The 281,212-nt window shown below is 45.2% G+C and overlaps 14 protein-coding genes across 19 annotated transcripts; 6 read left to right on the forward strand and 8 right to left on the reverse strand.

The window, feature by feature from the left end:
- Positions 1-24,803: 24,803 nt before the first annotated feature.
- Positions 24,804-33,654, forward strand: LOC142766104 (endothelin-converting enzyme 1-like). The gene is made up of 3 exons (XM_075867947.1): positions 24,804-24,839; positions 26,517-26,968; positions 32,034-33,654. Exons 1-3 carry the CDS (start codon positions 24,804-24,806, stop codon positions 33,652-33,654), a joined length of 2,109 nt encoding a protein of 702 aa, XP_075724062.1.
- Positions 33,655-59,130: 25,476 nt separating this feature from the next.
- Positions 59,131-76,034, reverse strand: Aos1 (SUMO1 activating enzyme subunit 1). Of its 2 annotated transcripts, XM_037418444.2 has the most exons (9): positions 75,843-76,031; positions 74,841-74,952; positions 74,691-74,750; positions 73,469-73,728; positions 70,765-70,852; positions 69,382-69,484; positions 67,422-67,554; positions 61,585-61,654; positions 59,131-59,363 (listed from the first exon to the last, which is right to left on the reverse strand). In XM_037418444.2, the coding sequence occupies exons 1-9, from the start codon at positions 75,995-75,997 to the stop codon at positions 59,274-59,276; spliced, it is 1,071 nt and encodes a 356-aa protein (XP_037274341.2). In that variant the 5' UTR covers positions 75,998-76,031; the 3' UTR covers positions 59,131-59,273. The 2 variants fall into 2 exon arrangements, with proteins under 2 accessions (XP_037274341.2, XP_037274342.2); XM_037418445.2 differs by lacking the exon at positions 67,422-67,554 and having other exon boundaries at positions 75,843-76,034.
- A 358-nt stretch (positions 76,035-76,392) lies between these two features.
- On the forward strand, positions 76,393-81,548 carry Srp14 (signal recognition particle 14). Its single transcript, XM_037418447.2, has 5 exons — positions 76,393-76,691; positions 76,882-76,954; positions 80,194-80,315; positions 80,406-80,438; positions 81,450-81,548. The coding sequence occupies exons 1-5, from the start codon at positions 76,668-76,670 to the stop codon at positions 81,531-81,533; spliced, it is 336 nt and encodes a 111-aa protein (XP_037274344.1). The 5' UTR covers positions 76,393-76,667; the 3' UTR covers positions 81,534-81,548.
- A 5,873-nt stretch (positions 81,549-87,421) lies between these two features.
- LOC119167039 (Golgi resident protein GCP60) lies at positions 87,422-105,268 on the reverse strand. The gene is made up of 9 exons (XM_037418448.2): positions 105,075-105,268; positions 104,132-104,273; positions 103,919-104,059; positions 103,330-103,443; positions 97,211-97,298; positions 93,801-94,038; positions 91,604-91,701; positions 89,767-89,953; positions 87,422-87,896 (listed from the first exon to the last, which is right to left on the reverse strand). Exons 1-9 carry the CDS (start codon positions 105,244-105,246, stop codon positions 87,658-87,660), a joined length of 1,419 nt encoding a protein of 472 aa, XP_037274345.2. The 5' UTR covers positions 105,247-105,268; the 3' UTR covers positions 87,422-87,657.
- A 2,008-nt stretch (positions 105,269-107,276) lies between these two features.
- Positions 107,277-138,969, reverse strand: LOC119167036 (equilibrative nucleoside transporter 3-like). Of its 2 annotated transcripts, none has more exons than XM_037418443.2 (13): positions 138,082-138,969; positions 135,618-135,699; positions 133,773-133,927; positions 132,889-132,983; positions 130,204-130,254; positions 129,157-129,242; positions 127,513-127,659; positions 126,801-126,834; positions 126,432-126,502; positions 124,418-124,532; positions 117,342-117,427; positions 115,236-115,435; positions 107,277-113,866 (listed from the first exon to the last, which is right to left on the reverse strand). In XM_037418443.2, exons 1-13 carry the CDS (start codon positions 138,294-138,296, stop codon positions 113,755-113,757), a joined length of 1,449 nt encoding a protein of 482 aa, XP_037274340.2. In that variant the 5' UTR covers positions 138,297-138,969; the 3' UTR covers positions 107,277-113,754. The 2 variants fall into 2 exon arrangements, with proteins under 2 accessions (XP_037274340.2, XP_075723332.1); XM_075867217.1 differs by lacking the exon at positions 138,082-138,969 and adding an exon at positions 137,602-137,651.
- A 1,397-nt stretch (positions 138,970-140,366) lies between these two features.
- Positions 140,367-162,361, reverse strand: LOC119167035 (suppressor of cytokine signaling 5). The gene is made up of 5 exons (XM_037418442.2): positions 162,205-162,361; positions 160,020-161,404; positions 148,364-148,394; positions 143,813-143,955; positions 140,367-142,175 (listed from the first exon to the last, which is right to left on the reverse strand). Exons 2-5 carry the CDS (start codon positions 161,322-161,324, stop codon positions 142,122-142,124), a joined length of 1,533 nt encoding a protein of 510 aa, XP_037274339.2. The 5' UTR covers positions 161,325-161,404; positions 162,205-162,361; the 3' UTR covers positions 140,367-142,121.
- On the reverse strand, positions 149,621-150,406 carry LOC119167034 (histone H2A). Its single transcript, XM_037418440.2, has one exon. It carries the CDS (start codon positions 150,340-150,342, stop codon positions 149,926-149,928), a length of 417 nt encoding a protein of 138 aa, XP_037274337.1. The 5' UTR covers positions 150,343-150,406; the 3' UTR covers positions 149,621-149,925.
- A 974-nt stretch (positions 162,362-163,335) lies between the features above and the next one.
- LOC119167033 (WD repeat-containing protein 43) lies at positions 163,336-189,802 on the reverse strand. Its single transcript, XM_037418439.2, has 17 exons — positions 189,588-189,802; positions 188,856-188,999; positions 187,922-188,043; positions 185,459-185,576; positions 184,459-184,580; positions 183,570-183,669; positions 183,394-183,458; positions 175,050-175,224; positions 172,112-172,201; positions 171,090-171,194; positions 170,553-170,675; positions 168,799-168,917; positions 168,305-168,368; positions 167,971-168,084; positions 164,612-164,672; positions 164,431-164,489; positions 163,336-163,573 (listed from the first exon to the last, which is right to left on the reverse strand). The coding sequence occupies exons 1-17, from the start codon at positions 189,774-189,776 to the stop codon at positions 163,430-163,432; spliced, it is 1,914 nt and encodes a 637-aa protein (XP_037274336.2). The 5' UTR covers positions 189,777-189,802; the 3' UTR covers positions 163,336-163,429.
- A 1,173-nt stretch (positions 189,803-190,975) lies between these two features.
- Positions 190,976-205,040, reverse strand: LOC119167032 (translin-associated protein X-like). Its single transcript, XM_037418438.2, has 5 exons — positions 204,842-205,040; positions 198,467-198,716; positions 196,134-196,267; positions 193,893-194,002; positions 190,976-191,479 (listed from the first exon to the last, which is right to left on the reverse strand). The coding sequence occupies exons 1-5, from the start codon at positions 204,885-204,887 to the stop codon at positions 191,087-191,089; spliced, it is 933 nt and encodes a 310-aa protein (XP_037274335.1). The 5' UTR covers positions 204,888-205,040; the 3' UTR covers positions 190,976-191,086.
- LOC119167030 (steryl-sulfatase-like) lies at positions 202,437-219,500 on the forward strand. 3 transcript variants are annotated; one of them, XM_075867218.1, is made up of 8 exons: positions 202,437-202,565; positions 205,810-205,997; positions 208,131-208,234; positions 209,213-209,335; positions 210,368-210,927; positions 211,853-211,985; positions 213,811-214,095; positions 215,773-219,500. In XM_075867218.1, exons 2-8 carry the CDS (start codon positions 205,819-205,821, stop codon positions 216,114-216,116), a joined length of 1,728 nt encoding a protein of 575 aa, XP_075723333.1. In that variant the 5' UTR covers positions 202,437-202,565; positions 205,810-205,818; the 3' UTR covers positions 216,117-219,500. The 3 variants fall into 3 exon arrangements, with proteins under 3 accessions (XP_075723333.1, XP_075723334.1, XP_075723335.1); XM_075867219.1 differs by lacking the exon at positions 202,437-202,565 and adding an exon at positions 205,220-205,382; XM_075867220.1 differs by lacking the exon at positions 202,437-202,565 and adding an exon at positions 205,407-205,602.
- A 917-nt stretch (positions 219,501-220,417) lies between these two features.
- On the reverse strand, positions 220,418-223,289 carry LOC119167029 (gem-associated protein 6). Its single transcript, XM_037418436.2, has 2 exons — positions 222,880-223,289; positions 220,418-221,987 (listed from the first exon to the last, which is right to left on the reverse strand). The coding sequence occupies exons 1-2, from the start codon at positions 223,041-223,043 to the stop codon at positions 221,585-221,587; spliced, it is 567 nt and encodes a 188-aa protein (XP_037274333.2). The 5' UTR covers positions 223,044-223,289; the 3' UTR covers positions 220,418-221,584.
- A 174-nt stretch (positions 223,290-223,463) lies between these two features.
- On the forward strand, positions 223,464-226,216 carry LOC119167028 (TNF receptor-associated factor 6). The gene is made up of 5 exons (XM_037418435.2): positions 223,464-223,637; positions 223,713-223,877; positions 223,980-224,087; positions 225,381-225,556; positions 226,052-226,216. The coding sequence occupies exons 1-4, from the start codon at positions 223,612-223,614 to the stop codon at positions 225,514-225,516; spliced, it is 435 nt and encodes a 144-aa protein (XP_037274332.2). The 5' UTR covers positions 223,464-223,611; the 3' UTR covers positions 225,517-225,556; positions 226,052-226,216.
- Positions 226,217-259,121: 32,905 nt separating this feature from the next.
- LOC119167027 (uncharacterized) lies at positions 259,122-262,787 on the forward strand. Of its 2 annotated transcripts, none has more exons than XM_075867224.1 (5): positions 259,122-259,348; positions 259,424-259,588; positions 259,691-260,520; positions 262,019-262,194; positions 262,646-262,787. In XM_075867224.1, exons 1-3 carry the CDS (start codon positions 259,323-259,325, stop codon positions 259,818-259,820), a joined length of 321 nt encoding a protein of 106 aa, XP_075723339.1. In that variant the 5' UTR covers positions 259,122-259,322; the 3' UTR covers positions 259,821-260,520; positions 262,019-262,194; positions 262,646-262,787. The 2 variants fall into 2 exon arrangements, with proteins under 2 accessions (XP_075723339.1, XP_075723340.1); XM_075867225.1 differs by having other exon boundaries at positions 262,657-262,787.
- Positions 262,788-271,291: 8,504 nt separating this feature from the next.
- LOC119167025 (uncharacterized) lies at positions 271,292-279,697 on the forward strand. Its single transcript, XM_037418432.2, has 5 exons — positions 271,292-271,500; positions 271,576-271,740; positions 271,841-271,954; positions 279,000-279,175; positions 279,559-279,697. Exons 1-4 carry the CDS (start codon positions 271,475-271,477, stop codon positions 279,133-279,135), a joined length of 441 nt encoding a protein of 146 aa, XP_037274329.2. The 5' UTR covers positions 271,292-271,474; the 3' UTR covers positions 279,136-279,175; positions 279,559-279,697.
- The last annotated feature ends 1,515 nt before the right edge of the window (positions 279,698-281,212 follow it).

Genomic DNA, 281,212 nt, shown 5'->3' on the forward strand with positions numbered 1-281,212 from the left:
TACATTTGGTTTCATCATTATCCGTTTACTCTTCTTGTTTCCGGCTTAAAATGTGGAAAACTTCTCATCGACAGACGGAGAGCCGTAACTCGAAAAGGGACGTACCTGCTCCGGTCATATCGGAGAAGTCCGCCGCGTCTCCGAACGCGTCCCGAACGCCCATCGCAGGCAGAAGTCGAGCGAAGTCCGTGGCACAGCAAAGCCTCAGCTTCGGCAGCGTCACATCGACGAGACCCCGCTGCTCAAGGCGGTCCAGGCAGTCCATGATCTTGTCCTTGGAGAGACTCCGCTCGAGCGACGCGAGTCCGCCGAACGGAGAGTCCGGCAGGAACACGACCAGGGACTCCAGGAGCGGCGCGTTGTACGGGACCTCGAGCAGGGTCGCCGCAATGTCGTCGCACCTGGGACGCCGATGAATCGAAATGAATTAGAAGACGAATGACGAGAACGTGGACGTGAGCACGTTGGTGGCGTAAGGTTTTTAACGCGTGTCCCCTCCTCACGCAAGTGGAAGAGTCCAAAGAAAGACGAGTTTCTCATTGAATGCAAAAACGAAAATGAAGCAATGACGAGCTGCGCACAACTGACTGCATTTGGTCCCTGCCTTTACGGGAGCAGAATTGGGGATTAAACCATTCGTCTAATGCAACATCAGGTGTCCTCTGCGAAAAGTATTGTCACAATTTGCGTAGTCATATCCCTTAACACCGGACGATGCTGGGACAAATTCGAATCAGTAAATATAGGGGTTTCATTTCGGCGCCCGACTCCAGATGTGATTATGGGTCCGGAACGCCCCTAATCGGCCGACAAAGCACTACGAAGAGTAAGATATCGCGGAGTGAGGCCTTAGAATGCGGCGTTGCAGTACCGTGGGCAGGTTCTTTCATGGTTTGACTATGACAGGAATGTCATATATTGCACAGGTACGGCACTGACATAGCCACGGGGGAGGGGTTGGGGATTAGGCTCCTCACCCATCCACTAAAGTATGCGTGGGATGCAGACTCGGTAAAAGACTGATCCCTAAATAAAACATAACGATGTTTATTAACGTGGTAGCAACAGTAGGGCAAGCGTGCCGATGCTGCGCTCGAACGCTTAGAGAAACAATCAATCAAACCAAGTTTGGTAGCTTGGGTTATATAGCCGTCTGTGGTGCCGTCAGCCTCCGGTGAAAGAACGGTGGCGCTGTCCGTTATCGGACGCGCGTGTTGCAGCAAGCGGCCTGGTTCGTTCGCCGTGATGTGTGCGGGCTTGAGCCGGTCAATCGAGATGCAGACGTCCTTTCTGTTAGGCGCAGAGAGATAGTCTTGTCACGATGTACTACTAGGTGGGGCCCGCTATAGGGTGGCTGGAAGGGCCGGCGGACGGTGTCATCGCGGAGGAAAGCGTGCATGCGCGATGCCAGCTCCTTCAACACAAAAGGTGTAGGCTTGCTGTGGGGGAAGGCAGGCGACGGGCGTAAGGCGGTGATTGTGCGTCAGAGCCAAGCGACGAAGTCGGTGGGGTCTGACGTTGAAATGCTGGATGGCAGAGCTGCGAGAAATTCAGCTGGGAGACGGAGTGGTTCTCCGCAGACAAGCTCTGTTGGCGTAGCTGGGATGTCCGGCTTGAAGGTGGCGCGAAGACCGAGAATGATAGCCGGGATGGCCTCGAGCCAGGTTGATTCTGGATGGCACATAATGTCTGCCTGAACCGTCGGTGAAAACGCTCGACCATTTTGTTGGCGCACTGGGTGGTAACTGGTGGTCCTCAAGCGTTCAAAACCGATAGTCAGTCCGAGGTGCGACTCAAACTGTCGTCCTTTGTCGGTGGTTACACGGCGGGGGGCACCGAGACTAGCAATCCAGCCAGTAAAGAAAGCCGAGGCGACGGATTCTGCGGTGATTCCCTCAAGGGGCCATGCCTCGGGCCATCGAGTGTAACGGTCGATGCCGTTGAGGCAGTAGCGGTAGTGTCCAGCCGGGGGAAAGGGTCCTATGATCTCAAGGTGAACGTGCTCGAAACGACCAGAGGTGATGTTCCGAGTGGGGACGTGACGTGCTGGCGACTTTAGCGCGTTGGCAGTGAATGAAGGAGCGCGCCCTCGTGCGACAATCTTGCTGCATGGAGAGCCAGACATAGCGGTCAGCCACGATGCATGTAGAGGCACGTATGCCGGGATGGCTGCGGTTGTGGAGCTGGTTTAAAAGACCTCGGCGATGGCACAGGGGCACAGAATATTGTTTTTGCCGACCCTGGAATGGGGACTTCTTTTAGCTGAAGTGAGGACATGCCCTTGAGAAGTTCCTGCAGCTCGGCGTCCGTGGTCTGAGCCTCGGCGAGGATGTCTGCTGTTATTTGCACCGAGCTGATGGTGGCCACACGTGAAAGCGGTCGGCGACCACGTTGTCTTTCCCGCTGATATGTTGGATGTCGGTGGTGTACTGTGCAATGAACGAAAATTGGTTCTGCTGAACAAGCGGGAATTTGTCGTGGCGTTGAGAGAAGGCGTAGGTTAAAGGCTGATGGTCGGTATAGATGGTGCAGTGTTGCGCTTCGAGAACGTGGCGAAAGTGCTCAGCTGCTTCGTATATCGCCAGAAGTTCTCTGTAGTAAGCTGGCGAACTTGAAGGTGCAGTAGTTCTGGTTTCGTAGGTGGAACTGGCCACAGAAGGGGTGTCTTTCCAAGCTGAGAAAAATGCCAAGGTGTGCCAGGTGTTCTCCACGCGTTGCACGAGAGTGGCGCCGGCAGCTAAACCAGAGGCGTCCGTGAAGAGTCCTGAGTGAACATCAGGCACGGGATGAGAGAGGAGCGTCGCAGTACAGAGCGCTGCCTTGCATTTCTCGAAAGTTTGCACCAAAGTCGGTGTCCACGTGACGGGTTGGTTTCCTCGTAGACCAGCCAAGACATCATGATGGGGCGCCTGGTAGTCGGCGGCGTGTGGTAAGAAACGCCTATAGAAATTTAGCATGCCGCGGAAACGGCGAAGGTCTTTAGCGGAGGAGGGTTGAGGGTACTTCTGCAAGTCAGAGATACGTTCAGACAAGGATCGAGTTCCCTCAGATGAAACTTCGTGGCCGAGAAAATGAACAGTGGAAGCACCGAGCGTGCTCTTCTGAAGGTTGACGAGCAGGCCGTGGTCGTTGAGGCGCTGGAGCAACAGACGAAGGTACCCGTGGTGTTCTTCGGCTGCATGTGAAAATACCAATATGTCGTCAAGATAGACGAAGCAGAAGTCAAGGCCACGAATGACTTCGTCGATGAAGCGCTGAAAAGTTTGCCCTGCGTTCCTTAGCCCAATGCTCATGAAAGAAAACACGAACAAGCCAAACGGTGATAATTGCAGTTTTCGGGACGTCGTTCCAATTGACATGTATTTGCGTGTAAGTCTTCACCAAGTCCAGCACGGAGAAGATGTGACAGCCGTGAAAGTGGTGGACGAAGTCCTGTATGTGGTGGGCGGGGTACCTGTCCGGGATTGTGTGCGCGCGTAGAGGGCGTGGTAGTCCCCACATGGTCGCCAGCCAGCGGTCTTCTTCGGGACAAGGTGAAGTGGCGAGGCCCATGGGCCATCGGAGAGATGGGCGATGCCTTCTCGGAGCATGGCCTCGAACTCTGCCTTGGCTATGCGCATGCGCTCTGGGGCATGCGCTTTGGGACCCGGGGGGGGGGCAGAGTTGTCCGGATATAGTACATGGTGGTGCGCTGCACTGTGCGTGGCAGTCTGCTGGGGCGCGTCAAACCGGGAAACTCAACGAGGATGGTATGGTACGGCGAGTGCTTGTCGACACTGAGGACCTTGATGCTTGGCTGTTGGGTGGTCGTCCACTAGCCAAGTGTGAGGTGTTCTGTTGTCGCGTCGATGAGCCGGTCGTTGCGGCAGTTCGGACGGAGGTTTTAGTGAGGCAGAAAGTCTGAGCCGATGACTGGCTCGGCTACGTCAACGATGACAAAATTCTTGTGAAGGTCGTGGTGTATATTCTTGAGCTGAACGTGCAGGCGCAGTGAGCCGTACTTATTGATTGTGGACCGGTTAGCCGCGCTAAGCTCGAAAAATGGTGGCCGAGGACCTTGAAGGTGGGCCCTTGGGTAGCAGCAGATGTCGGAACCACTGTTTTGCGACTTTGTCGGTGACGAAGAAGCGGTGGCCTCCAGGTTGGCAGCTTTCGGTCGTCTGCACCAGCTGCCGTCAGTGCTTCTCGTTGGCGGAGAAGAGTGGTCGAATTTGCCGGGCCCTGTCACCGACGTGCCGATGGTAGTAGCACCGGCCATGCTCCAGGCTGCTGTGACGAGGCGGTGACACAGTCACTGCTTTGCTATTGGTATCGCTGACGCGTTGAAATTCGCTCACCTACGCGTTACTCAATGTAGCTGAGTTGTTGATCGATGTTGTCAATGCGGCGCGCAAGCTCTGTGGTACTGAGTGGTGCGGCGACAGTCTGGATGGTGGGCCGTGACTGCGGCACAGAGACCTCGATGATGCACTCTGCGATGTCGGCAAGGTCGTTGAGAGAAAACCTGAGCCGAGCCTGCAAAATTGCTTGGACATGTGGTGGAAATTGTTGAATCCAAATCACTTTCAGCAAGGAATCCGGGACTTCCATTCTGCCCGTGAAAGCACGCATGTGGCGAAGCAGCTGTGAAGGTTCGCGTTCGGCGAGCTTGGCGGACTGAAGTTGTCGCAACTTCTGTTGATCCGAAGGTGACAGGCGGCGTACGAGTTTGGTCTTGAGGTGTTAGTACCGGTTAATCATTGGTGGTTCGACGAGGATAGCGTGGACCTAGTTGGTGAATCGAGCGTCCAAGTGGGCGACGGTATAATTATAACGAGTGCGGTCCTGCGCGATGTGCGTCAGGGAAAACTGAGCCTCAACTTGGATGAACCATACATCGGGCGCCCCCGCCGAAAACGGCGGGAGCTCCACTATGACGTGACGTACGTCCATGTCTGCGGTGGTCGCAGGAATTGTGGCGCCCGCTGGAGCAGGGCTTTGTGGGACGCGGTCCAAACGCGGCTGTTGGTGGGCCTGAAGTTGCTCTTGCAGTTGTTGTACTTGTTCGCAAAGAGCGACGAGGGCTTCTTGCTCGGCCATGGTGATGTGGTTAGTTTGAATCCCGGGTCACCAGATGTGGGATGCAGAGCCGGTGAAGGACAGATTCCAACATAAAACGTAACGATGTTTATTAACAAGCATATAGCAACAGCAGGACAACCGTGCCTATGCTGCGCTTGAACGGTTAGAGAAACAATCATTGAAACCAAGCTTGGTAGCTGCCTGTGGTGACGTAAGCATCCGGTGAAAGAGCGGTGGCGCTGTCCGTTATCTGACGCTTGCGTTGCAGCAAGTAGCCGTGTCACGCCGAGATTATCAGTGGCGAGACAAAGGGTGCGCAGTGGTCACCGTATATATATATATATATATATATATATATATATATATATATATATATATATATATATATATATATATATATATATATATATATATATATATATATATATATATATATTGCTACATTAAAATCTCTATCACGTATGTACGTATTCATGTAGCGTGCGACACATATACAATGAAATTGAACCCTCCCCCCCCCCTTCCTTTCTGGCTACGTCCTACCGAGATAGATAATATACCTGGCAGTTCGGTACGGCGCCCCCAGACGGCGGAACGTGCGCACGGCGCTGGCGCTGCCGGAAGCGTCGCGGAACCATCCGCGGGATGGCTGGAACTGGGCGGGCAGTTTCGAGTCGAACAGCGCCACGCTGGCGAACACGAGCCGCGAGTCGGGACCCACGGAATCGCCGGAGAACATGGGGCTCTGGAAGCTGAAGTCAGACAGCGCCTGGAACAGGCCGTCGATGTAGAGGCGGCACTCTTCGGCGCACGTGGCGAAGTCCCTGAAATAGCAATTGGCAGCCAAATAAAAGGGAGAGAAAGAAATACTTATTGTGTTCAGAAAAAATTAGTCACAAACGTCAACAACACTCAACAGAACATTTTCTTCACAGACATACAATAACGACGATGACAAAAGAGACGTCATTTAGATGAACATGGATATGAGATGACGTTGAAAGAACGTGTACATACGATGGTTCATACAAACACAACCACAAAAAATATTCACTTATTACGCGACATCACAGCTGGCCTCGCACGCCCCACGAGTTTAAGACGGCTAGTTCTGGCTCTGTAGTTTTGTGTAAGTCTCGCGACTTTGGCGAATTTCGTTATAAATTGAATTGCATTGGAGATCACATTACCAACTGATACGTTCACGTTACTTTTGGCAGGAACAGCAATCTTTTACCATATAAATATAGCATAACATTTACATTAGCGAAACGAAAATGTGGGGTTTAAGTTCCCAAAACAACCATTTGATTATGAAAGGCGCCGTATATAGTGGAGGGCTACGGAAATTTCGACCAGCTGCGGTTCTTTAACGTGCACCTAAATCTGGGAACACGAGCCTACAGTATTTTCACCTCCTCCTAAAATGCAGCCGGGATTCGACCCCACTAGTGAAACAAAAGCCCTTCATTCAGTGTGATCATGTATCACACTGGCGTATTATGTACGAGGATAAAGTAGGGAGCAGGCGCGTAACCAGAAATATTTTTCGAGGGGGGGGGCACCTTGGTTTTGGGAGCCCCCCTCCCTCCTTAGAATGGCCATTTCTCGCTCTCCATGCCTTGGCGGAAAAGATTTCGGGGGGGGGGGGGGGGGGGGACATGCTCGGTGTGCCACCGCCCCCGAGTACGAGTACATGCCATCTTCCCAGCTTTTTGGCTTCACATTTCAGAAATTGCGGGGGCTTCTACTCTGGAACTAGGCGAAGCTTTTATAACTCGGATTTTGGCGTCGTTGGGGGAAAAACCGGGCGCCGTCGAGCGAGCAAAAGATGCTGCCTCAGAATGCGCGCTGGTGACGCGCTATCTGGAGGCGCGCCATTTTCCAATTAGTCAAGGTTCTCTCTCATTTTTGGGCTCGTCGGCCACCAACCGTTTCCGTTATGGCAGCCTGGTCTTTTCGTTCAGGTGTCTTATCATTGCCTGTTGCCACATTTCATTGTTCTCTGGATACGAATGCACGACTGTCGTCGTTTTATATAGCAACTGGAGCGTGGCACTGCTCAAAGAGTTGTCAATGGTTCAGTTCCAGACATGGAGAAAAGATAAGAAGGGGCGTTTCGCAGTTAAATATACAGACAGACAAACATACATGTTAGAGATAGATAGATAGATAGATTAGATAGATAGATAGATAGATAGATAGGTAGATAGATAGATAGATAGATAGATAGATAGATAGATAGATAGATAGATAGATAGATAGATAGATAGATAGATAGATAGATAGATAGATAGATAGATAGATAGATAGATAGATAGATAGATAGATAGATAGATAGATAGATAGATAGATAGATAGATAGATAGATAGATAGATAGATAGATAGATAGATAGATAGATAGATAGATAGATAGATAGATAGATAGATAGACAGACAGACAGACAGACAGACAGACAGACAGACAGACAGATAGACAGATAGATAGATAGATAGATAGATAGATAGATAGATAGATAGATAGATAGATAGATAGATAGATAGATAGATAGATAGATAGATAGATAGATAGATAGATAGATAGATAGATAGATAGATAGATAGATAGATAGATAGATAGATAGATAGATAGATAGATAGATAGATAGAAAAGTTGTATATTAGGCACTTGAACCACAAGTATCGCTTTTCATTTTCCCGGTAGGGCACTATTACGACCTCCCTGATTGCCGTGGACTCGGCATACATCGTTTATGCGGGTACGTACATGACGTGAATCTGGGGCGAGAACATAGCCAGCGGCTTGTGGTAGCGGGTGGCGAGGTGTACGCTGGTGTCGTGGCACAGCGTGAGGTAGCTGGTCATCGCGCCCACCGCTCCCAACTTCCTCCTGGGCCGATGGAAGTCGCAGCAGAACAGCATGCAGGCGTGCAGTCCGAAGACGTCCGTGAGCGAACTCTGGCGGCGGCCGACTCCGCATGCGGCAGTGTCCCTGTGACAGGGAATGAAATATTAATCGTTCATGGTGACGGTACCACTTAAGTATGAACCTTCACATGAACGAGAGATCAACAACTACTTCGTCAAAAAATACGATTTAGCCACATGGACGACGCAATGAATGCGATGCAACAAATTGGAATGTAATAAAATGTAATCATCTCTTTTGGATGCGATCTCCCATAGCTCTACAAGAGAATACGGCCACTTCAAGGAGCAAAGGGGTTTTCGCGCTGTCCGTCACCACAGCAGTGAAACTGCAGCAGCTACGAGGGCATACTAGCAGTCGACTGATGGCTCACTCGAGAGATAGTATACTTTTAAGCAAAGTTCACGATTGCTTCATACTTCTTCGCCTGACGAAAGCCGTCAACAGCAAGCCTTCCTCGCGGGACGACGTTATCGATTTGTGAACATCGCACCTTAAGGGTGTGACATGGTGTCATCCTGATGTCAAAATCTCCCAAGTAATCTTGGCGGCATGTAATCACGCCATCTTATAAGAATATGACACCTTCGGCTATTCTGGCCTCTCAAAGCGAGTTTAAAATGCTTGTAAGCTTCAAAAATTTTTAATTAAATAAACGTGTAGATCTACGACCAGCTCTAAAGGCCATCACGGAGGGTAGGAAAAAGTGTCCTAACTTGGCCAAACCTCCTTCGCGTGACTATCGGACAAGAGCGATTCGATTAAAAACTACCATGCGCAAAACCTGATAGTCTGGATATCTCCTTTTTGCGCGATCTTGACGCAGAGTCACGCGTTGGGCCGACACTGCTGTTTACCCGAAGCGCTCGATTGCCAAGGGCCTCACGTATTTTGAAATGGCAAATGAAAGTCGTTCTGCGATCACTTTTCAGAATACTATTTCGCGGTGCCGTAGGGCCCCGCTGTCTAGGTGACCCGCCAGGTATGAACTGTCTGTAAATGCTTCAAATCAATACAATGGTATTTAAAGTCACTTGATATTCTGTTGCAGCAAAAATTATCTCATGCTTGTCAGCTTCGAATCAAGTATATTGGTCATAACTATACCAGTGGCTGCCTTGCCTAAAGCCCCTCCATGCGTTTCCCGCCAGCAGTAGACTCGATGGAGAGCTTTTAGTTTTGCCTATCCGCGCTACGTGCCCTGCCCATGCACATTTCTACTTGGTTTCCATTAAGATGCCCTTAACAGCCGTTTTCTACCCGTCAGACTCTGCTCTCTTCTTATGCTATCACCTATCATTTTCTTTTCCATCGCTCGCTGCGTCGACCTCAATCTAAGTAGTACGTACTCAGTGACAGCTTTCCCTGGCGAGTCGTCGCCGGCTAAACCGAGGAGGCGTCCGAGCTGCCGCCTCGTCTCGCCAGCTGCGCCGTGGTGCATCATGATGAGCGTGCAGGCAGCGTGGTGGGGTGACAGCAGGACGGTGCCCTGGTGTCCCGGTTCGTCTCGTACGGCATTGCAAAGGTCCAGGGGCAGCTGCAGCAAGGGCCCGCGAAGATCAGCATCCAGCGAGAAGGGCAGAGGGTGCGACACCCTGCGCAGAATAGGAGCCGTGTATATTTGGATGAGCGGTTCGGCGGTTCATGGATCTTCAAAGAACTTGAGAGCTCGAGAACGGGGGTGACAGACGACGTAGAAAAGGGTGCTCGTGTTGTGTGGTGGTTCTGTCGTCAGTACACTATCGACCACGATTCTTTAACTATATACCATGACCTATACACTTTAGTAAGCAAGCAAGCACGCAGGTTTTGTGCGCATAATTCGCTCCGGTGACCGACAAGAGAAGGCGCGGGTGCATGCACCTATTGCTGTACTGCAAATCACGTACTTAATGGTGAACAGTCCGCTCCAGCCCATTGGGCGGTATATGAGAGGGACCCTCGCGGAATGCATATCGTGGTGGCTTGACCTGCGAGGAAAGCGAATTAGCAGTAAATACAAAAGGAAAAGTTTTAGCACTAACTTTTCATATATCTAATTACATTTAGTTACCGTGATAGCCATCGGTGGGGCAACTTACCAGAGCGCTCGTAATACACAACTAATTACGAAAATATGGGTATAACACGAGTGAATAGCGGGAATCTTCACAATAACTCTTACAATGTCTGCTTTCGAGTTTACAGCCTAGGAACACTGTGCAGTACGTTCACGGTGAAGGAGACTTGTGGATTATATATGTATACATGAAAAATATGATAGAGATGGAAGTAGATCAAGGCTGTGTCACTATGTCTCCTATGGGATTCGCTGTAATGTTACTTGCAAGAGCGCGAACAAAACTGCCATTTTCTTAACGGACCGTAATGTTCTGGCACTCGATAAACCCTAAATTTGTACTGCAGCGTCCGGCAGAGAAGTTGCGACGGTACAACGTGGCTTCACTGGTGGAGCTTGTTAACAACCTTAAACGTCGAGACAAAACCCACCTTTTTTCACGCTTTCTCGCCTCCAGGTCGCATCCAGACGATGCCGCCGAGTGGCCCGACATCAGCGAGTGCGAGGTAGTGCTCGACGTCGCCGTAAAGGCGCTGCTATCCTCCGAAGTCGAAGACATTACGCTGGACGCTTCCAATCGGGTCTGCCTGCGACGCCGTCGCGACTCCAGTAGCTCCTCTTGAAGTCGCTGCTGGTGCTGTTGGGCCTCTCGATGTGGTTGAACCGGTACCGTCTGCTCATGAGCGTCCTGGTGGGCATGTTGGCATTGGTCCCGTTGTTCCTGCTGTGGCAAGTGCCTCGAAGCCGGCTGAACGTTTGGGCTGTGTACCCGATCGTTTTGTTCCTGTACCCGCCGTGTGTCCGAACCTTGGCTACCACCACCTTCAGTGGACAAACCCGGACGTTCCATTAGGCTGTGCACAAGGTCGCTTTGTTCCTGTCCTTGATGTTGGTCCGAACCTGGAATACCACCGCCTTCAGTGAACAAAGCCCGACGCTCCATCTACACTCAGCCTCGGTCAACCGGTGTCTATTCTGTAGCCTTGAAGGAACGACCGGCGGAAGGATAGGTTGGCGTACTAGGAACTTTTTTTTTCAGGAAGACAGTGATCTAACTCAGGGCGTTGCCGATGGCCGTTCGGTGGAGCGTGCAGGCGCGTGGCAGTCAAGGAGCGCGTTGCGGGCAGCTCTAGCACGTGCGATGGCGATCCGGCTATACCCTTTGGATCGGGTCGCCAGCGCTCCATGCGCGGCGTAGCCTGAATAGCGCGGCGGTAGCGATGATGATTGCGGCGTAACCTTCTGTAAGTGTAGTAGAGTGCAGTAGATCTTTGTATCTGTGACACAACCACAATATGGCATTGGCCAAGACACAGTCAGTTTTAAAGGAAATCCTTGATATGGGGGGGGGGCTATGCTTCTCCATATATAAAAAAGATAAAAGTAGAAACTAAACACGATCACAAAATATTATAGGTATAGCTAAAAAGGAAAATGTGAATATAGGTGATTAAGCGAATAATCTGACGACAAAAAAATAGAGCAATTGTGGAAATCAGGAGTGAACATTGATTCTAAAACCTAAATCTTTTCGAACTTATTGGAAACTCCACCAGGGGTCCGGCAACCTTTCCTTCACTGTGCTCAAGTAAAGTAGAGTAGAGTATGTTCTTATATTCGTGGCACGCACCCACGCTGGGGGACTGGCCAAGAACAGGGTAGTAATCGAAAAAAAAATTTAACCTAGTCAAATTGTGTCTATCAAAAAGGTGAATGAAATGAAAATTCAACTACAATATAAAATATTAAGAATACATTATTAAGATAACAGTCAGCGAAGCCTGCACTAAGCCAGGCAGGGCTTCAAAACGGCGAAAATGGACGATTGTGAAGATTCATCCATGCTTGCTTTCAGGTTCTCTTAGCCACCAGCCACGTTGGTCTAGTGGCTAAGGCACTCGGCTGCTGACCCGCATGCAGCGGGAGCTAATCCCGGCCGCGGCCGTCACGTTTTCAATGGAGGCGAAAACGCTTGGTGCCCGTGCGCTTGCATTTAGAAGCCCGATAAAGAACCCCCAGTAATCAAAATTTCCGGAGTCCTCCACTACGGCGTCTCTCATAATCATATGGCGGTTTGGGAACGCTAAACCCCAACAATTGTTATTAGCTGGTGCAGGAGGAGGTTGTTGTTTTAAGATTTGTTTATGTACATAGGCTGCTTGGCTGCTTCTATACATTGATTCTCTGATCAGAGTGATTCGAACTAAACCACAGACAGTCACACACACGACGCGAGCACGCCGTCGTTGTTTCCTCGAAGCCGCTGATGCCTTTCCCGTTCCCTAGTGTCCTCTTGCACGTACTCGAAGTATTCGGCTCACCACCGTTGAATGCCCCGCCATGGTGGTCTAAGGTACTCGGCTGCTGACCCGCATGTCGCGGGATCGAATCCCGGCTGTGGCGGCTGCATTTCCGATGGAGGCGGAAATGTTGTAGGCCCGTGTGCTCAGATTTGGGTGTACGTTAAAGAACCACAGGTGGTCGAAGTTTCCGGAGCGCTCTACAACGGCGTCTCTCATAACTTCGTGGTAGTTTTGGGACGTTAATCTCCACATATGAATCAACCGCCGTTGCATCGCAGCCCACTATACGGGGCAACGGTGGCTGGGCTAACCGTTGCTATTTGTCGGTTGTGTGTAGCGAGATTTACCACAATATTTGTGGCACATCCCCATTTATGATGATTGATTGATTGATTGATTGATTTATATGTGGAGTTTAACGTCCCAAAATCAGCATATCATTATGAGAGACGCCGTAGTGGAGGGCTCCGCAAATTTCGACCACCCGAGGTTCTTTAACGTGCACCCAAATCTGAGCACACGGGCGTGTACAGCATTTTCGCCTCCATCGGAAATGCAGCCGCTGCAGCCGAGATTCGATCCCGCGACCTGCGGCTCAGCAGCCGAGTACCTTAGCCATTAGACCACCGCGGCGGGGCCCGTTTATGACGATGACGGTTTTCTGATAGGCCTTACAAATTTCTCTGGCGCGTATACAAGTTTGTTGGGTACTTCTTCCTGACCAGTGACGAGTCTTGGGCCTTACCCAATTTCTGCGGAGCGTTCGTGTTTATGATTCCAGCAACGACGACAAAGTCTTCGGGTATATACGTGCACGTTTTTTTATCAATCAGTCTGCAATAACATTTAGTTGAATTCTTCATCTTTAAAATAACTCATCATTATTAATTCGTACTTAAATGTGTTGTATTAGTAATTTGTTAGTTCTAACCTAAATTATTACTCTACTAAAAATACCGAAAAAAAATTCACCGACTACTCGGCCAATGCCCTCTGCATCGGGTGTGAGCCATCAGAGAAGGAGGAGAAGAAGGAGAATACTTCAGCGTGAAGCGGTTGGGTTCCGCCGTTGACTCCGCGCCGTTCCCGCCGCAACAAAATGAGGCCACCTTCGAACAAACTGCCAGCGGTGAGTGGAGACGTCCATGGTGTCAGTTAAGCTTCCCAAGGAAAGTTAACGAAGATAAAGCAGGGGAGTTTTTGTTTGTGAGATCAGGATGCGGGGGACACCGCATTGTAAGGCTTAAGCTTATAGTTGCGACACGCAGGTTGCGGGATCGAATGCCGACTGCGGCGGCTGCATTTCTGATGGAGGCGGAAATTTTGTAGGCCCGTGTGCTCAGATTCGAGTGAAGGTTAAAGAACTGTAGGTGGTCGAAATTTCCGAAGCCTTCCACTATGGCGTCTCTCATAATCATATGGTGGTATTGGGACGTTTAAACCCACATATCAATCAAGCTTATATTTCCGACCCTGGTTGATTCTTCTTTTTTTTTCCTCACTTCAACACGAATCTGAGAACGCAAAATTTCACCTTAGTTCGCTCCCACTGAAATGCGACAGCCATAAGAGCACGATTCAAACCCGTGCCTTCGCGCTACTAATATGATCTATTATCTACTAAGATCTACTAAGATTTATTAAGATGATCTATTATCTTTTTTTTCCTGTCATACTTCCTCTTCTTTTCTATTTTTATGCGTGGCTTTGTCTACGTCACGCTAGGCGACAACAACATGCGTCAAACGGGGCCGCTCTCGGGTACTCCCGAGTCATCGTGAAGGCGCTCGAAAAACACGTAGAGGAGGTCTTGTCCTTGGCGCGACCGCACGCTCAGCATGCTACAGATGACTACAGCGTTAAGCCGACCCACACGAGACAGTGGCGTGCTCAGGGGCTGGCTTACCAGGCACGTGCCCTTCCCGAAACTTATTCTTCCCGCAATTGGACAATGTTCTTACGTTACTTTTGATGGCGCAAGAGCCATGCTTGACCAAAGAGTGCCTGCCGCTGGACACAAAGCACAAGATGGCACTTGACCACTTGACTTCCTTGCACCCAATTCGTATCAGAGATGGGCCAGAGTTGCTGGCACGTGCATCTTTGGTTGAGTATACTGTGGGGGCATGCTGTCATTGCCACTGACATGAGACAACAGCATATACAACAGAGTAAGCCTTCAAAGTGTTCCGACTTTTAAAATGTTGCTGGATCGAGGAATTGAACCTCCTGATGCACGAGTTTTCTTTGTATCGATTTCAGGATCGGTCGTGCGACGCGACACCCGTACCTTACTCCAAGCGTCTTGTGTGCTTGGTCGTGTTCGCCGTCGTCGCCGCCTTTGCGGCCGCCATGGTGCTCCTCTTCTACGTCTCCACTACGGTCATCCATACCTACGCCAGAAAAAGCGACGGTGACGGTCCGAAGGATCACGTGAGCCTCTCGTGTCACACCGACGGCTGCTCCCGGTTCGAGGCGCTGCTCGCGGACACCATCAACACCAGCGTCGACCCGTGCCACGACTTCAAGGCGTACGTCAGCTCGCGTTGGCTGCGCGACCCGTCCAAGGAGCTGGACGCCCACTGGTGTTACGAGTGGAACGTCAAGTACGCCTGGATGCGCATGATGGTCGGCGAGATACGACTGCGTTCCAATACGTCGTCGCTGGAGCGCCTGATGGCCGATTCCTTCGCAGCATGTGTGCACAGGTCGGAATTGCCCGGGTCTTTCTACTTTTATGGCGAAGCCATTAGGTGCCTCAGCAGTAAGACCAGAAAAACCCACTGAAGACCAGAAGTATGCCTAAGCAAGGTTGCCCTGGTGCATGGGTGTCGGCAGGGCGGTGCAAAAGGGGCACTACCCCCCCCCCCCCCCCAAAAAATCACGCCGTCGAACAATGCCTTGATCTCCAAAGAACTGGCATTCCTCGACTATATGAAAGCCATGACACACACTTTAGACGCGTATTTGGTTTTTTTTCTGCTCGTGCATTTGTGCATCATGTCCACTGTTACGTCCAACGATAATGTGTTTCTGCTAACCTTTCTGACACTTGTTAATCGACGGAGAAAAAAAAGAAAATTGTTCAAGCAGCTTTGCACTAGCTCTGTCAAGCCTGAAGGAATATGCACGGCTAAGTTGTCGACCTTCTTTCTTTGCATCTGTTGTTTCTATTTATTTCTATTTTTCTATCTTTTTTCGTACTTTCTTCGCTTTCCCTTATTGGTTCTTTCTTTTTATCTCTCTTTTTTTCTAATCTGTTTGGCTCTGTCTTATTTCTATCTCTCAATTGTATATCTTCCTCTGATTCTTTATCGCTCTTTCTTTCTATTAGCGTTGTGACGATCAGGGAAATGAATTCCTGTAGCTGCCTTGCATGCTTGATTGATATGTGGGGTTAAACGTCCCAAAACAACCATATCATTATGAGAGACGCCGTAGTGGAGGGATCCGGAAATTTCGACCACCTGGGGTTCTTTAACGTGCACTCAAAACTGAGCACATGAGCCTACAACATTTCCGCCTCCATTGGAAATGCAGCCGCCGCAGCCGGGATTCGATCCCGCGACCTGCGGGTCAGCAGCCGAGTACTTTAGCCTCTAGACCACGACGGCGGGGCTGTCTTGCATGCTCACTCCAATACGGGGTATGGTGACATCCCATTTTTTTAATAAAAAGTATGGCTCACTTCTATCGGCGCGCACGCTCCCAAATAGAGCCTTTAGATTGCACGATGCTAACTTCTATATATTCTTGCACAGCGTTAAACAACTGTAGTGTAGTGTTTGCTTAGTGATGTATATTGTCAGTTATGTTGCCTAATTGATAGCTAACGTTGCCATAGTAATGGCTAGTCTTGAATGTTTAGTGTTACGATCTGTCTCCACGCGGTTTCTAACAGTTGCTCAGCTGCCAACTGAATGCTTTATCAAACATCTTTTTTTTGCGAACAGGGCCGATGAGGATTCCAAGGAAACGCGCAACAAGTTTAAGCAATTGATGCGCGACCTGAGCATTCCTTGGCCCGAACAGCCACCCAGTGACGTCGACCCGTTCGAAGCCCACCTCAACCTGAGCATTCGCTGGAACGTTGCACTCTGGTTCGATGTCAAGATGCTTCCCGCCCGTACAGAAAGTGGTCGTAAGGTGATTTACATCTACCCGAGCTCGTACGCCAAGTTCTGGAGGGAAGAGTACCTCGCCATGACTAGCCAGGCCTCGATGCGCCAATACGTGGACCAGTACTTGGCCTCCTTCTACGACACGTCGACACGGAACGCAAGCGGTGAGCCGGAACAACTTTGCCAGTACGACGCGGTGTTCAGCTTCACCAGGCAAGTCGTCTTTCAACTTGCCGGCGTCATCATGAAGGACAAGTCTGTCGCGGTCCTCGGGTTTGACTCCCTGGCACGAGCGTTCGGTCAGAAGACGGATCGCTTCGTTTCGTTGATGAACAAGTACTTCTTTCCCGGAAACTTCTCCTCGTTCGAGCCGGAGGACAGCACCATCGTGAAGGCGACGAACACATTGAACGTCGTTCGTCACGTCGTTACCGGCACGGATGCCTCGACCGTGTTGAGCCACTTGGGCTGGTGGATGCTGCAGGTGTTCGCTCCCATAGCGGACAACCATTTCTTCGTCGAGAAGTACGGAAGCGTTGAGAAGGCCGAGCTGCTGCGCCCGCTGTTCTGCGAGACCCAGGTCGAGTCTTCCTTTAAGATTCTGCTCCTCGCCAGACATATGGCCGCCCACTTTCGAGATCACCAGATCCAACGCATCTACGAACTCCTGAACAGCGTACGCCAGGCTACCGTGGCCGAGATCGGCAAGTTGGATCTGCCGGTTAAAGCCAAGGCGGTGCTGACGAGAACGCTCAAGCACTTGCGCGTCAACCTGTGGCCCAGGCCACAGTACCGGTCTGAGACGTTGCTCCGGCACATCTACTCGTTCGAGTACGCGAGCAAGAAGACCATGCTCGACTACTGGATCTCGGAGAGGAAAGGCAACGCGGCGCTCATCGGTGGCAGCGCGTACTTCGAGGACAAGCGGCTGCCACACAACTACTTCAAGGAACCCTTCTCCTACGACAGCATCCTGGACACCATCAGCATGTCTATGGTCGTGGTGCACGAGCCGTTTTACTACCTCGACGACGAGTTCGGCGCCATTAACTACGGTGGTTTGGGCGCGGGCTTCGCCAAGACCCTCATAGAAGGCCTCGTAAGTGACCCAATGTTGCGTACCGCCGTCGCCAGTGACGCGTCCAGCGGCGCTGACGAAAGAAACGCGAGACCGCTCTGGGGCGCTGCGACTGGCAACGATAGTAATGGCTCGCCACAGCCCGAACTCGGTCTGATCGCTCCGGTCTTTCTTCCGGCGTTTCGCGCGTTCCAGGCGAAGAAGCGTGGGGCCGGCCCTGTTAACGCGGGCCTATTCTCGCCAGCAAAAGTGTTCTTCGTCAACTTCTGTCACAGTCAGACGCGCATGGCAGCAGGCTTCGACTGCAACTCCGCGCTGCGAGGAACAGCCGATTTCGTTTCCGCGTTTCACTGCAAACGTGGTAGCAGCATGAACCCTTGATATTTTTTCAATCCAAATAGAAAGAGAACAAGATTATTGTCTTAACACTTCTGAATATTCATTATATTTATTAGTCCATTTATTTTGTTGCTCGGACACGTGTGTTTCTGTATAATTGTGCGTGTGTCGTGTACGGTGCCGTGAAAAGTGTGTTCCACTTGTTTAGACCCACGATGACCAAAATTTTATATCAACAAAGTAACTGTACGGGTCTCATCACACGATACTTCTCGATTACTCCCAATCATAGAAATGGCTGTGAATCTTTGTAATGGCAGTAGTAGCTTATATTCACATCCAGCTTTATTTGGCGGTTTGCCTCCTTTATTTTTTACCGGGGATATATATGTAAAGTAAATTACCAAGAACCCGCACAGAAGCAGACTGATGAAAATTCGAATGCTAGTAAGTACGTTAACAAGACGAGTGAAGTTCGCATAATGCATATACAAAAACCACGTACGCTTCATTGGTTGACTGCTTATTTAAAGGCCGACTCCGGCGATTTTGCGAGGTCAATGTATCTCGATGAATTTCACTGCCTATACGTTCATTTGCACGTTCGGACCACTCGTTCATGCCGAACTGCAGGCTTGAGAGTTTTCGCGGATTATTTTCAAGCGAATTTTATAGCTTGCCTCTAAGCGCTCACCTCGCTTGGCCCTATAATGACACCATAGTGTGTGTGACGTTGATTTTTGCGAAACGGAAGTGACGGAACTGATGTGCCACTGCAGCGTCTGCTTGTCTGCTGGAGTGTGCGGGATCGGCCGGTGCCTGCTTGATTGAGCGTGCGATCTCCCTTTCTGTGCTTGTGGGTGTGCGATGGGTGGCAAGTGATGTTGCGTTGTGGACCGCACACCGTTCGCCGTATATTTACCATAACAGCGTAGGCGTTTCAACCGATCGCAGCAGGCGCAAACTCGGACGACCCGGACAAGTACTGCTATCTGGCGGCGTTATGCGCAACCAGGTTCTGGCCAAGTATGTCGTCATACGTAGAAGCACACTTAGTTGGGTTTCGGCATTGCCGTTTTTGCCTCTTAAAAATTATTCGAGTTTGTCGAGCATTTCGGTTATCGGGCGCGGGACAAAAGTGTCTCGGGAACATGAAAGCCCCTTTACCCTGACATGGACGAAAAATCGCAGGAGTTGGCCTGTAATTCCGTTGCTTTGTATACGTACTGTCAGAGATAAACATTTCCGGGATGGGTAGATTTGTTAATTGGCTAATCTAGCTGGTTTATATAGCCTTGACTATGTGATGCAGGTTGTTTCCAGGTTGCTTCTATGGCATTGCTATGCTAGGTGATGCTAGTTTCTTTTTTACGTTTTAACGCATACAGATTCGAGTTGAACTACACGCAGTCACAGACACGATGCGCGTCCACAAACTTTGGAGACGGAACCTCGCACTGAAACCACGCTCTCGCACTTCTGAGTGATCTATACGTCGCTGGCGTAGGGTACTCCATCGCTTTGTGGCCTTCTCAGAGCCCCCATTATACCTTTCCTGTCTTCTAAAATTCTCTAACATTCATACCTACTCGAAGTCTTGGATCACCGTCGCTGTTTTGTAGTCATTCGAACGGCTAACTGTCGTCTAAATTTTTAATAGAGTAGTGGGATTCCATTTTCGTGGCACATATTATGGTTAGTTGGAATAACTGTCGCCTCGTTCATATTAAGTGAAGCGATTGCAATTAGTGCCATTTGCTCAATATCTGTGGCACATCACCGTTTATGATGAGGATAGTTTACTGATAGGTATAGCACGCACAGATCCCTGCCAGCTCAAGCAGCTTCACCTTTCTAAAGACGAGTTCAAAGCAAGTCTGGCCACCCTGAGCCCCATCTAAAGCATTCAACCTGTAGTACACAAGTTTCGCGATCAATTTGCAAAATTGTCCACCAAAGGGAAAGGGGTCGTGCATTAAGTGGGCAGACATTCGTTATTTACCACATTACCACAGAGGCCCGTTCCAGTGAACGTTTGTCCCCGGGTGTACTTCGTGCGAATCGGAAGCGTTCCATCCTGCGATTACCCAAACACTACGAGGTAAAAACAAACACAACTGTACCTGTCAGGCGCGAACGACAGTGTCGCAGACTCGCTACAGGAACTTACTTCGAGCACCGAAAGAACCGCTGCCTTCTGAAGGCAGAAAATGGAAAGCTGAGAGTGACAGAGAAAGTCCATCGCTATACGCCGAAGGCGTCAAGGAGAGACGGAGTGACGGGGATCTGGTGTCGCGTCTTATTCTTTGGCAAATTTATTTAGGTGATTTTAAAACACAAGAACCAAACTTGACCCAAGCAGGAGGGGCAGTGCACATCTATGAAGGTCAGCTTGGTCAGCGCCCGAACAGCCGGTTCTTGCTAAGCATGGCAAAACCATGAGGCAGTTTCGGGCTCTGAAGCTGTGTATCCGGAGCATGCGTGGCCTACGGTTTTCAGGCTGACCACATCAGAGCCTGGTTCTTCCTCAAGGTTTCGCCCCACAGAGCAATTACGGGCTGCTCGCGTGCTCGACACAGACGCGGCCACGGCTGTACATAACACGGTCAAGTTATTTAATGGACAGTATAACTTTCCCGCAGCTCACGTTATCACTCACTTAAAAGGCTATGCCACCAGGCAAAGGCATCCTTTGACGACGAAACCTTTATTTGACTTTCCTATAGAACTATCGTTGAGTGGAATAGCCTTACCAATAACGTTGCAAGCGAAGGTTCATTGCAGCTCCTTCAGAAATACTATTGATCCTTTGCAGTATCGATCCTGATTATGCAATTGATATAGGATCACGACCGCCTGGATCGGGCGCGCGCGTCCGATCCAGGCGGTTGCGGTAGGGTTTAACGCCCCAAAACCTCCATGTGATTATGAGAAACGCCAGACCTGATTATGTATTAATTTAGCATTGGTGGTACTGGATTGTTCTTTATTTTATTCATTTGAAGTATACGTTGGAATTTGCTCACTGTTCACACTTCACTCCTAGCGTCAAATATTTGTACTACTGATTATCTGATTTCACTGTTTTCATCTTCGATACTTCTTGTAATCATTGATTGATTGATTGATTGCTTGATTGATTGATTTGTGGGGTTTAACGTCCCTAAACCACTATTTGATTATGAGAGACGCCGTAGTGGAGGGCTCCGGAAATTTTGACCACCTGGGGTTCTTTAACGTGCACCCAAATCTGAGTACACGGGCCTACAACATTTTTGCCTCCATCGGAAATGCTTCTTGTATTCATGCAACTCTACGTGTATTCCTTATGTTTATAATGTCTGTGGTTCTTTTTCTTGCAAACTGTTTTTTTCTGTATCACAGCTGTCATAGTTTTTTCGAGATTACAGTATCTCGAAATTAAAATTCAGAAGCCTTCCCGCAAACCGTAAAAACCGAGCCAATCAAAGCTTCGCACGTGCGAGCCCCACCTATTGTATTTATTTTGTTTCGCTGTATCGCTTTACGCAAATGATGCCTCCTAACAGTTTCCTTCCTCCATGCCATGCATTGGGCCTTTATCCACGTAGCACAATGCTTCAACTGGCAGGCAACAACGATGGTAATGCACTCATATCCAAGCAACAATGAAATGTCGCATAGTGAAATGACAATTTTCGAAAGAAATGTGATTTCTTAGTGCGCAGGGAACAGTAGCTTGCCACGATTGGCAAGTCATTGAGCCAATTGTGGGTGCATTCGAAAGTTTGATGAATGCCGAGTAATGGCAAGATATAGGGACAAGAAGGCACGTGGAATACATGAAGCGTTTTTTTTTATTCGCAAAGCAGGAACTGAGTGTGTATAAGAGCCCCGACCGTCAATATGTTGGACAATGAGTACCAGTATCTTTTCAATTAAATTTTCATTTCAAGATACGAATGAGATGTTCTGGCGCATGTGTCATCATTTGTTCCTTTTGTGTGTGTGTGTGTGTCTGTTTTTCATCTCCTCGCCCTCTTGACTGTGTATATAGCCGCCATTTGTGCAATAAAACGGTCGTAAGCGTGCGCTCTGTCCTATCCGTCTTCTTTCTGAAACCTTCCCTGCGCACTAAAAAAGTATGTTTCTTGAAAAAATGCAATACCAACCAGCTCAAGTAGCCGCTCTTTTGCAATGACCAGTCACTTCTATAAAAGATTAAGTGTTCCGTTGTGGCTTTGTTGCGTCCAGTTTCGGTTCGGTTATCGGACTTGCTGGGTGGCACCTCACGCGGAAACGAGAATTCACGCACCGTGAGTGCACTCCTGAGGCGCTTCGTAAATGAAGTGCTGAAGTGTTTCAGAATTGTACGACGAGCTCTCGTGTCGAGCAAACGTTCTTCTTCGCGCACTGCGCCAAGCCCGCCGTGCAAAGTCTAGTGGGTGCACCCGCTGGCCGCCTCGGCAGTCGCCGAAGCCACTTAGCCACTATACCACAATAGGATTGCCTATTATGCGCTGAGAGTGTGCCTCGGTCTGCCCAGATGTACGTCAACGGAAGCAACAATTGCCATTGCTGGTGACTATCCGATACAAACTCACATTGCTGTAGAAGTCCTGAGAACGCACATCAGACACTTCGCACGTGCTCCCTGCCATCACCTCGCACTGTTGCCTTCAGAGAGGCGCCAAGCATCGTTCGCCAAAATGATTGTGAAATGCAACGATAAACTTCCCTCGGGCTTCACTCCCGCATCTAAACCATCCATACCACCTCGGTGTCTTATTCCACCCACAGTGCATCTTAGTGTACCAGGGATCCAGAGGAAATCTGAGCTTTCGGCGCCCGTGATGAAACAACTGTCTCTTCTTTTTTTGCACGAGAAATATTCAGACAGCATACATGTATACACCGATGGTTCCACGAACCACCAGTGTTCGTCAGGGGCAGTAGTTATCCCAGCAAGAGGTGTTACCATCAGCTTTAGGACTGACCACTCCACGGCATCTACAGCAGCGGAACTAGCTGCTTTGCGCGCTGCACTTTGTGTGATCAATCGGGAACCACCGCAACAATGGTCGATTTTCAGCGACTCAAGGGCTGCCCTACAATCTGTGCTCTCAGCACTGCGTCGCGGGCCATACGAACAGCTTGTTTTCGAAATTCGCTGCCTTCTCCACACTTCACACGAGAAAGGGCATCATGTGACGCTTCAATGACTGCCAAGTCACTGCGGCTTCATAGGGAACGAACATGCCGATACTGCCGCGCGGGCAGCCCCTGAAGGAACACGAGAAGAAGCCATACCACATTCGCGGGCTGATGCTACCAGTAATCTTCGACGACTTGCGCGTGAAATCACGTTTTCACTATGGTGCCCACCAAGCATCAATACGAATCGTCAACACCACCTGTCCTCTTTGATGGCTCTCCGCATGCCCACTAGACTCGACCGAAGAGAAGTCACCCTTCTTCATCGCTTATGGCTAGGAGTGGCATTTACAAAATCTTATTCCTTTGTCATAGGACTGGCCCACAACGCTCTCTGCGATGCCTGTCATTGCGAAGAGACGCTACACCACATCCTGTGTGACTGTCCGTTGCATGAAATCCAGAGACGGTCACTGGCGTCCGCTTTTCCGCGCATCGACAACAGCAAAATGTCTGTGGACACTATTCTGTCAAGTTCTCGAGAGAAGACATTGCAACAGAAGGCGACGAAAGCTCTGTTGAAATTCCTACGCGACACCGACTTGAACAAGCGACTATAACAGCAATGTCACACACCGCGAAAGACAAGACTGGGCTATGACTGAGTGTGCGCGCGTGTGCTGCCGAATGTGCCGTTTCTCTTTCCCTCTCTGCTCTCTTTCATCTCCCCCATCCCTCTCCCATGCGCAGGGTAGCAAACCGGCTGCCTATAGGCTGGTTAACCTCCCTGCCTTTCTCTTCCCTCTATTTTCCTTCCTTCCTTCCTTACTATTATAAGACACGTGCAATATTCGACAAGCGCACGACTGAGAGAGCGCAATTTATTGAGAAAAAAGCATACAAATGCGCACGCGACTAAGACACCTTTGATCGACGCATTTACATTTGTTTGCCATTGCTGAATTTCTCGCGCGCGACGTGCTCATCGAAATCTCCGAGTTATGTAAGCTATTTTTTAACGGCTGGGCCATACCGCTAACTTACAACAGCTGTGTTTACGTTCTTTTTTTAACATGATCAGCCGAAGAGACAACGACAACGTTCTCACACGCGCGTGCCTGCGACACGAAGAGACAACGGTTAAATTTTTATCTCCACAAATCAGGATTTTCATTAACTAACCTATGTGCAGTTTGCAATGAACCGGAAACAATAGATCACTTTCTTCTCACATGCCACCGCTTCGCCTCACTGGGTCGAGTAATTCTTGAAAGACCGATTGGTATGCTCGGATTGCCAGTCAATACATCCACCCTATCATCGTTTGGAGCCAGTCAGTTGGGTGTGGGCCGCATGCAGTGCTATTCTGTCGGCGCTACGTAAATTCATTCGAGCAACCGGAAGGATACGCTGCTAGTGTTACTGCCAGATATATCCAATTATTTATCTCTCTTCCTCATTCTTGTTAAATTGTTTTATATACTCTGGTTTATTAAATTCTTCTGCACTTTTTCACATTTTTTTAAAAGTAATATTATTATTGCTCTTATCTAATTTCTCTCTTTTTTTAGCAAGCTTTGTACAAAAAAAATATCTATTATACGGTACAGTGTGGCCAATCCTCCTTGTGGGTATGAGCCAAGATCTCCAAGGCGACAAGACAAGACAACGACAACGACAACGTTCTCACGCGCGCGTGCCTGCGGCACGAGACGAGAAGAAGGACAAGAACGACGTGGTTGGCCTCCGCCATCGAGTATACGCATCCTTCAAGCCGCAATGAAGATAGCATCGCCTCCAAGCGCAACGCCGAGGGTGAGTAGAGATGTTCACGAAGCCAATGAGGCTTTCGAACAAGGGCTGTGTGTAGTGTCGGCGGGCGGCAGCCTACGACCCTTGCGTAGGCACTGAAGCGAGACGCGACGGGTACCTGCAACAGCCCGCGACATGTAAGCACTGAGACCCCGCCCTATACTCTCTGAACCCCTGACGACGACTCCACCGACCAGCGGCCGTTCATTCACGCAACACACATCGGAAAACGCGTACACACGTGATCTCTGTAGTGAATCACGTGTACCGCTCAATAACGCCAACTGTAGAAAGACACACAACTAAAAGGCACACAGCGCCCATACCCCTCACAGATGGCGCCACATATATCACGCTGTGTGAGCTTAAAGTATAGTGCCTAGGCACTATACATAAAGTACGGAGACCCTGATTGATTGATATGATTCATATGCGGGGTTTAGCGTCCCAAAACCACTATATCATTATGAGAGACGCCGTAGTGGAGGGCTCCGGAAAATTACACCGCCTTGGGTTCTTACGCGTGCACCCAAATCTGAGTACACGGGCCTACAACATTTCCGCCTCCATCGGAAATGCAACCGCCGCAGCCGGGATTCGAACCCGAGACCTGCGGGTGAGCAGCCGAGTACCTTAACCACTAGAGACCACCGCGGCGGGACAAGTACGGAGACCCTAACACGAGGAAAGTCCTCTTGCAAAGCTGCAGATTTTGGACCACCGGGGTCTGGTTTTATTTTTTACATGCGCGTAAGTTTAAGTGCATGAACATTTCATTTTTGTTTACACAGTATGCGTATACTTGTACCTCTTTATGAAGGCATCGAAACAGACTCCCTGTAAACGTGCGTATGCCCGTTTCACAATGGTGGTGTCAAGCATTTATTCTATTACGTCCGTGCTCGCTGTATTGGCGTTCGAAATGTTGGTCGTTCACCGTATTAAGTATATACCACATGAACTATTTTAACGCAAAAAGTGTTGTTTTGCCAGGCTCCGCAAGAAATACTGCCGAAACCCTCAAGCACGCGTCATTTCTGCCATTTCCCCGACGGAAATGAGGTAGTCTATTCTCTGTGGACCCCACTTCCGCCACGGAAACGACGTCAATAAAAGGAAAAGTGGCAGTTAGCTCGGAAAAAAAAGTTACCCAACTTGTAAATCAAACCTCATGATGCATGAGTTTTTTGTTATTTTATAATCACCGAGCTTCCTTGCACGCTGCAATAGAGGACCCAACGCCCCTAGACCCTAGCTTTGGTAAAACTCTACAGTATTACAGGGACAAAAGGAAAGTGTATCCAGCAATACATAAGAACCTCACAGGAAAGAAATCGGTGGCATTACGCAGAATCTAAAGACATACACGAACTTACACAGGCTACATGTATACAGAGATCTACAGCATACAGAGATCTATGTCCGTGGTGTGGGGCCACATAAACTCTGTTTCACATCACATGGGAGTGTACACATCACAATGAAGAACACCACAACATGAACAACACAGAGGAACAATGGGAGATCCTGCTGTCCAGCTCGGCCATTGCTGATCAGCGCTGGCTGGTTCAACGGGTAGAGATGATGGCTAGGGCCAGCGGAGCCCTGGAATAGGGGCCCGACCGTTCGGAATGCTCCGCGTTATGCGCAAATAATGTTCTCTCTCTCTCTCTCTGCCAGTCTCCCGGTTGGTCTCAAGACGTGGCGCCCGTCCCTTACTCCAAGCGCCTGGTGTGCGCGGTCGTGTTCGCCATCGCCGCAGGTCTCGTGGTGGCCGTGGTGGCCCTCTTCTACGTTTTCGCGATGGTCACGCAGATTTGCACGATTAACGGTGGCGGCGACCGCTCGGGGGAACGCGTGAGCCTCTCGTGTCGCACCGACGGCTGCTCCCGGTTCGAGGCGCTGCTCGCGGACACCCTCAACACCAGCGTCGACCCGTGCCACGACTTCAAGGCGTACGTCAGCTCGCGCTGGCTGCACGACCCGTCCAGCGAGCCGGACTACCAATGGCGTTACAAGTGGGACGTCAAGTACGCCTGGATGCGTATGATGGCCGACGAGATACGACTGCTTTCCGACACGTCGACGCTGGAACGCCTGATGGCCGACTCCTTCGGAGCTTGCGCGCACAGGTCGGTTGCCCACACCCATAGAGTTTCTTAATACACACTAGAGGGAACTCTGACGCTAGTGTCTATGGGAGCTGCAACGCACGGCGCTTCAGTGAGCATGTGAATGATGGGTAGTACACACATTTGTCTAATATTCGTACTTCTGGCCTGCTTTTGGCTCTGTGCGTGTTCGTGTGGCTTGTAGCTGTTTTCTCACTAAACAAATATTAGCAAATGTTCAGCGGTTGCGCTTCACCATCTTATTCCTTTAGACTTACTTTTCCAAATCAGGTCATGAAGTTCGAAAGTGTTGAATCTTTCTTTCAAAACAAAACCGAAACACATCAATAAACGAAGCCGCAGGTACGATTCACCGTCCGCAAGTACGAAGACTAGGCAAATCTGTGTACTACCCATCATTCCCATGGCCGCTGAACAATCACAGCGCCGGAGTCCCCTCTAGTTAATTTTAGGAAACTCTATGCCTACATCATTCTAGTTTTAGGCGACAGCCTAATCAAGACGCTGCCATTGTGCCTCATAAGACGGCTGGCGTCTGCTACAAAAACCCACGCGACGTGAGCCAGTTCGATTATAGAATCGGATAAAAACGAGGGCTCGAGCCTTTATCGAACACAAGTGTTCTGCGTGGCAGTCAAGCACTCTACCGGAGAGCCACACAAATTAATTTATTGCCTGCTTATTAAACGCAATGAAACTCAGTATACGAATACAGTGCGATTTCACATTTTAGAGTGTTGTTAATGTCAGTCACTTGATTGCAGGGCTCGAACACACGTCGCACTTCACTTTGCTCAGCAGCCACTGCTCTTTCATGATCACATCTTCGTTGCACGGGTCAATAACGGGATAACGGCAGTTTTTAACCTTTATGCCTCCATGCACGAGCATCTTCATTACTACGCTCATGTTCTCGAAAGTCGCCGCACACACAAGGTTCATCTATACGTCCTTAACGCAACCACATCGGGCGGCAATCGGAGGCTTGCAACATGCAGTGCCACAAAATCTTCCACCCAATATGGTCGGCCTCCTAAGTCAGCATACAATAACATCACATTTATAAAAATATACATCCTTGTTGGAAGGCTCGCCAATAGAACACCAACGTCCTAGTCATCTTCAAAAGAACTGTTTCCACCGCTTATACGGGCCGCTCTCCCCGTTCTGCTGAACCTTGCCAACGCACGTCCATTGGCGTCAACGGTCGCAAATGGCATCCACAAAGCCACTTAGTTTCCGGAAGTGTTTTAGAAAAAAAGCGTTATTCATGTCGTCATGACGGGCGAGAAATCACGTTAACGGGTTTAATATTGATCAGCCGAAGACTACTCAAGTACAAATATCTACCAGTCAAACTACGTCAAAACCACCATAACGAAGCAGCAAAATCACGAGAGCATGAGAGAGTAGACAAAGACAGCTTAGTCTCACGACAACCATCATCATTAGAATTTATTATCATCATCCTATTGATGAATCATGTAACCATCGTGATCATCGTCATCTCGATATATCGATTTGTTTACTCACTCTCCCCTCTGCTACATGACCTGCGAAACGCCTTCTACTATAGGACTCTACGATGACGGCAAAGGAAAGACTATGAAACCTCTTATAGCTGTAAAACTGATGGGATATAATGTTTGCTTAACTGTGCGTAGCAGTTGCAACATTGGCTAATTGATAGGTAATGTTAGGGTGGCTACCATAGTAATGTTGCAATATTGTGATTATTGATCTTCACTCTTACAAAAAATGGCAGCATATCCAAGGAGTGAATGATGGAGAGTGGGGCGAAGCATTCGTCCGTCCATTCATTCTTGCTTCCGTCCGTCCATGCGTCCGTCTGTGTGACCGTCCATGCGTCCATCCGCCCGACCGTGCGTGCGTCTGTTCGTGCGTCCGTCCCTGCGTTCGTCCACGCACCCGCCCCTGCGTCCGTTCATTCGTCCATCCATGCATCTGTCTGTGTGTCCGTTCGTCCATCTATTCAACACTCCAAGTACCACCATCTCGTAACTTTTCATCATATATCCCTCATATAGAAGCACCGCCATCCAGCGGACATTAGAAGGACTAAACTAGAGGTGGCACACCCACACTTTCTTATGGCTTGCGCTTCGTATCTACTTCCCACGTTTAACCACCTCGAGTTTATGGTATATACTAGTTCATTATATCCATGGCACTGCGGTTCAACGCTCGCTAAACCTTTCTAAATCTAAAGAGGTTACACCCATCGAGTATAACGTAGCAACCCTTTCTTGTCAGATAGTGCTCAATGTACATGCCAATGGCTGCTAATGGGGATTGCAGCGTGCGCGTTAACTAAAAGCCGAATGCTCCTGTCTCTCATTCCCCCTTATTGGCATGTACATTGAGCACTATATTTTATTGTTCAACAACGCACAGAAGAAATCTCTCACCGGCACCACCTTGGAGATCAAAATGTTATACTTGTTACACACTACAACGGCTACGAGGAACGAACGGGTGCCGCTATAAGGAGCTTCGCCCCTAAAAAGTTAGTAATCAGTTAGTAAACGCGTGTGTTTATTTGTTTCTGGAGTATTTTAATACCTTCGCAGCATACCTTTACTAGCCAGCCGCTAGTACAGCTTGTAAGTTTCGTCATTACCAGGGAAGCTTTCTTACTGTTTATAACTTAGTTATCTTATAAATTCCATGGCTACTAATTATTACACGGTGCGCAATCCCAAAGTATGGGTATATATAGCCTTCAAGCTGCTGCTACAGTGGAAATCTATCAAGTCTTGAAGATTTCCGTGTGCGTTTGCGTGCGTGTTCTTGCTTGTGATCCATTTATATGCGCTCTCATACCCATATTATCACGTGCTCATATGACCAGATTGTTACACAAGGCAAGATAACTGAATGGGGGTTTTTAATGGGCCCTGAGTCCGCGATAACAGTATAATGATGATGATCTCCACCGCCATGGCTCGTACCCACTCAGGGGGATCACAGTGGAGGCGACATCGTGTTCCTTCTCTACCCGCGCGTCCCTTATTTTTCCTGGTAGTGATACTTCGTATCAATATGATTTGCTCATATGAGCATCATAATAGGCATGATCATAACTAAATATAGTACGAATATATGCGCACCTACAACAGTATATTCACATAAAGTAGTTAGCAGCCAATATTTTTGCATGAGGACAATACAACTTCGTTTTTTTATTATATACTTATGCAATAGAATTATTTTGATATGGCAGTGCACACGCACATATAAAAAAATAGGTGTAAACCTCTACTTTCGGGGTTACTAACAATTTAGTAATAGAATAACCACTCGAGTCCGCACCATTCACTAACTACGTAGTAAATTTCGCTAATATGCATTTCACTAGCTTCACTTACTAAGAGGCTGGTGCTTGACGTGACAAGTGAACGGTCAGTATTTAGTTAGTGAATATGCTGAACTTTTAGATGCGATGCATCTCTTGCTCGGGTCTATGTCCCACGGCGTCGGCGTCCGCGCTCACATTACGCATGCACAACTTTCTTCCTCACCTCACTCCAACAGCTGTGCGTTACTCTCTCCCCTTCTCTACGCTCCCCCTCTCCCATCGCAACGCCGACGCAGGGACCATCTGCTAATCTACGCTCGCCCCCCCCCCTCAAGGCATTCCTCACCGCGGCGTTTACACAGTCAAAGTGCATGCGCGTCTCCTCCCCTTCTTTCCTCTCCTACGTTTCCCTCTCTCGCCTCGCAACGCCGACGCAGGAATTGTTCTCTAGCGAGTTTCATGATTGAACAAACCGACTGATCGCACTGCACAAACGTTTACTCGCCGCCCTGCATATACGAGCACTGGATCTTGACCTCTAAAGCATATAGTTTCCTAAACAGAGACGCTTATCATGTGATTCCTATGTTATTCTTTAACAAAAAAAAAAGGAGAAAAGTGAGCCCCGTAAATGTCTGCATCAGAGTGCGAAACCTCAACAGTAGCTCACGAGGGATGGTGCAAGGAGGGATCAAAAGGAGAGAGCAAGGCGCAGAGACAGCAAACGACAGAAAACGACGGAAATAAAGAGAAGATAGAAAAGATGGACACGGTCGCAGGAGTCCTAGGACGGGGCACCACTCAGCGAGAGCTCATGTCGGCAGCAGGAGATGGCGTAGGGCGAGCCAGTCGGCCAGAGCTGCGATGTCGTTCGAGATCGCGGGGGCACAACCGCGGTCAGCCAGAAATCCAAAGACCGAGTCCTAAAACGAGACTCTGGCGCTACGATCGTTCAGCGACCATGGGAGTCATGGGTAGTACACGGATCTGCGTAGTCTTCGTACTAGCGGGCGGCGAATCGCGCTTGTGTGTATTGCTGTTTCAGTTTTGTTTCGAAGGAAAGAACAAAGCCTTTTAACCTTGGTGACCTTAATTGAAATGGTAAGCCTCAAAGGTTAAGATCGTGAAGCGCGACCGCTTAACTTTTGTGGATTTTTGTTTCGTGAGAAAACACCTCCAAGCCAAAAGAACAGACATCGAGCCAGCAGTATACGAAAAGCAGACAAATCCGTGCACTACCCTTCATTCTCATGCTCGCTGAAGCGCCGTGCGTTGCAGCTCCCATAGACACTAGCGCCAGAGTTCCCTCTATAGTGTGTATTTAGGAACCTCTATGCTCCAAAGTAGCACCGGTGGAAGATTTCTTGTGCGTTGTTAAACAATGAAAATTCGCAGTGTGCGCGGTAACTAAACGCGGAACGCAGGTTTCTGTGTTCAATTGGAGTCTTCTGTCTCTCACTGCCCATTAGTAGCGATTGACATGTTCCAGTAGGAAACACCGGTCCATCACTGCGCGCTTTGCGCCTCCCCAGGTTTCTCTCCTGCGCAACGCCACGATGAGTGCCAACGTCGCCGCCAGTGTCAGCGTTAGCGCCCGCTGCTTCGCATCTACACATTGTTTCCCTAAGCGGGGGATGGTGTAAAATTTTTTAAGAGTGTTGATTATCCGCCATTACGAATACCAACATTTTCTAGCAGTCTCTAGCCAACTATCTGCGCTGTCTAACTCTTTTCTTGCGCGAACAGGACCAGCGAGAACGCAGTTGATACGCGCAAGAAGTTCAAGCAGTTGATGCGTGACCTCAGCGTTCCTTGGCCTGAAACTCCGCCCAGGGACGTGGACCCGTTTGAAGCACACCTCAACCTGAGCATCCGCTGGAACATACCGCTCTGGTTCGACGTCAAGATGCTTCCCGCTGACAACTCCAGAGCAAATAAGTTCATCTACATCTACCCGAGTGCGTACGCCAAGTTTTGGAAGGGCGAGTACGACGCCATAACCAGTCAGGGATCGATGCGCGAATACGTGAACCAGTACATTGAGTACTTCTACCACGAGTTGACACCAAACTCCAGCGGACAGGCGGCCGACATTTGCCGGTGCGACGCGGTGTTCAACTTCACAAGACACGTCGTCTTTCAGCTAGCTCGCGCGGACGCAGAGAAGCAACCCGTTGCTGTCCTTGGGTTCGGTTCCCTGGCGCGAGCGTTCGGTCTGACGACGGAACGCCTCCTTTCGCTTTTGAACGACTACTTCCGGCCCAAGAACTTGTCCTTCTTCGATCAAGAGGACCAGGCACTCGTGAAGGCGACGAACACACTGGACGTCGTCCGTCATATCATCACAAAGACGGATGCCTCGACGGTGTTGAGCCACCTGGGCTGGTGGATGCTACAGGTGTACGCGCCCATAGCAGACAACCGCTTCTTCGTTCAGAAATACGGAAGCGCTGAGAAGGCCGAGCTTCTGCGTCCACTGTTCTGCGAGACCCAGGTCGAGAGTTCTTTCAAGCTCCTGCTACTCGTCACGCACATGGACGTCCACTTTCGTAGTCAACAACAGCGAAACATCCATGATCTCCTGACCAGTGTGCGAGAGGCTGCCTTGGCAGAGTACAAAAAATCGCACCTACCGGCCGACGTCAAGAAACTGCTTACCGGAAAGCTGAGACGCTTGCGTATCAACCTGTGGCCCAGGCCGCCGTTCCAGTCTGCGGCGCTACTCCGGCAGATCTACTCGTTCGAGTACGCGAGCAAGAATACCTTGTTGGACTACTGGATCTCGGAGAGAAGGGGCAACGCGGCGCTCATCGGTAGCAGCGCGTACTTCGAGGACAAGCGGCTGCCGCACGGGAACTCCAAGGACACCTTCTCCTACGACAGCATCTTAGACACCGTCAGCTTGTCGATGGTCGCAGTGCACGAGCCGTTTTATTACACCAATGACGACGCGTTCGGAGCAATCAACTACGGTGGTCTGGGTGCGAGCTTCGCGATGACCCTCCAGGAAGGTCTGGAGAGCGACCCGGCGTTGCGCACCGCCGTCGCCAGTCACGCTTCGAGCGGCGCTGCCCACGGAAGCGAGAGCCTACCGTGGGGCGCAGTGACCGGCAACGATACTAAAGGCTCGCCATGGTTGGAACTCGGTCCATTATATTTGCCGGCATTCCGCGCGTTCCAGTCGAAGATGCGCGGTGCCGGTTCTCTTAACGCGGGCCGATTTTCGCCGGCGAAAGTGTTTTTTGTCAATTTCTGCCACAGCCAGACGCGCGTGCGCGCTAGCTTCGACTGTAACGCGGCACTGCAAGCAGCGTCCGACTTCGTTTCTGCGTTTGATTGCGAACGCGGTAGCAACATGAACCCTTGATGTTATGCAAGCCCTATAATAAAACTGTTCTGTCTTCCTCTGTCACTTGTGCACATACACTTTAGGCCAAGATGTGGCGTGTTTTGCTTTCCTGATTTCCGCATATTGATCTTACATATTTGCCTTAACAAAGAAAAACCCAATGCAATGTATACTGCACAAAAGGCTTTCAATATGCAAGCCCTATTTTTGCTTGTTACGCCGGTATGAGGCGAAATGCCAAAGCTAAAGTATTATGAAGATAGCGTAAGGGTAATTTAGACAAGACACATGATGCTTTTGACCATTTCAGCTGAGATATTTGAGTTTCTATGTGCTACTTGCAAAATAAAGGTTGATAAGTTCAAAAAGAACACCATCCATTTTTGCTACGTTTAACCAAATAGTTTTGAATGACCAGCCGTTAGTTAAGCAAGTGGATGCGGAGAAAGTATCAACGCGCGACGGAGCGTTAAAGACTTCGTTTTGCAGTAATTCCAGCGCCATCGTTCATGTCGGTGTCATTGGTTCGAGCGAGAAATCATCGTTGTTCGCAAGTGAAAGATCAAGAGAGATGCAAAGCAATAAATGATAATTGGGTTTGAGTGAGATATTCACCCAAACCTTCTGCGTGGAAAGCGGGTGTCCTATTGCACAGCCATGTCGTTCCTTGAAGGTGCTTCGGAAAAAAATATGCGAACCTTAAGTAGTGATTTCCTTAACTCGTGTATTAATTACTGCGTGGCAGAAGCGTATAGAACCGCGCCAGGCGTCTAAAAATGTGCAATTCACAACAAGCGGTGTTTTAAATTTAAAAGCCCACCCGGCCTCGGACACGTTTCATCGTCTCATCAGCGTGAACAACGTAAGCAGCTGCCTATAGTTTCACGTGCTGTCTTAAGACCACACGTGCTGTCTTAAGACAACACGCGTACGTAAGACAACAACGGACACGCAAGACAATTCTTCCTTTTGCCGATTATCAAAAGGAGCAATTATGGCGTAGTGGTTATTTCGCACGTGTATACTTGCAGTAGGCTTTCTATGATAGTTTGAAACGGTCAATGCAACGCACATAGACGTTCGACATAGACGCACCTAGAGAGAATGTTAGTCTACAGCAGTTATGAAGGCGGTGCACACGGGTCTTGATTTACACTATCGCGCTCTACTCTTGAAGGCGAAGCTCAAGCTTATTCCAAGCTTTCTTTAATTCCCTTCTCTATATATTATCGTGTTATGATCAACTTATAACTTTTTTATACCTGAGAATGCTATTAACATTAACAACATTAACATAAAGGCTAACAACAGAAAAACAGGAGGTCCAAGTATACTGCTCTTGCCTTGATGTTCCTAGTATGTTCTAAAATCCGAGGTTGTTTTTTTCGCGCAAACGTTGCAGTTAAATCGACCAAACTGAAGCGTAGTTGGAACACCCACTTCATCATCATCACAACCACCAACATCGCCATATGACTACGTTTCGACCGATCGTGTCCATGGACATCAGGCGCGTAGACCAACCACTCATTGTCAGCCTTCCTAGTCTTCAATCTTCAATCTCTGGGGGATTACAGAAAATAGTCTTAAATTTATTTTAGCTCTTACTCATAAATCCTAAATTCAGTATGTATAATCCGCCCGACTCATGGCCGATCCCCCAGAGTGGGTAGGTGCTAATGATCCAAGGAGCATCATAATTATCATCATCATCATCATCGTCGTCGTCGTCGTCATCATCATCATTGTCTGCTAACCGAAGAACTCAGCCAATCCAGTATTTCTGCATCGAAAAACAGACGTGGTGTAAACGAAAATGAACGGCGTATGCTGTAGCCGACATGACAAAATGATGCGAACGATTTTTCATCGAAGAGATGACCCCTTGCATATAGAAAAACAAACGTTATGCCACTTTCATCCCGTCAATATATTGGGATGTGTACTACCGAATTTCATTTTGTGACCACCGCGCTGCCGTCAATGATCAGGTAACATGCGTCATATGCACGAGAAACACTGGGATCATTCAGTGTATGCCGCTTTATTCACTCAGTGTAGGGAATATTAATGACTTATAAATTAGCTATAGTAATATTCGCTAACCTTTCATATTCTAATCCGTAGTGAAGGAGCTCTGAATTTCTACGACCATCTGCTTTGAACCTCACACGACCTAGAAACGTAGTCAGTTAAAGCTTTCGCCTGAAAACTTGACAGTCACACCCAGTCAGATCGAAGCCCGACACCAGAGCAAAGTCACCCTTGTTGGTCTCGTGAATTCGTCCAGTGAAAGGTCACGAAAGGTCTGCTCAAGGTAAATTGAAGTGGCTTGCAAATGTCGTAGTACCGTATTAAAAGTCAAACCCCTGCGGGGCTTGGCTTGTCAGTGTGCAGGCTCCTCCTCTCTTCCACGCATGTTAGCCTTGGTACTGCAAGCGTCATCTTGTCCGTCCTCAATGGCCTGTTTTCTTATGCTTCCAGGACGACACCGGTTCATCCTCCCCTGTGAGTCGAGAGGGGGTATGGCTGCGCATGGCCTCCGAGATGGCGGGCACGTGGTGTGCCCGCCATCTCGAAAAGCTGTAGCTTCTTTCGCGAAAGCTGTTGATATACTCACAGGACATTATGAGAGTTGGATCGCGAAGAGTGCGAAGGATTGCTTTCAATGTCGACGCACGATTGACAGCCGGCAGCGATACACGAAACGGAGAATGTTACTATCGTCAACCCGGCTGTATACGCCCACTGCAGGGCAAAGCCCTCTACCATGTTCCACCAGTCAACCCGGTCCTGCGCTTCCTGCCGCCATGTTATACCAGTGAACTTCTTATAATATCATCTGCCCAGCTTCATTATCTGTCTCGCGTAAACAGAAAGGAAAAACAAATTGGCGCATCTATGCATTAGTGGTGCGAAAACTGGCTTTACGGCAAAGTTGGCTGCCTTCTTCATCTCCTGTCCCTTCTCCTCACTCTCACCCCCTTTACCACTCTAGATATTACATACATACATACATACATACATACATACATACATACATACATACATACATACATACATACATACATACATACATACATACATACATACATACATACATACATACACACCACACACATACATACATACATACATACATACATACATACATACATACATACAACACTTTACGGGCAGAAGACGCATATCCGTTAATACTGTAGATTGATATGTACTACAGGTCTGAACATTCACATTAGAGGACGTTGTTGTGCGGCTTAGCGGGAATCTCTCAGTCGCATAACTCCTTGCCGATCTCTAACATGCATGAGCAAGTAGCATCATAAACGGCATGTACAAAGGGAAAAAAATGGCGGAAAAATAACCATCGGTTGATTTCTCGGTGCCTATATGCGATATTTGTTCCGTCATACAGTTCCACATCAAACTCAAGTGAGTCAACAAAGCTGCCGCGCATACGAGTTCCCTTTAATTTGCAGCAGTGCACGTCCACTTTCCTTAAACGAAAGCATATAGGGAGAAATAAGGTTGACATGTGAGGTGCTGATGAACTATTACCATTTACAAGATTTTCTGCGTCTCCCATGTCTTATAGCGATCTATAAGTACAGTTTCAGTAGAAACATGAATTGAAGTATGGCAGCTTGGGCTAGTTGGTATGACATGACGATAGTTATAGCGCGAGAACAGAAGGACGACAAAGAGACAAGAAGGACACGAAGAACACGAGCGCTCGTGTACTTCCTGTCCTTCTTGTCTCTTTGTCGTCCTTCTGTTATCGCGCTATAACCATCATGTTTTGAAGGATTGGAGTGCTATGACTGCAATATTACCACGGCTAAATAACCCTCTGACCAAATAACAAATCTCAGCATTCAGGGCTTTATGAAAACAGCCGTGTTTCAGGACACCAGTAAACAACACGTGTATACAATCACGCAGAAATAAGCATGCCACAGTAATTAAATGAAGCAATTAAATGATTAAATTTATCAACAAAATTCATCGTCACAAGCGTCAATGAGAAACCCTGAAAAAGTCAAGGATTCATATAGCTGCCACGTCTGCAACGAAACGCGCTGACGAAATCGTCCACTCCGCGCAGAGCTGCATTGCAGTCGAAGCTGGCCGACATGCGCGTCTGACTGTGGCAGAAGTTGACGAAGAAAACTTTCGCCGGCGAGAATTGGCCCGCGTTAACAGGGCCGTTGCCATGCATCTTCGCCTGGAACGAGCGAAATGCCGGCAGAAAGGCTGGGCCGACTAGACCGAGCTCAGGCCGCTGCGAACCAGTAGTATTGCTGCTGGTCGCAGAACCCCAGGGTGCGGTGTAGTTTCCGTCGTTAGCGCGGTTCGATGCGTCACCAGCCACGGCGTGACGCAACGCGGGGTCGTTTTCGAGGCCTTCTAAGAGGACATTCGCGAAGCCTGCGCCCAGACCACCGTAGTTAATCGCACCGAAAGCCTCGTCGTGGATGTAGTAAAACGGTTCGTGCACGGCGACCATCGACAAACTAACGGTGTCCAACATGCTGTCGTAAGAGAACGGGTCCTTCGAGTTGCCATGCGGCAGCCGCTTGTCCTCGAAGTACGCGCTGCCACCGATGAGCGCCGCGTTGCCGAGCCTCTCGGAGATCCAGTAGTCCAGCATGGTCTTCTTGCTCGCGTACTGGAACGAGTAGACGCGCTGGAGCAGAGACACAGACTGGAACTCCGGTTTGGGCCACAAGTTGACGCTCAAGCGTTTCAGCTTAGTGGCGAGCAACTTCTTGACGTCGACCGACAAGCCCGACTTGTCGTACTCGGCCACGACAGCCTCTCGAACGCTGGTCAGGAGTTCGTGGATGTCTCGCTGCTGGCGTCTGCGAAAGTTGAGAGCCATGTGATTGACGAGTAGCAGGAGCTTGAAGGAAGTCTCGACCTGGGTCTCACAGAACAGCGGGCGCAGCAGCTCGGCCTTCTCAACGCTTCCGTACTTCTGGACGAAGAAACGGTTGTCCGCCACGGGTGCGTAGACCTGCAGCATCCACCATCCCAGGTGGCTCAACAACGCCGAGGCATCCGACGTCGTGATTATTTGACGGACGACGTCCAACGTGCCCGTCGCCTTCACGATGGCCGTGTCCTCTTGTTCGAAAGATGAGAAGTTCTCGGGAACGAAGTACTTGCTCATCAATGAAACGAAGCGTTCTGTTTTCAAACCGAACGCTTGTGCTAATGAGTCGAGCTTGAAGACCATGACAAACTTGCCCTTGGCGACGACTTCGGCGAGCTGAAAGACGATGAGCCTGGTTAGATCATACACAGCGCGATACGGGCACAGTTCGGTGGCCCCCTCGCCGCTGGCATTCCGAGTCGAGTCGGGGCGAAAATAGGCCAAGTACTGGTCCAAGTATCGGAGAATCGTGGCCTGGCTGGTCATGACGAGGTACTGACCTTTCCAGAATTTGGCGTATGCACTCGGATAGATGTAGATCACCTTGCGACCTCTTGAGGTGTTGGCGAGCGGCGGAAGCATCTTGACATCGAACCAGAGTGGTATGTTCCAGCGGATGCTCAGGTTGAGGTGAGCTTCAAACGGGTCCACGTCGGCGGGCGGCTTTTCGGGCCAAGGAATGCCGAGGTCACGCATCAACTGCTTGAACTTTCGGCGCGTCTCGGCCGCGTTCTCCGTGGCCCTGTTCACGTGAAAGTTATTGGTAAAATGTTCTGCCAACATGTGAACAATTGGCTTGATACTACGCGTATACACTTTCGGGGCTAATAAAAATGGATACACAAGATTATAGATCTCTATGACAAGATTATCTATCAATCAACCAAGATTATGCCTGACATTAGTCATAATTAGTTTAACGCTAGTCATTAGTCTCTTTGCACTTTTCAAGTATATACGGAAATCAGAATCATGCAACTGAGATGTTCATTTGGCTGCATGTACAGTCTGTTGCGCACTTAGGCGAAATCTTGATGCATGACATCGAGGTGCGGCCAGCGCCGCAGTCGCACGCCGGCCGCATCTCGCGCATACGCAAACGTTTGAAGAGCGTGGTGTTGAACTGCATCGTCTGCTATATACAGTGTGCACGCTGGCAACATAGTCAGGCAGCCTGCTGATTTCATCGTTGGTGCGGTAACTTGACCGATATTATGGACTAAACTTTGCGGTACTAACCTGTCAGCCTTCATTGGCGATAATGGTATTCTGTAAGAACAGTATTTGACAACATACGTTGTTTGATCTTGCTAAACGCCGGGATAATGAGTGCGTTCTAGTATATTTTTCTTTGGTGTGTCCACCACAGTACGCTGCGACGGAGAACATCATAATGAGGACGTACAGGGCATGATAGTTATTTCATGCTAGAAGAACGAAGCACTCTACAGTGACTGCCGTGCAGCTATGCGGATTCAACTCAATAAAACAACCGGCTACGTATTCAGCATTGATGTAGGTCAAGATAACAACCTGAACATGCTACTCGATAGCATTCATAACATGAGGCAGCACTCACTCACCGGCGCCGAAATGAACGCGTGAAGCCTCCAACTTCACTTAATACGCCGTCATGTCCCCAGCGGCCACGATATTACGGCGCTCATTTTGGGCGGAGTGAGGCATACAGTGACGCGATGATCGACGTCGGCCCAGTTTCCGCAGTAATGATGAAATTCGCCCGCTGCCCGACAATGCGGTCAACGCGCACCGCCGGCGGTAGCCGCAGTTCAAAAGAACCCTTGACATTCTCCTCTCCCTTTTTTTCATAAATAAAAATGTTGTATCATCAACCGCTAAGCACTGCGCCCCTCCAGCGACTGCCGCACTGGCCACATCATGGCCGCATCGCGATGCCACGCGGTACGAGATTTTCACCCGAAGTGTGAAACAGGCTTTACATCCCCTTTTCGTAAGAAATACATGACCAATTCACCACGCCCCGTCACGCAATGAGCACGGAAGGCACCTGTTACAATATACGTCTGCCCTCAAGACGTGATAGACAACCGAGTCGGCTATTGGATTGCGTTCGACAATGTTGAACCTTTCCCAACATAGTTGAAATGTACGTCTGCTGACTGCTCTCGAAACTTCAACAATAGGCTCAGCGTTCCCCCGAATTGAAGTAGGTTAAAAACTTATTGCGATAGCAATCATGTGAACATTCCCGGCTGTTTTTTGCCGTCGGTGTCGCCGTTAGTCACCGCCATCATGCATATATATATATATATATATATATATATATATATATATATATATATATATATATATATATATAGTCCAGTAGATTCTCCGTGAGCGGTCACAACGTGGTTTATTTTGACGTTTCGGCCTAGAGTCTGGCCTTCATCAGGATCCTGATCCTTCATCAGTAATCCTTCATCCTCATCCTTCATCAGTAATCCTGATGAAGGCCAGACTCTAGGCTGAAACATCGAAATAAACCACGTTGTGACCGCTCACGGAGGATCTACTGGACTATATATATATATATATATATATATATATATATATATATATATATATATATATATATATATATATATATATATATATATATATATATATATAGAGAGAGAGAGAGAGAGAGAGAGAGAGAGAGAGAAGACTCGAACGTGACCTCTCACGTCGGAGAGCATCTCGTTAACCGTTGAGCCACTAAGACGCACGTCATTCAAGGCCAAACCTCATAAGCGCGAAAATGCACGCGACAGCGACGAGCGATGCTATGAGCGACGAAACAGGGCGTTCGCGCGACGTGTGGCGTGCTCGTTTCCGCGCGATCGCTCGGTTCTCCAGATTTGGAAACCGTCGCTCATCGCCCGGAAGTGCAGGGCTCAAGCAGCCAATAGCGAAATACCGGAAAAGACAGACTACATAGGTGCACGTGACCCTGCCCGAGTCACGTATGCGCAACAAGAAATAACGCAAGGTTTATTACGCATGTGCATATAAAAAAGTGCTGCAATACAATAATAAACACTTTCCGTTTCATTACACAACAATATATCTTATTTTTAAATTGCATACCGCTCGCTATGTGGTTTTCTTGGTGCGAGTAGACGGCCTCATGCCAGCAAAAGTGGAATTCGCTCGCCGAAGCCGTCGCGTGAATGAGGTTTGCCTGCGCTAGCGACTGATCACGCGAAGCCGATCTACGTCGCGTCGCTCGTCGCTGTCGCGTGCATTTTCGCGCTTATGTGGTTTGGCCCTCAATGTTCAAACCATGTTTTCAGCATTACCAGCGAGATGGCACAAAGAGCGCGCTCGGCGCCCAGCTCGTCGCAACGCGCGCAGCTCCCACGCGTATTTTGCACCGCAGGGGAAGGGGGGGGGGGGGGTGAATCAGCTCGTGCGTGCGCGCGCTTATCTCGTGGTGCGGAGAATCGTATACCTTGGCCTTCCGCTGGAATTATTTCATTGTAGTTTCCGGGCGCGCCAAGGTGGCTTCGCTCGCTGCGCAGCCCCCATTTGCGTAAATGGCGCGCTTTTCAGACAGAGCGAAGTAACGATCGTGGCAGTTGTTGATTCACGTTCATCTGTACCTGTGAGCCCATTTCGTGCGTCATTTGTGCGTGAGTAACGCACAGCACGTTTTTATCCGCTTGCCATTCTTCGCATTAGATTCTAATGTGTTGCTAGCCCTTGCGGCGAAACTGTGAGTTTTGTCGTACTGCATGTACCCACTTCAACTTGATTTTTAGATCTGCAATAACTGGAGCTGGAGAGATCATGTGAGTAGTAACTGCACACTTTTTTGTGATGTGGCTGCAGATGATTGTATGGACAACTTGGCCTTCTACGAGTTAGCAGATTTGAACCACACACTCACTGCGCAATTCACCTGGTATTGCACGCGCTGATATCCTACGCTGTGGCGGCTGTGGTTCAAGCAGTTTAAACCTCCGGATGCATGGTTCGCTGGTAAACTATTTCACTGCCATCCTGAATAACGGCTCACACCTTCACGGTTATCTTATCTTTACCAAATTCCTTGAAATCACGTGAATTTTTGTATCACACGCCAGTGTCTGGTTGAGCCATTCTGGTAGTAAAATGAAACGTTGGGCTAGTTGGAATGCTTGCACGATTGACGCAGCGCTAGAGGCGAAGACGAGAGGAACGCACAGTGCACAGGACTGCGCAGCACTCGTTCTGGTATATATTCATTCAGGCAACCAACCTGTGCGCACATGCTTCAAAGGAATCAGATATGAGGCGTTCCAGCGGCGACGTATGGCGGTGCAGTCGTATCTCGTCTACCACCATGCGACCCCAGGCGTATTTCACGTCCCACTCGTAACGCCAGTGTTCATCCAGCTCCTTGGACGGGTCGGGGAGCCAGCGCGAGCTGACGTAAGCCTTGAAGTCGTGGCACGGGTCGACGCTGGTGTTGAGCGTGTCCGCGAGCAGTGCCTCGAACCGGGAACAGCCTTCGGTGCGACACGAGAGACTTAAGCGTTCCGTCGATCGCTCACCGTTTCCTGCGAACATCCGGGCGATCATCGCGGAGACGTAGAAGATGGTTACCACGGCAACGACGATGACGGCTGCAGCAGCGAACACGACTGCGCAAACCACCCGCTTGGAGTAGGTGACCGGCGCCTCGTCGCGTAATCCACGTGGAGACTGCGTGATACAAAGAAAACAGTAGATGAGCATTGAGATGTTCCATTCCCGGGACAAGCAACTCTTTTCCGAGCTGCCCGCCACTTGTCCTCTTATTGAAGTCATTTCCGTGACAGAAATGGGGGTCCAGCAGAAGTTGGCGCACGTCATTTCCGTCACGGAAGTGACGTGCGTTAATTTCGGGTGGGCCCTTGCATAACACATATTTGCGTTAAAATATTTCTTATGGTGTTTAGTTCACACATAATGTTAGCGATATATTGAGCATCGACACAATAAAAACAGACTTTGCAAAGTACCACCTAACGAGAAAATTTCGCTCTTATATTTTAGATTAACATTACTCTCTCTCACCTAATGCAAGAAGGTATTTTTAATTTGCTCCGTCAGAATATTATGGTCACCAGGAACGGTTATTTTCACATTTTCACGGATGCGAAGAATCGAAGTGCTGTAAGAACACTAAAGTGTCTTAACCAGGTATTATGGACACTGTCAGACTTCTGACCGAAATTCGCTGACACTCAAGCAAAGGATTAAACAAAAAAACTGATATATAAAGTTTACAGACTGCTGTCGTATGCCCACTTACTGTTCTATGCCAGGACACTTACTGACCCTTATGGTGTAACCTTTCGAGATGGGGTGTGTTTATTCTCCCGGCCACCGGGATAATTGATCAATAACATTTTCTCCCGGCAGTCACCTCTCATTGGCTCTCATAAGTCACGTGATCAACTGCTGGAATAATTTTTTTTGTATGATTCTTCCGGAAACCGGTAGAACTTGACCCAACCTATTCAACATAACCTAACGTAACCTAACCTAACCCAACGCACGCTGTGCCACATCTGTCCATCTGTCTTGCAGCCTAACCTAACCTAATCTAACGCACACTAGGGTACGTACGCCCAGTCTGTCCCGCAACAGCCAGTTTTTTCTCTCTTCTCCCCACGGCAGTTAGTCACGTGTCATATGAGAATCAATGAGAGTCGACCACTGGGAGAAATTTTTTGAACAATTATCCCGGTTGCCGGGAGAATAGACACTGCGTTTGAGATTAGTATACAATGAACAAGAGAGAGCCACGTCGGTGTAATCCTCTAGCTCTTCGAAAGAACAAAAAACTCTTGGTTTCTGCTCGGCACTGCGAATCGAACCCGGTACCCACTGCGTTGGAAACGGACGCTCAACCATGCAGCCCCTGTTAGGATAGCAATTTATTCTTTAAAAACGATTAAATCAAGAACGATGGTGAATTTACATTTATGCGTACGTAAAAAAAGATCAGCGCCACTTGATCTATATCAATCTGGAGACTTGGAATACATCGTACTTCACACTATTACCTTACAACGCAAAAACCCGTAATGTAGCTTCGTGGGACTCTCATTCGAAAGCTTAATTGACACCATCAACTTGTCTCCACTCACCTGTGGCGTTCTGTTCCGAGGCGACCACGATTTCTTGGCGGCTGCAAAGAGGCGCGGAATCAACGGCGATGCACTCCCGCTTTCACCTGGAGCCATCTTCTTCTGCGTCTTTTCGGCGCGAGCAACAAGCATATGCGCACGTACCTGATGACCTCGTCATTGCCTCTAAGTATAGAGCCCCACCACATGGCAACAGTGTAGGGAATCAAAATTCAGGAGTCCTTCGCCCATCGGAGAAATGGGGGAGGGGAGAGCAAACCTTTGCTCAAGACCTACGCCGCAGTGGCATAGCGTCTATGGTGCTCGTACGCTGACCGGAACGTCTCTGGTTCGATCCTCGTGTCGGCGGTGGCATTTCGATGAAGGTGAAACGGAAGGAGCCCATGTATATACTGTACCATTTTCCTCTCTTGCGTCGCCTTCTCACTAAGATATACGCTGCCATGTTGAGATGAATCGTCAGCACAGGATCCCGCACTACTCTTCCATCGATAATGTGCACGTAGCCTCTGAGCACATGGAGGCAGCTCGAAGTGGAGCTCATGCACGGCACTACCAGGGGCTGATAAACTATGGCCGCTGCACGATTCTTCAATGCTGAGACTTTTATAAGTTTATAGTCCATTAGATGTCCAATTCTCTATCGGCAATTGAAAAGTGTAAAGTGAAGAAGCCTTCATTATTGTATTACAGTAGTTGCGCATCCTTATATAGATGAAGTTATAGGCTTCACGCACAATGTAGTCCCTTTATTATCGCAATCTTTTATTCCCATATGAATTGGCGTGTTTCTGTAAAACAACATATGTGTGTGTGTGTGTGTGTGTGTGTGTGTGTGTGTGTGTGTGTGTGTGTGTGTGTGTGTGTGTGTGTGTGCGCGCGTGTGCGTGTGTGTGTGTGTGTGTGTGTGTGTGTGTGTGTGTGTGTTTGTGTGAAGTACATCTTTCGTATAGGAACAGTAGGAACGGAAGTGTTTATATTTCGTCAGTTTCGGCTAGAGTAAGGCCTTCATCAGGAACAAGGCCGAAACTGTCGAAATACACTTCCATTGTGACTGTTCTTACGTAGGAGAGAGAGAGATACGCTAACTTCTGTATTCAGTAACATACAATATTACACGGCTAAAGGAGAAAGTGAAGAAAGCAAGGAGAGGAAGGATATGAAAGGTCAACTGTAGACGATCGCCCGGTTTGCTACCCGACGTTAGGGGTAAGGGAATGGAAGGATGGAGAGAGTGAGCACTACACGCGCACGGAACATTCGACATCCGGGCCAGCGTTCACAAGCTGCATTAGTGCACGAATGGCTTTTTATGTGTCATCCATGGAGCGGCAGACATGCCGGATCGAAGGCAAGTTTGGAAAGTCCCTTCAGACCCGCACGTGTGAAGAGTTCGACTTCGACCGCACCAACGTAACACGGTGGTGCGGTCGAAGTCGAGCGACGTTGGTGCGGTCGAAGTCGAGCGATCTCCTTGGCATTTTTTTGAAAACAGCGGAGCAGAGCAGCTTGTCTATTTCGGCTTCTTCGGTAGGAAGTCTACCGGGTTCGGTACAGCCCGAGAACAAGCTTCGTGTGCATTAGCATCTGGAAAATAAAGAAAGGCTTCAGCAGAATACAGTGGGGCAGATATACAGCTTGCACTAGTCCCTTTATCATTGAGTAATTGACCTGTGTCTGCTTTTGGGCGCTCGAATAGGCTGTTTTAGAGAACAGCAGTCACGCACGACGTCGATATAACGAAATTTAACATTCCACTTGTCAAAACCTCGTGCACACAAAACACCGCGTGTTTTACACCTCGATATAACGAAGCTTGTTATCGGTGGTTTCAATCGCCGGTAACATGCTACGAAATCTCAAGCAAAGGCAAAGTTGGCTGTTGAAAGACCGGAGCAGAGGGAGGCCATATCAGCACGTTACAGAGAAGTTTACCAAGCCTGAGAGAATGCCGATATCGAACCTATACTGCAGCTGCCGTCTGTGTGCATAGTTTTTTTGTGAAACCGAGCCAAACGTATACTTTTTGCTCGTGATAACTTGGTTTATAATAGCTAACTATCAGCCGATTTTCGCTAAGTTTTGGGAGCCCAACAGTGCAGCCACGTGAGCGACTACCCATATAGTGTCCGCGGACCTTGCGATCGTCTCCTGAACACATATCGCAGCTAATGAAGAATGTGCGGTTTGCGGATGCGCATTAAAAAAAAATGCCATAAATCTACACGTTCCTCGCGCAGGCCGGATCTATACTGGAAGCCATAGAACAGCAAGAGACCCTTGTTGATTTTTTTAAACGATATTTGACACCGTAAGCAGATACTTACTGGTGCAACTTTTCGTGCAAGCTTCACAGGATGGGAAGCTGTTAGCGCCGACAGAACAGTTAGCGCTCAGAATGCGAGTACAGAGGCCAGCAGCGAAATTGAAGTACCATGCGTTTCTAGACCCCTTGTGGCATGGTCCTTCTTTTGGCACCACGCTGCAGGAAAGTTTCTGCCTCTCTGGCGCTGCAAACACGATTATGTTAGTGGTAACGTTGTTGCGGGATAGGTCAGTATAGTTATGCGTCTATTCACTAGATGCGTCGGACAAAGCTATCGAAATTCTTGAACGTAAGTTTATTAAAAACTAGTTGTTTGGCCAGTTGGTAATTCATCATATTGTGAGTTAATTTACTGCAACTTAGGAATCTCTATGGGAACACCCCCCCCCCCCCTTCACGTTAGCTTCCACTCAAAACACACACAACACAGCACTAGCTGTGTGTGTTTTCTTGAGTGGAAGCGCAGTGTGAATGTGTGAGTGTTTCGAGAGATTACCAAGTTTGCGCTAAATTTACTCACAATATTACTTAACGTAAGGTTTCTTATTGATATGTGGGGTTTAACGTCCCAAAACCACTATATGATTACGAGAGACGCCGTAGTGGAGGGCTCCGGAAATTTAGACCACCTGGGGTTCTTTAACGTGCACCCAAATCTGAGCACACGGGCCTACAACATTTCCGCCTCCATCGGAAATGCAGCCGCCGCAGCCGGGATTCGAACCCGCGCCCTGCGGGTCAGCAGCCGAGTACCCTAAGCCACTAGACCACCGCGGCGGGGCTAACGTAAGGTTTCTCGGGAAATCGAATTATTCTTAATTAAAAAGACATCTCTCAGGCTCGACAGACGTGCATAAATGATGAAAATCACGCTAATCTGTGGTTCTAATATCGCGCTTATCAGTTTTTCAATTAACGCTCGGTACATATACAGCGATTCACGAATTGTAGCCATTGTTTTATCAATGCATGCACACTACAGGATAAAATCTCAGGGTTCCGCGGATTTCGGGAGATGGGTTGGTCAGTTGCGGATTTCAAACAGGTGGTCACTTGAGCGCCGATCGCAAGCATCGGTTCGAGACTAAAGAAAAGGAAACAATTAAGCAGGGGAAGGCAGCGAGTTAGATGGAGTGAAGAAATTTGATTGATCGTTCGATTAATTCATTGTAGAAAGTCAGAACTCTTTTCTATCCTTGTCTTTTCGCTTTTGTAGTTACGCTGTAACTACTAGGTTGCACCGTTCGTACATTAGGTTTGGAGTTACTGTATATAATACCTTTACCTAAACATAGCATATGGAGTAACTCTAATTCAGTTATGTCCTATCAACTTTCCCACGTTTCCACGCTGCACACCGACGCCGATGGACAACTATCCGCCACAAAAATCTGCTGTTGCTTGTGAGTACACAGCAGCTTACGCAATAAGCGCCATTAAGTGCATCAACTCCCTTGTACTTACGTAGGCACACTTTCTGGCACATTTCTCCCGAGGCAAAGTGGTCAGTGGCTCCACCACATCTTCCGGAGAGGTACATTTTGCATGTTTGCAACGCGATGTCGAAGAACCAAAATCGCGCATTTCGCCGGCAGGGGACTCAGAAGTTCGTGGGTATTTTGCTGCACCTGGCCCCTTTTTTTCCTCTAGCGGCTGAAACAAACGAAAATACGTTTCTTTAAAAAACACTTCTTTCTTTGTAGGATTTCCCAAGACACCCGGTGAATTTCGTGGCTGATGGGTCTTCGATGTCCTCTCTTCCGACCGCTCACTGATCTGGGCTCCGTCTGTGGACTTCTCTCACTGTCTCCCATTTTTTTTTTAACTCTTCTCTCAATTTCTTTTACTCCCTCCTTATCCCTTCTATTGTGAACCACTACTGAGGTGTCACACTTTGCCGCAGTCAGTTGTAGGATTAACTTGGCTATTTTTTTCCTAATTTAATATCACTTCCCCCCTCTTCCTGCACTAGTGCGCATGAGGAGCATGATCATTGAAAGTAGAGCAGACTACAATCGATCTGCCATACCAACAGACTACCATCATACCAGTAAACTACCGTCATGCTACCATACCAACAAGCCCAAATCGCCACCCTCATCGCATGAGGAGCTTCTGTGAAATGATGTACAACAAACCAAGCATTCACGTTCTTGCTACTTGTAGAGCTTACAGGGGCAAATTAATATCCAATGAAGCGCGCTTGCCACTCTGAGGCTAATAGGATGCGACGGTGTAGTCATCACTCTTCACGTGTGGAAGCACCGGGAAGTCTCTATAGCGCGTCGACACATCATCGAACACGGGATGTCGCTGTGGGCAATGTTTTGACCACGGAAGCTGTGTCCATGGGACATTCATCTGCCCTTCTTACAACAACATTTTTATGTTATTCTTATGTCGGCTTAATGCAGGTGACATGTTAATCGTGGTTGCAGTGGTAACCCCACTTATTTTACAAAAATTACATATGTACTCTAACGATACAGGTGTGACGTCGGGTTGGCGTCAATTGCAGTTAGGCAACATCCACTGAAGTACTTGGTCTACGCAGAACTATCCAGGGATCCAGGCCTACCATCCTTGCAAGCACAAGTGCTACGTTTCAGCCTACCACTTCCGATGTTAGTAATAACCATGTTGCTCTTGAAATCGTTCATCATCATCAGCCTGACTACATCCACAGCAGGACAAAGGCCTCTCCCATGTTCCGCCAGTCAACTCGGTCCTGTGCTTGCTGCTGCCTATTTATACCAACAAACATCTTAATCTCATCTGCCCACCTACCTTTCTGTCTCCCCCTAACCCACTTGCCTTCTCTGGGAATCCAGTCAGTTACCCTTAATGACCAGCGGTTATCGTGCCTACGCACTACATGCCCGGCCTCTTTTTAATATCAACTATAATATCCTTAACCCCTGTTTCTTCCCTGATCCACTCTGCTTTCTTCTTGTCTCTCAAGGTTACACCTATCATTTTCCTTTCCATGGCTCAATGCGTCGTGCTCAATTTAAACTGGACCCTTTGTAAGTCTCCTGGTTCCTGCTATGTAGGTAAGTATCGTTTTAAAACACGTGTGACTGTTCAACATACAAGTCTGTGCGTACAACATTTGTACATATGTCAAGGGTCATTTTGCAATGTTTAGCTCAACATACAAATACAACACAGTAATCCGCATGCTTCGCATGACATCGATTCAGACGGGACCTGCACTTTCTTTCTCTTTTTCTGTCATATAGCACCAATGTTCTCTAATAAAGTAAGCGTACAGTATTATTATAGGTAATAACGTCCGTCCCCAGAACGCTGTTTTCTGCCTGAATCAGCATGGCGTCTTTCTTGTAATTCGCCTTTGTCAGCCACTATACAGCCGGAAATTAGGGTTAGGAATTTAATTCTTTGCAAGTCGAAATTCTTCCAAAATGTGCAATTTTGACACCAGCTTTATGCGTTGTACAGCAGACAGCTTTTATTCCGTGATAAACGCGAAATATTTCGATGAAGCAGCCATAGCAAGTGGAATGCTTCTCTTTTTTTTTTCCTTCGAGCCTGCATAGCTCGAAGAAGTCTCTGACATATCTCATATACTCATAGTAAGTATAGGCCATATATATGCCTTGCTTTTTTTTTTGCAAGCTGGCTGTTTTCTATACAGAGCAAGTCAAGCAAAAGCAATATGAGCAGCTACAAAGGCCACAGTTGGTGTTGCGTCTTGGTTAAACGCGTTTCTAACCGTATGCAGGGACAAACTGTACACACCAAAAGCACAGAGCAATGACTGACAACTACATTTTGTTAGCCTGCGCTCTGTTTGTTGTGTGTCCAGTCCGTCCCTGTACAATTAAAAACGAGTTTACCCAAGAAGCAGAGCATCATATTGTGGTCACCTGCTGCTTGTATACAGTGCTGTTTGCAGAAGACCAAAAGGGCATGACAGCAGAAATGTGTACAGAGAGTATTTCCAATATAAAGCAAAACCTTACCCACTTGGTAAACCCAAACTTTGTTTTACAGTAAGAGATAATGTACGTTTGCACTCTTCAATGACCCCAAAAGAAATTGCAACGTACCACAAACGTGGAGCGCACAGGCTAGCACAACGAGACAACACGCTCGAAGTCTCATACTAAAAGTAATGCTTCGAGCAGCTGAAATTACAGCTTCAATATTCTAAACTATTGACAATACGTGCTTCTATTGTCACGTCATGTGCCTCTATTGTGATTGTAAATTTGCTTTAGAATGGCATTTCACTGGTGTAATGTATTGTTCTCTTGTGATTCAGTGCGTGGAACAGAAGTTACATAAGTGATGAAGGTTCCACACCTGTTCGTTTCCAGAAGCCTGTATACGCACGTGCTTGTTCACATGATAATATATGGCAGCACAAGCAAAGGACATGGACAAGATAAGGCACATTCAAGACAACACAGCGCTAACTTTCAGCAACAGTTTATTACTCGCTGGTCCCGCTAGCATATGTACTCCACGACATCATACGTCACATGTGCATAGCTCTCACAACCATAAATTGTAACCTACCAGCATGCATCAACACATCACAACACTATATTGCACGCGTTTTCTTTTTCCTAGTACATAACCAAGAAATGTTTATCGTGAAGACATGTAATCAAGTTCTTTATTATTGCCATAGCAATTATATGGACACTCTCAGCTAGATTTTGCCGTCTACATCGACGTCACTCACCGTATGTGTTTACGTATTTATATATATGAAAACGCAAGAAAAAAATTATTCAGAAAAAGACTCTGGCACGCGAAATCGAACGTGGGATCTTTGAAACGCGAGTGTGAAGCATTAACCACTCAGGAGCACATCGTTCAACGTTCAAACGGCAAGTTATTTATATCTACTACGTTCCGCTGGTGACTTGCATCTCGGTGAAGTGGGGGGGGGGGGGGGGAGCAGTGGTGTTTTCAGCATTACCAGCAAGATGGCGCAATGAGCGGCGGTCGCCATTCGACTTCCCTTGTCTCATCACGGCTGGTTGAGTGAGACATCTGCGAGGTGCTTTTCGGGCAAAATGCCTGGGTGTTACGTGCCACAGTGCACGAACCACTCACAATGGCTACAGCATATTCAGATTCCCAAAAGATCCGAAAAGGCCCCTCTTGGGGCTTGCAACGATCAAGCGCAAGAATTGGCAACCCACGGACCGTTCCTGCTTGTGCAGCGTAATTTATGCCATTTCAGCATTTCGACAGTTATAACTTAAAGCGCTGTCTCACGGGCACTTTTCATCGCGATAAAGCTTGATGTGATTGACTCTCTTACAACAGTTGCCGAATGGCGCAAATCACTGTTAAGAAAGTTGATTCCGATCGGGCTTAATTGCGATCACCAGTGCACCGGGTGCAATACACGTTCATTTGCATGCTGTGTACATGCGTATTTAGCTCAATCATTTTGGATCGCACAAAATGCGTTGTTCTCAATCGCTTCTTGTACACAAGCTGCAATCGCGCGAAGATATGCGCCTACGTTGTGCGCTTACGTTGTGCCATCAACTATTTATTTTAGGGGGCAAAGCCCTTTACGCCGTGGATCGTATGTCGCGTGTGGTCGTAGTCATAGTAACCAGTTGCATTGCATGTCAATTAAAATGGTGTCACAGCATATCCATGGTGTGAACGATGATGAGTGGGGCAAAGCATCCTTCAGTTTGTCCGTGCTTACGTGTGTTCGTCCATCCGTGCATCCGTCAATTCGTTTGTCCCCACATTCGTCCGCGCATCGGTCCGTCCGTGCGTCCATCCGTGTGCCCTTTTTTAGTGCCTATGACATGAAATGTGGTTTAAAGCTTGTATGCATCAGCCAGTTTTTGCACATGCCGGCGAACCGTAGTTATGAAAATGATAACTCACTGTACCTGGTTGACATGATTTCCCAAGGGAAAATAGAGTGTCATGGAGATGCTGAGGAGGAAATTGATGATGAGGAAAATCTTTTCATTGAAGCGTTGACTTCAATAGAATGCATGATTTTGCACCATATAGGTGAATTTCTTCTGTAAGGAATCTTGAAAAAAACGGATTGTGGGCAGTGCAGGGCTGCAATGAAGAGCTCGGCGAGCCATGAACGCGCATATTTAACTGCACTGAAGGAGTATGTTCAGGATGGCGAGAACTTGTGTTATCCAAGCGGTGAGGTTATGAGCTCGCTCATATCTCGTGAAGAGGACTTGAAAGGAATCGCATCCTAAGAAGACAACCTGTTTACCTTGATGTCTCTTCTCAAAGCTGTAACTGAATATTCAATCAAAAACGCGAAGTACAGCGTGCAGGCATGCCAGCAATAGAAGGGTTCTCTGGAAAAAATGTGAATATCAAGTTATGCACGAGTAAAGCTGCGCATTCACCTGTGCCAGTTCGAAACAACGTTAACCAGTGGCAGTGGAAGCAAGACATGTGCTGCGGTTAACTTGCAGTGAGTTATAACGCTTGTTTTTGAAGTATAATAAGGTTATCGTCCAAAAAAGCTGTGGCATCCCACATTGCTGTATAATAAATGCAATTTGCTTGCTCATTGTTGTAGAGCCATGTGGTCGCTTCATTTCAAAGATATCAATGAACACTTTCAAAATTGCTAATTTACCTTATATTCCTATGGAAAACACGCTAAACCTGGTTAGACAGTCAATGTCTACTTGCGAGCTATGATTTATTGTCGTAAAAGCCACATGTAAATCACCAAATAGTATACGTTTTCAATAATTTTTTGCCGGTCTGCTGTTTGCAGTAAGGTATAAGAGATGAAAACAACGTACAATATACTGTGCGAAGCAGGGTGTGGTCTGTGAATGAGGTAGCTATTGAATCATTCAAAAACAATATATAAAAATATGGTACGCAGTCACAGTTTTAGGGGCGAAGCTTCTAAAGCCGAGGGTTTGTCCATGTCTGTGACCGATCCGTAACCACCTAGTTGTACGACTCACTCAGCATGTGGCGCTAGTGTAAGTGACAGACAGACAGACAGATGTAGGCTTAGTGGAACGAGGCGTTCGTCCGTCTGTGCTATGCTGTGCTCCGTGGATATGCTGGAAGAACTGACGGATGCATGAACAAACGCACGGACAAATGCACAGACGGAAGCACGGGCAGAAGCAAGGACGGAAGCACGGATAAACGCTTCGCCCCACTCATTATGAATGATGATGAGTGGAACGAAGCATTCGTCTGTCCATGCTATGCTGCGCTCTGTGGATATGGTGGACGGACGGATGTATGAATGGACATACGGATGGACGGACGCATGAACGACAGAAGCACGGATGGAAGCATGGATAAACACTTCGCCCCACGCATCATTATTCACTCCATGGATATGCTATGATTTTTCTCTTTTCTCTCGACAGCACATATTTTTCATTGTTTGTGTTCCAGCCAGCTGGCATGGCAAACTGTTTTTACACTTTCGTGCACGCAGACGCATTGAAAGGTCATGCGACTTAGGTGCGGTTGTTTCAAATCTTTAACCTATATAAATAGTAAGCAACTAGTCCAAAAAGACGCTAATTGAAGGTGTTAACACGGCTTGCGTCGACAGTATTTTTCTGCTGCGGGCAACTCCAGCTGCTAATGTCACTTTAAAAATGAAGACTAGAGACTAGATATCTAAGACCTTCACACTCCTGATGAAAAAAACTTTGTATTTCTCTCATGTTGTTTGAGTGTCACACGTTTTCAAACAATAAACTCTGTATGCAGCCGCGCAACACTCGTTGGCTGGCCATCGCGGCTATAGGCGGCTTGCGAAAAGGGCATCGTAATGGCGCACTCCATAGCAGACGGCGCGGTTGTCTCCACCCTCCAAAGCAGCGAAGGGGGGCGCGCATCGAGGAACCTTAGTGTTGCAACATTGTCACGATGCGGCGGCGGGTGCTTTCATCTCCCACTCGTATTTTGCCCCGCAGAAAGAAAGGGATAGATGCTCGCTTGTGCGCCCTTATTTCGCAGTGGGGAGGATCATACATCTTGGCTGGCCTTGGGTTTTCCCCGGAACGATTTTGTTGTAGTTACCGGGCCCACAAAGATCACTGCAATCATTGCACAGTCTCCGTTTGCGAAAAGAGCGCACTTTTCAGACACAGCGAAGTAACAACTGGACGCTTATTCGCATTCATGTGTACCTGTGAGTATGTTTCATGCATCATTTGTGCATGGCGAACGTAGGGCACGTTTTGATCAGCTTTCCATTCTGTGCGTGAGCTTTCAATTTGTTGCTATCGCATTCATTGCTTCACCTTCGCGGCAAAGCTGTGACTTTTTTTATCGACATCACTGATGGACTGCTCACACAAGCGTGAGCAGTATGTGAAAGCAAACGGGCAAGCTGCCATTCCTGCCATTAGCTGTATGTTCACATTCCGTAGTGCTTGTGCAGATTTCTTCTATCGTATTTGTTGAAAAACTTCGATAGGCCCTGCGTATTAACATCCGGATGCACCATTGGTGAAAATATCCAAAAGGTCTACTAGTTCAGATATACTACCTTGGTGACTGACAGGTAACAGACATTACTTGTCTAGAAAGTTCGGTTTTGTTTCACAATGGCTGGAAGTACATTTCTGCTAACACAAAGATTTTTGTTTCTTCTCTTCTCTTTTTTACAGCATAGCTGCCCGCCAACCATTTACGTCCAAAATGCACTGGTTGACACCCATGACTTGAACTTTCCTTGGGTTGCATTCTTCACAGCCAGGTGAGCACAACTACGCACATCTCTTATAGTTTAACCCCCGATAAATTCTGCTGCGGCACAGCAGCACTTTCAGGTGTTGTTTTAATGCAATAGTGTTAAAGGGACATATTTTCCAGACTGCCCGATGACTAGATTTGGCATTGAGCCTTCGCACATTGATGAGGCTTCACAACGTTACTATGGACTCTGAATCCAATAATGCTGAGAGTGTGTGAGACAGAAGTTCTGAGACAGTATTTCTCAAAAAGTGCATTGCGTTACTTTTGCTTTTCAGTTGCCTTTGTTTCACTATGACTTTCGTTTTGTCAATAGGTAACAAAAGCAGTACTTCCAAGTCGACCACTGGACCTCTGGATGTCGATTGATTTGTGGGGTTTAACGTCCCAAAACCACCATATGATTATGAGAGACGCCGTAGTGGAGCGCTCCGGAAATTTCGACCACCTGGGGTTCTTTAACATGCACCTCTGGATGTCCCTAGCAAAGATGGAAAAACTGATTTCAAGGTTTCCACCGATCCGATGTTCTATAGACTGAGCTAGCACGGGATCAGCTTCTTCAACGAGCAATTCTACTGTATCACGGATGCAAAAAACTGTGGCAGAATAGGCAGCTACCTAAATGTGAGTAGAATGAAGAGCACACGTTCACAATATCTTGAGCGAGCATATGTGCTGGCAGTGCATGCTGTGAAGACTAAATGGGCAGGCTGCCTTTCCTGGTCTTCACTTTAGGTTCACATTTTGTAGCACTTCTCCAGATTTCTTCAATCACATGAGTTGCACAACTCCTGATAAGCTATGTGTATAAAAAACCAGACACACCATTGGTTCAAATTGAGGGGGTCTACTTATTTGGATGCCACCTATAGGTGGCAAACACAAGCTATTAAATGGCACTTGTGTGTATTTTGGTGCAGAAACCCTTTAGTGATACTGCATTGATAAAATGAGCAGCTTGTTTACACTCCAGCTTACATTTTGCAGTCGTTGCTGCTGCCATAAAACTCTTCAACCTGTCTTGAAATCATTTTTCGAAGGATTTGGCATCGTGCAAATGTAAACTTCAAATTATAATTGTCTTTAATTGTCACGTGTGTTGCACAAATTGTGCAGAACTGCCACATTGTGGTGTTCCTATTGGCATGAGCCAAGTATATTTTTGGAGCATGGCAAATTTTTTTGTATATGTACGTATTTTTAAATCAAAATTCAATGCAAAGTGTAGTTATATCTTGGTGACTGACAGACAATAGATGTTACTTGTTTAGAAAGTTTGGTCTTGTCCTGCAGTGACTGTAAGTTTGTTTTAGCTGTAACAAAGTTTTTTTTCTTTTTTTTTATACAGCATAGCTGCTCACCGAACATTTACATCCAAAATGTGTTGACACCATTGTAGTGTAGATGAGCTAAGACATCCCCGAATCCAACGGCTAGCCAAGCCAAGGACGAATGGGGAAAATAAAGAGTTGCCTGCAGGTTCTTGGACGAAGTCAGTTCCATTGTTTCAGCCTATATCAAGTGACCAACGCATTGTCTAGAATTGCTAGAATAAAAGTTATACCACAAACCTTGCTGAAATTTCGCATTTACTTTTGGGAACGTGGTTTAACACATTCCATACGATATAACTTATGAGTGTACCGAGATTAAAACGGTTATGTTGCCTTAAGCGCAAATAGATTAAGCCAATGAATGCCATGTCTGAATAAAAAAGATTTGACTAATTTTTTGGCCAGAAGAATCCCAATTTGCTGAGATAAATTCTTGAACACAGAGGAGCCGTTTCAACCAGCAGACTTTTCTTCAATGCTGAAATCGAAGACAAGTTGGTTTGAGAAAACATTGGCTCCAGCAATATGTTGGTCAATTTTTTGTATCATGGCAGCATTCTACAATCACTTTTTAGCTGTTCACTGTCGAGATTGATGAGTAAAGGGATACTACCGTAATATGGCATTGGGTTAATTCCTGAAGCTTTTCAAGTTAGCAAAATTCATGATTAAAAAAAAAGTTCCGAGGGAAGCTTGAAGGGATGAGGAATTCTTTGACACAAGGCGTTGGTCGAGTCAGTGCTTCGGCACGCAAACTCATCTTTTTCAAAACTGTGTATATACAAGTACACTTGTCGATATATTAAACTGGTAAGAAATAAATGGTTCTGGCTCAAGTTAAAAGTTATATTGGATACACATGATATCCCAGCACAAGTTTATTTAAGCCAAGGGCTAACTGTGGTGACAACTAATGAATAAGTTCACTGAAAACAGCGTAAGACTTTTCTTGTGAATAGCTAAAATCACTGCGGCACCAGGTGAAGCAGGTATCAACCACACAGTTCTTTCCGCATGGCCTCTGAGATCTCCGCCAGCGCGTCACCTCTGGTGTACACCAGAGGACATGAACGCTGATGTGCGAGTGCCACTAGCAGACACCCAAGTCAAGCATTACAGTCACTTCCAACTTTAAATGACAGCGATAAAGAGCTCGTCAGCGGAAACTCCGGTGTTAGTGTCGTTAATTGTGTACGAAAAATTACCATGTCCATGATTGAAATTCGAGAAAGATTAAATTAAATGATCAGAAATTTTACGGTCAGTGTGAGGGATCGAACCCAGGCTGTTTGCGAGTAAAGCAAGTGTTCTGCTACTGAGCTTAGAGGTTTGTTTAAACTGCTTTGTAAAAAAACATTATATGAATGTAATGTCTCTTTTATGCATCATATATTGCATAGCAGAAGCGTAGAATAGCTTCAGGCACCAAAATATGTGAATTGAGCAACGAATGGGTGTTTTCAAGGCCCACCCATTACAAAGCGCTCAGACGTATTTTATCACCAGGGGTAGAACCATGAACAAATTGAACAGCCGTGTAGGTTCACATATTGCCCTATGAATGCATAGTGGACACTTGACTGTGCTTGCAATAGGCATTCAACGATACTTTGAAACGGCCAATGTTATGTGCACAGTCATTCGTTTCCTTACGGCACGGTTTAGGCATGCACAGAGAACCACTTCAGGCTAGCAGTTCTGGGCGTGATGCACACGTCCTGATTACACTATCGCGATCTATTCTTGAAGGCGAAAGTAAAGCGTCCTCTTATTTTTTCTATTTGCGCGAGGTATGAATCTGTAGGGTGTGTCGTTTCACCAATTATACAGGGAAACGTCAATTGTATGCAGTCAGCAGAGCACATACGAAAAGGCACACCAAGGTAATCGACACATCTCAGTCAATGCACGGTATTTGGCATGACCGAAAAAACGGAAATGTATATTTTTGACAAGTAAAAGCGCACAAGCTATGCCAACGACATAGCATTTCGCTGTTTAGTAGCACTGCGAGTCGCCAGTGATATAGAAGAGCGTACATAGGTAGTGAGATACAAGATACAAGAGTGAAAGTTTGGCCCAGTCCAAACTTTCAATCTGTATTGTGCAACCTTTATTTCATTATATTCCTCGGTATGTTATGAATGATAGTTAAATGCATTGGTGATGAGGAGTGTGTACAGTCACCGGCCAATGTTTTCTTGGAGACCGCAGCACTCGAAGCCATCAAAAAGGAAGAAGTTTTTTAGCGGCGGGTCCTTGCACGATGCCACCTGAAAGTGCACCATTTAAAAGCGAGATTATGCTAAGCACAACTTATCCTTACATTATCTACACAACGTCAAAGACTCGTCGCCATGGGCCAAACACTCTGAACAAGGACAACCAACACAACTGTGGAATAGTTACCAGTATGCCATCTACCTATTTCCTTCTTAGAGACAAATATGGTGCCACAGATCACAATGTGAGCGAAACTAAAAATGCCACAATGCCAACAGAATCTTTTGCGTACTAGTACAGTCCACTCCACTTATAATGATGTTCAAGTGTCCAGTTAATCTGGTCGTTATAAATGACGATTGTTATAAACGAGCTGACCAAAAATGAGATGAAAAAATTTCATTTGCATGCAGGTAAGGTAGTGACACTATGTACTACTTGTTTGCAGAAAAGGCGCAGTCTTTCAGTTGTTATAGCTCCACGCAAAACTGGCTATTATCTTTCCCAAGAGCATCTTGGCACTCGATGTAGCTGAGCGAAAGATCGTTCAAGAAAACAAGGAAACCTGAGGGACTGCATCATCTGCTGGGCCTTCTGCGATAACAGTGCCTGGGTAGGCTGTTCAACCGCTTGGTCGAAGTCAGTGCATAGACCTGTTTGCGTCGCGCGCCGTATCCGGATGAAATACCTATATCCGATATCGCGTCACTGGATCATCATAACAAGCGATTTGTTTTACCATAGAAGGTATACAAAAGTGGACAGTGCAATCACTGTTCATCGTTATATGCGATATATTGTAAGAAATGGTATCGTTATAAGTGGACTCGCCTGCTGTGTGCGGAAATGGAATGAAAAACAAAAGGAAGAAAAAAAAAACGGTATTTTTGACTGGAACAATAACGTAACCGAAACCTTATCTATCATTTTGTTCCAGAGTGAAACCGAAATTTTTACAATCGTTTTTCGGTTCATGAAAAGGCTATCCGGGACTACCGAGGCCATGCAACGCGAGCCATTATGCAAATCTCAGAATACAGTAACAGCACGCATCCCAGGCAGAAATTCCAATGTAAACATGCACAGAAATTGTGCAAAAAACGAAAACAGTGGCATTTAGAGATGTTTACAGTAATCCAAGTCGGCTTTTGTGTGCCCATCACGCTGGCCAGCATGGAGCGGGCGTTCTCGGCGCTGAAGTTTGTGCTATCAGAACAGCGGTCACGCAAATTGGAGTACACTCGATGGCATGCCGATCATGAGACCACGCTCACTCCCTCAACACAATGCATTGAGCCTGCCCCAAAAATTTGTAATTCCCTTTTGATAAAATAAATACTGTAAATCAGAAGGGTACCAGTTCGGACTAGTTGCTAGGAATTTCTGATACATTTACATGCACTCATCCGAAGAACGTGAAAAAAAAAGTGTTTTATCTCTGTACCACTGTTTTAAGAGGAACGCCCATCATTAATTTAGCTTCAAATCTTGCACGCAAGTAAAAACCATTACGAAATATTCTCCCTTCGTTCTGGAAAAGTGATGGGTTGAAACTAAAACCGAAATGAAAAACATTTTGTTTTGACAACCTGCATACAACTTCCTCCAACATAGTTAGCCTTCTCGATAGTGTGCATGACAAATTTTAAAATTTTTAACCCTTTTCCAGTCACTAACGTACTGAAAAATGTTTGCGTTGCCATACTTCGATGTCAATGACGTATCCAGAAATATTCCCTAATTTCTTCAAGAGGCAAGGTACGTGGCCTTCACACACGCTAGATGTGAAAGAGCTGATGTTTCATGTCTTATTTCTTGTACAAGTTATAGCGTGCAGTGCACATTACGTGAACTAGACAAAACTTGCTCAAATTTAAGTCTCTTCTGTGCTCAAGCATTCCATTTTAGTCTCTTCTGTGCTCAAGAATCCAAAGATACAAGTGCAATGAAGATGACTCTGTCGTGACTGCCATTAAGTTTCCAGCAGTTATGATAAACTGGCGCTCAAAGGAGGTGTGAGCGATGTGTGAACGAAGATTTGTGGCTTCTCCGATTCACTTAACACAAATCTCTCGCACAATCCAGTGAAGAATGCGTGCCCTGGAGCGGGAACCGCACGGAAATTTCAGATAATGCGAGAACCACGATGGCGGCTTTGTCAGGGAAAGGACTCGTTGTTTCCTCGGATATTCGCTCTAGCCAAATGCAAAGGAGGTACTTCCTCTACTACAATGACCGAAATGCACTGCGTGTAGTCAACTAACGACCCACCTTGATAATGTCCTGAGCCAGGACACCTCCAACAACGGCGCTTGTGGCGCACACTTCCTTGGAAATGGTGCTGGGGAAGCGAATGAAGCAAAGTGAGTGAGAAAAGAAACAGACGTTTGAGCGCATATTCTCAGAAAAAAAATTGTAAGCTAAGCCCGTGAAGGTCAATTATTTTTGCCAACTGCAAACCCCTCCCCCTCCCCAATTTGATTTCTTTTATAGCATATTTTAAAATCTTTGTAGCGCCTATTCTTAAAGGGCCACTACGAAGCAATGCTTGCAACAATTTTCGAGCATGGTCAGAAAATGCTGCCGATCGCTGTTCGAGGCTTACGAGAACACGCAAACCAAATATTATAGCCTAGCACCCGTGGCCTGAAATTTACAAAACATTCTCATGTTCAGCTAAAAATCGCTTTCTTTTCTCTCGAAAAGTGATGACACAGGCTCGAAAACTATTGTGTCACAGGCCCAAATATCACGCCATTGGCTGATTTGAGCACGGCACACTTTGGAGGTTACTGAGGACGCGACGTGTCCATGTGCACGCGCAATATTGCACTGAAAAGGCGCGCATTCAAAGAAAAAAAGAGCAAAAAGTGCTCAAAGCCGCCAAGCCTGTGTGGCTCATTTTCCTCCCTCGTGCCATTCATACCTCCTTAGCTTTTAGTGCTTTCCTCGGGACGAAAGAAGAGAGTATGCAATCGGAGCATGCGGCAAATCTCTCTAACTGCACTCGTGAGGCAATAAGTTTCTTTACTGAGTCCATTTTACGACTACTTCGAAAAGTGTTGCAAGGCCCATTTAGGAAAAAAAGAAAAAAAATATTGCAAAACTTTTTAGTGACCATAAAAGGAAGCATGTATGTTCTATAGGTAAAGAGGCATTGTTTATTCGTGAATAATGATGAGAGAGAAGCTTATGTTAATATAGAAGAAGTATGTCTATCAAAATAAATACCTCACACTGGCTTCAAAAAACATGCATGCCGGATTGCCGGCCCCTTTTATAAGATCAATCAATCAATCAAACAATGCTATCTTCACCAAAAAAGCAAACATTTGCAGTGAAAAAAGCTGTTCAATGACAGCTTGACAAAGCCCCAGCCACCCATCGGTGGTGAAACGAGAGGGTACAGCATTTGATCTCGGAGAATTAAAAAAAAGATGCTGAACACTTCAAGTATGCGTTAGAAAGTACAATGCGCAAACGAATACAAATATGTATGCACGTATGATAGACATAGACGTATATGCAGAGTATACGAATAATGAAAAAAAAAAAACGACTTGCAAAACATGTGTATGTTCCATTATTACAAAAAGCAAGTTTGAATAGTTATGTGAACAGCCTTCTCATTTTTTTGTGTGTGTGTGGAATAAAATATTTTTTCTTCCTTGCATTTCGAAATAATTTAACGCTGTTGGGACGGTGCGTCGGATGCGTTGCGTTCCATAGTGCGTGTGTGAGAATGGAACGTGCCAAGATGGTTGATATCGGACGTGATAAGTAACTTCGTTTTCTTTACTGTTCGCGAGTGGAAGAAATGTGTCTGATTTTCTGAGTGCTGCCTTTTTATAGCAGCAGAGCAATCTGAAAGTATAAAGATATGACATTTTAACGATTCGATACTGTTTGAAAAGAGGGGTGGTGTGTTCTGGATAGGGAGCATTTGAAATCATTTGAACCATTTTCTTCTGGAACACGCTCAGTTTTGACATGTTAAGGGCTGTAGTTTTACCCCACACCAGGAAGCAGTAACTTAGATAGCAATTAAAAAGTGCATCATAAAGTAACCTTTACAAAGACAAACTTGAAAATTTGTACCGCACAGGTGCTGCAATGATCCCTTGTAGCGTGCCTGTGTGCCATGCGCACCGTCATTACGGCCCATAGTGTGCTTCTCCGATAAGCTTCGAGCTCTGCACTTCTCGTTTAATCAGCTGAATGCAAGAAAGCCACGCGGCCATTCGGCAGGATAGTCACCGTGGACAACTCGGTTTCCTCTACAGGAATGGCTCATTGAAAGCGCCGGTGCTGCTTTTCCCGTTCGCCGTGGTGGGCCTATAGTCTTCCCTGACCTTTCGGTGTCGCCTATTATCGGGCAAGACCATCATCGCTAGACATTCCACTGACGCCACGACTGGGCACGTGTCTGCAACCGTGTTTATAACACGACGCAATTCACTCGGGCGGCAATTGGTGGTGGTGGCGGTGTTACAGCCAGTACCTGATCGCATCCTCTCCGTGTTACAGGCTGGAACCCTACCGTTTTCACTTGTTGTTGTGCCGCTTCCACCACTGCCACTACTGCTGTATCAGTGTATTGTGCTAGTGTACCGTGTACTATCGTACTAAATTAGTGCTACTGTATTGCCACTATGTCGAAAGAATTTTCAAGTCAAGGACGAGCTACTGTATTGCCACTATGTCGAAAGAATTTTCAAGAAAAGGACAAGCTCAAAACAGAATTTAGAATGTTTAAAGAAACTATCGAAAGAAATATGTACACAGAGGAACGCAAAGTTCATGGGGAGCTGCAGGAAATGAAAAGAAGTTTGGATTTCCTTAATAAAAAGTCTTGAGGAATCCAATTGTCTGGTTGCAACTGTTGTTGCAACCAGACTGGTGTTGTTGAAAACAAGGCTTTGGTAAAAAAAAATGTAGGACTTCATCAGAGAGTAAGCCTGCTTGAGAAGAATCTTGGTGAATGCCAGGAAAACCTGGTGAAAGCCGACCAGTATTCTAGAAACAGAAATTTGGAAATAAAGGGCGTGTTGCAAAGTCCCAATGAAAGCATTCCAGAACTTCTGAAGAGGTTAGGTGACGCTGTTAGAGAAGCTATCACAAGTGCTGATAGAGAGGTATGCCACCGAGTGAACACCATTGACAAAAAGAACAGCAACATTATCGTACAATTTCAAAGGCGGAGCAAGCACGACCAAGTGCTGGAAAAAGCACGAAAGAAACGATTGACTAACAATCATCTTGGTCTGTCATCAACAAAAGAAGCTCCCGAAGACCCACCAATTTACATTAATGAGCATCTCTGCCCACATCTCAAGAAACTTTTGGGAAAGACGACTGCGCGCAAGCGCGAATGTGGGTAGAAATACGCATGGTCCAAAAACGAATCCATTTACGCTCGTCAAACTTGCACATCACCTGTCCTGCTAGTTCAGCTTAAAAGCGTTCTTCATAAGAACACCGCGTAACATTCCGACTTGTCCTAAGCATCACTGCTGTGTCTGAAGGATGACGAACAGTGCAATTCTCCAAGCACGCATTGCGCAAATTACAGCTGAAATAAAAACCGATAAATCGCTTAAACCTTTACACATCAATGCTAGACTAATTAGATCGAAAAATGATGACATATTGACATTTACCTATTCTTGTAATACGGCATTTGATGTAGTTATATTTGCCGAAACATGGTATGATGATGCAACTGGGCATTTTGCGTTTACCGGGTACAACCATTTCTTTTTAAATCGAAACTAGAGGTGGTGGTGTAGTTTTGCAAACTAGCTTTTCTGGATTTCAGTTGGTTCGTGAATACACGATTACCACTGAAAATAAGATTTTCTGCATTAGGAAAGACTTCCAAATGTTTTCGGTTGTTTATTGACTACCACATGGTAACATACGCGAATTTCTTAGTTTTTTCGACAAAATGCTCTCATTTGCGAGCAATAATGTATATAGCCCAACTATAAGTGGGGATTTGAATATTGACATGTTAAAAGATTCAGTGCCTGCTTTTGACTTGCTACTTACACTGCAATGTAATGGTTTCCGCAATAAAATCACTATGCCAACCCGTGTTACCACTGCATCTACATTTTCGCTTGACCTGTTCATCACAAACACTGTCGCCGAAAAAGTAATTTCTCAAGTCATAGTTTCCGACTTCAGCGATCATTTGCCTATCATGCTAATACTTCAACAGCAATCAACGCCTAAAAAATGAAATGGAAAGAAAACATACAGAGACATATCAACACATACACTAGAAAATTTTAGGTGAAGACTTTTTTAGGTAATGACTTTTACTAATGTAAATAATGCATACGATAAGTTTTTAGACATATTTAAGCAGTGTTACTACGCTTCCTTTCCAATTATAACCTACCGCGGGTGCAAGAAGACTCGCTAACCATAAATCACCGGAGACTTGCTTATAATAATCAACGAGAAAAACGTGATTTCTGATGCATTCCATATGACACACAACATTGAAATGCTGCATTAATTTAAAAGTTTTAGTAAAAAATTGAACAATGCCATTTTGAAAGCAAAGAAAGAATATTTGAGAATAATTATTTATATGGACTGCCTACAAAAGAGTGACGTGGTCTGGAAAAAAGTTAATAATCTCTAGAATAGAAAGACAGTATCAGACACCGTTGACTGTATGGTGGTTGATAATGTGACACTAAGTGGGAAAACACTTGCGAACAGTTTTCAATGACTTTTTCGTAGAGATAGGAAGCACTGGTACTTCCCCGGTTACCTCCGTAGATGTTCTAAGGGTACCACAGTCTTTCTTTTTTCTGCCTACTTCAGTTTCTGAGGTGATTACTCTTTTTTCCGGCCTTCAAAACAGCCGTAGCCCTGATGCAGACGGATTAGTAATTAAACCTCTAAAGTATGTACTAGATTTAATCACTCTTGTCATTGCACACATATTTAACAAGGCTATTTCTAGCGACATTTTTCCAAGTATCATGCGAATTGCTAGAGTTACAGTAATTCATAAAGGCGGAGACAAAAAAAGCTTCTCGAACTACTGTCCAGTCTCAATATTGCCAGTGTTTTCGAGAGGCCTTGAGAAAGTTATTAATACTCGCATTGAGAGCTTTAGTAGAAGATTCACTCTCATAACTACCTATCAGTTCGGCTTTAGAAAAAAATCGCTCCTCAGAGGATGCACTCTTGCTTCAAAAAGAGTTGATACTAGAAAACATAGAAAAGAAAACTTTGACAATTGGGCTGTATCTCGATTTTAGCAAAGCCTTTGACCAAGTCAATCATGATGTTCTCTTACAGAAAATAGAATGCTATGGATTTCGGGCAGTCGCATCACAACTTCTTCGCTCTTATCTACCCGATAGACTTCAATTTACCGAATTAGGCACTCGCAAATCACACCCAAGGCGTATCTCTTGAGGAGTACCACAAGGGAGCATTTTAGGGCCAATACTTTACTCTTTTACATAAATGATATCATAAGATACAACACCACTTGTCAGTTCATCATTTACGCTGATGATTGCACCGTATTTTTTAAAGGCCAGGAACTCTGTAGTATTCAAGCTGAAACAAGCATGTTCTGCACGAAGCTGAATGACTGGTGCAAGGCGTACAGCCTTGCATTAAATGAAGCCAAAACTAAGTTTGTTGTATATCGTGCTCACGGAACGCTGGCTGTAGTACTTGAGGAACTTGTCCAAGGTCCGTTCACTGTTCGCATTGAAAAATGGATTAAGATACTTGGCGTCATCTTCCATGAGCACATGTCATGGAATGACCAAGTAAATGCGGTTACATTGAATTCGGCTAAGAACATAGGACTAATCAATCATCATCGACACATACTACTATCTACAGTAAAAAGGTTACTTTACGACGCACCTTTATAAGAAAAGTCGGACTCCTCATGAGTATGTGTAATGAGTATGTAAATGAGTACGCATAATGGCATTACTTTCACGTGACATGTAAATGTACAGAGAGCAATGTCTGACCGGAGAGCACTGCAACTGTTGTGGTCTCCCACTGACCGGGTGACGCTGTGCAACCTGTTCAAACTGGCAGAGAAGAAGACGACTCACTTGAAGAGACTCTCAGGTATGCGTTCCTTGTCGATAGCCAGGTCTGCTGCCACTTCGCTCCTCAGTTCCACTAGCTTTGCCTTGTCCGACTCGCAAGGATCGACATGGTGCTTGTCGTAGAAACGCAGTAGAACTATGGGGAAGAAGAAAAAATCACCGCCCAAGTCCTCCGTGCAGTCCTCCGTACGCGTACACTGTCTCGAGCAAAAAGCGTACCAGGCCTGTGCCAAATGTTTGCAAGGGGCAATGACGTGCGAGCCACGGAAAATTACTCAACGGTGCACACCCCTGCAACGTCTGCTCAAGCGATCAGTGAAAGGCCTGTGGCACGCAACCTGAGCCGTGGCAAGAAACTGCTGCAGAAACAGCGCTGTTGTGCGGAGCACTGAACGAATAAGGTAGAAGGAGTCAGCGTCGCTCTCGTGGCAATAGCAGCGAATGCCTGGATCTGGAGGCAGCGAAGTGGCCTTCGACCTTGGTAGATGCCAAGCAAGGCTCCCCGAACCTGCGGCACCTCGTCACAGCAGTTCCCAGTGCACCGGCAGCACCTCCCCTTCACAAGACAGTTGCGACCCACATGACAGTCCCCAGAGCGCCACGTTGTCGGTTTGGCCGAGCGACACACAGGAGAGGCCGAAGACATGGCGAGGCCTAACCTGCCAAGTCCCACGACGACCGGGTTACGAGAAACAGAATCAAGCGGCTCACTAACCGGACGCTGACCACCGTTGACTGTACAACTCAGTCAAGGACTTGTGTGTGTGTTGTGCCACCATGGTCTCCTTCCTCTCTCTCAATCCCATCCGGTTCGCAAGCGCTCGCAAGATAACGTGACATAGAGCGAAGCTGAAACACGCAGCCCTATCGTTTGTCAGGAGCAGGAATCTATTAAACTGGCTTCTGTTCTACCTTTTGCCTTCTCTATCACAATATTTAGGAGACAAATGCAAACTTTGCATTTGGTGAAGTTAGCTTAAAGGATATTCAGAACAAAAAACATTTTATGGGTAGCGATTCATGCTGCCAATATATACTGACAAAACCTGGAGATAAACTAAAGCACGGAGACCCTTCAAGGTAACGTATGCTAGCGCTGCTTTTTCGTTATGCTTTTGCACACTTAAGCACCGCCACATTCTTCCATCTCCTAGACATATACAACTTCGGTGTACAAAAAAAAATGGTTGCTCGAAATCCGCCAAGTGGATAGCAAGCACTTCTAGAAACTTATCAAATACGAAACACGATTTAGGATTTTATATCAGTTAGATCAAGCCAAAAGCATGACCAGAGCACAGGGCGAGCCACATAAGGGGTGATTATGGCCCGTATTCAAAAACCAACTTTATCCTTATCTTATGTTTCTTTATAGTGCCCATGCTCTCTACATGCGTTATGAGGGCACAAAATATGGTAACAGGGTATTAGACACACTCACACCTCATTATAACAAAGGTGCATCTTACATGAAAATAAGTTTGTTATACTCAAAAATTCGTTACAAAAGCGCATTTCAAACGCTATAGATACTGCAAGACTATTTTTCATTCACTTGGTTATAACTGATATTTTGTTATATCTTCGTTACATCCAGTTTCATTATGTCGAGCTTTGAGCGTAACTACAAGATTGGTTTGAGGGAACCAACCTACCTTGTTTATCAAACGCACTGAAAGCACAAAACTGACAAGAAAAATGCGAGACAAGGATAAGGATGGCTAGTGAATACGGGCCTATGAATCAGTTTCAATAAAATTTTTTATTCCATTTCTTTCCGAATGTGACCACTGCACCCGTGACTGAACTTACGACGATAGACTCATCTGCACCTTGCCACAACAACGCCATTGGCTGCTTTCAAAGCAACAACTGAAAGCCATTACTCACAGCTACTGCTTTGAGCTGAACCCCGTAGCTCGAGGCTACTGGTCAGAGCTAGTGATTTCAAGTGTGGGCTCACCGTGGAGCAGAAAGAAGAGAGGCGACGTCTTCCGATCCAGGCCGGTGCTTGCTTTGCCCGCCTTGACTTGAAGTGCTCTCGAAAGTGGTACACAGGTCATCACCTGTCGTAAATGGAGGATATTCAGTAGGCCCACGCAAATAGTAAATTTTAGTTTTGAGGCAAATCGGTCAAATAACTTCAAATCCAATTCGAATAGTACAAGTCACGTATTATAAAACAAAATGATCATATTTGTCAAGACCCAACTAACCTGCACAGTATTTCTCATAACCGATACAAAGCATGAACATATAAGATTCTCTTCGGTTCAAATGCAAGTGGAATCAACTTTGAATAGAGGCTGGATTTCACTTTTGGTAGAATGCAACTGCTATCCGGCAAAATATGCTAAGCTTTAAAATTTTACTATACTAGGACCGTATATAAGCCTGTATAGCAAGCTTTTGAACTTAGAAAGTGATGAATCTATGTGAAAGTAATATGCTTTTTTAACCTTGAAGTGGGCCTTCAGAGCAGTGCGGTTTTCTCCAGAATGCATGTACTCACGGTAGGGCACCCCTCCGCTGCAGTGAAACCACCTTTACAAGGTGTTTGCACCTTTACATGCAGTTTACGTATGCCTATTCATTCATTTCAAATACTGTAATATTTGAATATTCAGAGTGCTTGAATATTCACACATGCCTAGCAGGCCTCATGAGCGACACTGGCCGAAAACAAGCTCCAGCATTTCGTTCGAAGCCTACACGTGTTTTTATGTTACGCAAAAACTATCAAGCAAGGAAAATGTTTACGGCATCAAAAAAGTTTGCAACAGCGCGAAATATTTTGACCTGACAGCTGAAGACGGAGCAACTAAAGTCAGCAGCGGAATATGGCAGCGTACATTAAAACGAGGATGATGCGCTCGAAGAATGAGCACCGAGCGAATTCCTAAACAAGAAAGTTTTTAGCAAAGCGATACTAAGTTTCATATTCTTTGTATGGCTGTTCTCATTTAGCCCCTCGTCAGTGTTTTATTGAAGTTTGTTTCCCTTTCCCCTCTCAGTATTCTGCAGAGGCATGCCTCTCGGTTTATGTATCAGCTAAACTTGTCCAGTAACAAGTGTTCTCTCAAGCCACTGCAGTTACATTGAGGCAGACGTATTACTGTGTTGAATCATTAGCTATGCTTTTTATGCATTACGTGATTTTTTTCCAAAGGATATGAAACTTCACAACGTGAAGCTTTGCTCAAGTGTGCAAAATTTTCACAGTGCAAAATTTAACACAGACATAAAATTTAAAAAAAGAAACAAAGATAAAGAAAACATTGAATCAACTGTCACTGCTACCACGGGAGATGCCTACATGCAGAAAACATGGAAATCAACAGCTCACCTTTTGAATCACTGCACTCGTGTCGTTTTCCATCTTTTGTTTCTTGGCTGGGCAAGGAGCGCCAGGCTTTGCGAGTTTAGGCACTTCTCTGGAAACGAAAGAAAAATGTTTGCTTACAAAGCAGCCCATGCCACAAAGTCCCTTCGATTTCAGTTAGAGCATGACGTGTTGCGGCGTCAGGTTACAGTAGTAACGAACACTAGCTTTTGAAAACACACTACGATTACGTTTTCGAGAAGGGCTCACGTTCACCAGCGTATTTCCTAGCCTCTTGAGCGCTTGATGTTTCATTCAAGGAAAAAAAAAATTAATAACTGAAAATTTTTGTATCAATACCCTTTAATACTGACACAAAAAAATATTACATCTCGTTTTTGTTCCACTAAGTAGCTCACGACTCACTTATTACAGCTGGAAACCTCTTTGTCTGAGTGTGTGACAGTTAATTATTCAGAGGTAGTTTTGTAGTGCCCAGTTTCAGTTTGAAAGAATTCCGGCTAATGCGGGACCCGTAATGGTTTTCGTATAATTTAAACATAGCTGGCTACGTAGGCACACAAAACTGCTTTCACGTAAGCACCATGTTGACAACTCTTTCCTCAATGAAAGACCCTTGGGTGCAGCTGAAATCAGTTTTAAAGATGCATGTTGTAAATACGCGTGATTTTCCAAAATGCACTGCTTAGGCAAGAACATCAAACTTTGTCGTCCCGTAGAAGCCCACAAAAAAGGTACTTCCTCTTTTCCTTGAAGATGTCTACTACGGGAGTGCACTCACAAATATTATGGCAGCCAACAAACTCACGATACAGGAAGCTGTTGGACTAATTATTAATGACAATTAACAGACAATGATGCCAAGGAAAGTATAGGAGATGTTAAAAGTAAGAATTGTAATGTAAATGTGAAGTAAGAAAAGTGGACGAAAAGATGACTTGCCACCGGCAGGATCCGAACCTGCGACGTTCGAATAACGCGTCTGATGCTCTACCAACTGAGCTACAGCGGCGGTCATCTCTGCGTCCACAATATGGGGTATAGAGTATGAGCCTTTGAATCTGGGAGTGTTTAGTCAGCGCCATCAGAAGCCTTGGTGGCAAGTGTGAAACATTCTTTCTCTGCCTGTTGGCTTCCTATAGCACGCGATCTTGTTAACAGCTGGCAGCTGGCCAATACAGTGCAGTCCACTTATAACGATACCACATATAACGATATATCGATTATAACGGTGGGTGGACTTTACAGTCTCATTTTTTGCATTGGGCCTATGGGGAAAAGAGACATATATATCGATATGTTATCCACCGCATATCGGATACAACGATGAAAATTTTTCCGTTTGGACTGCATGTTCTACAATAATCGTGATGTTCCCATAGACAAGTTCATTCAATCGTCACGGATGTGATGTCACGACAGACGCTGGCATTATGCGATGGCAGCAAAGACAGTAGTGACGAGGTGAACAGCAACGGCGCTTCTCTGGCCTCGTCGATGACCACACAAAGTGCACTGGTGTTGATCGACAGGCTAGTAGACTCCATGCGTGGCCAAGAAATGCCGCCAGAGTATTCGCAACAGCTTGAAGGTAACGCGAACCGCGCTTGTTAAGCTGAAGCTTCCGCAGAAGCAACTGCGGGCCGAAGTCCTAAACACTCTTCGAAGTATAAAATAATGTTTTTTTTACGCCTACAGATCTACATCTGTTTATTGGTGAAAAAAGCAAATTCGAGCCCGTAGCTACGAAAAGTACGTTCGGCGACGATTTTTTACAACAGTCCAGATACTACGATCATCGGCTATAATGATCACATTTTCATGTTTTCTCGATATCGTTATACATGGTCTTCCCTGTAATCCCTCGCATACTACCTGAAGGCATCAAGACTGCCAAAACGAGCCCCCAGCTACAAGGTGGACTGTTGGTTTAGGTAAAAACCAAGTTGGTGTCGATGTTGTGAGGTGGCACGTCTTGTGTGCAGTTGCTCAGCATGCACTTTCACATTGATTTCAAATATGTTCTGGGCTATATCAGCTGTTGATATATTGTAGACAATGCGCGTGTTGTAACAAGTCTATCCTACAAGTTACCTCGCCTACAAATTTTTTCACTAATTATTAAAAAATTCGGTAAAAAACCCCAAAGTCCAAAATTGTCACAAAGAAAAATATGTGCACGTTTGTTTAGTTAACATGCTGCCGCGAGAATTTTGTGAGTACGTGCTATATTAAGGAAGCTGCAGGTATTACAGTATCGCTTTCAGGTGGCTTCAAATTTTCGCGCAGCCTCGCCACCCATCTTCGTCACAAAGTAGAAAGCGTGGCTCGTCGCCGTGACTGGTTTAAACCAATCGACGAGCCGCGTGTCAAGTAAGTCGCTGGTGGGGGCTTTGCGTCACTGCACGTGAAGAGAGGATTGGTCACACGTTGGAAATAAGTGTGGGAATTGTCTTTCGAAATGAAGGCTCTGTGCGGAGTGCAGGGCTGTAATATTCAGAAAACATGATCGTGCGCGGTCTACTGACCGAATTTCTGAGCTTCCTTGGAGGGTGTAAAGAAAAAAAGTCAGAGCCATTGACTGGCCCTTCAAGCATCTGTTACAAATATGAGAAGGCAAAGCTCCTATTGCTGCTGTGAGAAAAGCAAAGCACTCGCAATCCCACATGACCTGAAGTCGCACGGAAGGGAATAAGAAGACACTGACTGTGTGTAGGCGTGCTGAATGAGGTCGCTGAAGTAGTAGCCGAAGAAGCCCCACACATGGCCGCAGAAAAACTTGACGCCGAGATTACGACAGCAAGTGTTGACCTTGATGAGGGCTTCCGTGGGGAGGCTCTCGGTGCAGCACACAATGTCGAACTTGCGGAAATAATCGTCGTCCTTGCCCACCAGCTCGCCGTCTTCGGACTCCACTTCAACCATGGGATTCAGGTTCTTGGTGTACGCCTTTGAACTGTGCGCTCTCTGCGACAAAATGTATCACGCTTTGCTTCAGTCTGTAAACAGTCTTCTCGTCATATCTTTTTTTTTTATCTCGGAGAAATACTTACTGCTGTTGACAGTTCAATGCAAAATGGAGTACTTTGCATTATCGCTCATGCCGGCATCTACACGTGTACTAATCTATTACTTTAGTCACACAACATCCTTTCGGTTATGCAATCACTCAAGCATCATCTCTCTAAATGATTCAATAGCTTACATAACTAATACACAGCTTTTTCATAAACAAAAGGGGATGAAGCACTCCTTTTCTTTGTCAGACACATCCCAGTGAAACCACGAGAAAATTAAGCCAAGGGGGATATTGGGGACATTGCTGACTTTCAACAGGATCAATGTAATTATTCAAGGTTTTTAACAGATTTTAATTGCACCATATTAGTTCATAACGTCGACTTCTATTCTAACATCCTAAAGTTCACTTTGACTATGGTACAATGACAGCCTGATCTACAGCCATAATTTGCAGTTGTGCTCATTTGAACTGGGGCTTAAGCATTGCAATTTCCACACAATTTATTACACAAGTACAGTTCTACAATTAATTTACATGTGCACGATATCTTGTTACCACTGAATTCCAGCACTAGGCTACATTGTGTTTTCTTTGCTTCTTCAGCGTTTTTTTCTATTTTTTACTACTAATTGAGGATCCTGTTGCAGCACTCAACTTCAGAATTATTGTTTGTACATTCCTTGCCCTCTACTGACTGTTTGCCAAAAGAATACTATACTGAAGGAAGTGCAATTATACTGAGTATAAAAAATGCAACATTAGTTACACTGTTTAACGTAAACGGTGCATACCGACAGCAAACGTATTGTGTGAAAAAGTTACAAGTCATCTGTGTTTGAAGTTGAACTTAGCGGGCACATCAAACAGGAGATTTGTGGAGCATGCAAGACCGGTTAAAAAAACTTACGTTTTTGCCAACATCTTTTCTGTCAACCATGAATTGGGCCGCGAAGTCATCATTGGTCACCTGCACGACATGTTGCATTCACCTGTTATGTTCAAAAACTTCTATTTCCCGTGGTCCGAAAGTAAATCTAGATTCACGGTGTTACCATACATTGTGGTTATCGAGGAGCGTAATGGATTTGATGCCCGCCAGAACCAGGTTCTTCGCCACTTCGGCTCCGAGGCCGTTCAAGCCGGCGACCAGAACTCTCACAGCACGCAACCTGGAAAATTGAGGAATGCATGTAGCTCGAGCAGTGCAGCTCTTTAAGCCCAGAGAAACTTTGTTAGTTGCGAACAAAAATTATTGCCATCGTGAACTGGCACGCGCTCTCCTTGTGCTTTCCTTCATCGTCTGTTACGCTACCAGAACACTTGTGCCGACTTGTCCGGCGTGAGATGCCATAACAGGGGTAGGCGGGAGAACGATTAGAGAGATAGAAAGAGAGAATGATCAAAAGAGAAAAGAGATAGAAAGACATAAAAAGGAATAGTGTGAGAAAGATAGAAAAACCAGACACAAAAATAAATAGAAAAAAGAAATAGCAAGACAGAAACAGACAGACCGAGAAAAAAAATGGAGAGAGAGAGTGTTTGAAAGACAGAAAGCGATACAGGGAGAGGGGGAAAGGGAGTGAAGGAAAAGAAATGCTCAGAAAATAAGTATAGACAAACGGCGACAAAAAAGAGATAGAAAAATATGGCAGCATATCAACGGATGAATGATGAGTGGGGCGAAGCGTCCGTTCATCTGTCCATCTGTTTGTGTGTCCGTCTGTCTGTCCGTCCGTCTGTCCATCTCTTTTTGTGTCCGTCCGTCTCTCTGTTTGTCTGATACTCCCGGTTACACCTTACGCTGGACAAGGTTAAAGTAAGAGAACGAGAAAAATGCAGAGAAACAAGATAGGCTGCCCCGCTCCGCCTTTCTTTCAGGCATGGCACCGCTGTTGCGAAGCTTCCTTAAATTTTTTTTTCTCAGTGTTTCGAACCATCTAGCCAGCGTACCAACGTCTGCAACTCGACTCTACAGAGCGTACTATCGCCGAAGGTCTCTCTACGAGACAAGAGCCGGCACTACGATCACGGCACGCGTTCGAAGGAAGGTTCATTTTACCTCTTTTGCGACTCCAAACCCCAGAGGCGTATCTGACGATCGTAGATGTTCGCCTCTTCTTGCGACAGCTCTGGAACGGCAGCCCGACCATCACCCATGACATTCATTAGCGGCGCGGCAACACGCGAAGCAGGCAATTCGCGCGTCTCTCGCATTAAAATCGGGTTGTTCTTGCCTATTGGCTACTTTGGAGGCTTCGGCTGGACAGAGTACGTCCCTACGACGGGTAAATCATAACTTTGATGGCCGCCGTGACGTATTTCAGGCTAATAAAACGGTGAAAAGCCTAGCCTTCAAGATTTGTAATTTAACGCTATGCAAAACTCTTTGTTTAACAACTTACAAAAGTTCTTGCAACTCATTGTGAAAATTCCTCAAGCAAAAACAAAAACTTGTGAAATTGAATTTTTTATTGCTGAAACGTGTGTTCAAAGAATTGAATACTTACTTTTAGGTGCAAACCTCAGAGATGTTCACTTCAAAGTTTTGAAAACCAATCTTAAAGGCTAATAGGTTATGCTTTTGTGCGGCTGCATGTACCAGTAAACAACAGAACTCTGCCGATAAGCCTCATTAATACCAACTTTTTGCTCTTCATTATTAGTAGTTTTCAGCTGAGAGTTGGCTTCAGCACAGATAAGCGCAGCCTTAGAGATTCGCAATTATTACTAGAAAAAAAGTGTGGGATACGTGATGATGATAATGTCCACAGGGCAATCGCTCTTTCGTACAAGTCCCTCTCCTTTCGGTCTTCACGCGTCTACCGCAACCTCGCCGTGGTGATTGTGCCTGCCGGGCTCGGATTAATTGTATTGGCATCGCACCATGGTATTACTCGAGAATGAATCGGTTAGCATTCTTTTCTCTCCCCTTAGTAGCATCGTAGATCGATTAGTAACCGCAAAATCGCGGTCACTCGTCTCGCGTTCAGTATGCTTACAAACTAGGCGACCTGGAGTTGATATGCATGCGGCAACAGTTGTAACTTGCCTTTTGATGGCCCGTGTTTACAGACCTGTCGCATCTTACGTTCCCGCAGTTTCTCAGCGAGTTGACGAAGCTGTTCCAAAAGAACAGAAGCAGTGGATCCATCTACATCACCATGAAGAGATGTAAGTTTTCTGAGCGGTCCCGATGGTTCACTATTTTGACGCATTGCATCCGAGGGTTTCGGAATGATGTAACGAATTCTGCTTGCTCGTACTTGTTGACTGCGTGTTACGGCCACACTTGCCTGTGTGACTTAACCGTCTTGTCACGACCGACGCTTGGAAAGTTTTAATGTGCCACCGGGTTAATGTGCCACCTGTCACGTGTGGCAAAGCCGGTATGCTAAGGCCGCGAGGATGAAAGAGTTGAACAGGTGTTTACTCAAAGCGGCCAGCATAGCGTTTGATTCGCCAGTGCTTGGCTTTGAACGTTTTCTCCGAGTTGGAACGACTACCGTGTTTGTAACCTTAATTGGCATCGCGCGTTCGTTGTACTGCCGTGTACCTGTGCGCCTGTACATTGCTGCAGCGATTGCAACATTGAAGCTTTAAGGTACGGTCCTAAAACTGCTGAGATGCGACATAGATATAACCACTACAGTGGGTCGTGACGACATACAAGCCCAAACACATTGAGCCACTTATGCGCTGGATATTGCCCAATTATTATTAATACTAGTCGGTTATGAACGTAAAACTTACATTTTCTATAAAAGAAACAAAAATGTACCTTGCACACAGTTTACCTGAACGCAGTAGTCTGCGAAAGTTGTTTCTTGACAAAGTCGTGCAAAGTTGCAGAGACATTCGTGTTACGTCAATCATACCAGCCGTAGTTAAATTCGTAGACGGGGTTTGCGTGCTCGAGCTGATGTTTCGACGAGTACACTTGTCTTCTTCAAGGCTAGAACTAGGAAAAATTCGCTTAAAACTAGAACTAGTTCTTGCCTTGAAGAAAAGTCCATTTGCCAAAACGTAGCTCAAGTACGCAACCCCTGTTCATGGATTTATTTAATTGCGAGCTTCCATCGTTCTCTTGCTGCCGTTTTCTGCCATCGTTAAACAATTTGCAGTGCCAGACTCCGCCCAGTTTTCTTTCGACAGGGTTAGCCTGAGACACTTGTTTCGATCAACTTTCTCACGCCGTACCTACCTTCCAATTATGGGAGACAGACCATAGTTTAATGCGCCAACTGATAGAGAGGTCAGGTGTTAAGCATGCCTTCATTAAAACATGAGGGTTCAATGCTTGTTTCCTAGTTCCGTAGGCAGATGGTCGATGAGTGGGAAAGTGGATCGCAATGTGATGATTTACCGACCAGCATTTTCATGGTGGGCACAGCTACGGCACAAGTTGGGCGTTTTCTCTGGTGTTCTCCTTATAGCAAACTTCCATAGATAATAATGCATATCTAAAATGGTTCATGGCAATAACTTGATTATGTGGTTGTGACGGATAGAATTTTTTATGTCATGGCTTGACAGCTTCATTTCTTTTTTTTTTTTTACTGCTGTGTAGTTGGGTTTGCTCGTGTGACAATGCAGCAAAGGACCCAGGATCAATATAACAAATACTCTTAAGCCAAGCTCACTCATTTGATTAATGTTGGATAAAGGTGCCATTACAACTGTGAATGACGGTGGATATCTATCATGTGGCTGTCAATAGATCTACACTAGCCAATATTTACCCACCACTAGCAACATTATGGTACTGCTAGTAGTCGAGTCAATATTGTAGTTGAATTCACTTGATATGCATGGTACCTTGAATGAGAGTACTGGTATGAAAGGCAGAGAAAGACATTTCGTTTAAACCAGAACGAAAGTACCTTCAGCAAAACAGTTGAATTCACTTAATATGCATGGTACCTTGAATGAGAGTACTGGTATGAAAGGCAGAGAAAGACATTTCGTTTAGACCAGAACGAAAGTACCTTTAGCAAAATGAGTAATGCAATATACATGCATGGCAGCTCTCTTACTACAGAAAATTCTGTATTCTATAGTCATGAAGTCAAATTATGTTGGCTGCGTCAGCAGCAACATTATGGGCTTCCAAACCGTATAGGGCAGCCACTAGTACAGACAAGGTCGTGTGAACGCTGTGGCTGCACTAAGCAAGCACCATAATCTTTCCATGCCAGCGAAGAAGGCATCTTCTAGCTCATTTGAGATTCGGGAAATCTTGTTTATACATTTTTCACATAATAGTAGTTGAAGAGAGGTCTGTAAATTTTTGCGTAATTTGTGACGGAAACTATCCACCAGGTCGCCAATGTATTTCTGGTCTTTAGACTGCTACTTTGTGTGATGCCTGTAAAAGGAAACCTATGTATAGAATTGGCTTCCCATACCAACCCATAGAAATGTACCGACACCAATTTCAGAAGCAGAGTTTGCTCTGCCATGCAAGCCTCCTGCCTACAGAGACAGCTGGGAAAAAATACGAAAGTCAGTAAAACCTGATAAGCTTGTATTTCGACATTGGCTTTCGCGTGGTGCGCCTACCGACATCGACCTATCGTGACATCGGGCTACAGTGTCAATTCCGGTGATTTTACGCACCAGTATGGCTAGCTGTAATCATGTGAGGTGCTGAAACATTCAGAATGGCCGCTTGTGCAGCACGAACTGAGCCATGGAGCGGAGTGGCCGCGGAAACGTCGCTTCATCTTGCGCACGCGTGTGAGGAGAAACTCGTACTATGCTGTGCGACGTCGAGGCACAGTATGATCGGAAACTAGCTTTTGAAAACGTGCTGCAATTACTTTTTCAAGCTGCACTAATGCTTACGGGTACATTTTCAAAGCTTTTGATAACTTGGCCTTTCGTACAATGCAAGATATAAGTTATTGTTGGTACCTTAATCATTAGACTGAAAGCGAATGCTACTAAACTAACTACTTCATAGTCCATGTCATGTAAGCCCGGAGCATATGTGCTTTGTAACAAAAGCACTATGTTTAATTGCATGTGAAGCCTAAGGCACGACAGTGGACACAAGAAGATTGCACACACTTAATCTATTCCCGATTTCTACACCTGCTTTGTTGTCGCCAGAAGCCACAATGGCTAGGAGGAATCACCGATGCCAAGGCAATCATCGAAGCAGGCAATGAGTGTGTTAGTGTGGCTTCGACTTCACTGTCACCTAAAGCGTTGCTCAACTCGAATGCGACTGCCGATTGACGACTTGTGACAGGGCACGGTGTGCGTGTATACCGTGCCCATATGAAATAGACATTGTTGGAAGTGGCGTTCTGCCCTTCTGTCCGTTGTCAATGTCTTGCCTTACATTACAATTGTACTAAACCAACACATCCAGTCAGCCCTTCTAGCTCAATGTTTAACTTGCGCAGATGACGGCAAGACCAAGCCAAAGCCGCGGCCAGAGAAGCTTGCTGCCAATCCGATCCAGCCACCGGCAGAGTACAAGTGCCTACTAAGAGCGCACGCAGGGTCGAACAAAATCAGCACTGTGGTACGTATGGGAAACAGGGAGTAGATAACAATTCTGTTGGTCTGACCGCTAGAGATGCCTAATATCGCGGCATACATTTTGCACTTTCAGATTAATGCCAAGGACGTCAACAGGTTTCAACTGGTACGTAAACGATTACCGCCTTGTTGGCTCTTTTTTGCTACCTCATGCATTCTCAGGCGCTCAACTTTAGGAAGTGTAAGGAAGCAAAAATGCAAGATTAAAGCAAGTGTTGCGTTTACAGTACTCGTAGATTGAAACACTACATGACTGTTATGAGCAACTGCCTGTAATAACTGTGTCATATCGCTGCAAATAGATCCGCTAAAGGTAATATTTGGCTGTAATTTATGTGTTTAAGTCACAATTGCATTGATATGTCGTGAACCCCGAAAGCCTAAGTATAAAAATCACTTAGCACTAAATTTTTTCGTTTTCAGCCTGTGAGTGTTGTACACATTTCACACCGAAATCAATCACAACGTTTCTTGCAGCATTACTCCAACGTTTGACTGAGCAAAAGCGAAGTCTTGGACAGTATTTTCGCGCAGCTGCACAACTGCAACTGCATAAATGATGTTCCAGTACGTTAAAGTGAATAACACTAATTATTTCATGTGAATTCAATGCTTAGTACCACGGGCATATGAAACTTCAAATAGCTTTATTGATCCGTTTGTAAAAAGTGGCTGTAAGTAGCACTGCTACTGCAGTAAAGAGTTGGCATGACGACAAAGCGTTATTTTTTCACAATTCCCTGAACCTCTCGTAATGTGCAAGATAGCTCACATCGCACAGCAACACAAATATGCCATTAATTTTAAATAAGCCAGAATACAAGAAAAACGACTTTACGACTCAGGTCAAACTGTATCCAGATGTTGGTGTTTAATTAAGCGCAACATTCAAAAACAGAACCGCGATTTTTGTTCTCTTGACAATGAACCTATGGCCGTGAATTAACAACTATAGATAACAGATTCAAACAATGATCTGAGTTAAGCTAATTTGGGGTTCTACTTAAGCATACCTTTAATGATAAGTGTAACAAGGGTTTGTGTGCACAGTTGTGATCTACTGTAGAATTAGTAGTGTTATTAATTAGTTATATAATCATTCAATCTTTCGCCACAGGCGTACGCCAACCTACTCAAGGGAAACATCGACGGACTCAAGAAGAAAGACAAGAAGAAGAGCACTGCGAAAGCCACTCAGTAAAGCTATTTATTATAATTTTTTTGTACAAGATGAGAGCAAAAAAATGTCCCTCTGTTTCACTCACGTCAGTTTTCGTGAAAAATCTGCACCCCCTCTTGTGCGGGTCGCCCGATTTTTCCCGAAACTACACGAAACCATCCGAGGTGTACAAAATTGTCCAGTAATGACTTACTCGTGCTGCATTCACATCGTACAACACAGTACGCATTGCGCGTGAAAACAGATACAACTAATGCTTAACAAAACCAAACAACAATCGGAGAATTTCAAGAATTACGCGCCTATAACACTCCGGCAAAGCCCGTCGTAGCGGTGTAAAAATTTCAACTGTAATTGTACACGTGAGGCGACAGGTTGGTGCCAGCACGTAATGAGCCGGCGAGCTAAGGTTTGCTATATGTACCAAACAGCAAAAATGAAAAAAAAAAGAGGTAAGCTTAGGACGATGAAACGATTCGAGTGTTGTTCTATAAGCATCAAATGAAACAGAAACAGTGGCAAGCATTAGTAGTGGTAGTGTGCACACTGTAGAGTCATCTCAATGGATATGTGCTGCGCTGCTAAACAGGAGTGATGCACACCTGTCAATGGTGATGACTGGAATGCACACATGATACGATTTCTAATGCTTGCAGCTGTTTGCGTTTTATTTGACGCAGATACAAGCACAAAAAATTCGGTGCTTCTAGCAGTGCTTGAAATGCTTCGATCAATTCAAAACATGTATTCGGAATAAGTTTTGACTTTCCCAATCGTCATATAAAACATTCCGAAATCCGTAGACTTTGTTATTTCATTAGTCACTAAATATAATTTTGTGCGAGGTGGGTTGGGTTTAATGTCTGCATCAAAACTTGCGGCCCCAAACATTCACCACAGTTGCGAGTTTATCTGCGAGGGTCGCATTCTTGTAACTCAATCACAAAAATAACGATTTCTCTATTGTCATAGTTGTAAAACACATCGGAGAAAAGCGCATCGGAGAGCCTTGCATCCAGGAATCTGGATACGGCAGTTGATGCTCTGTGTGTGCATAGGGGTGCACTTGTTACACTATGGGCACCAAGATACCCCTCTCTGGAGAAAACAAAAAACTACGTCTGCAAATGCATTGTGATCAAAACAAAACAAGAATCAATACTTTGGATCATAATCTTTAAGTTTTTTTTTTGTTTTTTCCAAGATGATGAGCCGTTTAGAAAACACACTACTGGACAATATCAATTCCTGCAGTTGCCATCATTACTCACTCCTTAAGTATGACCATACTTTTTCGTGTATAATTTGTCCCTCAATACTATAACCTGCACCTCAGCACTACAAACCACAAGTAAAAATTATTTTGGAGAAGATACCTGTATATTGATGTGAAACCGTCTCTCTCGCATTACTGTAAAGCCAGCATGTGCACTGGAATTCGCGTGTAGTCCAGACTTCAGCTACAAATTTTTTTGTACATCTTGTACGGATGCACATTAGAAAAGAGTGCATTAGTTAATTAGGTCCTGCCTCTTCTGAACCTGTTTATATCAATATCTTTGGAGTACACCTGTGTTTAGAGAAGAGCCAAACCGGTGTAATCAACAAACTATGGTTACGAGCCAGTGCACACAAATATCGTGCAAGCACATTGCGAGTGGCATCGAACGAACCATAATTCGTGCAAATGCAACGATGCATGCTTTGAACCTCGTGTGCCAAATCTCGCATGAATGGGACCTCTATGTACGCGTCGCTTATCCCTGCTGTTGGTCTAAAATCATGGACATTTTTGGATGCGTTAGTTACCCGTTTCATGTAAAACTAATGGATTAAATGTTTGCTGCGATGCTGGAAAATCGAATTGCCTACTTTTCTGCAATAATAAAGACCAGCAATGCTGTGTGTTGGAACTACGACAGCCAGTGTTTTTTTTTTTTTGTTTTTTTTTTTTCGGCAATATTGAGCAGCACCATTCCCTCGCATACTATGTCTGGCATTGATAATACACGCACGCGATTGTGTGAATATAACCCGGGTCGAAGAGTCACAAGTATGAGATGCTCACGTTTACAAAATGTTTGGCTCAACGCGGTGCAATATGTATAACGTCCAAATTGACCAAGTGCACATGTAACTGTGACTAGTCTACAGCTGACAAGTCAAGCTGTTTGCATACGATGAACATTCTAGGTCCTTACACCCTTAGGGGTGTTTTCTGGTCGCAATACACCAATAAGTTTATTTGGGGTGTCCTGCTACACGCCTAATATTTACCAATTTTGCATGGCTTTCTCGCGTTGTCACCACACGCTCAGTACTTCCAAGTCACAAGGAGCATATGTGGTAAGCATTCGCATTAGAAAAGCGACAAGCATCCAGTTTTAAAGAAAGGAAATACAAGCACACCTAGATTGTTGTGGAACAGTGACACACCATTTTTTTTTCCCAGAGTGTTGTGGAAAGAAAATGCAACGAAATGCACAACTGTTTCACAAGGAGCACTGCTGTCACCTATTGTTTGATGGCTCAACGAGAGGAAAAGAATTCTTTAGCGTAAGCTATAGCAGAACACTAATCAGCGACAAAGTCGTGCCCAAGTCACAACAATGCTGATTTTGAAAACACTATATTAAGACATGGGCACACAAAAACAAACACATTGCAGTATATACAGATTCTGCATTTATTGTTGCGCAGTCATTTGTGATACTTAGCGGTAAATTGCACCGGCCGCTTTATTTGAGCCTCTGGTTTGATGCCAGTTTCCATTTCACTTTGTAACAGTGGGAAGAAACAAAAGCACTTCTCTGCTATAGGATTTTTTTTCTTGCCAGAGCAGCTTGCAAAGTTGTATTTAGTAAGCACAATAATTTTTTTTTCACTAACCACCCTTGCACAGGCTATACTAAAACACAACAGGTCTTTTTTTTATCTGTGCTATAATTCTCACTGAATTCGAAATGACATTGGTAAATAAAGGATTCCATACGTACCAAACGACAAAAAAAGTATTTTGCAAGTTTGGTTTTCTTTTGGCCACACTGCCCGCAAAGCAGTTTCTGTGTTGTGTCAGACTGCTAGGCGCGACCAATAACGTTCCATAAATGTTCTCAACATTTACTGCCCTTTCATCAACACCGTGTGGCCTGCGCTGTTGTTTCACAAAAACTGCCCGTTCCGAGGATGGTATCACGAGCAAACTCTGCATTAATCAGTATGCCACAAAGCTTGCACGGAAAAGTAGGGAGGTGGGGGTTAGTTCAAACGACAACCAGAGGCGTTAGGCTAAGCTGCATTTCGTACATCAGGTCCAACACAGTGGAAGTTGGCAAGACTTCTTGCAATAGATAAGAGCAAGATACAGTTTAATGACCTTACCACTCGTAACATCGACTTTTTTTTTCCCCCGTTTTTAGACGAAGCAACTAGTGAAGATACTTTGTGCCTTACTAGTAAACAAACCTCCACGGTTGTCCATGAGTCGTTCTGGATAGCTTAGAGTCTCTCTCTTCGTATCACGACCTCCACAATCGGTTCTGGTAGCGTGCAGCCAGAGTCAATCATGAAGGCTGCATTTACGACGACGAAATCTAAGCCGCATTTGCGCGTTTTGCTGACCGAGCTTCTCGCATACTTCCACAGTATCGCACCTGATGAGTTATAACAAAACAAAAAAGCGTGTATGTACACAAGCTCGGCGAGTGCTGGCGGAAAGGCCGCGGAAGTATGCGGGCAGCAGTGAGCACCATGAAAAACGCGGCGGCGAAACCGATGCACACCGCCACGCATTGTTGCCTCCCTGTAACAGCAGAATCGTGCTTATTGAAGGCCAACATTTCTTTTAACTGAAGGTAATTAATTTGTCACAGAACACAGCCACAATACGACGTTTTTCGTGCAAGATTGTTTATAATGAGTGAAGAGGGAGGGTGCCCCCACAGCAGCCTTTGAACTTGAACCACCCTAATTTTTTTATTGGTGTAGCCCTCAATTTAACATCACATGAACTTCCTCACTTGTGTAAACTCAAAATCGCATTTAAGATCATTGGTGGTTACATGAAGACAATAGGAATGCAGCGCTGCGTACGCTTTTAAGAAAGCCGCGGGAAGAACCGGTGCATTTGCGTCACAAGTACCAAAAAGTCCGCACGATCTATAAACCTGCCTTTCCTTTATCGATTCACACATATGCAGCTATGTTGCCTGGATTGCTGGGCGTATACATGTCACTGTGGTAGGTTCTGTTGGGGCACACCATCCTTTTTTTTTTTTGCCCATGAGCAAGGGGCATCACAATTTGAATCAGTAACTACTAAAAAGTGGCTGCCCACGTACAACCTTTACTATAATTGCTATTGTCAATAAATGATGTTCGCCATACCCGACAATCTTCACGAGCATTGTTTCCGTTACATGTTGATGCCTATGAGAAGAGTTTTAGATCTACTTCGCAACATCAAATAATTCGTAACGCAGACGTTTAACTGTACGACTCGTGAACGTTCACTCGATAAAGCCAAGTTAGAATGTTAAATCGAAATTTTCACCAAATAGTGCCGTGCCTCTCCCCCAAACTAGGCTCCGTGCCAGATTCTACGTTCCGGAAATGTGTATTGGAAACGGATCATTGGGGAACACGGATCTTGCCTAGCTAACGCAGCGCAGAATAGAAACATCACTTAGGTTGCCAGCACAACGTGACCGCAAGATGCGAAAAGTGCGTGGTACGTAACTTTCTGGGCGAGAGAGGCGCCGTTTTTTCGCATAAAGCAACTTTTCTAGAGCCCGCAAGGGCACGAACCAACGCTGGGCATATGCACTCGGACCTCAACAGATGAACCCGGATATGACGAAATTATCCGTTATAATGAAGTAAATGAAAAATAGTCTTAGGAATATACCTTTATAAGGAAACTTCGAATATGGCAAACCTATCTTTGTGAAAGATGCAACTTAGTTATAATGAGGTTTGAGTGTAACTCGGAAACGAAAGTACAGGCATCTTAATCTTCGATTCCTTTTTTTTCTTGCCAATACCAACAAGCCCAGGCAAACCGTAACATGAAATAAATTAGCTACACATGAGCACTGAATTAATCTGGGCTGTAGCATAACTGGAATTCCTCTCTGTATAGACTAATGCACACAATAGTACTAGTTTCATTATAACAACCGTGACACCCAGAGCTTTATGACTTTGCATAATCGTGAGACGCGAATCATTGTTCTTGTTACCTGCCACGTCATAGAACTCCAGAATAGTTTGTCATTAAGGACGCTGAGTAAAAGTAAAAGCACCGGGTCAGTTCGGAACAAAAGCCTCTCAATCTCCCAATCAAAGCTTCGAGAGGAAAGCCGAAAACGCCTGTGTGCACATAAAGTGTTGTTGCAGTCTGGGTAGTTGTCCTCGATGTGTAATTTCTCGGTATTGCAACCAATTGATCACCAGTTGCAATAGCATTTTGCCGCATTCTATTGCGGCCAGTGTTGCAAAACGCTTTATACATTGTTTTGAGGGAGGAAAAAGCGCCTCGTAAGTCTGTTTCACCCGTACCCAATGAGCCCACACATTTCAAGTCCCAAACTCGTATGCAATCAGCAAGCTCGTGCGGTTAACATCACTGGCATTTGCTTTTTTTTTTTTTCGCCTCCTTGAAAACTGAGCTAGAAATGAAAAAAAAAAAAAGCGACATGGACACGAACACTGTTCGTAACACAGTTTTTGAGAAGTCGAGCGAGTTGTGCACAAACAAGCTCACTTTAACAGCATTTCTTCAGTAAGATTTCTGGCATTTACTAGATTTGGGCGACAGTCATGCGGTGATCGGGTGTTATCACCAGTCCTCCAATCCCATTGCAGTCGTGAGGACAAGCCAGGAAAGGGAGAAAGAGAAAAATAAGACGTAAAGCAAAAGCATTTTTCACACTTCAGCTTATGCAGTGTGTTTGTACATCTTTGTGAAGGGCTCACATCTTTGTGACAAGGCCAGAAGATGGAGCAAACAGAAATGGAGGTGTGGCTGGATGTTTCTAACACTTTAGCTCTCGTACACTGCCTGGAGGCCGTCGACGCAGGCTATGCGTCCTTGTGGTGGGCTGCAGGCATGAAGTGGGGGGGGTTGGGGAGCCAGGGAGGCGACTCATCGGGTGTAGTAAACGCGGTAGTACAGCGTCTTGGAGCGCCATAACGAGTACGAGTTGTCAAACTTGAGGAGGTAGACGCCCTGGCCGGGGTACAGGTGGCTGCCCGCATACACCTCCTCGTGACAGTCCCGGCGGAACACCGGAATCACCAGGCTCATCGACGACTGTTGCGTCAAATTGTGGGGGTCACCCTGCGATCCTTTCTCCACGTCTCCACCTTCCCCGGAACGCTCCTCTGTGAGAAGACGAAGAACGAAGCTGCGAATCAGTGCCTTCTAATTTTTCAACTGAGCATGTCGATCGCAATGCAAAGATTGAATCGAACGAAATGCCTTTACAGCAAGACCTCGTTGACATAGTTGATACCACCACTCCCTGAGCTTTGACAAAAAAAAAAACACGACCTGTGGAAAGCAGACACTGTCTGCGAACAACTCAGCCAAATCTTGCAGTAGCACACGGCAAGGAGAGTTCAGAAGCAGCATGCGAAGTTGCCCATTCTTTTAGGCATCCCATTTTCTTGGAGACGTCTGCGCTCACTCTCTTCGGAGCTGACGGCACCTGCTGTCTGGCATCGCACAACAGAAAACAGCGTTAGGATCAAGATGTACTTTTGGCCTTGAGGCGCCACCACATGCTTGACATCACACAGTAGCCACACAATCGCACGCAGGAATCACAACGAAACAAAAGTAATCGCATTTCATGACGCATGTCAAGGTCGCAATGCATGCTGACAAAGCTTCTTTTGCGGTGCTATCCCTCCCTGCGTAGCTTATCGTGAATTACAATGTTCATGTATACTATACAATGTTTATTGGTCATCTGGTATGTTGTGTTGAGTTGTCAATTTCTTTTTGCTTTGATTATTACTGCTTTGTGGTACCGGGTCTAGCTTGAAGTTTGTTCCCAGTCATACAAATTGCAATGCGATGTCATCTACTGCACGAGCTAGTCGTCTGCGCTCACCATTGTCATCACCTTCATCGTCATAAGCTTCATCATCAACATCATCATGATGTATAGTGGGTACCTTGTATGCGCTATGCCATAATGGCAGAAAGAGAATGTGTTGTCTGGAATGCGCTTGCTCATCGCCATCAGCGGCAGCTACGGCCCACAATGCCAATGAACAAGCTTTGACTCAAAAAGGGCCCTGAAACACTTTTTCGAGTAACCATTAAATGGATCCACTAAAAGAGGTTATTACTTCAGGAACTCGACGCCACAAAAATTTTAGGAATCCGTCCAGTACGAGCAGAGTTGCAAAGATTTGTCGCACGTTGCAATCGCATTTTCTCGTCTCGACGAAAGCACTGGAAGCTAAGCAGGGAGGAATGGCACGAGCGCGAATGGCACGCGTATCACGGTTTCTTGGCTTTGTGCACTTTTTCCCTTTCTTTTTTTTTCTTTGAATACACGGCTTTTTCAGTGTGATCACGCATGCAAAAGTCCCTGCCTCTTGCGGCGATCCCTGTTACGATCGAGTACCACGTTCAAATCAGCCAATGGCTCTATGAGTGGTTATTAAGCTGCTTTCGTCATTTGTCTAGAGAAGGTAAACCAATGTTTAGCTGACTTTGAGTATTTAATGTAAGTTACAGGCTGCGTGCTGCGCTATAACATTTGGCTCATGTGATTTTAGGAGCCTCTACTACCGATTGGCAGTGTTTTCTGACCAAAGTGTTGCAAGGGCCCTAAAAAGCTTTGCCCCCCCAAAAAAAACACTACAAACTATTTCAATGTTTTTCAAAAGTTACAACACAGCGTATCATGGCCTCGAGCGATGTCATGGCTTTGACAGTGCTGGCCATTATATCGGGTTTCAGTACGGGCCAACATTGTCATGTAGCGTCACCCCACGAGTAGTCGCATTACCTACGCAGTTTCGCACAAGGGCTCCAGAGACCGTCCACTGGTAAAGACGCACACTCACACTTACGTCGACATTGCCAATGAAAAAGCAAGCGATTTTCGTCTGTCTGACACAAAGTTGCACATTCCCTTCTGAACACAGCACAAACACCATTTGGCTTGCATACATGCAGAAGCATTGACTACAGGTTGACGTTTCAGCGGTCAGAAAGAGTCACTGAAGGACTCACCTTCTTCCTCTTCGTCTTCTTCTTCACTCTCGCTTACGTGCACCGACATCTGGTTGCCCGGTTCGGCGGTCCACTCAAAGTAGATGCCAAATCCCAGGTCGTAGCTGTCCGTCGCAAACTCCCAGAAGAGGCAGTTGCCGTTGGGATGCGTCGGCACGCGCACTGTCACCACCTCACCGTGACCCACCTACGGAGCATTAGGGAGTGCAGCTTGTTCAGCTATGGATTCTTAATGCCAAGGGTCGGCAACCGCAGGCCGCGTGCGGCCCGTGGAGCACTATTATGTGGCTTCCGGAAAGATTTCAAACCCCTACTCTTTTCCTAATCACTTCCTATCTGAAGGTGAACCTGGCAGTTTAGTTGGAAGCACATGCGTGTTTAAAATGCTAAACATGATTTCTCATTCAGTTCTTTTTTACATTATTTCTCAATAGGCCCAATTTCTTCTCTGTGCTCACAAAGTCCCCCCCCCCCACCCATTCCCATTTAAAGGGGCACTGCAACACTTTTTGAGCATGGTCAGAAAACGCTGCCGATCAGTAGTAGAGTCTCCCGACGCGAGCCAAATATTACAGCGTAGCACGGGGCCTGGAATTCACAATAAATTATCAAAGTCAGCAAGAAATTGCTTTCTCTTCTCTCGACAAATCACAGAATAAGCCCAAAAATCACTCGTAGTAAGCCAATCTATCAGCCATTGGCTGATTTGAACATGGTGCCCTCGGTTATTACAGAGGTCGCCGCAAAAGACCGTCGCTTGTCCATGCGTGCGCGCGCGATCGCACTGAAAAAGCCTTGTATCTCAAAAAGAAAAAAAAAACGCTCAAGGTCACGAGGCACGAGTGACATCCATTGTTTGCCCCTCACATCTCTCCCTTCTTAGCTTCCACCGCTTTCGCCAGGACGAGAGAAGAAAGAATGCAATTGCAGCATGTGACAAATCTTTGCAACTCCGCTCGTACTGCACAGATTCTTAAAATTTTCACGGTGTTGAATTTTTTTAGGTAATATGCTTTTCCGGTGAACTAATTCCATGGTTACTCAAAAAAGTGTCTCAGGGCCCCTTTAACCCCTCGCTGTGGCAGCATCATGCAATTTGGCCCTTCGCCTCAAAAAGTTGCCGACCCGTGGTTCATGCAATCATTAATTAACAGAATAAACAATGTTTCTTCAACTCCACTCTAGCACCTAAGAACTATAGTCTCATACCCAATTGCAAAAAAGCACTGCATTTCCAGCAAAAAGATGCTTGGTTATCTTGAGAAGCACGCAAAAACAAAATACGGGCAGCAACGCTGCCTTGAACTTCTCACACTATCTCACCATGGCATCATAGATTTTGATTTTTTAAATGGTAATGATAACAATGGCAATAATTTTATAATAGTAAGAATAGGTTACACTGCATTTCAGGGATGCCAGAGACATGGTAAGTTTCAGCAAACTGTACCGAACCAACCTGGCTAAAGTACAAAGTAAAAAAGCAAAACCGATGCTGTCAGGCTGACGATGTTCAAATAATAAGTTAGCCTAGACTGTCTGTTGAAAAACCTGTGAAATTAATGATGACAGAGTTCCGATCAAAGATTTCTCAGACTAAGCTGAACTTGAGTTTCACACCAGTTTCCCTTCTTCAGTTTTCCAGCTGATGCCTTTTCAAACCCTAGCAGCTGATAAGAACATGGCCAGTTCATCCTGGTATCTACACTATGTCTCAAGATTACTCAGTACAGCAATGCTGACCAAGTCTGATATGTTCTGCATGATACACATTACACACGCACAGGCCTTCTGCCAAAAGGACACGTCTGCCACAAGTAAGGGCTACAGCGCTCACCTTTAGGATTCCGTTGCTGCCTTCCTTGCGGATGCCCTCCTTGAACTCTTTTATGTCCTTGCGTGTCCACATGGATGCTGTGGCGATCGACGGCATCACTGCAGCAGCAGCAACGTTGTCCACTTTAACATTTAATTTCAATTTTTCTCTGTACATCAGGAAGCGCTATGCCACGTAAAAATGATAGTTACAGCATGCCACGACCACTAGTGCACCATGGATTTCTGTCAGGGAAGGCTCACAACTTGACAAGATGATGGAATTGCGGAGGAAAAAGTGTAAACAGGGAGAACAAGGCACCTTGCTCTTTGCAAGGTCCCTTGTTCTCCCTCTTTCTATCTCTTTGCTTTAGCTGGAGAAACCCAAGAGAAGAGAAAAAATCCCAGTTAATAATAGCGCGCATTTTGTGCTCTTTCACTGCAGGAGCGAAGAAGTGAATGCAGCACATTTTTATAGTCAGTCGGGAAAACCTGACCTCAAGCACCCCGTGAATTGTAATGACGTCGTCAGCAGAACCTATTTAGATACTAGTATATGTCGGACGCTAAGCAAAAAAAAAACGGTGAGTGGGGAGGGGGGTCAAGTTCGCCTGGTATGGGTGTGTTATAACCTCCCGAAAGACCTTTGCCAGTGCGCCACAAGCTGTGCTTATGAAGCACTGCTAACTTCAGAGTATTTTGAGACCACAAGCCTTGTGCCTCATGAGTAACCATTTTTAATGAGATAACTGAAGTTACCATTCCAGCAATAGCACACTATGCATACAGCGCAAAAACTCGTTCCACTGTCGCCATGAGAGGGCCGTGGGTACAGTGCTGACTCGTATAACACAGCTGTTGTCAACACCACTAATGCACCAACGAAAATAGGTGCACGTTAGAGTTGAGAAAATACAGTGACCTAACGATTCCCCCACTGCCCATGACACGTTCGTTGCCGTGGGCTGTGGAGAACACATTCATCACCAGACAAGTAGTCAAGTTAAGCAACTTTGGCCATGATTGCAATCAACGTTACGGTCATGCACGCGTGGTCCCTGTTGCAAGCTTTTGAGTTCCCACGAAGGACCAATGGCAGATAAATTTAACCAAACCTCTGTTCCACGAAAATGCGTGGACACCAACTTCGATTGCAATTGAATTTCCTTCCCTCAATCATACTAACGACCAGAGCTCAAAGTAAGACAGACCCAGCCAGACGTCGAAAAGAATCAATAGACATGGCAACAAGCCCTGCTTTGGACTTTAAAAAGGCCAGTAAAAACTGGTATTCAAACTTTTTTATCTTTACTTTTTCACATGTCCCAAACAAGCTCGCTCATTCATTCAGAAGGCCGTGGTGACCGTGTTCTGCAAATATATCATAACAGGGTGCATCGCAGATGCCCCATTTTGAGCAACGATTTCCCAACCACTGTCCTGTGCCTGACTATACATCTTATCTCGCTAAGTGATGCAATGTTGCCCATGATCAACATTACATAGCACTGACCTTGTCAATTGGTCCTCTACATTTTGATTCTGCACTTTGGCCCTTTCAGTGAGGCAGTTTTGGCGACGCAGCTGTTGCATATTTGTTCACCTCATCGATGCCTCGCACCACGCTTCCTCACCGAGCCACCTGCAGCCAACTGACACCACCAAAACATGAAAGAAGCCTTACAAGGTAGTTGGCTGCACGCCTATGGCGTAAACTGCTGGTGTGTTAGGTTGCCAATGTGTGTGTGGTCACGGTAATCAACCACGCCTACCCTTCTGAGCGCCGAAGATGGGTGGCGAGGCCGAATAAGAAACCGATCATCAGGTGAAATGCTTGTTCTATCCACTGTCCCTTCCTTATTCATTCACTTATTTGCGAAATTCTTGTGGCAGCGCGTTCATACCAGATATGTACGAGTTATCCTTTTCCCGCAAATGATAAATCGATTGATATGTGAGGTTTAACATCCCAAAACCACTATATGATTAGGAGAGACGCCGTAGTGGAGGGCTCCGGAAATTTGGACCACCCGGGGTTCTTTAACGTGCACCCAAATCTGAGCACTCGGGCCTACAACATTTCCGCCTCCATCGAAAATGCAGCCGCCGCAGCCGGGATTTGATCCCGCGACCTGCGGGTCAGCAGCGGAGTACCTTAGCCACTAGACCACCGCGGCGGGGCCGAAAATGAGAAATCGAGAAATACAAAGCCAACACACCCTGTCCGCCTTCCTCGGTGGACTCCTCGTCAGCCGAGCTGTCGCCTTCTTCAGCTTTGGTATCGCCATCGCCCCCGTTGGTTATGACGGGTTGCGGGTCTGCGGGCGGCCGTCCGTCGGCGGCATCGCCGCCGTCGGCCATTCCCGTCTGTTGCTGCTGCTGCTGTTGTTGATTGAGCACTTGTTGCATGTATTGGTGATAGTGTTGCTCTTGTAGCTGCCGGATCAGCACGCCTTGCTGTAAGAACCAACGATACTCTGAATGCACACCTTTGCGACAAGTATTTTATCACACGAGGGTGTTCAAGGTTCATCAATACAAGTATGAGGCACGTCCTTGTGAAGGAAGGTACAACTTGAGAAACATCTGACTAATGCAAAAAACAAGGTCAATCGTTCGCTGGAAGTAAAGATTTGTTTGATGTTTGTTGCTTCATCCTGGCTCTAAGCTAGTGCTTCTTTTTGGTGGTCTTACATCGTCATGACTACGCCACTGCCGGGCGAAGGCCTCTCCCATGATCCGCCAATCAACCCAGTCTTGTGCTTTTCGTTGTCACGTTATACCTGTGAACTTTTTCATCTCGTTTACCCACCTAACTTTCTGTCCCCTCTTCGTGCGTTTGCCTTCAGTAGGAATCCATTCAGTTACCCTTAATGATTAGCACCTATCCTGCCTACGTGCCCGACCCATGTCCATTTTTTCTTCTTGGTTTCAACTATGATATCCTTAGCCCCGTTTTTTTCCCTGACCCACTTTGCTCTCTTCTTGTCTCGCAAGCTTACACCTATCATTTTCCTCACCATTGCTCGGTGCGTCGTCCTCGATTTAGGCTGAACCCTCGTAGTAAACCTCCAGGTTTTTGTTCCGTAGGTAAGGACCGGCAGGGTGCAGCTGCCATACACGTTTCTCTTGAGGGTCAGTCGTAGATCACCATTCATGATTCGAAAATGCCTGCCGAATGTGATCCACCCCACCCCTTTTGTTCTAGTTATTTCACTCTCGTGGTTCGGCTTCGCAGTTACTACCTGCCTTAAATAGACATATTCCTTTACAACTTCCACCATCTCTCCACCTATCGCAAACCGTTGTTTTTTGCCGAGACTGTTGCGCGTCACTTTAGTTTTGTACATATTAATTTTCAGACCTACTCCTTTTTTTTCCATGTCTAGTTCAGTAATAATGAGCTGTCCCCTCAGTTACTTATCAAGGCATTGTCATCAGCAAACCGCAGCTTACTAAGATACTTTTCATTAACTCTTATCTCTAGCTCTTCCCAATCTAGGGCCCTGAAAACCTCGTGTAAGCGCGCGGTGAATAGCATTGGAGAGATCGTGCCTAACACTCTTCTTTATTGGGATTCTGTCATTTTCTTTATGAAGAGCTATGGTGGCTGTGGATATGCTGTACCATATATTTCTTCTAGTATGTTTATGTAGGGTACGTCGATGCCTTGATTCTGTAGTGCCTGCATCACTGTTGATGTCTGGTCTGCGTGAAACGCCTTCTTGTAATTATGAAGGCTATGTATAGAAGTTGGTTGTATTCAGCGCATTTCTCTATTACCCGATTGATAGTATGAATATGGTCTATTTTGGAGTAGCCGGTACGAAATCCCGCTTGGTCCTTTGGCTGACTGAACTTTATTACCGTCTTAATTTTATTAGCTATTACTTTTTGTAAATAGTTTGTAGAGAACGGAGAGTAAGCTGATCGGCCTGTAATTTTTTAAGTCCTTGACATGTCCTTTCTTATGCATTACGATGATGTTGGCGTTCTTCCAAGATTTTGGTACCCTTCCCATCAAGACACACTTTGTATATAAAATGGCCAGTTTTCTAATACAATTTTTCCCATCAAGACACACTTTGTATATAAAATGGCCAGTTTTCTAATACAATTTCTCCGCCATCTTTCAGTAGGTCCGTTGTTACCCTATCCTCACAGCCGCTTTGCCTCTTTGCATTCCTTCTAGGGGCTTTCCTTACTTTCCCTGTTGTAACTGATAGGATGTCGAATTCCTCGGGGCTATTACTGCTTCTAACAATATCATACCTATACCTTGTTGCCAATGATGGTGCAGATTTTTTTTTTTTTCATATATACCAAGCATTATTAGTAACTCCATCACACTAACGTAAATGAAACTTCCTGTATCGCAACAAGTTTCACCCAGTTATTCGACCACATCATCATCATCATCATCATCAGCCTGACTACGTCCACTGCAGGACAAAGGCCTCTCCCATGTTCCGCCAGTTAACCCGGTCCTGTGCTTGCTGCTGCCAATTTATACCCGCAAACGTCCTAATATCATCTGCCCACCTAACCTTCTGTCTCCCCCTAATCCGCTTGCCTTCTCTGGGAATCCAGTTAGTTACCCTTAACGACCAGCGGTTATCCTGTCTACGTGCTACATGCCCGGCCCATGTCCATTTCTTCTTCTTGATTTCAGCTATGATATCCTTAACCCCTGTTTGTTCCCTAATCCACTCTGCTCTCTTCTTGTCTCTTAAAGTTACACCTTAAGCAGGCAGCGATGGCATAGTGATTAGAGCATCCGCCTCGCATGCCAAAGGTCTGTCCCAACCAAATAGAAAAAAAAATCCACGTGGTGATGGAACTGCATTACGAGGCCTGGGGTGCTGCCTCACCGGTAACCACCGCCGGGAACGCACTCCCTCACCAGAGAAGGATTGGCCACCCTGGTGCAGTATCTGGCCACTACCTCCCACATGCATACGTCAAATAACTCACGGCCCTCAGTCCCCAGCAGCTGCGAAGCAACTGACCACGGCGGCAGTCAGATCTGCAACGCAGCAGAGGGTGCTAAGAATCTGGATCCGGACAGGCCGCCATTGGAACCTGAACTTGGCAACGTTTAACACTAGAACGTTATCTAGTGAGAGAAGTCTAGCTGTACTATTCGAGGAGCTAGAGGGTGTTGAATAGGATATAATAGGGCTCAGTGAGGTTAGGAGGACAGATGAGGCCTATACGGTGCTACAGAATGGGCACGTCCTTTGCTATCGGGGCTTCACTGACAGAAGAGAACTGGGAGTGGGGTTCCTAATTCACAGAAACATAGCTGGCAACATAGAGGAATACTATAGCATTAATGAAAGGGTGGTAGGTGTCGTAATTAAACTGAATAAGAGATACAAGATGAATGTGGTACAGGCTTACGCGCCTACATCCAGCCATGATGACGCTTCAGTTGAAAGCTTCTATGAAGACATGGAATTGGCAATGAGTAAGGTAAAAAAACAGTATACAATATATACTGATGGGAGACTTTAATGCAAAGGTAGGGAAGAAGCAGGCTGGAGACCAGGCAGTAGGAGATTATGGCATCGGTACAAGAAACGCCAGAGCAGAGCTACATAGTGAATCACAAATGACCACGACTGACCTGTTCAGGGTTTCCGGGAAACTGCTGCTCAGCGTAGGCCTTGAACTGGTGATAGGTCTGCCGGTTCAGTGCCTCCTGGATTAGGCGTCTTTAATGAAACATAAGGGAATGTGTGAAACCCTACTCACCCTTGCACACACATTCACATGACTCAAAGGACACGAGAGAAACTGCAATGAACATCGTTAACACAAAGTTGTGCGCATCAACATTACATTTGCTGCAGGTCGATGTTTAAGAGAAATTATCTCGTATACCTCAATGTATCTGGCAATACGTCGCAAGCAACCTTGGTCTAGACATTTTGTTACTGAGCTTTTCCATACCCTAAAGAGTGCAATAACGAAAATTCCAATTGGAGTCAAATGAAAAGAGCAGGAAACGTCCCGTATTACGTCACTGGTAGAGTGGCACATCACTGTCAACTCTGGTTTTTGCAATAGTGATACTCACATAATAGTGAGAACGGCGAAGCAGTAGGGTGTATGTTGCTGGTCTTATACTGACACAAGCCAACCACTGACAGTGTCAAAGCAGCTATCCTTATGCAACGCCAGGCAGAATCATGTGCTTTGTTCAAACTTGGGCAGCAATGCGACATCACATGGGGCATTTCTGCCTGGGTCATGTGACACTCCTGCACGTGACGGTGACCAGAATTTCCGCTACTGCATTCTTCAGGGTACAAAAACAGGGTTTCTTGCTGTTGCACTTGATAACGAGACGTCACTCAATAACATTTGTTGCATACTGCATTGCCTGTATGCCAACAAATGCACGCAACAGTCTTGATTTACTTCGCTATGCACGGTAATTTGTAATTAAGAAGTACAGCACAGGCATTTGAATACAATAACACTTGATTACTTGGTGCTGAGTAAACAGAACCAGAAGATGCACACTCTACAAAGTGCAAGGAAGAAAGATGCATGTTTTACACTCAATAATGACAATAGAAACAGCAACCAATGGAAGTGCATAAAGCTGCTGCTACATGACGTTAGAACAGTTAGACAATGATGCTTGTCTTTCGCCAGTACCAATAGTAGCTGAGTAAATACGGTAGTTCAATCGGAAATTACTATCGGACACTGTTGCACGAAAAGTGGGTACGGCCCCCAGAAGACACTGCCACAAAATATAACTACACTAATATTCTTTTGCACTATTTTTTTTACCACCAGAGGCACGACGTGTTGAGTTGATTTGTCGTTAGAAATAAATATTGTTCGAGTCAAACGTAACTTCCACAGCGCCACCTGCCGGTCATCCTAATCGTTTCCGCATTCGCCGCTTAACCACCACTCGAAAACTTTGCGCTCCGCAAAGTCTTGGCGTCGTCAAGCGTTAGCGCGCGTCAAAACTCCAACAACGCGCGGTCCAACCACGGCAACGGCAGGCATGCGCCGTCGCAACAACAACAAATAGAAAGGCGCTGTGCGAGCTGGTCAATACACGCACAATGCGGCCCGCGCACGAGCTGTTCCAGTCGGATCGATACGGGAGCCAGTCGGGATCGCCGCCTCAGCTTAAGCTTGCGCACCTGACCTGAGCCGCCCACCCAAACACTCAGGGTAGGCCGCGAAAAAACAAACAAAAAAGGGCGACTTGACCCAAAGAAACGTTGCCGCGGCAAGCGTAGCGCTGCACTGCAGGACATCGGCGTACCGTGGCAAAGCCCGCTACGCTTTCGCTTCGCATTTGTGACTTGACGAGACGGTTTATGGGTTTACTGGTACACCACTCGACGGTAACTCGGCAAGCGTAAGGACTACGTACCGACCGGCAAACTAAGCCTCGACTGTCAGACAACACACGGCGCTACACGGCGGGACATCGACGTGCCGTGGCAAAGCCCACCCACAGTTTCCTGTCGGTTTATCAAATACGGTTTTCGACACACGGCGGTTTTCTTTCGATCCGCGAACGGTTACTACGCAAGGCACGCACTGCGGCCTTTCTAGAGCGTCAAGTGCGACAGGCGTAGTTGCTACGCGCGGACAATGCGTGATAGACCCACCTGTAGGAAAAGCGCGATCACAAGCCCGGTTCCCGCACGCAGATCAGCAGGCTGGGATGTGGATCGAAGCGCTCGATGTTAAGCTTCGCCAGGCTCCCCCCAACACGAACGACTAAACAGCCTCTAGCGGCGGTGTCGACGCGAGCCTCGCGGCAACGATTTTCCCGTTTTTACTGCGCCGTCGATCGAGTTGTCGAAAGCGGCGACATCTATAGCCCCCACAGCGGGCACCCGCGCGACTGGGTAGCAACGCTTTCACGGGCGGCGATTTTGGATTGCAAAGAATGGAAACAGCAACGAACAAACTAATGAAGGGCGTGCAATTACGTTCGAACATATGATCCACCGGAGATAAGTGCGGACCAGTGCGAACTTGTGCGCGAACACAGCAGAGACGGGGCCGTTCCGTTAGACTTCCAGACCGGGTTATGCTGGTTTCGGTTTCAGTTGCGCCAGTTTCGGTTACCGTTGCACTAGCGAAGTAGCATCAACAGATGAACACGCTTCTAATTGTAGCGTAAGTGCTTCTATGTTTTGGCGTAATACGGCACAACATGCGTCATATATGCACGCTTCTGTTCTTTAAATACGCACTTTGCATAATACTTGCTTCGTACAGTACCGTGCAATAAACCATTTCTAGAGCGCGAAGGCGAAAGGACAACTTTCACAAAAAGGCCTGGTCACGTGACTAAAAGGGCTCAAGGGCTGCCAGGGAACTTATTAGGCGTGCCATAACTGTGACGAATCAAATGTGCACACGTTCGTCGGTGCGCAACGTTTCACCGCATAACACAACAGCGTTACGGTGAAGCTGACCATTAAGAAAGAAAAAAGGTTATTTGTAATGCACGAAAGACCTATAAGCAGAGTTCAAAACCCAGTTCGTCACACAAATGGCACATGCCATCGCTTTATAATTCGCCATTCATCGTCAATCGATAATTGTCATAACTATCTATCACAGGTGGTGTAGTGTTACCTGGTCAGCAGTCTATATAAGCATAAAATGTTTAGGTATTGATGGGAGAAAAGCAAAAACGAATTTGGGGATCTTATGTGTTAAAACCACAATATAATTACAAGGCACGACATAGCAGTGTGACCGTGGATCAATATTGACCACCTTCGGTTTCTTCACACGCACCTAAATTGCAGCACCTGGAAGAGTTTTTTTTTTTTTTTTTGCTTCTCTTACATTGTCTTTAAAATCTACAACTGTATAATGCTTCGACCCTTCGATATTACTTAATAAATCCTGCACAGTATTACTGTGAGCATCCCAATTTATTACCTCACTGCTGTAGTTCTGCTGCTCTGCAGAAAACTTGACAACCTCCACTTTTTCTACACAAGTTGTAAACAACACAAGGTGGTACAAGCAGGCTCCCAAAGAGCGAAATTGTCTATAGTGATTTGGTCTCATTTTTGCGAGGCCGGCCATCTAACAGTAAAATGTCTTTTTTTTTTCTCCCAGGGACAAGTGAACAGTGCAAGTGACAATGAATGGGTAACTAAACAGCGGTGACTTGCAGAGTTCACCTTCGAATGAGAACAATGTAAGAATACAAAGTGGTGTTGCAGTGAAAGATACTAAATCAATACAAGCAGTAAAACCCACTTGTGCCACGGAGTAAGACAAGAGAGGAGTGCCGACTCCGCCACTTCCCCGCGCTATTGCGCGGGACATATCATGCAACGCGCTCGAAGTGATCTAACTCATTCCTTTGCTTTCCTGCTCCGCTCCACCCCCCTGCTTTCGCACATGCTTCCTCCTCTCTCGGCGCATATCACAACGCGTAGCGCCATCTGTACAGCTGCGTTAATAAGCGCATGCGCGAAGTGCCAGAGACCAGCGGCGGCAGCAGCAGAAAGCGCAGAGCGTGTCGTCAGCTAGAAAACCGTTTGCTCAGCTGCCTCAGTACGACTACCAAACGAAACGTATATATGTATACTCATAGTGAAATACGACATAAAAACATTGTACTAATTTTTTTACACATATGCGAAACACTGTTACAGATTTTTAGACAAAGCAGACGAAAAATTCTGCTAAAAAAACGGCAGAGCAGACGTACGCTTGTTTTCCACGCCTGGACGCCTGAGAGGCAGTGTCGGCCGGTCATTTTGGTGTTACACCCTTCATTTAAAATGTCTCGAGTGTTCTTATTTATGCTTGAAGAGACAATATATCTTCCTATGTGGGTGTGAAGACACGGGGTAACCGGACAGAGGGCAATGAAGCGTTTTGTTCCCGGCTGCAAGTCTGGTTATGGCAAAGGGTGGCAGAAGATTCCACTCTTCGTGGCCCCATCTGATTTGCTGCTACTGGATCAGTGGCGTCAAAAAGTACCCGTGAGTATGCGACCCCTGAAATCTAAGGACGAAATATGGGCTCGACATTTCGAGAAGCACGTCACGTTTGTTAGGTACTTCAGCAAACACAAAGGAAACGTTCTACTATACGCAAAGAAAGTGCCTCGACTTCAAGAGGGAGCAATCGTTTCATCTTTGGGATAAGCGCGGCTCAACTCAATGACGCTGATTATCAAGAGGAACCTACAGACACTGGTGCCGAAGAGCGAGAGGACATCAATTTGTCTACAACCGCATACAAAGTGGGCGCCTTTCTTTGCCCAGATAATGAAAATTCTCAGCCTTGCCTGTGAAAGAACTCCTTCAGTTGGCCACCTGGCAAGGATCTAAGAAAAGACAGCAGCTTGAGTGCGCCTGCCAACGAACATTGTGCGGCAGAAAGCAGTGCAAGTAGCTCAACTGCTATAAGCGACAACAGAGACTCTCTGTGCCTAGATCGAAGGTCACTCTTTGCAATGTTATCTGATGTATTAAGTCTATGTATATATTATGTTTATGTACGTTGTAGTGTTATTGTATAATTCTGTGTGGTCTTCGTCAGGCATTTCACCTGTTTGGAATAAAATAAGTAAAACGATACATTTGGGTTATTTCTTCTATTGACGTCAATCCACAAAATGCATTAGTCACGCTCTTTACAGGAACGAATTGATAGCAGACGTAAGGCATGCCCGGAGCAGACGACAAAACGGATAGGCGAACAGACCCATTAAAGCGGCCAAGCGTGGGTCCGTGCCGTTGGCAACGATGGACGGAGCCCCCGCCCGCGACTCTGCTCGAGAGCAGCGCCTCTCCTCTGCGGCTTTCTTTTATTGGTAGTGCCATCTGGCAGACGAAGCATGAAGCGGTGTTGCAAGATGTGTCCCTTTCAGACGAGCGGAGTCGGCGCTCCTCTCTTATCTTACTCCATGCTTTTGCCCACCTTCACTGAAATACTATTAAATATACCTTTTTTTTTTCTCTAATACATGCAGTCACTAACAATATAAAAGGGAACACTGAAATTAATTTCGATGTCTGATAGTTGTTAAACACAGTGGGCAAGCACAAAAGTGTGCAAAACACATGCTGTTACACTGAAAAGATTCCTCGTGTAATCAGAATAACTTCTTCTTATACTTCTTTACGAATGATCACCACACAAACACAAATTTGGTATACCCCTTCACACTGCTCATGACTATGCTTTCCTTTTTCTAGAAATATTTTTCTTTCTTAATAGATTTATTGCAATTTAATAGGTCAGTAGAATACAGATGAATCACTGCAAGTCTTTATATACAAAAGCATATACAAACATATGCCCTTTCATATATTGATGGGGCATCACACTAATTAGTGTGATGCCCCTACCACCTCCTGCATAATCAATTTCTGGCCTGTCGTGTTTACCATTGCTGCATGGTCAGGACTGGTCACTTAGCCTGTGTTGGCAAAATGATAGCCAACATCAGCCAGGGCTTGTTAAATGGTGTGAGGGTTGGTTTATGTAGACTACATGCCATTAAATCATCAAAATTGTATGCATTTAATCTCAATTCAAAGATCCTCTTGCATAGCGTAATGCTGCAATGTCAGTTAGTTCTGCCCCAAATTTTTTCATTACACAATATCTTCACTTGTTTATTGTGATTAATAGAATCATTTGCACACATCTTTTTGTAATCTAGTCTTTTTTTTTTCTCGGCCCTTTCACGTCGTCTTAAGACGTCCGTGCACTTACTTTTGCTCGAGCTGCCTCAGGCGCTCCTGTTCCTGTTTAGAAAGTTCCTCTTCTAGCCGCTGCCTTTCCAATTCTTCTTCCTGCTCTCTCCTCCTTTCCTCCTCCTCTTCCTGCCTAAAAGAGGAACTGCAAACCTTAAGAGCCCGCAAGACTTGAACCCAACATGGGTTTGTTCAAAGTACGAATTGAAGTGCCCGAAGCATCGGGCTCTGCGAAAACATGACCAGGATAGTTGCAAGATTCATGCACAAAGGTAATGATAGGATTAAACACTAAGAAACAATAAATACATGCTAAGTTAAATCTGCATATAACAAACCTCCATATAACGAATTCCTCGGTATAACGAAGTTTTTCTGTTCCTCGCCGTTACTGCATAGAGGCATATGTATTTGCGACCCCTATGTAACAAAGTAACAGCGTCATACATCCTTGATATAACAAATTTTCCCCATGGAGAATCTAAGAATTTTGCTCTGGACTTCGTCATTTTGGCATGAGCATGCGGAGGCATGCTCAAGAACACAAAAAAAATAAGATGCAAAATTTTTGTGTCACTGCTCCTTTAAAAGAGGTCTGACAAGTTCACCTTTTGCGTTCCTTCTCTTCCATATCTGCCTTGTGTGCTTCGACGAACGGCCGGAACAGAGGACACTTGTGGTTGAGCAACTCAATGAACTTCTTCATGGCCGTCTCGCGGTCCGTGTCTCCTAACGAAATCCAGGCTTGCCTGTCACGGAAACACAACGCAACTTCATGTCAGTCAAGAGTAACCACCTTGGAGCCTTCTCGACATACTAACCTCCTGTCCCTTCCTACGACATCGAGGTAGCCAAGAGGTTTACACCGCTCCGGGTTGTACTTTCCATGTGTAACTTGAAGCGTGTGGGCTACGAGATTGACCTTGTCTTCGTAAGAAATGTGGAAGGCTTTTCCTTCGTGTTCTGTACACGTGAAGAAAGTATAACAAACAAAACGAAAGCACTCGTCAGAAAATGCAGCCAATGGTGGCATGTCAACAGTGTCCCCGACATCTGTAAGTACATAGACTGGAATAGTTCAATTGGGCATCGGCATCCGGTGACCATGTGAAAAACACCAATAACCTCGAACAGCATGCGGGGTATCAGATACCATTTATCACAACTGCTCATTGCGGTGTCTCCAACAACAGTCGCGGTCGAACGCCACTGTAACGAAACTACATATACAACGAACTATTCCCAAGTTACCCGTACGGGGTTCCAGGCTACGTTGCGAGCGTCGGGGTGCGGCACATTTACAACGAAGCAAGCTGCCCAATAAGGTCTTTTAAAGGCCCCTGTTACGTCGTTGCAATGTTGATGCTAGTGACTGTATACGTCAGCACGAATGCCATTACTGCTTACGTAGCACTGCTTTTTGTTGCGCGTAATCCTACGCAAACACGCACACGACTTCTATCTTTACTGCGCGAAATATAAGATACGAGACGATGATCGCACAATTTTCTTTTCCCCGTGTTCTCGCGTAGTCCACACGACCTTCTATTTATCGTAGCTTGTGCGCTCAAGTCGTGACCTGTTAGCTTAGTCCCAAGCATTGCGTCGGGCGCTTCCCTTTTCACGCGTTGTCACTAACAGATGTCCCCAGGCGCGCGACACCAGAATGAAACTTTACACCCCTGATTTATAGAACGAACACGTCAAACACAGTCGGCGGAAGTAGAGACAAGCGCGATCGACAGCGGAGATGACAGCGCTCACCCTTGAAAAACGCGGTGGCCATTTTGTACAGTTGATCGAGGGTGAATCCCCAGGTGACAGTGCAGGCATCCTGCTCGCTGGTGACCTGTGGTTGTGGAAGACTGCTGATTTTGGACCCTGTCTCTTCGCCGCCGGGGCAACTCCGGACCGGCCCATTGCTGGCGCTCGCCATTGCTGCAACGCTGGCAGCGGGTACCGAGGCGCCAGAAGCGGATTGAATGAGAAACCGAAAGCGAAACCGCGATCACCTCCAAATTCTGGTCAATGGCCGCGCCGCTCGCTACTAAAACGCGAACGTGTGTATATGCTCAAGGAAAACAGGTACGGCGCTAAAAGGACGAGAATTCATCTAATTTTTTCTCTATTTCTTTATTCTCTTACCACTACTTCTTTAATTCCGATCTCCCCCCTCCCCCGTGCACTATTGCTGAGGTGTCCTCCCCTTGAGAGACAGTTGCGGGGTGCGCGTATATATTCATTTCCTCATCAAAATCACTCCCCCCCCAAGACGAGAACAAAGTAAATACACGAAACAACGAGCACGTTGATCTTCACAGCACCATGCATATTTTCCAGAAGTACTGAACCAACCAGCTCAGTAACAAAGCCTGTTGTGGTGTGTACGGTTATATATAAAAAAAAAACAGACAGAGGAAAAACATTATTTTATTTACGATGAAGTCAAGTGACAGGCGAACTAGTGAGCTGAAGGTTAACCGCGTTGCGAGAGAACATTAAAAATAAGAAACGCCGATAAGCCGGTGTCGTGACGTCCTGACCTGCTGATTCAGACTAGTTGCAAGAGTGTGCAACACTGATGTAGGAACTTACCAGCACGAAATCATCAATAAGTATTTCTGAAAATGTTCGCTTTCTTGAAACCTTGTATTTCAGCACGGACATTTGATGGTGTAGTTCCAACGAAGGAACTGCGATAACTACGTTATTTTTATTTGTTCGTAATAACGAGGTGCAACATGTCATCACCGTAGACGCGCGTAGGTGAGATCTGGCACAAATGAGACACCTTGCAACACACAAATAACACTCCGCAGAAATCTTTGCACGATGCGAGCATTCACTTTTAAATGTGTTCAGAACATTTTAGTGTTTAGGATAACTTATAAAAACTTACCTGAGCTGAAGGAATGAATTAACCTAGCAATAAAAACAAAAACGCGCAACTTAACAAGGTTTGAGAACTAATTCGAAGCCCGAACGCAAGCTTTGAAATTCATTTACACCGCTACGAATTGCACAAATATAATTTTATACCAGGGGGGAGGGGGGAGAGAAGTGACCTTGACTAGTAACTGCTTTTCTCCTTTTGACAACAATCTTGTTACTGCAAAACTCTAAGAAATCAAGCTATGAAAGAATACTACGTCAGTGTGAATTGGCTTAATTAGCACTTTTCAAAACAAGAAAGCTACTGCCAACAAATGCACGCTTATACATTCATTAACTTCGATGATTCGCTACACTAAGTAACGGAAGACGACTCGATGGGTAACTTTCCAATCAAATGTGAACACGAAAATTGTTCATTCCAGCAGCTTTGAAATTTCCCACATCCAATCCCTGTGCAAAGTCATAACATATATTTGCTTTTATGTGCGTACAGAAGTTGGATTTTGCATGTTTGCTAATGTACAGCAGCTGAGCTGTCATACGTCATGAACTTGCCAATGAGTGAGAACCAACACAGAAATTATTTACACTAATTATGCCTTTTGTCTTATTTCTGGGGAGACATGTTTACATCATACCACTTGTTTGAAGACGCACACGTCACATGTTCTACGCCAAAGAAACAGAGTGCCCTTTTTGACTGTTGCTTTGATGTCAACAAACAGATTTCCAAGTCTCAATCTGCAGGTTTAGCGAGAAGCACTGACTTATTGTTCCTTGGTTTAAGGCCACTTGATTTGGTCTTGTACATCTCTCGAATACTTAGCAAAACCAGCTTCTCAATAGTTTAGCCCTTCTCATTTTCTTGAACGCTCATGTACCTGATAAAGAGGACTGAATGTTTATAATCATAATAAAAAGAATTGACATAACTTCCAACATTAATGTCCCTTCTCAAAATTTATGCCAGTATGCAGACTGTCAGTTATATTGTGAGTTGTGTACACTATAATCGAGGTCTGACAACAAATATGAAGGTACAAAGAAACAAATGAACAAGTGCTGGAGGGCTTCAATGGCAACATTTTCTTTATTGGCATTCAACAAAAAAACCAAAACAAAATAAATGCTCCTTACAGCTCACTCCAGGCTGTTTTTTCATCATAAAATAGCGAAGCTGTAATTTATGTTTCCTTCAGGTAGCTCGAATACTGCACGCCCCAAAAACAGGCAAATTAAGTGCACATTAAGATTACTGACTGGTTCACAATGCTTACAATCTCGTTAAGATCCAGAGTATTTTTTTTTTCAAAAAGATAATGCCTTTACAAAAATAAAATGCCTTCACAATGTTTTGACGATATTAAACTCCTTATTCGCCCCCTTCCTTCATTTGATGTGGAGGTGACCCTGCTGCACGTTTCTGCAAGAAGGAATTATGTCAACAAGACGGACTTCTTAAAATGCACTTCAAGTCCACTCCTTGCGCAACAACTTCGGGCAGTCCAGGGAGCCTGCGAAGTGATCGGGAACCTTTGGTCCGTGACCCCGTCACGGGTGCTGCCTTCGGAGGGTTCTTAGAAACTTTCTTCCTGGGTCGCAAGTAAAGTTAGTCTGTCTGTCTGTCTGTCTGAGGACACTTCCCAGCTAACTACTTCAACAAAGTGTATTCGGTATGCACTTGCAACTGGCAACATTGTGGGGGAGCTTTAGCTCGGCATTTCCCGACCACTCAGCATTAGCTAGCGTACAACAATTTGCGTTCAACCACTGCGCACAACCAATTTGCGTGCAACAATTTGCGTGCAACCACTGAGCTGAAACATGCCCAAGACTCGCCAGTTGCAAGAGGCGAGGTGGTGCCCTAGCTCTGAAGTGACTAAAGAGACTGACAACAAATTTTCACAGTAGTAGTTAATTTTTTTTTGCTTCTTAATGTTGGAAGAGGGGTGGAGAGTTCAGTCATACAGTTGTAACGAGAAAAATTTTGTCCACCACCTTTTATGAGAATTGTCTGATATCCATGATGGTAAATGAAGTGTGTTGGAGGCATGTGGGAAAAAGTGGTAGCTGAGCATGAAAGTGATTACCGTACAAACTTGCATGGGGTCACACTCGTATGAAGGTTACATGCAATCTTGACATATCGAAAATCGAAGATGAAAAAAAAAAGACAAACATCAGAAATTCTAAATGATGTCCTCCAAGTTACGGCACATATCTATACAGATCAACTGTGTAATTATTAATATTGTTACAGTAAAAGGGATCTTCAATGCCACAATTAAGTGGCACTGAAGATGATTTAAACGTGAATGCGCTGGTTAATTGAATGCAAGCAGCAGTGGTAGCAATAATAATAATTACTCGATTGCACAATGCTCTTGCATGAATAAATTAACTAATGAAGTTGTTAGGAAAAAAGGAGCATCCAGTCTTACGGCGGTGCGTCTTACGGAATTTTTCGAGTCTGTTGTTATAATCCTTAATATAATGACACCCCCGCTCATGAACGCAAAGTTTCCTTTACCACGTAGTATGCATAGAACAAAACATGAATGCTTTAAATATGTTGAAAGACTGTAATTTTAAGTGTTAAGTATAATAGCACTAAGTAACAGCCGACTATGTCCAGAATTTTGAATGCCACAGCTGCAAAGTGCCTGGGCTTGTAGCAAGATGGTACATCTAGCTTCCTTTTCTTTTAAAAGAAATTTGAGACTACAATTCTTACTTAAGTTATAAATCTTGCATGATTGTTCCTGGCCTAATAAGATGTCTTTCGTTTCTTTATTACTTTATCGCGACACATTCTTGGTGGTTTTCAGTCTCTTAAAACCAAGTAAACCACATGTTGCTAGCATTTCCAAAAAAACACGCTATCGCACATTAGTTGAGAAACATGAAATGAACACAGTTGTGCGTAGCACCTGAGAACATAAAATGCAAAAAATAAATGTAAGAAATGCTCAGCCAAAAATGACTGCTGTCGTGACAGTGTAGAAGGCACTTTTGTGAAAAGATCAACAATGACAACAATATAAACTCGGCTATAGCTCCATGTTTTAAAAAACAACCTGCTTATAAATGCAGCAGGATCACGAAAGCTGGCCTGACATTTACATTATCACAATCATCAGCCCGACTATGCCCACTGCAGGGCAAAGGCCTCTCCCATGTTTTGCCAATCAACCCGGGGCTGTGCTTTGTGTTGCCATGTTATACCTGCAAATTCCTTAATCTCATCTGCCATCCGGCAGATGAGATTAAGGAATTTGCTTAAGGATTAAGGAATCTGCCGGATGGCAGGCGGATGCTCTAGCCACTACACAGCAGCAATGGCGTAGTGGCTAGAGCATCCGCCTCGCATGCAAAAGGTTTCTGGTTCAAATCCCGGCGCCGCGCAGTTCCCAACCGGATAAAAAAAAAATCCGCGTGGTTATGGAACTGCATTACGAGGCCTGGGGTGCGGCCTCACCGGTAACCACCGCCGGGAACGCACTCCCTCACCAGAGAAGGATTGGCCACCCTGGTGCAGTATCTGGCCAGTACCCCACATGCATACGTCAAATAGCTCACGGCCCTCAGTCCCCAGCAGATGCGAAGCAACTGACCACAGCGGCGGTCAGATCTGCAACACAGCAGAGGGTGCTAAGAATCTCTGGATCCGGACAGGTTGCCATTGGAACCTGAACTTGGCAACCTTCAACGCTAGAACCTTAACTAGTGAGGGAAGTCTAGCTGTACTATTCGAGGAGCTAGAGGGCATTAAATGGGATATAATAGGGCTCAGTGAGGTTAGGAGGACAGATGAGGCCTATACGGTGTTACAGAATGGGCACGTCCTTTGCTATCGGGCTTGACTGACAGAAGAGAACTGGGAGTGGGGTTTCTAATTCACAGAAACATAGCTGGCAACATAGATGAATACTATAGCATTATTGAAAGGGTGGTAGGTATCGTAATTAAACTGAATAAGAGATACAAGATGAAGGTGGTACAGGCTTATGCGCCTACATCCAGCCATGATGACGCTTCAGTTGAAAGCTTCTATGAAGACGTGGAATCGGCAATGAGTAAGGTAAAAACACAGTATACAATACTGATGAGAGACTTTAATGCAAAGGTAGGGAAGAAACATGCTGGAGACCAGGCAGTATGAGACTATGGCATCGGTACTAGAAACGCCAGAGGAGAGCTACTAGTAGAATTCGCAGAACGCAATAATTTATGGATTTTGAATACCTTCTACCGAAAACGAGGAAACCGCAAGTGGACATGGAGGAGCCCTAATGGCGAAAATAAGAACGAAATAGACTTTATAATGAGTGCACACCCAGGCATTGTGCAGGATGTGGAAGTGGTTGCCAAGATACGATGCAGTGACCATAGAATGGTACGGTCTCGAATTCGCCTAGACTTGAGGAAGGAACGACAGAAACTGATACGCAAGAAGCCAATCAATGAGCTAGCACTGAGAGGGAAAGTACAGGAATTCAGAGTCTCGCTTCAGAACAGGTACTCGGCTTTTAGTGAGGAAACCAACCTTAGCATAGATACAATGAATGATAATCTGACGAGTATCATTACAGAGTGTGCAGTGGAAGTTCGAGGCAGGGTAGTTAGACAGGACACTGGCAAGCTTTCCCAGGAAACTAAGAATCTCATTAAGCGTCAAATCATGAAAGTCTCAAGTATAACAGACAAAATAGAACTAGCAGAGCTTTCGAAGTTGATTAATAGGCGTAAGGTATTCGATGTAAGAAGGTATAACATGGAGAGAATTGAACACGCTCTGATAAACGGAGGAAGCGTCAAAGCAGTGAAGAGGAAACTTGGGATAGGCAAAAATCGTATGTATGCACTAAGGGACAAAGAAGGCAAAATAACTACCAATATGGTTAGGATAGTTAAAATAGTGGAGGAGTTTTACAGAGATCTGTACAGTAGCCGGAACAACCACGACTTTAATACTATAAGAACTAGCAGTAACCCAGATGACACCCCACCAGTAATGAAAGAAGAAGTCAGAAAAGCTTTGGAGAGCATGCAAAGAGGCAAAGCTACTGGTGAGGATCATGTAACATCAGATCTGCTGAAAGATGGAGGACAGATTGTGTTAGAAAAATTAGCCACCCTGTTTACGAGGTGTCTCCTGACGGGAAGAGTACCAGAGTCTTGGAAGAACGCTAACATCATCTTAATACATAAGGAGATGACAAGGACTTGAAGAATTACAGGCCGATTAGCTTGCTCTCTGTAGTATACAAGCTATTTACAAAGGCCATAGCTAACAGAGTAAAGAAAACATTAGAATTCAATCAACTGAAGGAACAAGCAGGATTTCGAACAGGCTACTCAACAATCGACCACATTCATACTATCAATCAGGTAATAGAGAAATGCTCAGAATATAACCAACAACTATACATAGCCTTCATAGATTACGAGAAGGCGTTTGATTCAGTAGAAATATCAGCCGTCATGCAGACACTGCGGAATCAGGACGTTGATGAAGTATATATTAACATCCTGGAAGAAATCTACAGGGGATCAACTGATACCATAGTGCTTCATAAAGAAAGCAACAGAATACCAATCAAGAAGGGTGTAAGGCAGGGGGACACAATCTCTCCAATGCTATTTACCGCGTGCTTACAGGAGGTTTTCAGAAGCCTAGAATGGGAACAGTTAGGGATAAGAGTTAATGGAGAGTACCTTAGTAACCTGCGCTTTGCCGATGACATTGCATTACTGAGTAACTCAGGGGACGAATTGCAACTCATGATTACGGAGTTAGACAAGGAGAGCAGAAAGTAAAAAGTTGGGCGAGTTGGTGCTGGTTCATGATGATAAGGGGCGCGAAAAAAACGACACACAACAGAGAAGAAGTACACGGGAAGCGCGTCGTCCCGTGTACTTCTTCTCTGTTGTGTGTCGTTTTTTTCGCGCCCCTTATCATCAAGAGCAGAAAGGTTGGTCTTAAAATTAATCTGCAGAAAACAAAAGTAATGTACAACAACTTCGGAAAAGAGCAGCACTTCGAGATAGGTAATAGTGCACTTCAAGTTGTAAAAGACTATGTCTACTTAGGGCAGGTAATAACCGCGGAGCCGAACCACAAGATTGAAGTAACTAGAAGAATAAGAATGGGGTGGAGCACATTTGGCAAACACTCTCAAATTATGACAGGTAGATTGCCACTATCCCTCAAGAGGAAGGTATATAACAGCTGTATCTTGCCGGTATTTAGCTAAGGAGCAGAAACCTGGAGACTTACAAAGAGGGTTCAGCTTAAATTGAGGACGACGCAGCGAGCAATGGAAAGAAAAATGGTAGGTGTAACCTTAAGAGACAAGAAGAGAGCAGAGTGGATTAGGGAACAAACGGGGGTTAAGGATATCATAGCTGATATCAAGAAGAAGAAATGGACATGGGCCGGGCATGTAGTGCGTAGACAGGATAACCGCTGGTCGTTAAGGGTAACTAACTGGATTCCCAGAGAAGGCAAGTGGGTCAGGGGGAGACAGAAGGTTAGGGGAGGCAGAAGGTTAGGTGGGCAGATGAGATTAAGAAGTTTGCGGGTATAAATTGGCAGCAGCAAGCACAGCACCGGGTTATTAACTGGCGGAACATGGGAGAGGCCTTTGTCCTGCAGTGGAAGTAGTCAGGCTGATGATGATGATGAATCGTCAGCCTGACTGTGCCCACTGCAGGGCAAAGGCCTCTCCCATGCTTTGCCAATCAACCCGGGGCTGTGCTTTGTGTTGCCATGTTATACCTGTAAATTCCTTAATCTCATCTGCCCAACCAATTTTCTGTCTCCCTTTTCCGCATTTGTCCTGAAATTACATTTTTGAGCATTACTTATTAACTTTATGGCAGAAGGTTTTCCTTTGTGGTTATATTTACCACCACTTGAATAATCATCCTACGCAACTCACAAAACCTGAAAAAAGCACTTCATGCTTTGAAACAACAATTCTAAAGCAAAATTTGGATCCCCTAAGATACTCAACGAGATTCACTAAATAAAAACAACAGACCTTCCAAGTATAGGTGGCATTTTGGCCAGTCAAACTTAAAAATGCATAGCACTCCTATGCGTGCCTGGTGATACATACAAAACACTACACGTCGGTGCTGTTTGGTGTAAGAATTCACTGAGTGCCAGTTTTGGCCAGCGAGGCACACACGCTCAATGTCCGTCGCACCACATTGGCCTCAACAGTGGCAACCAAGAGATGACTTTTCAGAGCTTCTTCACTTTGCACAGATACGAAGGTACACATACGGATGAAGAATGATGTGTGGTTCAGTTGCTTGACATACGGACCACCGGGTCCGTATGCCAAGCGGTGTCCGCAGGGTCCGCACGTGTACGGAACTAATGTTCTTGCGAGATAAATAAATGCACAGTTTCCCAAACAACGTTGTGGACTCATATCACAGGTGCTGCCAGAGTCACACGCTCGATGATATGCCGTCACCACAACTTCTGCACAAGCAACCACGATGGGAGACGACAGCTCGGAGGAACACGTTCACATCACAGCAGTTTGATGAGGAGAACCGAGGTGAAGCCTCCGATCGTCAGGCCAGTCATGATGGCCGAGCACATCAGGAATCCTGTTTTTTCCTGGAGGTAGCTGGCCACTTTCCTGAAAGAGCGAGATTTTGTGGGTTGCACTCTGAAATTCGATCAACGTGTTCGGCATGGCTCAAGTACATTCACAGCAAAAAATCTGGTGTCGTGCGATAGATTGATAAAACATTTAGAGCTCACTGAGGCTCACTCATGAAACATCCACCGCCCTCAGGGCTCGCTTGGACATGCCCTGACAGATGTTTTCCTCAACTGGACTCATTCGAACTCAGACTATCATTTTCTTCAATCATACTCACTCAGACTCACGGCTTGATCCGAGTCTGAGCGAATTGCGAGTTTGCCAAACTATGGACTCGTGCATTTACATGGCGCAGCATGATACAATGGAACACACCAAAGACATCTGTTCACTCCTAGACAAGCAGATTTTTTTTTTTACACTGGAACAGTTGATCTTACAAGCAAACCCATGCTGTAACCATGAAGACAGACAAATACTAATACTTGACCTGATGGTAACTTTACGGCCACAAGGTTTGGTTCCAACATATTACTTAATTACGGTTGAACTTCAGTATAACAAAATGGTAGGAGTTGGAAAAACTTCATTGAATTACAAACTTTGTCTACGTAAAGTACTGGGTATTTCAATTGCCCTAACAACGTCACCATTCCTGAGACATACTCATTTTACTAAAATTTGTGTCGGGCACTTATGTTCAGATTTTCCTGTGAGGAGTTTTTCAAATAAATTGTGGATAGCTTGAAATCATGACCGATAATACAAATACCTTCTTTTCTGTTCACTTAAAGAAACAATATTCCTTAAAATTTATTATTATCTTTTTTTTTCTCATCAAAACTTTGCTGTAGGAAAGCAAGCTAGCAAACAACTTCACTAAATTGAGAGCAGACATACATACATTCCAACTGAAGTAGGAAATGCAACAGAAAATGTTCATTTCACATAATAATGCCTTTATAAGAGGCATTATCCGGGCAGCAGTCCTTGCTTTTTATATGAGATGTCTCTTATAGGCACGGTACCACTTATACATTTTCTTATCAACCTGTATTTTACTCCAGTCACACTGGTGTTACTTATACCCATTTGTCTCTTACATTAGTCTTTCTTATAAAGTGTTCAACTGCAGCAGAAAATTCATTATATTGAGGTTTGACTGTAGTTCCTTAACGGAAACCATTCTACAACTGCACGGTGGCAATCACGTAGAACATGACATTCATGACTGCCCTGCTTGCTCAGCTTCTAAGGCATTTCCAGCAAAGCATCGAGTGTAGTGGCATAAGCTTTGTTCTAATATTTTTTTAATTGTAAAATTCCACACCATTTCTCCAAGCTTAGTTACAGTGGCAAAGGTCATGAGTTGCACATCAACCATGAACTTATCGATACTCACCTAGAGGCCTGCATCATGGACGCACTGAGCAGGTACCCATTGGTGAATGCGAATACGGTCATGAGAGCAATGAAGGCAACGTCCGAGTCCAGCACAACAGGAAGATAATGCCGAGGATGCGCATTGCACAGCATGAACAGCGGGACGAACACCGTGCGTGCCAGGGTAAGCCACAGAACCGTGTGCTCGTGTTTTTCGTTCTGCAAGAGAAAATTTGCACAACTGCTGTCACCGGTTACGCGAAAGCGTGTCTCACGGATCACGACACACTACACCTTAAGAGTGATGAAATACTCATGAGCACGAGGTGTCGCTGGAGTTCGTGCTTCGGCAACCGCTTGTCGAAGGCTGCAGCCTTGAAGAAGACAAGTCCGCTTGCTGAAATGTGGGCTCCAACCACATCCCACATTCCCAAATTTTTCATCTCTTTAAGCTTTCATATTCTGCAGGACCTCTGCCTTTTTTGAACTACTACGTATAAAAGAACGACAGGCAGGACAGTGAGGAGACACAGTGAGTAATGTGACTCCATGCCATTCCTGAATTTTCATTTCTCTAGTTATCTGATGTCCTCGTTTGTGTTTTCTTCCCTCTCTGTTACTCGAACGAAAAACGTGTTGCCAGCAGTATTTTTGCCTTCCTGGTTTCACTTGAATTGTGTAGCGGAAAACGATGGGACATCTTTGACCGAATCAAACGACTATATTTAGACCCATCTTACCAGCACTAGTCAGCTCTGTAATTAATGGCTAATGTCAGCTAAAGATGGCTAAATAATTGCTAATGCTGGCAAGGAGTAAGCTAACTTCAATAAACGCCAGCGAGTGTTTCTGCACGACTGCTCTAGTGGCATGTGCGACCATCCACAGCAAAAACACCCACACTATCACCACTTAATCTCAACTCAACGACTCAGTTTTCAACAGTTTTTGGCAAACAATCTCCAATGTTGCCCGAGGAAATTCTATCTGCGAACCAAATGTCGTTGAGATAGTATTCTATGTACAGCATTACACCTTTTTATTGCATACCTAACACGTAGAATACTTCCATCAAGTGAATTGTGAATAATCCTGAAAAAATTGTGCATATTTTACAGACAGACTAAAGGTGCTACAATGTAGTTTACCAAGGCACACCAATCCACCATTTTCTTTTTTGTGTGCAGCTCTCCGCTGTTATGATAGGGCTTTCGTAGGGGACAGGGCAACTGGTATAGCCAGGGACAGGGCAACTGGTATAGCCAGGACAAAAGCATCCGAGATGAATAGACATTTCGAGACTTTCCTACTAGGAGAAGGGCCCATGTGCCGTAACACTAGGATTGAGTTGGCAAGAGGAAACTCGATCGGTTCTAAGTTTCCAACTCAAATAGGAACCCGGTTCAAACTCAAGCTGTTTTAGGATAGCATCAGCTTACTGGTAGCAACTGCTGCCTGTTTGCGTGTCTGTTCACATGTTTGTTTGCATGTTTGCATATCTCTCCAGAAAGTCCGACTCCGGAAAGTTTTATGTCCAGTGTCTGACATATGGCTGATCTACAGTATTACCTGTAGACTGCAACGAGAATGGTTTCTGCGCGTTTTTCAAATTGTAAACTGCCGGGCAGGCCTCGTGGAAGCACATCTGCACACCAGACATTCCTGCAATTTACGTGTCAACTTCACTAAAGTAGGATGCATGTCAGAAAAGTATAGTTAAAATATATATTTGTATGTCACGTGTGCCTGAGAGGGTCGGTACAAAGTAAGCCGAAATTCCTGTGTGCTGTTGATAATTATTTCTCGGTACTATCATCATGGGCCTCAGTGCATCCACTGTAAGACAAATGCCTCTTCCAGCTATTTTTAACCCCCTCTGTACAGTATCAGCCAGGTTCCCCGTACTAATCTTGCTGATTTATTCAACTGTTCACAAAACAACATTATTGTGAACTGCAAGACGATCGAGACATAAAAGAAGAACAAGTGAGTAGCGTTTTGTCGCACATTTCCCAGTAATGGACTTGCACCGACTCTTCACTTTCAACACTGACTACTAAACTTGGCATGCTCGATTAATCTGCCGTAGCGGTGGCGCAGAAGAATAAATGAAAATGGTTCTCACCAGGGGCAAGTAAGAGCAGACAATCCTTCCAGTCAGATCGCCAGCATTGAACAGCAAATATCCACAAATGGGCAAGAAGAACCTGCCTAAAAAACATGATAGAGAGTCGTTAAAACTGCAAGCCCGCACTTCTGTAACACAAGTACTATAATCTCCCAACCTGCGAAATTCAATGTTAATGAAAACCCTAACGACGTAATACCAAGGGAAAAAATATGAAATGCCATTCAATTCTTTAAGGCTGGCCCTGAGTCTATGCCTTCTCTAGCGTACACAGACGCTCATTAAAAATCATCTACTAGAGATGCAATGTATAAGTCTAGAAAATGGCAAACAATATCCATAGGACAAGAAGGGAAATCTGGAATAGTTGGTAATAGCTCATTTTAGATAACTCACAGTGCAAGAAGGATGTAGACGAAGTACAAGACAACACGAGCGCCGACTTTCATCTAAAGTTTATTAAAAGAAAGGCACGAATATGCACAGTTGCACATGTGCAGTTGCTTTGTCGAAGCGGGTCGAACTGTGTATATTGTTACGGAAAAGAAGAGACGCCGTAACGACGAGGCTGGGGATTAGATATATTCCAAACCAGCGGTAATGGCGTGCCCGGTTCACCAGCGATCGAGCGGAGACAATCCTTCGTCTTCCTCGTCAGGCACACACGCGCGTCGCCCCCTAGAATATCAGTATACATGCATGTAGCATAACCCCCGGCGGCGCAAGCGCCGTCTCGGCGCATTTAGATGTCAACGTCACTAGGAGAGTTGTAGGGCTTCAAGCGCGCAACATGTACAATATCGGTAGCCTGTTGGGCACATGAAGGCAATGGGGTGGCAGGACCAATTTAATATGTTACAGGCGTAACCACACGGAGGACACGGTATGGGCCTGTGTAGCGAGTAAGCAGTTTTTCTGACAAGCCAACTTGACGGGTCGGAGACCAGAGCAGTACCAAAGAACCGGGTGGAAAGTGTACGTCGCGGTGTCGTTGGTCATACAAGCGCCGTTGCTTCTCTTGAGAGGTCAGAAGGCGAGTACGGGTGATTTCGCGTGCGTGAGCGGCCCGAGTGATAGCGTCCATGGCATATTCACTGGTGGGTACTCCAGGAGACGGTATGACGGTGTCTAGAGGCAATGTTGGTTCTCGGCCAAACAGCAGAAAAAATGGAGAGTAACCGGCAGTGTCATGGCGCGAAGAATTGTAGGCAAATGTGACGTACGGCAACGCGAGATCCCAGTCGGTGTGGTTGGTAGAAACATACTTAGCGAGCATGTCTGTAAGAGTTCGATTTAGGCGCTCCGTGAGTCCATTGGTTTGCGGGTAGTATGACGTAGTCAGCTTGTGTCTCGTTTTACAGGACTGCAAGATGTCGGCTATGACCTTCGACAAAAAGGTGCGGCCACGGTCTGTAAGCAGCTGCCGTGGGGCTCCATGTTGCAAAATCACGTCCTTGAGGAGGAAGTCGGCGACATCTGTGGCGCAGCTTGTTGGGAGAGCTCGTGTGATGGCATAACGCGTGGCGTAGTCGGTGGCCATGGATATCCACTTGTTACCCGAGGAAGACAAGGGAAAAGGGCCAAGTAGGTCCAAGCCAACGCGGAGGAACGGTTCTGACGGAATATCGAGTGGTTGAAGGCGTCCGGCGGGAAGTGTCGATGGCGTTTTGCGGCGCTGACATTTCTCACAAGCCGCAACGTACCTTCTGACTGAGCGTGCAAGCCCTGGCCAGTAGAAGCGTCGGCGTATTCGGTCGTAAGTGCGTGACACACCAAGGTGACCAGCAGTCGGAAGGTCATGAAGTTCATGTAGAACTTCCGAGCGAAGGTGTTTCGGAATGACAAGCAGCAGAGCCGGTCCATCCGGCTCAAAACTTTGGCGGTATAATACACCATCGTGGAGCACGAACGAGCGATAGGACTGACTGGAAGATGGTGATTCGAGGCTCTCAATGATAGCACGCAAGGACGCATCATAGCGCTGCTCGTCACCGATGCATGTCACTTGCGAAAGGGAAAAGACGCAAGGCTCGGTGTCGGTGTCATGCATAGTGCTCGACTCAGCGACCGGGTAGCGCGACAGGCAGTCTGCGTCCTGATGTAGGCGTCCGGACTTGTACGTCACCGTAAATGTATACTCTTGGAGTCGCAGAGCCCAGCGCCCGAGCCGGCCAGTAGGATCCTTCAGTGACGTAAGCCAACATAGCGCATGATGGTCAGTTATCACAGTGAAATTAGTGCCATATAAATATGGGCGGAACTTTGAGACTGCCCAAACAAGAGCAAGACATTCACGCTCCGTAATAGAATAGTTGCGCTCAGCAGCTGTTAGGAGGCGGCTAGCGTAGGCGACAACTCGGTCGTGTCCCCGTTGGCGCTGGGCTAACACGGCTCCGATTCCGTGACCACTAGCATCAGTTCGAACTTCCGTCGGAGCGAATGGGTCGAAGTGAGCCAATATGGGTGGAGTCGTCAGTAGCGTGATTAGGTGAGAAAAAGCAGCAGCTTGGTCGGTACCCCACGTAAATGTGACGTCTTTCTTTAGAAGCTCTGTGAGGGGTCGAGCGATGGTTGCGAAATCTTTCACAAACCTTCTAAAATAGGAGCAAAGTCCTACAAAACTTCGGACGTCTTTGGCTGACTGGGGTACAGGAAAACTGGTGACTGCACGAATTTTCTCGGGGTCCGGCTGCACACCAGAGGCGTCGACAAGGTGGCCCAACACTGTAATTTGCCGGCGTCCGAAGCGGCACTTCGACAAGTTCAATTGGAGGCCTGCAGTGCGGAATATGTCGAGAATAGCTGACAAACGCTGAAGGTGGGTCTCAAATGTTGGGGAATATACAACGACATCGTCAAGATAACAAAGACATGTTGACCATTTGAACCCTTGTAGCAGAGAGTCCACCATGCGCTCAAACGTGGCTGGGGCGTTGCATAGCCCAAATGGCATAACCTTGAACTGATATAGGCCGTCTGGAGTTACAAATGCAGTCTTCTCTTGGTCTTTTTCGTCGACAGCAATCTGCCAGTAGCCGGAACGTAGGTCTATTGTGGAAAAGTATCGGGCGCCGTGGAGACAATCGAGAGCGTCATCGATGCGGGTAAAGGGTAAACGTCCTTTTTCGTGATTGTATTCAGATGACGGTAATCCACGCAGAAGCGCCACGTGCCATCTTTCTTTTTAACGAGCACAACGGGGGACGCCCATGGGCTCGAAGAGGGTTCAATAATTCCTTTGGCTAACATCTTGGTGACTTCTTGTTGAATTATTTTACGTTCGGTGGCAGACACCCGGTATGGTCGCCGATGAATGGGATGAGAATCACCTGTGTTAATGCGGTGCTTGACGAGTGAAGTCTGGCCGAGTGGACGGTGGTCGACGTCGAATATGTCGCGGTATGAAGCCAGAAGGCGGCATAGCGCGGTTGACTTCTCAGGTTTGAGGTCCGGGGCGATCATGGAGCGTAAGGTCGCATCGAGGCACGTGACATCCTGCGAGTGATGTGGGTGCTCGGGACATACGTCTGCCGTAAAACAGGTGACGTGGTCGTCAATTAAGGGCCTTAGTGTGGCGACCGAAATTCCTTGGGGTAGCACTTGTTTTATGAAACCGAAATTGATAACAGGTAAATATGTTCGGTTAGAGGCCATGCGTACGACAGAGTGTGGGACAGTAATGTCACGCGCCAGGAGAACATCAGTAATCGGCGTCACGATATAATCACCGTCAAGCACGGGAGAGGGTGTTGCCAATTCGATGAATGTGAGAGCTTTAGGCGGTATCCGGAAGAAGTCAGTGGTGCACAAGCTGTTCGGGAGTTCAGGGTCAGAATCCGGGAGAAGAGGAAGTTCTAGGCAGAGAGTACCGGCCGCACAATCGATGAGGGCAGAATGCGTCGATAGGAAGTCCATGCCGAAGATTAGGTCGTGGGGGCAATTTTCAAGCACCGTAAATAAAACGGGAACATGGCGTCCGGCAATACTAACACGAGCGGTACACATTCCAGTGATGGCCACAGTTCCACCATCAGCGACACGGAGGGCTTTAGTTGCTGCAGGCGTGAGGACTTTTTTGAGCAGGCGACACAGATGAGCACTCATTATAGACACTTGAGCTCTGGTATCGACTAACGCCGTCAAGGAAATACCGTCCACATACACCTCAATCAAGTTCGTATCAGTGGGGAGCGTCAATGGAGGATTTGGATCATTCGCAAGCAATGCAGCACTACCTCCCGGAGCTGCATGATCTAGTTTTCCGTCCGAGAGGATCCACAGTTGACCGGCGACGGATAGCGGCGTGGTTGGGGCGATGGGGAACAGCGACGTTGAGGTGGCGGCGAACGAGCAGTGGAGCGGCTGTTGGGGATGTCGGAAGAAAGGTACACACGACTGGGCGAATACCGACGGGAGTCCTCGTATGGTCGATTAGAGGAAAATTGACTCCAGTTTGAGGGCGTCCAAGTGCTGCGGCAGTAGCGAGAGATATGGCCAACTCGGTGGCAGCGGAAGCAGATCGGCTTGTCGTCTGCAGTTCTCCATTCCGCCGGATTGCGGGATCACGGAATAAAATGTGGTGCATTTGTTGTCATTGGTCTGGAGACGGGTCGGGACACAGAGCAGGCCACAGGAAAACCAAGCTTTGCAATTTCCTGCCTCACGACGGCTTGAATAACGGAGACCGGCGGAGGTGTTTCTGCGGCGCCATGATCGAGCGGATGTGGAGGAAATGGTGCCGAACTTGACGCCTCAAGCTCCCGTCGAACTATTCGTGTCACGCTGTCCTGCATGGGTGGTGCGGCACCGAGATCGGTGCAAGTGGATGTAACAGCCGTGTTTGGTAGCCGCGTAAACTGAGGCAGAACACGGCGGCTTTTGGCCATTTCGAAGCGACGGCATTCCTTGATAGTCGTATCTACGGTCGTGACGTTATTGTAGACGAGCAAATTGAAGGCGTCGTCCGCGATGCCCTTAAGTATGTGGCCCACCTTGTCACTCTCTGTCATTTGCTCGTCGACTTTTCGGCACAACGCGAGCACATCCTGTATGTACGAGACATACGACTCTGTTGACGACTGCACACGAGTGGCGAGTTCTTTTCGCGCTTCCATTTGGCGACCGGACGGGTCCCCAAAGATGTCGCGTAGTCGCTCCTTGAAGGTATCCCAGCTGGTGAGCTCGGTCTCATGGGCGTCGAACCAGACCCGTGGGGTGCCGTCCAAGTAAAATATTACGTTGGCGAGCATCATGGTAGGGTCCCATCGGTGTGTGTGGCTAACACGCTCGTACATACGGAGCCAGTAGTCGACGTCGAGCCCAGGTTGTGCGGAGAATGTACCTGGATCACGGGGGGTAGGCATCGTCAGGTATGTAGTGGCTGGAGCTACAGATGGAGACGCTGACGGGCTGTTGTCATTGGTAGCCATGGCCGGAGACTGAATGGTGCGGCCACTGCGAAGCTTCGTGGTGAAGACGGGGAACGTTCCACCTCCACCAAATATGTTACGGAAAAGAAGAGACGCCGTAACGACGAGGCTGGGGATTAGATATATTCCAAACCAGCGGTAATGGCGTGCCCGGTTCACCAGCGATCGAGCGGAGACAATCCTTCGTCTTCCTCGTCAGGCACACACGCGCGTCGCCCCCTAGAATATCAGTATACATGCATGTAGCAATATATTCGTGCCTTTCCTTTAATAAACTTCAGTTGAGAGTCAGCGCTCCTGTTGTCTTGTACTTCGTCTACGTCCTTCTTGCGCTGTGAGTTATCGAAAATGAATACCCATAGGACTGGCAAAGAATGCACTGTTTCTAGTTTAGGGACAGTTTCAACTAACTGTTGGCTCTCAGTTTAACCTGTTACGAGAACATGAAATATACGACATACATGGTATTAGATATGACATACTCTCCGACTCGCATTTATGCTAACGCATACAGTCTGGGGCAATCGTTCACAGAAGTAAATGAGCTTTCGGTGCCTTTGAAAAAAAAACAGACATGTCATGTGCCCCAGCTGATTCGCCTTGTAGTATTCTTCATCCAAATACTGTTTTACACAAGAAATACAGACTTACAAAATGACTTCACTGTAATTGTATTCTTTTAAGACTGAAATCAGTACCAAAACAGAATTTCTAAACATTCACTCAGAATGTGCGGGATATGCACTAGTTCTCCTACAGCAGAAAGAATAGGGAAGATGTTTGTTCAAATAGAAGGCTCTCTGATATTCCTATACTAAAATGTTATTTGCAATGTCTGAACAGAAACAAATATTCAATAATTTCAAATGGTGAGTTCCCCGATCAAATACGAATTGAGTATGAATCCAAGCAGCACGAAGCATTTGATTTGTATTCTGCATTTAGAATTTTCATGCACTCCCAACTATGATAAACAATATTCACAGGTGTTCTAGTTATACGTTTCTCACGCGTAATGCAAGCACTCATGTTTCCAGTAGATTGCACCGTGCCCACAAACACACCACTTCTGCTGCCTTGGGGCACGGATGACACTGGCCGACACTTTCAGGGCTGATTGTTAAACGCGAAACCCAAGACAAAAAAAAAAAAAAAAAAAAAACGGTCACGCTTGCTTTGTCGGGAATATGGGGGACAAACGAAGCTTGGCATATGCATGCCTGACGTCCCAGTTCTATTTTTTTTCTTTCTATTGTATTGTGCAATGCTCCCGCCTGACATTTTTGTTTTCCCCATGCTGAGAACTGGACCTCCATCCATGTGCACGACAGTCATCTATTCATATCTAGGCAACAACGAATCGTGGCAATGGGAAATGACAAGTCAACTCAACAAAACATCAGACTGCCATATCAGAGACAACCCATTGCCGACAAGCCCACAATCTAAAGAGCATCAGCTATTCGAAAACGGTGCATGCAAATAGGCGTGGGACCACCGCTCCCTCGAAGGCCGCAATTCTAAATGGTCGTTAGAGCTAGGTTTTCTTGCGTATGATGCCAAGATGTGCGAGCTACAAGACCTTTGCTTAGAAAGGGCTGGCCGTCAGGGTAGTCTCGTACGAGAACAAACCAGCCGACCTACCTGTCCACACGGATCCCGACTCGACGTCCGATGACACCACGAGCACGGCGACTGCTGGGAAGACGGCCATAGAGACGGCCATGACGTAAAGCGCGGACGCTGCCTGTGGCCAAACCTGCAAATTAAATTTTAAATATTGAGCGTTGTTTTATGTGCCAAAGGTTGGATATGATTGCCAGGCTCACGCAACGGGCAGTCCAGATCGATTTCGACCACCTGGGGTTTTCTGACGGGCACTGAAGTACACGGGCATTTTTGCATTTTTTTCCCGTCAAAACACAGCCACTGCGGCTGGGAGCTGCACCTGTGACCTCAAACTGAGCAGCCCAACTCATTAGCCACTAAAAACCTGTGAACGGATATTTCCACGAAGAACGTTACAGTCTTACGGTCACTCGCTCAAAAACAGAATGTGCCAGATAATTCGCTTTCAGTTGTACATTTTTCATATTTACAGACTGCTTTTAATTTTAACACTTCTATTTTGCAAGGCAGACAGTTACGACACTCGTTTAGGTGTGGTGGCCCCGTTAGGCTAGTAGGAACGTGTAGCAGCATTACTACTATACAAGTCTAAGTACAAAGCCCAGCAATGACAGCTCGCAGGGCACGGGGTTCGAAAGATTGACTCTCTTGGCTTGGTTAAAATAGCCTCCAATTAATAATTTCAGTTTGCAGCAGTTTTGATGACCTCCACACACTCATTCAATAAATTAAAAGCGTTGTGCATTACCAGAGGAGATATCCACGCTTGACGTAAAGCCCGAGTACCGTAATCTTTTGTGGCTGGGTGCCCATGCACTAATAGTAGTGCGCAGGCTATGTAGTTGGCTAGCAGACAAGCACATTGACTGGAGTGGCCTAATACATCAGTGCAGGTCATCTGGCCAGTACACTCTACTGGGCTAGTAATATTACATTCCACTTTCATACGCCTTATCCTGTAAGCCTATTAACACAGATATCCACGAATACAAGTGTTAGTGACTTACAAGGCTTAATTAGTTAATAAGACTAATTGAACTACATAATCTGCAGCACTGTTCTCGTGGTGTCCACTATGTGGCCATGGCCACATAGTGGACACCACGATCGTTAGTTAGAAAAAAACAGCGAGTCGTGACGTCCTGGCACTCTTGACCACGTCGACACACCGAGCCCGCCATCCCATTCCCAGCATAAGGAGAAAGAAAGTGGAAGAAATGCACAGTAACAGGACCTTTAAACACACTTGACAAGTCTGAACTTGCGCATGAACATGTTGAAATGTTTGAACAATGACACAGGGATGCATACCGACCTTCACGGTGAGTCAGGTGGGTGACCTCATTAAACCCAATTCAAGAGGCTAACGGGATTGGAGTTCATGCACAGCCTCCAAAATGTGTGTCCAAAAGCGGATCTCTCGGGGCAGCATTCCTTGTTGCGAAACGCATTCGGTCTTTCTCGTTTGTGTCAGGAGCTGTGAAAGCAGTGTGGCGTCAAAATGACGTTCCGAAAGAAAGATCAAGCCGGCGCTCTGCTCGCCGAGTTCCAGCCAATCACTGAAGGCCCATGTGGCCATGTCCACCAAGTAGACACCGCGAGAATTATTCCCCTCTCATGAGAACGTAAGTCCACACCATACCTGTATTTACATGCATATCAGCTGAAATATTATTTCTTATTTTGTTTGCTTCATGTTACATATAGTGATATTCTATTTCATTGCTTCTCCATATGGAATGTTGACTACTGTATGTCATTTTACGTATTATCTTGTGCGACCGATTCCGTATGCATTGCTGCACATAATTTTGGAGCGTTTGTCTGTCTGTTCTTAGTAGAGAACTGTAAAAAGTATTTTGTATTTGTGAATGCATAAGTTTTTTAATGGCCATCGCAGCTCAAAATAATGAAATGTTCCCGCGAAACTTTAGTGGCAACGAAGCACCAGTTTCCTGACAGAAAATGTGCATTATTGTACACAATGCTGCAAAATCACTAATGTGTGAAAAAGCACAGCATTGCTTACCTTTCGTAATATTAGAGTAGTAGAGGCCTTGATCTCAAGGTCACTTTCTGTAATCAGATCTTGGATGCTCGCTGAAAAGTAAGACAGGAATCGCTTATTAGAACAAGACATTGCATGAGAGAGAGTTCAAAACTTTAGGGCACGTTTTCATACGTCCTTTCCAATTATTAAGTAGCGAAATTGAAAGCTAATAAAGCACTGCTTCATCAAGAAAGCATTGTGGTGTTCAAAAGTAGTTCTACCCCTCCCCCCAACCTTCATGAAGCGTAACCTGATTTATTCGAGTTTGATATAGTCTTGTCTGACTGCACGCAGCGATCAATGCCCCTGGAACTCAACAAGTCACGGATAAGCCAACCTTTAACTCACCTTCAGGGTTCTTCACGCAGTGCACAAAGAAGTCCTGCAGACAAATTAAAGGCATAAGCACGAAGTTTTTCAAGCCGGAATGCAATGCGAAGCCACATTTATTGTTTCATGCAGCGACACAGCACACATGCCCTAGCAGATGAAATTCGCTATCGAAGGATGATGGAATGTACGCTCATGACACAAGAGATGATGCAACACCTGCTCATGATGAATTAGTATGATACAATGCATGGTCTTGATGTGACTACAATAACTACGATCAAGAAAGAATAGGCACACAAACTCGGACAAAAGAAAAAAGTTTCCCAAATGCCGGCATTCGTGTTGTCTCAATTTCAGTCTTGCATCCGTACTTGCGTGCCTCCCTTCTTTTGATTACAAATCTTTATCAACTGGCTCAACTTTCTCTTGTTTTACTAATAATCACTCTTTCAGCACACACACTCTACAGAAGGCATGCTGGGAAATCAATCTCCACACCCAAAGGTGGTTACGCCCTCTTACGTAGACGGTACCACCATTACGTATACAGTAACTGACCCAAACGTTAGTTATAACAGTGCCCCTAATGAAGGGGGTTCAATTTTTTGTAAGTGCGCTCCCCAGATGGTTACAATGCACAACCAAACCGATTCAACCAACACGGTTTCTGGTACGTGGTAATGAAATGGCTAGAAATCCCACCGTGAAATCGGGTCTGGCTGCTTACCGAAGACAGCATGAACAAGAAGCACGCCAGGGCGGCCACGAAGACAAAGATGGCGAGGAGGAAATAGGCCAGGGCCGCAGTTGTGGGATCCGTGTGACCCAGCAGACAGATGATTTGCATCACCGAAGCAAACAGGCCACCAACCGCCTGCGGGAAATACAACAGGCGGCTCTACAAACGAGGTTTTGAAGCGGGACACGTCCAAGGGTTCAAGAACATGGAGTGCTTGAAAAATAAGTACATTCCGGAATGTAAGAGAGATGAGAGCGAGATTCCTCTAAACAAGTATTTCCCAGGAGGCATGATAACAGCTTGTCCACTGCTGAGCGAAAGCCTTCACAATTATCCAATGTCAAGTTGCGATTGCGAACTTTCCCATTGCATCCCCACACCTCACTCACTGCTGCCCTGACAGCGCCTCCTTTCCCTCGGCACACATTCTGTTGTTTTAGAAGATTCGATGTCGACTGGAATATGAGCTAGCCCAATTAGGTCTCTAATCAGCACCACCAACCCTCCTGCCCCTCTACGCTACACGAGACATTTGTTCTTTCATGACTTGACAGTGGGGTACACATCTCAGACTATATAGTAAGAGGGGTAAAAATTAGGGGAAACGTACAAGCGATAAAGGAGTGAGGTCTTGTTGTTTCCTTCCCTCGTCTCATAGCAAAATCACTAGCACCCAGACGAAGTAGACTCAAACCTTGATATAACTAGCTATTGGTTGTAACGAAGTAAATAAAGAATAGTCTTGCAATAGATGCAGTGTTAGGAATATACCTTTATAATGAATTTTCGCTTATGACAAACTAACTTTGATGTGATATGCAAACTTGTTATAATGCAGCTTGACTGCATTTCTTTTTTTTTAAGACCCTGGCCTTCGGTCTGATATGTTATAGAAGTGGTAGCCACCATACTCCCAGTGAGGAACGAACTCAACACAAGTAGACAGACTAAACTGAAGCTGAATGCCACAGAGCACTGACCCCCTGACAAGTTGTCAACAATGGTGGGGATGGATGCAGGGGAGCGAAATCGAGGGATAAGAGAACACCAATTAACGTGAATACTATATAAAACACAGCGTCTATGTTGGGGTGCGTCAACAGATTGGTTGAAGGGTCTCTACCTCAAGAGACTTCGTCGCAAGGCCTAGCACACTGCTACTGTTAAACAGTAAAGCCTATGTGCAACAAATTATTATTTAACAAAGTAAACCTAGAATAGCCTTGCCATCAACACATTATCAAGAATATACTGCATTTTTCTGCATATAACCCCCTCTTTTGTCTTCAACTAAAAAAAAACATGCACATAACCTTACATACAACTCGCACCTTTTTCACTGTTTAAGCACATTTTCCCACTTTCTGGTGTGGGTTATATGGGAGAAAATATGGTACATTGGTAATGAACATTTTGATTACGTCATGTGGTGCGACTTCGCTATGATGAGGTTTGATTGATCATAGAGAGCACATAGGTTACGAGGCCCGACTGTCAAGTCGTATTCTTTATCAACGAACACAAGCCGTTCAAACTGGGATTGGGGTCACTGCAAGCATACCAGAGAAAAACTCCTTCAATGCAAAACACTGCTACAAGAAATTTAGGAAACTCCGTGATACCAAAACATACCATTCCAATGACCAGACTGTGCATGTAATCCGAGGGCAACAGTGCTGCCAGTCCGATGATTCCTCCTTGAAGCCACGACACGAAAGCTATGGAGAGAAAAAAAAAGATGAGTCATCGGAGCAAGTGCAATATAAACGAAGAAGGGAACGAATCGTGTGGACCGTTATTTTGCCAAATGCAACCTAATGAAGTCAACATTAGGTTATTGAAGATAATCAAGCCAGCATTAGGTTAGCAAAGATTCATGAAGAAACCACCACAATATAATTGATAATGAAGCCATGGAAAGCATAGGGGGGAGATACATTATTAGCAGATTTTATTAGATGGGAAGATTTATGACATAAAGAGAAATCGATTGGTATGAATGAGAAAACAGCTCCTACTGATGGGGACATTTGAATTGCACACTGGCAGGGCACTGGACCCGCCACTTGAAGGTTATGCATTTGCAGTTCGTAACTGGCTGATGAGCCGGAGTCACATGACATGGTCAGTGACACCGCGAGGAGTGTGCGTGGTTACCGATTAAAGTGGGCCTTTCACAAGAGGAACAGCATGCCCTTTATCTGCAACTTTGACCACTTCTGCATAACACAGCTGTTTCATACTCTGCAGGCACAATCGCCACCAAGCGATCTACGAATCAAGTTTGTCGGTTTGAAATCACAAATCCTGGGTGAGGAAAGAGACAAACGGGTTCAGTAGAGGACTCTTAAGAAGGCTTCAATGCTGTAGAAAACTCATTCTTGACCTGCTGGTTGACCAGGCAGAAAAAACAGAATGTGTATTGAGGAATCGAGCCGCGCTTAAATGTCGCAACTTCTTCGTCTAAAGTTGCAACAGTAAGGGGCCCTTCAAAGCGTTACAAGTTTGTTCTAACATGAGAGATAGCTTATCAGAACCGGGAAGAAAACAATTGCTGATAAGGGCAAACATGCCTCCGTTTTTTATCCACCCCCCCCCCCCCCCCCCTCACACGTTCATCAAACATGCGGGTCAGTGCCGGCCGTACACATACATACAAGGCACAGTGACGATACTCACCATTCAGCAGTGATATGAGGACGACTGTGAGAACGAAGAATCCAACTTGCCCTGAAATAGGAAAGGCAATTACATTGTGAAGAAAATTAAGAGAAAACAAGACAATGTTGCAGTCTACGTATAAGTTGGAGCATCTTTAGATTGAGATAAATTGAAAATGTGATCGCTGATATGACAGCAGGTAGCCCACATTAGACGACATTACTTTTCGTTCTGTTAACAACACAAGTACCAAAGTTCAAGTCTGAAAAGTGCAATAACAAAAATTTTTTTTGTATTTTCACTCAATTTTTTTTCTTCCACGAAGTCAGCCCTCGTGTTAGAATCGTGGCGATGTTACAATCGGGTAACTACAGTATATTTGCGAACATTCTGAAAAGGCTTGAAGGTATGCACTGGCACTAAACAACGTAAGGTGTTATCAACTATAATTTCAAGCAACAAAGCATGCGAAAAGGATGCATGAAAATTTTGTCCGTTATAGAAATGCTTTCAGTGGTAAAATTAAAAGTAAACAGAAAATAGAAATGACAGAATGTAACAGACTTAAAAAAACAATGTTTTCATGAGATTCCAACACAGGATCTTTTAAGGAGAAGTTAATACTATAATCATCACACGATGGACGATGCTTTCTTTTGTCCTCATTGACGAATAGACAGATTAATCAGCCACCCTCAAGATATTCCCACGTGCAAGCTAGTATGGCGACATGTTTTTATTTTTCATAAATGCATAGACACCACACGTTCGATGCCGCATATGCACCCGTATATCGTGTTGCAAAAATTTTGGCAAAGTTTCGCTAGTCAGTCACACAGCCATAGATGATGCAGCAGTACTGTTGTATATGTTTCTGTTCTTGTTTTGTTTTTCTTTTAAGGAGGAACGTGGCAATGAAAACTATTTTTGTTATTTATGACGAGAAAGAGATAAAAGTTGGCATGCAGATGTCACTTATTGTGCTGATATCACAGCTTAAATCTATTTTGAGCCATCTAATGTAGTTTTTCAGTTTTGATAAACTCTTCATGTCATCCAAAAATTATTTAATTAATTAGAGATAAGTTTATCAAAATTGTTTAATAAGGATATTCACAAGAGCCCATTCCGTGCTGTAATGCTATTGGTTTATTTTTAATATTTATGTGAGCCCACAAAAATATTTTTGAAATGTCCTGGGCACATTGTATTTACTAACAACTTTTACAAAAAGCCAATTAAAATGATCTGTAAGATGTCGACACAAATATGGACAGCTTTACGGCACTCACCGATGTCTCAGGATCTAAGTGCAGAAAACAGAATGGCTATATATCTTCATTTGTTGCAAAATGGCACAGGGATGACTGACAGCAACTGCTCAAAAAATGAAAGCTGAGAACATGGAGCTCAAAGAGATCGGAGCTAGAAGCTAAGAATACGGAACTCAGAAGAGAGGTGGCTTTATTTTTCATTGAAGAAATGCGGCTTTGTAGCTATCTTGATCTCCGATCTGTCCTCTTTACAATGATGCCAATATAGTAGCACTGCGCTAAGAGAAAGCTGCCAATTTGCATTTTCTGAAGTGCAATTTTGTTATAGCTTTTGACAATAGCCCACCAGTAAAATGCTTTTTTTTTTCATTTTATACTACTTATTTTGGTCTGATTTTTCACCATAATGTAAAACATGATCTCACAATTGCAAAAAAAAAATAATTTCAGAAATTGAACATTTTGGCCAAATGTACCATTGCCATTGCCACGTCCCCCCTTAAACAAGCATTACATTGTCCTATGGCGCTGATGATAAAGAAAGCAAATACTTTAAAGCTGGTAAAGATGAAACTATTGGGGAAACCTGTGACCAAAGAATTCTGGGGCACAAGTTCTAGGCACCAGTGCCCAGAACATTCCAACTGAAAGAAAATCTACGCACAGAGTCATCAGCCATCTGCGAAACCGATGGCTAGCAGAACACATCGTCTTCTGTACACGAGTGACATAAAATTTCGGGGTTATTACTGAGCCTCCACCGAGCGGCGATAACAGTGTTTGCGAGTGAATCCCAATCACAAAAAGAAAAAGCAATAACCAAGCATGGCAATATGTTGGACTGCCCAATACAGGCTACATTCATATCTCAATACTTTTGCACACACAAAGAAAAAAAAACAGAAACACACGTGCATACATACAGAAAGAGAGAGGTTTAATATTCTGAACCGGACAGACTTCTTGAAAATGAACATGTACCCGATCAACAAGATAAACGATCCAGGTACTTGTGTAGTGGCCAGTATGGTGGCCTTCATGAGAAAAAGCCCGCCCACTGAACTACTCTGAATAAGGCTAGTCCATCGGGATCAACGTTTGTAAACGAATTGTTACAGTTGTTTATCACGAGCACGTTCACATTCAAAAATGTAAATATATGTTCTACAGCCTTCAATGACTTGAGTGTTACAAGACATCCTTCTAAGAACAACTATCATACCTGCAGCCTTCGGTGACCTAGGTGTTACAAGACATTCTTCTAACAACTATCTCATATTGCAATAAATTGAGAAATCGATGTGCAAAACAAATCTGACCGATGTTTTTGTGAAGTCAAAGCCGCTGTACTACCTGGAAAAAGCAATGAAATCAAAGCGAAAATTATAAGTTGTGTGCATAAAGCAAAGCTTCAAAAAGAGGGTCTTACAACTGTCAGTGTTGATCTTCACAAACGCAGTCACTATTGCGAAGAACGTGATGCACAGAACAAACCCCATAATATTTCGAACGTCCTGCCCGATTCTGAAAGAAAGAAAGGGGAAAAAAATAGAGAGGGAATTGTTAATTGTTACTTGAAAGACACTCAACCCAAAAGCTCCCCTATTTTCAGCTTGTACTAAAGTAAATAAGGTATGCTAACACTTTTCATTTCTATGAAAATGAGCAAATGCTGCGATGTACACTGTCGTCCTTAATGAAAGGGAACACAGAGCACATGGCCTGCGCTCAGCGGCGGCTGCCAACAGGGCTATCATCAACCGACAGCAAAAGAGAGAGGGAGAAATATTTGCAACCAAGAGAGGAATGTCGGTGAGTGGGATCCTTAATCCGTGATCCCATTGGCACGGGACGCTGTCCTCGCTCGTCTCACAAGGGTCTCTTGGGTCTTCGGATCCGAGCTGGACAGAGCTGCCTCCCACCTTTTAGTGTTGTGTTGTGGTCTGGGTTGTAGAGATGGACGTTCGCTTTGGGCGCCATCTATTGGCAAACAAAACAATGAGTTATGGCTCCTGAACAAGCACTGCAAGATACTGTAGGCAGCCGTTGTAGAGAGAAGGTCACGCGATCGCGTGTTCCCTTTCATAAACAACGACAGTGTACGCCTGTCCACAAGTTCAGCAAATCAAGAGAGTAAGAGAAAGAAACAGATGGAAAGACAAAAAGAAATCCTTCTGTCCTTTCATATGTTTTATTGAGGTTTGTGGTTAATGGAATGGGTTATGCACAAGAAAATATGGTATCGATATGCCTCCATGCCATAGCTTTCTACACTAGGCCAAAGCAGCCACAAAAGACGGTTCAAGGCTCCACCTGTGATTAAACAGTGTTCCCAGGTAGACAGCTATGAGCGAAGGAAACGAGCTGGCCACTGAGAAAGCACCGAATAGATGCGCTTGCAGCTCTGTCTTGTTTGTGAATGTGTAGTCGTACGGCAGGGACACGTTCCTGAACTTGTACATCCAAAACTGCAAGGAACAAAAACAAAGAAGAAGAAGCGTGGAGCAGGCAGTCAGTAGAGTGATGATTGGGGCTAGTTGGTTCGTGTCTAAGTCTTCGTTATGCGCTGTTTTAGGTAAATAGTTGTTTGTCTTGCTTACTTCTGTTCAGTCTTCTTCGTCGGTATTGTTTTTTAAAATGGCACATAATCAAGACTTAATCAGTAGACCACAGCACAAGACACTCCGCTACATCAAATGACGCTAAAGGAGTGAGAAAAGTGATTGATTGATATGTCGGGTTTAACGTCCCAAAACCACTATATGATTATGAGAGACGCCGTAGTGGAGGGCTCCAGAAATTTCGACCACCTGGGGTTCTTTAACGTGCACCCAAATCTGAGCACATGGGCCTACAACATTTCCGCCTCCATCAAAAATGCAGCCGCCGCAGCCGGGATTCGGACCCGCGACCTGCGGGTCAGCAGCCGAGTACCTTAGCCACTAGACCACCGCGGCGGGGCAGTGAGAAAAGTGCTACTTGCCTGCAAATTTTAAATATATAACCCCTTCCAACGACTCTGTGACAAATTTTTCTGGAGCACAATATCTACAATTCCTGCATTTCCCAGGAATATATAATTCTATTGATACGTAAGGTGAAACACCATAGAAGCTATCAAGACTTCTCGCAGTAGGTGTGTTTGCACCAAGAAATAGTTCAATGATTTCAACAATTCTAATTTGACTTTTTTTATTCATTTTTAGACAGGAATAAGTAAAGATGCTTTGTGCCTTGGAAATAAATGAACCCCATTAATTATATGCCTGTCAGCAGACTGTTCTGGATCTCTAAGCATCTCTGTTTTCATGTGTAGCCCTTGCAATCAGTTCTCGAAGTGCACAGCCAAAGCCGATCGCGGAGGCCCCGCTTACGACCACGAAATCCAGGCGCGAGACACACGGGCTGACACAATTCGCTGGTCAAGCTTCTTTTATAGATTCCTCAACGTTGCCCCTGATGCATGAAACAGATCTTGATCTAGTTAAAGGTTTAAACCCATAGCAGCCTTTACAGCCAACACAGTTATCCATCAAGTTGGAAAAAGTAGAAATGTACAGTTCACAAATCAAAAGAGCAGCAATTCAGAAAACTTTTGTTGCCAACAGATGCTTCCAGTGTCTTCATCAAGTTATTATGGATGTACTGATGCAGAAGGCCTCACAATTCGTAAATGCTTTGCATAACTTCACAGAGGCACGGTCTCTGTGAGGGAACTACGTAATAAAAAAAATTCACTTCTTTACGTGCTCTGTATGCTGGGAACGTCAAGAGAGCTCCCATTTATTTTCGACCTTTTCTTTCTTTCTCTTTTGGGCTGCCAAGTTATACATAAAGTTCCCTCACAAGGAAAGTCTTTATGCAAGTGTATGCCATTTATATGTACAGCCAGTGTGAGGAATTAACAGAAATTATAGGACACACACAGGCAAATGAAGACGAGTACTTTTTTTTCTATATGTGTATGCGTGTTTTTGCTTGTACTTATTTGATCAACCTTTTTCTCCTCTGCATGTAAGCATCTTTTGTGCGCAGTAATTTCCAACTTTAGCTACTCAAAACAAACCAGCTTTGAATTTTGTCTTTACAAAGTGTGTTTCTCCGCACAATTTGCAAAAAAGAATGCGTGAACAAATAATGTGCAAAAGAATGACTCACATCGCTAGCGTTCGTTGTGAAGTTCCAAGGTAGCATGAGAACGACTCCCAATAAAAGGAAGACATTTTTTACAAAGTAGTATCTGAAAAGAAAACAGGACAGAAAACAAATTGACGCGTTTGTACATTACTACACATTTCAGAATTAGAACAAAATCACGCGTTACGTGATCAGTCGCTGAAACAGAAACACTGGACGAAGCCAAATAAGTGTTTTTTAATGAGTCACATAGAACAGAAGCACAGACTATGTACGTCATGCGAGTTATGATAAAATTTTTTTCCTTATTTTTGCAGCCTATAGAGCACAGATTACTGAGAGTACTGAACTGCTGATGCACATCACTAAAGTATTGAAGCAGTTCAGAACAAGGTGGTAGAACACGGTGGTAGAACACGGTGGTTGAAGACACCGTACTTAGAGTACCGAACTGTTGACACTGTAGTGAGGTTCAAGTGAATTTTCCCAGACAAAGCGAGAATACGGCTTTTTGGACAATTTTGTGTCCTGAAAACTTCTGCTGCAGAGTATACATGTTTATTCCTTCTCCACTGTTGCTGCAGTCCAGCAAGCATTGCAGCATGTATGAATAAATAAAACAGAAAACATTTTCTTGAAGCGATCGATGCCATGCATACAGCACTTCCTGTCCCACAACACTCTTCTAGCATGCAAATGCCCAGCAAAAAAAAAAATGAACTCAATGAGCACGAATGAAATTCAGCGCATGCAATATCCCCTAGAGAAATTCTGACTTGACAGAATTACTTGCCAATGAAGTACAGATCTATTCTTGAACTGCTGCTATAACTTCTAAAAATTATTGGTATTTTTAGCAAATTTTTCATAGGGAGCTGTGCGATTACTATGCCACGATTTAGAGCAGTGCTTTCAATCTGTCGCACGAGAGCAATATATTTCAGTACATTGGTTTACTTTTTCATTTTTTACGCTCAATTTTGTTATGCCGTGTGGGTGCCTTTTCACCTCTTATGCGACAGACGTAGAGCTGTAGACAAGGCATAAACATGTAAATAATAAACGAATGAAAATGGACAAATGATACAAAACTACTTGGGAATTGATGTTGCATTTGGGATATGTCTCATCTAGGCGGAATGCTCGACTAAGATGTCTGGAGTTGCGCGAGGTTCTACCGAATTCACAGGATGTTTGCATGAAGCGAGCAATTGTGTCGGCTATGAGAGGTCGCACATGATGGCAGGAAACGATACGTCCCGGTCCGTTACAACCCTGGACTTATCTCGGAAGCAGTGAAGTATGGGATAAACTGCCGTGGCTGTCGCTTTTACGAGCGACTTGTTGCCAAGCAACGTAACGCATGTGAAGGGAAGCAGTAAAGTTTAACTACCTTTTCTTTTGCGCATTCTGGAAACGGGAAGTAGAGCGTGTGAACAATCTCTTTCTTTCCGTAAGAACGTTGCTACTACGCAGATGGCCACAAATTGACTGACCCGATTACAGAGTGAATATAATGTATTTGAATAAAAACCTACATTACATATGAAAGAGTGGTAAACGAAAATTTTTCTTGTTCTTGTGCCTACAGTTTTCTACTTACGAATGCTACTACTGACATTTAAAAAAAAATTTAAATGGCACTTTTCTCATTTGCTTCATTATATTGTATTCATTAGGTAATACGACAACGTATTAAAAGTAAGCTTATCCATGATCCATTGTATGTTGAGAAATAAAGCACAAGTGATTATTCAGGCAACAGGGTTATCTTGGGCAACCATTTCTTTGGGACCATTTATACTTGCCATAGGAAAGCATCGTCGAATGAGGAAAAGGGAAAAAAAAAAGAACGACAGAGTACCAAGTGTAACAGCTTTACACACAACCTTAGACATCTTTTGATGAACAGTGCACACGCAGTGTCAAACTCCAACGACAAAATGGGTGCTTGTAACAAATTGATCTGTCGATCACCATTCATTCACTTCCGCTTTGCACCAACCTCAGCGCCTGTTCATTTCTGAAGATATCCCAGATTGGTCAACGATGTAGCATATCTGTTGCAGTGACTGATCATGACGATAGTTATAGCGCGAGAACAAAACGACGACACAGAGACAAGAAGGACACGAAAGACACTAGTCTCTGTGTCGTCGTTTTGTTCTCGCGCTATAACTATCGTCATGCCATACCAACTAGCCCAAGCTGCCACACTTCTAAGTGACTGATCACTCTCACTACTCGTTGCCATTGTTGACGTCGTGCGTGCTGGCCGAAGAACGTTGCTACGTCACACACTAAGTTGCGTTTCGCCATGTCAGTGGCGTCGCGCAGCGTGAAATGTAGACGACTGATCACTGAGACAATTAACCACTTGCTGCACGTTGCTACACCACGCCAACCACGCTCTCACTACGTTGCAAATTCAACGGGTCGTTAACTTGCACAGCACGAAATGAAATAGACGATTCGCGCGGCTCACCTGTCAACAGGAACACAGGCTGGCGTTGACGCTGGAACAACCAGCAACGGATCGTCCACGCTGCTGTCAACGTCATCGGCAGCTCGTAGGGTCACACTTCGATACTGCGATCGCGTCGTTTGCGGCACAACACCTTCGCGAGCCACGGGCACCCTGTCTCCGTCCTGAACCGAAGGTGCAGCACGGAAATTGCGGCCGTACGCTGGTGAATCCATGACTTCTCAGCACCAGAAGACGAACAGCTGTACGACACAGACCGTGGGCTTAACGCATTCCGCGATCCCAGCGACATGAGCTACATCGCCGGGACGTTACAAATGACTCACAGCCTCCTGCACTAAGCGCTGCGACGAACACGACCGCCTGTCAGGCGAGGAGAAATGAAACAGCTTTTGTAGCAGGCACCATGTGATTACGTCAGGCGCTCACCCCGCGGGGCACGGCAAGGCGTCGACCTTCGCCATCTCTCCGCTTGTTTGTGGCGAGAAGCATGACGGAGTTTTCAACGCGTCCCGCAGTTTCTATGGGGATGAGGAGAAGAAATTGTGACGTAATGTCACGTGACGCTAAAAGCCACCACGTACCAAACATTTAGAAGGTGTGGCAGCGTTACAGCAGCGGGGCAATAATCATTGAGTTTCTTAGCGGCAATAATGATAAGCGCGATGTCACGACGTGGTAGTGTACAAATCGTAAAGTTCTGGGCACTGGTTGGCGGACAAACGCTAAACTTCAATTCGCGCGGCGTCTACCACGGCGCCTGTGTACTAAAAACCGACCACCTTGTTTTCCTGTATCGAAACCTTTGGCAATTACGGGCTGAATATAACGTATTGTAGACGCCTAGTCTACTGGAATGACCCTTGTGTGAATAAACGTCAGATTTTGATCGTCAGGTTTATTTTGTGTCTCTCCCCAAGCGCATCTAGATAAAGCTATTGTGCCAATCCTAAGTATATTCCTCATCCCTTCGGTATCCTCATCAGATCGCATCAAACAATGAAACCAAATCTGTACAAAAACCTTCTTTCATTTTGGCTAACTATCGCTGCACAAGAGTACCAGTCAAATACCATTACCTCTCCACAGAAGGGAGCCGTGCATTTTTCTTTTTCAAAAATTCTGTTAACATGATAAGCATCTTTCCTCTCTCTGGATTTACCCTGCACCTTAGTATTCAGCTAGTCTTGATCAGGTGCACAAAGTTAATGTATTCCTCGATAGATTGTAATAATCTACTTACATCATTAGACGGCATCAGCAACCTCCCCCCTCGTTTCAAGAATGCACTACATTATGTTACAACCTAAAAAGTGCCAGCTCCGTCCATAGCCTTGAGTGCGTCTCCCACAGAGTTTGCAAAAATGTGCCACCTAGTATTGCCCATACATTATCATGACATCAAGCACCGATTGAATGTCTCAGGTGGTTGACTTTCCCATAAAGATGCACATTTGTGCTGCTGGTTTTAGGTTGATGCAACATTAATTAAAACCAACATACAAAAAAAGAAGACGTTATGTTATTCGTAGTAAATGTGAAGAAAGTGAAGTGGATGAAAAGGTAACTTGCTGCTGGCATGGCTCACCTGCCTTTCACAAGTGAGCCATGGTCCTGTAGGTGAAGCTCACGTCGTTTTGAGTTCTAACCAAGCGGTCAAACCTTTTAACGATAGACAGTGACGTAAGAAACAAATGGGTATAACAGACAGCAGCGTGTCTACATTGAAGTGGGTATTGATAACAAAATGCATACTTGGTACTTTGCTTAAGACATCTTATATAAAAGATAATTACTACCCAGGGAATCTTTCTCATACAGGCTTTCAACTGTATTGTCAACATGAAACAAGAAATGGTACTAAATGGTACAATTACACATATATACTTACACAGAGACACTCCCAGTTTTGTGATGTGTATTCGTGTACATTTAATAATAGTGTCTACGTTGCTCCTTTAGTAAAATGCACTCTCTCTGCATTTAATTACTGGTATTATGTAGTGCTTCTCTTTGCACAACTAATTCTGTATTTTCTACTCTTTCATGGTATACTCAACGTTTTCCTCTATAACATACAAACTGTACCTCGAGGGTCCCAAAAATACATAAAACCAAATTACTTAGCCAGCACCAACTGTAATGCCGCAAATTGACATAAAAGAACAAACAAGCTATTAAAGCAAGCATAACACCCCATTCGCAGCAAGAAGAGCACCGACACGACTCATTCCGGTGATGTAAGCGCCACCTAGAGAATAGGCAGGAGACAGGAACACCGCTGGTAAAAGTCCGAATCTGGTTTTATTTGGTTGTAATCACTGCCTCTCAAAATAACTTGAGCCGGCACGTATGGACATCTGGCTTCACTAGTATAGTACAACATTTTTCACAGTTATAATGCAAGAAAACAAATGGCTAGATCAGAAGCATGCAACTAAAGTTGGCACTTGCAGCATGCCCCGTCTCTTGCTGCGTGCGTCTTCAGTTTCCTCGCACTGCTTCACGTACGAGCAAATGTGTTGTGAATTCAGTGCAGTGAAACAAAGTTATAGTGCAATGGCTATTTCCAAGAATATGTGTGAATGCTTCAGGGTTTTCTGTAGCATAAGCAACAGCATGCCGGAGAAATTAGTAAGAAACTATCAGCACTCACTATATACATGTTTCACGTAGCACATTTCAACAGCAATATTCATTGATTCCCCGTAGGTTGCCCCAAGAAAGAACTGTCCCAGATGACCAGAGGTCTATCTTGATCTTATCTTGTCGGTAATACGCCACTCTCTCTGTTCATGTAAGCTGATACTGCAAGATGGTCTGATCCGTGTTTGCTCCCTCACAAGCCATGCTGTGGCTGTGACAATGACAATACTAGTTTTTTTTCAAGTAAACGCTGTCTAGTGAAGTTACTGCCAGAGGTTGCAGGGCCTGTGCACTGAAATTCAGTTGTGGTCTCGTCCGTACTTGTCATCACCTCGCTGAAAAACCTAGAGTGTGCTTCCACAACACGGTCGCTTCCTTGCAACGCCTCGCTCACAGGTGACACAATCGACTGTGACTAAGCTCAATTAAGATTGAAAGTGTCCCATGTGGCCAAGGTACAACGTGCAACATTGTCGCAAGCCTACTTCGGAGTAGTCAAAAAAGAGAGTTGGGAAACAAGCTTTTGATACACTTCCCTACTTAACTACATCCGCCACTCACAACACTTGTTACAGTAACGTTTCATTGATTTTTTTCCTTTTCAACAATCCTTATCTAACGCAATTTGAGGGCAACAAACAACAGATTGCCCCATGCTGTTACAGAACTAAAGTAACAGTTAAGTGTGCATAAACACCCAGGAAAGAAAACTGTGCAACACTGAGTGTGACGCGGTACATCTGGGCAACTTGATCTGCTAACACGAACTCAAGAGACGCACTCTGCAACTCGTGAAACAAACCTAACTCTCAGCTAAGCTTCAAAATATATTGAGCAAATTACAATAACTCGGCCTTTCTAACTCGCAAAACATAGCATTTATTGCGCCTGTGTAGCAGCAATTTCGACTGTATCAGTAGTACCGTGCGGGTCTTACACTTTTCACAACATCCACAGAAATCTTTTGACAATCTTTTCAATCACTCGACGATTCAGACTGATGTGCCACTAAGTCATATAGCGTTACGCTAGCAGTGAAATCACATGTTGCATTAAGTGACACAAGATATGTGGTATGAATTGCAGACGTTTTTCATAATTTATGCTTTCAATATAGGTGCTAAAAAAAACGTCAGGAGCTTCACCAGGTGACGTTTATCGTTGACGCAATTTAACGCTTATCAATGACCTTTAGGGAGCAAAGATTTGAGAAACACAAAAAAGAGAAACAGACTACAAAATGTTTTCCAAGTCTATGGTACAAATCATCTATAAGCAGATGTCTGCACCAAGCATCTTGATTTCCAGGCATGATGGGGACTTATTCCAATCAGTGTTCCAAGACGCTGCGATGGTCGGCGACGGGTGTGGCCTGGAGGTGCCGGTGTTGACGCTTACTCGACGTCATCTTCAACCAGTGGTGGTCCTCCAGCACTGTCTGCTAGGCGCTGCATGCCAAGGAAAGTAGGACGTACAAGTGAGAAAAAAATTTAAAACAGCTTGAACCAAATCATATAATACTGGGTCACGTCTGAGACAACTAGGACGTCCTGGTTTGGCTAGGCTTCGTAGAAATCGGCACCACGCACCGGTTGTCATGGTCTCGTTGCGCGTGGTCTCACCTAGCGAGATCGGCGTGACCTAGTCACGAGCGCACCGGGACATTCTCTCTCTCCCTAGGCAGCACACAGAAAACACAGTGTTTTTCAACCTGTCCGACATCCGCTGGGGAATCACCAACTCTAGCCTGCCCGGACGCCTAACAGCTTTATTGGGCGTGTTTACCATTGCAATGGCTATGGTTTTGTATGAAATGCCAAAGAGCGGGGCCTAGTGCTCGTGCAGGGTTGCACTACACTGTGCCACACTTGCCAGTGGCCCACATGTACAGATATTTGTCCTAGCTGTCGATACCAGGCTTAGTGGTCATTGCGACAGTGCAAGGGGCCACTTTTAAAGCTGCGCATTAAAGCTCACCATTGCCAGCTGCAACATGCTCTCAGTTCGCCCCCTTTTTTTGTATGTTCGTCGCGTGCGGGAGCCCTTTGCTGCCCGCATCCCGGGAGCGGACGTTGTACTGTGTTTGGGGTGCCACCAAAAGCAATGAAGTGTTTGTGTGTGTGTTAAACAGTTTCGCTGTGCTGCGCTGAACGCTTTGCTAGTTGAGCACGCGCGGAGCGATACACTCTATGTGTGCAGGACACGGTATACACTGCCCTGTGGCTCAGCAAGCCTAAACTCGCCGTGGTCTCAACTACAATGAGGACCGTGATTACCACAATGTACAGCAACCCACCTAACAAAGTGTTCCAAGACTGTAACAGAGCCTCATAGGCGGCTTTGCCGCAATACGAGAGTGTGATGGGGTGAAGCATATTGAAAAACGTATCTGAAGGGACCACTGCCACTTGGTCGTTGACTTCAGGAAGCTTGAATAGGAAAATTTCGGAGTGAATTTAATGGAATAATTGCACATTACTAAACAAATTACCAAGCGCTGTGAAATAACGTAGTGCAAATTTGATATCTAAATGTTGGTTCCATCCGCACTTTCACAAATGTTTCCTCTTGTGTAAATTTGGAACATATGCAGTAAACTCTCAACAAAGGGAAATCTGTTGAACTAAACTTTAAATGAAACAAGTGCCTATCGCACAATTGTCTCTACCCTTATTCATCTCTTAATAAACAGAACTCCCGTTAAACAAAACATATTTCCTTGGTCCCTTCAGGTTCCGTTTAACGAGTCTGCTGTAGAAACAGTTCTTCATAAGTTGTGCCTGAAAGGGTTGATGTTATGCCTACGATCTTCATTTCCATTGCATGCCAGGTAACATTAGAAAAAAAACTTTTTTTTTCGGTCGATACTGTAGATTTATCGCACAGTGCAGGGCCAGTGTAAAATTCCGAAGTAGAATCGACAATTTGCCAGGACCAAATCGATTCGATGCAAACTGCAGGTGACTGCAAAACAAGGGGACGCATAGTCGATGTTCCCTGATACATAGCAGTCATTACACTCAAAGTTTCGATGTCATTCTTCATTCCATGAGCCCGAATGTGTGATTGCCACGTCATCACTGACCTGCGAGACGACGGGCAGGCGCTGCAGGAGTAGGTGGAACACCTGGGGAGGCAGGGTCTGCTGCAGAACCTGCAGCAGCTGCTGGGGCTGGCCGCAGACAGCCACCGCACTGCTCAGATGCTCCACGCCGTTCTCGATGTCGCCTGCACAAAGGTGGAGGGAACACAGCACACATTGAAGACGGTGACAACTTGAAAGCGGTACCCCACCTGACATACCGTCAGTCACTTCTGCCACACTCCGAAAACGTTGAAGGGGTCATAAGGCAATTCTCAAGCTTTGCGAGAAAATACGCTAACCCTGAGCAGAACATGCAACACAGTTGTAGCGAGAGCAGTAACAGAGGCCTCTCTAGAGCTTGTTATGAACTCTTTTGGAGCAACTAATACAAGTATGCTTGCATGGTATTCGCTATGCTATAAATCATAATTTTCCACTATGCCATAAATTATAAGCACAGACACCTGTGCTCACTCTCTGCAGCATCATCATTAGCCTGACTACGCCCACAGTAGAGCAAAGGCCTCTCCCATGGTCCAGTCAACCCAGTGTTTTTGCTGTCCCGTTATATCTGTGAACTTTTTAATCTCATCAGCCCACCTAACTTTCTGTCTCTCCCTTGAGCATTTGCCTTCTCTGAGAATCCAGTCAGTTACCCTTCATGACCAGCGGTAATCCTGCCTATCCGCTACGTGCCCGGCCCATGTCTATTTCCTCTTATTGATTTCAACTGTCATATCCTTAAAGGGTCACTCACCAGGCCGCATACCAAATTTTAGTTAGACAGTGGAAGTTGTTGGGTGTCCGATGAGGAACATTTTACCACAAAAATTTTTTTGAATCGGTTCATCAATAGCGGAGAAAACAGGTTTTTTGAAGCGGCGCGAAACGACGATGAGAGGAGGCGAGCTCGCAACCCTTGCCGCTCCTCCTCGTAGCTTTCGCAAGCCAAATCTCTTCCCCACCCTCTCAGGCATCCGCCCAAGAGGTTATGTGCGCATGACGTGCCCAAACAAGTCCAACCCCCGAGCACGCGAGCGGCGTTGCTTTGTTGACCAGCGTTATTTTGTAGTCTTCTGCCTGTTTCTGCGGGATCGTATGGAAACGCTGGCTTAGACGCGGTAGAATAGATGAGCACAATGAGTGCGCGAACGAGTAGGAGCGTTCTACGGCGGTCGTCTGCTCCATGCGCTTACCGCGGGAACACGAACGCATGCGAAACGCCGACACATTAGCCCCGCATCTCCTTGCGATTCGCGGGAGAAAAATGCAATAAAGACACTCACATTCCCTTATTGCGTCTCATTATCTAGAGTTTTATTGATCTTTTTAAGCAACAAATTACATAAACTACGCATGCCATGTTAAATAATTTTCGCCATATCACGTGCTACTGTCTGCAGCGTCAGAGCAGAGTCGTCTACGTAGAGGAGAAACGTCACTGCATTGCCGTGTACGTAGGGCCATTTATACGCGCACCTCACGCCCTCATTCTCAAGGCGCGTGCCGGCAAAGGGGAGGGGGAGCAGCGTTCATTTTGAAATTTGACCCGTTTTTGCGGCGTGTAGCGTTGCAAATTTAAGCAGACGTGATCATGAACGCCTCGTCTACGCATTGGGCTTGTCAGCTCAAAATTGTCAAACATGGTGAGTGGCCCTTTAACCTTGGTTTGTTCCCTAACCCACTGTGCTCTCTTCTTGTCTCTTAAGGTTGCACCCATCATTTTCCTTTCCATCGCTCGCTGCATCGTCCTCAATTCAAGCTGAGCCCTCTTCCTAAGCCTCCAGGTTTCTACTATGCAAGATGCAGCTGTCATATACTTTCCTCTTGAGGGTCAGTGGTAGATTCCCATTCATGACTTGAGAATGCTTGCTGAATGTGATCCACCCCAGCCTTATTCTTCTAGTTGTACCACTTTCATGGTTTGGCTGTTCGTAGTACACCGGAGCAGCCACTACAATTTTTTTATTAAATGACATTTATTGTCATAATTATGTCAATAACTCAAGTGAATATGGTGTAGCAAGGTTTCATTTGAACATGCCTATACATTCCTCATTAACACTTTGATAATTACATGAGTGCTTGTCATGTTATAAATGCTATTACTAATTAATTAAACCTTATTAATGCAAAACTAGTGGTGGCTACTCCAGTCCACTAGGAACAATATGTACTAGGTTTGCTTCACGAAATGTTGGCCTTCCTTTTTGAATTCGTGCTGCATGATAGTTGGGAAACCCTGTATAGTCTAGAAACTAAAAGTAGCTAGCCTCGATTCACTTTTTTTTTTTTTAGTGGGCAACAACGCTGCGGATATGGACAGAAAAAAGACACGAGCACCAACTGTTGACTGACTCCGATTTGTGAGTCTGACACGCATGTTGTAACACGTCATCAGAGGAAAGAAGAAACTTCAAATATGTGTTTGAATAGATGGAGCCTTTGTTGCTCTTTTTTTTTTCTCTTTAATTTGGCAACAATACCCTACATGCGGTATACAAGTATCCGTCATTTCAGTAAGATTCATTTGCTGGTCAGCACCTGTGCCATCTCTTTTCTGTACCTGAACTCATGTCTCCATCCATAGTTACGTCTGTCCGAGAAAAACAACAGGTATGTATAGTTGCATACAACTTGAAGTACTAAGGCAGAAATATTGCTTCTTGTCTTGCATCAAATGAAAGACCAAGTACTCGTGAGTCTAGAAAGTGTCCTGGTAAACACGAATACACACTGAGAAACTATCACAGATTTTCAAAAGCTAGTTTCGGTTCCTACTGTATCCAGACGTCGTGACACGGCACGAGTTCCTGTCATGCGCTCACGCAATACGTCGTGATGTTTCCATGACCACTCTATTCCGTCGCTTTATTGGCGACACGCAAGCAGCTATCTCTGAAGGTTTTTTGGGGACATGCGAACAGCCATTTTGTATGTTTCGGTACCTGACGTGATCAACTACCCATACTGGCGTGCAAAGTCATCAGAACTGACACTATAGCCCAACGTCCGACTAATGTTGGCATCGGTAGGTTGGTTGCAAAACTTTATTGAGGTCCTGCAAGGCGCGCGTCAGCGCGCAGCGGGCGACTCCCACGTCGGGACCGTTAGGCCAAGCCTATCGGCCGCTCCGCGGGCCTGCTGGACGGCCCAAAGTTGGTCGGCCAGGAGGGAGCTGCGTAGGGCCGCCTCCCACCTGACCGATGTAGTGTTGGGGTTAGTGTACATTGCCTTGCACTACCAGAGCATGTGCGCCAGCGTGGATACATCCCCACATGCGGGGCAAGCGTCATTGGGAAACATGTCAGGATAAATAGCGTGAAGGGATCTCAGGTTAGGGTACGTGTCGGTGCATCGGTAGGTGTGGCAAAAAAAAAAAAAAGACTTCAATATCAAAACAAAATATAACCCTTTACTGATCGCTCAGAGCAGTCTGTATACAAGAGATTCACATGACGCAATAAACACAGGTTTAAAATAATTAAGATCGGTACCCCTTCTGGTAGGAGGAGCCTCGCCGTGACAGTGCAACAACCAATCATTTGCCTCTGTGACCAAAGAAACAGCCACACTCATTTACTTGGTGAGAATTCTCTGACCATGGGGTCACTAACCCGGAGGCTAATGACATCAATAAAGAGCACAGGCTCATTACAGTAGGCCTATGTGCAGTAGGCCTCCGAGGTGAAAATGCCACTGCCATCTTAAGTTGCACTCAACTAATAGTTACTACAGGGACCGCATGACATACATGCTGCAGTAACTAGCGCGACGGCCTGTAGTACACGAAATAACACCCGATTGTAACAGACTACATGGTTATTCAATGCAGCCTTATCGCAAATGAGACGTCGATAACGATGGTTATGACCAGTATGTGTCCCCATAAGCCAGTTTATCCCTATACAAAAAGATTAAATGTTCACAGAGAAACAAAGCGCTGCGAAATTTCGATAAGAGAGAAAACTGTGGTATGGGATGCAAAACACAAGTAGGTAACCGTGACCAAAAATTTGGCTGGGTAGGTCATGGAACATGCATGACAGAACCTGCAGCCTGTTACGGTACACAAACAGGCACCACTAGAAGGAATCTTTGGCAGTGACACAACTCTAAAGGGGCCAACTTTCTCTGAGATAAGAGAAAATCAAATGTTCAGTAGTAGTTGCAGTCATGCCAATTGGTACATGGCTAGACCCTGATAACTAGACAGGAAACACGCCCTGCCTTATCTGTGCGTAGTTTTAAGTACATCAACAGTTTCTAACCAAATACTAGAAGCTAACGTTATCGGTCGGGTAGAGGAAACGAGAACAAATGTAGCGATTACAGCTCTAGAGATAAAAGTTTCTGGCCTTGCGGTGGGCGTCGTACTCATATCGACCCACGCATAAGGTAGCAGTTTCGACAAAACCACACTTTGTAAGAAGCGCATCGTTCCGAGTTAAGTGCCTCACGGTGGAACGTGCTTATCAGCTCGGATTTTTCACAGAAATTAAGCACCACCGCACGCCCCAAATGACGCAAGCGATGCCGGGGCAATCTTACCTTGCGCCAGCAGTTCTTCGCCCATCTGTACCTCGTGGATGAAGAACTTCTGTACTGCGTCGTAGTCTTTCAGGTCCGGCAACTGCACACGCGCATAGTTACGGGTGTTACTAACTACCAAAACGAAGAAACGACACAATCCACTGCCGCGATATCTAACCTTTCCAGTGCCCCTCCGCGCTTGCTCTTTCTGTTGCTGTGCCTTGGCTCGTCCTGAAACGCGCGACAAAACAGTGTTAATTCAAACGAGCGCGATATCACACCTCGACGTTGGCATCCATGGTCAGGGCAAGCGCTATCCCACGTGCAATCCCCTACGTTCTCGCTAGGAGACAGCTGAATTAAGGTGAACATCTAGGCCTGTACAAATGGCAGTACTACAATAACGATGCCCCAGCGTTTCCATTCCTTGTAGTTGTACGGAAAAATGATTTCACTACTTACGTTCCCTCAGTTTTTGCTTGAAGAGCGGGTCGCTCCGGCGCTTTCGGTCGAAATAAATGCAGTACCCTAGGAATAGAGTGCCGCAAACTCCGGCAGCAACGCTAAGCGCAGTCTTCGACACCATAACGCTCATCTCAACCATGTGGGCTAACGTTCTTCGGTGTGGAAATTCCGAAAATCCTCGGTGCAGTCAACCCTCCGGTCGCGGCCACACACACACACCATCGGCGCAGCACGCGTTGGCGAAAGCCCTCTAGCGTTGTCTAGCGTCTGAAACGTAAAAGAACACTTCGCCGAGTTATCCGAGATTTGTCAATCGTGAAAAGAACACCGACTGTAGAACGCCGTGTGTTCAAATACGAGTAAAACGAATAGGAGAAACAAACGAGACTGAGAAGATACGTTGCTTAGGTTTTCAACTCTGAAAGGCAGTGAAAGCACATAGACGTAGAAAATGGCGCGAAGTCTTAGAGCCATATTTGTTTTTCTTTGCTGAAGACGATATTTTCATTGTGCGTTTGCAGTAAACGGAAGCAAAGCACTGTAGGAGGTTGGCTGAAAAAAAAAAAAAATTCTTTCAAACTTATGTTTTTATAGAGTGTCCTGCTGATGTTATACTCAAATACGAACAGCTACTGCTTTTATCCTTCAGCAGCCAGCCATATAAAAACAGTACTTACGTAAATTAAGTAGAACATGCAAACCTGTCATCAGCGGCAATAGTCTAATAGACTTGACACTCGTTAACACAAACCTTGCAGCGGGCATCGTTGCCGCAGGGTTCGGTAACACCGAAGTAAAAACAAAGTACAATTATAAGCGGTTCAAAGTGCTTTTATTTGTTCGGTGACCACAATTTGACAGGATTTTACAGGTAATTCACGAAGACTGCCCAAGATGACAATGGGAAGGTGTCGCACAGCACAAGGGACAAAAAAAAAATGGATGCATGAATGAGTGCCGCCAGGAAAAAAAAAAATCCGGCCTTAGGCCTAGCGACAAAGCAAACACAGACTGCACAGACTGCATTAAAAGATGGGGGCATTCGCGACGCCGCTCAGAGCGGCCGGCTAGCTAAGAGACGGCTTCACATGAGGGATGACTAAATAAAAATGTCCTCAGAACTCCTGGCTGGAGCCTTTCTTGCCGGGTTTGCCGCCGGTGCTCGTTTGTCCAGTCTTCTTGGGAAGGAGCACGGCCTGGATGTTCGGTAGGACGCCGCCTTGGGAGATGGTCACGCCGGAGAGGAGTTTGTTGAGCTCCTCATCGTTGCGGATGGCAAGCTGAAGGTGACGCGGGATGATGCGGGTCTTCTTGTTGTCACGCGCTGCGTTTCCCGCCAATTCGAGCACCTCGGCTGCAAGGTACTCCAGGACGGCTGCGAGGTAGACTGGCGCGCCGGCACCAACGCGCTCGCTGTAGTTCCCCTTCCTTAGAAGCCGATGAATACGGCCCACGGGAAACTGGAGACCGGCCCGAGAGGAACGGGACTTGCCCTTCGTCTTCGCCTTCCCGCCCTTGCCGCGTCCAGACATTGCTTACTAGTTTGACAGCTCACTCGAACGCGAACCAAGAAGACCAACGGTGCTGTATATGCGCCTCCGCGCCAAAAGCAACGGCTTATATAGCGATCAAAAATATAAAAAAAAGCCGGAAAAGACAAACGCAGTTGCCAGACTAAAAAAGAATTGTCACTATCAGAATTTGACGGCGCATTATCAGTGCTTATGTAATGCGCAATATTATATTTAAAAAAAACCTAACACAATCAACAAATTAGCTTCATGCTTTTGAAGTAACTTTTTTTTACAAAACTGAGTTTCACTTTGTTGAATGACCATCATCATCATTTTTAAATTACAAGTCTCAAAGGCGATGTTTTATGACATTGCAGACGTGATTGCAGGCACTAATATCCGCTGCATTCGTCTTGTTTTCACGACCAACAAAGCTGGGCAAGACGGAGTTCTGCTGTCCTATGCAGTATTTGCTTCCGCGCCATCCTTGCAAAGATAAATACGGCGAAAATTTTTCTGAACAAGAAAGTTTACAAGGGATATCGCGCCGGTCTGGGCTGATTGACAGGTCACGCTATCTTCAGGTGTCTGGAAAGTGTTAAACATGTATCACTGGTCCATGCTAATGCTTTGTTGTACTTACACATAGATGCGCTTACATTACTCGCCATGAGGCAACACGATCCAACTAGCCCAAGCTGCCACACTTCCATCTTCAGCCTGTGCTCAGATTCGGGTGCATGTTGAAGAACCCCAGCTGGTCGAAATTTACGGAGTCCTCCGCTACGGCGTCTCTCATAATCATGTGGTGGTTTTGGAGCGTTAAACCCCGCATATCTATCCATCGATCTTTAGGCGTTTAGGACCAAGAAGGTTCTATACTTGTTTAGGATGATATGGGGCACTGATTTGCTGCATTATGCAATGTCCTGAAAAGAACACACCGAAACTCACTCCATTGATCTGCCAGAGACAACAGAAAACTCTCATTGAGTGTGCACAGATTGTTAAAAATACATAAATTGTTAACTGGAAAGCCTTCAGGGCAATGTAAAGAGAGGCTGGTGCTGTTCACATTAGTATGTGTGTTCCTCTTTTCTGCGGACTCGAAGGCGATGCGACTTCTGATGCTTAGACCGAGTCGACTGTGAGTGATACAATCCAATTTACACCTAATTTCTTTATATTCACATGAAAAGTGCTCTACACTGCCGTACAGCTTTTCTTGGTAATTCAGCAAAAGGTACACACACAAATCACACGTATCCAACCGCCAATGAATGTAGTCCCACGATTGTGTCCTTATATATTTTCTTCGTGATATATGAAAAATACGGCCTTCAATTTTTGCATGTAGCTGTTTGAGTGGACGTAGCCCACACCAGTAAGATATTCGCATTTGTTTTTACTTATACATTGTCCTTTCGCATTTGTGCATGTATGAGAAAGCAGCGCCTGTTACGGGTATCTTGAACACCAAGCGGGGTCTGCGTCGATATGAAACACTGCGTGCACGCAGCCATCATTTTGCATAGAAGTGCGAAAAGCATGCCATACTGAACTACAGTAGCACATATGCAGAAGCCCCGCTCTCGTAGCTTTCCCTTCATTGCCAAGAGAAGTTGTCCGCGAGTATAGTGCCTTTCCTTTCTAACACACATTGATGACATCGCCGGTTGACAGGCGGCGATAGCTAGAAGACGTTTGTTTCTTGGATTTCCAGTGCAATTGTATCAGGATATGCAGTGGTATAAAAGAAAGTTCCATATTTTAAAACATTGTAACAGAGGATTTCAAGTGTTGTTCGTTGTCGTGTCACTAGTAGCGACTTCGAATGCCAGCTATGTCCAAAAATGGCACTCCTTTTTCTGCCTAACAAAACTATTTAAATAGAGTCTTTGCATGGCAGCTATGTATAGTTCCAAAAATGGCACTCTTTTTTTCTGCCTAGCATAGCAAATGACAACTGTAAGAACAAAACAAAAAGAGATAGGGAGAAATGCAGTGAACTTGAAATGAAACAATGGCAGACGTTTCAACTTTCACGGGCAATGATGGGCAATAATGTTTCAAAGGTCACATTTAAAAAAGCAACATTGCATTTTAAACATTCCTCGAGAGGGTAAAATGCTAAAAAGCGCGAAGACTTTGAAAGAACACGGGCAAAAGGGCTATAGCCTCCATTTTCTGTAGCACTTCGCCACCAGTACCTACAACACGCCCAGTTGGTAGCATAGAACATCGTTTCAACTCAACTTCAAACAAAGCTGCCACTTACCTCATCAACTAGGGCATATAAAAAGTCTGAAGAACGTGCCATTTGGCAAAGCCATTGTATTAGAGTAACACCCAACCATCAAAACCTTTACCAAGTTGTTACACCCACACACATTGTGCATACAGGAGAATGCGGTGGGTTAAGAGATACATTGTGGTAGAGCAATTAAACCCAAGTTTAAGCATGTGGGGTTTCTGAGGCACAGGCATGGCAAGAGAAGCTTCTTGCATTCGTCCGTCGTGGGAATGCCAGCCACTGTTGTCGCGGATCGAAACCGCGACCTGCCACACGCAGGCACAATGCCGCTACTGGTCGTGCAGGCGTTTCGAAAGAGAAAGAATGTGGCATCTTCCAACTTTATTATTTTTCTTTTCACAGTCATGAATAATTAACAAATGTGAGCAGTGAAATACATGTAGGGAAACAATTCACGCACACTGGACAGGGTGCTAAGGACATTACTTACACTATGTACACGGGGTAAAAAAAGGGTATTCTGACGCACGGAATAATGTACAAGACGCAACGGGACAATAAATAACAAGCGTTACAAAGACAAACTCTTGTTCATGTTGTTTACATCTGTGGCTCCGTGGAACTGCATGAAACTGTATATGCATATTTTTTGCCAAAGTAATCAATACTTTCATACAGCTAAAAAAACAATTTCTACGGTCTCCTAACGGACCGGGTATCAAAAGCATTTTTGTTTCTGTTTTGTACTCGGCACGTAGCCAGAACACGGCTCCCCACCAGAACAGTTTCCTCCACTTCATGCTGTGCCAACTTACATTCCACAAAACTTCCACAAGCAGAACACAGACACATTCGATAAACAATAAAATAAAACAAGCACATCGCTAATCTTGTTTAATCATATACACGGTAACCAAATAGTTGAGCTAGTGACAACTCTTCAGATACAGACATTCGTGAGCAAAGTGTGTCAGTGCAAGTTCTCATACCACCAATTAAAATAAAACATAAAAACTCTGGTAAATACTTGCGCATGTTACAGAGCTCTGAGCAAATGGTCTGTACCGACAGCAGGTCCTCAATCTATTGTCAATCTTATTCCCAATCTTAAAAGCATTGCTGAAGAAAAAGGAATGGATTGAGCAGTATTAACGTGAAATGTGGTTCTACAATATCAAAGTTGATGCTTCTGCGAGATAGGGGCCTGGCAAGTTCGAATAGATGCATAAACGAGAGGAGGGTGGCAACACTTGCTTCGACATTCGCCCCCTTCCTGCAATGATGTAATGAATCTCGACGGCATTATAAAGTGCCTAATTGGTTGTTCACAAGTAAAAACCCGCTAAGTTGCATTTTAAATGAACAAGAGACCGAACTTAACTCATTGTGGCTGCTTCCTCGTAAACTGGGAATGCTGTCGGGAATTTCAAAGCTCCCAGAACTTCGTAACTCGTGACATGACAAAGACGTATTGAAATTTCAGAATCATAAGCTTCTTCTTTCTACATTTTCTCTTGCAACAAATCTCTTCATGCTGAAGTACGGGGATCATTACAGTCACTGCGTTGCGATTGCCGTTTCCACCGCTAGAAAGCCATTCGCACAACTGCAAACGGTTTTAGAGCCGTGCAAACTACCTTTCACGGTCTAAGTTGTTTTTAAAATTCGCCAGACTGAGACCGATTCCGGCTCTTCTCTTCAACGCTTTCTCTTAGAGCCACATGCTTCCAAGTAGACAAGCATTCACGTGCAATACCAGTGCAATCCACCTAGCAGACAGCCGCAGTCGTCGCTATGGCAGGAAATGTTTAGTGTATAACGTGGAGGCAGAAGATAGCCACACTGGCTAGCTCTTGCTACACATTTAGGTTTCTCACCGAGTGTAGCTTCCGTCCTCCCCTGTAAGAAGTGTAATACAAAACAAGGCAAAATAACGCGTATTTTCACCTGTTACGCATCTTCGCTAGAAATAGGATCTTCACCACGTTAACACAAAAGAAAGCTTCGTCAGAATGGTCGCACCCCAGGTTTAATTTAATCAAAGCACTATTTTTATCTAAATGCCCCTCCCCCCCTAAGCAGGAATGCATAGCAACCTCCTCAATTTGTGCAGAACTTTTTTTCTTTAAGCAGCCCTGCAACACCTTTAACAACTGTTTAAGAAAAATGGTCTTATTAATCGTCTCCGCTGCCTCTCGAAACTCCAACCACAGTATTTTACCACATACGTCAAGTGTACGTGCAGTTCATGCTATCAGTGAATACTTGTCTTGCTCAGTTGATCCCACCTGCTGTATAGTTTCCCCACGGGAAAGAGAGCAATTTTTCGTTGTATATGACACAAAACTGTAAATTCATCGCTGCATGCAGTACAATAATATTTGGCTCGCACATTCACAGGAGCCTTGACTGCAGACTGGAATACGTTTTGAGACTACTTTTGAAAAAATTAAAGTTCCCGGGGCCCTTCTTGGAAAACTTGTGCTCACTAACCCTTTGATGTGATGAACAAAAGAGTGCATTACATATCCATCACCCAACAAGACAATGAATGCTTCCAATCAGAAACTTGAGGATAAGCAAGAGGTGTAAGAAAATGCATCTGCCTAATTTGTCGAGAAATATGTTTGCCACACAAACTCATCAGTGCGACTCGGTCGTTAAGTGTAATTTGGCAAACAAACAGCCCCCACTACTACTCTGATTGGAACAGTGTATAGACCAATAATTTCCTCTGGAATTCCGTTTCTGCCAGTCCAGAAAATTTTTAGGCAGTTCCCATGCTACTTGAAGTGGACAGCAGCAAAATGCGACAACATTCAAACTTCTTTTTAAAACTCTATTTCCTTACATTTAATAAAGCAGACGCTGCACCTCAATGAAAACAAGAATGGACAAAGTGCACCAGCCAGTACAATTCACCGAAAATGGAGTCCAAAACTGACTCTGGGACCTATCTCCTCTTTTATGTTCGGATACTCAAATAATGGCTCCATATATATCTAGTAACTAACTTCAATTCTCATGATGGATAGCTTTGCACAAACAGAGTCAAACTGTCTTCACAGCACAGTTGAGCATCCACCAATGATTTTTTTGACAATATATATATTTATATAACTTGTTCTGAATGAGATGCCATTTGAACACCTATTTTACAAACAAGAAGGAGCCTGCAAAAGTATGATAAGAACAGGGCATGTAGCCAAGGTTCTATTCCAAGGGAGTGGGGAGGAAGTTGTACACATTTGTGAGGTTGTATAACATATACCCAGCTCCCTGGCCACTGCGATAATAAATCATAAAAACTGTGCGGCTATACTCCACTTTACATGTAGCATTGAACGCTGTGAAGGCAAGGGGGGCTTTTATCACTGGTTCCACCTACGTCAAGAAGCGGTGCTTTAAGTAAGTAAATTTGTCTGGACAGGTGTGCGATTCATATGTAGGCCTGTGCTATGCAAATCAATGTGTAATTAAGTCTCATATGCTGGTAATTACGCTGTAATTACTCAATTATAGCTTATCCACCGTCAAAACAAGCAAGAATTTCTGCGATAAGCACCAAGGACGAGTAATTTGGGGGGGGGGGTCATTAGAGGCACGCTCTACCAGGGGGTTTTCGAATCATCTTGGGTTTCTTCAACATGAACCTGTATCAAGCACATGGATGCGGCCGAATTTCGCCCCCGTTAAGATGCAGCTGCCGCCAATGGAACTCACGTCCTCAGACTTAGCAGCACTACAGATTACCCCCTGAAGAAGGACGGTGCATAACGCATCATTTGCACTCTTCACTTCACTTCACTTCACTTTTATTTCCTTAAAGACCCCCTGTAGGGGTATTACATAAGGGGTGGTGCATAACAAAAAAAAAAAAAAAAAGAGAACTATACAACGGTGTTTTTAATGGCTTCTGCAAACATAGATGGGTTAGTGATGGCACAGGTGGCGTGAGGAAGGCCATTCCAGTCTTTTGCTGCTCTTACGAAAAAGGAGGCTTGGAATACAGTGGTCCGGGTACGTGGTAATGCGACTTGTAACGGATGACCAGTGCGATGGGATATGTGCGGAGGGGGCGTGATGTACGGTGGATGATTCAGTAAACTGAAATAAAACATATGAAAAAGAGAGAGGGTGGCACACCGTCGGCGTGAAGCAAGGGTTTCTAGACCTGATTCCGCCTTTAGAGATGAGATGCTGATATCGTATGAATATGCAGAATGAATGAACCTGGTAGCCCGATTTTGAAGTGATTCGAGTTCACTTATGATGTATGATTGATGAGGGCTCCAGATGGAAGATGCATACTCGAGTTTGGACCTGATAAATGATTTGTATGCAAGCGTCTTGACGTGAGGCGGAGTATGGCGTAAGTGTCGTCTGAGAAACCCGAGTGATTTATTAGCAGACGAGATGATGTTAGTAGTGTGATGACGCCAAGACAGGTCATGAGCCAAGGTGATGCCGAGGTATTTGAATGATTGAACTGATTGTATGGGAACATTAGTAATGGAATAGGTAAACTCAAAAGGGTTACGGTGGCGAGAAAAAGAAACGAGCTTACATTTATTAGGATTTAAGTTCATTAACCAACGATCACACCATGTTTGTATGTTGTTAAGATCATGCTGAATTAGTGTTTGGTCATGAATGTTGGTTACTGATCGGTAGATTACGCAGTCATCGGCAAACATACGAAAGTTACATGATACATGCAATGGTAGGTCGTTAATGTAAATTAGAAAGAGTAGAGGCCCTAAGACAGACCCTTGCGGGACACCTGAGGTTACAGGTAGTCGGTTAGATGAGTGATTATTAACAAACACAAATTGGGAACGATTAGTCAGGAAAGATGTTATCCATGCAAGTACATTAGGATCTAGATTTAACAGAGATAATTTAAGAATTAGGCGTTTGTGAGGGACAGTGTCAAATGCTTTGGCGAAATCCAGGAAAAGAGCATCGGTCTGAATGTTGCAGTCAAGGTTAGAATGTAAGTCGTGAATGAAAATGGCCAGCTGCGTTTCACAAGAATAACCCCTTCGGAACCCGTGTTGAGAAGGATGAAAAAAGTGCATTGAGTCCAAGAAGTTGATGATATGGGAGTAGATGACATGTTCCATGATTTTGCAGGGGATACTTGTTAAGGATATGGGACGGTAATTTAGTGGAGAATCTCTGTTACCTGATTTGTAGACTGGAACGATCAGGACGAAGCGCGTTGCCTAGGAAAAGCGCAAACACGCTGCGAGCAATATTCAATTCGATGCAAACTCGCGCAGAAAAAGTCATAGTCGTAGAACACGAAGTATTTCATCCTGTAGAAAATTTTCCAGATTCGAGCAGTGCGCTGTAAAATGCTCCGAGAAAGATCCGCAAGGCTGCGAAACTTGCGTAGTGTCTGCAACACCACCTGCTACATATGAAGCGGAGTATGCACAGCTACAGGCACCACTAATTTCATAAATATTTAAAAATACGAGCGCGTGGTCACCGTGTTGTCTCCAGAATTAACGCATTTCCAACCATACACACACGCTCAAACTGTGAAAATAAAATCCATTAAAAAAATTGACATGCATTCTATGAGTCTTCAGACAGAAAAGTCCTGTCGAAGTGCTGCCACCATTAGCAATTTTTTGAAGTTCCAGTCTCTCATACAGAGCCCACAATGCCATCCATGGCACGGGGCTAGGTGTGTTACAATTGGCCAAAAATACAAAGATGTCCTACTGTACCACAAAAAGAGCAATGCAACCAAGTAGACAACCACAATTTGGGATGCTATTTTGTAGAACTGCCTTTTCGGACGCTAATGAATTAAATTTCTTCATCAGCAGTCCAAGCAACGGTTTGCCGATGTTATCACCGAAATCAACTTGTCGGCCTCGAGTTGTACACAGTAAATCTAGCGTGAAACTCAGTAGAAAGGCATTTCTACAAAAGGGCAGCCCTGAGCACATCAGCATTTGATTTACCATGGACACTTCCAAGAAAAAAGCACAACAAATGCACCAACATCACCGGACCAAAGTGCACCAACAACACCGGAATTTTTATGTTTAACACACAAACAAGAAAAAGTGAATAAACCAATATGGATATGTCAACAGTTACCAAAATTCAATTTTTCAGAAAAAGCTCTGAGCATGATATTTGGAACATCAGCACTGAAGTTAAAACACCAACAGTGCTGTACCTGATGCGCACCGGAAATTTTCAGAACCTTGCCAAAATGTGATTAAACGGCGGCAAAAATAGAACCTCCTCCACATAATGACAGTGCTAAAATACATATATCCACCTTTGCTTGCTTTCCCTTTTCTTCAAACATACTTCACGCAAAACAAATTTCACAGGTGCGATTCATATACAATGTTTCTAAAAAGAACTACATGTCGTTAAACTCCATTTGTTTTTTCATTTCGAGTTTGCTGCTTTGAACTGTAATCTTGGCAGCTGCAACTGTGGACAAGGCACCTGCGGAGAATGTAAAATATTGTTCGATAGCTCGTACATACACCCAAAAAAGGATTTGAACGAGCCGTTGCATGGTAACAGATCTTCCAAACGTGCAGTCCCGTTGTGCGAGCCAAGTGCTTACCAACTCGGCAAATTCTGGCTAAAGGGAACGGCGCAAAACATGGCAGACAAGTGCAATTTTGTCCCCCTGCCTTGTCTATGGTTCTGTCAATTCTCACCCCTCTTCCTATAGTCTAATAAACAGAGCCTGTCCGAAAGGTAGCGAGACCGGTTCTGGTTAAAAAAAAAATGACTGCTTCTATCGGTAGATATTACTTAAATACTTCAATGTATTTTCCTTGGGCAATGACACACAGATTACAACACCTTTCCGACGTTACTGTATCAGGGCTGTATGTCATCCATGGCGTGATCATGGCAGACTACTTCTTGCTTCCTAAGCTACAAGAGAAGCCAGAAATGTCGCAGTTCTTACAATGTGCTCACCATCCAACAGTTTGTCATAGTCTTTGAATAAGGTCACGGCTGTCAACTTTCAGAAAACCTTTGCAGCATCGGAATCTCACTGTAATTGGTGTATCGACACCCAATGAAACCATTTCGAAGAATTTAAATATTACGTAGTAATCGGACCAATAATTCTTTTTACCAGACCCAGTCTTATTACCTCATGGACAGACCCTGTATGCCTTTGTCAACCGCCCCAAGATGCTAACCTTCTAAAGGTCACTTCTATGCAAAGTTTGTATCTTCGAAGCAACTACTGTCAACTGCAAACAGCGACTGGCTGAACCTAACTAGTACAACTTGGTCCTGACCTTCCAAAAGGGCAGTTGAACGAAGTCGTAGGTAATTGGGGACGTCAACCGACGTCCGGGTTGATGTGGCAGCCATTGAGTGCGGAGGCACCGAGCAGCCCATACCCACGGCTGGTGCCTGGCCCATAGTCCTGCACCGTAGTGCCCCCATCCTCAATCTGGCGCACACGCACCCGCTGCTTGTAGTGATACTCGCGCAGGTAGCTCTTGAGGCTACGTGGCAGGGGCAGCTTTGCGGCACTGTCGTACGCAATGCAGGAGCAGATTACCGCACGTGCCAAGTGCTGCAGAGGGAAGACGAAAGTCCGGTGCAGGGGCCGCGTGAGCATGGGCTCGAAGTACATGCAGCACGACGGGTCCTTGTAGTGCTCGACGAGCCCGCACACAGTGCGCGACGAGAACACCCCGGGGTCGTGCGAGTCGAAGCTGAACCGATGGTTCCACTGCTCGACGCGGGCATGCAGCGAGCGCCCGTACCTCCGGAAGCTCACCGAGAACAGGTACTCTTCCTGGGCCGAGTCGCGGAGCAGGAAGGTGCCCTCGGGCTTGTTCTCCAGCAGCCGCTCGGCCTCGTACCGGTCCATCTTGCCCCAGTAGAAGCTGCACGAGGTGATGCCGAGCAAGTCGGGAACCAGGCAGTGCATGTAGTCGACCTGGGTGTGGACCTGCGGGGCCACGTCCCATATCTGGCTCAGGACCTCCCACGGCAGGGACAGGCTCTCGGGGTTGCCGCCGGCAAAGCCGAGTTGGTTGCGGAGAGCGAGGGCAAGTTCGGGAAGCTGTTGTTGAAGAGGCTGCGGCGAGGGCACCGCGGCGGCCCTCGGCTGTTCTTCGGAGGAGGAAGACGAGGTCGAGGGTCGGCCGTCGCTACGGAAACCTGGGGGAGGGTCGACTCCCTCTTCGATTTCGCGGGCCCGCTCCTTGCGAGCCCGCTCGTCCCAGTCGTCCACCTGATACTCGTCGCCCCGGTACTTGCCGTCCGGGTTGCAGGCGAACTTGCCGTGACTGCGGGGCGGCGTCACTCTCAACGCGGCCTCGGCGTCGACGCTTCGTTCCTCCGTCCGGCGGTACCCGGTGCAGATGCATATGGGACAGCCCGTCGGGTGATCGCTAGCGACGGGATCAGCGGCTGCAGACGCCGTGCGCCGCGATCTACACCCGAGCTTGAAACCCCAACCACCCTTCCGCGCCGGCTTGCAATCGCGGGACGACGAAGGCTGTTCCTTGGTAGCGGTCACGGTGCCAGCCGGTGACGACGTCGCGTTCTTGCTTCGACGTCGACCGAACGTCAGGGTCCTCAACTTCTGTCGCACTCCAGCGGGCGTCTTCTCTTCGGTCTGCGTCGCCGCCGAGGCGCTGGAACCCTCGGCGTCGCCGTGCTGTCCGCAGTCGCCCTCCGGACATCGGGCGCCGTCCGCCGGGTCGGTATCCGAGCTGGACATGTTTGGCTCCCGGTCTAGACGGACATTGCTAGCCACACGTTCCCGCTGCCGACGGAAACGCGCCTCACAAGCTCCGTCATCTGAAACGGTAGAAGGAGAGGCCCCGACGGAACGCCTATCAGAACGCGATAGCAGCGCGTACGTACGCGATCGCGTCGAGATTCGTCAGCGGCTCGAGTTCCTGCTTCGAGCGATTCAATCGCGCGCAGCGTACTCTTTCTGCACCTACACCTACAGAACGAGAACAAAAGGCTGGCCAAGCACAACGCGCTGTCCGTGCGTGTACAGTGTTAATACACTGTAGTACGTGTGTCGCATGGCGCCTTCCATTCACGACCAGGAAACAACAAAAAGAAAAACCAAAACCAAACATACGCGTAAACGAGGCTTAGCGAGCCTCGTTTACACGGGCGAAATTCTCGGGAGATAAACGCGAGACGAAAGCAGTTTCGACGTAACAGACGCACGGCTATTGTGCATCCGGGTGCCTTCGTGCGACACGAAAGCGTGAAACAAAACGCACGCGAATTTGTGTAGAGCCCTGCCTGCAACTCCGCGACCTACGCTTCCTGAAACGAAGATCGATAGCGCCAATGTGCGATCGTATTATCCTCCGAAGAAACCGCAAAACTGGGTCACATGCGCTGCGAAAGCTTACGCTACGCTACATCGGTAAAACGTTCAGCGTATTCAAACCTTCGTTAACTGCTCGTAACTATCCTAAAACGGGTCGAGTTTATCGCGAACAGTTTCACTTTCCTCCTTCTTAACTGCAGAGTGTTTCGCGAACAGGAATGAGCGCGGTCAACACAGAAACGCCTAGTCAATGCGATGTCGCGAGAATTCGCAAATTTTCGTTCTAAAAGGGCTGCGTACTCACGTTGACAAAACCGATGTGGCCCTCATGAACACACAAAACGGTAAACAATACCAAACAAACACAAGGCCAACCAAAACGACTACGGCGAGAAAATGATCGCACACAGGAAACAGCTCTTGTATTTTTGTTTCGCTTTACGCGTGACGTCACGGCTAACGTGCACGCAAATAAAATAAATAACAAAAGGCATCGCATGCGCTTGCAGCACTTTAAGCGGCCATTAATCACACTACAGAAAGGGTTTTTTTATGTGCGTGTATTCAAATCTCACAACGTTTTGGGCTTGAAGTTTTTTTTCATTACAAATATTTAAAAAAAGACAACTAAGTAGTCAAGTAGTCTTTGACGTAAATTTTATTTTATACTAGGCAGCTACTACGTCATGTGGCCGCTTCTATCGTTCACTAGGTGACAAAAAATGGCCTTTGAGATCAGTTAAAGTGAAAATAAGAGACCTTGTGGATACTTACCCAGGTATTACGTCGAACGACATATCTTACGTACACAGTACACTGTACTGATTAAAATTTTGAGATGCGTACGAGACGGTACCAAGCTTTCTGTTTTGGTGTGAGTTGCCCGCGCCTTCAGCAAGAAGGCGTTCGAAGCCTCCCAAGTTTATCAAGTCAATGTCATGTTACAGCAAGATTGGTACGGAACTTAACGAAAACAAAGCTCTCGCATGCGAGAAAAAAAACAAACAAAAAAACGTGCATACCTATCTGCCGTCACTGCAGTCGAAATATGGACATTACCTTTTGTTGTGTGAATTAAACATTGAAGTTGCCTCCATTACATCTAAAAACACTATGGCCAGACATACAAGATTTTCACACACACCGCTACATCTCGAAGCAAGCAAACACCTCTTATTTAGAGAGGGGGTTCCACTTAGACGTGTCATCTTGTTCACCACCTTGCGGGTACCGATTAGCCCACTTGACCACTATGGCCTTTTTGATTGGCTTAAAACGCCGCCATTGTGGAATTTCACAAAAGGGCAGACTATGACAGTATTGAGAATAGCGGCCTACTGCAGTGAGCAGTATAAACTTTTCCTTTGGCACAGTGGCGCAAACATACACCAACAGCATCCCTCCACGAGCGAAAAACATGACACAGAAACAGATGCCCGATGTGTGGCTCCTTTTCTTTAATTGGTGCGATGACAGTTGCATATTTTTTACAAGACGTCTTTGATCTGTACATGGCACGTGTGCGCCTGTCATGCGATGTCCGAACAGTCATCCTCGTCTTCATCTTGGCTGCTTCCTTCCACTGAATCAGCTTCTCCATCTTCCATAGCGGAGTTGTCATCGGCTTCGCTTCTACTTCTTTCGTCGCCATCCGACAGTTCCCACATATTATTCTGAAATCATTAGGCAAGGTTCAGTGACACTTTAGGTAAAGTTTAGAAGTCCGTATGGGAAACAAACTCAGAAATACAAGAAACCGTGTTGCAAGAGTGACGAGATACAAATTTAAGATAAGTCGCACCGCGAACATACTACCCCTGATGCTGCTTGACCAAGTCAAAACCACAGAGGAAAGCATTAAATGCGAGGGGCATGCAGATATTTAAAAACTTGGAGTACCAATATAGAATAGTGTCCCATTCATAAGTACAGGTTCTTTTTAATTTAAAACTAATCCCAGCTTTACATTAATTCTCTTGCAAATGTTCAACATATAACTTTTGTTCATATTGGTTTAGAACATCCACATTGTTGTACTGAGCAGCATTTGGATTCCATGTTGAAACATTATCCTGATTTACTTTGTAACTTGCTTAGTTTAGAAAAAAAACCTTACTCCCGAACAAGCCCATGAAATATCTCGTACTTGAAAAAGTACACATTATACTAGAAAAAAGATTGTATACTTGATATGAGTACACAAATACAGTAGCCTTTCAGTAAACCGAAATCTGTTAATTAGAACTGCCGCTTAAAAGGAACAACTGCCTCTGATATGATTGGTCCTCACATTCTAGGCAGTGTTCAACTCTCGGTAAATGAAACTCTTGTTAAATGGGACATAGTTGCCTGGTCCCTTCAGGTTACATTAAAAGAGGGTATACATAAACTCAGCATGTTTAACCAAATCGATCAAGAAATGTAAAAAATTAATCGCCAAGTAAAGGTATGAGCTACCGCGCTATTCGCCTGTGCAAAACGGTGCCACGACACAAACACCTGCGACCCCGAAAAAATTCTGCACACTGACCTCTTCTCTCTCGTCTTCCGAGTGCTCTGCGTCCTGATCCATGTCATCGTCTGACGAGTCTTTGAGGAAGGAGGGGACGAACAGAAACAAGCTTAGTATCAAGTACTATTTTTTTGCAGCAAAGTGAGGCACTTGGTAGAAAACAAACATTTAAATTAATTTAGCATAAAAAAATGCGTACCATCGTTCACGACACACAGCGGCTCTGTCGGTAGTTCCACATCCTCGTGCCTTGTTGCCACCTGCGCATGACAGGGCGAGCCATGTTTTAAACTGTTTACAGTCGAACCCCGCTACAACGAAAAATTATCTGTTCCCCGTCAGCAGTGCACAGGAGTCAATGCATAAATACTCTCGCCACAATGAACACTTTTTCTTCTGCCGTTCCGCTTCAACGAAATTTCAAGCTGTGATTCCAGGCTCAGAAAATTCATGCCAAGCAGTCAACACAATCTACACATTTTCACGTATCTTCAGAACACGAAAATAGATCGACGAAGTGTAAAACATGTGTTGGAACAACTAGAAACCCCCGCTGTTCACCAAACCAACACCTCCTAAAGAACGAACAGCTGCCAATATACTGTAAGGGTACAGAGGCAAGCGGTCTCAAACGGCAGCCGATCGCAACACGCAGAAGGAGGCTCCCATTGAAAAAGAAAGCGACGTTCCAGGCATTTTTGTAGGAGGCGTTGACCAAGCATGGAGGCCGCCATTGCTCGATAGCAATGGCAATGAGACTGCTCAGCTTTTGTCACTGGCTTGCTTCTGAGCCGCAGACGATCCGAAGTTAAAACTCAGTCGCTGAGTTCACGGTTGCCTTCATGCAGCTCGTAGGTTGTTGGGTGCAACAGCGGAAAGATGCCTTTTCTGATTTCAATGCTTCTTGTTCTGTTCGTACTTGGCTTGTGTGGCAACTAATAAGAGCGGCTAGCCGCAAGTGGTGGATAATAAGAACAGCATAGAATAAAGCAAACGTCACTAGTCCGCAATACCATGCCTCTATCTCGCCATCGTCAGATACACTTCGACGGTGGACAGCAGCTGGTGTAAGCATGGTAAGCATGTTAGTACAACTGCTAGGTTCATTCACGAAAGCCGTAGCGGCCGTTGTTTTAGCGTGTTTTTCAACATGACGTCAATATGTATAGGTGACAATCGCGCCCTGACACTGCTGAGAAAGAAAAGAAAGCAGCCGACACTTTTTTAATTTTGGGAATAGAAGTTCCTTTCTTTTGCTAGCTCAGATACCGTATTTACTCGATTCTACCGCGCCCTCGATTGTAACGCGCACCCGGTTTCCACAACGAAAAAAAAAAAAGTAAGACATCGATTGCAACGCGCACCCATTTTTCTCGTTGGCCCGCACGATCACACCACTCGGGAAAACGACTCCTTTCGAGAGCGTCTTCCGTTTAAATATGAGGTACGGGGGAAGCTTGTGCCTACCTGACGTGCAACGGAGCATTGCCGTCACTCTAGTTTTACCATGGCCCGATGTCAGCATGCGAACTTGCTTCGCCCCCTTCTTCTCGACGGTTATGGTGCCAGGCATGTCGAAGTAAAAAGGCGTCTGATCGGCATTCCCGATTTGCCCAAGCAGGTAACCGTTGTTGTGCCGCAAGTTTAAGACGAACCTCTGAAAACTGTTAAGCTTTTCTTCGTACTCCTCCGGCAAGTTTTGGCCCGTGCCCGTTCGCTTTCGGAGGGAAAAGCCTAAAGTTAGTTAGCCTAAAGTTAGTTAGCCAGCACCTGCTCGCTTTGAACTGGCTCCGCGTTAGCCCTTTTTGTAAAGCTAACTGCATAGCCCGCACTTGGAGCAGTTCTGTCGTCACGGGCCGCTGTGCCGCTCGGTGCTCAAACACACACTCGGCGAGCAGCTCTTCAATTTGCGGAAACCGACCCTGCTGTGGTCCACTGAAGCCTTTGCGTGAACCTCTGATGTCGACAATCTTCTGCTTTTGTTTCCGCCAGTCCCGCACGCACGTTTCGGAAACTCTGAACGACCGCGATGCGGCCCAATTTACGTCCGTTTCGGCACACGCGATGACTTTTCTTTTAAAAGCGGCATCGTGGTGCACTCGTCGAGTTTTTCGAGTTGGCCCTTCCATGCCGTCGATGCTAATGAACTACAAGATTATGAACTCCTCTGCACACGTACGAAGTGCCGCACATGGGAAACACATAGGCAGAAATGGCCGACACGCCATGGCGACACACGTAGGGGGCGGTCATTTTGGAAATGCAGATGGCAATAGAATGACCGTAATAATTTTTTTTTTTTCGAACCCGATTCTAACGCGCATGCAATTTATGAACTCGCTTAACCGGAAAAAAGGTGCGCGTTAGATTCGAGTAATTACGGTAAGCCATATTTTTTTCTATTTCCCGACAACAAAATTTTTTCTGTGCCCGTCCATTTCATTGTAGCGGGGTTCGAATGTATCAAGACACACGCATACAGCAGCTTTGTTGTAGCTACTACAAATAAGGTTATAATACTAATCAAGGGCTTTTCAAGGTCTTCCATTGCACTGGTCAAAGCCGAAGTTATATTTATAATGTAGTGGCTGCAGCTGGAAAAGGCTATGGACGTAAACAAAGGGCTCCTAAGCCACTTCGAGTTCAAAAGACAAAGCTTCTTTGCCACCTTCACTACCCTTCCTACAGGTGCTACTACCTCCTCTTTATCCCTTCTTTCTTCATAACACCTTGATTGATGATTGATATGTGGGGTTTAACGTCCCAAAACCACCATATGATTATGAGAGACGCCGTAGTGGAGGGCTCCGAAAATTTCTACCACCTGGGGTTCTTAAAGTGCACCCAAATCTGAGCACACGGGCCTACAACATTTCCGCCTCCATCGGAAATGCAGCCGGGATTCAAACCCGCGACCTGCAGGTCAGCAGCCGAGTACCTTAGCCACTATACCACCGCGGCGAGGCCTTCATAACACATGCATAAAGTGCCAGCACTAAGCGTTGAGATTATCAGGGTTTCACGTTTTTCAGCTACACGTTGTTATCTCCACGTGCGCAGTTGAAAATGCACAAAATGATGTGAAATCAGTTGATCGCGCACGAGAGTCATGCGAGAATAGACAGAACGTGCGTGCGACTGCCTGGCAAAGCAGGGTGGGAGCCGATTCCCAACAGACACTTCTCGTACTATATGGAACAAACAAGTCCTCATTTTCCCCTGACATCACTCGAACAGATTGCTGCCGTCACGAACTGTGCCAAAAAGACGGGTAATACACTCTAAGCGTAATACACTCTTTTTCTGTATATTCAAAGGTTGTTAGGGAGCCTTCTACGAAGGCAGCCAAGGCCCCGCCCAGATGGCCGAAGTAGGGTAGCCAACGAACTCCACTGCTAAAGAAGTGGTCCCACTCGTGTTTTCTGATGACGGGATCATCACGCATCTATGACATCAGTCTAGGGCGCGCACTATCGACTATGCCCCTATGACACCAGTCTAAGGTGTGCACTCCTTTATGCCTGCTCTTGAACGGGGTGGGGGAATTGAAGAAAATACCTGTGCCATAATGAGGTCCACCTTGCCCCTGAGCCTGCAGACCTTCTCGAACATCTCGGTGCGAGCTTCAAGAAGCTCGAGCAATGGGTTGAGAAGCGTGTTGGCTTCCTTACACTGCAGAAAAAGAGAACATTCTCCGTCAGACATCCTCGCTGGTGAACGACTCAACCAGACCAACTTAGTAGATTGATTGCTCTTTTTTAAAACTACGCTAGAACTTCTAGAAAATTTTCGCTGATCATTTATGGAAGGTGTGCAATGATGATGCATTTGATTAGCTTAGTGGAAGAAGGCGGTAACATGAAGCGACATAAATGTGTCAATGTAGGCTGACCGTCATCAGGTAGGAGGTGTGCGTCGAAACCACGGTCTTGGTCCACTTCATGTAAGGGTACACACTGCAAGCAAGCAAAAAAGGAAAAATTATGGACAACGTTCTGTACACAGCGGACAATGTCATGAAAGGTAGGGATACTTCCTCCCATTCTTTGCATTCACATAAAATACACCCAGTACTTTGAAGGCAAAAGAAAGATAGGTATAGGTGTGTGTCGTACAGTCAGATATCATTAGCTTCGTATGTCTGTTGTTTGATCTAAAACTGCAGGAGCCACAAAGAGGGCACCTAGGAAAATGCTAACTTCGTACTCTGCCCCAAAACTGTCTCTGCCCCGCACGACTGCAAGATTAGGTTGAGGTGTTCGTAGCAGCGTCTGCTATTCGTAGGATGCATTTTCTTACGAAGTTCGAGGAGTGATTCGTGCCCCCTTTAAAACACAAAAAACAAAACAAAAACCGTGACAACATTGAGGCCATGATCGAACTCACCCAGAACCTCGGCTGTGCATACGCTGCTGCAGCTCCTTCAGCAAAGACAGCACACTGGACAACGGAAGCCGCCGCACCGTGTTTCGCAGGAGCGTCTCGTCCGTCCGCTGTAGCACGCTCTGAAACATGGAAGATCCTTTCCTTTATTTCTGGGGAAGCTGTAAAGCGCAGAGTGCATCGTCGGGTACTGTACGAAACAGTGGCTTCGGCCCACTGGACGGCACTAAGATATTGACACTGGTGGCGACAAGTTTTACTTGGATCAGACGCAATGAAGATGTGCATGTTATATTCAAGTAGGAAGCAAAAAAATATCCGGAGATGTTAAAGTTGGTCCTAATAATCAATTAAATTATATAGCTACATATTTAGTTTTCAATAATATTCTTTAATGAGCCAGTAAACAACCCTGAGGTCCAAAAATTGTTATGAAGAGAAATATGTGCACTTGTGCTTTGTGAACATGCTGCCATAAGAATTTCCCGAATACGGAAAGAAATTAAGGAAATTACAGGGCTTAGAACATCGGTGTCAGTTGGTTTCAAATTTTCACGCGGCCTTGCCGCCCTTCTCTTTCCGAAGGGGGTGAACGTGTAGCCCGTCGTCGTGATTGGTTTAGATCGATCGATGAGCTGCGTCAAGTCGCTGATCGGCGACTTTGCGTCACTGCACCTGAAAGGAGGAGTGGTCTAGTGAAGGAAATGACCAGGACATTGCTTTTCGAAACAAAGGCTCTGCACGGCGCACGGCGCTGCAATATTCGGAAAACGTAATCGCCGTGGTGTACTCTACGAATTGCCGAGCTGCTTCTTTCGGGGGTGTAAAAAAAAAGCTCTTTAAATAATTAAATTGCATAATACATTACAGCTGGCCAGAACTAATGACATGAAACAACTATTACTATACATTTGAACAGTAATGAAATTATTGAAACAAAGTTCACCATTCCTGCTGGGCTGCGGTGCCGTCCAGCAGCATTATTCAAGGCTCCCATTACGTATGAGACACAGTGTCTCAGTGGACCTCCCAAAATTGAGGTTTGGCCCTCACATTCAGCAGTCTTCGCTCAGATTTTACCTGACTTGTCGCACACAGCTAGCAAGATTCAACTGGCAGCCTGTCGAACTGCCAAATGTTATTCACTGGCACCACAGCACAAAGGAATCTAGCTTTCTTTTATTTTTATTGCATATTTTCGCATCACCATCGCAGATTGGAGTTGTGTGGTTCGAAGTGCACTGCTCTTTAGACAAACGAACACAGTCGCATCATAGTGCAACAAACGCGTTGACTTAACAGCTTCTACGCAACGAGCTCTCCACTGAATCCAATGAATAACATAAGATGCTAAATAACCCAACATAATGCTAATGCAATACACACACATATCACATGCAGAGTACCATGAATGCGACATTGCCGTCGTTCGACTCGCCACAGGAGTTCATGGGAACGAGCCGCAGCGCCATTCCCACTGACCTTCCGCGAGAGTTGACCGCCCATGGCTGTGCCACACCCCTAAAGAGACCGAGCTCATCCTCATGCACATGAGTAGCCTCGCTCCCACCAAGAGACTTCACTGGCAGCAACGCGTGAGCACAGTACCAACTCTTGCTTGGCGGTATTTAAACTAACTACAACATGAAGGTGCCGTGGCCCCTTGAACAGTGGACATGAGCCCCCATACAAAGTAAACACTGCGCTTGAGCAACACGGGTCACAACTCGCACCAAGCACGAAACGGCGGGCCTTACGTTCAGGAGTCTCGGGTCTTCGCTCTGCAGGCCCTGCAGCAGCAGTTGCGACAGGTTGTCCGCTCGCGGAGGCTCCTTGCCGCTCGCTTGTGTGACGGCCAGCAGCCTCTCCTCCATAGGCAACTGCGCCACACGAAAATGTCACGGCACCGCGCAAACAACGCAGCCGGCCAACTCGACAAGTTCAGCTTAAGTTTTTCCAAAGCCTGCCTTCAGGAAGCCCAAGCTTTCTAAAGTTGAACCTCCTTACAGCCACGCAGCATTGGGTTTGAGCGTATTAGGAGTTCCGTATCTTAGAAATGGACAGGGGTGTGAAATTTAGGTATGAAACTAACAATGTTAGAGGAGGAAGAAGCAATTCCGATCAAGAGATTTCTGTTTATTGAGTCTACTGTGTTTATTTACTTTTATATGGGCTGTGGCTAGGGCGGATTAGAGGGGTATTTATGGCTATGCCCGTACAATCGAGAGGACCTGTCAGAAATCTGGGGTCTTCCAGGCAAATAGCCCCAAGAAACGCTTCGTTAAAAATCTCACCTGCCCCATCGAGCCTGCTTGCACCCTACGCTTGCCGGCGCTGGGCGCTAGATGACCGGGAGCGAGTGAGGTCACTTCCCTCGTGGGTTTCACCGGTTGTTTGACCTGAACCACACACACAAACGCATGAGATGTCAGAAAATGAACGCATGAAAAGTGAAAAACGAGGTAAAGAGCTTTCGAATAAGTAAATTTCTAATTAATGGGCAAATCTTAACACAATTATGGGGCAATACTGAATGGTTTTCCACACATTGAGGAAAAGGGCGAGTTCATCGCTACAAGAGCAGTCATTTACCCAACAGTCGCACAAAGGCACTTTTTTTAAGAAACTCAATGATTGGTTAGTCAACAGTGCTCAACCTTCAAATGGGGGCTACAAGATACTCAACATTATGGCAATCTTAGAGAGATTGGTAATCATATCATTATTATTTAGTAATCATTATGACAATCCAAAGAACTTAGAGATTATCTTAGGAATCGTGGTAAACTGGGATGCTAAACAAAAATGTGGAACCACTCCTGACCCAGTCCCAGTCTTCCCACCATGTGTTTCACAATGTAGCCTCCTACCAAAATCAACCCATTATTTTGGCACCTATTGGCCGCATCTGCATGATGCAGTAATGAATTTCTAAAATTTGTAACTGACAGTACTTTCAATTTTTCCGACAAAAAAACTAGAAGCGCACTTGGCGAGGACACAATCGCGCGCTCCATGCAGAGCGCTAAGCGCGCGCGGAGGCTGCGGTAAGAATTTACGGTGACCGGGCCCAGTTTCCGTTTGCTTAGTACTATGGCCTTCTTTTTGTCAGCGCTCTTTCTGTCTACCTTGTCCCCCTCTTTCCCTATGTTCGCGTGCTGAAAAAACTTGCAAATAGGACTACACACCAACTAGCCCAAGCTTCCACTCTTGTGAAACGTATCGTGGTTTTGGGACTTTAAACCCCGGTAATTTTAATTATTACTAGCCGCAATAGTTAAACCCAGCCACGGAAGCAACAAATGCCGCTGCTCACCTGGGAAATGCCATCCTCCACCGTGAATGACACTGCGGGCTTCACCTTCCGCACCAGCCACGTTTGTTCGCGTAGGTCTTTCGCGATGCTCTGAAACAAACGACACGTGACGTCAATATCATCACACGTGACACCATTGAGCCCGATCGCGATTGAAAATGTTAGTCACGACTTACTCATTCGTGCAAGCTGTGGGAAAGAAGCCAATTTGCGGTTGACAAAATCAACCTGTAGGGCCTTTAACCGCGATAGCGGGTGGTCCGTATGACCCTGACATTTCAAGCGTGTGATGAATGAGTGCCCGGTCGATTTTGGTCCCTGTTTTTCACACCTACAGGGTAACCAATGCTCCCTCACTACATCATTGATACCCCCTAATTGGTGGAATACCCACCTTTTGCATATTATCTGTCTCGACCTCAATCCCACACTGCACCAGACAAACTAAAGCGGGCAACCATGAAAGCCAGAGTTCACAACTACCCTGCAAACTGTCATAATTGCTACGTACCAGCATTAAGGGGGCAGACTGGTCTTTGGGATTAAAAAGTGCCAAAAAAATTCATTTTTTAAAATTGACATACTTGGTTTCTGCAAATATTTTTACATCTCTCAGCGAACTTTTCACACACCAGGAAGTGGTAATACTTTTGTAATGTCACTCTAACTGCCCAGATTATTGGTGCTGTTAACATGCAGAACCTGCAAAAAAATGGGGAACCGACTTTGAGGCTTCTTTATGATTTGCCGGCACCTGTGTTAGAACATCTGCTACGAATTTATGAGCACCTTTATGAAGATTGAAAAACATGTGCACCATTATTGTTGCTTTTTGAAGAAGCTGTGTGTTTTCAGCTTTTTCCATTTTTTTTTTCTCAGAAAAGTGATTTTACGACTGTTCAATTTTGAGGCCTCAATATCTCTGCAGCTAGGGCAGGTACAACAATAATTTTTTTGCAATGAAAACCTGTATGTGTGTAGAATACAAGTATGGGAGCAGAATTTAGAGCACAAGCCTTTTTAATTAATTACTCATCAAAATTGTAACAAAATTCCAACTGCTTTTGAAAACGGATAGTTAATTTTGCTGTAGAATAACCAAGAAGGGGCTAAAAACAAAAAACTGTTGCATACTTTTAATCTATAGTCATTAGTTTATGTTGGCACATCTTGAATATCACTTTTAATTGAACACTTTTCTTTCTATGGTGGCCTTAAACAATAAGGGGTGAACTTAAGTTATCTCAGGAACAAGACAAGATATAGAAAAACTAATTGAATATTTTAAATCAGCAGAAAAAATGCATAATCCTGCACAGTTTGTTCAAGATCACTGAAGAAATAAACACAAATACTGTCTAAAACCAGTCTGCCCCCTTGAGCTTACTGAACCAAAATCTCAACATTACGAAGCTTCATGAATGCGAGGAATAAGTAGCCGTCCATGTCTTTGCCCTTCTTTATCACTCAGTTCCCCATCACGTGTCCTTACTCTGTGAGACGACGCTAATGAACAAATACAGTACAAACTAATTAATTTGAAGTCACTGGGACTGTGAAAAATCTTTGAATTAAGTGGGTTTTTGAATTAACAACACATACAAAAAGTTAGATGCAAGGAACTCTGAATTGGTGAATGTAGCCAGAGGCGGTCATTTGCCATGCCAACTCCAAGTGCTATGTTTTGCCTCCACACCCTGGCCCGATTTTGCTACAAACATGGGTGAATGGTGGGCATTGCTGCTGCCAGCGAAAGGGACATAAAAAAAAGTAATGGTCAACTAAAATGTGCGACTTTGGAAAGGAAGACATGCTTCACTGCGACACAGTAATAACACGGGGCAGCATGCCACTTGCTTCTTACACCATCAGCACGTCATGATGCCAACTGCCTTTTTTTATCTGGTAAAATAAAGAATTTCATAACGGCTAGTGTGACAGAACTTGCGGTGTGTTTTGACTAGAAAACAAGATCACTGAAGTTATTGAACTCAGTTTTTGAAGTAGCTGTTGCAGACAAGAACTCCGCCAGAAGTGCAAGTGCACCAATTTCTGGAGAAACCGTCAATCGCATCAGACTGACCATTATTAATGTCATAATATTCCCAGAAAGAATAGGTAAATCACGATACGCTGACGTTGCGAGAAGCATGCACCGTGCAACCCGCGAATCACCACTGTGGTGCAGTGAAGCATACCTCCGTTTCCGCAAGCACACATTTAAATTCAGAAAGACCGCCTTTTTTTTCTTGTTTTTTTTTTGCGCTGCTAGAAGCGTGGCCGCAGTGCTTCTGTCACTCATTAGTACCGCTACACTGCATTGCCCTGTGGCACCTAAATGTTGCAGTTTCTGCGGATTCGCGGCAAAATCGAGAATCGAAACATGGCACCCAAGGTTTTCAAATAATTAACTGGGCTGGTGCTGATCGCCGCTGCAAATTATCCCCTCAAACTTGTATTTCAAAATACCGGACGACAGAAATCATTTGAACTGACCGGGATTTCGAGATAACCAAGTTCGAATCAATGAGGTTTTGCTGTATTTTTGTAAGCTTTGCTACGTACACTACGTGTCTGTGTGCTTCGACAATAACGCATTTCCGTACATGTCCTCATGCTAGTTTCACCAGTAGCTCAAGATGTGTAGTGTGGCAAATGTTTCAACATTACTTTCATCCTCAGAGAACCACCCGCATTTTTTTCTTGAAGACTTCGTGCTACAAGCAGGCACTGTCCTTTTCGTTTCTCATATTGTAGCTCGAGCCCTAACTCACAAAAATTTATTGAAAATGCAAGCAAACAAGTGACAAAAGGATACAGGCAGAAGTATTGTAGAATTGGCAAGTTGGCTCCTGGCAAAAAATAATCTGCTGCACAAATAGACGAGGACAAAAAGAGACATGCACACGACAAACGCACTGGAAAAACGGTTGCTCACCAAATGTTCGAAGCTGGGCAACAGGAAGTTGTTGTAGCAGAGCAGCAGGCGGTCACCGGTGGGGCAGAAGGCGGCGGCCAGGATGGCCACTGGCTGTGGCTTGGGGGCCCGGCCGTTCTGGGTCTCGGTGGCCACCTGCACCGTGTACTTGGGCTGCATGGGCGTCTTGCAGCGCCTGTAGTGTGTTACCGTGGTCACAGTTAAATGCCCCCGACACCTCTTGAACACTACAGAAATTAAGAAGCCCTCCCCTATCAGGAAAGTGGCTTGGCGATGCCTGACCTGAATTTTCTTTCTACCACATTGTACAACGCTAGCTCCCAACTTTTTCTTTCCTCCGTGCCAGGAATGGGACCATAATGCACGTGCTTAGCGGGGCAACACTCCAGGCAACGACAATGTCATGTGTTCATATCCAGGAAACAACGTAATGACAAGTCACCCCACTAAAAGATCGCACTGCCATGTCAGAAACAGCTCATCGTCGATTAGCCCTTAATCAAACGAGCATCAGATGTTGGAAAATGGCACATACAAATGAGCGTGTGGCCAGCACCCTTTCGAGGGCTGCATCGGTTAGCGTGCAGAACATTTGAGTTTTTTAGTAATGACAGCGATACAATACTGCTTATGCTACAGTACTACACTCAGACCTCGATATAGCAAACACAGATGTAACGAGTTATCAGTTATAACGAAGTAAATGAAAGACAGCATTGTCATAAATACAGTGCTACAAATACATGTTTATAACAAATTTTCGAATATAACAAAGTATTTTTGTGGCAGGTGTGATTTCGTTATAATGAGGTTTGAGTGAATTCCGCATTGAGTGTACTACCACGATGTGAAACTACTTTAGCTCCGTTAGTCGCTAATGCATAGCCATTTGCCGCCCAAGACTGTACCGTATTGCCGTACTTACTGCACAGTAAATGGGCACTGCTAAAAAGACCCTTGTGATGAGACTTGCTGTCACAACTACCGTATTGCCACAGCTCGACCATCGCAGAAGACGCGTACCACAATTCGCGTTCGTAAAAGCCGTCAAGCAAGTAGCAAGAAAGCCGCGCCATGGAACGCCGTCCTGCACGCGCCACGATGCTACGCCATGGGACTGGCACGAGACTCGAGGGGCAGAAGAGGAGACCGACGAAGTTAGAGTCAGGGGCGCAGACATTTTGGCTGACCATTTTTAGCTTCAAGTTTACGGGCACAAGTTCGCCCTGAATAAAGAGTTTATATAGTACCAGGTGCTATATTTATTCGTAACAATCTAGTGGACGTGCTGGGTATGATTCCAAGCCCACCACAGGCAAGGAGAAGCCCAGATCCCAGAAGATTGGAGCCAGCAGAATTGACACCTGTGCACCAACGCACGAGTCGCCGACTACGTGGGGAGCAGCCCGAGTTTGGCCCCCTAATTGACTCATCAAGACCTGTCGAGACCTCAAGCACAAGCGTCACTGCGATGGCCACCCAGTCGATGCCATCTCCATCTCACCTCATCGTGGATTCGCCACGTACACCAGAGGTCTTCCACGGTGAGACCTTTGAAGACGCCGAGGACTGGCTTGAAGGCTTCGAGCGCGTTGCACGTTTGAATGGTTGGGACGAAGCCCGAAAGCTTCGTTACGTTTACGTCGCCCTGCAAGATTCGGCACGTACGTGGTTTGAGAACCACGAAGCGTGCATGCTGTCATGGGACGACTTCCGACGAGAGCTAATCGCAACCTATCCGAACACGGACCGCAAAGAGAAGGCAGAGGCTGCTCTTCAGGCGAGAAACCAGCGGAATAACGAGAGCGTGGCCATGTACATAGAAGACATGTCACGGCTCTTCCGCCGAGCCGACCAAAACATGGCCGAGGAGAAGAAGTTGCGGCACCTAATGCGCGGAGTAAAGGAAGAAATTTTTGCAGGCCTGGTGCGTAATCCACCGCGAACTGTGGCGGAGTTCCGGTCCGAGGCAACGACCATGGAAAGGACGCTACAACAACGTGCGCGACTGTACAACAGAGACTTCAGCGTCTCTTCAGTCAGGGTGGAGTCAACAACCTTCCCCACCAACGTTGACGTCCTCCGGGAAATGGGGAGGGCTATTGTTAAGGAGGAGCTCCAGAAACTGCAACTTCCTCAAAGTCCTTCAGCGATGCCCTCAATCGCGGACGTTGTGCGTGAAGAAGTGCGGCAAGCAATTATTCAACCGCAGCCTCAGGTGCCACACCACACGCAACCGGAACCTCAGCCACAGCTGTCATACGCGCAAGTCGTACGGCAAGACATGAGACGCCCGAGCTTTGCACAAGCTCCCGTTATGCCACCGACCTTTCCTCGCAGTACTCCAGCGCCGATGCCAGAAGCAAGACCCCGCAAAAGTGATGTATGGCGCACGGCAGACCGGCGGCCCCTCTGCTACCACTGTGGGGAGGCAGGTCATCTTTATCGGACATGCCACTACCGTCGGGTCGGGCTACGTGGCTTCCCAGTGAATGCGCCCTGCCCTCGTAACGGTGAGCGCCCTTACGAAATCGAAGAATATTTGTCTTCGCGCTATGCCTATCCAAACACTCAGCGACATGAATCGCGGTCGATTGCACCAATGCGCAATAGGTCGCCGAGTCCACACCCATCATCTACTTTCCCGAGGCGTCGTTCACCAAGCCCGCGACGGGAAAACTAGAACCGGCGACCTGTGGAGGCAGGGCCGCTGATTTTCGAAAAACTGAAAACCCTCCATCGCTAACCGGATCAGACGACGACACTGACACAACGACGGACAAGCGCAGTAATGGTGACGTGACATCCGAGCTACAAGTCAGAATAGACGATGTAGAAACCATAGCGTTAATAGACACAGGTGCAGATTACTCAGTAATAAGTAGCATGCTCGCAAAGAAGCTGAAGAAAGTGCTCACTCATTGGACCGGACCGCAGATACGCACCGCCGGCGGGCACTTAGTCAGCCCCGTAGGATTGTGCACAGCGAGAGTGGGAATAAGAGGCCATGTGTACGCCTGCAGTTTTATTGTTCTTCCTGAATGTTCCCGTGAGGCAATTCTGGGCATGGACTTTCTGCAAGCAAACAGTGCCATCATCGACTTGCAGAAATCCCAAGTTTCTTTCTCTACAGAGAACGCTGTTGCCGTGTGTCATGCGGAGCAACCAATTGTTTCGTCTCTTCGTATTGTGGATGAAGGTGTGACAGTGCCGCCACGTAGCAGCGTGACAGTTTCTGTGAAAAGCGACATTTTTCGTGAATATGCCGGACTAGCTGATGGAAATGTCGAACTGCTGCTCACAAAGGGAATACGTGTGGCGAGAGGTCTAGTGAACCTGCGGAACGGATATACTGATGTGCTATTGACTAACTTTACCAACGAGGTACAGCATGTGGCGAAGGGAGCAGCCATAGCATCACTTCATGACTACGTACAAGTCTCAGATGTTTGCACCATAGAAAAAGTACCTACAACGCCCTCAACAGTGGAAAGTGTCCTCGAGAAAATAGATATTGACCGAGAGCTTTCATCTCTGCAGAAAGACCAGATTGTGGAGTTGATCAAGGAATTCGCAGAGTGTTTTTCTTCTTCTTCGAAAGTCGGACGTACGTCTGTAGCAAAGCACCGCATTGTAATCGAAGGGCATGTTAGACCAGTATGTCAGCATCCATACCGAGTAGCTCCAAAAGAAAGGGAGGCGATAAAGAAGCAAGTACAGGAGATGCTCGACGACGATGTCATACAGCCCTCCAAAAGCCCATGGGCATCGCCGGTAGTATTGGTGAAGAAGAAGGACAACACCATGCGGTTCTGTGTTGATTGCAGAAAACTCAACCTCGTCACGAAGCGAGACGTGTACCCACTCCCACGAGTCGACGATACGTTGGATAAACTGCGCAATGCTCACTTTTTTTCATCGTTGGATCTAAAGAGCGGGTACTGGCAAATAGAAGTCGACGAACGAGATCGGGAAAAGACGGCGTTTGTGACACCCGACGGACTCTACGAGTTCAAAGTACTCCCATTTGGTTTGTGTTCTGCTCCCGATACCTTCCAGAGGATGATGGACCCTGTGCTCTCCGGCCTCAAATGGCAGTCATGTCTTGTCTATCTGGATGACGTAGTAATTTTTTCCACTACGTTCGAGCAGCATGTACAGAGATTGAGAACGGTATTGAACGCTATTCGTATGGCTGCACTTACGATCAAACCCGAAAAGTGCCACTTCGGGTTCCGGGAGCTCCGGTTCCTCGGGCACATTGTCAGTTCTCACGGTGTCCGCCCAGATCCGGATAAGATCACTGCGGTTGAAAATTTCCCAAGGCCAAGAGACAAGAAAGCTATGCGACGTTTCCTGGGGCTTTGTGCCTACTATAGGCGCTTTGTTGAAAATTTCTCCAAGATTGCGGAACCACTGACACGGCTTACGAAGGAAGGTGTGCCATTCATCTGGCACCAAGAGCAAGAAGACGCCTTCTCTGAGTTACGACGGCGTTTGCAGTCACCTCCCATACTTGCTCATTTTGACGAAGATGCCAAAACAGACATTCATACGGACGCCAGCAACGTTGGCCTCGGTGCTATTCTTGTTCAATGGCAGAACGGGGAAGAAAAAGTTATTGCTTATGCAAGCCGCACTCTGTCGAAAGCTGAGTATAATTATTCAGCTACGGAAAAGGAATGTCTCGCAGTGATATGGGCTATCAGTAAGTTCCGTCCATATTTATACGGTAGACCATTCCGAGCCATCAGTGACCATCATTCATTGTGCTGGCTTGCGAACCTCAAGGATCCTTCCGGAAGACTTGCTAGATGGAGCCTACGTCTACAAGAATATGACATCACCGTAGTCTACAAGTCTGGCCACAAGCACAATGACGCGGACTGCTTGTCACGAGCACCAATCCAGAACTCGTCTCCTGAGCATGAACAAGACTCCGCATTTCTTGGAGCTGTGAATGTGTCGGAGATGGCTCATGATCAACGAATGGACCCAGAATTACTTCTGCTCATTCAATACTTAGAGGGGCAGCAAGTCGAAGTACCGCGAGTTTTCATCCGTGGACTACGTTCCTACGTCCTCCGCAACAACGTTCTCTACAAGAGAAACTTTCAACACACCGGTGAAACGTTCCTACTGCTGATACCATCATCACTGCGAGCGGAAATTTTAGAAGCGTGTCATGATGACCCATCGGCAGGTCACTTGGGCATTAGTAGGACTTTGGCAAAAATCCGCCGCAGATATTACTGGCCAAAATTGATGGATTCAGTACAGCATTACGTAAGATCATGTCGAGAATGCCAAAGACGCAAAGTACCACCCCTAAAACCAGCAGGTCTTTTGAAACCGATAGAGCCACCGAAAGTCCCGTTTGAGCAGGTCGGAATGGATTTGCTAGGACCATTTCCTATGTCATCGTTTGGGAAGCGCTGGATAGTTGTAGCAACCGACTACATGACCCGGTATGCCAAGACGTCATCTCTCACAAAAGGAACGGCAAATGAAGTGGCTCAGTTTTTTGTGACCCAGATAGTGCTGCGACATGGCGCACCTAGAGTTCTTATAACTGACAAAGGAACTGCGTTCACTGCCAGGCTAGTACAGTCTGTCATGAAACTAACACACACCGACCACAGAAGAACTACCGCATACCATCCGCAAACTAACGGGTTAACTGAAAGGCTGAACAGGACGCTTGCTGACATGATCGCGATGTATGTGGACGTCGAGCATCGGACTTGGGACACCATATTACCGTATGCTACATTTGCATACAATACCGCAGTACAAGAGACAACCCACTTCACGCCATTTCAACTTGTTTATGGTCGGACAGTAATAACGACATTAGACGCGATGCTGCCTGTCAACAGCACGAATGAAGAGGACCCTGACATAAGCGAATATGTAGAAAGGGCAGAAGAGGCGCGACAACTAGCACGGAACCGCATCATTCAACAGCAGAACGTCGACGCGCACCGTTACAATCTAAGACGAAGGGATGTTCAGTACTCCCCTGGAGACCAAGTGTGGGTCTGGACGCCTGTACGTGCACGTGGCCTATCAGAAAAGCTTATGCGGCGCTATTTTGGCCCTTACAGGGTTCTTCGTCAGCTAGGCCCATTAAACTACGAAGTGATCCCTGAAGGTCAAGTATGCACAACACGACGCAGGAATCTCCCGGAAGTTGTACATGTAGTACGTATGAAACCGTACTACGACAGGAACTGAACAACGTCGTCTAACACAAGGAGAAGTCCTATTGTTTAGAAACTGTCAGCCGGCTCTACGCATCGGGGCGATGCGTGCTAGGAGGGGGACTAATGCCACAGCTCGACCATCGCAGAAGACGCGTACCACAATTCGCGTTCGTAAAAGCCGTCAAGCAAGTAGCAAGAAAGCCGCGCCATGGAACGCCGTCCTGCACGCGCCACGATGCTACGCCATGGGACTGGCACGAGACTCGAGGGGCAGAAGAGGAGACCGACGAAGTTAGAGTCAGGGGCGCAGACATTTTGGCTGACCATTTTTAGCTTCAAGTTTACGGGCACAAGTTCGCCCTGAATAAAGAGTTTATATAGTACCAGGTGCTATATTTATTCGTAACAGTATTTACACGATTGTAAGACGACTCGAATGTAAGACGACCCCCCCAAAATCGCATCTCAAAAAAAAAAAAAGCGCGCATTTTACACAAGGAAAATTTATTCACGTGGTTGCGGAGGATTATTCATCGTCGCTGGAGTCGTCCTCGCTGTTGCTGCTGCCGTCATTGCTGCTGCAGTCCCACAGCACGTCGTCGTCAAGTGTGAGTAGGCCGCAAGCTTCGCCTCTAGTTCCGAAAAGCGGCCAGACTTCGGCCCGCGAAAGCCACGGCGCTTGGAGTCGCACGAGAAAATTTCCTCGCGCTGAAGCCGCCACTTCCGCACCACACATTCACCGATTCCGAACTTCCGTCCTGCTGCACAGTTGTTGGTTTCCTCCGCATGAAGAATAGCAGCCCGCTTAAACGCTGCCGTAAACGAGCGCCGAGTGTTTTTCGAGCCTACGGCACTCATGTCAGACAGAAGTGACTCGAGAGAGCCGGTCGTGGACACAAGCGACAGGAGCACGCAACGACGCGCCCGCTTAGAAAATTGTATCACAAAGAGGAGCTCTTCCGTCAACTACCAATACCCCCCTACGGCGGCTCTTCCATCGATTACCGGTGCTCCCTCAAGAGCCGTGCGCTCATCATAAAGGCACTCGTAATGCGCACAGTAGATGCTAAAAAAAGAAAAGCTTTTGTATAAGCACGCGGAAAACTATGCGCTTTGGGTTGAGCGGGAAACTATTCGAGATGACAATACATGGATTCTAAGGTACATGGTTCGATTTCGATTCTAAGACGACCCCCCAACATTGGATTATCAAATTTGAAAAAAAGGGTCGTCTTACAATCGTGTAAATACGGTACATGCTCACTTTGCATTGTAATGCCTTTCCAGTAAGTTAACTTTCGTTACATGCATCCGGTTCCTACTGTTCTTCACACTCATACTGCAACCGAAAAGGCGTGATGGGGCCGAGCACGCTGCCTCAACTACTGATTTGTGGCGTTTCTGGGCTATAATTGCAAAGTTTTGCGGAACCTCTATCAAGAAGACGGCTGATTTTCTGTACACTGCCATGTTCCCTTACACTGTTCGTCTTATGGTTATCAACATTCCATCATCAAGGTGAGATTTATCATGTTTCACCAAGAAACCATCAAAGCAAAGCCACTTTTTAACCCACATACAATTTTAACCCCTTCAGAAGCAACATATGAAGACATCGCAGTGAATGCATCAAATTTACACGTTACGGCACTCAATATTGCAGAAAATAATGTCATATACCAGCCATTTATGTTTTTTATATACTATATTGTAATTAGATACCTATTTATAAAGCAGTCATGCATAAATAGAATCAAATTTCTTGGGCTGGAAATAACAGGAAAATTTCATTTTTGCTTACGTTCATTTCAAGGAAAGAAAAGTTGTACTTTTGATATGGCTTACGAAAGCGGTACGTGAAATGGCCCATCGAAGTAGGCACGGCATTTAAAAGTTATTAAATGCAACAGTACACTAGAGAATGACGCTTAATGCAGACCACATCTAAAACGATTCATTCAATCCTCAATGCGTCTTGATCTTGCATAGGCACAAGCTGTCGACACAAAGGCGTACAAAGCGTCTCAAAGTGCGTTAACTTTTAAAGAGCCAGTGATGCTCAAGCACCTTTTTTCTTTACTTGTTTGATAGCAATCGCCCCGGGTAAATGACCATGGCTCACGCAGTGGCTTGCTTACCCATTCAGCTGCAGCTCGAATATGTGTAGCGTGCCGGACTTGGTCACCGCCGAGAGGTGCGCCGTCTACCAAGAGAACGACAGTGTGAGCCTCGGTTTCAAAACAATTACCGAAATTCAACGAGAACCATTAGCAAAACTCAATGCCTTTCCCTGCGACGACGGCTGTCCACATACCTTGTTGTTTTCTGACGAATGTGAAACGCTGATGTGTACCGCTTCCTCTGAGAGCACGAAGTTGGCCAACGAGCTCGAACCGGCTCCTTTCTCGAGGTGCCTACAAAGTTCAATGCCAACCAGAGATGAAGAGGCATACAGGAATGCATGAGAACACAGCTGTTGGAAGGTGGCTACAGTCGTCGGTTTCAACTTTCCATCTACAGGCCACCAATCTCCAAAAAGACATGCTCACTTCGTAATGCTGAACAAATATTTGGCAATATGCTTTGTGATACCCGAGTTTATTAGAACCTTAAAGTATACAAATATATTGCAAGCAAGCAGAAATCACTTTAAAAAATATGATCCTTTATAACTTGTTGCTGTTTAACAGCTGCTTACTTCTGTCCCTATGGCTCTATCAAATTTCTTTTTTCTCACAAGCTGATGTTATCATGCTTTAACAACATGCAAGGTCAGGCAAAAAGTGTTTTTCTACACTGAATAGCTCCAGTATAGCTCTTTTCAAACAGCTATCAGTTTGGCCAGCCTGCACACAACCTGGTACAGTCAAAATCAACTTTTAGTACCCAGCAACATCAGCATAAGAGAAATAAAATGCCATCCACCAATTCAGAGAAGCACTTTTTCAACCTCAAGGGTTGAAAAACCGCAGAAGTGGCCTAGCAACAGATGCATCGCGCGCTACTTTCGGGACTCAGTGTACTAACCAAGCTCGGTAAGCAAGACCGAAGCTTTCACATGACGCAAGCAAGTTTTCCCTTTCAACTGACACACATTCATTTTTCAGACCTACTTTTCGCTCATCGGGCGTTCGTTCTAGAGCCCAAGAATGCGCTGCTTTCTGAACAAAAAACTTTTGAATGAGACACAGCCCGGGACTCACCACGCACTCACTTGCCGGTCGTTGGCCGCGCACGTCAGGAAGTAGGTCCTCTCTTCACCGTCCTTACTGGGCACGAAAACAGGCAGAATGTGCCTCACCTCGGTCACGTGACCTGTGAACTTCTGCTCAGCAAGAGAGAAAGAACAAACACATGAGGAGCAGCCCTCTTCGCCACACTTTCTGCAAGTGCAAAATTGGCATAAACTGACAATACCATAACAGGAAACTCTAGTTTTTAAAGGGGCACCTAAAGAGGAAAATAATGTGTCATGTATTACACTCAGACCTCATTGTAACGAAGTATTGATTATAGCAAAGCAACTGAAAAGAAAAAACAGCCTTGCAACAGAGAAAGTGTTAGGAATAACCTTTACAATGAAGTTTGAATATAAAGAACTTACTTTTTGTGAGATTCAACTTTGTTATAATGAGGTACGAGTGTAGCAAAGAAGTTTCACAATCCCAAAAACGCCATTATTACTGCGAGACGACGCATGGTAAGCGAGAAAACTCGTGAAAATAAAGTGCGGTTGCAGACGCCACCTTGAGGTTCCCGCACTAAACACAGCAACGTAGAAGATTCAGGGGACGTCTACTGGGTCCTACGCAGCTTGTAATCGACAAAAATGAAGTGCAGTGCTATCTGTGTGGGCCATAAACCTAGTATACGATTTTTCGGAAAGTTTCATAGAGCCAATGTCGTGAGAACACGAAAAAGACATTTTGAAACGAGTGACGTGACGTGCGGAGATTGCAGAGCGAAACTTAAAAATAAAACTTCAACCTTCATTTTTTCGGCTCATAATGAACTTACGATAGTGAAACATGGCATTAGAGTTCTCAGAGTGCAACTTATCAATCTAAACCAAGTCAACGTTGCTCTTTAGTGTCCCTTTCAAACACTCTGTCAAAACCCTTTAGAGCCCAATTATAAATCCTCTACAATGTTGCCAGCACCGCAGGTAACGCAACTAGTAAAGTAATGTACGGTGTCACGCACCATTACAATTGATTTCGTGTCTATGTTCCACCACTTGATACTGCTGCTGGCGGTGAGTACAGTGTTGGCGTCGACGGCAGCAACAGCGTAGACACTATGACGATCGGCTTTCCATTTGCTGCAAAGAAAGGAGAGAACACGAAGTTTTTGTTAGTATTTATGCAATAAATATACACGCACGAGGCTTCAATGACACAATATAACTAATTAAACACAATAGTAATTTTCAATACTAATTTCTTTACAAACATCATGTACAAAGTCAGGGGCCAGCTTAGAATTGAGATGATGTTTAGCCTGAAAGAAAAAAGAAAAACAAAATTTCAACCAACTAGCAGCGATATTACTGTAGTAACACAATAACATACATTACGATGATGTTGAAAAGGCAACAGTGTTGTCATCAATAGCCGTAATACATAGCAAAACAGTAACACAAAAACGAAACAGACTTTTTAGCACTTGTCCTATACATTTAATTTCTATGTGTTACATCTTGCTATGTGTTGCCACTATAAATGAATTTCAAACCACCCGTTTTTGCTTTTCTTGGCGTACAGTGAAACCTCGCTAACTCAAAATAGCATGTCTCGGAAAATCGGCTAAGTCGAAATTTCCGCGGCACTGAACATTTATTTTTTGTATTTTTGGGACGGATTGCGAATAACTCGAAATCTTGACTTGGAGGGGAACGAAAATTCTGCCACCAGACAATTTCACAAGATTCGTGCAATGCTGCCATGTTGAAGTCTTCTGATTTTTTTTTTATTATTTAGCCGTGCCGGCTATTACGTCGATGCTTTCCGCAAACGCAAATTGCGCGAAGTCTCCGCCCGGCCAAATGTCAGCTTTGTCAAGCAACCCGGTGGCACGTCATGATACATGCCCTGAGCAGGGAGGCCCCCTGCCCATGCTTGGCGTAGTTTGCCTCGTTCGTTTTGTGTAGTGCACATGATCTTCCCTGAGGTGTCATTTCCGTTCGTCTGCGCACACCACACAGTACAAACTTTGCTCTCACTGTGACTGCAGTGCTCGTGATTTTCCCTGAAATATGATTTCCGTTCATTTGCGCTAACCGAGCGGTACAGTTTTTTCACTGACTGTGAAGAGCAGCAACTTAGCGCGAATGCGGCAAGCATGGCGCCAAAACAGTGCAAGTGCTTAACGCTAGAAAAAAAGGTTGCCTTAATTAAGCAAGTGGAGAAAGAGGCAGAGCGAAATCGAGCATTGTGCAGAAATTCGGCATCCCTTTGTTTACGCTTTCGACGGTACTGAAAAACAAGCAGAAGGTGCTGGATGGCTTTCAGTAGAGTTTGGCGAAAGCAGGTTCGAGGGTCGAAGTTTCCAGACGTTGAAGCGGCGTTGGTGGTATGGCTGCGAAATGCCAGAGCGGCAAACCTTCCCATTACCACAGCAATGATGATAGAGAAGGCCGACGCTCTAGCCTTGCTGGCAAAACCCAGCCGATCGAAGTCTTTTTGTATGTTATTTCTCTCTTAATCCTGCACGAGAATAAAGATTAGAAACTGCCACTGAAGGACCGGTAAGTAGTAGTGATTTTTCTCAAAAGCCCTCATTTCTTCCGGTGATTAGCACACCTTTGCTTATCTCGAAAATCCTTTTATCTCAGAATTTTCCCTGGATTTTACGACTTCGAGTTAACGAGGTATTACTGTAATGTGTTATGAACAGCAATCATATTATGGCAGTAACAACGAAACAAGATGTTGGAACTGTCCTGCAAGCCATATGGCTATCATCACACAGCAAATGTTCAACATTATGAAGTACATTCCTTATCTAATGGGACACATGAAGTCTAGCAAAAGGAAGCATTGAAGTGGTTTGAAAGAAAGCGTACAGAAATTTCTTCCTAACCACTCTGCGCTGCCTTTTGGAAGTTGCTCAACCAACTACCCGACCAGCTCAAAACTTTGAAACACAAAGCACGTGATCTGAATCTATAATCGGTAAGACTGCGTATGCGAAGGTTGAGGAGGTTATGAGTACCTGAAGTGTTGCTCCCAACAAGTGCAGACTCGTGTTTATATTGATGAGCCAAAAAGATTGCACCAATATGCAAGTTCCTTACAAAGCCGAAAACTTTGTTTTTTTGTCTTGGTTCTGAACCACGGTATTTTCTTTTTCTCACCACATTACAGCGAGCAAATGTAGTTGTACAGCTGTATTGCTGTCAGGTCCTTGTAAAAAGCTTTTTTTCACAAGTTACACCTAATATGTTTATGGGAAGAACAGACTAGTTTTGATTCAAATGCAATCTTGGGCAGGACGGTGCATGAGTCTGACAAAATAAAGAGGCACAAAGAATCGAGGACAAGAAAGGACAGGACTGGTGCCGTGTCTCCTGTCCTTTCTTGTCCTTGTTTCTTGGTGCCTTCTAATTTCGTCAGACCTACAAGTTTCATCTTCTAGCTTAACTAACAAAGATAACAGTAAGTATACCTTTTAACCTTGCACGAGGAGACACTCCAGTGAACAATGTGCTGGTCGTCGGAAACACTGAACAGCGAGTCCGAACTGGCATGCCACGAGACGCCGTTCACAGTTGCTGTGTGACCTCCCGTCTGCAACAAGTTCACATACAGTGTAGCACATGATGGGAATGCGCAGCTACTTTCGAGATACACGACAAGGGTTGCACGATGACGCCGGCATCAGCGATGCGTTGACACAACGCCGAACAAAACTTCGTTCGATGAAGCTACAATACCACAGCGCCCGCTATTGCGGCATTCCTTCATAGAGGACTTTCCTAGTTAAGGGCATAGTATGCAACTGGCTTACTGCGCCAACGTGACAATTTTTGTACAGCGAATTTCGGTTAGGTGCACCACTTGACATCCTGTTTGAACAAAGGCTCCGACACGGGCACATGAGTTTAGACACATAACAGAAGAAACTTGCTATTGTTTTCTTTCTTTTACACATCGAATCTGAATGCTTCAGGTTTTTCTACAGCGAATGCATACAACAAACTAGCCGAACTTTCTATTTTACAGAGTCTTTGACACACCGTACAGTCATATGTAGAAACAAAGAAATGAAAGCAACTTCTTGTCAACCACTATTCCCTCGATCTAGACCTGCAATATATGTACCTCACTCAATTCAGAATATTACGACCTTAATGGAAGTGCTAGTAAACAACATAGCCACAACATTACACCTACAACACAAAACTACGCGGCAGCTTGCAGATAGGCCTGACATAATGTGGACCCACTAAATAAATGCGCAACACAGTCTGAGGTGGAAACAACTGCGTTCACAAGTTGCAACGTGTTAGTAGTGAAACGAACGTACGATTGACACGTGTGGCAAAAGAGTTCGCTCGAAAGAAAAAAAAAATAGGAATGAAATTTCGTCGATCACTTACTAGTTCGCTGTGTAGGTCTCCTCTGGATAAGCTGTACAGCAAAACGGTACCCTCCGCAGTCCCCATCGCCAGTAGGCTTGCTTCCGACAACGCGTCGCCAGCATCGTCGGTCGTTTTTTGCCGCTTTTTCTTCTTGTGCGCGGCCTGCAATGGAAAAAAAAAAAAAAAAACACTCAGACGGTCACACAACTTGGTAGCGGTACGCACATGACCGGCACGAGACAGGCCTATATAATGGGTGGCCGCAGATTGGAGCGATCAAGTCGTAATGAGCAGCCTCATTACGACACATGATCAAGTCGCAAAGCACAGCGAGAGCCCCTAGTAGAAGTACTCCGCACAGAAATTTACGGATTCGCACATTTCAGCAGCAATACCCTCAATATGTTCGATATAGACCACTGGTTTATACAGGGGTGGGCGAAGATAGAACGATCAAGACGCAGTGCGCAGTCGTCGGGAGTCAAACGAGATCCCAGCAAGGAATCCTGCGCAAGCAGTTTCCACGGCGCCTGGCATGCGAGAGGCACATGGTCGCACTGACAAATCACGCCGATGGCCTCTCGACAAACGCACCGACGATCGGCGCCAAGTGCCGGCTCCGACGCTGCGTCGGACGTGACAATCGACGCACCAGCGAGTCCCCGACTGCGTTACTTGCAGAGTAAACCACGTCTCATTTGCCGCACTTGTCACACGCGCCGGAACGGTAACATGGGCCGCACAACTTACGAAGGCCTGCTGCCGCGTAGGTCCCCAGGAAAGGCACGTGCACTTTGCGGACAGGTGCGCGCTCGGCGTGTACTCTTGCTTGAGTCGGCCCGTTGAAGTGTCCCATAGTTTTAACCGACCATCGGAGCTAGAATGCGCCAAATACTCGCCGCTGTCCGATACCGCGACTGATTCCGCGAGAGACGCCATGTTTTTCTCGCATTACACGTGAACTGAGAAGTAGACATCGCGCATGCGCGAACTTTTTTTTTGTCGATTGCAGCGCCAAATGTGAGTAGCGGTCACGTTTGTCATCGCTAGTTTATTCAAATGTTGAAAATTTATGACGTCTTAATTATTATACTGTGATTTCATTTTAAACAAAATTTGGCTATACGAACTGCATAATACTTAAAAAAATGTTTTATTTTCGCAGTCTCCATCTTGGAGGTATCTGTGCTCGCGTTAATCGTAGACCATATCCTAGTTTCTTTAGAAAGTCCAATTATCATCGCAAATGCTTAAAATAATTGTAACTAAAGTGATTATTATTATACACAAGAAGCCTTTCTCAACATGATTAATTTGCCTGTATGATAAAGTTATATTTAATGTTCACCGTCTCTCTGTCCCTTTTGCTACGCATTAATATGTTTTGCGATTTATGATTAAGGAATTATTATTGAACAATTAGCAAAGTACCACCATAGAGGTTCAACACTATTTCTGTAATGTCCTAGATTATCACCGTTCTTCAATGACCAAGAAAACTTGACTGCTAGACCTGTAAGATGAATCATAGACAATCACTACACTGCCATTGGCATTGTTCTGTAGGCACGCAAGATGAGACCAATGAAACAATCTCGGTATATGCCAAAGGTTCAAAAGTATGTTGCATGCTTTTACACACACAGCTGGTCCAACAAGGATCGCTACCAAGTGTGTGCACAACATTCATACTCCCAGCAAAATGCCAAGCATTGGCCCGAGTCATCTGTCAAGCCTATCCTGTGGATCTTGACGGTGTGCTAACTAAATTTTCTCAGCCAAACGTACCGTGTAAATTGTGTTACTGGAGACCTTCCAAGAGTCTTTGCACTTGGTGTCTATAATGTAATAATAATAACTGTTGGGGTTTTACATCCTGAAACCACGATATACTCATGACAGTTGCCACAATGAAAGGCTCTGAAAATTTCGACCACCGTTCTTTAGTGCAAAGCTAAAATATAAGCACGCATGCGTCTATCATTTCGCTTTCATTGAAATGCAGCCATTTGGATATGATCTGGTGACCTTTGGCTCAGCAGTGAAGCACCATAACCATTAGACCACCGCAGTTGGTGATGTCACTAGTGCGACAGCACGCCGATGGCATAAGCACATTTGGGAACGTCCATGGTGAATAAACTTGGAACATCCTTTATTACAGTCCAACAATCAAATGGCAATGTCTACTTGCACACGCAATAAAAAATAAATGCATGGAGAGCACGTCCCTAGAAGGAACGTGTGGCTTAACCGCAGTCCGGAGATTCCTTCTCGGGAAGTGGAGCGTAGAACATATCGGCGAGCACGTGGTTCGGCACCTCCGAGCCACGCACCTTGATTGTGTAGCAGGCATTCTCAACCTTACGGACGCTCTGGAAGAGCGTCCACACCTTGCGGCTGATCTCTCGACCCCCGGTGTTGCCGTAGCCAAGAAAGCCCGTGTACATGTCACGCAGGAAACGGCACAGCACAAATGGTTCCTCCAGGTCTCCCTGGCCAACTGCGTTGATGCACTTGCGCATCAGCTCCCCCGTAAGGTCGGCGATGCCCAGCATGTAGTCCAACGGGACAATCTCCAGTGAGAACTTGCCGGGCGGCGCCTGCGCTGCGGGCTCGTCGCCCATCTCACTCTCAGCTGCCTGCAAAGATGAGAGCATAATAATAAATAAAGTTTTACGTCCCAAAGCCACGGCATAATTAAGAGGGACGCAGTAGAGGAGGGCTCTAAGAAGAGGAAAAAGTGCATTGGCGGGCTAGTTGGTTTATCATGCCAAGTTTGAGCAGTGTGACTGGACGTAGATAGAGAAGAACACGTATACACACACAGCACTGCCTTTCAACTGGAAATGTTTATTTTCATAAACAAAACACGCACACAGTGCTGAGACGCTGTGTTAAAAATAAACATCTCCAATTGAAAGTAAGTGCTGTGTGCGTATATATGCATGTCCTATGTGTACGTTCAGTCGCGTTGTTCAAGAACAAGCAATATTCTGCTACTCCTTTTGACGAACTCTTTCCCTGCCTCTGTCTGAAGTACCCGGTTAACGTGACAGATAGAGGGAGTGATCGAAAAAGTCACACTTTCAGAAATTTTAACCATTTGGGGTTCTTTATTTGGAGTCAACTAGGGGCCCTTTAACCCTTCGGGGTCCGTTGTCGGCACCTACCAGGTAACGCGACACGGCCTCAGCAGTCCGTGGTCGGGCACAGCTGGACAAGTTCTGCAGTTGATTCGTGTGCACATTTTTTCACAATGTTACAGGCCATATGCAGAACAATAAATAAATTTATTTTACTACTATTTGAACATTTTAGTATATATATTTAATCATGAGCTCACCCAGTTTTGGAACATTTTTAAAGGAGAGAAAAGTTTTTATTTATTTTATTTATTTACAGAATACTCTCAATTCTCCATGAGAGTTATTACAGGAGTGGAAAATACAAACATTGTACAAGCAAGGTAATGGGCCACAACTAATGTTGAAGCAATCAAAGATGACAAGACGCCTTGAAGAAAGATAGGTGCACCTGCTGAAACAATGGCTGGCCTGCTTTGGGCAGCTTACTTCTACGCATGCAATCTCTATATCGCACTGTGTTTCCAACTACTGGCTCCCATATTTACTTTACGTCTAACTGCAGGGCTTTCAGATTTATAGGAACTCAGACGTTGACGATTTCAGGAACAGACTGTGCACTATTAGCGTGATGCAAGTCCTTTAACATTGTTGACAAAAAAAAGTAGCGTACACCGAGTTATCATGAGAAGAAAGCACAATGCGACGAAAATAGTGTCGCCATTGAAGGCATTTTTGAAGTGAATGGAAGATACGCTGTTTGGTGCGTCAGTTTCAGTTTTGCCAGCTAAACTAGTCAGATTTCATCGCTGCGCGGTGATCACCAGTGGCCACCTTTCCAAAACTTCAGCTGTGGACCATACATAGCAAGGGGTTGAATTCAACCATTTGCCTTGACCACCATTTCCGCTGGTTAAAAATTTTAGTTAATTGTGTGTTTGTACGCATCCCAAAATGTCTTCTGCCACTGCAAAGGGAATGCAGCAGGTAGCACGCCTCCTTTTTGTAATTTTTAAATGATATTGGACAGAGTTTTTTAAACACCCTGTACTATAATATACCGATAAAACTATTTCAACCTTTGGTGTGCATTGTTGTCGCACCTGAACAACCGGCACCAGGTTTCCCTGCCTTTACTTTCTCCAAAACTCGTCTCCCAGTACTTTCCTATCAAGAGTGCTGTGTCGTGTCGACGGCGCACACACTGTTCATGACCTGTGCACTGCGTTAGGGCAAGCAGAGAGACGTGACAAAGACTTTAATCACTGCTTGATAAAGTAACCCACCCGAGAGTAGACACACTTTTTGCAGAATACAAAGAGAGCAACAGGTTTGGCCACTGATGTACAGAAAACAACAACAACAAACGTGCCTATAAGCAATCGGAGTGCTTCTCTTATCGCACAGAATTGGCCTTCAAAGCTGACAACTAGAAACCTTAATGTGGATGCTACACTTACAGTCTCCGCTTCCTTTGACGAAACAAACAGACAAACAAAGTGCCATTTGATTGCCTGCACACAGAGGCCCATATACTATCACAGAGTACTTTGAGGCAATTTTCACAGCATATGGGAGGGCTTTGCGCACACTTTATACTATATAATGCAGAGTACTTATTATACGGCCAAGCCATCGTGCACATGTTGTAATTCTTGGAGGCAGCCACACTCATGCATTCAGTGAGACTGAAAAAAATATGTTTCTAGGTAAAGAAGAATGTCACAATGCTTTGATTAGAGACCATTTCTAAAATAAAAAAAGTTTAGAGTCCCAATATGTAATGCGAAGAAAAGCACAAGTGAAGTCTACGCTCTCGCTGCGATCTGGCTCTGTAGCCTTTGCCTCATCATCAATAAGAGTTGGCTGAGAGAATACTTTTGGACGCCGAATTTCTTCGCTCATGAGCCTAAGGTCTCAAAAAGTCTCGGCCATAACCAAGACGGCAACAATAGTTACGAGAACGCACCTCTGACTGTTCCAAGTACACGAGGTTCTTGTGGATCTCGTCCAGGGTGACCAGGTGGCCGTCTTTGATGTAGTGAAAGAAAGTCAGCGCTTCGACGTACTCCTGGATACCTGCACGCACAATGAACAGACAGTTCACGTGGGCTAATTTCAGCGTCGGCGTCAATAAGTACCAGACGCTGAAAAGGGTAAATGGAAAAGTGATCTTTCTCGTAATTATAAATTACTCTCTTGTGATACCAACAATGTCACACTTGCTGTGAGAAAACTCTTGGTAGGCAAGAAAATGCAAGGAATAAAAAAACAAAAAGACAAGTGGTGGTGCCACCTTCGAAGTTTCCGCGCCAGTTGACTGATGCTCGACCCCGCCAGGTTTCAGTAAATTCAACTGACCCAATGAGGTCAAAATACAAAAAAAAAACTTTGAAATCCACTGCATCACCATCGATGATTTAGTTGCGAAATTTTAAAGTGATACATTTAACAATATTCTCATCTATTATTAAACTTATGATGGTGAAATTATTAACCCTAGAGTTTGCAGAGTATAATTTATCAGTCAAAGCTAATTGATTATTTAGAGGCGAAGCTCCTCAAGGCGTGGGTCCATCCATCCTCCATCGTCGTACGTAACCACCGATGCTGCAGGGTAAGCGAGATGCAAGATGGCGGTACTTGGAGTGTTCACTAGATTGATGCACGTACGGACAGACTAGAAGACGGACAGACACATAGACGCAGACAGATGTACGGACGCATAGATGGAAGCACGGATGGTCGCGCGGATGGACAGAAGGAAGGACGAACGGACTGACGGGAGCATGGGCGGGCTGACTGACGCTTCGCCTTACTCATTATCATTCACTCCGTGGATATGCTGTGATTTTTTTCACTTTGATGTCCCTTCAAAGCACGGCGCCTACGCAATTGCGTTTCATATCTCTTGTTGCATTCTGGGAAAAGATGACGCAGTTAGTAGGCTTGCCGATGGAAACAACACTTCTTCTTGGGCAAATTATTGCGTTCTTCTAGATGGGGACTTTTAGGCACTAAAAAAGCACACTCGTTTTTGTGCCCCGAGATTCCTTTCAGCGGTAGACAGACACATACGTGGCGAATGGGCAGATGCCTGAACAACCGACTGGGAGAGCACTTTAACAGCTTAAAGAATTCGGATGGTCCACATCGTAATGCGCACTGCGATGCCTGCTCGTGAAGCATATTTTTTTTTAACGTGCTGGCACACTTGGCAGGTGTGGCAACGAAACGGCTTGTGAGCACATGGGAGACATGCTTCATTGAAAATAAACCCACCATGTGTCTGAGCGATACCTCAGCCACACGTTTGAAGAATACTTTCAAAGGCAAAGATGAGCCTGCAGTGTTATGTCACATCCTTTGTGTTGTCTATGTGCTAGAATGGCAAGCTTTGAGACTGCACTATTAGATTAACCATCTTCAACAAAACACCAAGGCACAGACAATAAAAAAAAGAAAAGAACAGCAATGTCGTTATTCCCTTTTTTGTCATTTCTCTGCTCCTGCCCCATTTTCCGAAGCTAGAATGGCCCCGCACCCTATCTTTACATGCAGCGCCACACCCCGTCTTTATTTAGCAATAGTCTTATCAATATGTGTGTCTAAGTTTCTCGCTGAGTCTGTTGTTTTAACATGTAGAAGTCATGTACACAAAACCAAAACTAGTCCCCGTACTTCACTTGACCAACATTTGATAGCACTGTAACACTGGTAAGGAAGCCAGCTAGAAGAAAGAGCCCGCTATTTTGCTCGAAAGAGGGTGTGGTGTGCCCTCTTGTATGGCTTTTGGGACTACTTTTGTTATATCGTTGCATGGAATGATAAGACTACCGATCAGTCTTCCATAGAAAGAAGAAGTAAAAGAAAAAAAATATACGCAGGAGAATGCTCAGCCGGACCGGAAATGTAAACCTTGTGCTCTCAATGTTGTCTTTACTATTAGGCCCTCGTAAAAAAATTTTATAAAGATGTTCCTCAAGGAGCGTCGCACTTCAACGTGTTTAGGGAACTTTGCATGGCACTCGAAAATATATAGTATCAAATAGAAATGAGTTGAACAGTGCTCAACACCAAACAAAGCAAAGATGACAAACACGGTATTGACCAACAAGTGTAGTTTTGGTGCAAGAGAATATTTTAGTGCGCCAATAAGACACAGGCAAATAACAGTCCCAGCACACTGAAACATGTACACTGTGCATACCTGGCGAAAATGCCCTGAGGTACTGGTAGTAGCTTTGCCCCCTCAGCTCCATCGCAATCTCTCGCAGTGAGAACAAGCTGAGTTCGCAGAGCTTCTGGTCGGCTTCACCAAGCACCTTGTCCTTCTGATCATCCCTGTTGAGGAAAGACGAGGAGGAGACAAGAGAGACTTCAGATACTGGTTTTTCTAGACTTATTCATTCGCTCAATAAATCGATCGATTAGTTTTTTTTTACATCAGAAGCTAATTAGAATGCACAAAGTATGAAGAAGAGGGTCCCAAAGTACTAGACTGCAAAGGAACCCTGAACTGCGTGCCATATCGACGATTTGGTAGGGCAATAGTAAAAAAAATGCACAAGAACAAGTGCATACTACTCGTAAACGAAATTTCATTGAAGGTAAAAACGCTTACTTAGAAGAATACAGAGCCCACGACAAGTAAACTGAACAGAGAAGATATAACCAAATAGGCGGTGGCTATAACTAACCACGAGTTCTGTGCGAAGCGAGAAGGATAAAACCACAAATCCTTAAGGCACAAAAAAAATGTGCAACTGATAATTAACTCCTGACATTAAAAAGAATATTTGCTTGTGTGATAGAATGAGTGATGGGACACTGATGCATTGCAATACCGAATCATCTATATTTAGAACCACACCAACTTGCCCAACCGTCAATGCTTCAAGATGCACCGTACATCGGCATTTTCAGTTACAGCACGAGATCGACGAAGACAGAAGGGACGCAGACAAGCTCAGACTCGCACCTGAAAGTTTTGTTTCAATAACACGAGAACGTGAAAGCAACAAAAACAAAAAAAAAGAACTGTCCCAACTTCCAACACTATTGCACCGTGCGTCGTTTCACAGGTGCGTACAACCCACTGCACACCTCATCCATACCAAATAACATGGTCACGCGCTCACACTTTAGCTTTGCTACGAAACGTTTTTTTTTTTTTATATATATGCTACGGGGTGCCACAAATGAGCATTATAGAAAAGAGGACGATGTTTAGGGCGAGCTCATGCAGACTGGGCTCCATATTGTATGCCTGCCTGTTTACCTAAAGTAAACGTATTTTTCAGACGCCTTCTCCCCGTAACAATATATACACATGAGTGGAATAAAATGGCCTTCCGCGTGACATTGTGGACAACACACGTACATAATCTTTTGCAGACAACATCGTGGTGAACTGTTACGCATGAAGATCATTATAGAAGCACTCCCAATTGAAGCGCACAGACTAAGGTGCCAACTAGACGAAGGCTGCCTGTCGTTTGACATGCCTTTGCTGACGTTACTCATGCACACAAATTTTGGCGTCAGCACCAATGAGTGCTAAAAATGGCAGTCGTCGAAGGTATGCAGGCCGCGTACGTGTCTGCATGTGCCATTTTCCAATAACTGAAGACCATGGGTCTGTTGATCAGCCATTTCCAAAATGGCAATTCGTTCCTTTATCGAGGTGACCTGCGATTTCACACCGCCATATTTCAGTGTTGCCTAGACGTGAACACAAGGCCGTCGACGTTGCCAGTTGCAAGAGAAGGGACGTGATATGCTAAGCATGTGAACTAAGATTGGATTTCTCACACGGAAAAAGATAATACGTGAGGGCATTGTGCAATGTGATAGAAAAGAAAGAAAGAAAATGTCAGACAGTGGGCAAGCACACGCCAATATTCCCTTGCCCTCATCTTCCCTCTAGGGCAATAGCTTTGGAATTTTTCATTTCTTTTGAAGTTGACACGCCGTATGAACTAGCCTGACAATCAGTGCTTCTCGTAATTGTGCGACGAACAAACGAAAGAAAATTTTTTTAAAGGGCTTGTTTAATTTTTTGGTTAAATGCAATGAAATGAGTCCGATTGATTTGAAGGTTGTGGGTTTAGATCTTAATTGGGGAAAAAGTGATTTCTCATCTGCTTTAATTCACTGCAATTTATGTTGCTATTACTAAACCACAGTTTAACGACAGCCATCAATGTCTCCTATGCTTTGGTCAACCTAATAGTCAGTTGGATTAATGCAGTCCGCCACGGTGAAGTAGCGGTTATGGTACTCAGCTGCTGACCCCAAGGTCACAAGATTGATCCCGGCCATGGCGGTCACATTTCGATAGAGGCAAAACGGTAGATGCCCGTGTATTGTGCGATGTCACTGCCCATTAAAAAATGGTTGGAATTTCCAGAGCCCTCTACTACAGCGTCTCCCATAATCATACCGTAGCTTTGCGACGTAAAACCCCCCGATACTATTGAATGGATTCATGCTTGAGAGATGACACACTACGTGGTGCCTTAAAATGGCAGCAGTACTAACTTCATTATGCGATGAAGCAGGAAGATGATGCGCTTGCTCTCGATGGTGACGTCGCGGCCCAGCTTGACGAGGCGCTCGTAACGGTCGTAGCGGTCGTCGAGTTCCACCTGGAACGCCCGGAACATCTTCACCACGGCCAGGGACTCGTCGACGTCCGAGTTCCGTTTTTCATCAGACCTGCGCTGCCTGTTGCGCGAGGACCAGTGACCACTCCTGTCGTGGCCCCCTCTGTTATGGCCCCTGTCATGACCTGGATAAAAAGACAGCAATAACAATTATAAATATTGACCCTTTGCAGCTTGGCCTCCTGATCTGGAGAGACAACTTACTTTTGCCATTTGTGTGCACTATTGGCAAGGAAGAGACCACAAACACTGAGCTTATGGTAACTCAAACATTCTTGAGTAAAGTTTTTTTTATGTCACTTCTAGATTCAATATTGTCACGCCACTTTAGGAACCAGGTGGGGTTTATTAGATGCAGAGGTAGTACAGCAGGGCTCTTGCCAGATGCATCGCTTGGGCGTGCATTCTATTTTTATTTATATTTATTTATTTTATTTACAACATACTGCGGTCTTGAAAAAGACCAAGCAGGAGAGGCACAAAAATTAAGTGGAAAACACACGTAAGCGTGATAGATGAATGATGTGCACAAAATACAGAAGATAAGTACATTATACAGAGATATATAGATGAGCTTAAACACAGATTAATACGACCTTCAGAACAACGGTGATGGGTCTATCTCCATATTATACATTCACAATTACGATAAACAGTAAAGCAAGTCGAGTACAGAGCACAGTACAGACAATATGGCACGGTCAAAATGGCAAATAGACTGAGATGTGAAAACCACTTCAGGCAGAGAATTCCATTCCGATACTGTACGTGGGAAAAACGAATTCTTGAACATGTTTGTGTGGGCTCGATACGGAAGCAAATTGTGCGTGTGCCGATGTCTCGTGGGGCGCGATTGAAATGGTTGAATGTATACCAATGCATTTACCTTTGTGGAACCAGTATAAAGAGTAAACAGCATTTTCAGCCTATCGCTTTTTCGTCTATCTCCCAGGGTTGAAACGCTATTCGCCAGCATTAGAGAAGTTGGCAAGTCGGTGGTCCTATATTTGTTGAAAATGAAGCGTATTGCGCATCTTTGCACGATTTCAAGCCGGTACTTATCTTTTTTAAGGAAGGGGTCCCATACGACCGAAGCGTATTGCAGTTTAGGAAGTATTATCATTTTGAAGGCCAGTACTTTGACATGAGTTGGTGACGCTTTGAGTTCGAGAGAGATTAACGTGTGCACTCCTTTTGTGGCCTGTGCCTGCGCATAAGCATGTCACTCACTATTACAGGTGGCATTGTTCCCTTTTCCGTGAAAAACAGCATCACATCGACGCTGTAAGATAGGTGCAAGAAAGAAAAAAAAATTAATCAGATTAGCAGTGCAAAAGGATAAGGATGATTAAATGCTAACAAAGCTCACAAAATCGATGAAAGTTTAAGCATATTAAAATATGGAAATGAATAGCAGGATAAATTATGAACGTGCAAAATAAGGCTCAATGCACATGACATGAACTATTTCAGAGCTCGGTTGTTGTGTTTGTGTTGATGACCCACTGCCCAGAACTACTTGTAGTTCACGTCGTTCACGTGGTGCAGCACCTTATATGGCCTGAAGTTAATAAAATGATATGTAGGATTTAGCCTCCAAAAACCACCATAAGATTATGAGAGACGCCGTAGTGGAGGACTCCGGAAATTTTGACCACCTAGGGTTCTTTAACGTGCACCCAAATCTGAGCACACGGGCCTAGATTGTTTCCGTTTCCATCAAAATGCAGCCGACACAGCCAAGATGGCCTCAAGTACCTCAGCAACTTTTCCGAGAGGTCATGGTGATGAACAGGGGTCCACACCTAATCTTGCTCTCCTTGACTGTAGGGCACGCCTCGATGGCGGGTGTTGTAGCTCCTACGGACAAGAAGGCTGCCCAACGCTTCCTTGGCTTTCACACTTATTATTATCGGTGATTCATTAAAGGCTGCTCGAAAATAGCAGAACCCTTGACAGCTTTTACAAGAGACAACACGGCATTTGTCTGGGATAACGAGCAAGTGGGTGCCTTTGCCAAACTATGACAGCGCATGAAGTCAGCCCCCGTTCTTGCACATTTAGATAATAATGCCTAGACAGAAGAGCATACTGACACCAGTAACATCGGCCTTGGCGCAGTGCTTGTCCAACATTGACACATAGAGGAGAGGGAACAGCGCGTGCACTTCTTTTGAGGCCTGTACCGGTGCATAAGCATATCACTTACTACTGCCGGTGGCAATATTTTGCTACAAATCATTGCTTCACAAGTCGGCGTAAAATGTGCAGCCCACTCGGACTCACTGATGAAATACATTTTGCCCTCAGGACTCATTCGAACCAAGACTCAAGATTTTCCTCAACTGGACTCACTTAGATTCAGAGTCACTAAATCTTTTCAAAAACCAGACTCGGTCGAACTCAAACTCGCCAAACTAGTACTCACCAGGACTCATAGATCGGCGAAAAATGAGGAGCTCACTCCGGAAATATATTTCGTGTTTTAGGCTTTCTCGGACTCGCTGGAATTTCTCTCAACCCGACTCAATCAAACTCAAACACATTAAAAGGGCCTGCCCCAGAGCGTTCAAACTTAACCCGACCGTTCCCGAGTGGGCCTAGCCAGGTGACGCTGGGTTAACTAGCGTCTATTGTGGACCTAATAAAGTTATTTCACTCACTCACTCACCCGGACTCACTCAAACTCAGTCTCAAGGCTCGGTGCGACTCAGGGAAAGTCTGAATGAGTCAACTCATGAGCGAGTTTGCCAACCTATGCCTGTACTCGCTCAGAATAAAACTCGTGTCTAGATCTGAATCTGAGCGAGTCTGGTTTAGTGGGCTTGTGAACCCGGTAGCGCATAACTAGCTTTTTGTGACAATGATGTCAATGTTGATTAACAGCGAATCTCGTGTGATAGGGGCTCTATTAGGCACCTTGCGATCTCGCATCTTCAAATGTGAATTATCTGTGGCTGCAATCTAGTAAAGAGGTTTTTAATTGAAATGTATGACACACACAAGATGTTTTTTTTTTACTATGGACTTCCCATACGAAGTTTGCGGCGAGATGGGAGGGGGGTCAAAGGCACCTTACCTAACCCCATTCTTAAAATCGTGCCTGTGATCAATAAATACTGAGCTGGCACATGAATGCCAGTGCATCAAAGTATAAAGTATGCTGAAGTAAAGTATGGAGTATGCTGGAGTAGCCCTGAGTATAAATGTGAGGTAATGCAAGGCTACTAGTCATGCAGGAGTTCAGGAAGTAGGACCTATAGTAGGGTATGCATTTGGGCTGATTGGTTCATGATTACATGAGTGAAAAACAATGCTAAAAAGATGGGACGAGATACGACACCAGACCACACCACTAACCATGGGCGTCGGCAGAGGGGGTGCAAAAGGGGCACTTGCCCCCCTCAAGCAACACCAGAACTCCTCCCCCCTTCCCCAAACACGGTTTTGCAGCCCCAGAGACAAAATGCTGCCGACGCTCATGGCGCTGACTAATGACCAAATGCGCTTATTCCTTTAGTCAGCATATACATACTTGACCACTATCACGACGAAACAATAAAAAAGTGAACACTAAGCCCGCACAGAGGCAATCAATGGGAGATAAATGTTATCGCCTTCGGGATGAGGGAAATCGAGGGTAGCCTTATACTTGCCTCGCGCTATTGTGGATGCGATAAGCTTTTGGAATGAGACGTGCACGTTTGGCGTGGCATTTTTGACAGGTAAGCGGTATGTTCAAAAGATGAGTGGCAGTGACATTTGTTACAATGAAGAGATAACTGACTATCTGTAGCTTGTTTTTGACCCTTGTTCGAATGCTTGTGCATGCAAATCTATGGGTCGCCAAAAATTTGGAGCTCTCCCAGGTTCACTCAAAAGATATACGTTGTGCTATATCACACTCAACAAACGCTCCTCAATAAGACTAACTCGTACCTATACTTGGACTTCCTCCCGGGCTGCTTTGACAGGTATCTTTTACCTAGTTCCAATCTTCTCCCTCTTCAGCTTATTAGTCGCTCTTCTTGTGGTCACGTTGAATGTTTAAAGTTTCTTCATAGCTTAATTAACTCCCCACAATTCCTCCTACTCATCAAATACATCGCACCCTTTAGATCTACAAAAACCCGCAATTACCGTGAGTTTAACGTGTCTACTTTTTTCCACCGTACGGTGGGGTTTAAATCTAGTTTTTTTGTACATTCAATAGAACTAGGGAACGCTCTGCCTGGTTATGTTCGATCCTCATCACTTGACTCCTTATTGTATATTACTAATCATTAATGTTTAGCCAATTTTGTTATGCTCTTTTGTGTATTGGTTTGCACATTGCTGCAATAGCCCTTTGGGGCTACGGTATGTTTAAATAAATATATGTTTCAGCTGGACCTACTCAGAGTCAAACTCGCCAGAATATCACTCCCCCGGTCTCTCACAAACGCACAACTCTATCCGTGTCCACGTTAGACGACTCACGATCGAGAGAGTTTGCCGACATATGATTTCAATGAGGGCAGCAGCATCTTTAATGAGACGTTGGACGTGTGGCGTTTCGGCAGGAACTCAAAAACTTTTTTATAACCTTTTTAGGGAATGCTCGCAGCCAGCGTATAACCATGCCATATAATTTAAGTAGGTGTTCGAATTCCGATTATGAAGGAATACGGCACGAATAACAGTACAAGGAAAAGACCACACGGAAGTCTTCCGTTCTCCTTGTCCAGATTGATGGCAGTACTACATAACTATTTACATTGTAATTTCAATCGACTTCTGTAAAACACATTATACATAATTTACCTTAACCTTGCCACTTGCATTAAATTTGGTCTCCAAAACCTTTAAATCAAGCTATATAAATTTCATGCACTTATGGACAGCCGATCATAATGCGTGTCGCAAAGATTTGAAAAATATGCGGCACTCAAGCTCGAGGTTTCTTTACGTACGGCAAGGCATGAATTCTTCAGAGTTGTTTTCAACCAGTACTCTTTTTTTCGGCAGGAAACCACGCTGAATTTCAAAGAATTGATTTCAATACACAATTAAATTCAAGTTTTTTAATGCCTATTCTGACATCTTTGCACTTGTGCCTGTGGTTCTCATGCCTCTCCGATCGGCAAGTCATCCAAAGTAGACAAACCAATCGTCATAGTGCTTCGGTCACTGCAGTTAAGATACACTTTGCGTGTTTGCCGATGACAAGATGAAATCGCTGGACGCTCAGTCTGGGCAGAACAGGAACTTGATGCCTCATGTCTCGTACTTGCAAGCATTCAGTAGACACCATGACTCAAGTAATGTCATCAGTAATGAGGTGGAACGTGTCCGTATCAACATGAGAACGTCATACGTCTGAGATCCCGCGTACTATGAAGTTGCCAAGACACCAACGTCCACGGAACGTAGCATTGTTACTTAAGCTCGTGTAAATTTTTTTGTATGCTCACTTTCTTCTGTTTTTTATCTTTACATCTCTTACTTCCAAAATGCAGGGTAGCAGACTGGACGTGGGTACTGTCTACCTAACTACCTTTACTTTTTTTTTTCACTCCTCTCCTTGTCCCAATCGATGACAAGATTAATTGGGTGGTGAATAGAGCAGGCATCGGTACAGATGAAGGCGTGCGTTCATTCCTTAAGTTAAACACAAATGGCCTACACTATCGTTTCACTAGGTAAAAACTATAAACCACGCAGTAGCGTGGTGTCATAGACCAACTTTTATCTCTTGAGGTTCTTTTGTGCCTACATTTATGCCTACAGGCGTCACCTATTTCGCTTCCGTAGAAATGCGGCCACCCGTGACGGCGGGAAACGAACCCGCGCCCTCGATATTGCTTGCAACGCAACGCGACAGCCCCTCAGTCCACTGGAAGTATCTGAAAGTAAATTGCGGCACCTCTGACTGTGAATATCTGAAAAATGCAGTAGGCGAACGGAGCATTCTTTGAGCGTCCAGAGCCAGTGGATGAACGCCTTCAACAGATAGGAACTTCAGTTAACCGAAACTAACCGTACGCAAGTCGCTTAACTGACGAAGTATGGTTAGGATATCTAATTGCAGTAACCTGCTTCTGTATCGCCTAAACCAATTCGCTTTTTTAGGGAAGAGCATTGAATGTAGCGAAGGAACGCCAAAGTCGCGAACGCCGAATGGTAAAGCACAAGACAACCGGACGGTTCAAGAAAAAAAAATTTTTTTCGGGCGCGTATTATCAATATAACAACGAACTGCCACACTCACCTCGACTGTGGTGACCCTTGTCGTGATTTTTGCCATCACCCGTCATTATTCAAGTGGCTCGAAAAAAGTTCAGCCAACACAAACTCGCGCGAGCACAACACGATGCAAAGCGTTGTCTTGTCAAAGCGGCACCGTTAAAACAAATCGAATGCCGCGCAATGCCCTATTTCGACGGGTAAGTATATACGAGAGTCAAATAGATTACCTGCAGTTAGAACATTTTTAATGACATACAGCGAACACCAACGCTACGCAACGAGCCAATTTATGATCACTAACGAAAATTTTGTCACGTCATTGACATTTTGACGTCATTGATGATGATGGTGGATCGATCACATGTTGCTCTTGAGTTGCACATGAGATAAGGAAGCGATAGCTTCGGCTGCAGTACAATGAAAAAAACGTGTGGGCGTGGCAAGCTTTCCATCGAGCTGTGCCAACGAATTTATTCGCTAGGAAATAGATCACGCTCTCAGCTCTAAAAGGTTCAGCGACAATGAAGTGCGAAGCGCCCGGCTGTTCGGAGTGTACTACAAAGGTGGGAGTACACTCCTAGAGCGCTTACAACACGTAGCTGATGTAAATTCTACACACATAATTCATTCGAGTGCGCCCTCGTAACCCCGACGCAAAACACCTGTATTGCACCTGTTTTACATTTAACGACGACTTTAATAGATTATTAATTTATTAATTAGAAAACTCAGCGCGGAGGGCGCTGCCTTGTGCGTGTGTGCACAACAGCTGTACCACCGCAGGTGTGTTGATGCAGTATTTTTAAATGCACTGATGGCGCGCTTGCATCTATTTCTGTTCTGTTTTCTTTTCCCTCGGCTATCTATTAGTAGCACGTGCCGCCGATTGGATGTCATGACTGCGCGCGCTCAGCCAGTGTCGCGTTGAACGTTATATGTTATACGCATTTCACGTACGTATCTCTAATGTATCATTTACGCTATTCGTAGACGTAAATCATGCGGTCGTTACTGCGACTGCGCATTCCTCCCTGGCTACTGCTGCTGTTGTCGGTGGCGGTTGCGGTTCACGCAGCTCCCCGGCGTCCCAACATCGTGGTGCTCCTGGCCGATGACCTGGGCTACGGCGATGTGGGATGCTTCGGTAACACCACCATATCCACGCCCAACATTGACAGGTATATCTATTGCGGGGTTCGAAGTTCATGCGCAAACACTTTCGATCGGGATCGAGTGTCTCGATCGCGATTGACTCCGAGTGGATTGTTGATGTACTCTGATTGGCTTCTTCATTCAAAAAGGAACCAATCATGATACGAGCCCGATCGAGATTGAGTAACCTTTATCACGATTGGCTTCCTTGCGCAACACATGCGAGGGGTAGTCAATCGCTCTCAATAAATTTCAGTACCGTTGTGACACAGTGTAATGCTGGTCACGATTCAATTTATCAACTGTTATTTTATTGGTTGTTTCTTGAACTTTGTGTAAAAAGAGCCAGTTATAACAACAAAAAAAATCAGTTTGGAACAGGCCGGATTGCAATCAAAAGCGATTGTGTGTGACACTAGTAGAATCTGAACTAGCTCAATCTCAATGCAAAATGTGCTATGTTACACTAAATTGTATTGATGACCTTGGGCTGCTTCACGATGTGAAGTGGTACTGTCATATAAAGACCACTCAATTTTACTATTGAGGTTGGGATGTCAAATGCTGCAGTAATTAATTAACAAGTGTTTGCCTTGCTTTTGTCATGCAGCTAGATTTGTGATATGTGTAAGGCCTATTCGATTATGTTGGCACAGCAGATGTACAGTTGTGAGCAGTATGCCCCGCCGCGTTGGTCTAGTGGGTATCGCACTCGACTGCTAACCCAAAGGTCGTGGAATCGAATCTCTGCTGCTGTGGCTGCATTTTCGATAGAGGCGAAAATGTTTGAGGCCTGTGTGCTTAGATTTAGGTGCACATTAAAGTGAAGTGAAATGAACTTTATTTTAAAAAAAACCCAGGTGGTTGAAATTTCCAGAGCTCTCTGCGACATCTCTCATAATCAAATCGTGGTTTTCGGACGTTAAACTCCAGATTTTATTATTCTTATTATTGTGAGCAGTAGGACAAGAAGCATTGAATTCGTGTTGAATCAGGGACTACTTGTAATGTACCGATATGAATATGACATAGTCACTTGCAAGCGATATTGTAACGATGTTGAAGGACTCGGGGTGTAATAAAACGTATTTATTAAAGGGCGAACCTGTGCCCACAACTCAAAGAGACTATGCTCGTAGCACGTTACAGCAGAACACCAAAGATGTCTCCTTCTTCTACTTCTTCAAGAAGAGTCCCAAGCTTGTGGCGCACATTAGCAGGGGCCAGCTGGGTTCTCGTGCTATCATCATCGTCTCTGCGCAACACTAGACGGCGTGCATGTATGTCCCTGTGCGCGCGGCGATGGGCGCGTGGTTTTAATGCAGGCACTATGTCGCGGCAATATCATTCTGCTCGAGAATTCAGCGTTATGAACACTTGCACTTTCCAACTGCGTTTAGCCACTATGACCTTTAAACATTTATTTCAGTATTCCCTCTTGTATTGATCACGACTGTACTTGTGAGGTCAACCTGATAAAGGGCCTCTCAACCACCTCTGATCATTTTTTTTTCTCATTTGAAGGGACGTGCATCTTGAGTTCAAAATGCCATCACGATCAACAATGCCAAACCCCACAAATTCCAAGAAACAATCCCTTCTCTTATCCGGGCCTTTCAGCAATCCTTAGCCCCTCAGTGCTTGTCATGGAAACATTATTATCGGCTCATCATCCAGAAAACCTGTTTTTTCGCTCACAGGAATGCACTGCTCTTTCTACTTGCACGGTGAGGAGCAGCGCTTGGCCAGGAGTTCAAACGAGCCTACGAATGAGCATAGTGGAAGAAAAGGCAAAAAAGAGTGAAGGCCTCTTTTGGATCATTGAATGCATGCCACTCTGCTGTTACAGCACTGTTATGAAGAATTCTCCTGGCTGCGTCTTTGTTGTAGACTCGCGCACAACATACACCCCACAATTAATCTTCATCCTCTCACTAGTTCAGGAGCCCTTCGAGACACACCAGCATCATTTCGATTCCAGCCCTGTGAGGATGTCTTGTGTAGCTCTAGTGAACGACAAATTCCTATCGATTCGGCTGAAGCAGCACCAACTCAAAGTCCAACTTTAATTGTGGGGCACTGCTGACTTTATTCTTGAGCGAATATCCAAACACTACGAGGCTCACACATTTCGCACATCGTCGTTGTCTTTTCTGCAGGTTGGCACAGAATGGAGCCGTTCTTACTCATCACACTGCAGCCGCAGCTGTCTGCACTCCAAGCAGAGCAGCGCTGCTCACGGGCAGATACCCGGTGCGCTCAGGCAAGTCTCTCTTATGAGAATGCGACATTGTCTTTTCAGTTGGCGTGTTTTTCAATGTGTGAAGTTTACGGCTTGTTCTGTTGCGATTATGCGATAAAACACATACCTTGGCCTTTTAAACCTGGTGAATGGAAGCAAGAAAGAAGCTGAAGCTGCTATGTCATAGAGATGCAGCTGCTCGCAGCAGCCAATAGAATTGTACAGCTGAGCACGAGCTCACAAATTCAATGCCTACTAAGGCAGCTGCGTTTTAATTATACAGGTGAACCTTATTTTAATGAACCCTGATATACCAATTCGTTTGCTGTAACAAGCTTAATCTTGACTTTTGTTGGTTCGCACTTCATTTGACATGTGTTTATTCTTGGTGTAAGAAAACCTGAGGTGGCGAGAGCCGCTGCGATATTGCCTGTAACGAAGAAATATTGGGTTAGCGTGAGGTTCAAGACTCGAAAGGTAGCATAAAAATTAATATAAATATTGAAGCAGAATGCGCAACCACATTTGTTTAATGTGATTGGAACATTAAAAGCATTGCCCCGCCGCGGTGGTCTAGTGGCTAAGGTACACGGCTGCTGACCCGCAGGTCGCGCGATCGAATCCCGGCTGCGGAGGCTGAATTTCCTATGGAGGGGGAAATGTTGTAGGTCCGTGTGCTCAGATTTGGTGCATGTTAAAGAACCCCAGGTGATCGAAATTTCTGGAGCCCTCCACTACGGCGTCTCTTATAATCCTATCGTCGTTTTGGAACGTTATACCCCCCAAATCAATCAATCATTAGTCGGTGACAATTTAGCTCTTCAAGTGCAATAAAAAGTGCTATTGACTGGTTTGAAAGGTATGAACAAAATGTCTTGCAGCAGACATACAACATTGCTGATGATAACATTCTTCTTGTGCTCTTTTTTTATTTCCGGTCACTGGTTGCACTTGAAGTGTAGTTCCTTGACTGAAAGCATTGTTGCCTTTGTGTTTCAGGCATGGAAAGCTACTTCAAGAACAAAGTGTTCATAATTGTCGCGTCGAGTGGCGGGCTGCCCGCAAACGAGACGACATTCGCCAAGGTTCTTCAACAACAGGGTTACTCCACAGGATACATAGGTGAGAACTCCTCTGTGATGATGGCCAACACTGATGCAACGAACTAGTCAGTAGTAGGTGTGATGTAGTTTGTACAGGACGATCAATCCCTATGTTTCAATGTCGTGCAAGCTGTGCGAGTGCGATTCCGCATGTTTCGTTGTGATATGTCCACATGTGGGGAACTGTAAGCAACAGAAAAAAAAAGGTGACATTAAGGCGTCGAAGACAGCAGAATGGGTTGAAGAACAAACAGGAAAACGAAAGAGAGCTTACGGCAAGTCCCGACTTTTCTCTTCGTGTCCCTGTGTGCGTACCTACCATCTCTTTGTTGCAAATTTCTACGTACTACACTCTGAGGGAAAGTACAGTACTATTTGGGGAGTATCCTCCCGCCACACAATTATACTCATCATCAATCGCGCATACTTTCCTTGGGTTATCACTGCGACCTCGGCATTTCCCATTCACGAACGGCAAGTGTGCTGTCAGTGTAATATTATATTTTTGATCGAAAAGTGGCAAGAGTAAAGATTTTAAGGTAATAGTAACAACAATATCTGGGGTTGTAACATTCCAAAACCACCATATTGAAAGACGCCGTAGTGGAGGGCTCCGGAAATTTCGACCGCCTGGTGTTCCTTAATGTGCACCTAAACAAAAGTACACGAGCTTCAAACATTTTCACCATCATAAAAAATGCAGCCGCCGCAGCCGGGATTCGATCCCGCAACCGTCGGTTCGCAGTCGAGTGTCATAACTACTATACCACCGCGGTGAGGCAGATTTTCAAGATAGGAATTGGAAACAAGCAGATAGTGATTGTAATCGCGAGGCAGGAGTACTCCCCAAGTGCTCTATTTTTTCTATGAGTGCAGCTGAGCTTCCTGTTATTTTGAGCCTTTATTGCGACACGGAATAGGCTGAGGACGCCAGTGACCAGAAAGATATACCGAACTTTCCATGAAGGGCAGCTCCTGTGGCTTGTATGTTGCTTTAGAATGCTAAATTTCATCATTTGGTTTTGACTCAATCGATCTGCTAATGCTGCAGGCAAGTGGCACCTGGGCTTGTACTGCACGTCCAAGGAGGACCCCTGCCACCACCCGTCGCGCCATGGCTTCGAATTCTTCTACGGACTACCCCTGACAAACCTGAAGGACTTTGGCGACGATGATGGCAGTGTGGTCACGACCTACTTCCCCAACATCTTCCGCTTCTGCTACACGGCCATGACGCTGAGTGCCGCCTTCTCATTGCTGCTTTTCCGCAGCGGAAGACCCATCGCCGCGGCGTTCGTCTTCGTCCTCTTCTTCGTCGACCCTGCCGTGATCGTGTTCTTCATCAAGAGCATTCCGACGCTCAACGGTGTGGTCATGCGCAACTTTGACGTGGTAGAGCAGCCTGTCCGGCTGCCGGGCATGACGCAGAGGCTTGTCGCCGAGTCTCAACGCTTTGTCCGCTCCGCAGTTGCGGAAGGGAAGCCATTTCTGCTCTTCCTCTCATTCATCCACGTGCACACGGCCCTGTTCTCGCACCCATTTTTCATTGGCAAGAGCGCACACGGTCGCTATGGTGACAATGTCGAAGAGTTGGACTGGGCCATTGGCAAGGTGAGGGAACGTCCTGCTGTGATGACATTCCAATGTCTATAATGATAACGTCATGTCCATGCCTGAGTATTAAAAGGACACCTAAGCTGAGGCAATAAATTAGTTTTGACTACATTATAGTCTACAAACTCTAGTGTCAATAATATATTCACAGCGAGAATATAATTGCCAAAAGTTTCACTTCTAAACTTTCTGGCGAAATCTAATTGCCAAAAGTTTCACTTCTAAACTTTCTGGCGAAATCTCCAATAATATCATGAATTTCAAAGATTCTTATATTTTTTGAATTGGGGCCACATTGGCGCAGAAAATTCCCGCCCATATTTTCTTTTCAAACCTTTCTTTTCTTGCCAAGCGTCTTGTTGCAGCGAATGTGGCGTTTTTAGTATCGTGAAAGAGTGATGCATTTTCAAGAGAAAGGGTGTGGAAACACGTTGCTGGGTGTTTGCTAGAAAAATCTAATTACGAGAAAAAGAAAAGTAATTTGCTCTTGTGAGAAAAATCGTTTTCTTTAGTGCCCATTTAAATGACATAGAAGATAATGTACCAGGATTTGGGAGTTTACTCTGGATGAGTGCATTGTTAACTGTCAGTACAATCAATGAAAACTTATCGAACGAGCTCACTGAAAGAGCAGACGAGCTTCTTGTGAGCAGCTGGGATTGTTGTGACACCTGGTGGAGCATGCCTCAACCACGCACTTCTTTCCATGTGGCCTCTGATATCTGCTTCGGCAGTGCGGTAAATTGGAAAGCTAATCCAAAGAATACATGAGAGCATAAGAGTGCCGAGGTGTAAGTGCCGCTACGAGACATCCAAGTCGAAGTTTAAAGTCGCCTCCACTTTTTTCAGTTGGTTGGTCAGTGTGTGTTGTTTGGCCTCTGTCGTCACTTTACAGTGACGTCCGCTGCCCTCTTTCGTGCAGGTTACAGAACTGTTGCAAGAGACGGACCAGACGAACAACACGTTTGTCTACTTCACCTCCGACAATGGCGCTCATGTCCAAGAGATTGGAATTCGTGGCGAGAGAGAGGGTGGCTACAACGGCATCTTCAGAGGTATCGTTCCACGGCCAGAATCGCACCTCGCATTACACGTCCGCTATGCTGACCAAACATTCAAATATATATTTCTATGGAAAATGGCAGTATTTGGGGTGTCTTTCTGCCTCTGCGTCGATGAGTTTCGTCTGTCTAGCTTGTGTTTTCTTTATTGAAAATTGCACGCTCGCACTTTGCTCATAAGAGCCCTTGTCACGCTGATAGCCGCGCGCCATTTGTGACTGGGAAGTGCCAGGAGTGTGGCACTCGTGCTGTTCGTATTTCAAGTCAACAAGAGTGGACCTGATAGTTTTTATTTATTTACTTACTTACTTCATTTTCAGCATATTGTTAACCCTTTGCAGGGTTTTTAAAAAGTGGGAGGAAAAAGAAAAAAAGAAAAAACATTTACATCAGCAGTACCAATAAAATTTGGCTTGAGTAGCTTTTCAGAACAGGTACAAATGAAGAAGGAGAACACGTGCAGGAAACAAAGCAGTGGACGCATTATCTATATTATACAAGCACAAAAAAAAAACATAAAACACACTTGTAACAGTTGGTGTAAATGCAAATATTGGCAAGCAAGTCAATGCAAAGAAGCAATCATACAAATGAAAATATAGTAAGGTACTATGTAATCAGGCTTATGATCAAATGATATGTGGTTTGCGACATTTATAGAATGTCGTTAACTGTACGCTGTCCGACTATAAGTCAGCCAACAGCATTCCATTCACGAATGAATCTAGAAAAAGAAAAAAAAAATGACAGAATGTGTTAGGTTGCACAAGTGTTCTTGGAGTGTGTGATGCTTGTGACGTGTTTTCGTTGTTGTCTTGGTTTCCATGTATCTTGCATAATCTGTCTTAAAACAGTTGTGCAATGTTTAATGTAAGAGCTTCAGGCGATGAACTTTCGCTTGACTTTCAAGTGTGGACAGACCTTCGTGGGCTAGTAATTCAGTTGGGGAGCCAAAGTGACAGTATTGAGTAAAGATGAATCTAGTCACTTTACAATTGTCCGTTTTCAAAAGTGCCGATACCACTGCTTGCGGAGGGGAACCAGATTATGCCAGCATACTCTAAAATTGGTCCGACAATCCTGGCCGTATTTGTCACATTCTAGTGGAGGTCAAATATCTGACGGTTTTGTACAGTACTCGCACATTAAAAAGGGACAATTTAGGGCTAAGTTACGCATGTATACTCTCATTTCCTCCATCTTCAGTTCGGGACATATGGGCATAATTTTGACTTGAAGGCACAGATCAGAGCCAACAGTTGTGCATGCCAGTTCTACTAAAAATTTGGCGTCGTGTTTGAATCTGCGAGTACTGTACTGTCTTAAATAACTCTCCCTCGTGGTGTGCTTCATAGCCATATTGTGATTTTGACGTGCGAAAACTTCAGGTATCATAATATTATTTTCCACAAATACATACCCTCACTGTGTGAAATTGCTCATCTTGCGAGTCTAAAATTTTGCTTCTCTTTCCCATTAAGTTCTGATGACAAATTGAAGAAGAGTTCAGAATTTGAAGTTGAGGTCCGCATCCGAAAAAACTTACCGCTGAAAATCAGTTCCTTCGGTTTTTTGGTTTTCTTTCTCATGAGAGCTCTTTCTCGTTGCACTGAATCAAGGGGGGTCAAGTTTAAACGCAGGCTTGACCTTTACTAGCTCTGGTGCTGCTGAGAGAGGACAAGGAGCGTGCCGAGCACTGGTGAAAGTTGAGGAAAGGTGTGCTGACACCACCAACTCCGCTGTTCGGTCGGCCTTCGTAATGTTGAGTGAGCTGCACGTAAAATACCTTTCAAACAAGTTTCGCATTTTCCCCATGCAGGCGGAAAGACCATGGGTGGATGGGAAGGCGGAATTCGTGTGCCCACGGTTGTTTCCTGGCCGGGACATGTTCCCAGTGGCCTCAAGATCGAGGCATCGACCAGCCAGCTCGACATGATGCCCACGCTGCTGGCGGTGGCCGGAGCGAAGACTCCACAGGACCGCGTCATAGACGGCAGCAACATACTCCCGCTCCTCCGCAAGGAAACCGCGGCCGCTTCGCACGAGTTCCTTTTCCATTACTGCGGCATTCACATCCACGCAGTCCGTTACACCCCTCGCGACGGTGAGTGCCTGCCCTACGACTTTCTCTGTTTTCCATTGTACCGTGTTAGGTTCTTTATTATTATTATTTTTTTGTGGAGTACTTGTTATGGTTAGTATGCATTGCTTCTTTAAGATGAACAAAAAATTAGGAGCCCTAGTTGCCGCACTGAGAAAAGTGGAGGCAAGCGAAGACACCTGTCGTACTTTTCTTTTTTTATTTCAATCACTTTGTGCAATGCTCCCTCCCAAGTTTAGCCTTCCTCCATGCTGAGCACTGAACCTTCCTATGTGTGCATAGCAGCTGAGCACTTCACTTTCTTCAGGCAGCAATGACGGTCATGCGTTCATGTCCGGGCAGCTATAGAAACTGGCAACGTGAAACTAAACTACAAGTGGCCCCGAAAGATCAAAAACGGTCGACCGTTGACAAGCCCACGATTGAGAGAGCGTCAATTATTGGAAAACGGCGCATACAAATACGCGTGTGACTGGTGCATTTTTGAGGATCCTATTTGTCTACGGTCGCCAGCACCGGGTTTTTTGCATACAACACCGCTGCCACCAAGTTCTGTACCCTATAAAAAAACGACACCTGGCGGGGGGATATCGGCTACGCTACTTTTCGTAGGCTCAGAGTACAGGCTCGGGGTGCAAGATTCGCAGGCTCGGGTGCAACGTACACACTGCTTTCTGATGCACTTTATTGATTTTCTGCTTGTTGGGCAGTTGAGGTACGAGTCGTCTGCAACAAGTTTTGTCAGGTTCTTTGCCCCTTCTTTGGCCCGGTGAAGTGCATGTGAAAGAAGCTATTGTACACGTGGGAGAAGCTATTGTGCTTTTGGCGAGACAGTGACGCCATCTCTGGCGTGGGACAGCCGTCAGGCGCAGGTTTCCATAGTGTTTTAAGTGATTTCAAGTCAATCGTTGCAATTACTTCTTGGTTATTTGCAGACATATTCAGTGCCAACACGCAAGGATGTAGGAGAGACGAGACCATTATGCGCACGATGTGCAACGTGCACACTACATCCATATTTGACAGATTATGGCACACACAAAGCTCTCTGGCGTCTTTGTTTGCTAGCGCTGAATATGTTTTCAAGTTCTGTTTTCCGACACGCCCAAAAATATGGCAGTGGTTATTCGTGTTACGTGTAGTATTGATAGCCCTGTTATGGTTTGTATTCAGCGCTTTGCTGTGGGAGTGATCACACCAGGTGGAATGCATGGATAGACAGCAAGCTAGGCACCTTAAGTACCCAGCTTGGGGGGGGGACCACGTGGGAACTTGTCTTCATCAGGGCCCCTAATAAAGAGATGTTCTCTTTAATGAACTTCACATCACTTCAAGCAGGCAAGCTTGAAGTGAAAAAAAAAAAAAAAAGTCACGGTATACCTTGGCTGTTGTCTCTGCCTTTGGGTTTACGCCGCAGACTTCATATCATCCGTGGCTGCGCATGTGGTGTGCAAGAAACTCTATATGAGACACACGTGAACGCAGCACAACTACAGCGAGTCGAGCAAACTTCAAGCCTTCATATTTGACTGATTATGGTGTGCGTGTAAACAGAGACACGGAAAAGAAAAAACAACGCTGGCACTATTTCCTTTTTTGTGCGCATGCCATATCCTGTCCAATATAAATGAGTACCATCTAGCCCAATTATCCATGCTGCTTCGTGACTGGCTGATGCAGGTTCTGGTACGTGGAAGGTGCACTTTATGAGCCCCGACCCAGCCCTGTGCACGTACGTCTGCCACTGCTACGGCAGCTACGTGCTCCGCCACGACCCACCTCTCGTCTTCCACCTGGACTTTGACCCGTCCGAGTCGCGGCCCCTACGCGAGCAGGACGATCCACGTGTTGCACGGGTGCGAGAGGCCGTCGCGGAAGCGGTGGCGGAGCACGAGGCGTCATTGCAGCTGGTGCCGCAGCAGTTTGACTTCTTCCACTCTGTGTGGCGGCCGTGGCTACAGCCGTGCTGCAGCTACCAGTTCTGCTCCTGTCGCGAGAACTACACGCTCACGGACACCCTATGAGACGATTCGGCGAGGCTGTGACTTTGTAGTTCACGACTTTGTGCGTCACGGTGGCCTTTTGTGTCACGAATTGGTGCAACTTTGCACACATTGCACATTCATGACCCTAAGCTCATGTGCTGCGACATAAGTGCCTTAAAGGGAGAATGGGGGCGATGACAAATTTCAGGATTGTTTTGAATTTGACAATTGTTGTCAGGATTGCGCTTATGTGTGAGCTGTGACGACATTGTGCATCACAGTGGCATTGTACGCTGCAAGTTTGTACATGTCGCATATTCATGACCCTAAGACCATGTTTGACGTCCGTTCCTCAAAGGGAGAAAGGGGCATGAGATTTTAAAAATTTTACGATTGCTCTTGAAAACGTTATTCCCAGCCATGCTTGGAGAGCCGGTATCTGCAGCGGCAAAATGTGCAAAAAAAAATTGTGCGAATAGTGAGTGAACCTTTCCTTGATATTACGGATCCTATCCTTGTATCTTGTTACTGGTATCGAACATTGTCGGAACTTAGTTGTTGGTGTTTTTAAGTTTGTTGTTTTACTTGTGATATCCGAATGACGCGAGAGGCAACCCATGTATGAAAATGTAGTGCAGCTGTGTTTTGCAGAACTGTATGTTAGTCCTGTGAAACTCTGAGGTGACCCACTCGGCTTTGCTCCCTGCGTACATTGAAACGTGTTTCGACTTGTGGAACATTGCTGTGCTGAAGTATTTGTATGCACGTAGTTGTAGCAATGTACTGAAGACTTTTAGTAACGTTGAACTACTCTCTCCAGTTTAACAAACCATTACAGCCAGGAAGACATTTTTCACACATGGCTAAAGTGTAGCCACAGCTAAAATGTTCCTGTTGCAGCTGCATGTGATGTTGTCATATGTCGCCACTAGCTTGTGGCAACGTGTAGCTTGTGACAATCTCACAAGCCACTGTCACCACATGGTGGTGACATGCAATACATTTCCAGAATTTTTTCACTATTACATTAGCACTGTTTGAGGCCAAACAATGCCTAACGTCTATTTTATTTGAAGGCTTAAAAGTGTAGACCAACACCACGCGCACATTTTAGTTGCAACTGCCGGTTAGGCACTAAAAGATTCGACAGGGCGCTGCTGGAAGTACGAGTGCATGTGGTTGCTTTGTTTTACCTGTTTTTAATGGCTTGCCAAAATGGAACTTCCGACCCTAACTGTACTGCATGGGCATTGAATTCCTCGATCGCAAGTGGCTCCAGCGCTCAAGCTTTTGGAGGAGTTAATCACATCACTAAAGTTACCCATGTGATTTCAGTATTGAGGCATCTGTACAGATACAGAGCAGACAGCTTCGATTTTACGATCAGTTTTGTCATTTGTTTGCAATGGCAGTAGAGTGCCTAGTTGATGCATTTAAATTTTTAATGGTATAATCTAAGCTCATTATAAAGAAATTTTCCACTAGAACCAAAGTTCTACCTCAGTAAATCCAGTATTCTATACAAGCACATATTCCTCTTTTAAGCTATTCAGGAACATTACAAATTGTGTTATATAGAATGCAAATGAAATTCATAAGTTGTTATATTCATGATTGTTATTAGTTCAACGGTGTTTGAAACTTCAAATGCAGGGGAATGATGTTTTAGTTGTATATTCAGTTTATTTGATATTTGTAATGCCCGTGAGGTCATGTGTGGCTAAACTGTGTACAAGCTGAGAGCATTTGGTAGTGCCTACTGGATAAAAAAATTGGGGCTGAAAGCTTTGCAAGCCTACCTCAAATGTGTGCGTACTTCCATTTCATTTGCTTCAAATTACTGAGAAGCTCAGTTTTCAGGTGTGACAAACAGGCCATATGTGTGTTTTTTGTATATATATTTCACTTAATTTCAATCATGGATGTATCTAATTTTCTTTCCAAGTTTGTTGCACGAGTTGAAATACCTAAAATGCCTTAACAACAATTGTGAACATACCTAGAATACATTGCATATTTAATCGAAAATGTGTGCAAAGCATAATGAATTAAGGATGTCGTGAAGGTTTTTTTGTATCGAGATTTCTATCATAATGATGTCTTGTCTGCAAATATTTTCAGTATCACCGCCATGAAATGAAATATTTTTACTTCATTTTTCGCTAAACAGTCAGTGCCGAATTCGTAGACCAACTTTTCCTAGCGATTCTCCTGTTCAAGCAACTTTTACCGACCAATTCATGATCTTGAAAGGATCAACAGTCACGAAATCAAGATGAAAAAACGTGCAATACATGATTGACACGTATGAAGACAAATGAGCATGTTTGTAATTTTCTCATCATCATCATCTCACTCTCTATTAGTACTTTTCTATCTCTACAAACTGGATGGCCCACTTAGGAGTAACTCTTGGCCTTGCCTATAAGTGACAATTAGTCAATTGATTAGTTTTTAGCCATAGTAGATAGGAAAACCGGGTCAGTTGGCGCATATCGCATTTCACATTATGTTGAATGGCATTCCATTGTTAAAGGCTTGGATGGTTCGACACTGCTGTGACCTGGTTGCTATGCCCTCCATCACTTTACTTTCAACAATCTATTTTGGTCAAAATGCAAGCTGCACTAGGGTGTACCGGTTCGGCTGTTGATGAACGACAGCCATTCAGGTAGACAGCAGTGAAGGAACTTGATGACTGAGCTGACCGATGGCGTGTTTTGTTTTGTTTTTGTTTTCTTTTGTTTTCATATTTCGCGTGCGACATGACTGCGTGATAGTGTCCAAGACGGACATTCTTTTTTCAAGTTGCGTAACGAATACTTGTGACATGTCCAAGTGATACGAGATTACATATGATGACTACAAACACATAGGACATAGTGTTGCAGCCATAAAGTTTTCTAGCTTTTTTCGACGTCAGCCTCACGCTGTCGACCAATCTCTAGTCTAATTAGTGCGGCACGTACATCCCAAGTCATACAATAATTATATCACTCATTACACATAGGAAGAAATGAAGGTATGCTTCTGGCATAGTACTCTAGTCTCGAATGTACAGATAGAAGGGTGATTTACCTTCCTCCTAGCCAATGCCTGTAAAAACTCTCATCATAAGGTACTGTGTGCATGATACACAACACAACACCAAAACTTGTATAACAAGTAATCTGTGCAATTACACGAGACAACCACATCGTATTGCTGCGAATCCGACCCCCAAACAGGTTGTTGCACAAACCAGTATTACACAGATGTGCCACAAACTAAAGCCCATGAAAAATGGAGTATATGCATTTCATCATGTGAGCACCGTACAACCCGGTCTGTGGGTGACCCATTTCGTTGCCAAGTTGCTGCAAGTGTTATGTATGACTGTATCATTGCGTTGTGATTTTATAAATAAACGGCTATTTTCCAGCATGTGATGGCTGTTGCGTACTTTATGTTCAGGCCTATTGCCAAAGGAAGTGCTCTAGGGTCTCTGTCCCTCAAATTTTGGTTAAGGAGATGTATCATAAAAAAAAACATAGGTGTTTTTCTCAAATGGTCAAGTTTTTCAGCAAGTGCCTCCCCTACTCTACACAAAGACAAAGGCCTTGCCTACCTTTGTCGGTTTTATTAAAGGGGTATGTGTAAAAGATGCTGTGTTTTCTAATAGCGATGAATAAAGAGATACACCATCCTATTATCAGACACGTATTCAAAAGCCAACAGAACTGTGCTTAGCTTAGACCGGCTTATATTAATCTTTACTCAATATTTTTGTTGCTTTAGCAAGTTAAGTTTTAAAATAAATACATCTGCAGCAACTGTACTCATTCCGTTACAAAAAATTTAAGTTGTTTGAATGTAACCCAAGAAGCATACATGTAAAGAAATATATCTGGGCTTCAATCACAAAAGCATGTTCACATGCAGTTACGAGAGATGGTTATTTGGAAGGAAACCACAAAGCATAATTGGGCTGAAATGAAAAAATTCAATGCTAGAACTTGTAAAGACAGTTTTGCATTCATTTCTATATTTAGGACAGCCCTTTAAAAAATCAAAAAGGGTAGCTTTACAGTTCCCACAAGAATATGCAGAGGGTGGATCGCCCACAATAAACTTGAGACACTGCACTTCTCGTCGATTCCATGCTGCAGGTAACACGCCACGCTCTTGTGTTGCCAAGATCCGTCTACGACTTGGCAAGCGACTCCACAATGAGGAAACGAAGCCACTCACACCTAATCTGGCCATTCGCATCATCACCATCACCACAGAAACACCTCACTACTTAATTGGTTCGTAAGGGCTCACCTACGACTCGACGTCGGCAGGCATCAGCGACATAATAACAATAATAATACTTTATTTTGGCATGTGTACACAACAGTTACATGCCACCGAGATGAGGCAAAAAGAAACAGACGAAACTGTTTCCTGACTAGGCCTATAGCCCGGCTTGTAAACAAAAAAAAAAAGAGTGAGACATATACTCGTGTAAACAGTTTCGTGAACAAAAAAATAATAAAAAAAAAACAAGGTCAGTGGTGAGGAAAGCGAAAAACATCCAGTACAGCACAATTCATTAGCATCACTGTAGAGAAGTCATGGAATTTCAAGCAATTTCGCTATAGAAGTACGAAAACCTATAAAAACCATATCATGTTGATATGTCCATCAGAATAAAATTGTGAATAGATTTAATGAATGAAGAGGTGCGATAGTATCCGTCATAATTCAGAATTCAAGTGGAGCTAACAATGTGCGTAGCTTAACAATTGAAATGCAGTGAAGTACAACCTGGTGAACAGAAGTATACATCGCAAGTGGCAAAACATATTGCATCAAGCACTTCATCCTGTATCAAAGAGTAATCTTACTTTCTTTTTAAAATGATGTACAGATCTGCTTGTCTGTGATAATTCTACTACAGAAGGAAAACTGTTACATATGTCTACTATTTGATGGTCAAGTGTTTGGGTACCACAATTTGTTCTAGATCGTGCTGAAACAAGTGACGTCCTTCATAATTTATATTCAATGTGACGAGTGAGGTACATATTGCTGAATGAAGCAAAATCTTGTTTTATACGATTATAAATAAGAACCATCACTTTAAGTTTGTAGCATTCAGTGAAACACAATACACAAAAACAGAAAATAAATTGCTATGCCTATGTCTATCTTGCCTCTTAGTTATTAGCTGCAATGCTTTTTGTTGCATGGTAATTAATTTTTGTGCATTGGTCCTATTACATGTGCCCCAAACTAAGTTGCAGTATGTGAGGTGTGAATGAACGAGAGAAAAGTATAGCTGCTTTGCCACCGAATGTGGAAGAAAATGATTAATACGGCTTATAACACCAATAGATCGAGCCATTTTCTGTTTTACATGACTCACGTGATCAGACCAGCTCAAGTCATTGCGGAAGTGTATGATTCCGCGTATCTTGCCGAGCACGAGAGAGCCGGTGCACTGGCCACTCACATCATCGTCATCACCACAGAACACCCCACTACTTTATCGGTTCGTAAGGGCTCATCCACGACTCGACGTCAGAAGGCATCAGCGAGATCATTCCGCGTATCTTGCCAAGCACGAGAGAGTTGGTGCACTGCAAGTCGTCCGGCCCATAGGGTGGCAGCAGCCGCACCGATCCGGCAATGACCAATGTACCGGGTTCCTTGGTGGCCTCGGCGATTGGAATGCGGTTGACACACATCCACGAACGAACCTTCTCTTTTCTCTGGCGAAGCTCCTCCGCACTGAGCTCTTTCTGCGTCAGCATGAACAGTGTCTCGATCTGCTCCTTTTCCGCAGGGCTCGCGTCTGTGACGACTGTCACCGACTTGACCGCATGTCCCATGATGACATGCAGCACCTTTGCTTTGCCGTCCTCAAACAGGACCAGAATGACGCTAAATTGATAAAAAGCAAAGCGAGATCTGAGGACACACTTGTCTAACCAAACGTTTTGCATGTTTTCTTACCTCTGAACAGAAAACATCCAAGGTGCTGCATTAAACAAAAGTGTTTGTTGGCTGTCGGGTGTTTAAACATTGTTATGGGCACAATGCCAGGAATGTTTTGTTCGGTAATATTGTTAGTTTTCTGTTGCTGTTATAATGTCACGAATACCATAATTCGTTCTGATTTGCAAGATATATCAGCTTTCTCTGTTGAACATGTTTGTCGGCGTCATCCAATTTTTCTTTTCTTGGATATGAGCCACAAAAGAAGGTTAACAAGAAGGAGCAGCCATGCGAGTTTTAAGAAACCAAGTGAGTTACGTTGCCGTTACCGTGTAAACGGTGTTGATTTTGCGGGTTAAACAAACTAACACACACACACAAACAGAGAGAGAGGGGGGCAAGGAATCACGTGAAATCAATATAGAAGTTAGCAAAAAAAAAAACGAAAAGGAAACTGGTTGCCTGTAAGGCGTCGATCACGAGTCCCATACGGGCACACGGCTTTTGTGCTCACACTAAACTTTATATTGTTCGTCAGGACTAATTATGTTCAATTTTTTTCAGACCATACGGAACGGTTAAACCGAATGCGTACTATGATTACCACTCTAAGAGTCGTAGGATACTTCAACGCCGAAGTACAGTCACTCGAGCCATGACAAATGTTCCAAGTTCAGGAGGGCTACTGTAGGTTGTGATTTTTGCATTAATGTAAAATATGTTGCGGTGCGTTCTAAAATGACTCATCTAACAGCACCAACACCTGCCTTCACTAATCCAATAGAAAATAGAGCGCGTGCTTACATAACAAACGCAAGTGAACTACTTTCACGCTTACCTTTTGGAGATTGGGTCGACTGTCTTAACGTAACCGGCGAGAACATCCCCCTCCGTAGTTTCAACACGAACAAGCTTGTGCACGTACGACATTAGCAACAAAGGATTGTCATTAGGTAAAGTGTCACTCGTGTGTTCGGAACCAACGCCGGTCTCGGTTGCCATAACGCTGCCAGTCGGCTAAGTTATACGCGATCACAGTAACCGATAACTCGTCAAGTTCTCCATTCCATCGTCGACGTGCTCTATTAACTGAAGCATGCGCTACAGCAAGCACAAGCTAGAAAGTACTACAGTCAACTATAACGCGCACAAGCAATTAAGGCGCCTGAAGATCACATGCCATAGATTCATTGAGGGAGGCATGGATTGGCATAGAGTTGGATTGGATCTCGCCACGGATCTTACATGGATTGACCCGTGGATTGGCTTCAATTCTTTTACTAACTTGGCTCAACTTTTCTTTGTAATTTTATACCCTTGCCTCTTATACTGGCCAATTAACAACGCAATTTTTGTAGCACGTGACAAAATGTCGGCCAATCAGGCACTCTCGCGGCAACCGTTGCATTGTCCACCTGTCGACGCCCGCGTCGCTTGAGCATTGGCTGGTGTGTTGCGGCGTCGCACGTTTAAACAGGCGTTTTCTTAATAGAACTCAGTTAGTTTTCCCGTTACCCTGGTCAGTGCGTGTCCTCCGAAGACTGTTGTCTATTTTTTGCAAGCTTCTGCCATGAATCGCACCGATTACTACTCGAAGTGAGTATAATAAGCCCCGCTTTAGGCGTCGTGATTGGTTTTGCACGCTATGTCTGATGTGTCGTGCAATTTCAGGTTCAGCTGCCCGGTCTGTCTGAGGCCGAGTCAGAACATGGTATTCGGCTTGTGCCAGCACTTCGTGTGCGCTTCCTGTCTGTACGAGCCGGACAGCGAAAGTTTGAAGCCTGTGTTTTATTGTTGTCCCCTCTGCAAAGCCAAGGACGTGTTCCCAGATTACCGGTAATTGATTGCGGTGACTTTGGATACTCTAGTTTCCGCTCACTAATAGCTAAAATAGTCCGACGTCACAATTGCGTTAACCTGAGTTTTGTGTTCATGCAGCCCCGAAAATACCACTAAGCTGCTGATGAACATTGTTGGCGTCGTGGAGTGCCCTCGGAAACGGTGCGGTGAAGAAATGTGGGCTTGGGACGTGGAAGAACACCAAGGGTACGTCGTACTTTAGATGCGACAGTTTGCTAGATAGCGTTTTGCTTATGCACGCTACAGTTACGTTGTCATTTGCTCAAATGTGGACGTGTTGTGTGCCTTCGCTTTTCATTCACCGGGCGTCCCGTGCCTGCAGACTTTGTAGACGCGACTCTTGCCACTGCGTGGTAAGCATCGGGGAAGAGAGAATTCCGATGCGCAAAGCAGGCATAATGCGAAACGTGGGGAAATCGTAGTACGGGGAGGTTCTTCTTGGCGTTGCATAAACTGTTGCCAAACTGCCGCCATATTTGGCAGAGACATTTGCCCCTGAAGTTGTGACTTCTTCCTGAGGGTTTTTTGTCGTCCGCGGTGCATTTCGCGAGTGCGTGAGCGACGTTGGCCGTTTTAATTAACGGAATGAACGTAAAACGAGCCTTGCAGAAGTCGGGCGACAACCACTCCAAGGTATGGCAACTGAGATGTGCAACACCAAACAGCACCTTGTCAGTGCAAGAACAGTCGTGTTTTGTCGTGAGTATTTTGAAGGGATACTCTGAAATTGCGTGATGGAGTCCATGCAGGGAAAGGTACCTTTTGCAAACCAATACTCCACATTTGTATGTACAGTGCAAGTAATCGTTCCTGAAGCACGAGTTCTGTGTTCGCTTTCATATTTCTCCTGGCTGTAGTTGGTTGATGAAGAATTCGCAATTGCCCGCTCTGGCGTGCCTCGTAATGATATTGCGGTTCCGGTGTGTGCAACCCCAGATTATAACTTTTTTTGTCGGGCCATTGTGCGTTCAGGTCGTTGTGGGCAAGGTACTTTACATTAGCGGTATGTCCTGTCTAAAGAACGGTGTCCTTTACGTGTGTTTATTATATCCAGGCCTTTCCACATCTCTGAAACGACTGCCGCATTTCATTGAAATGTATATAAGTGTAAATTCTCGCAGCCCGTCAATGCAATGTTCCTCATAATCGAGGTACGAATTTGGGACATGAAACCACGGCATCTATGATCTTCTCCTGTGTGTGCACACTTGTACTCTTTCACAATAAATCCCTACATACTGACTAAACAAATCAGTTGACACTTGCAATGCGGTATTTTAACAGGCGAAAGCCACGAAAAGCACAGGTAAAACAAGAGACACTTTTTGTGTTCTTCGTTGCATTCAAACAAAGAGTCGCAAGTGTTAATTATGCACAACCAACTAGCTTCTACTCTGGCTCTTCTGGCTAGGCTTCATTAAGTTGATTGATTATAGTGTGGCCAAACCAAATGGGCGCTGGTTGCCATGGTCCATGCAGGTCTTGCGTGGGCATCGGAAGACGGTCGTTGGCGCGTTGCTCTCGCTCCACAGTAAGTGGTCGCAGTGGCCAGAGAGTCGCCACCCGCCAGAGCGAGCGGCAGAGGAGCAAGAGCCCTGTTGAACTCAGGAAGTGAACGTGGCACTGCATCTGCCTTGCTTCAAAATTCTTTACAGGTAAGCAGCGTCTGAGGAAAGTTAGCAAGTTTGAAGTCTTTAACCTCTTCACTACCAGCGTCTACTTTTGTGGACATGACTCCATAAGGGGCACACTGCATCTGAAAATTTCTTTAAAATTTCTTTATCAATTTAAATGAATTTAGTGAAATTATGTGTATTCGTGTGCTGACTTTGTTTGTTTCATTTTCTTGGTACAACACATGGTTCTTAAATTTCAGGCGGGATTTCGGGCGGCAGTTTGCTCTAACTAAGAGAATTAGAATATAATTAAGTAGATCAGAATGACCTGGAGTGAAGACAAATGCAAGAAAGCAAGAATTGATAATCTAAGCCCATATAAACAAAAGTTGTGGTATGTTGAGCTAACTCTATTGTCAAATCATCGTTAATAGAGCTCTCGGAAAAGAATATACCAGTTTAAGCTGACTGTTTAGTGTATGTTAATGCGCGAAAGCTTTGTCACCTGAGACTGTCACAATTACTCAATTTCAGGTTCCTCTGCAGAAACATACCTGGTTAGGGAGCAAGAAAGGAGCAAGGTCTTTTCGGTCTTTTCTTAAGAAATAATGAGCCAGTATTTTTATTTCATGTGTGTGTACGATTTTTTGTTGTGGCAATAAATACTAACTAGTCCGGCAATAAATGTTTTCTGCTAAACTGTCTCCTACATTTAATTTAATTTCGAGGCTAGTGTCTCTTGCATTAGTAAAGCGCGCTACCAATTTAATGCGCAATGTGCAATATTGTTTACATCCTGAACAATTGTGATGTATTAAAGTGCTGTAGTATGTGTTTTATGCATTGCAGTTCACCTTGCGTCAATTTAGTTTCATTTCAAAACAAGACTTTTTGCATAATGTACTCGCAACAATTTTTGGGCCAAAATGAACTGTATGCCAAACCTTCGGGCTTTCGAAGGGTTGTGATGTACTATGAACATGCATTTTTTTACCAATGGCAGTTCATGTTTCTCTTGATTTTATCCTAGAACTGGCATCTTCCATCTTTGTATGCTCGGTTTGTGCTACAATTTTGGGCACTTAATGCACCCAATATATTCAAGGTTGCGATTGGTCATTGATGAACGACCAGAATTTTTTATTTTATTGTAAAACAGTTTTAATTGATAAGGGAACATTGTTTCTCAATAAATGCACGGCATGCAATATCCTGTTTTACGAACGATTATGTACAGACCGAAATTGTATGACAATGAATGCTTTTGTGTCGCCTTTTTTGTGCGCATTTCTCTTTTTAAAATTTTGCAATGCATACTGTTAAAGCCGCAACGAAAGTATTTATGGTGATAGTTATTTGTGTGCATTTAGTTATCATTGTTGAAGCCAGAAACAACTTATGTTAAAACAAACGCTGTGTTTATCTTATTGAATCACGGTTTGTGTATTTTCATCCTAAAAGCCTCTTAAATATTGCATTTTTTATTTTCTGAACGCTTAATGAAATATGATTGTCTTCTGTTTTTAACAGTATTTTATCCCTCAAGATTTAAACAGCGGCAATGTTAAAAGTAAAAGATAAGCCGTGTGTCTGTGATAGTGTTACGAGGCAGTTTTCCAAATACTTGAATTCTGGAATGAGCAGTTCTTGTGCTGTGCTGGCCCGTGCAAATACGAATCGTGCCAATATTGACCGTGTGTTACAGGGAGCAGTAGCATATTTGTAAGCACGTGCGCACACACAGGTAACGCGACGAGCAACAACAAACCGTGCGGACAGCTGCTTGAAGACCAACCAGAAGTCAAGGCTCTTGCTTGACCAATCACAGCATCAATATGCAGTGCGTCAGAGATTCAAATTTTCGGTGTCGCGCAAAAGCCGGGAGTGGAGGAGGGATTGTTTCTGGGAATTCGTGGCGTGCTGGCGGCTCGTAGCGCTGCCACGTGTGCAATTGTTGATCGTGAAAGCATGCTGCACACGATGCATGTGTTTACTTGAAATGTTTGAGAAAAAAAATGCCAGGCCTGTGCGGAAGGCGCAGCACAGTCACAGCGAAAGATAGAAGAGCAGCCTTTCGGAGCCTTTTAGAAACGATCACTGCGTAAATGCTCCAGGCACACTTGCTTGATGCCCACTATGGCATTAATAATAAAAAATGTAGAGTTGTAAGCCGGCATTCTCTAGGCTATTTTTCGTCATTCTTCTGTCAAGTGTGGTATCCGTTAAACTATATCGAGGAATTTTGTTCCAATTGTTCATGCTGCGGCTGATTACGATGAGGAATTATACCCCAAGTGGCTGTGTGCCATAGTTAATAGCTGAATAAAAACAAGCTTTTGTATTAAATTGGAGCATTGCACGACCCACTCGTTACGCTATTCGCATTGTGTGATGACTGCTTGTTCTTTTGTGGCTTTAAAATGCTTTACAAGTGAAGTCGTATTAACGGTTTGGTTTGATTTTGCAAAATGTTGTGATCGCTCTTGATAGACTTGTGCGAGAAGCAACGAAAACAAAGGGCTCCCAGTTCGAATAAGCTGTTGTGGATACTAATGTGCTCAAATTGTCGAGAGATTTCCCCCCATAGATATACACAAGGTTGACTGCTTTTACTTAACAGAGTTCAAATAACAACCTTTACCGTAATAATTTTTTTTTCTATTGTTACTGCATATGTGATTTGGGTATGAGCCTCCGGGTAGCGGGGAACAGGCAGATTAGAGAAGAGATAGGCCTCCTGCGCATGACTTCTTCAAGCCTCCCAGTACGCCACAGCATAATAAATCCATTTATAAACGTAACAGAGTGGTGGAGGTGCTGGGTAAAGCACGTCGATGAAGCACGTTGTCACAGCTGTCTGAACTTCGCCGGAGCCATCGTCTTGCTGGTCTGCCACCAACAACAACTGTCATGGCCGAGAGTGAAGGTCACGACTTCTCAGCCACGCAAAGGTCAGTGCCGACTGCACCGCGGTATCGCTATATGGAACCCCGCCTGTTCGCGGGAAGAGCAGGGGAAGATGTGGATGCGTGGCTAACACACTACAAAAGGGTGAGCCGGTACAACGGCTGGGATCCCACTGAACAACTGGGGACTGTCGCGCTGTTTCTCACAGAAACCGCCTTGATGTGGTACGAACACCACGAAGATTCATTAACAACGTGGGATCGTTTCGCCGAAGAACTCCAAAAATGCTTCGGCGACTCTGATGCGAAAAAGAAAAACGCGGAGCGCACTTTGGCTCAAAGAGCCCAGACACCTGGAGAAACGTGTACCACCTACATAGAGGAGGTTCTGATGCTCTGCAAGGTCATAGACCTGCATATGTCTGAAGAAAACATGGTCGGACACCTTCTGAAAGGTATAGCAGAGGACGTCTACAATTTCTTGATAGGCAGGGAAGACTTCACTTCCGTCTCTGCCGTCCAACGTCACTGCCGTACTTTCGAGAAGCTGAAGACCCGTCGTATTGCCCCGCAATTTGGTAGGCTGGCAAATGTAACAACGGTCGCCAGCGTCGACGTAAGCCCGCCTGCCAACCTTGCCGCTACTATCGGGGCAATAGAATGCGAGGAGCTACAGCGACAAGACACACTGGTCGACGACACCATTCATCATCCGCCTACCTGTTCATCCTATTACCCGGCACCGCTCGCTCCTCTGCCACCATCGGTTTGTGTGACGGACTTTAGCGAAGCTGGAACTGCTTGGCCACGCCGAGACTCATTCGCGCCTGACCAGCGGTATGACCGACGCCTTGTATCGGCCCTGCTCCACAGAGGCGGGCTGTTCCAGTTCAGCAAGCTGCTCCACTCCGTTCGGGTAGGCGACCTTTCACAGCGGAGCGCTCTCAGCAGTGGTTCCGCGAACGACCCCTACCCGTCTGCTACAACTGTGGCGTCGAAGGGCACATTGCCAGGTACTGCAACTACCGGCAGCCGCCGAGGTACGACCGCCCACCAAGATCCCACCTGTCCGCACGAGCACCAACATTCCCTGGAAGCACATCTCACGAGATAAGGCCACTGCGAAACCGTTCTCCGGCCTCTGACCGCAGCCTGACACCCCCGCCAGCCCCTCGTCCCAATCGGTCGCCGTCTCCTAGGCGCCGCTACCCTTCGCCGCCTTCGGAAAACTAGTCGGCGCGACCGTTGGAGGTAAGGTCGCTGGACAGTCTTCGATTTCCACAGAAATCCCTCCTTTAATTTGCATGTTTAAAAATAAGGTTCGTGTGCTAATTGACGGTGTCTCAACAATGGCCTTAGAGGACACAGGTGCAACCATATCAGTGATGAGTATAGCGTTCAAATCCCTTCTTGGACGAAAGATTATGTTCCGTTGGGACCGTGCTGATACATTTCGTGGAGTGAGCGGAGATGTCTTACGACCTGTTGGTGTTTGCACAGTGACTGTTAGTTTGGGTGGCCAGAATTTTATTGCTGATTTTGCTGTTCTCTTTCATTCAACGCATGATGTAATTCTAGGACTCGATTTCCTGAATCTTTGTGGTGCCACTGTCGATTGCCACACAGAAGAGATCACAGTTAGTTCAAATGTTCCAGTAGTGTTTATGGAAAGCCCACCCTCTATGGAAAGTACCTTTTGCGTGTCCATGGACACAATTGTACCACCCTTGTCTGCCAAGTGTGTTCCTGTCGTCAGTTCCCCTGCAACCGAGACATTTGATGCCACCGTAGAGCCCATTCACCTCAGCTGCATAAAAAAAAAATGTTCTAATACCCTATTGTACGCTGTCGGTTGTGCCAGGGCATACTGGTTTTTGGGTGATCAACGGCCCCAATGAACCTTCGGTACTGCCAGAGGGTCTACAACTTGCTAAGATCAGTCAACATCAGGTGTTGTCCCTTGCCATCCTTGCAGAGAGCAGTGATTCTCCGGATAAGCCCGATTCCAATCGTTTGCACGCCAGGGACACCTCCATAATGGCAATGATTGACAAGTCTCTTAGCACCAACGAGCGTAATGACCTGGAGAGTTTCTGCGCAAACATGCTGGTCTTTTCGATTTCGCACAGCTACAGGCTCCACTGTCAATCCCTGTTTTTCGTGTAAAGCATCGCATAGATACGGCATACCGTAGACCTCTCTGGCAAAAGCCATACCGGGTATCCCCTTCGGAACGCGCAGTGATAAATGAACAGGTTGGCGAGATGCTAAAGAAGAATGTGATTCAGGAATCATGCAGTCCGTGGGCCGTTCCTGTAATATTGTTCAAGAAGAAAGATGGAAAATGGCGATTTTGCATTGACTACCACCGTCTCAATGCCATCACAAAGAATGACGTGTACCCACTGCCACGTATTGATGATGCTATAGACTGTCTTTCATCAGCCTCCTACTTTTCGTCTGTTGATTTGAGGTCAGGATATTGACAAATTCCAATGCACGAGGAAGACAAAGAGAAAACGGCATTTGTCACACCAGATGGACTTTTTGAATTCAATGTGATGCCATTCAGACTATGCAATACTCCTGCAACTTTTGAGCGCTTCATGGACAACATTCTGCGTGGTTTGAAGTGGGAAGTATGCATGTGTTATCTGGACAATGTTGTCATTTTTGGGCGCACTTTCAGTGAGCACAACAGACGCCTCGACATCGTGCTGAACTGCCTAAGCAAAGCACGTTTAGTGCTCAACTCAAAGAAATGTCGTTTCGGAGAACGCTACACACTCGTTCTTGGACACTTGGTGAACAAAGAAGGCATACGGCCAGATCCCGCAAAAACGGCTGCAGTGGAGGCGTTCAAGCAACCTCGCTCAGCGAAAGAACTACGCAGCTTTTTGGGCCCCTGTTCATACTTCCGTCGATTCATCCCTGGATTTGCCAATATCGCGCACCCACTCACGTGCCTGCTTCAGAAAGGCGCGCCATTTGACTGGACTCCGGAATGTGCGTCCGCTTTTTCTGAGTTGAAGTTCCTTTTGACATCCCACCCGATTCTTTGACACTTTGATCCTCTGGCTCCCACAGAACTTCACACGGACGCTAGTTGTGTCGGTAATGGGGCCGGGCTGGTTCAACGCTTGGATACCAAAGAACATGTCGTTGCGTATGCAAGTCGCTCGCTAAGCAAGTCTGAGCGTAACTACACCGTCACAGAGCAAGAATGCCTCGCAGTAGTCTTCGCAGTGCAGCACTTCCGGTCCTACCTGTACGGATGCTCTTTACCATCATGACAGATCATCATTCGTTCTGCTGGTTGGTCAATCTGCGTGAACCATCTGGTCGGCTGGAGCGTTGGGCACTCCGTCTGCAGGAATACGACTTTACGGTTTCCTATAAAAGTGGTCGTCATCACGCTGATGCAGATTGTCTTTCGGGACTACCACTCCCATCGACGGACTGCGGCGCGGGAAACTTGGACACCTACATCGCGCCATTGGACCTGCCATTTCCTGATACCTATGCCTTTAAGATTGAGCAGCAAAGGGACCGCACCATACAGGAGCTCCTTCCTACCGAGTCAAGACCATCGGCGACTCGCTTCTGCATGCGCGACGGGCTTGTGTACAAAAGGAACTATGCTACGACCGGCTTACGATATCTTCTAGTGGTTCCGAAGAGCCTTCGTGTTTCCGTCTTGCAGGCCATGCATGATGACCCAACGTCCGGCCATCTAGGCACAGCAAAAACTCTCTGCCGGCTTCAAGAAAGATTTTACTGGCTGAAAATGCGCCAGACGACGGAACAGTACGTCTCTAGTTGCAACGAGTGCCAACGCCGCAAGCGCTCTACCAGTGCTCCTCCAGGGCGACTACATCCTATCCCACCCTCTAGAACTCCATTCGAGCAAGTTGGGATTGACCTTCTAGGTCCCTTTCGGAGGTCTTCTAGTGGTAATCGCTGGATAGTCGTATGTACCGACCACTTAACACTGTACTGCGAGACAGCTGCTATACCATCGGCAACTGCAGCTGACGTGTGTTTATTCATGCTGCATTTTGTGGTTCTACGACATGGACCTCCTAAAATTGTTATCAGTGATCGTGGGCGATAATTCACTGCAGACGTGGTAGAAGAGATGCTTCGTCTATGCGCTTCAAGTTTTCGGCACTCTATGCCATATCATCCCCAAACAAATGGCCTGGCAGAACAAACTAACAGGACTCTCACGAACATGCTTTCTATGTATGTGACAGCAGATCACAAGAACTGGGATGGCGTACTACCTTTCATCACTTACGCATTTAACACCGCACAGCATGAGACTAGCAGCTACAGTCCAATCTTTCTTCTGTATGCTCGGCCACCTCGTCATACCGTAGATACCGTCTTCCCGTTTTTGGGCCACCATGATTCTGGTATATCCGAGATCGTCTGCCGAGCAGAAGAAGCCCGACGTCTTGCTTACCTGCGCACCCTTGCTTCGCAAAATCGCTCGAAGACACGTTTTGACCGTCGACGTCGACACGTGACGTATAATCGCGGAGACCTCGTGTTGCTGTGGACGCCAAATAGGAAACATGGGTTGTGTGAAAAACTGCTTGCACACTATGTGGAACCTTATGTTGTTCTAGAACGTATAAGCGATTTAACTTACCGTGTAGCACGTCTTCATTCAAATGGCCTACGGTCTGCAAAGACTGAACTCGTCCATATAGCACGTTTGAAGCGCTATATTCCCAGAGAGACTCTTTAACTCGCCCGGTGGACTTCGTCTGCGCGGAGGGAAATGTTACTGCATATGTGATTTGGGTATGAGCCTCCAGGTAGCGGGAAACAGGCAGATTAGAGTAGAGGACATTCAGCTAGCGACATAGGCCTCCGGTGCATGACTTCTTCAAGCCTCCCAGTACGCCACAGCGTAATAGACCCATTTATAAACGTAACACTATGTAAAAGACCTGACACCTGACAAGGCATTGGTATCTTAATGTTTAACAGAACAATGAGTGCATTCAGGAGGTATAACCAGAGTTGGCCAGTGTTCGTACATGTTGATGATTGGAATGTCTACTAACAGCTATTTCCTTAATGTGAAATACGTAGCCAAAACAACTACATTTGTATAATACCCGTTTCAATGGTCAGGCAGACAGGAAGTAGTGTAGAATAAAAATGTGAATTCACCTTCTGCCGTTGTCCATCGTTTGAGCAGTGTCTTTGATGACTATTCACCATTGGCACAAAAAAAAAAAAAAACTCATTTACCTGTCATCCAAAGCATAACAATCTTATGAGGGTCTATCAAAAAGTAAGGGCCATTTGGTTCCAAGCAAGTAGACATTCACTAGCAAAAGTTTGTATTGGTAGGCTTGGTTCAGCGAAAACCTACTTCACTTTTCTACAGAATCACAGTTGAAGTTTTAGCGTTTTTTGTACTGTCACACTAGTTCCCTTAGTCAATCTGCATAAAAGATCGCCACCTGTTAATTAAACCTGTTGTGAACAGTGGTCTATAATTTCTGTCTTCAAATCGTACCCCGATCCACTGTTTCATGTGAAAAAAAAGAGGAAATATTTGCATGGGTGCTGGCTCAGGACAGTAGAACGAGCAATTTGTGTTCCTGATACTTGATTCATCCTTGTCTATTGTGGTGCATAAGGAACTTCATTGTTGAAATTTTTCTGTCACCCTTGCTCTTATATATTCAATAGCTTCGTCCCCTTCTAGCCTAGCGCCTTGAGCTGTAGTTATGAACCTCTGCTCTAAGCTTGTCTCATTTCTTAGGTAGTTTAGATGGTTCCAAAATTTTGCAGCTGCCTTTCTATACTTTTTGTGTACTTCCGCCGGTCACTGAGCCCCCTTTCTTCTAATCTTTTCATTGATCAGAAGGGATGCTTCCCTTATACAGCATAGAAAGATGTCCCATTTTCTTTCAACATCATGTGTCGGTTCACCCCCTGCTTAGCATGTCTGTGTTCCTCAGAGGCTTCCTGACGTTTTGCTATGGTTCTCTTAGCTTGCTCATCTCACCAACTCTTGGGTTTGTGTCTTCTTTTCCGGAGTGACTTCTCACGTGCCTTAGCTAGCTCAAACAGTCTAATTAGATTCGTGTATGTCCACACTGTTTTATTATCCTCAGTGATTACTTTCTCAATTTGTTTTGTAGCAATTGCTATTTGCCTTTCTGAATGAAAATTTTCCTGTAGTTGCTCACCTTGTCTCCTTCCCACTTTCAGTGCTCTTCCAAAACTTAGCTTGATACTGTTGTGATCACTACCCAGAGTTCTGGAGTCACATTCATCTATGTGCATTCCCCTGTGCCTATCATACATCCTATGTGGCATCAGTGCAAAATCTATGGTTGACTGTAGCCTTCCTACCTCCCATGTTATTTGTCCTTCACACTTCTCAGTACTGTTGCAAATAATCAAGTCATGTCTTTCACACATATCCATGGTCATTTTGCCTGTTGGGTTGGTATACCCATCTATATCTTCCATGTGCCCATTCATATCTCTTAGTATGGTTATCTCACACTCTCCTCCTAATGCCTCAATGTCCTTTGATATACAATCCATCATAGGCACCCGACAGTGGACCAAAGGGCGCGACGAAGCTCTATGGGCCGCCTCAGCATTGTTGGTACTGACCGCCAGGGATACTAAGAAAATGGAACGCTTGCTGAATGCAGTGACACGCTGAAGTGTCAGCGCCCTTTTTGGCACGTTTTGAAAGAACGCTTCTTGGGCGCTTGCATAATCAGCCATGACTCCCTTGCTCACAACTAAGAAAGAAAATGATATGCACGTGCAAGTTCGGTTTTGCTGCGTTTACTCGCTAGGCTGTGTGTTCTGGCGCTACCATCAGATCTCGTATACTACATTGCCGGGTGCCTATTGCCTGGTTTTCCTCTCTGGCCTTTGCTCCCGCCCACAAATATACCAAACCGAGGAGTGTCATCTGCCCATTTTTGTCGCACTGTCAAAGGTACAGTTTTTCTTCTCTAAACCATTGACCTAGCAGCGCTATCTTTAGGTCGGATAAGACCAGGAAGGAAAGATAAGACCATAGTCCTAGCAGCGCCATCTCTAGGTCGGATAAGTTAGTTTAGAACGCCACCACTACCCTTATTTTTGTTGCACTGTCAAAGGTACAATTTCTTTTCTAAATAGTAGTATATAGCATAAAGTTTCCTGAAACTTTATGGTATATACGCTTTCCATGCTTTTATCTTCGTTTCATTTAAGAATCACTTCTCACATGAAAAAAACAATGAGCCAACATGGAATATCGCAGCTGTGCTGTATACAACCAAATCTCATTCAATGACTCACAACTTTTCTACACCCGCCGAAAAAATCAACCATAAAAATTAAGTCATACATTAAACTCGGCTGTTATTACTATGCAGTTGTGATAGTCGCGTTGGTTTCACAATATCATGCCGTTAATTATCGCCTGTACGTATTCCTTGCACGACTTGTTTCATTTGCAGTACAAGTATCTCTTGCAACAATTATACATGTCAGGGTGCTAAGTGTATCTTGGAACCCAAGATGAACTAAGCACTTTATGTAGCTGCAATACAGAAAACTTCGTTCCCTGATTCATAAACTGCAATAACTTTTTTGTTGTGCAGTGACGATTTGTTGTGCAGTGTTGTGCAGTGACGAGTGATGTATGTGCACAGTACACCCTTTAACAGATAGGTGACCATATCACCTGCAGTACTAACTAAACAGTACTAACCCTGCAGTTCCTTGTAAATATAGTTCTTTCAGAAAGCTATATTCAAAGTTTTTTGCCAATTATAAATACCTAGTATTTGAAAGACATTTCCTTTCTGTGCAGCTTTAGAATTGCTGGCATACACTTTTATAACTTTTTGGCAAAAGTGGCATACTTATTACATACTAAATGTAATTGGCTCTGAAAAGAATGGCTTACACAGTTTTTGTGAAGCATTCATTTGGAATGTGCTTTGTGGCACATGTGCTTAGTAGTATATGCATAGTGTATGCAGGTGTAGTATTGAATACTTTTATTAGGGGGGAATAACAGTGCTGTCGATGAAATAAGGAGAAGGGAATGGACACACATGCTGTATCTGTATATTTCACCCCACCTTTTCTTTATATATAGTGCTGAACAATGTCGTCCTCAAAAATTTATGGCTAAATCTAGTCTATGCATATGCAGCCTAATTATTGAGGCCTTTGATTAATGTGACCCAGCAAACATTGCCCTAATTTGACGCAGCATATTCTGGCTCTATTACGAGTCATAAGATTGCTTGGCATAGACACATAATAAAGAATGATTGGTATATAAATCATGACTAAGGGAAATTCATGACAGAAAATCATGACATTGAGGATAGCACAGGTGCAACATCGCTTGTAACCTTAGTCTCAGGTTTTATTTCTTTCCCTGTTGAAACAACCACATATGCTCTGTTAATTCTTCGTTCAAAATAGCCCAATTGGTAATTAGTTACCAAATCCCTACTCGTTCCTGGGATGTACTTATACTGTATAGAACACAGTGTTTTTCTTTGCTGTTTTTCGTAGATACAGCAGTACAGGGACAGTGCATAGATCCCTGGCATTACAAAGCCATAGAAGAAATCAGGGTATGAATATCGCTTTATTTTGAATGCGCTAGATTGTGATAGCCTATTACATAAGAGTGTTAGGTCTTCGGAATCTTTTGTCATTTTTTCTTCAGCTTTAGAACTGCTGGCATGCTTTTAACTTCCTGCAAGAGTGGTATACGCAATTTCTGTTTTTCGTTATAGAACCTATGCATACCAAAGTGAAGTTTCTGCTCCTATACTGAACTCTTAAATGAATAACTCTGTCATTTATTGTGTGGAGCACTTTTTCACAATGTGCTTAGTAGAATGCGCTGAAGGTGTACTACTGAATACGTCTATTTTAGGGGTGAATCGAGCAGCACTGTAGATAAATTAGAGAGAAGGCAACAGACACAACATGGGTCTGCCATTTCACCTTACCCTTTAATTATGGTGCTGTTTGGTTTCTTTCTCACAAAAACACTGCATGGAGAAAATTCAGTCTTGGCAAATGCAGCACAGCCCCATCTTTAAGCAGGCTACTGTACAAAATTTATGTAGAGCAGTCAGGCCTGCGAAAAAAAAAAAAAAAAAAAAGAGCTTCATTGAAGCTGCAGACACAGGTTGTTTTTGCCCCATTGTGTATTAGAAGATGCTCAGCATAGACACATGATGAAAATTACTGGAGAAATCAGTCATACCAATAGAAAATAATTATACTCGGCAGGCATTAATGCAGCATTGCGTGTTACCTTGGAAATGGTTTTTGTTTGTTTCGTTGTTGATGCAACCACATAATTCTGTTTAACATAAAAAAATCTCTGCTAGCGATTTGTCACATGAGTTGTAAACCCCACAGGGCTTGCTTCATCGTACATTTACCATGCAGCAGAAAGTTTCTTTTTATTTCCTGCATTGCATAAAACATGGCTAGAACTGTACATGGACTTCACTTGCATGTGTGGCATCAACAAACCCACACAAGAAGCAGAGTTATGAATATCAGTTTATTTTAAGGCACACAAGAACGTCACATACTACTTTTATGCTGACAGGTAAGAGAATGAGGAAACTACATTTTTTCATGCGTACTGTGAACAATTCAGAAATTCTTCGTTGTTGCAAACTCGTTCAGCAAGAAGGCAAAAGCCAGTGATTTGTGCAACATAGTAGTCATATGAAATAAGACACACTGATTACAGGCTTGTTACAAGCCACTTTATGGATGTTTCCCAGGAACACATGCTTTCTTAGCCCCTTTGCCATAGCAAGCATGCAGTTCTAAACAAGGCACTCAACATGGGAGGCTTTAAATGTATGAGTGTTTTTCGGGTGCATTGAAGACCACAGAGTACAATAAATCTATCTGTGATAAAATACAGTGTACACCATGGTATAACTGACAATGCATCTTCTCTTGCTCCCTCAACAAAGTGAAGCATGATAAAAATAAGGCACATCTTTCCTTTAAAGTTGTATACATGTGATAATCAAGCTTTCAGAATTGAGACGTTGTAAGGCACTGATTTCATATATAAGCAAATAGTATGTACCGGCGCAAAGCGGCGCCAGCTATGTGCCAGCCTGGAAGAATATGACGTTTGTGTGGCCTGTGCTTGCTGGGTTTCTGCCTGAACCAGCTTGTTGTGGCCAACGCTTTTTCAATAATAATAACTGTTTGAGGCATTCTCGCTTGTTGCATTGTGAGGTGTTGTAAAGAAGTGACTGTCGTGGCTGGGATCAAACTCCCGAACTTCAGGTCGGCAGGTGAGCATCTTAGCCCCTGATCCAGTGGTGGACGCAACTTTAAGGAGTCGTAAAACTCTGGGGTAGAAAAATTGACTGCTTCACAGAATGCCTGGGTTCACTTTTGGCTTTAATTGTGATTTTATTCTTTATGGTCTGTAAATATTTTACTCAACAGCATTGTCACTGAAACGGGCAGTGGATTTTTTTTTTTTTTTGATGCAAGCTCTTTAAAGTTATTGTGGTGAGATTTCCTATGTCTGTTTTAGCCATACTTGAGAAGGCTAAGCCTTACTGTGGGCTCATAACCTGTGGGACATGCCCGCATTTCATGGGTATGCACCAGATGTGTATGGGAAAGGGTTTCATGATTTACCTGACGGGCATTTCAAGTCATTCAAGTCCTGATGCATCAGTCATGTTTGTCATATACTCAAACTTTTATATGCCAGTTTTGGTATGTACTAGTAAAAAAGGTGATCAACCGAGCATCCAGACGTAGGCAGCTAGCTATATGGATTGGTAAAAACGGTAAAGTACTTTTATTTCGCTAAAAAATGCTTCGATACTTAGATGGTGCACACACTTATCAAGACCAAATCGTAAGATTACTTGGAACATAGTAAAAGATTGTGCATGTGACAACCTTTCTCATATTTTAAGAGTAGAGCTGTTTAAGCAGAGCATTGGTTTGCAATGGGAGAACAGAAATAACTATCATCATGAACAAACACATGCTCTCTTTGGCCTCTTGTTCATCTTTGTCTTGCTGTGCTTCACTCTCAGATCGCATGCGCCGGGCATGGGATGCCTTAACACTGATGGACTAAAGAATGAGTACAAAAAAAAAAAATGAAATGTTAGAAAAAATATATTTTCAATGAGATGGCATTCGAATCAATGTACTGACAATCCAAAAACAACCACTTGGCTATACATGCACGCTAGCAGAATTTATCGTAGCTTTTTACAGTATAGTGTGCAAGGAGGTTGGAAAGATAAGCGAGAGTGAGGAGCAGGAAAAAAGGTGAGGGAAGAGCAAGGTGTTGTATAGAAAGAATGACGAAGAAACAGAATAAAGAAGTGAGGGGAAAAGGTGAAAAAAGGAAATAGAATGTAATATAAATAGACAATAAGATAAATTGTAAAGAAGAAGACAGGAGTAACAGATAAACAAAATAAAAGGAAGAAATAAACTAACACAAAACAATGAGGGTTGTTGAGTATCACTTCTTTGAGGCTTGGCACCACTATTGCAAATCTGCCTCAAATTTTTTTGTCCCATTGTTATCACGTGAGAACAACATTCTGCACTAGTTGCAGATTAAATCAGACGCCTGAAACACGTGTCCTGCCGACCTTTCTCGAATGGCCAAGCCTGCACAAAAGACTCTGAAGCCGATACTTTTACCCTAATTAAAGTCAGTTCTCTAGTTGAGGCTGACTGATGAGGCCCTGCGATCGACCATGAGAATTGTCTCTGCAGACGAATTAATACGAAAATTTTTTCTTTTGTTGCTGCTAAATTTTGCAAGGCATCAAGCGAGCATGTTCAGAACTTCAGCAGCTGTTTTCTAGTTTACAAGAAAGAAAGTTGTGTCACTTTGCTAAATGACACTCGCACTTATTTCTTGCCTCTTGCTCTAGATAACGTGTTCAGGTAAATTACACAAATGTAACTGGTCTCAACCTTGTGTTCCACAAGCACCCCGTGCAACCAGAATATAACGAAGTAAATGTTTTTTATTTCTTAATGAGCACACATATTTCAGCTATTCTGAATGTTGTTATGATCTTTCTTGAATTTTGATGACAAACTTGTTTTAAAAATGTCCCATATATAATATGCTGTAAAAAGGCCTTTAAACTACATTATTTGACGTTTGTCATCCCCTCTTCCACTTCAAATTTCTGCACTGTGCTAGCCTTTCAGGACTAAACTATGTGATTGTCGTCCACCAAATCAGAGGAGTTTGATACCTTTGGTGTTCTTTTAATGGTGCGCTTTCTTATAAGGACAGTTGCGAGACGCAGGGGTGTGTATTTGTTCTTCTTGCGTCCTAGTTATTACGCTGTGTTGATTTCAACATGCATACAATGCATCTGCGCAAAGATTTGAAAATAGTCAGCACAACAGACAAAGCACCACCAGTGACACGAGTGCAAGCACAGGCTTCCAACTGAAATTTTATACAACTTACAATAAATAGCCTCCCCCCAAAATAATAACATGCGCATGGTAGGAAAAAAAATTAAGTGAAAGTGCACTGAAACAAACTGTAAAAAAAAACTAAGACAAAATGGCACATGACGATGAATACAGGTAAGCCACTATTTTAGCAGATTTTTAGCAGAAGGTTTAAAGCCACCAGCTTCCTTTAGCTGGTCATGCAGCCTAGATGATAATCTTGGTGCTATCATAAAGGTGACCTGCAAGAGCTTGTGTTTTCTCGAACAGAGGCTGGCAACCACATTCTCAAAAATCGGAAGCCAAAAAACGATCTTTATGTTTTTACTTTTTGACAATGTTCTTGCAACAGTATATTTAGACACCCATCTCTTTGACCGGCATAACTGTGTGCACAGAACCAAGGGATGCTGTAATGGATGCCTACTGCACAGTCAACAAAGTTTTGCAGAGCATAGCTTGGCTATGGTTCAAAGGTCTTTCAACAACACTAGTTCAAACACATAACTGAGATTGCTTATTCAGTGTGTTGGTATAACAGGAAAGTTTCAGAACGAATGGTTACAGGAAATATTGCAAAAAAAGTAAAATACATGGGTAGAAATGTTTCTTTGGCTTCTCGTAATTGGAAAATGATTGCCAGTACCTGTCTGAGAAAACACAAGTTTTTACCACTTATTCTAATGATGGCACCCAGACTGCAAAGAACTGACTTACTTGGATTTATTGTCATTTTCTATGTCGCCGCCTTTCAATTTTTTTGTTTTTTTTTTTTGGTATTTGGGATTTTATGGTCTACTTCGTTTTTTTTTTTTTTTTAGCATTAGCATGCTGTTGTAATCTCGGGTGTAGGAAACATGTTTGGGGGTTCTGATAAATTTTGATTGGATGTCGGCGCTAATCCTCGTCTCACTTGTGTTGCTTTGTTTAGCACTGACCAGTTTGAAATATGGAATACTAACTAGTCCGCAGTCACAGGTTGCTCCATGCGCAGAAACCGGGGAGGTGATAACCGCATGCTCAAAGTCGAATGTTTTTTCATCGCTCGCGCAGTCATGGAGGCGAATAGCAAGACTTGATTGAACATGTGAGTGTCACATAGGCCCTTTCTACCGAAAGTGAATTTCTGGACCGTGATTGATTCTTACCTCCGCATCTAACGCAATGAAGAGACTTGGACTGGATAGCCATAGGAATTACATCGTGTGATGCCTGCACTTTAAATCAGAGATGAACGGCAGCTTTCCTGAATGATGTAGTGGTTAAAGTATCGCACATTTAACCGCTCAGCTAATACGAGTTCGATGCTACTACGCCTATGAAATGAAGTATTTGACGAACAAGTGCAAGAACCAGAGCAGCTTGCCGAACGGCCGCGCAAACCGCACAACTACAAGCGCGCCCAGCAATACTGGCGATACGTACGGACTACCACAACGTCACCACCACGCACACAACAGAAATAAACGTGACGGATGTGAAGGAGCCCTGAAACAGGGTCCTAGACATCGTGGCCTTCATGCAAGCTCAGGCGAACCACAAAATTCAGCGGTTCTAAACGCGAACACAATCCAACTATTCACGTTCAAAAAGCACACTGCAACGACAAGCACAATCACAGTATTCGCGCCACAAACACGCCGACCACAAACACGCAAAAGTTACGCCTGATGTGCCTTCACTAGGGTGGCTGGACTCATCTACCCACCCTACCTTCACAAAAGAAAAGCTTCCATAGGTTGCCTGAACCATGACCTACTACACTCCTGACCTGCCCAGAGAGCACCTCTTCCAGCGCCCACGTTCTAGTTCATACCTTCTGCCGCTAGGGCCGTCACCTACGAGCGGCGTGGCGCTAGGCAGCACCTGTTCGCTGTCGTCTGCTTCAGCCATCGCTGTGGCAGTGCAAATCGTTCTTATTGTGCATGAATTGTGTATGAATGTGTAAAATATGGCAAATAAAGCGATATGATTCCTCGTCAGAGTTGGCTGCATTCGTGTGGACGTTTGAAGCAGAAATAGAACCGTAAAAAAAGCACACAAAGGGTCACAGTGGCAAGCAGACGGGAACTTTTCTACAAATGAAGGAAAATTTATTATGAAAATATTTCTTGAATGAAAACGTAGTCCAACGAGATAAAAAAACTATTGTTAGGCATTCATTGTTCACACTGAATCACGATGGTTCCAGACGATACGCATACACAAATTGCAGAAGATACGCAGAAACACAGTAGGTCGTGTGCAGAAACTTGCAGACGGCAGATAGCTGCAGTAGTCAGCTCTAATAGTGGCCGCGTGCAGTTTTTTTTTTTTAGATGAGCTGACACCTCAAATGTAAGTATGGTGTATTGCTGCGTGCCATATTGCAAATCGGAACAAGGCAAACAAAGTAAAGTAAGTTTTCACGAGTTTCCTGCCACAGACATACGGGAAGAATGGATCGAGGCAATTGGAAGAAAAGGTGAGTCTTGTGTTTTTGAGAGTCGTTTCAATTCAGAACGAGTTGCAAGCTAGCAAGAAGCACCAGGGTGCTTTAGTAAACTTTATTTCCGTGTGTTATGCTAATTCACTGAGCTAAAAAACATGAAAGCTTTTTTAAAGTACCGCGGCTAATATGGCAGGCTCCACAAATAGTGCCAAGAAATTTAAATATAGCACACAAGAAAAAAGTAAATATACGAAATCTGTAAATTATGTAAAAATGCGTAGCGGTGGGTTGCGAGGGGTTCGAGCACCCTTCCCGAAGGCTGCCTCAACAAATGCCGCCGAAATCCATAAAAAAATTAATGATATGAAATATTTACGTGCTGCCTCCACAGTTTGTCTCTGTGTGTGTGTGTGTGTGTGTGTGTGTGTGTGTGTGTGTGTGTGTGTGTGTGTGTGTGTGTGTGTGTGTGTGTGTGTTAGCGATGGACAACTCTTGAACACTGGGTGTCACTGAAGTTAGCGACCGAATTTGGTCAAATGTATTTCTCATCTCAAACCTCTATCTTCCCATACAGCTTTGTTCGTTTCTGTATAAGCTTACTTAAGGTAATTAGAAACGTTACGCCGGTAACGAAATGTGGCGATTAACTGTTCACTCTATATAGGGCTGGCAGGCGGTCGGGTATAATGACATAATTGAAGTCCTTCGTGCAATGAGCCCATCGGCTCTGTGAGGGTTAAGAGACCCAGCCGGTGAAACCGAAATGAGGAACCTGGAATAATCAGCGACAGATACTCTATTTATGTGCGTGCTGCATCTGAGATTACATCATGCATGACAAAGATTCGTTTTGGAGAATGCAAAAGAACAAAAACCACTGAAGTCATCGTCGTCAACGGCGGAGTCATTGTACAGGTTAGAGGTTTGCGCTCTAAACCAAGACCAAGGCGCTCAAGTGCGCCTCGGTTTCGGCTCTGTCGTATTGGGTCGCGCTTCGTTACTGAGCAGCCATTAGGAAATTCAGCTTTGTTATGAAACCTTGTATAGCCAACTTGTATAGCCAATGAGCTCTTCGAATAAAGGGCTTCAAGTATGCCACTGGACTCGACCACGTACCATCACTAAACATCAATCGACGAATGTAGTCATCTAAAAAGACATTTACAAAGGCTGCGAGAAAATATGAAAATGCACTAAATGGGTATACAGGTACTTCCCCAGAATAAAATCGTGGCTATGCTTTTTCTTAACCTCCCCATTTGGCTTGTTACATTTTGGAAAAATTAATTACAAAAAAGGTGTTATGGACTGTTATTTTGCAATCTTGCTAGCCATGCGTATACGCCTTTACCTTTGATGAAGGTTCAGGAAAGCATCGCTGGGAGCCCAGCGACCGGTCGAAGGTATGCAGCCTGCATTTTACCGCTGAAGATTACAGAACAGTGACGAAAAGGAAGATGTTGAAGCCCACAGCCGTGCCTTCCTTATTTCCCGCTTCTCCTGATCCACGTGGGCAAGATCCAATGCCGCGGAAAAAGCGGCTAAAACGAACGCAGGGGGAAACAACGCTGGCACCCATACAAGTAAAAATACTGTAAGTAAAACTTGAAGTCTAACACAACAACGGATAAGAATAATGTTAGCAGTATTCCCTTATGCGTTTAGCGGGACAATATATCTGTCATGCTTCGCTATTTTTTCGGCTTAACAGGGGAACGTCCAACGCAGATTCTTCTCAAGAAGAGCGAGCATCAGCGGAGCCTGGGGAAGTATATAGTTCTGAAAACCCAATTGAAACTGCACAAGAGGCCGAGTGGTTGCATTTTCCATCAAGTCAGGACAACATGGAGGACTGTAGTTCAGTTATACAAGGGGAACACCAGAAGAGGCCAGTGCGGCGCTCCATGACGTCGCAAACGTCGATCGGTTTGAAGAAGATGCGCTCCCTGGTCGCGGCAACTAAGACGTTGCGGCGGAAGTGCAGCAGGCTGAAAGAAATGAACAGTAATTTGCATTCACAGCTAGAGAAGCTAAAGAAAGATTTTTTCGAGATGAAAGCCCTCGCCGAGGCGAATGGCGCTCTAACGCTGCAGGTACGCAGTTACGTCAGTGGACGAATGTTATATTAATCCTTTTATATTCGCACTTAATTTTAAATGACTCTGAACATAATAACAATTTAGGAGTAAGTCAATTCTATCAACATCACCCGTACTACGAGAGGACGTCCGGTGAGCGAAGGAATTCTCGAAACTATAAGAGATTGTAAAGGTGGCGATGCTACCCTTAAGTTCTCGCGCATCGGCTAGCAGTGACGTCATACTTTGACGGCCTCAGGTAATGTCTAAGACTGCTGTGTTAGTAGATGCAAGGTCTGAAGTAGCAAGTTTCAAAGAAATGTTCTCAGCCAATGCGGCCAAGTACACAAGGAGCGACGCAACATAAAGCGACGTGCACGTGTCGAAGATTGTTCGCCAAACTCAGAACATTAAACCTAGTCTTAATTTTTTCTGTTCTAATAGTCGTATGATCGGAACAGGAACGATAGAGAATTATCAGGTACTCATTTATCAGTCTATTAACTTAGTGTCCCTATACTTTTTTGTAAGAAACGTCAGAAAGGGGAGGATGGAAGCTTGCAGTAAAAAACCTGTGAACAGGGGTTGTTCCCATTCTTTAATCGCTGTTTACACACACACAAACACTGAAAATAATCATGAACCAACTCGCTTAATCAGTAGTTTTAGCAAAGTTGTTTCGAGGCGGCGTTTCGACAAGCAGGCTTGTTTTCTGAAAGACTGAAATACAATTATAGCCTTAAGGATGACAAGTCCGCTGTCATGATGTCTGCTCGAGAGAAACTCTGTTTATAGATTTTCTTCTTCATATAAATTTACGTGACATTTTAGTGTACGCCGATGCTGGCAATCTTTCTGGTCATACGAAGGTGTAGGCCTGACATAAGGACACGGAATAAAAGAAGGTTGGTGGGTAAGCGCGCACATGAGCAAGTGTTTAAGATACGAAGGTCGGTGTGTACCCCCTTGCGTGATTGGCGCACCCCGAGTTTATTCCTTTATCCTGCGAACAACGAGTTCAAATTTCTGTCGTCGCAAACAATTAGGGACATTGGACTGACAACTGGAAAGACAGTAATTTGCAAGCTGTGTTGTGTTGGTGCTATGGGCCGATCGGTTTATGCTCGTACAGGAAGCCACGCTTGACTTATAAACTTGAGCGAGCAGCATTGCATTCAAAAAGGAAGGAATGGTTTGGAAAGTGTAAGTGAACAGTTTCCGCTAGTCCGTATGTGTGAGTCGGTGGCCGGTTACTGAACATGACGCAAGTCTGAAGTTGCGCAATTCATTAATGTAGCATAGCTGCAATTGAATGTCCACGTGGTGACATGAAACATCTATTATTGTCTTAAGAGTAAACGCATATCTTTTCTCGCGATTATGAATTGTTGAATAAGGAATGATGCCAAATGCAAGGTTTCGACAATCAGGTGCACTATTCTTTGTCAGGACAGCAACAGCCTCCTTTAGTAGCGTGTGTGTGAACGTTTGCTCACTCTCCCACAACATCTAAACTTGTCTTGACAAGGGCAAGTCCAGTACGTAAATGTCGAATTGTTGGATGCGCCGGCATTCCCTGCTCTACGATGTTTCAGCGGGTCAAGCTTCCATTCTCCCCTGCACTTCCGCTTTCTTCCAGTATGTTATCTTGCGCGTGATTTACGCATTTCAACTGCCCTTTCATCATCAGGAAATGCTGGACGAGAACGACAAGAAGGCTGAATTTTTGAAGGAGCAATTGCAATGCCTGCGTGAGAAAAATCACCGTTGGAAAGAGGTGACCATCAGGCAGGCCATAATGTGGCAAGCTAAATCACCCTGCGGGTACGAAATGTTGCGGAGGTCTGGGTGCCTCACCCTTCCAAGTCGCATGACACTGAAGCGTTACATTGGCTACTGTACTGGAGCAGTTGTTTCGTCGCTAATGAAGCAAAGGCTGCACACGGAAAGCACACACTTGTCCGAACGGGTACGTTACTTCGATCAGAATTATTTACAATATGCACGCGAATAACGAAGGAAGCAGCGCACGCGGCAGTGTTTGACTGATCAAAATACATGCTAGTATAGCCGAATGAAAAGTGATTTAAAGTGAATAAACAGGGACCAGACCTGTGGCAAGGATTACTCGAACGTAAGATGTATTGTTTAAGAGTATACGGCAGTGCGCTATGTTTGCTCTAAACCCTAATCATTTCTGTTAAATTATGGGTCATGTACGGAACAACAAAGAAGGTTATTTATATAATTAACTGTCTCCGCCGATATATAACGCATGTCTGTTAACAGTGAATTCCCCCCCCCCCCATTTTTTTTGTTAGGAAAAAATGGGCTCTTTGATTGTGGATGAAATGTCTTTAAAGCAAGCACTGACGTACGAAAAAAAAGGAGACAAAGTCCATGGCCTAGTCGAAATGGGAGGCCTAGAAAAAGAAGTGGGCATTCAGAACGAGCTGGCCACACACCTTCTCGCCTTTGTATTTGTAGGCTTATCAACGCACTACACGTAAGTGAATCATCACTTTGTCTATCACTATACGTTTCGCTGTGACTGAAAGACTAACCCCACCTATAGATATAAAAAGAAAACGTTGTCTTTAATTAACCAATGATGTGCTATTCCGCGACCAGGGCTGAAAGTCTGGGGAGGGGCAGGGGGAGTCGTCTTCTATTTTTTAAGGAGGGCTCCCCCCCCCCTTTCCCCCGGCAAGTCAACTTTAGCATTGTGCACTTATTTGACAAGCACTCGAGATGAGCAATTGGCTCTCCTCCTCTCTCCAACGGAGTGAGATTTTAAGCCCAGCTGACACCGACGCTACAGAATACTGCTAATTTTTATCTTTTTCAGGCTACCCGTGGGATATTATTTCACGCAGTCAGTAAAAGGAGACCACCTGCATCAACTAACACTTGAAGTAATTAAGTCCATCGAAGAAGCAGGATTCCAAGTGGTCCGACTTGTAGCTGACAACCACGCTTCGAACAAAAAGATGTTCACCATGTTAGGGAATGGTCGTATGATGCCAGTTGTGCCGTAAGTTGCTAAGTATATATTTTTGCTCTCAGCTCGCATTAAGCTGTGCGCAATGCCTAGTGTAAATATTTTTTTATATGTATTCGCAGTGTGCCCTCAATGTATGCATGGATCGAATCCCAGCTGCGGCTGCTGCTTTTCCGATGGAGGCGGAAATGTTGTAGGCCCGCGTTCTCAGATTTGGGTGCACGTTAAAGAACCCCAGGTGGTCGAAATTTCCGGAGCCCTCCACTACGGCGTCTCTCAAAATCATATGGTGGTTTTGGGACGTTAAACCCCACATATCTATCAATCAATGTATGCACGCGCATGCATGCCGTGTTTGAGTGAAAAAAAAAACAAAAGACTTGGTCGCACAAAAAAAAAAGCCTGTATCAGCATCAGAGCCCCCCCCCCCCCTTCTTTTTTTTTAATCAGCGCTGCCATATAAGAAAGCCGTGTCCATAACAAGATTGCTATCAACAGTACAATCGCTGTAAATAGCCCGTCTTTACAAATCAATTGACGTTACGCGTTTGCGTAATGTATGCGCACCTGCATGCGACTGTATGAATGGGTGAGTATACTTAAAGTTTCGGAAGATTTAAGGTGTAGGTAATCTCAATAAAACACACACACAGACCTGCAGGATCATGGCATGAGTGGAGAAATTTTATAATAAGGTAATAATTAACAACGCACACGTCCTTCGAATGGCTAACATTTACATTACTTTGGTAAAAAACAGAAAACCGTATATGCAACTAATTATTCACACCGCAAACGCCGCCTTTCTCCAATTTATTTATTCATTTTTTTTTGTTGTTGTTGCAGACATCCAATGGATATGAATCGGAGGCTCTTCCTTTCTTTTGACCACTGCCACATCCTGAAAAATCTCCGCAACCAGATGTTGTCCACCAAACGCGTTCTGTTCAACAATGGGCATTACTACAGCCCCACGTATTTGAGAAAGTTGCTGGACATAACAGAAAAACAGTCGTCGTTCAAGCTTGTTCGGAACCTTACGCAGAAGCACGTTTACCCGACGAACTTCGAGAAATTAAGCGTGAAGAGGGCCGTTGAAGTGTTCTCTCCACAGGCATGTATAAGAAAAGGTGTAAACCCATTTAGCGTTAGTGTCACACACTCCCAGATTCTCTGTATTCCTTGTAGACATCACAATGCGTGACGCACACAGGTCATGCAGGAAATGCCTTTTCGTTAGCTGTAAATTATGTATGCTTCCTGCAACCTGTATTACACAAAAAAATACATCTAATTGAGCTAGAATCATGCTCGCAGTTTTCTATCAGTAGTGACGTTTATACTTCTCAAATTCTTTGGCGCGCTCGGGCAAACTTTTATGCGCTAATATTACGCCACAACTCATTTTACATCATATTACGTCAAGTGAATGTTCATGCAGAAGCAGAAAAAATTTTGCAGCTTTTCGTTCAAATGAAGCAGTACAAAAACTGCCTTTTAATAGTAATTCACCGCAAACGATACGTGAATATTCATGTTAGTTTCTGGTTTATTTGTTTGTAGAACCCAAACGGAAGCAAATGGTGAAAATGTAATTCAATACGTATATAACTGCTAACATATTTATCAGTATGGTCACATAAAAACATGCACATGAGCTGCTGCTACTGCTGCTGCTAACAGCGCATGGTTATCTGAACATACAATTTCCCTTTCTTAACGAATGTACCTGCGCGTATTGCTTACCACACAATAATTACGTATCATTAGAGCTTCTATAAATATATGTTCACTAACACAAACTCACTTAAAAGTGCACGTTATTGATGACTGCAGTGCCACTTGTAACTCGTCTCACTTGCTGTATACGAACGTCCAAGCTTAGAAACCTCTCTCTAAATAATTCCGATCATTTTTAATATGTCGCGTCTCCTTGGTTTCTAGGTGACATCGGCCTTACGATACCTCTTACAATACGGCCGCAGATTTGGCATTTTCGGGTTTGAAGACTGCCTGCCAACCATCGAGCTGATGGAAATGATATTTAAATGGTTCACCATACACAACATAAGAAATACAACCTTCCACGTAGTAAGCCGGGACCAAAACAGGATGCCGTTCAGTTCCCCAGATGATGACAGGTACATTCCATTTATCCCGCTAGGTTTCATATTTTCTACAATAAACTGCTTTATTTTCAGGTTGATATGGCTGGAGCAGGAATTTCTGCCCTTTTTCGCAGCATGGAAAGCCGCGGCACCACATAAGAGGGCATTCATATCTCTTGAAACATACGAAGCTCTCCAACTGACCACAATGTCCACAGTACAGTGCACACAATTTCTCATCCGTTCAGGTTTCCTATACGTGTTGACTGCCAAATTCTCCAGTGACCCTGTCGAAGCACTTTTTTCCACCATCAGACAGCTTCAAGGAAGCAACGATCAGACAGACGCCCGTGCTGCGCTTTCATCACTGCAGAAAGTCCTCGTGATGGGAATGATGCACTCATCACCAAGCGGCAGTACAGAGCAAACAACGTCTCCTCTTGGATCGCCCAGTGCAAGGCAGGCGTCGTGCTCCACAGCAGTAAAGCAAGCCGGACAACCTCTGGAAATGCACTCGCTAGTAAACCAGAATCAAGGGTCGTCAGGCGAGTGCGCGGCATCGACATCTGCTACTATAACCCAGACGATGCGGCCACATCTAGAAGCCCTGCAGACTTGCCGTGGTGCGCTTTTCATATCTCGTTGATTCCGTGTAATGGAATGATTTACATTATTTAAAAATTATTACACACCGTCCAACAATTCCCCACTATACGATATTATGCATATATTATAAACTCTGCGCTGCTTACTGTGTTACATGCAAGCCGCGTGAGGCAGCGTTTGCGTCAGTGCACGATGTAGATGAAAACATGCTTCTCAATCAGTTATACTGTGTATGTATGTAACGATAAGTCCATGGTACAAGCAGGTACTATGGCTTACATTTAAAAATATAACATGCTTTCACCAGGCGCCCACACAACTCGACTAACCGACGTCCCTTTCCCGCAATCGGGGAAGAAATTTTCGGCGGTTTTGAATCGCTGTCATAACTGGCACACAGATGATGGCATGGCTCGTTTGCGTTCGCCTTACTCTCTTGAGATGCTGTCCCTTCCTAATCCCGTCGTCTTTCTCTTGCTTCTTCTCCTAGATTTTTTTTTATTTTTAAACGTTTCTCCCTCAGTTTTTTTTATGTTGTTGTTTATACTATTCTCCGGACTTCTTCCCTCCTGTCGTGACAAGCTATAAATCGACGCGGAAAATGTGTAAATATTATTATACCTTGAAAAAGACGGGGCTCTCCCGACGCAAACGTCGGCTGAATGAACAGTTATCTTGATGATATGTGGGGTTTAACGTTCCAAAACCACCATATTATTATGAGAGACACCGTAGTGAAGGGCTCCAGAAATTTCGACCACCTGGGGTTCTTTAACGTGCGCCCAAATCTGAGAACGCGGGCCTACGGCATTTTCACCTCCATCGAAAGTGCAGCCGCCGAAGCCGGGATTCGGTCCCGCGACCTGCGGGTCAGCAGCCGAGTACCTTAGCCACTAGACCACCGCGGTGGGGCAACAGTTGTTATCTGAAAGCGCATTAACATCCATATATATATATATATATATATATATATATATATATATATATATATATATATATATATATATATATATATATATATATATATATATATATATATATATATATATATATACATATATATATATATATATATATATATATATATATATATATATATATATATATTTCTCATATTTTGTATACGGACACGTGTCGGTTTAATCATGCATGCTTATCTATATACTGATAAAATTCTTGCACACTTTTCATTTCTACCTTCCCACAGGTGCCCCACAGCCAGGCATAAGGGCCAGCACGCTTGGCCTTATAGCGGGCTTCCTGGTGAAAGCAGCTGAGGATTGCATTACTTGCGACGACTGCATCGGCAAAATCAAGGCTCCCAGCTCATCTGGACCAGCTACTGCTGTGATATTTAATTTAGACAGGGGAGGGCTTTCATACCCAACGATCTCATTTCTTTCCTTTGTGAGCACTCTAGAAAGGGCCGCGGAAGCATTTGCGCCATTGGCCATTTCCAAAAAGAGGCCGATGGCACTTTTTGTGCAAACTGTGCTACCTGCAGTGGCCTTGAACCCTCTTTTCAGCCATAAAGGCGCTACTAGCGAGCACCGAGAAGCCATGGCGCGGCTAGTGTTGCAAAAATTTAGCCGTCCTTTCTTCTCAAACTACGTGCGGGACAAAACAGCCAAAGAAGGAAAGAGAAAGAGAATAGCCGAAAAGCCAAAATCTCGCAAGATTTTAAAAGTTTAGTTGCATGCCTCCATTGTATCATGTACGCGCCCAGAACCTTGCTAGCACATTTTATTGAACTATGACCCAAATGCACGCAGCTCTGTACGCGTACATATGTTTTTCTTTATTGCAGACACAAGCCGTCACTGTGTGCCAGCAAGTAGGATATTCTTCGAAAGTGCAGAAACTTTGTTTGAAACATCAGCTTTAACTGGCATATTGTGGCACGCATAAGTAAAGCGACAAATGTGTTTTGTTTCATTTTGAAGTGCTGTAACATTGCTCGAATCACACGCATACACTCGCCAAATTCTTTTAGCAGAAACCTTGATATCACTTTGAGGGATCTGCTTTTCATTGACAAACGAGTATAATGGCACATTTTCAGCATGTGTACGCGCCCCAACTGCGGGTGTCGCCCTTGGGCGCTATCAATCAAACATAACCACTAGTACAACAAAGGCGGTACTATTCCGCCCTAAAAATAAGTCTGTTAATGAAAACATACATTTCAAGTATGGCGATACTATTATTGAGTTAGTAAATTGTATAAAAATTCTTGGAGTTACATTTTCGAGCAATATGCTTTGAAACGATCGCATTTACAGTGTGCTGGGTCAGTTATCTCGCGTAGAGGGCACGGTGTACAGTGGCAAAACTGTTCTACTATACAAGGTAAAATTCTTACTTTATAAATGACTGTTCTGTTGGCATCTTGCTTATTGTTTCTTGGTATGAAGGACTACGACTAACACGCGCTTACAAAAACTGTACCTGATGCAAAAGACGTATATTAGAATAATTTTTTACTGGTCGTATGATGCTCGCAGAAGTGAATTGTTTCAACAGGCTGGAATACCACCCCTACATCGTCTCTACGATTTTAAGTTAGCATTGGTGGTCAGGCGTCAATTTCAAGAAAGTCGACATTATTTGTACGACCTCTCGAAACTGCAGCCAAATAATTTGTTCGAAACATGACATAAAGAAACATGGAAAATAAAAACTTCGAGAACAAACTACTCCACAGATAGGTTGTTCTACACAGTTTCTACGTTAATTGATAAATATGTGAAAGCTGGCATAGATTTCTTACTCTGTACCCGAACTCAATTGCACGATATACACATGTATAGTTTTCAAGATTTCTTTGCAGTTGCTACATTGTTATCATGGTTGCTATTTTTATTTTTAGAATTTGAACTTGATATTTTTGTAATTGTTGCTTAGATAACATTGCTAACTGTTTGCCAGTGCTGTCGTGCTAAAGGCGTCTGTGGGCCTATGTCAAGCTGCCTCTTTCGAAGAGCAGCTTTTACCTGCCGCTGTCCTTCATCAAACTATTGATGAAAAATAAAACATTATTATTATTATTATTATTATTATTATTATTATTATTATTATTATTATTATTATTATTATTATTATTATTATTATTATTATTATTATTATTATTATTATTATTAACTATGCTCGACAAGATGATGATAATGATGACGATAAAAACTTTATTGGGGTCGCAATGTGTTGCCCTCGATAGGCACATCACTGCCTTTACCATATCGTCTCATCGCACGGACATATAAAATCATAGAAACGCGCATCGGCCAGCGCTCCCCGTTCCAGCAGACAAACTCCCGTAGCGAAATTTGACGCACAATTTTTGTTGTGTAGGTCACAGTAAGAGTTAAAGCTTCAATTCCTGTGTCTCTCCTTGATATGCGTCCGTGGGCGTATGTGCATTATTCTCTTCTATCAATTGACTACAAGTGTAACACCTGTCCAGGGCGAGTGTCCAAGGTAAGTGCTCAACAGGGGCACTGCGTTTCACCTGACGCGTCCTAAACAACCTAAAATCAGTTTGATATTCTATTACCAATGAGTACATTATTAGTCAAAAGCTTTATGAATACTAAATTGAAGTTTTTTTAGGCTGGAATGGCAAAAACAACCATGCAGCAAGACATTTCTACGCAAATATACAGCTTTAGAAGTCAATCAACCAGTATAGCCTAACTACTAAAATGTAACACATAGCACACGTTAGCCTTTTCAGCAAAAAACAATCACACGTATAGGCAGTTTGTCACAGAAGCAGACGCATGGTATCAGTCCGTCGCCCTCCTGCCGGCCGCACAGTAGCAGACGAACAGGTTATAGGTAGCGCCACCTACGGCGAGCGATTGAACGAGAGCGGGGACACGCGCTCCCATAGGAACCCCGCTATCTGAACAGGTCAGGAGTGTAGTAGGTCATGGCCTGAACCGGCGTTGTTGCGTGAAAATAGCGTTTTCATTATTTTGACCGGGTGAATATAGCATACCGACTATTCTCACCAGGTCGCAGCAGCGGCGGCCTAAAAGTTGTTTAAACGTGTTCCAATTGTCGCACGGTTCGGCTCGGTGCGGTCTTCTAAGCAGTCTGCGTAGACTGTCTACGTGCTGTCTAAGAATTGGAACACAGCCATGGATCCCATAAAGTTTGGGAAACTCTAAGGCTGTGTTCCAATTCTTAGACAGCACGTAGACACTCTATGCAGACTGCTCAGAACATTGCACCGATCCCATGCTGTCTGTAAATTGAAACACACGGAGGAAGGACAGGACAGGACAAACAACTTTATTTGGTCCTGAGAGGCAAGGCAGCGGGCCAACTATGTAGGTCCCCACCCAGCCGTTGACTAGTCCCATGTCGGAACAGAGAGGCCATGCCTCTCCGCTCGTTCACGGGCCCTCTGGACAGCCTGAAGCTGGACGTCTTGTCTGGGGTCTGTGATTGCCGTCGTCCAGTCTTCTTCTGTTTTAAAATCCTGTAACGCAGGGCACTGCCAGAGCATGTGACTCAAAGTGCAAAATTCACCACAATCTGGGCCAAGTGGATCAATATCCGGATGCGGAGGAAGGAAAAACCTTTGTGTTGAAACACGTTTAGACAGCTGGATGGATGAATATGGCTGTATCCTTTAGATCGGGCGGTGGCTACCGCCACCAAGCCGTTATACGTAACCTAATATATAAAAGCTTTTAGGCGACGAAGCGCCAGCACGCGTCGAGAAAAAAACCTAAAAGAAACAAACGTAACAGTTGTAATTTCTGGCTTGTTTCGTGTTGAAATGCAAAACAAATAAATTTTGCTCACAATGAGCGTCTGGGAAAGCGTCTTATTGTGTGCAGACGGCCATTCTGGCGAGATTTGATCTATCTGAGCGATTCACTGAGCCGGCTTCTTGTTTAGACAGCAAAGTAGCCTGCATCGTATTTGTCTACGATGCGGTCTTCTCGGAGCTATCTACTTTGCCGGCTACGTGAAAATTGAAACGAGACTTAAGATGGCCACCGTCCATTTAGCTCATTTAGCCGTACCCTAGCCATGTACGGTGAAAACACAGCTTTCCTCCGTGGAACACAGCCTATGATGGATCCCACACAGATTGGCCCGTGGATTGGCTTCAATTCTTTTACAAACTGGACTACAATTAGAGTGTACTAGAACTTTTAAGTGGCGCGACCGAAACGCTTTCCTCTTGCTTTCTCCATCCCCAACTTGTGGCGAAAGTAGCGGCGGCGCTGCCGTCTCCCAATCTACCACAGAACCAGTGTTCTGTGGTTTGCTCGGCGGCATGGCCGGCATCTCGGTTTTAGTCGCGAAATGACGAAGAAGTAGCGTCTAAACGATTGTTACGCGCCAGGTTGCACATTTTTAGTAGCCCCTTTACAAAAGCTAGGAATACAAGTAAATCTACCAGTAAGTTTATCAATTGGCGGAACTTCATTTGGTTACTGCCACAGGGATGTATGCTCCGCTGTGTTTGATTACATCAACGCAACTCAAAGATTACCATGCTAGTGATCCCCTACCTTTTCAGATCTTTAGTTTATAATTCGTAGTTATGTCTTTCAAAAACAAAAGATGGTTTGACCGCTTGCTCAGCAAACATTTTTGTTTTTGGTAGTATTATTTTAAGCTACTTTTTCAGATTGGCTTCATTTTCATTTTAGTTTCATTTAAGTATCCTGCCGCCCGGTTCTTGGCCCATCCCCTTTTGTGGGTAAGCGCCATTCATCAGAGGTCATCAGCATCAGGTTGCACAACTGGATATCCGCGTGTGAAACAAAGTCGGAAGTATCACTTTTTAAGGCCCCGAAAGACGAAGAACGACGACTTCTTTGGGAGCGGAACCTCCATCGGCTTGACAAGCAGCTTGACGCCGATTGTGCTGTGTGCGAGTTACATTTCAAACCGCATTTCATTGTGAGAGACTACGCGTACATGTTATGAATGGTGTTCAAGTCCGAATTCCTAAGGGAGCGCCGACACTCGCCCCTGATGCAGTCCCGACGATCTTGCCCAACCTGCCTGCATATTTGACGCTCAAAACTCCGGCTCCGTGGACCCAAACAAAGCGGCGTCATCAGTGTGTGCCGGCTGAGAATGACAACAGAAAACAGCGACGCATTAGCACTCCTGCACAGCTTTTTGTGGATACCAACGGTGCAACTTCTGCAGGTGGCGACGAAGCTGACGAGGCAAGCTCAAGTCCCTCGTCTGACGCGGTTGTCACTCTCGGTGACCTTCGTGATCTTGTCCTACCATCAAACTCATGGGCGCTGCACGAGTTTCCTGGATTTGCTGGCGTGTCGTACGTAGCGTGCTCACTGAATCCTAGCACTCGTGAACTTTGCATTCAACGAGCTGTATACTTCACCTGTGCAGACAATGGAATCGTGCAATGTGAAGCGTTCGTGCAAGAGAAACTAATCAGCAAGTCCAGTTTAGTAACTGTTCGACAAGCCTCAGATGCTCTGCAGCTTGTTGCAAGCGTCCCACTCTGTTGTAGAGCAGCAGAAACTTCATTTTTGCCACCATCGGACCTTACCCACGGTCTACACGCGCAAATGAAGTAAAGATGAAAAATCTTCTACAGTGTCAAAGCGCACAGAAGCACCTAAAATTGAGTAGGCTATAAATTGCTACAGTGGCGTAAAAAGGATGTCATTTTTCGTGCATATTTTCTTACACTCTTAATTTTTTGACGGCACACCAAGAAGAAAAAACGATTTTTCCTAGAAGAGGCTTTTAAGTGAGAGAACGTGCAAATAATGACGCGAAATCTCAAAATAAAACTTTGATCTTGAATCTTTTTGTATTAAACCTGTGATGGTAAATTTAGCAGCATTAGGTATCTCGGTGCATATTTCATCGATCTAAGCCAATTCATTGTTGCACTTCAGTGTCCCTTCAAACGATCTTTCGACCATAACATCTTTTTTTTTTAAATGCATTTTGGAAAGACAACCTTAACACTGTCATTCTGTTTGCTTTGCTTTACGTTATCTTTTGTATCCTGACTTTATATATTACGTTTTTTACAATTTACCTAATTGCAAATGTATTGTTTCATAAATATGTAAACCTTGCATTTTTATGTTATCAATTATGATTAACATTAGTTACGACTCTGCTTTGCAGTGTTGCGTTTTTTACACTCTCAAAATCTTCCACTACTATGTTTTACCTAAGACATTCTTTTGCAGTATTACGTATTTGCATTTCTGTGGGTCCTACAACAATGAATCTATTCCCATATTTTAAAACCAAAAGAATGTTTGGAAAAACTCTGCCGTTCTTCAAATATTATCAATAAAGCCTACTTTTTTGTCGTGTGTGCACGCAGCCACAAGCAATGAGCCTTTTATTTGAGTCCAGCTTTGGTGTTTTACGTGGAATCGACCAAGAGTTCTTCGTTTTGTGTGCAGCATATTCCTTTTCTTTTTTTTTTTGGGGGGGGGGCGCTTCTGGTGTGTACCGGCCAGCTGGTTTCTCGTATAAAATATGTACACTTTAAAAACTAAAAAAAAAAAACACGCTCGTTATATTGTACAATGTATTATGCTGCTTCGGGCTGCAGTGCGGTCAGTAGCAACTTCAATAACAATAATGTCAAATAACCTTTATTTGCGCGGAAAAGGGGAGGTATGTGAATAAGAAAAAAAAAAGAGGGAGATCATCTTCATACTTGGCGCGACAGAGAGGTACCAACACGTACGCGGAACGCCTGTCAGCCATCCGCCCGGGAAGATTGGCCGACGCCAGCGCCACCGCATCATTTCCACGCCGAAACGGCCGCTCCCAGGCAGCTGCTCGCGCCACTCAAAAGCTTCTAGTACACTCTACTACAATGTACTAAAACAACTTTTTTTTTTTTGTAAACTTTTATTGACCAATCAACAACGTAGTTTTTGGCGCACGTGACAAAATGTCGGCCAATCAGACACTCTCGCGGCAACCGTTGTATTGTTCACGTGTCGACGCCCGCGGTGTTCTGTGGCCCGCGGCGCTTGTGCATTGGCTCGTGTGTTCCTGCATCGCGCGTTTGATTGAATGCGATTGAAAGGCGTTTCGTTAATAGAACGCCGTTCGTTTTTCCGTTAACCCTGCCAGTGCGTGTTCTCCGAAGTGTACAGTCACTTCTTTTGCAAGCTTTTGCCATGAATCGTACCGATTTCGACTTGGCGTGAGTATAATAAGCCCCGCTCTAGGCGTCGTGTTTGGTTTTGCACGCTATGCCTGATGTCTTGTGTACTTTCAGGTTCAGCTGCCCGGTCTGTCTGGGGCCGAGTGAGAACATGATATTCGGCATGTGCCAGCACTTCGTGTGCGCTTCCTGTCTGTACGAGCCGGTCAGCGAAAGTTTGAAGCCTGCGTTCTATTGTTGTCCCCTCTGCAAAGCCGAGGACGTGTTCCCAAATTACTGGTAATTGATTGCGGTAACTTTGGATAGGCTAGTTTCCGCCCACTAATAGCTAAAATAGTCCGACGTCTCAATTGCGTTAACCTGAGTTTTGTTTTCATGCAGCCCCGAAATTCCGCTGACCACTAAGCTGCTAATGAACATTGTTGGCGTCGTGGAGTGCCCTCGGAAACGGTGCGGCGAAGAAATGTGGACTTGGGAGGTGGAAGAACACCAAGGGTACGTCGTACTTTAGATGCGACAGTTTGCTAGATAGCGTGTTGCTTATGCACGCTACAGTTACGTTGTCATTTCCCGCTGACCACTAAGCTGCTGATGAACATTGTTGGCGTCGTGGAGTGCCCTCGGAAACGGTGCGGCGAAGAAATGTGGACTTGGGAGGTGGAAGAACACCAAGGGTACGTCGTACTTTAGATGCGACAGTTTGCTAGATAGCGTGTTGCTTATGCACGCTACAGTTACGTTGTCATTTCCCGCTGACCACTAAGCTGCTGATGAACATTGTTGGCGTCGTGGAGTGCCCTCGGAAACGGTGCGGCGAAGAAATGTGGACTTGGGAGGTGGAAGAACACCAAGGGTACGTCGTACTTTAGATGCGACAGTTTGCTAGATAGCGTGTTGCTTATGCACGCTACAGTTACGTTGTCATTTCCCGCTGACCACTAAGCTGCTGATGAACATTGTTGGCGTCGTGGAGTGCCCTCGGAAACGGTGCGGCGAAGAAATGTGGACTTGGGAGGTGGAAGAACACCAAGGGTGCGTCGTACTTTAGATGCGACAGTTTGCTAGATAGCGTGTTGCTTATGCACGCTACAGTTACGTTGTCATTTCCCGCTGACCACTAAGCTGCTGATGAACATTGTTGGCGTCGTGGAGTGCCCTCGGAAACGGTGCGGCGAAGAAATGTGGACTTGGGAGGTGGAAGAACACCAAGGGTACATCGTACTTTAGATGCGACAGTTTGCTAGATAGCGTGTTGCTTATGCACGCTACAGTTACGTTGTCATTTGCCCAAATGTGGACGTGTTGTGTGCCTTCGCTTTTCATTCACCGGGCGTCCCGTGCCTGCAGACTTTTCAGATGCGACTCTTGCCACTGCGTGGTAAGCATCGGGGAAGAGAGAATTCCGATGCGCAAAGCAGGCATAATGCGATACGCGGGGAAATCGTAGTACGGAGAGGTTCTTCTTGGCGTTGCATAAACTGTTGCCGGACTGCCGCCATATTTGGCAGAGACATTTGCCCCTGAAGTTGTGACTTCTTCGTGGGGGTTTTTTGTCGTCCGCGGTGCATTTCGCAAGTGCGTGAGCGACGTTGGCTGTTTTAGTTAACGGAATGAACGTAAAACGCGCCTTGCAGAAACCGGGTGACAACCTCCCCAAAGTATGGCAACTGAGATGTGCAACGCCAAACAGAACCGTGTCAGTGCAAGAACAGTCGTGTTTTGTCGTGAGCATTTCGAAGGGGTACTCTGAAATTGCGTGATGGAGTCCATGCTCAGAAAGATACCTTTTGCAAACCAATACTGCACATTTGTATGTACACTGCAAGTAATCGTTCCTGAAGCACGAGTTCTGCAGGGGCGGCGCCAGGATGTTTTTACTGGGGGGGCAACCACGAAAAGTGACTTCCTCCAGGGGGGCAAGCTAGCTCTGCTCCTACTAGGTTTTCAATATATGCTTCCGGGCACTTGGGTGGGCATAAGGGGGGCAGGCGAGAATTTTGGGGGGGCTCCAGCCAACCCTTGCCCCCCCCCCCCTGGCGCCGCCCCTGGAGTTCTGTGTTCCCTTTCATATTTCTCCTGGCTGTAGTTGGTTGATGAAGAATTCGCAATTGCCTGCTCTGGCGTGCCTCGTAATGGTATTGCGGTTCCGGTGTGTGCAACCCCAGATTATAACTTTTTTTGTCGGGTCATTGTGCGTTCAAATCGTTGTGGGCAAGGTACTTTACATTAGCAGTATGTCCAGTCTAAAAAACGGTGTCCTTTACGTGTGTTTGTTATAGCCAGGCCTTTCCGCATCTCTGAAACGACTGCCGCATTTCATTGAAATGTATATAAATGTAAATTCTCGCAGCCCGTCACCGCAATGTTCCTCATAATGGGGGTACGGATTTGGGACATGAAACCACGGCATCTATGATCTTCTCCTGTGTGTGCACACTTGTACTCTTTCACAATAAATCCCTACATACTGACTAAACAAATGAGTTTACACTTGCGACACGCTGTTTTAACAGTGAGAAAGCCACGTAAAGCACAGGTAGAATACAAAGTGCTTTTTGTGTTCTTCATTGTGCTCAAAGAAAAAGTCGCAAGCGTCAATTATGCACAACCAACTAGCCTCTGCTCTGGCTCTTCTGGCTAGGCTTAATTAAGTTGATTGATTATAGTGTGGCCAAACCAAATGGGCGCTGGTTGCCATGGTCCATGCAGGTCTTGCGTGGGCATCAGAAGACGGTCGTCGGCGCATTGCTCTCGCTCCACAGCAAGTGGCCGCACTCGCCAGAGAGTCACCACCCGCCAGAGCATGCGGAAGAGGAGCAAGAGCCCTGTTGAACTCAAGAAGTGAACGTGGCACTGCACCTTCCTTGCTTCGAAATTCTTTACAGGTAAGCAGCGTCCGAGGAAAGTTTGCAAGTTTGAAGTCTTTAACCTCTTCACTACTAGCGTCTTCTTTTGTGGACATGACTTCATAAGGGGCACACTGAATCTGAAAACTTTTAAAAAATTTCTTATCAATTTAAATGAACTTAGTGAAATTATGTATATTCGTGTTTTTAAATTTCTGGTGGGGTTTTCAGCGGCAGTTAGCATTAACTGAGAGAATTAGAATAGAATTAAGTACTTCCAAATGACCTGGAGTGAATACAAATGCAAATAAACAAGAATTGATAATCTAAGCCCATATAAACAAAGGTTGATGTATGTTGAGCTAACTCTATTGTAAAATCATCGTTAATAGAGCTCTCGGAAAAGAATATACCAGTTTAAGCTGACTTTTAGTTTATGCTAATGCACAAAAGTTTTGTCACTTGAGACTCACAATTACTCAATTTCAAGTTCCTGTGCAGAAACATACCTGGCGAGGGAGCAAGAAAGGAGCAAGGTCTTTTCGGTCTTTCCTAAAGAAATAACGAGCCAGTATTTTTATTTCATGTGTATGTACAATTCTTTGTTGTGGCAATAAATGTTTTCTGCTAAACTGTCTCCCACATTTAGTTTTATTTCGAGGCTAGTGTATCTTGCGTTAGTATAGCACGCTATCAATTGAATGCACAATGTGAAACATTGTTTGCATCCTGAACGATTTTGATGTATTAAAAAAAGTGTGGTAGTACGTGTTTTATGCATTGCAGTTCATCTTACGTCAATTTGGTTTCATTTTAAAACGAGACTTTTTGCGTAATAATGTACTCGCAATAATTTTTGCGCCAAAATGAATAATATGCCAAACCTTAGGGCTTTTAAATGGTTATGATGTACCATGAACACGGATTTTTTTACCAATGGTAGTTCGTGTTTCTCTTGATTTTATCCTAGAACTGGCATCTTTCATTTTGTATGCTTGGTTTGTGGTACAATTTTAGGCAGTTAGTGCACCCAACATATTCAAGGTTGTGATTGGTCATTGATGAACGACCAGAATATTTTTTTTTATTTTATTGGAAAACAGTTTTAATTGATAAGGGAAAATTGTTTCTGAATAAATGCACGGCACGCAATATCCTGTTTTACGAACGATGATGTACAGACTGAAATCTTAAGACAATGTTTTTTGTGTCGCATCCTTTTGTGCGCATTTCTATTTTTAAAATCTTGCAATGCATACTATTAACGCCCCAACAAAAGTATTTATAGTGATAGTGTTTTGTGTGCATTTAGTTATCACTGTTCTAGACAGAAACAACTTATGGTAAAACAAATGCTGTGTTTATCCTTTTGAATCGCAGTTCGTGTATTTTCATCCTAAAAGACTCTTTTAAACATTAGGCATTTTTTATTTTCTGAATACTTAATGAAATACGATTGTCTTCTGTTTTTAACAGTATTTTATCTCTCAAGATTTAAACAGCGGCAATCATAAAAGTAAAAGATAAGCCGTGTGTCGGTGATAGTTTTACAAGGCAGTTTTCCAAATATTTGAATTCTGGAGTGAGCATTTCTAGTGCTGTGCTGGCCCGTGCCAATACGAATCGTGCCAATATTGACCATGTGTTACAGGCAGCAGTAGCTCATTTGTAAGCACGTGCACACACACAGGTAACACGACGAGCAACATCAAATCGACCAATCGGAAGTCCTAGGCTTTTGCTCGACCAATCACAGCATCAATGTGCAGCGCATCAGAGATTCAAATTTTCGGTGTCGCGCAAAAGCCCGAAAAGCCGGAAGTGGAGGAGGGATTGTTTCTTGGAATTTGTGGCGTGCTGGCGGCACGTAGCGCTGCCACGTGTGCAGTTGTTGATCGTGAGGGCATGCTGCACACGATGCATGTTTTTACTTGAAATGTTTGAAAAAAAAAAAAAAAAAAATGCCAGGCCTGCGCGGAAGGCGCAGCACAGTCACAGTGAAAGCTAGAAGAGCAGCCTTTCGGAGCCTTTTCGAAACGCTCATTGGGTAAATGCTCAAAGCACACTTGCTTGATGCCCACTAAGGCGTAAATAATGATAAATGTAGAGTTGTAAGCCGGCATTCTCTATGCTGTTTCTCGTTATTCTTCTGTCAAAAGTGGTATCCGCTAAACTATTGCGAGGAATTTTGTGCCAATTGTTCATGCAGTGGCTGATTACGATTAGAAATTATGCCTCAAGTGGCTGTGCGCCATAGTTAGTAGCTGAACAAAAACAAGCTTTGGTAATAAGTTGGAGGTTGCACGACCCACTCGTTACGCTACTCGCATTGTGCAATGACTGCTTGTTCTTTTGTGGCTTTAAAATGCTTTATAAGTCGAGTCGTATTAACGGTTTGGTTTAATTTTGCAAAATGTTGTGATCACTCTCGATAAGTTTGCGAGAAGCAACAAAATCAAAGAGCTCCCAGTTTGAATTAGCTGTTGTGGATACTAATGTGCTCAAATTGTCGAGAGATTTCCCCCCATAGAAATACACAAGGTTCACAGCTTTTACCTAACAGAGTTCAAATAACAACCTCTTTACTGTGATATTTTTAGGGGCGAAGGTCCTTATAGCGGCACCCATTTGTCCCTCGTAGCCGTTGTAGTATGTAACAAGTATAACATTTTGACCTCCAAGGTGGTGCCGGTGAATGACTTCTTCTGTGCGTTGTTGAGCAATAAAAAATAGTGCTCAATGTACATGCAAATGGCTGCTAATGGGGAATGAGAGACAGGAGCATTCGGCTTTTAGTTAATGTGCATGCTGCGATCCCCATTAGCAGCCATTGGCATGTACATTGAGCACTATTTGACAAAAAAGGGTTGCTACGTTATACTCCCTGGGTGTAACCTCCTTAGTTTTAGAAAGGTTTAGCGAGCGTTGAGCCGCAGTGGCATGAATACAATGAACTAGTATATACCATGAACTCGAGGTGGTTAAAGGTGGGAAGTAGATACGAAGCGCAAGCCGTAAGAAAGTTTGCAAGTGCCACCTCTCGATAAGTCCTTCGAATGTCCGTTGGATGGCGGTGCTTCTATATGGAGAATATATGATGAAAAGTTGCGAGATGGTGGTACTTGGAGTGTTGAATAGATGGACAAACAGACACACAGACAGATGCATGGATGACGCATGAACGGACGCAGGGGCGGATGGACGCATGGACTGTCACACGGAAGGGCGCATGGACGGACAGAAGCAAGAACGAATGGACGGACGAATGCTTCCCCACTCTCCATCATTCACTCCGTGGATATGCTGCCAATTTTTTTTAATGTAAAAGACCTGACACGTGTCAAGACATTGGTATATTAATTTTTAACAGAACAATGAGTGCATTCAGGAGATATAACCAGAGTAGGCCAGCGTTCGTACATGTTAATGATTCGAATGTCTACTAACAGCTATTTCCTTGATGTGAAATATGTAGCCAGAAGGACTACTTTTGTATAATACTCGTGTCAAGGTTGAGGCAGATAGGAAGTAGTGAAGAATAAAAATGTGAATTAGCTTCTGCCGTTGTCCATTGTTTGAGCAGCGTCTTTAATGACTGTTCACCATTGGCAAAAAAAAAAGTATCATTAATCTGTCATCCTAAGCATAACAATTTTATGAGGGTCTATCAAAAAGTAAGGGCCGTTTGGTTCCAAGCAAGTAAATATTCGTTAGTAAAAGTTTGTATTGGTAGGCTTGGTTTAGCGAAACCTACTTCACTTTTCTACGGAATCACAGCTAAAGTGTTAGCATTTTTCGAACCGTCACACTAGTTGCATAAAAGATCACCACCTGGTAATTAAACCTGTTGTGAACGGTGGTCTATAACTTCTGTCTTCAAATCGTTTCATGTGAAAAAAAGAGGAAATATTCGCGTGGGTGCTGGCTCGGGACAGTAGGGCGAGCAATTTGTGTTCCCTACCAAAATATTTGATCTTCCTATTGGTTCTGATTGTGGCGCAAGGTTGCACGTTGTCATGCAGGAGGCTGATTCTGGATGAGAGTTTGTGACGTCATCAATGTTTATCATACTTTTTAGCATTTTTGGAACCTAGCTTGGTGATATCTGAGCATATCAGCTACAGTTATGCAAATTGTAGTGAGGCCAACCAGGGGATCTTTGTTTTACAGACCACTAACTGTTAGTCCTCAATCTATTGCAATATCCTATCCACTTAAACAGTTAGGTTGGTCTGGATTCTTGGCGTGGTGCTCCACTCCTTGTCGTACACATTTGTGCAGTCATTTTGGAAGTCTCAACCCCGTTTTCTGACAATTCTTTCACTCCTCATAGTTGGTCCATGAACTAGGCACAACTCCCCGAAAATTAGAAAAGCTAGCAATAATTTTGCATGCAAAAATGTAAATATAATGTGCACCTCACATCACAGGCGGAAGCAACAATATTCGCCAACATTATTGTCTGCGTTCAGCGGCAAGCAGATGACCACTGAGCCAGAACAATCACTTCAGTACTTTCGCTCAAATGTAGAAGATTTTGCTGGATAATAAAGATTGAGCTGGATAATAAAACTGTGTGGACATACACAAATCTAATTAGACTGTTTGGGCTAGAGCTTGCTAAGGCACGTGACAGGTCACCCCGGAAAAGAAGACAAGCCCAAGAGTTGGTGGGATGAGGAAGTTAAGAGAGCCATAGCAAAATGTCAGGAAGCCTCTAGGGAACACAGACATGCTAAGCAACGGGGTGAACCGACAGATGATGTTGAAAGAAAATGGGCAACCTTTCTAAGCTGTAGAAAGGATGCATCCCTTCTGATCAATGAAAAGATCAGTAGAAAGGGAGCTCAGTGGCTGGAAGAAGTACAAAAGAAAGAAAGGCAGCTGCGAAATTTTGCAACCATCTAAACTCCCTAAAAAATGAGACGAGCCTAGAGCAGAGGTTTATAACTACAGCTCAAGGTGCTAGGCTGGAAGGGGACGAAGCTATTGAATATATAAGAACAAGGGTGACAGAAAAATTTCAACAAAGAAGTGCCTTATGCACGACAATAGACAAGGATGAATCAAGTGGCACAATGACTCCATTTTCACAACAAGAGTGGGAAAGGGCTGAGAAGAAAGTTTTAAGTACGTAGTACATCAACAGGCCCAGAGGGCATTCCAATTATGCTGCTAAAGACATTGGGTCCGAAGTCTAAACAGACTTTGAGAGAGGCGGTGAGCACAACAACAATCTATGGTGAAGTCCCTGATGGATGGAAACTTAGCAGGATGAGCATGATCTATAAAGGAAAGGGAGGCAAAGTTGACATAAACAACTACCGTCTTATAACAGTGACATCAGTGGTCTACATGCTGGCGATGCAGATTAGAAAAGAACGACTGAAGGCATGGATAGAGGATTAGGGGGTGCTGGGGGAACTGCAGAATGGGTTTCGGAAACACAGGAGTATGGAAGACAATGTGTTCTCACTGACAGAGTGCATCGAAATATCAGAAAAGGAACTCGGGCCCCTGTGGCTAGCATTTTTGGATATCAATGGAGCGTGCGATAGCGTGGTTCAAGAGGACTGGTGGGGAATACTAGACACACTGGGCGTGGAAGATGGAGTTACTAATCTTTTTAAAGGATATCTATAAAAGTAACAAGGTAGTTATAAAGTGGGAAAAACAGGTATCCAAGCCCACAGAGGTGATACGGGGAATCAGGAAGGGGTGTCCACTGTCACCCTTGTTATTCATGATGTACCTACAAGGATTAGAGGCTAAATTAGAGGGAATTAAACTTGGCTTCAATCTCTCTTTAGTCAAACAAGGAAAACTCATTGATCAGGCACTACCAGCATTCATGTACGCACATGATATTGTGCTAATGGCCGACAACAAGATTTGCAGAGATTGATGGACATATGCGGTAATGAGGGAGATAGGTTAGATTTTGTATTAAGTAAGGAAAATCAGCAGTCATGATTTTTAATGATAACGAAGATAGTGAGCTTAGAATACAGGAGGTCGCGCTAGAGATTACAGATAAATACAAATATCTGGGCGTATGGATAAGCAATGAGACCAAGTACCTAAGAGAACACGAAATATATGTGACGACTAAAGGTAACAGGAATGCAGCAGTAATGAAAAATAGGGTACTGTGGAATTACAATAGGTAAAATGTTGTGAGAGGAATATGGAAAGGGGTCATGGTTCCTGGGCTGACGTTCGGCAATGCGGTCTTGTGCATGAGATCAAAAGTTCAAGCAAGATTAGAAATTAAGCAACGTGGAATAGGTAGGCTTGCTTTAGGAGCTCACGGGAATACACCAAATCAGGGAGTACAAGGTGATATGGGATGGACATCATTTGAGGGCAGGGAAGCTAGCAGCAAGATAAAATTTAAGAAGCGATTGAGACAAATGGGGGAGGAGCGTTGGGCTAGGAAGGTTTTCAGCTACTTGTACATGAAGAATGTCGACACAGAATGGAGGAAGCGAACCAGGAAATTGACTGGTAAATACTTAGAAAACAGCAGGTGGCCAAACCAAAAAGAACTATCGGTCAAGAAGAAAGTGAAAGAAACGGAGACTGACATGTGGAGAATTGGCATGATTAAGAAGTCCGCACTAGAGATCTTTGAAACTTTTAAGCGGGAAATTGCCAAGGAAAGGATCTATGATAACACTCGGTGTAGTTCTCTACTGTTTGAGGCCAGGACGGGAGTATTCCGAACTAAGACATATCGGGCCAAATACTAAGGGGTAGACACGGTATGCAGTGCATGTGAAGAGGCGGAGGTAACTGCCGAACACTTGATAATGTTCTGTAAAGGGCTTCACCCTATAGTTCAGGATGATGGCGCAGAGTTTTTCAAAGCACCTGGGTTTAGGGACAGAAAGGGCAAAATAGACTTTAAGCGCGTAGAATTAACTAGAAGGAGGTTATCTGATTGGTGGCTAAAGTCAAGGCACGAGTGAAAATTAAACTCTTCACTGCAAAGTACGAATCCTCAAGCTCACTATTTAAAGGAAAAAAAAAATAAATCTAATGGTTAGTTTACTAGGTATCACGGCTAGGTGGCGTTAGCCACCGTCCAATCTAAGGCAGAACACAGTGTTCCCAAAAGTACGGCAACAGGACCGGATGGAATCCCAATAGAGATTATCAACCATTTGGGACCAGCGGGACAGGCGCACTTGTATGGAGCCATCGAGCGCGCTATAAAATCCAAGAGGATTCCTTCGCACTGGCGCAAAAGTAGAATGAGTTTGATCTACAAAGGCAAGGGAGAAAGGGACAAAGCGAGCTCTTACAGGCCGATTACAGTCACGTCAGTGCTCTATAGAGTAGCTATACAAGCCATCAAGGCCAAGTTGTTGAAGTGGGTTGAAAGCAACGGTATTTTAGGGGAACTGCAAAATGGATTTAGGCCGGGTCGACGCTTGGAAGACAATCTTTTCGTCATATCCCAGACCATCGAAATTTCGGCAGCACAGGGCAGACCAACATGGCTACTGTTTCTGGACATAAAGGGTGCCTATGACAACGTGGACAGGGGATTGCTGTGGCATATACTGGAAGAGGAGGGGATTGGGTCGGAATTTGTAGGGCTGCTAAGGGCAATATATGAGGATAACAGGGCACACATTACATGGGAAGGGCGTACATACACAGAGCCCGTGTTCATTCGAAGAGATTTAAGACAGGGGTGCCCTCTTTCGCCATTGCTGTTCACACTGTACATTAGAGGAATGGAAAGACGACTAGAGGAGAGTGGATTGGGCTTTGATTTGTCACACCGAAGCAATGGAGTGTTAGTGGAGCAACGGATTCCGGGATTGATTTACGCAGACGATATAGTGCTGCTGGCGGATAATGCGGAAGAACTTCAAAAACTGGCTGACATTTGTGGTGATGAGGCAACGTACCTAGGCCTACATTTTAACCCACAGAAATCTGGAGTCATGGTGTTCAACGAGGAAGCTCATGTAGCTCCAATAAGGATACAACAGGAAGCCATACCAGTAGTAAATAAGTACAAATACTTGGGGATCTGGCTTAATGAAAGAAAAGGCTACCTGAATGCTCATGAAGAACACCTCAAACTGAAAGGGAGACGAAACGCAGCAGTAATGAAACACAGAGAACTTTGGGGATACAATAAGTACGAGGTAGTACGAGGCATCTGGAAAGGGGTAATGGTGCCGGCGCTCACGTTCGCTAATGCCGTATTATGCTTAAAGTCAGATATCCTGTCGGGGCTGGAGGTTAACCAAAAGGCAGTCGGCAGGCTAGCTCTGGGAGCTCACAGTAAGACTACAAACGAGGCTGTACAAGGCGATATGGGTTGGGCTTCATTTGAGGCGAGGGAAGCACAAAGTAAAATACGGTTTGAGGAGCGACTTAGACATTTAGATGAGAAGAGCTGGACAGCCAGAGTGCACAGGTACCTGTACCTGAAAAGTGTGGACACCGAATGGCGGAAGAGGACGCGAAAGCTGGCGACTAAATATAACTTGACCGCGGCAAATAAACAAAGGGGGCCAGTTAAAAAGCAAGTGAGGGAAACAGAGACGCTCATGTGGAAAGAGAGGATGGAAAAGAAGGGATCGCTGGGAATCTACAAGGCAAGCAAACAAGAGATCCGGAAAGAGAACTTTTATGACAACAATAAAGGTAGTGCGTTGCTCTTTGAGGCGCGGGCTGGCTGCTTGAGAACTCTAACTTACAGGAGCAAATATTCGTCACAGGATGAGACATGTGTAGGATGTGGCATAAATAAAGAAACAATCGACCACATAGTCGTGGAATGCCAAAAGATTCAGCCGGATAGAAATGGGGGGAAAGTCACACTCCCTGAGGCGCTGGGCTTCGCGGTGGACGGAAACATTAACGGGAAGCAGTAGGTATTACTAAGCAGCGGCTGGAGTATTGGTGGAGGAAAAGCAGAGAAGTCGATAAAATAACATCCCAGCCAAGAGTAGCGGCTGGGCAAAATTAAAAAGACATCCGAGTTGAGGGACAAAATTTAAACACGAACTATTAAGGTAGGCTAGATAGCGCAAGCTGTCACCCAATTCAAAGGGGAGGCCTTTATTTATCAATCATGATCATCTAAAGGGTACAGCGACATCCATCCATCCATCGGATTGTTCTCCTGTCGACGCCCGCGTACTCGTGCATTGGCTCGTGTGTTCCTTTTTCGCGCGTTTGATTTAATCCGATTGAGAGGCGTTTCGTTAACAGAACGCCGTTCGTTTTTCCGTTAACCCTGCCAGTGCGTGTTTTCCGAAGCCTACAGTCACTTTTTTTGCAAGCTTCTGCCATGAATCGCACCGATTTCGACTCGACGTGAGTATAATAAGCCCCGCTTTAGGCGTCCTGTTTGGTTTTGCACGCTATGCCTGATGTGTCGTGTACTTTCAGGTTCAACTGCCCGGTCTGTCTGGGGCCGAGTCAGAACATGGTATTCGGCATGTGCCAGCACTTCGTGTGTGCTTCCTGTCTGTACGAGCCGGACAGCGAAAGTTTGAAGCCTGCGTTCTATTGTTGTCCCCTCTGCAAAGCCAAGGACGTGTTCCCAGATTACTGGTAATTGATTGCGGTGACTTTGGATACGCTAGTTTCCGCCCACTAATAGCTAAAATAGTCCGACGTCTCAATTGCGTTAACCTGAGTTGTTTTCATGCAGCCCCGAGATTCCGCAGACCACTAAGCTGCTGATGAACATTGTTGGCGTCGTGAAGTGCCGTCGGAAACGGTGCGGCGAAGAAATGTGGACTTGGGACGAGGAAGAACACCAAGGGTACGTCGTACTTTAGATGCGACAGTTTGCTAGTTAGCGTGTTGCTTATGCACGCTACCTTGCCATTTGCTCAAATGTGGACGTGTTTTGTCCTTCGCTTTTCATTCAACGGGCGTCCCGTGCCCGCAGACTTCGTAGACGCGACTCTTGCCACCGCGTGGTAAGCATCGGGGAAGGGTAGAATTCCGATGCTCAAAGCAAACATAACGCGATACGTCTAGAAATCGTAGGGGAAAGTCTATTTGCACCTCAGCAGCTCGGGGTCACGTTACGCAAAGTAAACGTCACATGACGTCATTGCATGGTAAAGCGTTAAGACTTCAAACGACAGTGCAACTAGCTGCGTCTTGTCAAGGGAGCTTGAGGCCACGTCACGAAGAAAAAAAGATTGACGCATTTTCTTTTCAATATGGTTCGCTTGCACTATTTCAAGTTATCTTGCATTCTTTATGGTCGTCATTCATGCTGCGTAGTCCGTTAACTTGGCAGCTCCGTTGCACCGCGGTACCCCGTTTTCTTCTGCGTCATCAATTCACCCCGCGTCGCAACTCAGCTGAAGAGTAATAATATTTGTCAGAGTTTAAAATCCTAAATGCAGATTGGATTATTGGGGACGCTGTAGTGCAGGACTGCGGTAATTTCGACCACCTCGGTTTCTTTACTGTGCACCTGAATCTCAGCACATGGGGCTCAAACATATTTGCCTCAATCGAAAATGTTACCGCCACAGATTCCACCCTGCGACCTTTAGATCACTTAAGCGAATGACCAGAGTGAATGCTCGTCTCAGTAGTGGGTCATGTGTTTCCGTGCGTAACGTAGTACAGTACAGGTCACTGGTCAGCGCATTTGTCGCCAAAAAGCGCACTCCGTACTGCACTGATGACATTTTCTGATTGCCACTGTTTTGAAAGAGCCAAAATTCTCGCATGTAAGTGTAGGGTGTCAACAACTAGATATCAGTATGCATGGCCCCCGAGAGTGCTTGCTGTAGCTTGCCGTTGTGTCATTCTAGACAAGTTTCTTGACCCCTGTTGGGGTGGCTAGAAGCCTCCCTACCCCTGTAGTTGTCGACTGCACACTGGTTACTTCAAAAATTGGAAACTTCTACTGTGCAACGCTGCGAGGCAACCGGAAGGCCATCGGGAAGACTTCGCGTTGTACACGTGTAGATTTCGATAGATTCTTTTGATGCAAAGTGTATGATGCTAACAGTCGTATCAGCAAATGCCGGCAAACAAGTTCTTAAGTATTTTTGCCGCCACAGAACAGGGTGACTACATGACCAGCCGTTCATGTAGGCTCCCCTTACACAACAAACTTCGCAATCCCCTCGACAACACTCATTACTCTGATACCTATACACAACCTTGCATGACACGTCCAGGAGCGCTACAGAGGAGTGACTTCAGGGATTACACGCGTTCTTTATTCCGACAGGGTACGCAGCGTGAAAGCGTAATGATGGCAACGAAACACTCTTTTCCTGCCTTCGCCGCCTGCTTTCGTCTCTCCCATGGAGAAGTCTCCAGAGTTCCTATCTCGTTCCTTTTCCTTTTTTTTTTCTGCTTTTCCAAATACGTCATTTGTGACTTTCGATTTATGGTCATGTGACCCCGAGCTATTGAGGAGCAAATACTCTCTACAGTGTACTAGGAGGCAGTGGGTTCACTGCCCTATCGCTGCGCCGCCATGGTCCTCCCCGCAGCAACAGATCGGGTGGCCGCTAAGGGCATTGCCGCCATTTTCTTCTGAAAACTTCTGTGGCACTGTGTGAAATGCGTTTGGGAGTCCCCGGGTTGTCGCTGGCTGTGCTGCAGTTCGGGTGGTATTAAACGCGGCGTTCGAGGCGGGGAGAGGGGCTCCACAATGGCGCCAGATATAAAAATTATACGTATACATATATCATCGCGACGTGAAGATGACCAAGAGGGATGCCCAGGGACTTTTTGAAGGCTGTATTATGTTATCTTGGAGCGTCTTCTGAACTTGCTTTTGGATCTCGTCGCATTCTTTCGGAGCCACACGGTGTCGATTTTGCCGGATCGGTCTTGTTTTTTCTTAAACAATGATTCGGTGCCGGGTCAGTGGTATTTGGTTGAGCTTTGACGTTTATCAGAGGGTGACAGGGTAGAGCAAATGTGGACAGACAAAGGTGTCGAGGCTGGGACGGTCGCGTTGTCCGTTTGCAAAGCGAAGCGATCTCTCACTTGGTCCACATGGTCGTAGTAGGCAATTGCTGTGCCCTTCTGGATGTGACGGCGCTCGTTGCTGAAGTTGGTGAGGAGCACTTCTACCCGCCCATCAGTTAGTGCCAGAACGCCTCTTGCTGTTGAAACACCTTGCGTAAGCAATCGCGTGTCTATTCGTTCTGCCATCACCTCGTTACGGCACGGCCATTCACATAACATGGCACAAGGCAGCAAGATCTTGGTAGGAGCATCACATCATCGTCTACACGTAAACGTTGCAGTTCTTCCGTGGGGCCGATGTAAGGATGGGCAGAAAAGGTGACGACAATACGTTTTGGAATGTTAATGACAGCACCATACTCTGCAGAAAATCTGTAGCCAGAATTGGCTCTTTACAACAGTCTGGTAGAATCACAAAAGTGGCGACGAAGCTCGAATGACCGAGTACGAGCCGAGCGGTGCATTTCCCGGTTGGCATCATTAGCTGTGCACCACCACTCCTTATGCTCAGCCCATTCCACGGCGTCTTGACCTTCTTAAGGTGATCGGCGAGCTCTTGTTGCATCATAGAGAAGTCAGCACCAGTATCAACCAGTGCTGTTACGATGTGTCCGTCTATAATAACGCTAAGGCCGGCACGGATGAATTCGTCGGCATTAGTACTCGTGGTTGTCGTCGTCTTTCTGTTGAGACAAGGGGGTCTTTTTGGCGTCTCGGCGATTGGCAACCTTGCCCCCAGAGGTCGCGGCAGTTAGTTTCCCTGGCATGGGCTTGGGAAGCGGTTTCTAACGGCGTCAGCGTAACTTTGGCAATTCGGGGGAAGTGTGATCTTGTGCAGGTGAGAGAGACTGCCAGCGACGAGGTGGCGAAGAAGCTTGGTTGGTCAGCAGGTGATCAGCATCATGGTCCAAAGGGTCTTCAAAATAAAGTGAAGGGGGACGGGAAAAGTTTCCAAACCAGACTTCTCGATGACGGCAGTAGCACGAAATGTGGTTTGGTTCGCTGCAGTGGAAAAAAAAAGGGTTCGAAGGTTGGCAGTGCGCCACAAGTTGGCAGTGCGCCACAAGTCGTCTCGTCGTACTGGTGGTCGCCGCACAGGTTCCCGCTGCCACCAAGGCTAGGTAATGGGCCGTGGCTGAAAGGGTGCTTCTTCTGGGGCAGGCAGATTACGGTGGACGGCATCAGCATAGGTCAACGGATGTGGTTCAGGCGGTGGCACCGGTGATGGAAACGCTGGCTACAGTTCGTGGCACACAATTTCCGCAACAGAAGCAACTGGATGCTCGATAGGTGGAAGGCCGATAGCCCGCCGCTCTTCCCACAGGATTCGCCAAATCATTTGATGTAGAGAGCTTTCGGAAACTGCAGCGGGTTAAGCAGTGGCACCTACAGGCGTTTGATCGGGCAGGCGGTCAAAGTGACGGCATCGTTGCTGGAGCGCCCGCTCGATGGCAGTCGCCTCTTTGATAAATTCGTCCACTGTTGTCGGCGGATCTCGTACAAGGCAGGCGAAAAGCGGTTCCTTAACTCCCCGCATCAGGTGACGAACTTTCCTTGCCTCGGGCATGTCAGGAGCAGCGTGGTGAAATAGATGGGCCATATCCTCAGCGAACATGGAGACGCTTTCGTTCGGCTCTTGCACGTGGGCTTTAATCATCTGTTGTGCAAGATCCCGTCGGTCCGCACTCAGGAACGTCTCGAGAAGCTTTTGGCAGAAATTGTCCCAGGTTTGGAAAGTAGGCTCCCTGTTCTCATACCATGTGCGAGCGCTAGTTTCCATTGCGAAGTAGGCACGGCCAAGTTTCTCTTGTGCGCTCCTGCGATTTACCACAGCAGTCCGCTCGAACTGGTTGAGCCAGTCCTCGAGAACGTCTCAAGAAGCTTTTGGCGGAAATTGTCCCAGGTTAGGAAAGTAGGCTCCCTATATCTTGTACTATGCGTGAGCACTATTTTCCATTGTGAAGTAGGCATGGCCAAGTTTCTTTTGTGCGTTGCTGCGATTCACCACAGCGGTCCGCTCGAACTAGTTGAGCCAGTCCTAGACATCTTCCCCACGGAAGACTTCGGGAAGCCGAGGAGGCTCAAAAGTTACCTGAGAAGGAAGAGTCATCTGGGCAGGAGGAAGATTCGCAGACGTTGTAGGGGCTGCCATGTTTATCATTAAACTGACCCAAGTAGTTTAAGCAGCTGTTTTTACGTGAGTGTGCCCAGCTGCAGTGCATGTTTATGCCATTTTTTGCTTGAAGGACCTCAGTCGGTACCACACGTGCCGCTTTGCTGCTCTTGTGTATGTATGTTTCTCTGAAGATCCGCAAATTGCAACTGTCTCAAAAACGGTATGCCGCTGCATCCTGATTGAAAGAATTAACCTTCTACACGCTCCGAAGGTCGCGCACACAAAGCATGCTGCGTACGTGCGGAGAAATTTTCGTGGCAGTGTTTCATGACAAAAAGAGCTGGACCCATGTGGTAGTGACCGCAGTGTCAAGTACGATAAAAAAACAAAAACAAGAAAGGAAAGCACGAGGGCAGTGACAGCAAAGCCATAATCATGTTTTTTTGGCTAGAGAAATTGATCTGTAGAACATTTAGAGATAGGTTTTTTTGTATTTCAACTTTTGGCTGATAGCTACGCCAACCATTCATATTAAATGACTCAAATATTGCTTTTCTGGGGCGTTTTGTGTGGGTTGTCTCGTTCCATTTTTTTTCTTTTCTATATTTTTTACATTTGACGGTAGCTTTGTACCATATATATGTAGTAGATTCTTTACTGCGCGTGCATTGATTGCTTTTTATCGGGGTCACAGTAACGACATTTCTGCCTTTGGCAGTACTGATAGGTTTTGGATTTATATTAGATTCCTTGCCTTTTTTTTTTCATTCTTGTGGTCGAGTAGCAGATACTTGTTCACGTTTGTTACATCTGTTTACGCTTTGATCACAAGTGACAATTTTCCTGCATTCTTAATTTATATTGTGATATAGCAAGCATTTGCGCATTCAGACACAGTATTGCCTAAATAAAATCAATTTGTCAGCACGAGATGCTGTCGTGTGTTTTTTCATGCCCTGTTCTATTCACGCTCCTGAAGAACTGGTGGAAATTATTTCTATGGTGTAGTAAAAATATGTAGATGCATGTGATGTATATTTTACTTGTTATGTACTCATAACTATGTGCATAGATATTTTTTCATTAGATTTGTTAGCAACTCATTTGCCTACGAATCCAACCCGTCTTAGTAACGTTGTATAGTCTACATGTGTAAATAAAATGCTTAATATTACGATGTGGATAAATTTACCACAAAGCCAAGTGATTCCACTCATGAGTGTTTCCCGAAAAAAACATTCAGTTAGTTCTAATTAGCCCCGCTCATATATGCAGAAAAAAAAAAGAATAGAAAAATGAGGCGTTCCCATTTGCACAGTGGGGCACGAAAGCCGGCAGTCAAGTTTCTGTTGTCGCTAAAGTGGCAAAATAGCATTGAACATCCTATCGATTAGCAGATAAAAAAAAAAAAAAAAAAACTTGAATGCTTCCGGCCCTGTTACTGGAGCGCTGTGTGGAGGAGCATTCATCCATTCAGTAGTCGCTTGAAACATCATTCACCCTTTGTAAACCAGTCATGATGGCAGTAATTTATTTCACAACAAACAGTTCCACACGTGGCGTAACTTTTCTTACACGCAAAGCAGCCATGCTCAATAGCTGCGCTTTTCAAACCGCCGAAAAGCTTCAGGTGACACTGCGAGCCGCGCCACCTGTCGGCCGTGACATGAAGTGCGTCACTCTTCGCCCTTCAGTCAGCACACTGTCTCATTCTAGTACACCGTAGACTCTCCCAAATCGTAGTGCGGCAAGATTGTTTGGGTTGCAAAGACACTTGCCAGTCTTGGAGAGTCAGTGTTGCCAGACTGCTGCCAAAATTGGCGGAGAAATTTGTCCCTGTAGTTGTGACTTCCCCGTAATGGCTTTGTGTCTGGCAACTGTGATATGCAATGCCAAACAAACCCTTGTCAATACGAAAACAGTAGTGTTCTGTCGTGAGCATATTGAAGGGGAACTCTGAAATTGCGTGCTGGAGTCTATGCAGTGGCTACATGTAGGTGGAAAGCATGAAACTGCAGAAGGAAAGATACCTTATACGAACCAATACTGCACATTTGTATGTACACTGCAAGTAATTGTTCCTGAAGCTAGAGTTCTGTGTTCCTTTTCATAGTTTTCCTGGCTGTAGTTGGACGTTGAAGAATGCGCGATTGCCCACTCTGGCATGTCTCGTAAAGATATTGCGGTTCCGGTGTGTGAAACCCCAGATTATAACCTTTTTGTCGGGGCATTGTGCGTTCAGCTCGTTGTGGGCAAGGTATTTTACTTTAGCGGTATATCCTGTCTAAAGAACAGTGTCCTTTACGTGTGTTATAGCCAGGCCTTTCCGCATCTCTGAAACGACAGCCGCGTTTCAATGAAATGTATATAAAAGTAAATTCTCGCAGCCCGTCACTGCGATGTTCCTCAAAATCGTGGTATGGATTTGGGACATGAAACCACGGCATCTGTGATCTTCTGCTGTGTCTGCATACTTGTCCTGTTTCAAAATAAATCCCTACATACTGACTAAACAAATCAGTTGACACTTGCATTGCGTTGTTTTAACAGGGCAAAGCCACGAAAAGCACCGGTAAAACGAGACGCTTTTTGTGTTCTTCGTTGCATTCAGAGTCGCAAGTGTCAATTATGCACAACCAACTAGCTTCTACTCTGGCTCTTCTGGCTAGGCTTAATTGAGTTGATTGATTATAGTGTGGCCGAACCAAATGGGCGCTGGGTGCCGTGGTCCATGCAGGTCTTGCCTGGGCATCAGAAGACGGTCGTCGGCGCGTTGCTCTCGCCTCCTAGCTACTGGCCGCACTGGCCAGAGATCCACCACCCGCCAGAGCAAGCGGAAGAGGAGCAAGAGCCCTGTTGAACTCAAGAAGTGAACGTGGCACAGCGCCTTCCCTACTTCAAAATTTTTCACAGGTAAGCAGCGTCCGAGAAAAGTTTGCAAGTTTAAGTCTTTAACCTCTTCACTACTAGCGTCTACTTTTGTGGACATGACTTCGTAAGGGGCACACTGCATCTGAAAGCTTTCTTAAAATTTCTTTATTTTAAATAAATTTAGTGAAATTATGTATATTCGTGTGCTGACTTTATGTTTGTTTCATTTTTTTTGTACAATAGTTTTTAAATTTCAGGTGGGCTTTCTGGCCGCAGTTTGCCTTAAATGAGAGAATTAACTCTATTGTCAAATAATCGTTGATAGAGTTCTCGAAAATGAATATACCAGTTTAAGCTGACTTTTTAGTTCATGTTAATACACAGAAGCTTTATCACCTGAGACTGTCACAATTACTCAATTTCAGGTTCCTCTGCAGAAACATACCTGGTGAGGGAGCAAGAAAGGAGCAAGATCTTTTCAACCTTTCCTAAAGAAATAATGAGCCAGTATTTTTATTTTATGTGTATGTACAATTTTTATGGCAATAAATGTTTTCTGCTAAACTGTCTCCTACCTTTAATTTCATTTCAATGCTACTGTCTGTTGCGTTAGTAAAGTGCGCTACCAATTTAATGCACAATGTGAAATAATGTTTGCATCCTGAAAGATTGTGATGTATTAAAGTGCTGTAGTATGTGTTTTATGCATTGAAGTTCATCTTACGTCAATTTAGTTTCATTTCAAAACAACTTTTTGCATACTAATGTACTCGCAACAATTTTTGGGCCAAAATGAACAATATGCTAAACCTTCGGGCTATTGAAGGTTCGTGATGTACCATGAACATTTTTTTTTTACCAATGGTAGTTCGTGTTTCTCCTAATTTGATCCTAAAATGAGCATCATTCATCTTTGTACGATTTATTTGTGCTACAATTCTGGGCACTTTAAGCACCCAACATATTCAAGGTTGCGATTGGTCATTGATGAACGACCAGAATTTTTTATTTTATTGTGAAACTGTTTTAATTGATGAGATAAATTGTTTCTCAATAATTGCATGGCACGCAATATCCTGTTTTACGAACGATGTTGTACAGTCCGAAAAATGACAATGGATGTTTTTTGTGTCGCATTCTTTTGTGCGCATTTCTCTTTTTAAAATCTTGCAATGCATACTATTAAAACCACAACAAAAGCATTTATGGGGATAGTTATTCGTGTGCATTTAGTTACTATTGTTGAAGCCACATACGACTTATGTTAAAACAAACGTGGTGTCTATCTTATTGAATCGCAGTTTGTGTATTTTTGTACTAAGACATTTAAATATTAGGCATATTTTATTTTCTGATCAGGTAATGAAAAATGATTGTCTTCTGTTTTTCACCGTATTTTATCCTTCAAGATTTAAACAGCAACAATGTCAAAAGTAAAAGATAAGTTGTGTGTCGGTGATAGTTTAACAAGGCAGTTTCCCGAATATTTGAATTCTGGAATGAGCATTTCTAGAGCTGTGCTGGCCCGTGCTGATACGAATCGTTCCTGTATTCACCATGTGTTACAGGCAGCAGTAGCACATTTGTAAGCACGTGCGCGCACACAGGTAACACGACGAGCAACAACAAACCGTGCGGACAGCTGCTTAGAGACCAACCAGAAGTCGAGGCTCTTGCTCGACCAATCACGGCATTAATGTGTAGCGCGGCAGAGATTCAAATTTTCGGTGTCGCGCAAAAGCCCGAAAAGCCGGGAGTGGAGAAGGGATTGTTTCTTGGAATTTGTGGCATGCTGGCGGCTCGTAGCTTTGCCACGTGTGCAATCGTTGATTGTTAGGGCAAGCTGCACAGGATGCATGTGTTTACTTGAAACGTTTGAGAAAAAAGTGCCAGGCCTGCGCGAAGGCGCAGCACAGTCGCAGCGAAAGCTAGAAGGGCAGCCTTTCGGAGCCTTTTCGAAACGCTCATTCGGTAAATGCTCCAAGCACACTTGCTTAATGCCCACTAAGGCAATAATAATAAAAAAATGTACAGTTGTGAGCCGGCATTCTCTAGGCTATTTTTCGTCATTCATCTGAA

The sequence above is a fragment of the Rhipicephalus microplus genome, chromosome 6 (genome assembly GCF_043290135.1).
Source record: "Rhipicephalus microplus isolate Deutch F79 chromosome 6, USDA_Rmic, whole genome shotgun sequence".
Classification (NCBI taxonomy): Eukaryota; Metazoa; Arthropoda; class Arachnida; order Ixodida; family Ixodidae; genus Rhipicephalus; species Rhipicephalus microplus.

What these genes read in the sequence shown, in the direction of transcription:
- LOC119167033 (XM_037418439.2), bottom strand. Translation starts at nt 189,776, where the DNA reads ATGGCGTCTCTCGCGGAATCAGTCGCGGTATCGGACAGCGGCGAGTAT. An exon ending in GAGACCTACACAGCGAACTA is followed by an intron (nt 188,044 to 188,855) that starts GTAAGTGATCGA and finishes AACTTGTTGCAG; the next exon opens with ACGGGAGGTCACACAGCAAC. An exon ending in GACCGGCAAGTGAGTGCGTG is followed by an intron (nt 183,670 to 184,458) that starts GTGAGTCCCGGG and finishes TGAACTTTGTAG; the next exon opens with GCACCTCGAGAAAGGAGCCG.
- LOC119167027 (XM_075867224.1), top strand. Translation starts at nt 259,323, where the DNA reads ATGAATCGTACCGATTTCGACTTGGC. An exon ending in CGTACCGATTTCGACTTGGC is followed by an intron (nt 259,349 to 259,423) that starts GTGAGTATAATA and finishes GTGTACTTTCAG; the next exon opens with GTTCAGCTGCCCGGTCTGTC. An exon ending in GACGTGTTCCCAAATTACTG is followed by an intron (nt 259,589 to 259,690) that starts GTAATTGATTGC and finishes GTTTTCATGCAG; the next exon opens with CCCCGAAATTCCGCTGACCA.
- Srp14 (XM_037418447.2), top strand. Translation starts at nt 76,668, where the DNA reads ATGGTATTACTCGAGAATGAATCG. An exon ending in CTACATCACCATGAAGAGAT is followed by an intron (nt 76,955 to 80,193) that starts GTAAGTTTTCTG and finishes TAACTTGCGCAG; the next exon opens with ATGACGGCAAGACCAAGCCA. An exon ending in CGAACAAAATCAGCACTGTG is followed by an intron (nt 80,316 to 80,405) that starts GTACGTATGGGA and finishes TTGCACTTTCAG; the next exon opens with ATTAATGCCAAGGACGTCAA.
- LOC119167034 (XM_037418440.2), bottom strand. Translation starts at nt 150,342, where the DNA reads ATGTCTGGACGCGGCAAGGGCGGGAAGGCGAAGACGAAGGGCAAGTCC.
- LOC119167036 (XM_037418443.2), bottom strand. Translation starts at nt 138,296, where the DNA reads ATGGATTCACCAGCGTACGGCCGCAATTTCCGTGCTGCACCTTCGGTT. An exon ending in TCACAACGAACGCTAGCGAT is followed by an intron (nt 133,928 to 135,617) that starts GTGAGTCATTCT and finishes TGTTCCTTGCAG; the next exon opens with TTTTGGATGTACAAGTTCAG. An exon ending in TCTTGTTCATGCTGTCTTCG is followed by an intron (nt 126,835 to 127,512) that starts GTAAGCAGCCAG and finishes ATTTGTCTGCAG; the next exon opens with GACTTCTTTGTGCACTGCGT.
- LOC119167035 (XM_037418442.2), bottom strand. Translation starts at nt 161,324, where the DNA reads ATGTCCAGCTCGGATACCGACCCGGCGGACGGCGCCCGATGTCCGGAG. An exon ending in CGAAGAACTGCTGGCGCAAG is followed by an intron (nt 143,956 to 148,363) that starts GTAAGATTGCCC and finishes ACCTTTGTGCAG; the next exon opens with GCGACATCGAGAACGGCGTG. An exon ending in GCCTGCCCGTCGTCTCGCAG is followed by an intron (nt 142,176 to 143,812) that starts GTCAGTGATGAC and finishes CTTGGCATGCAG; the next exon opens with CGCCTAGCAGACAGTGCTGG.
- LOC142766104 (XM_075867947.1), top strand. Translation starts at nt 24,804, where the DNA reads ATGAAGATAGCATCGCCTCCAAGCGCAACGCCGAGG. An exon ending in CTCCAAGCGCAACGCCGAGG is followed by an intron (nt 24,840 to 26,516) that starts GTGAGTAGAGAT and finishes TCTCTCTGCCAG; the next exon opens with TCTCCCGGTTGGTCTCAAGA. An exon ending in TTCGGAGCTTGCGCGCACAG is followed by an intron (nt 26,969 to 32,033) that starts GTCGGTTGCCCA and finishes TTGCGCGAACAG; the next exon opens with GACCAGCGAGAACGCAGTTG.
- LOC119167025 (XM_037418432.2), top strand. Translation starts at nt 271,475, where the DNA reads ATGAATCGCACCGATTTCGACTCGAC. An exon ending in CGCACCGATTTCGACTCGAC is followed by an intron (nt 271,501 to 271,575) that starts GTGAGTATAATA and finishes GTGTACTTTCAG; the next exon opens with GTTCAACTGCCCGGTCTGTC. An exon ending in GACGAGGAAGAACACCAAGG is followed by an intron (nt 271,955 to 278,999) that starts GTACGTCGTACT and finishes TGGTCCATGCAG; the next exon opens with GTCTTGCCTGGGCATCAGAA.
- Aos1 (XM_037418444.2), bottom strand. Translation starts at nt 75,997, where the DNA reads ATGCGAGAGACGCGCGAATTGCCTGCTTCGCGTGTTGCCGCGCCGCTA. An exon ending in ATTCAGCACGCCTACACACA is followed by an intron (nt 70,853 to 73,468) that starts GTCAGTGTCTTC and finishes TTTCGTTTCCAG; the next exon opens with AGAAGTGCCTAAACTCGCAA. An exon ending in CGAGTGCAGTGATTCAAAAG is followed by an intron (nt 69,485 to 70,764) that starts GTGAGCTGTTGA and finishes CATTTACGACAG; the next exon opens with GTGATGACCTGTGTACCACT.
- LOC119167028 (XM_037418435.2), top strand. Translation starts at nt 223,612, where the DNA reads ATGAATCGCACCGATTACTACTCGAA. An exon ending in GACGTGTTCCCAGATTACCG is followed by an intron (nt 223,878 to 223,979) that starts GTAATTGATTGC and finishes GTGTTCATGCAG; the next exon opens with CCCCGAAAATACCACTAAGC. An exon ending in GACGTGGAAGAACACCAAGG is followed by an intron (nt 224,088 to 225,380) that starts GTACGTCGTACT and finishes TGGTCCATGCAG; the next exon opens with GTCTTGCGTGGGCATCGGAA.
- LOC119167030 (XM_075867218.1), top strand. Translation starts at nt 205,819, where the DNA reads ATGCGGTCGTTACTGCGACTGCGCATTCCTCCCTGGCTACTGCTGCTG. An exon ending in CAGATACCCGGTGCGCTCAG is followed by an intron (nt 208,235 to 209,212) that starts GCAAGTCTCTCT and finishes TTTGTGTTTCAG; the next exon opens with GCATGGAAAGCTACTTCAAG. An exon ending in TGGACTGGGCCATTGGCAAG is followed by an intron (nt 210,928 to 211,852) that starts GTGAGGGAACGT and finishes TCTTTCGTGCAG; the next exon opens with GTTACAGAACTGTTGCAAGA.
- LOC119167039 (XM_037418448.2), bottom strand. Translation starts at nt 105,246, where the DNA reads ATGGCGAGCGCCAGCAATGGGCCGGTCCGGAGTTGCCCCGGCGGCGAA. An exon ending in GAAGAGAAGGAACGCAAAAG is followed by an intron (nt 103,444 to 103,918) that starts GTGAACTTGTCA and finishes TTCCTCTTTTAG; the next exon opens with GCAGGAAGAGGAGGAGGAAA. An exon ending in TTCCCGGAAACCCTGAACAG is followed by an intron (nt 94,039 to 97,210) that starts GTCAGTCGTGGT and finishes TGGTTCTTACAG; the next exon opens with CAAGGCGTGCTGATCCGGCA.
- LOC119167032 (XM_037418438.2), bottom strand. Translation starts at nt 204,887, where the DNA reads ATGACGGGTGATGGCAAAAATCACGACAAGGGTCACCACAGTCGAG. An exon ending in CTGCTTCATCGCATAATGAA is followed by an intron (nt 196,268 to 198,466) that starts GTTAGTACTGCT and finishes TTTCCTCAACAG; the next exon opens with GGATGATCAGAAGGACAAGG. An exon ending in TGTACTTGGAACAGTCAGAG is followed by an intron (nt 191,480 to 193,892) that starts GTGCGTTCTCGT and finishes TCATCTTTGCAG; the next exon opens with GCAGCTGAGAGTGAGATGGG.
- LOC119167029 (XM_037418436.2), bottom strand. Translation starts at nt 223,043, where the DNA reads ATGGCAACCGAGACCGGCGTTGGTTCCGAACACACGAGTGACACTTTA. An exon ending in GTCGACCCAATCTCCAAAAG is followed by an intron (nt 221,988 to 222,879) that starts GTAAGCGTGAAA and finishes TTATCAATTTAG; the next exon opens with CGTCATTCTGGTCCTGTTTG.